The 222,095-nt window shown below is 39.8% G+C and overlaps 2 protein-coding genes across 4 annotated transcripts; one reads left to right on the top strand and one right to left on the bottom strand.

Moving 5' to 3' along the window:
• Nucleotides 1-11,227: 11,227 nt before the first annotated feature.
• Hsph1 (heat shock protein family H (Hsp110) member 1) lies at nucleotides 11,228-34,522 on the bottom strand. 3 transcript variants are annotated; one of them, XM_076872682.1, is made up of 19 exons: nucleotides 33,990-34,182; nucleotides 31,640-31,697; nucleotides 29,711-29,851; nucleotides 28,958-29,080; nucleotides 27,337-27,436; nucleotides 25,955-26,088; nucleotides 25,289-25,533; nucleotides 24,509-24,737; nucleotides 22,590-22,696; nucleotides 22,228-22,361; nucleotides 20,143-20,351; nucleotides 18,578-18,709; nucleotides 15,736-15,873; nucleotides 14,895-15,020; nucleotides 13,689-13,796; nucleotides 13,470-13,589; nucleotides 13,083-13,244; nucleotides 11,908-12,114; nucleotides 11,228-11,806 (listed from the first exon to the last, which is right to left on the bottom strand). In XM_076872682.1, the coding sequence occupies exons 1-18, from the start codon at nucleotides 34,094-34,096 to the stop codon at nucleotides 11,908-11,910; spliced, it is 2,580 nt and encodes an 859-aa protein (XP_076728797.1). In that variant the 5' UTR covers nucleotides 34,097-34,182; the 3' UTR covers nucleotides 11,228-11,806. The 3 variants fall into 3 exon arrangements, with proteins under 3 accessions (XP_076728797.1, XP_076728799.1, XP_076728798.1); XM_076872684.1 differs by having other exon boundaries at nucleotides 11,228-12,114; nucleotides 33,990-34,522; XM_076872683.1 differs by lacking the exon at nucleotides 18,578-18,709 and having other exon boundaries at nucleotides 11,228-12,114.
• Nucleotides 34,523-65,553: 31,031 nt separating this feature from the next.
• Nucleotides 65,554-186,367, top strand: B3glct (beta 3-glucosyltransferase). The gene is made up of 15 exons (XM_076872348.1): nucleotides 65,554-65,737; nucleotides 93,460-93,500; nucleotides 99,505-99,544; nucleotides 106,287-106,396; nucleotides 121,886-121,962; nucleotides 122,455-122,566; nucleotides 129,942-130,078; nucleotides 139,273-139,336; nucleotides 144,410-144,529; nucleotides 146,731-146,800; nucleotides 154,161-154,274; nucleotides 155,306-155,405; nucleotides 161,857-161,976; nucleotides 169,892-170,036; nucleotides 178,419-186,367. Exons 1-15 carry the CDS (start codon nucleotides 65,665-65,667, stop codon nucleotides 178,584-178,586), a joined length of 1,491 nt encoding a protein of 496 aa, XP_076728463.1. The 5' UTR covers nucleotides 65,554-65,664; the 3' UTR covers nucleotides 178,587-186,367.
• The last annotated feature ends 35,728 nt before the right edge of the window (nucleotides 186,368-222,095 follow it).

The raw sequence follows: 222,095 nt of genomic DNA, 5'->3' as shown, positions 1-222,095 counted from the left end.
GAAGTGTCCACCCAACTGCCCAACCTTCTAGACCATAGTCCTGGTCCTGGAACCTGGAAATCTATGTCCAGATGGCCCAAAGTTCACCTCCAGAGTCTGTGCAGGCTCCTCCCAGACCCATCCATTCAAGGAAGGACCACAGATCCCCAGGCCCAGAGACTAAGAGGCAAGGGTTTGCTGAGGAGCAGCAGACATTGGACAGTCTGGCTGGGGTGGGGGTGTCCCTGAAGTGCACATGAAGTCCCGTGGCCCAGAAAGCAGTTAGGCATGGAGAAGAAGAACAATCTGGGGGCTGAGAGCCAGGGCTGGCTCTCCCTGCATTTGCGATGGAGCTATGCGGACTCTGAGAATTCAACATCCTGCTGGCCTTCGGGGGCCTTCTGGTGTCTGGTGTAGGAGGAGAGAACATTCTGCATCTGATAAATATTTATTGAACAGTTTGTTAACTTGAAATTTAACTTTTAAATACTGGGCCTCCATTCATACCAGTCCTCTTTGGGGGCCTTTAAAATCTTAAAAATGAACCCATCTCTACTTCCCTTTCACTGCTGAGATTCTGCTAATCTCTCACTCCACGGCCCCTATAAACACCCCCTTGCGAAGAACGCAGGATTCTCACTGGGCACACGTTAGGAGCCCCCCACACTCACCCGCAGTGTGACTTTCAAGAGACCTCTGTATTTCCAGCAGTCCATGGTGAGACACTGCCCTCCTTCCCAGCAAAATTGCTCACTTTTTTCCCCAGGGATTTGTCAGACCCAACTAGCTTAGGCTCTTTGAGGGGTATTCGTGGGGCAGCTTCCACATAGGGAGGACTCACTGCAACCTGTGAGGGAACATCAACAAAACAGCCTAGGCAAAATGAGAAATCTGTTGGCTTCCAAAACCATCGGAAAACTCCCCCCAGGGACTCAAACCCCGGGGGGACCGTCTTTCTGTCTCTTGCCTTGTGTTACTTTTTCTCTCTGCAGACCAGTTCTCTCCACAGTGCAGAAAACATGGCCACAAAGGTCTCCAGATGTCTTTGGCAGCTTTTGCTCCTCATGGAGAGACTGAGTTTGAGTTCTCCTGGGTTCCAAGTTCCAAATCCCTGGCCAGAGGACTTGCTGGCACATCTTGGGTCAGTACTTAACTTGACCCAGCCAACTGAGGGCTCCTTAAAAACAGCTGCCCTCAAAGAGCCATGGGGATGTGGGGACCCCGACTTTGTTGGGAGAAGAGGAGGATGGGCACATAGATAATCCTATACGTTTCTCCTGAGGCTGGACAATTGATCTCCATTGCCACAAGACAGCCAGACCATCCCTCCCTCTCCCCTCCCAACCCTTTTTTCTTCCTTTCTTTTCATTGTTCCTTCCTGCTTTGTTTTGAATATGGTTTGAGCAGGTCCCTGTGTTTATGTTTTGAAATTTAATTTCAATTGTTAAGTATTGAGAGGGTGGAAACGGAATCTGACTACGGGGATTGGAAGTGGAGCTTTGGGAAGCTGCTTAGGATTGGAGAAGACCTTTAGAGTAGAGTCCCATAATGGGGTTCCAGTAGCTTTATGAGAAGAGGGAACAAGGGGCTGGGGTGGTGGCTCAGTGGTAGAGCGCTCACCTAGCACATGTGAGGCCCTGGGTTCGATCCTCGGCGCCACATAAAAATAAATAAAATAAATATATCGTGTCCAACTACAACTAAAAAATAAATGCAAAAAAAAAAAAAAAAAAAGACGATGAAGAAGAGGGAACAAGATCAGAAAGCACTCCTAGGTTTGTGTACAGGCATGTTCTCCCTCTTGCCATGTGATGTCCTGTGTCACCAGATGTGGTTTCTCACCTTTGGACAAGAATCATGAGCTAAAATAAATCCTTTGTTCTTTCTCACTTACCCAGGCTGTGATATTGTGTCATTAGGGAACAGATTAATACCCCCCTCCCTCCTTCCCACATGCCTTCCTGATTGGATCTGAATCCTGGCTTTTCTCCTTGCTGAATCCACACTCCAGAGGCCTAGGGAGGACCTGGCCCCAGGATGGCCACCAACTTGCTGATGAGCCTGAGCACACTCCTTTCCCCTGAGCCTTAATTCCCTCCGCAGTTGGTTCTATAGCACGACTCCCTCTCCCGCCAAGTCTCCAAGCCTGCTCAACAGTCAACCTGACTTTTCCTTCCCTCCTTCTCCTAAACCTCTGACCGGTGGGTCTCTCTCTGTCCCATTAGGTGTGTGTCCATTTCCGATCCTTGATCGTGGATCCTGGCTCTTGGAGCTCCGACCTCGGGTCATGGCCGCCCACCAGGTCGGTTTTCTTTGAGAGACCCGGGTGGAGCCTGTTTTGCAGGGGCCACTGTTCTCTCCACTCACTGGTCTTTGGAGGAAATGAAGCCATTATGGGAAGCCAGTGATGTTCACACCAAGACCCACATCTGTAAATCATGCCAAGCGGAATTCTAGGTAGCTCCAGACCCAGGTCCAGCCTTGAGGGAAGAAGTTGCAGCCAAATAGTGAAATGTCTGACTTTTCCTTCTTCCTGCCCACTTCCCACTCTCCTGCTGCCACCCAGCTGCCAGTGTCCTGCTTTCTCACCTACCCTCATGTCCATCAAAACAGGGGCGGGAGCAAAGTCCAACTGTTATCCTCAGTTCCCTGAGTCAAAGTGGAGGTTTGTGGGTAGAAGTGGGGTTCTCTGGGGAAATGAGTTTGGGAAATGAAGGATTAAAGAAATTTCAATAGGTTTATTTACCTCAGTACTTCTCTGAGCTCTTTATGTCTTCTGAACTCTTTGTATGTGGGAAACCACTAGGTAAAGAACAGTTTCCCAAAGTTACTTGGCCAGGGAACCCCTTCTCCAAGGTGCATCTTGTAGGATGAGTGTTCCAGGGACTATGCTTGGGAAATACTATTTGAACTGCAGCCCATCTGCAGAACTCACTGACCCAGTGAGGTGTGTGGCAGCACAGCCTGTGTGCACCGTGGTGAGGTGTCCCAGTGTTCCAGGAGCCCAGTTGTCCTGAGTTATCCACAGACTGGTTTCTCAATGCTTCCCTTAACTGCATGCAATCGTCTTCTATGCAGTTCCCCTCTTTGGATCCAAGTACTTTCAGGTGGGTTTTCTCACATTTTACAACAGAGTGACCTGGTCAGTGGAGGGAAGGCAATACCTCCCCTCGGAGGACCAGGGATAAAGGTAGTAAAGAATGTCAGATAAGTAGGTGCCCTGGGGGAGCAGGACCAGACCCCAGCAGCTGGTGTGGGAATATATCATCTCAACTGTGTGCACGTGCAGGACACACACGCCATAAACATAGGAGGAACAGCACAACTGTAGACTCCAAATGTGCTATTCTGGATTTTATTCTTGAGGCTCTTAAGCAGAGGGAAATATTTGCTCCTAGATATACGCCATCTAATTCTGGAAGGACAATACAACTCTAATCAGTAGATCACCCCTGTAGCTGTTTTAAAGGTTAGTTGACAAATACTCTCTACATAATTTATATTAACCTTCTGGTTGATGGGCCATATTTAGTGCTGCTTTCTGATATAAATGGATAGGCATTCTTTCTGGCCAGAACTTGTTTATTACTAAAGAACCATCTTCTAATTTCTTTGACAAAGCTATCCTTAAGGTAAAATGCTTATGTTTAGTAACTTAAAACTTGCAGTATTTAAAAAGTGTCAGGTAGGGGCTGGGGATGTGGCTCAAGCGGTAGCGCGCTCACCTGGCATGTGTGTGGCCCAGGTTCGATCCTCAGCACCACATACAAACAAAGATGTTGTGTCTACGGAGAACTAAAAAAAAATATATATATATATATATATATTAAAATTCTCTCTCTCTCTCTCCCTCTCTCTCTCTCACACTCTCTCTTTAAAAAAAAAAAGTGTCAGGCTAATCAGGACAAATGAAACATACAATCTTTGGTTGTACCCCAGAATTCAAAAAAAATTGTTGTAAAGTACATTCCATGGGACAATTGAACCTGTTAATAGTACTGGGTCAATGAGAGACTTCTTGGGTGTAATGATGGCCTGTGTTTTGGGAGGAGAAGGTCCCTGTTCTGGGAAGGCACATGATGGGTTGGAGCCTGGTGACTGGTCACATGTTCACTACGCTATTTTTTTTTCAGCTTCTATGAATAAAAAGGTGGTACTATTAAAATAAGAATGCTGTTGTGGCATTTGTTGTTACTTAAAGGGATAGGGATATTACTAAAAGTTTCAGAGAGGTTTTTCTCAGTTTGTGTGCAAACTGTCAGAATCAAAATGGAGTTGCTTCTGTCAAGACAGAACCCAAATCTAAGCAAATAAACCCAGGAGGTCATGAGGAGGGATCTCATGCATGCAAACCTGACTCCAAGAACTGTCACAAAAGACTACCGGAACCACATCCTTGCACAAAGGCTACTGCAGCCTTATACAGAAAATACTTATGGGATGTTTGTCCAGTAACTCTCTTCAACTATGGACTGGCACCACCCCTGTTATCGATCCCTGGACTCCCTGGTTATAAATCCCTGCGGCCTCAGATTCATGTTTCAAAACTAACTTATGCAAGCCTCTTCGTTTTGCCTCCAGAAGTTTTCCTCTCCTTGAATACACCCATCATTTCCATGGCATGCATGATCCTCATTGCTCTGCTCCCAACTTGTTCTCAGATAAATACTATTATTCTTTAGGGACTCTGTTTCTGAGGCTGACTCTAGTAAACCAAATGATTCACAAGTCCCGTTGGTAGTTAGCACATCTTTGGGATTGGGAAAAATATTGCCATTTGCTCTGGACTATGAAGTCACGATCCTCCAGAGATGTTGTTGGCACGGTTTGGCTTTCAGAATGTTCCCAGACCCAGAAGTGGGCAGCAAAGAGGTAGCCCGGGGTACCCAACAATGATAAATAGACCGCGGGTTTCCAGTAAACCCACAGCGGCTGGTTGGTTCACTGAGCAGGAAGAAAGGCATGCTCTGACTGCCTGGTGGTGTCAATTTAAAAAGTCACATTTTCACAGAACACACAAAAGAGGGGAGGCGGTAAAAACAAACCAAACACAGCGTGCTTGTTTGCAGTGCTGTCAGGGAGGAGTCTTCACTCCTCAACACGGATGTTGGGAAAGAAAACTAGTGACAGACAAGGAGCTGGAGCAGTGAGCAGCTCTCCAGGGACGGCCATCCTAAACCTGGGTTGGGTGTCTGCTCTGGGCTAAGATCACAAGCACTTAACACACATACGTCTTCAATCTTCAATAACTAACTTGTGGAGGCAACTGGGGGGTGGCTAATGCCAAGGCCACGTGGATTGGGAAGAGTGGAGCCAAATGTAAACCCATGTGCGTTTGATTTTAAAACCAGGCAAGCTTGATCTACTGCCCAGTACTCCCTCCTACTTAGTTGGGCCAATACTGGGCACATAGGGAGTTGCTTCTCCATTCTCTGTACTTGTCTGTATTTTATGAAGTATAAAGGCAAAAGTGACTATCATGGGCACATTGGTAGGGGCACTAGTTTGGACGTGGTTTGTCCCCCGCAGCGTTCGTGTGTTGGAGGCTTGGTCCCCAGAGTGGAGATTAAGAGGTGGTGGACCCCTAAGAGGCAGAGCCTATGGGACGTCACTGGAGGTGCTGTTCTGAGAAGGGATTCCTGTAGTTCTTGTGGGACCCTGGTTAGGTTCTCAAGAGAGGGTTATTACAAAAGAACGAGATAGTGGCGTGTTGGTTTCCCTCTGGCTTCTGGTCTCAACAGTGATCTCGCACATGCTCCTGCTGTGACACCATCTACCATGATGTAATACAGCCAGTGGGGTCCTTGCCAGCTCTGGTGCCACGCTGCTTGGATTTTCTGTCTCCAAAACTATGAGCTAATTAAAGACCTTTTATTTTTTAGAAATGCTTCTTTATTATTGCATTATAGTTATACATAAGAGTGGGGTCCATTTTTATATAATCATATTTGCAGGGAATATAATCTGCTCCATTTCAGGCCCCAGCGCTGCCTCTTTCCCTCTCCTCCTCCCTACCTGTTCTGTTCTCCTACTCTCCTTGTCTTCTGTTTATTACTTATTTATTTTTAACGGGAGCTTTGTAGACGTGGAGTTGAAATGCACTGTGATATATTCACATACATACATGGCATAATTTGATTTCACTCTGAGGTTCCTCCCTTTCCCCATCCTTCCTCCTTCCCCCTCAATTCCCTTCCTCCACTACACTGATCTCTCTTCTATTTTCATGGGATACCCCCGCCCACTTTTCTTTCTTAATTTTGCTCTAGCTTCCATATATGGGAAAAAGCATTTAACCCTTGACTTTCTGAGTCTAGGTTATTTCACTTAGCGTGATGTTCTCTAGCAATTCCATCCATTTATCTGCAAATGTCATAATTTCAATCTTTATGGCTGAGTTAAACTCCATCATGTATTTATACCACATTATTTTAATCCATTCATCTGATGCCAGGCACCTGGGCTGGCTTCATAACTTGGTTATTGTGAATGGCACTGCTGTAAATATTGATGGGACTGTACAACTATAGTATGCTGATTTTAGTTCTTTGGATAAATACCAAGGACTGGCATAGCTGGGTCACATGTTGGTTCCATTCCTAGTCCTTCATTCAAAGAATCTCCACTCTGTTTTTTGAAGTGGTTATTCTAAGTTGCAGTCCCACCAACAATGTAGGAAGATATACCTTTTCCCTGACATTCGAACCAGCATTTACTATTATTTGTATTCTTGATTATTGTCATTCTTACTATAGTGAAATGAAATCTCAGTGCATTTCACTGATTGCTAGGGATATTGAACATTTGTTTCATGTATTTATTGGCCATTGTATTTCTTCTTCTGAGAAATGTCTTTTTAGAGCTTTTACCAATTTATTGGGTTATTTATTTTTTTTGTATTAAACTTTTTGAGTTCTTTATATATTCTAAATCCTATGAGGAGTAGCTGGCAATGATTTTCTTCCATTCTGTAGGGTCTCTCTTCATGCTTCTTTCTTTTGCTTTACAGAAGCTTTAAAACTTGATGCCATCCCACTTAACTGATTCTTAAATCTCTTTTCTTTATAATGCACCCAGCATCAGGTATTTTGTTATAGAAACAGAATTCTTGTTCTTGTAGGAAATCTCTAGGATAGTATGTCTGTGCATACTGGGGAATACGTTAGTCAGTTTCATATTATTAAAATGAAATACCTAAGATTAACTAATAAAGAGAAAAGGGTTATTTTTGCTCAGTTTTAGAGGTTCCTGTCCAAGATTGGGTGAACCCATTGCTTTGGGTCTCTGGTGGGAATGCCAGATGGTAATGGTGGGAAGCATGTGGCAGAGCAAACTGCTACCTTATGAGCCAGGAAGCAAAGGGAAAAAGGAAGAAGGGGCTGGCCCCTAATCTCCTTCAAGGGCATGCCACAATGACTTATGGACCTACTGCCAAGACCCATCATCTAAAGGCTCCGCCACCTCCCAATGCACCCACCTAGGGACCAAACCTTTAACATACAGACCTTTGGGGAACATGTATCCTAAACAGAGTGGGTGAGAGGTGATGTTGGTGCAGGGAAGATTTCCCCAAGCAGAGCAGCAGTCCAACAGCCTTCATCCCATTGGCTGCAGAGTGGCTCACTCAAGGCTTCAGTGAAGAATTACAGAAGCCAATAAACCAAAATCACAGATCTATGGAAAGGGGAAGTGGCCATTTGACCTAAATCCATAAAGAAGCCAGCCATTTGACATAAGTCTCTCTAGTGAGGAGCCAAAAGATATATAATGAAATTGGATAACTTAAAACATCTATAGCCAACATGAAAAGGCTAAGTATGGAAAAAGTGTAAATAAATGAGTACAGCATTCATTTATATATAGAACTGAGCTTCAGAGAAGAAAACCTCAAGTTCTCAGACCAACGTCACCACATGGGACACCCACATATGGTCAGTAGTTCTGTGGTTCTGGATCTTGCACGTCAGCCCCATCTAGGGAGCTTTCAAATCCCGATTCCCAAGTCCCGGGCCAGATCAATTAAATTGCAATCTCGGAAAGTGGATGTCGGAATTTTTAAATTGGCTCCTGAGAAATTCTCACATGCAGTCAAACAGACAAACAGCTCCTGGTCCAGTGCTATACTCGTTTTGATGTTTTATCTATTTTCTTTAAAGAAAAATACTGGTCTCAACCAGGTTTACAAAACAACAAAAACACTGTACTGAGAATCTATATTTGGTGAAGAAAAGCTTTGGTGTTTCATATAAGCATGAGTTTAGAAAACTGGATACAGCTGGGTGAAGAAATAGCAAATCTTTACGTGGTCCAATTTTATGGGTATTTTCAGAGAACAGACTTTGAACCTCCCATGAAGTTCTCAATAATGTATTTTAGTCAACTTTTATCATTCCCCCACCAGAAAGTACTAGACCAGGGGCTTTGGAGCCAGTCAGATCTAAGGTCTTCTTAACTTTAACTTGTCGGATCATGTCCCACCTGTAAGACAAAAATAATACCCTCTGGAGATTATTGTAAGGGCACCATGAAACCATAGCATTTGAGGGGCAGAATAGTTTGGACTCTCGTAAGGAAATTAAGCAACTTAAGAACTGTTAAATAATAGTCTAAGAAAACGGAATCGTTAAATGACTGGAGAAGCTAATGTATCATACAAACTTATGTACAAACCACATGCTAATAAGAGACCCAAACATTAATTTTTTAAAAAAATTATTTATTTGTTCTAACCAGTTATACATGACAGCAGAATGCTCTTCGATTCATTGCCAAACCTTAATTTTGACAGGTTGACTTTTGGGAAGTTCCCAAGGTAAGCACAACTAGACAACTACAGCACATGTACCAGGGCCAAGAAAGACTTCTCATCCTGCCCACAAGAAGAGCTTAACCATGTCCTAATTATACAGTATTCTGAGACAGTGAACCCCTCTCCAAATATTAAAATTCAGTCTACCCAGAAAAGCATAATGTGGTCTCTGTTTTGATTTCATGAAAGTAAGCAATACTCATTCTCAGCAACCAAATACCATCGGCAAGACAGGAATCTAGACATAAATTGACAAAGGCTTATAATGTAGAAAAAATATTTTGAATGTGGCTCACAAAAGAAGTAAATTATTGAGCTAAAGTTTGATTTGGGGCCTTAACTAACTTCTGATAGGCAATATTGTAAAGAGACATTAGTCAAATAATTACACATGACACTTTTTGATGAACCAGGACAACGAAAATCAAGTAAGCACTGGGGATTTTACCCCCTAAAACTAGTTAATCATTACTTGGACACAACCAAGTAGTCCATAGTCAGGATGGACAAGACTACAAGTTCAATTTTGTTCACTGTGGTTACTAAAATGACTGGCCATTTTTAGAACTATTTTTAGAAATTTTGAAAATTTAAAAATTAAATACAAAATTGAATCCTTTACTAAACAGAGCATTTATATAAACTGGCATACATCTGGGGGATTCTAGGTGATAACTACACATCACAATTGAGCCAGTGATATTGTTATCACCTACATGAGGATATATTTTTCCCCACATCCCAAAATGTAGTTCTGAGTTCTCCAAACTATAGCCAGTTGACATTTTTTTTAAACACTAATTCATCTTCACAGAGAAGCAATGCTGCAGTTTCTAACATTTAACAAGGACTAATTTAGGCCAGATTCTTCCTCCATTATCATCAGATCCTATTTTGGATTGTCATATATAATAAAATTCGGACATCTTCTCATCTATTCAGCTTTTTGTTGATGTTGTTTTAAACATGGTACCATTTTTCTTAAAATACCTTTATTTATTTTTATGTGGTGCTGGGGATCAAACCCAGTGCCTCCCATGTGCTAGGTAAGCGCTCTACCACTGAGCCACAACCCCAGGCCATCATGCATCCAGTTTCATAAAAACCTTTGTTACAGTTCTGGATCCTACATGACTGCTGACGGTCTTGCACCCAAGGCTTGGTTCCAGCCTGTCCCTGCTATTGGAAAGTTGTACAACTTTTAATATGGTGGGGCCTCATGGAAGTTAGGTCACTGGAGTGGCCTTTGAAAAATGTACATTGGAACCCGAGCTGCTCCCCACCATGACTCTGCCTTGCCACAGGCTCAAGGCAATAGGGCCACGTGACCATAGGATACTTTGAGCCAGAAAAATCCTTTTTAAGCTGATTTTTTCAACTATTTTGCCACAGTGACTAAATGGTTAACAATAAGCTTCCCAGCTGTGGTCAGAACTAATAATCTATTTTTACACTGGGTAAAGTATTAATCTGAGGATATATTAATGTGCATTAAAAAAATGAAGCAAGAACTTACATCAGACACATATATGACCAGTTGCTTGGCCTAGAGGCATGGGTTTTTAAATTTTGAGTAGATGATTTGGGGTTATTTCAGTGTCATCCTATAATTCCTAAACCTCATCGGTTGTTTTGAAGATTAGTTATTCTGTTTTACGTGAATTACAGGATGAAGTAGTTATGAGAGACTGGCTATAGTTACAAGATGAGGGAGAGCTGACTTTAGTAAGTAGCACACACTGCACACCATGGCACGGTCATCCAACCTAGAAGTAGGTGTCTGCTTCCCACCCCATGCAACACTTCAACTTTGTCCTTAGAAAATGACCAGATAGACGAGATTCACTGCAGCGTTTAGAATAGCAAAGTTGAGAAATACCTAAATCCAACAATAGTGGGATTGGTTAAAATAATTTTAGGTTATGTGTTAATAATGGAATTCATCCAGCTGTGAAATATGCTGAACTATACTTACTGAAAACTCTTCGGATATTTACTCTTTTAAAAAACACCACCTTGCTGGATCTTGTTGTGCATGCCTGTCATCTTTGTGGCTTGGGAAGCTAAGGTAGGAGGATCACAGGTTTGAAGCCAGCCTCAGCAACTTAGTGAGACACGGTCTCAAAAAAAATAAAAGGTGGTGGTGGTGGTGGGGGGGGTTGGGGATGAGGCTTAGTTGTTAAGCACCTCTGGGTTTGTTCCCTGGTACCAAAACAAAAAACCACCATCATGACCATCATGTATAATAAATATTCACACACACAAAAAAAGTCAGTTTTTTAAGAAATTTTAAATGTGATAAACAGATGCTACTTTTCTTGCAGGAGAAAGTGATTTTCATTTAAAGGAGAAATATTTATAGTAAGTAACAATTTCTGATACAATAATTCATACTTTTCTTCTCTTATCCCATTTTTAAGTCAGTGACAAAACTAACAGTTTAGAAATGACACCATAGGATGAACTTTATTTTAAAGCTCATAAAGTTTTCACAATCAGTTACAACAGGATCAACATTTCTTCCATTTCACACCTTCACATGACAATGTACTGTGTAATGAGAGAACTTTAAGTTTTTGTTTTGCATGCTGCTAAACACATTTCACTAGCTTTGTTATTCACTGGATTTTTTTAATAATGAAAGCAAAATCATTCTATTGGACAGAATTAATTTTTGAAAGCCCTTATAAAATCAGACTTAGTCTTGTTTATAAACATCCACACCCACACACATGCTGAAATGGAGAGCAAAATGCAAGAAAACTACCTTGGCAGAACAAATGCTTAGATTTTAATCCCAGCCCTCTTGAATAAGCAGTAGAGTTTTGTTTCTCCAAAAGACAGAAGTCAGTTTCATCCTCAGTGATGCAAATGGTAATACTGCACAGAAGCTTAGTATGAATTCACAATTCCACAGGAATCTCAAAGTTACCAAGGCAATTTTCCCTTTTAGGATCATAAAGACTACAGACTTAAGCTTTTTTCTTTTCCATATAATACACAAAATCTCTAGACATCCTTAAAAAAGAAAATATAAATAGTCTCAGTATGTTATGTAGAATCACATACTATGACAAAAATATTTCATTAATTGAAGGAATATGCCGATTTAATGTCACCTAGTCCAAGTCCATATTGACAGAGCTTTTCTCATTAGGGTAACATTCACCATTCTGATGTGGAGGTTCAGCACCAAAATTATTTTTGCCTTCTAAATCTTCTTCCTTTTTATCAATATTTGGGCCGTTTGGAGTTCTTTCCAGTTTGGGTGATTCAATTTTTGGTTTGGGTTGTGTTACAACAGGCTCACAAGCATTATTCAATTCCTAAGAAAACAAATAATCAGATTTACTCGGATCCTCTCAGTTTACTTTCAATTATTTCTCCAAATACCTGACCCAGCATTTTTCTATTAATTCCAATTATCCATATAAGAATTTCGTTTCATAACACTTGCCCCAAACTATATAGCTCGAAGTCCAATCAAAAGAAAAGTGGGCATTCTTCTGAATCTCAGAAAGTTATCATATATTCACCTGGGTCCTCTCCACAGCATGGGATTTCCTAGCCCTTCTTTACCCTAAAGTGTCTTCCAAGAGCTCACGTGTGGGACAACGCAGGAAGGTTCAGAGGAGAAATGATTGGGTTGTTAGAGTCTTAACCCAATCAGTGAATTGATCCCTGATGGGATTAATTGAAGTGGTAGGGTGTGGCTAGAGGATGGTGGCTTTGGAGTATATTTTTATCTGGCAAGTGGAGTCTCTCTTTGCTTCTTGATCACCATGATGTGAGCTGCTTCCCTCTGCTACTCTCTCCTGACATGATGTTCAGCCTCACCTTGAGCCCTGAGGAATGGAGCCAGCTTTCTAGGGACTAAGACCTCTAAAACCATGAGCCCTCAAATAAACACTTCCTCCTCATAGTTGTTCTGGTCAGATCCTTTAGTCACAGCAGCACAAATGCTGACTGAGACACCCTACTTCACTTCCCCCCTCAGCATGTAACACCATCTGACATGTCATGTACCTGGTACTACTGGTCTTCCTGCCCTAAGAACATGAGTGCCACAGAGGCGGGGATATTACTTTGTATACAGAATGTCTTAAGTCCTAGAAAAACTGTTGACACGTGACATGAACTCTACAAACACACAGTTGAACTCAATCAATAAATGGAACTCAACTGAAATCTATGAAGCCATCTAAATTTTGTGATAGCAATAATGAACTAAGAAAGTCTGTCTTACTAAATCCATAAGAGAACCCAGTAGTACACATGAGACGTTAACACTTACCTTGACTTTTGCTTTTATTTCATGAGCCCGTACAACTGGATCCTGGTCAAGACTCTTCTTGGCCTGAGCATTCATGATACTGTTCATCCACTCCATCACCTCATTAACTGACTTCTCAACCTTTTTCATTTCAGATTCATCAATATGGTTATATTTCTCATCCTAAACAGAAAAAAATATACACTATAAAATTACATATTTAATAGTAAAAAAATAAAAAAATTGAATTTGGCCCAATTTTCCACAAAGTTCAAATCTACTACCTGGTCTCAAATACCAAAATTTCCTCACTTATGAATATTTAACCCTTGATCAAAACTGCTCAGTCTAAATGCTAGCTTATCAGAATCCAAGTTAACCCTCAGTATGTACAAAAAGCTGGACTACCTTGTTTCTGAAGTCAGCAGCTATCTTGGCATAGTGCTGCAGCCTCTGTCCCAGTTCCTCAAACAATTTTGGTCGTTCTTCAGCTTCTTGAAATCGGACTTTAACTGGTGTGCCAATTTTCTAATATAAAATATAATAAATTAATAGTTGCTACAATTGTACTTTACATATCTGTTGTGCACAACGCAAGTACCACCTTTTTAGGGGAGAATAGCCTACCATCAACTCTTCCAACTTGTCAACATATGCCTGCTTAGCCTGGTCCTCTCCTTCTTCATAGAGCCAGTCCTCAGTCTCCGTGAGGAGTCTCAAAAAATTTTGGTGTTCCTTATAAGGAAAACACAAGATTAGAGGCAGTCCTGCTTCAGGAGTCTTTACAACAAAACAAAAGGCATCTAAGAAAGACTGAAGACCAGCCAGCTCCTCATCCAGGAAGACACTTGAGTTAGACTGGCCTCCCTTCACTGAAAAATACCAACACTGTTTAGCTCTAAATATTTGGCATGAGGAACTCAGATTTTGTGTAGCTTCTGTCTGGATACATAGGGACTTTCAGTGTTTTTGGTAACCAGTCTCCTAACTTAACATACTGCATCTTAGAAGCCTACTTTTAGGCAATTTATATATTGAACTACACTGGTTATAAATGAGCAATTATGTGATTATTCTCCAAAAAATGATGTCTCAATTATTCATTTTCTATTCACTTCCCAAACTCTCAAATATTAAAAGGGAAGCTATACCAGTTATTAATCCAATCACTGAACACATTTAAAAAGATCATTACCAACCTATTCATACGAGGTATGTACTTCTAGCCTCTTGAGACATAGGCTTGTTGGGTCACCCCTAGTTCAGAATCCCAATGTAAAAACCCCAGGAAATGCCAGGACAGGGCCAAGAAGTGAACTACACTAGAAAAGCCCACAGACCCTCAGACTAGTACTTCAGAATTAACCTCTCACACTATTTTAAAGTCTCCTCCTTCTCAGTCGTGCTTCTGGGATTTACTCAGAGCCACACCGACCAGGAAGAGGGCAAAGGGCTAAGAAGAACAATGATGCTGATGACACAGTGAACGGCTGGGCAAGTCTTAGGGGAGAAGAGAAGGCTGCTGAGAGCACGGTGTCCTCTAAAACCCTGATAAAAAGGTCTGAGGCCTGTGAAACATGGGTTATCTTCTTTATCTTTTTAGCCTCTGTAACTGAGATGCCACAGAAGTAAAGTGAATATCTGACGGGTTCTCTTATGGATAACATGAAACTGCACATCACTAGAGAGCCTCACTTCTCTACAACTTTGTTTACATAATTTCTACTTTTGAATTAATTTCTATTTTTGAAAAGCTCAAGTTACATAACCTAGAAGTATAAATGTCAGAATCTTTACATGAGACTATCTGAATAAAACAGCTCTGAAACTTACTTGCTCACATATAAATTTTTCATATGGTCCACACAGCTTGTCCCTGAACTCATACACATATTCCTCCACTGCATTTTTAGCATCATTTCTTTCTTTTTCCAATTTATCCTGCATTATCATCTTCCCCTGTCAGCAAACAGAAAAGGTTATTATGATCTTGCAATAACCAAGTTAATTTTTTAACTAGTTAATCACAGTTGTTATTTTTATGGTATTGGAGATGGAACCCAGGGCCTTCCTTGCACATGCTAGACAAGTGCTCCACCACTGAGCTACACCCTGGCCCCAACTCTAGTGTGAAGTTGTTTCCTTTTTAGCATATAATAAATACAATTTTGTCTTCCTGTACGGTTGTACCATGTTGGAATTAATACCAGCCATGTATGATCACACCATTTTGCACTACATTTAAAAATGTAAATAGACTATAATTTACTGGTAAGATTTCTAATCATGATGCTCCAACTCAGTAAAAGGGTGTATTATTTACATATTATATATCATTTACACAGAATCCTAGAGTTTCAGACTACAAAAAAGCACCAAATGTTGTTAACAGAATTATTTCATATGGACTAGATTCCACCCTACTACATGCACTCTGTGCTGGGATAGTCTCATCCAATTTCTTCACCAGAACAGAGGCAATCTTACAGCAAGAACAATAACCCAGGAGCTCAATTAAGTATGTATGCAAATTCATTGATTTTTATTTCATCCCTAAAACCATATAAAACTTGAGATATAGGAAAGAATTGTAACCCTTTATCAATTAGCAATGAGTAGTAACAGGACCAAAACAGATACATATACTCCAAAATAAAAAGGATTTAGTACTTACTTCTGTCTCAATATACATGTTAAGAAGGTCCTTCCCTAACTGCCAGACCAGGTTGGCTTCAATAGGTAGTTCTACATTCACCACCTTTATTTTGGGTTTTTTAGCTTCTGGAGGCTGGTCAACTTTCTTTTCATTTGCCTTGGGAAGAGGTAGAAAAAAGAAATAGAAAAATTCTTAAACAATTCTTGAAAAACAAAAATCCATCGTACTTACTGATAAAACAAAATCCCTAAAATCACCAAGATTATCTATTCCAAACTGCCCATTTTAAATCAGGGCTTCAAGTAAGCTTAAATATGCCCTCCTTTATAGATTGGGATTTTTTTTTTCCTTCTTAAATCTTTGCTGTTAATGTTTTTCTACACAGGTCTTTACTTTCCAATCCTTTTAAAGCAGGTTTGTCAATCTCAACAGTTAAAATTTTTAAATTACCAGTAACTTTATAGTCTAGAATCTGACAATAACAAACTTTTTACCTTTACTTTTTTAGATGTTAAGATTTACTCAATTCCTAACATTGTATTTTGGTCACTATATCCCAGTATTAGCACTACACTGAATGCCTTTAAAAATTCATTATGTAGACACACTTGTATTATTTCCACCATTTGCCTTTGAGTTATGTGATTTCTTAGCACTTCTGCAAAGTGACAAGAAATTCTTAAAAGTTTTAAAGTAATGAATAAGATGATGATGCAAATAATACAGGCTGAACATCCCTAATCTAAACTGATTCCTAATCTGAATAGGATGATGATGCAAATAATACTGAACATCCCTAATCTGAAGTTTCAAAAATCTGAAACTCTTTCAGTATCCACCTGATGCCTGCCACAAGTGGAAAATTCCACAGCTGATTTCAAGCGTATACTAAGTCACAGTCAAACAGATGCACTTCAAATACTGAATACAATTAACTTTAGGCTACAGGTATTAAGTATATATGAAACACATATTTAGTGTTAGATTTGAGTCCCATCCCCCAAATATTTCATCATGTACACGAAATAGTGCAGATATTCTAAAACCCCAAATCCCATGCTTTTCAGATAACGGATACTGTAGGTTTTTCAAAATATGTAAATACAGGGCTAAAGAAGTATTTCCTGGGACATTCAATTTTCCAAGCCTTTTCTATGTATTTCCATTTCTTCAGGTGCATAGCACATTTCCTGCCACAAATGATAAACAACATAATTGAGAAGATTCGACCATAAAACAAATTAGATGATAACCAAGGTGTACAACATGTATCCAAATGGCTAGAACTGGAAAATGGGAAAAGCACAGCCCACGAGATACAATAATCACTGTCATGAGATGATTCATGTTATAGAGGACATTAAAACGGTAAGCACTTGACTCAAGAAACTGGGACTAGGACGGTCAATAACTTGACTAAAATTATTGATGGGACTATAATCACGTCTGCCAGACTCATGTTCCGGCGTTCCTTAGAGATCACTTATCCATTAAATGCCATAAGCTGAATCACCAGTGGTGTTCTAGTCAGCCAGCCTGTGGGCCTAGGTCTTCTTCCTTCCAGTGGATATGCGACCCCTCATGTAGTGAGCACACTGAGGGCATAATCCACAAGAAGGAAAAGTGAATCAGATGATCCCCAAACCCAGCAAGACACACGAATGCAACAGATCCTCAGGGAACAAAATAGATGACAGGACACAAATGGCAGCTGAGTAAAGGGAAGGCAGAACAAAACAAACCAACTACCCACGAAACCAAGATAATCACGAAATGGCATCCCAACACAGAACGGAAGAGGAACTCCAAGTGAGTGTGATAATGTTCTAAAGGGCTGAGACTGTGACCCCACCTACCACTAAGAACACAAGATTCTACCCAATGCCATCTGCTAGACAGGTACTGAGACTATATCAGCACAAGCTAGTTAATGCTCAACTCTAATCTAGGGGATTAGTTGAAATTAAGTAGGTATTTTTCCAAATAACCACCCATCACCACATGACTTGTTAACAGGAGAAAAAGGCAGTAGTTGTTAGAAATCAGTCAGAACCTACAGAGCATATTAAGAGGCCCAGAGATTAATCACAGCAAATTAAAAACTGGAAACTTTTAATTCACATAAAATTCATCTTAACCCCTACAACAAACAATTCTGTGATGTGCCTGAGTTTAAAAAAAAAAAAAAAAAAAAAAAACACCTTATCTTCAGAAAGGAAGAAAATCCAAACTACCAACAATAGACTGGTAATTTACATGCCACCTGGAGAGAATGAACTTCTGCAAAGTAAAAGGGTGTTTATTTCTCGATACCCATCAGACTATGAGCTTGAAAGGTTTGATTAGAAGCTGTCATTTTCAAGGGACTCTATACAACTATTTAATTTAGCTTCCAAAGAATAATTTCTTTGAAAATGCAATCTGGTTATTTAATTACTCAAATTTGACAGATAACTTGAAAGGAGAAAAAAGATTTAACTCCTATAGCCCATGTATTTATCACCTGATTAACTCAAGTGAGACTGATCATCCACAGTGGGATGTATCTTTCTGCCTCTGGCCTTAGCAAATACCTCTCTGCCCTTTAGAAGACAACAAACACTTTGCATTAGTCTCTTGTTACTTGGAGTAGCAGTTAATCAAGAGACACTTTTAGGTCTAAAGCAGAACATTCAGTTTCCTTAGCTGAGCTTGAGTACCTCTATATCTGGTTTTAGATGAATAACACAGAAAATGAACAGAAAAAAATCTACACAGAATAAAATCATTTGGAGCTTGCTCTTAAAACTTCAGATTTAATATCATTAATGATTACATGTTGCAACATCGTCTAATGGAATGAACTGGAAGAGTCACTCACTTTGTCAGCATCTGGGATTTTGTTTTCTTCTGAGGTAAGTTCAGGTGAAGGGGGAGACTGTGAGGTTTGTTGACCATCAGTTTGTACCTGGGGCTGTGTTCCAGCTTCACTGTTGTCTTGCTGGATATTTTTCTGAAATGAAAGCCCAGGCACAAAGGATGTAGAAAGCAGGTGTACTTGTATGAATTTATAAAGTCACAGGGCACCAAAGACAGTACACTCAATTTCTGAACTCGTAACAGGTGGGCAGAAAAAGTACTGGATAAAAGCAAAACGAACACAAAGTACCCGGAAACTTCTTAGAAAATTTTAACCTGTAAGAAATTCTGTGAATGACAGCAGTTAATACAGTTAAGTAACACAGCTAAGCATTTGACTGATGGTGACAATCAAGAACTCCCCTCCAAGAAACTTTCACCTAACTGTATATAGATATTAGTTCTCAGAAGCACAGGCAACAGGCTTTCCACTCAAGGCCTCTTTCCCAGAAACAAGATTTCCAAAACCTAGTTTCACCAGCAGCCGTCATGCATCGACATTACCTCCATTTCCATTGGAAATAGAAATAGCTTCATAAAATGGCCAACTGTCAGTTATTCCAGGGCTTATCATTCAGCTTACAGATATCGGAGACCCTCTCCATCCCACTTTCATCTTGTGACTCACACATTTGTACCTCAAAGACTCTTTAGGATAAAGAATAAATGCTACATGCTACATGTTACCAATCCTGATTAAAACTCTGCTAAAAGGAAGAAAAATGAAGCCTACTAATTTTCCGATCTTTCTGTAGTAGCCCCCATCTCCGAACAATCAGTGCTTGTTATGATCTTTGGGAGAAGCTTAAAATTCTAAGTTAACATTTTCTGTCTAATCTTGAAGTCACCCATATTTTTCTTTCAAAGCTTCAAAAATCTAAAGCAGACACTGAAGTACTGAGAAGCAAGGCACCACTGATATCCAAAAGGTACTAAGAGACTGAGACAGTACGTGACACTAGCCATACAACTCATTACTGTAAAGAGTTTCTGGATGAGACTAAAACTAAGGTTTAGATGTTGCTTCAATGTTGTGGGAATGATTTAACAGTGACCGCTTGATACCAACACTGCCCTTTATCTTAACCAAAACACCTACACTACCTGTTCATTAAAGTGATTTCTGATTAAAGCCCAGAAATAAACAAGTTCTGGAACACCGAAGACAAATTTGCCATACAATTAAAAACATCATCTTTTTCAGCTTTACAATTCTGCCAAATAGATTAAGTAGTAGTCTTTTTTTTGATATCCATCAGTTGACATTTGACTTAATGTATAGTCTTAAAAAAAACTAAAGAAACTTTACTTCAATTAAATTATATACCAGTGATTTTAAATTCAGTTATAAAGAACTTAATCATAATACCCTAAATTCTTGTATATTACCATAAACTGGCAAACTATTATTACAGAAAATTCTGATCAAAATTATTCATGAAGAGAAAAAACATTTTGACCCTTCTCTGACAGCTTAGAATTAAGTTCATTCTATATTCAAATGCAAAGATTTATCAGCTAACTTACATCAGTGTCCAAGTTTTCTGGTGGTCTCTGATTTGGACACTCCATGTCTGTTTCAACAGAAGATACTTCATTCTCCTCAGTTGGGACTTTCTCCACCATAGATGCTGTAGAGATGGTAAAAATGCCATGGGTGTTGACTCGCACTTTGACTTTCACTCTAGATTTTTCTCCATCCTTCTGTGCAGAAACATTCTGAACTACAAAGCGGCCTAGAACAAAAAGAAATAAGACAATTTTAGAGTTCAACCTAAACCTCTATACAGTAGGCAAATGCCAAGAAACATAGCTTAGAAGTACAATTTCAAAATCTTCTCCCTTGATCCAACTTGTAAGGTACACTATGATCTCAAAATACACGTATTAATTGTACAGCATACATACAATTCTTAAGATTAGTCTTAAAAATCTCACAGGGAAGGGTCTTCTCTTGGCTATTCAAGCGTATACTAAGCTGATATGGGTTTCAGATAACAGTAATGAAAAGCAATTTCTGTTTCCTTCTATCCAATTTCTGTAGATGTATAAGCACAAACAAGACTTGAAAATTTTTCAGGTTTAACATATATGCTGATTTTTAATCCCATGATGTCTTTCAGCGAATACTATTTTTCTGATTAAAAAACCAAATATTTAAATATGGAAAGCAAGCTAAAACTTGTATCAATGCCTAAAATTATTATATGTAATAGAATGATTCCACATCTTTATTTAGTTAATGCTTTAGAGTGAATCCTGGGTGTGTGACCTGCAACAAGTTACCTAACCATCGATGATTTCTGAGGACCAAGTTAATTTTTAAATGAGCACTTTACTACAGAACCAAGTGTTTATCATCTCCAGCAATAGTATGGTTATTACAGATACCACTGAACTTTTGGGAAGTAGTATGAAGCTATTATGTGCAAAGCATCAAATTAGTTGAGTATTAAATTTAAGGTGTTATCTACACAAAAACACAGAAAGTTACAGATTTAATTACTAGGTCAGTGAAAGATGCCAGACTAGACCTTGATCAACTGTCACATCACTAGTTCAGGAAGTAACATTTACTCTCAGACATCCAAGAAGACTCTCAGGAGAGTGGGATGTAACATGGCTCTTTCCATGTGTACAAGGTTTTCAGTTTGGGTAAACATGAAAAATTAGATACGCCAAATTTAAAGGTTAGATTTTATCTTCTGCACAATGGAGAATTAATGCACAGAATTAAACCTACCAAAATCTTACAGTATAATTTCTCATGCTATTTTGCTACCAATAAATTTGTGACAAATGTTTAAAAATAAAACAAACTGTGGGTCAGAACATTTTAGTATTTAGTCAAGAAACAAAACACAACTGGTCAGGTTGGACCCTTCAAAGAGTTTCTTCAAAAAAAGGGATGAGGGCAAGGTTAAACCCTAAAGAGAACCTAGCAATACTGCAAATTTTATCTGCAGTCTGGGAAACAGAAAGAATTTACTATGAGCAAAAGTGGATGGACAGTGTCCAACCTCCCAAAGGAAATGCTTCTCTAGAAAAGGTACAAAATCCTTAACAATCTGAGTGATATTTTGCATTGGAAGTGTCATCCTGAAATACATTTCACCTAGAAGAAAGGTTAACAGTAGGAGCTGGGATTGTCGCTCAGGGGTAGAGCACTTGCCAAGCATGTGCAGGGCCCTGGCTTTGATCCTCAGCACCATATATAAATAAACAAATAAATAAATGTATGTCCAACTACTACTAAAAAAATAAAAATAAAATAAAAAAAGAAAGGTTAACAGTAAAAGTAGCCAGTAATCCTTTTAAGTATGGCCTACGTCAGAAGTAGGAAAATACCTGACGTGTTCCTCAATCATTACTTGAACATGACAACAGAACAGGCAAGTCATCATATCTGTATAGGTCAGTGTGGCGATCAGTAAAATGAACCCGTTTCACCATCAACATGATTCTAAACTGAAAATGTTTTCACATGGAATTCTCTTTCACTGAATATTACTAAGAATAAGAAAAAATTTAAGTTTCTACACTGAATGGTAAGCTACATCTTCAACTACGTCTTCAACTCAAAGAGCAAAATATATAGAATTAACTTCTTACCTATTTTTGCTTCTGGATATGGGACTCCTAGTGGATCAGAATAGAAAGCTTCTAGCTCAAAAGGTCCCCTTCTCAAGAAGGTGAGAACTTTGGAGAAAGGAGCAGCATGGTTTCGACTAAACACTTCATGAACACTAGAGAAGAAAGGAAAAAATACTCAGTATTTCAAATATGTGAACTTATTTTGCTATTTAAACAGAGAAGAGACATTCTAAAATCTGTCAATTTCATCTTATTTTAAAGTACCAAAATTAGAGATGTTTTAATAGATTTGGTTGTTGAAAATCACAGGTAAGCACTCTACCATAAAAGTTATTTGTTCATTTACCTTTTATATATTAAAGACAACATCTACTACATACCCTTCAGTATCTTCTGAGTCGTGGTTCCAGACCAGAGATATTGGAAAAGGAACTGCATCTGTGACGGAAAACTCTCTAACTTTAAATGCTGGGGAAAGGATCGCACACTTGAGGGAAAAATATGAAAAGAATTATCATGAGCTTATGATTAATTTCCACTCATCTTTTAAAATAAAACTCAATTCTAATGTGATGGGCAGGTTTTAGGTGAAATTGAAAACTACTTAGAGCATATGTCATCTTAAGCACAAATAATTTATTTACTACCCAAATACCATGCCAACCACTAGAAAGGCAAATCATACCTTAGGACAGTAAATGTTAATCAATACCAAGCTTTATAGGATTAGGGAAAAAACATTGGTTCTTTTTTTTCCCAAAAATGCCTTGCTTAAAGCAATGTCACTTAAAAGCTGTTTTCTCTTTAGAATGTGTAGATACACAATGGAATGTGTAAATACACAGACAATTCTGTCCATATTACTTTTCAAATGTTTAAAAACTGAAAAGGGGACTAAGGAGTGGTAGCAATTACTTGAGATGCTAAAATAGGAGGATTATTTCAAGTCTGAGACCAGCCAGGGCAACTTAGTGAAACCCTTTCTCAAAATATAAAATAAAAAAGGGCTAGAGATGTTGCTCAGGGTAGAGCACCCCAGGGTTCAATTCCCAGTACTACAAAGAACCAATCAAAACTGAAAAGGGTAAAACTAAAAATATGTTCATATTTTCTAGTAGTTTTATGAATGAAATGAATAATTTCAAAATTGGAACCAATAACATCCAAGTCAGGTGGAAGGTTCACATTTAGACAAAGTATATAAAAATCATAAATAGATGAACCAAATATCTAATTAGTATGATATCCTTCCAAAGAGATGCCAAAATTAGGTCTTTTTGGGGGGCGGAGGGGGAGTGAACTCAGCAGGACTCAACTACTGAGCCTCATTCCAGCCCTATTTTGTGTTTTATTTGGAGACGGGGTCTCACTGAGTTGCTTAGCGACTTGCCATTGCTAAAGCTGGCTTTGGACTGCGATCCTCCTGTCTCATGTATCATCCTGCCGAGCCGCTGGGATTACAGGAGTGTGTCACCATACTGGGCTCAGAATTAGCTTTAAGAAAACTAGGAACCTCCAACATTTGGGGGAATCAGTTAAAGAGGCTTATTCCATTACTAAGTTTTGAAAAAACCCCAAAATCCAATAAAACATACTAGAACAATACAAAGGGTATCATTACAAAGTATCTACATATTTTTCCTAAGTATTAAAAGGCAGACATGTTTGTTTACAGAATCTCATTTTATGCTATAAAAAAAGGAAGAAAACCTTCTAACTACATCACAGTTAATCCAATGGGTTAACTTTAGTTAAAACTATTTGATTATTCATATTGCCTATCAATACTCTAAATATATGTTTTATTGTACTAATAATGTCTAGGTTTGGTGCTTTTGCTTCACTAAACTAACTTTATACTTCTGGGCTGCCTTCTTATTCTATAAGCAGGTTAAAAATCAATTTGGGGTGTAAGAGGGTCCCTATTTTCTAAAACCATGTGAAAATCTATTCCTTATGACATCCCACTTAATTCTCTCCTGTGTTTTACCATTAACTGTCACTGCCACACTGCTAATTAGTGCTTTACAGCTATGTTTTCTGTGATCCCCTCAGAAACATATCTTTTCTAATTCTTGTTTGAGAAACACCAACTTAATTGTTCTTATAAAGTTTATTGGCTCTTCCAGATTTGAATGTCCTTGTCTCCTCCACAGCCTATGGATTCACTGAAAAGTAACTTCCTTCTGCAATCTAATTAGATACAAGGCTCTGTTTATTAAATTACCCATCGTGATGAAAATCAAGTGGGAACCGTTTAAGGAACGCACACCAAGAGCAAGCAGGGCTGAGAAAATACCTGTAGCGCACATCCTCTGGCTACTGCTTCATCGGCATTGAGCGTTGTGCTAATATCTTTCCCAAAGAATTTGGCAATTTTTTCTTTCACTGCTGGAATTCGTGTAGTGCCTCCAACTATCTCAACAGCACTCACATCTTCTACTTTGAGCTGGGTTTGTTCCATCAATGAATAAAGGGGTACTTCTATTTTTTGTAGGAGTTCAGCACAGAGTTCTTCAAATTGTGACCTTAGCAAATAAGAGAAACACTTTTTCATTCTTTCCTCCAAATACCCTAGATAAACCTAAATTAAATGCTACCATAGTTTGTAACCCCTTTTCCTTTGTAAATATATAAAACAGGTACAGGAAAGGGGCTGGGAAAAAAAAAATCAGATCTACAGTTATTATTAGAAGAAATTACTTTAATATTCTTACAATTGCCATGTTAGTTCCCAAATGTTTTATGTGATCTGATTCTCATTACCTTAAATACTTATTTCCATTCACATCAAAATATCTATGAAACTATTATTTAATTATTGGTCCAGGACTACCAAAAAGTGGAGAACAAAAACAAAAAAACCTTTCTCATCAGAGTACTTAGAAGATATTTTTGAAAACCCTCTTTGCAGAAGTGCCCCTAAATTCTAATGGTGATAAAACACTGACTTTTCAGTCATAAGCCATGTAGCACAGGATCCTGAAATGCAAGCTAAGAATCCTAGTTACAAGTGACACCTGGGCTATGATTTCAGCAAGAAGTTACATTGATTTCATCTGCAGAATTCAAGACACACCTGTTCATCTTTCCTGAAACATCTTTGTCATTCATAAAGCATTCAATATTCAGTGGTAGGTCCGTGCTGTTAGAGCTCATTAGCTTTTTCAATTTTTCACATTCCTGATACAGACGAAGGAGTGCTCGAATTTTGGATTTTGCATCCAACTTGTACTTAGTTTTAAACTCTGCACAAAAATGTTCCACTAACTTTTCATCAAAGTTCTTTCCTCCTAGGAAAGGATCAAAAGCTGTTCCCAGTACCTAAATTAGTTAAAACAAATAATCTGGTCATTTCCCATCATTTGTAATTAGAATCCTAAATATTGCTATTTAAACAACTGAAGGCTAACAGGTTCACAACTTCTCATTTAAATTACAATAACATGAAATTCATCAATTGAAAGTAATGTAACTACAAAATACTAACAAAACAAAACAAAAAAAACCCCACTAAATTTCTAAGGTACTCTTTACTTTTAATTACTATGTACATAGATAAAACTTAGAAGTATGCTAAAATAATTACATCATTTTTATGTAGATCAATCTTAGCAACAATTCCATATTGACATCTTTATCTAGAGCTCTTCATTACCAAGAATAGTCTAGGCGAATTAGCTTAAAAATCACAACAAATTCAACATTTCATATATCTGGTCACACAGTTCCAATATATGCTTACCTTCAATTTTCCCTTATTAAAAGCACAGGCAGACACTTGAAAAGCTGAGTGTCCCATATCAACAAAGACCACTATCCGAGGTTTCTCATCTGGGCTTGGGAGATCCTGCTTATAAATTCCATAATTCAAAGCAACTACAAAAAGTAAACTATGTTTCAATTCTTTGGTTTATACTTAGATATTTCATTGTTACAAATAATTACACATGCAGGAAAATTGACTATAAAACAATTACAGTGAAACCTTTTTATATCTGACTTTACAATGACTTTCTGGAATCTATTATTCTCTTTCTGACTTTAGAACCACGAATGCTCTATCCTTTCTCCTTATATGGAAAACAATAATGGACTTACTTACATGGATACAGTATCGGACTCATTACACAATACTTACTTTTAACCATAACCTGCAGTGAGATTACTTATCAAAAAAAATAAAAAATAAAAAAATCTTACATAATTACAGCAACTGCAGTGCTTCTTGTTTCATGAAGACTGGAGCATTAAAGGGTCTGTTATTTTCTGAACTTTGAAATCACTATACTTCTAAACAGGTATACCTAATAGCCTTTTAAAAACCTATTAGAAGTACACTGAAAATAACTCAAGTGTAAAAACTACTCTCCCTTTTTAGTTGATCAATAATAGTAATAAACTGATACAGGAGGAAATAACAGTGACAGCTTTGCCTACTACTATTATCTACTGCATCTAGCACAATGCCTAACAGAATGTGCTTAATTCAATACCTGACAAATACTCAACTCCCAACTATAGTTCTGAAAATACGAGGAAAAAATATTACCATAATCAATTACTTGTACTCAAGGTAGCTTTGATGCCTAAACATTAGGATTTGGGGGAAAAACTTGTTTCTTAACTATAAAAGCAATGTAAGGAAATAGTAAGTTAAATCCAACCTGCCTAATTAAAAAAATTATACAGGCCAGGCATGGTGTACGTACTCCATCGTTATATCCCAAACACCTGTTTTCAGAGGCAGAAGGATCCCAAGTTCCAACTAGCCTTGGCAATTTACAAGACACTACCTCAAAATAAAAAATACAAGGGGCTGAGAGTGTTTATTCAGTGGTAAACTGCCCCTGGGCTCAATCTTTAGTACCAAAGAAATGACTTCAAAAATAATTTAAACACACGCTTATATTTTATATACATATGAAATAATTTTCTAATAGGACTCATAAATTTGACAAAGCTCTCATTAATGACAAGTACCTAAAAAAGCTGAATTTTTGCTTTCAGATCTAACGTTTTTTTATAAAAGTTTTTTTACTTCTACATGAAAAAGTGTTTAGTAATACCACCCAGAGTGTCATAACTTTTATGGATTTTGTCACTTCTACAGACACACTTTCTTACCAGCTGTCATGTCATTCATGAGTCTTAAGCAGTTTAGGCCAACAATCTGTGCAGCATCTAATACAGATCGCCTCTCAGCATCTGTGAAGAAGGAGGGAACCTATAAACAAGAAAAAAAACTTTTAGCTCACCTAGAACACAAAAATATTTAAATTCTTCACAAACCACTTGTAATAAATTCACAGGAGTCCAAATAAGTAGGTTCCTGGCCAGGTTCCAAAACAGAAATAGAACTTTACACTTAATTTCTAGTAAGTTCCTTAATTTATAGAAACAGTAACTACTTTTGAAAAGATTGCCTTAAAATTATAACAGATTCTGAGTTACTTTATAATTCAGTAGACTGGTTAAGATTACAAAAGTGCTTTTTGGCAAAGCATGTTGATGCTCCTGAAAGATAAAAGAACAAAAACAGCAAAGGCTGAAGTTTCTGATGGTACTGGCTTATACCTCTAGCTGTAAGTAATTCCTTTTGACTGTCTTCAAGGACATCATTTTAACTAGGACATTGATGAGGAAGAAAAAAATCAATACATTCATAGGATCACTCTAAAGTGATATATATCATTAATAAAGGAAAACACCTAACACAAAACTTAGAGACTTCCACATTTTTTCCAAGTATTCATTGATATTTCAGAAAGAAATATCTCAATGACTATTGACTTAATTCTTTATTTTTACCAGAGATTAGTGATTACTACTCTAAGCAACAGAGACAGGACTTGGTGTTATAGGAAAATCTAGCTGCTCTACCATACACTTTCACATCCTAGGATATGCTGCCATAAAGGCTTCTGACTGGTCTGGGCAAGTCACAAGGCTCGCTATAATGCAGAAACCATGCTGAAATTAAGACCATTATAGACAATCCTACTGGAGAACATAACCACAGAAGACCAGTGATCCTAGTCATTTGTGAAAGCAGAATTTACAAATGCCTTTCTGGTATCAAAATAAAAGACTTTATCCTCTTCAAATATTCTCTGATAATTTGCCTCTCCACTGAAGCTAGCAGAATTGGCAGTGATAAAAATCTTGGTTTTACCATCACCACTAGGCTACAGTTTAAAACTCCTAAAGCACTGGTTCTCAACTTTGAGTTCTTTCATCTGTGGAAAGCCGAAAAGTACTAAAGCTGATACTGTTGAATTTAACTGCTACAGTATGTGACAGTCAATCTATTTATTTTCTAAATGCCCCACAGATTTCCACCTCCAGTTAAAACCTGTGTAGCTTCCAGCAGGGTATGGTGGCACATACCTGTAATCCCAAAAGCTCAGGAGGCTGAAGCAGGAGGATCACAAGTTCAAAGCCAGCCTGAGCAAAAGCAAGGTGCTAAGCAACTCAGTGAGACCCTGTCTCTAAATACAAAATAGGGCTGGGGATACAGCTCAGTGGTGGGGTGTCTGGGAGTTCAATCTCTGGTACCAAAAAACAAACCCCAAAACAAGCTTTGTAGCCTCTAGCTTAAATACCACTCAGACCTACTTTAAAATAGTCCAGAACATTATTATCAATAGTAGAATTTTGATCCTTAGTAATAAACCAGTTTTCACACATTTGATACTTCAATACAGAAGGCAAATTAAAACACAATTCCTTGCTGAATTCTACTTACTGAAATAACACAATCTGTGACTGGTTTTTTGAGGTTGTTTTCAGCAGTTTCCTTTAACTTAGTCAACAACATAGCTGTTATCTGTTCAACACTAAATAGATGTTCTTCATCCATGTACATTACCTATGTTAAGGGGGAAAAAAAGGTTGTGAACGCTGTAATACTTAGTGGTAAATGCTAATATTAACATAAAACATTCTTTCCTACAAAATTTGTTTTGTTGTTTCAAAAGGAGGAATAAAGGAAGGAGGAAGGGGTAAGAAAACCACCAATACAGATTTCCCAAAGTTCTAGTCAAACCATTATAGATGGTGGTAAATTTCCATTGAAAAGATGAATCACTAGAATAAATATTGTCTGCTGATCATAAGACAAGAATGCATCTGGTAGTTAAAAAAAGATTCCTGGTTGTATTACACTATTGCTCTTCAAACTCCAGCTGGATTGTCTTTGAACAGACATTTGTTTGATTCATGAACACCGTTTAGACTAAACACTATCAAACAAACCTAAAGTTTCCAACTGCCAAAAAGTTAGAACACAAATTATGTTATAGCAATATAATTATTGTCTGAATAATTCTCAATTTAGCACATACTTAACTATACTTTAAAAGGAATTATATGAAAAACAAAACAAAAAGCCCCACCTTGACCAATTAAGATATCTGAGGCACTCTTAAGAGCTAGTACTTTTCTCAATAGATTAAACAGTCTTCTTATTTAGAAATCTGTGGTTGCTCAGTTATATTACCTTTATTCCAACTCCACCATTTTTCATTGGAACCAAATCATAACTTAAATTTTCCTTCTCCTTCTGAATGAAGGGGTCATTGAAAGTTCGACCATGAAATCTCTTAAAGTTAGACACGGTATTATTTGCATGAGTGATTTGCTGCAAAAGAAATTTGAGATTTTAAATTTCTCTAATTTGCTATCTACCAGCACCTACAGCAATTTAGCCATTTATACAACTCACACCAACCCTAGGTATGGACATAAACCCTCTCTAGGGCCCTTCATTCCCATCATTGAATAGCTTATTTGTACTTTCTTCTCCTATAGAAAATATCTAAGGAAAACAGACGAGGACAACCATGTCAGAACACACTTTAAAGCAGATTTTTAAAATCTACAAGATAAATTCCGAGACAGTGCCAGTAATCCAGTAACTTTATTATCACTTTTTTTATTCCCCCCTAACTAAACTTGTTAATTTTTATATTCAATGAATGAATGAAAAGGAGATTTGGAAGCACTATGGTCAAATCACATTTTTTTAAAGTTCACTTATTACACCAGGATACACATGGATGGCTACTCTTCCTAGCAATAGTATGAGATAATAACTATTCCAGAAGATGTAAGTTAGGATCATTCAAAATGTTCTAAAATGACAATATTTTCAACTGCATGTGCTTATTTTTTTTCATTTGGGAGCCACAGTTTTTAAGTATGAGACTAAATTCATAGTATCTTACACAACTGATACATGTTTGTTAAATCAGAGCATACTTAAAATTTGCTCAGTTTCTTTTAGCAACTTACTTACTTATATCTCAGATACAGAGGTTAAACAGAAATATTTGGTCAGAAATAGAAAAGAACCGGAGGGAAACATGCCAAATTGTTATAAGATGGTTATTTTTTAAATCCACTGTTTCAGTTAAATATTTTAGTTAAACTCTAGATTAAAAATTCTACTTTAAAGTATTTTTCATGCAAAGAAAAAAAAAAAACTGGGACCCTTGTTCAGTAAGTAGTTAAGAGACAAGAGCTATGACTTCTGTTAGCTTGAAGACACTTGGGATTATTACTCCTTTGAAGTTCCCCCTCCTTTTGAGTACCTCATTTTGAGTATGTATAACTATTTTTCTTCCCTGTTCCCCTGTCATGTATCTCTTCCAACCTAATTAGCCACAATATAGTATCAAAACATATTTCAGAGTTTAGGGTTTTGTTTCTTTTTAGCAATATTATTTTCTGTAATTAGACTTGTTTATGTTATTTCCTAAAGTCCCTGAAAAAGTATTTCATATATTTTTATTTTCTCTCTACCCCCAAAGGATTAAAATCAATATTGTTGAAAAAAATTTTTCTAAAAAATTTTTCTAAAAAATTGTTCAAAACAATGTAAACCATAAATGAGAGCTTTATATATAACATTAAAAACTAATTAATAGGTGATTTAAAAAAAAGGAATGAAAAGTCTTCAAAATCTCTTGTATCTTATTTACTTCCTATTTCAATTCAGACCAGCCACATTTCAAGTACTGACTAGGCAGCCACAAGTAGCAAACAGCTACCATATGAGCACAGGTTTGGACAAAAAGTTCTCCTAGCCCTACTGAATTATTAAGTAACCTCAAAAAGCTTTTAAATACAGAAGCTTAGAGGTTTCTTCTATAAAAAGAATATTTAATTCTTAAATGCGTATTGAGAAAAATGTCACCAAAAAATTTCAAGTGTCTTATTAGCAGGCTGTCTTAAAGCAGATCTTATTCAATAGATCAAGAGAAAAGGAACACAACAGGAAAATAATCACATAAGGTTTCAAAAAGAATACCTGAATTACATTTTTAAAACTCAAAAACAGGTAAACTTAAGACACTTGATACTCTTGTATGTATCTTTCAAACTCCTCCCCTTAAAAAATGGGCCAGAATTCTCTTAAGGAACATACCTGATTTTTGGCTGCAACTCCAATTGTTCTGTTTTTTGATCCAAATGATATGACTGATCTAGAAGAAATAAAAAACAAATGTTTCAAAACTGTTAAAAAAGCGTAAGTGTGGACATTTTTAACTGACAAGGAAAATTCTAATAAAAATTGCCTCAAGGGTTATGTGTGGGTGTTTTGGAGGAAAGGTTCCCTTGAACTCTGTTCTGAGAATAAAATCTGGGTTGCAATCCTACTGCCCCAAGTCTGCTCACATCTTAGGAGATATTTCTCCCCACCTCAAGTACTAGTATCATCTGTGTGGTTCCCAATTACTAAGAACTAACATTAATTCAGGAAGTATTCTGCATACTTCTGCATACATAAGAATATTATTAAACTTCGCCCTATACAAAAATAACATAAATGTCACTGTCATACCTGTTTTTGTGCTCATATACCATCTGCCTCTCTAAGATTGAAAAGCTTTTATGTAAACCCAAGTGATGGACCTAAGTTTATGACTTTAGAGTTTAAAGAGCACAAAAGAGGTTCCTATCTGGAGACTCTACTTAAAAAGTTACAGCAGAATGGAATATAAATGTTTGAGAGAAGAGATTAAATGAGTTACATTAATTTAAATCTGCTTTGAAGAGATGAAAATGATTTGTAACCATGAGACAGCTTTCTCAGTAACAAAAAATGGAAATGCATAGTAACACAACAGAGACAAGATCAAGAAAAGTCTTTTGAGGAGGAGGTAGTGATTAAGGTTTTGGATTAGAAAAGAGATCTAATTGTGCATTACTAATCCAAATCTAATCTAATTTTGGATTACACTTACTCCTACTTGGGTAAATGAGAGGAGTAAAATGGGAACACACTGAGGAAGTTTCAACTTGCTGAAACAGAATCATCCTGGACCTAGATTATCCCACCAGGTGCTAAATAGCATCCTAAAAGCCAGGGAGACATTCAAACAGAAGACAGACCTTCACAGTAGAGTCCAAACTGGTATCCTTCTAAACTCACTTGCAGACTGGATCTACTCATTTTCCAAGGGAATAATCAAATTGAAATAAATAGTAATTAACACTAGTCAATGCACTTGAATCAACAATCTGGTTTAACAAACATTCCCTCCTAGAATAGCTTTTGAATAGCTTTTCTTTTATTAGATCAAAGAGAACAAAGATATAAACCGAACCTAGGGACGAAAGTCTGAAAAATACTGTTATCTTTCTTACTAACCTCCAATTAAGAGTCCTGCACTGGCAAAAAACAGACCACTATAGTTTTGCAACTTAGATGCATGGGAATAAGTCATCAGCAATATTAGCTTTTTTCCTCATTTCCCATTCACTTTAATAAGCGTTCATCTGCCCGCAAATAACTGTATAAACTCATTTTTACCTTTGGGTTAATGTTCCATTTTACAAATCTCTAGTACATTTAGACTTTCGTACATTTGAAAAAAATAATTTCCTTGAAAAGCAAACAAATATTTTCATCAATACAAATATGTAGGTACGTTTGCATACATTTTCTTCAGAAAATAACCCCATGAAATAGTTGCCTTTTTAGTTTGTTTGCTCACCCCACGCTGCTGTGGAATATTAACATTTAAGTCAGAGAAAACATCCTTCCTTCTCGTGGAGTTCCGGCTACAAAAGCAGGCAATTTTTATTGTCTCTTATTTCAGCTCCGAAATTAAAAAATAAAAAAACTCGGGTCTAGAATTCTTATGAATGGCTCCGATAACGTTTCCCCAAAACGATTCTGAGTACTGAGACAAACAACATCAGCAACCGTGACAGTGGGTAAGGAGAGGTGGATTTATCTTTCACAACAGTGTTTCTGTGGTCGCTAACAACAGACTGCCGGCTCCCCGGCCAAGCAGCGGCACCCAGGCTCTGGAAGCTTCCAGTTCATTTCGAGATTCATAGTGCGGAAGAAGCGGCTCGGCAGCCCGGACTCCTCGGTGTGCACAGAGAGGCGCGGAGGGAGGAGGGCTGCCGGGGGCGGCTCAGCCAGCACCGAGAAGCCGGGTGGGGAACCGGGGGCGGCTGCGGAAGGAGCCGGGCGCAGCCGGCCAAGTACGCGGAGCGAAGTCGCGGGCTTTGCCGCCGCCGGACCCCCAGAAATTCTGCCCAAACTGGCGACCCCGGGAGACCCGAGTTCCGGAGTGTCTAGCCTCGGCGAATCCCCGAGGCACCCCTTCCTCTCCCTCCGCGGCGGCGAGCCTACACCCCTTCCCAGCCCCCACGAGGGGCGCGCCACTCCCCACGCCGCCTCCATCTGCCCGCGAGCCCCGGGTCCCCGGCGCTCTCCAGCCCCAGAACCTGTCCCCAGCGCCCTGCGAACTCCCACTTACGGGGTGCACCGGTCGCTGAATTCGTTGGCGATGGTCTCGATGCCCCCGGCCCGGGCCACCGCGATGTAGCAGCTCTGGGAGCCCACGTCCAGCCCCACCACCGACATGGCCGGCTCGCGGTCCGCCTCCGCCTCGGGTCTGGGTCTGCGTCCTCCGGCTGTCTGCGCGCTGCTCCTTCGCGCTGCTCCTTCTCGGCCGCTGCCGCCGCCTCTAGCTCCAGCCGCGGGGCAGACTGCGCTTCTGTCACTCGGACAGACACACGGACACTCGGCCTGACGGGCGCCTCCGGATACCCGGGGACCGCGGCGGCTGCAGGAGAGATGCCCCGGGAGAACGCGGCGCTCGGCCTCCGCAGGTCGCTGCACAGCTCGGGCTGACTGTCTTGCTCGGCCGCCGCCGCTCGCTAGCACACCGGCGCCGGCGCCCAACAACCGACCCAAAAGGGGAGGTCCCTGTTCCTCAGCCTTATGTATCGCACTGATCAGAACTTTCCAGAATCTGCGGCATTTACTCACCGGCGCCTCCACCGGCCTCTCCACGTGCCACTTCCGCTTCCTTCTCGAGCCTTCTCGAAAGATTCTACCCAATGAGTGGCTGGTCCCCTGGGGAACGGCTGCCGTTGCCATGGTGGCAGGACAGCCGCGGCGATGCCATTGGCTGTAGTCAACCAGGTTGACCCTCCTCCGTCCCCGCCCACCCTAACCCAGGGCTCCTTGTCGTCTTAATAACAGGGACAGAAAAAAATGACTCGGAAACTCGCAACATTCGTAACTGGCTACTGGGCGGTGATGCCCACCCTTAGACTATAAAGGGAAGCTAATCCGGCGGACGTGGACCCCACTTTGGCGTAGCCCCCAGACCCCGAGGCTCTGGAGAGGCCAACCTGCTGTCGGGAGAGCATGCCGGGAAGTGTAGTCCGGCCGGGAGATGAGGGCGCCTTGCGTGCTGGGACGTGTAGTCCCGGCCGCAGTGCGTGCTGGGACCTGGCTTTGTCTTGGGTGCTCCGGGGAGAGGCCGAGTTCTGTCTAGCGCTTTCGCGCGCCTTCTCTGGCGGGGAACGTTGTTTTGTTTATGTGTCTGTTAGTTTTGTGTTCTGTGCAGTTCTGCCTTAGATTGCCCCGACAGCTGACCCATTCCGACTTTAGAAGAAGGAACGTCAGTTTAAACCGCTTATTATTAAGCACAGGGTTTGTGTTTACTGTTTTGCATTTATTCATCACCCGGCAAGATATGTTTTTGTAGAATAAAAATGTGAGAGGTTGTGTGTGTGTGTGTGTGGTGGGTGTGGTTTTTTTTGTTTGTTTTTTTTTTAAGAAATTGGTTTTTAGTTGTGGTATAATTTGGAAGGCTGTCCATGGTGTCACTTTATGCTTTTTAAATATTATTTTTAGTTGTTGATAGACCTTTATTTATATGTGGTGCTGAAAATCGAACCCAGTGCCTCACACATGCCAGTCAAGTGCGCTGCGACTGAGCTGTAGCCCCAGCCCTGTGCTCATTTTTGATAGACCTGATTGAAGCAGACATTTTTCCGCCCTGCCACTCCTAACCACGAATTGATACCTAAGTTCTACTTCTTTGATCTGAAACAGCTTTTTTTTTTTTTTTCTTTTCTCAGGAAAGCAATGCCCACTTTACCTTTTGTTCAGTAAAGTGACAAGCAAACAAGGGAAAGGTGGAATGGTGCTGCTGGTATCTTCAGGTCTTTCTACCCTTTTGTGTCTTTATAATATCGCCTCAGATCTAAGTGTTTTTCCTTCCCTCAGGCACATAATTCAAATGCACGTCATTGAATAAGTGTGTAATTTTGTGATCTAAAGTTAGAAATTTCTTAACTGTTCATCCAGAGTGTGGCAATTCCTCATTAACACAGACAGGAGTGTAAGTCAGAGGCAAAGACAGAGTTCCATGTTTATGTTAGTGTAAACTAAACTGCTTTTTGATAGTTGGTCTACCACTTAAGACTTCAGTTACTGAACCTTAACACTTAACACACCTTTAAAATGGTCATGATAATAGTAGCCATCTCAGGGTTGTTGTATTCTTAAATCTGAAAAAATCTCGTAGCTGTAAAGAGTTTTGTTATGCATCCCCAATACCTAGACGACCCCGCCCCCCAAACCTCTTTGTGTATAAAAACATTGCAGTCCATGGAAAGGTAACAGTTTTGAACAGAAAGGACCTTTGAAATTATTATTTGGTCAGTTTCCCACATTTTATATGAGGAAGCTGCAGAGAGGAGAGCAGCCAGACTGATTTGGGTCAGGTTCAAATTCTGGCATGCACTGCTAAGATGCTTTATATAAAGTGCAGCTTATAAAAGTACCAGCCCTCCTGGAGTTGAAGTTCAAGGGCTTGAGTCCTAGCTGTCCTTATTAATTTGTGAGCTGTGTGATCTTGAGATAATTACTAATCCTGCCTGTGTTCTATCACATAGGGTTTATGTAATGATCAAAATATATGTGAAGTACTAAACATAAGCCATTATTCTATAGTATTACTGTCTGTTTAATCCTGGGCAAATTTGTAAAATGGAAATAATAGCATACTTTTGCTGGGATTTTGGAAGTATTAAATATGCACAAAACATCTAGTATGGTAATAAGCATTTGACAAATTATACTAAGAATAGTAATACTATTCAAGAAATGTTGGTACTGGGCACTTCAATCTCAACTCATACTGCTGTGGATGCTGAGTTGTATAGTCATGTTTTAGCCCTCTTGTGTTTAATCAATTCACCTTAACTATTTACAGAACAGATAAATAATGAAAGGCCATAAGAACCGCCACATTTATTATATAATGAAAATGCGGAAGGAGACCCTCAGGGTTATATAAAATTACATACAAGAGGAAGTGAGGGGAAAGGGAAAAAAAAAAACAAGGAGGAGAAATGAATTACAGTAGATGGGGTAGAGAGAGAAGAGGGGAGGGGAGGGGAGGGAAGAGGGGATAGTAGAGGATAGGAAAGGCAGCAGAATACAACAGACACTAGTATGGCAATATGTAAATCAGTGGATGTGTATCCGATGTGATTCTGCAATCTGTGTACGGGGTAAAAATGGGAGTTCATAACCCACTTGAATCAAAGTGTGAAATATGATATGTCAAGAGCTATGTAATGTTTTGAACAACCAACAATAAAAAAAAATAAAAATAAATGCTTCTTGTTTTAACTTGACCACATTTCATTGCCCTGCATATTTCATTGTATTTTTGTCACACAGAATTTCCCACACTATTTTTGTCATAGTGTCAGAAGTTTTAGATTGAAACTTACCAGATAAAAACAATCTCCACAAATCCTTGTTGTGTAATTATGAGGTAAACATAGAATGAAGGTGAGTTTATCTTGTCTGCTGGGAACCACCATTGCAGTCATTGAATTTTATTCCATATTTGTTTTAGAGAGAGCAAGAAGGTCCTCAAAATTGGAAGCAGAGACAGCTCCCAAAGAACAATAAAACGAAAATGTGAAATTGAAAGTTGAAAACCCAGAACAAAAACACTATCCAATGCAATAATGAATGTGCAGTAGCTATAAAAAGCTGCGACTAAGCTTCCTTGAAAGGAAGAGACTGGCATAGGAACAGGTATGTAGATGAACGTGAAAGTGCACATGACCTTTGACTTTTGGTGTGAGTCAGTATTTTGGTGTCCCTATCTGTATTCAGCATAGTGGCAAGTGCTGGAGGATTATAGAAGTAGCATAAAATTTTGTTCCAAATAAAGGCGTGTTCTGAATGGCCTCTCTATAATGCCAATGCATTATGAATATTCAAATAAGTAAAATCTTGTCAATTTGAGCATCTTTCAATATTTGATTATTAAAGGGTTTTGGTTTTCTTCTTATTTAAACTTGCTTTTTGAAAGGTAATGAGTTCTGCTAAGATCTGTTTTGTCCTTATTTTAACTTATATTAGAATGAGCACCTAAAAATAGCAGTGCATAAGGATATTGTGCTGGGAGCAGAGACTTATAAAAAGATAGATATAAAATTGGGGGACTTTTATCCCATCTGCTAGCAGCCAGCATATAGGGAAAATATATAAAAATGTTTTTTTCTTCTAAAGAGGGGTTTTCTATTTTATTATAAATGTGGATAACTAAAACAATGCATAGGAAACCATTCATGCTTGCTGCTCCAGACTCCCTGTAAACCACTTTCCCACTGAAACACCATATTAAGGCAACTGGCCTTCCTCCTAAATCAAAGTGTGTGTGTTTGTATTTATTTCCCTTCCTAGGAAGCTCTTCCTCAGGCTATCAACGAGGCAGCTTCTCCACGTCCTTTCAGGTTCAGTTTGAATCATACCATTACATAAAGGAAGTTTCTAAATGCTTACCCAGGAAGCAGATTGTCTTTCCCAAAGGTACACCCAATATTTTACTCTTACTAAATAAAGGAGAAACTGGTGCCATCCCCAGTGCCAAGGACAGTCACATTGGCTTGAGCCAATCAGCACATCCTATTTCCCTTGGCCTCAGGGGTCATTGATTCAGGGATGAGCATATGACCTAGGAAGCCCAATCAGATTCTCAGGACTGTGGCTTAGAATGCTGGGACTTGAGGGTTCTCTCTGTGCCCTCTCCATTGCCCTTTCCTTCCCCCTTCCTCTGTCTCCTTCATCCAGGCTCTATTTTATGAGATTACTTTACTACCATCCTAAAAAGGAAACTGACCTGCAAAGGTGGATAGAACTAAGAACTAATTGTAGCTGGGGCCAAGGATTTTGTTCAGTCCTGAGACCTACTCTATCTCAGGATTTGAGTTGTATGAACCATATTTCCTCACTGTGTAAGCCAGCTTGAACTAGGGTTTCTGTTTCTGGCTGCCAAGAAAGAAACAGAAACCCCCTTGAAAAAAAAAAAAAAAAAAAAAAAAAAAGCAAATAACCTCCTTTGAAAAGTCTTCCTTAACCATATTATCTAAAGGTTTTGTCTTTTGTTACCCACTTATTTACTTCACAAATATACACCACAGTCTGCAGTGATCATAGTGGTGGGGAACAAGTTTTACTTCCTTGTTCTTGATTATATGGCTCAAGGGCCCAGTGGCTGTTTTGTTTTGTTCATAGTGTTCTATAGATGCTCAAAAAACATTTGTTTAATGATTGAATGAAAAAACTATCATAAACTTATTAGGAAAAGGAACATTGATTCACTTTCCTCTAATATGAGTTTATCAACCCTGGCACCCTTGACATCTTGAGCTAGATAATTCTTGATTGTATAGTCTGATCTGCACATTGTAGAATATTTAATTTCATCTCTAACCAGATCCACTAGATGCCAGTAGTAATATCTGCTTTTCCCCTGCCCCATTGCAACAAAATGTCTCCAGACATTGCCAAATGGCCCTATGGGACATAACTGTCTCTGGATCAGGGTTCCCACTCTCAGTCTAGAAACTTTGATTTATGCTTTAGTGGTACAAAGGGCATAGTCTTAGGACATGTTTTTAGAGAAATCAGAACCCTTTTTGCACCACAGAGGTTAAGAGGAGATAACCCAGCTCTGAACAAATCAGACAGCAGCCAGTATGGATCCCATACAAGAGGAAAGACAGATGTCTCTCATTGGACTATAGGACATGCCCACTGTTATGAAATGTGCTTACTCCAAGGAGATAATGTTGACTATAGTTGAGAAGTATTTTGTGTGATTTTAAATTATTTCTTCCAGAAATGTACATGTAACTCATTTCTTTTCGTTAGCGTCCTTTATTATGACATAATAATTAGAAAGGCTGCACAGGTAAGGAAATGAAGAAATTCTTACCTTTCTGCTACCTTACCCATTCTATCATAGAGAAAGAAAGCACTCAGATCACCAGGATCATTGTTGCCCTACATAACACTCTTGATTTTCCACCCTGAGAACTAAATTCATGTCCAGAAATAGATTCTTCTTTTCTTTGTTCTTCAGTGTATGTGAGAAAAAGGGAAAGGGAGGAAGACTGAGTATCCTGTGTCTTTTCTATTCTGAACTCTAACAGGGTAAATTCAAAGTCCTTAAACATAGAAATGAGTCATTTGAGTACAGTCTTTGGGTTTGCCCCATCAAAAGGAAGCATCTACATTTTTATTTTTAAAGAGAGAGTGAGAGAGGGGGGGAGAGAGAGAGAGGATTTTTTTAATATTTATTTTTTAGTTATCTGCAGAAACAACATCTTTGTTTTGTATGTGGTGCTGAGGATCGAACCCGGGCCGCACACATGCCAACCGAGCGCGCTACCGCTTGAGCCACATCCCCAGCCCAAGCACCTACATTTTGATGGGAAAGTAACCACCAAAGTGTTAAAGTTTTGGTGTACTTTACTGTGGGTCAGATAGATTTTGGAGCTTGGCTGTCTGAGCTCTAGGATGTGAACATCATGACAGATTCCGTTGTTGGATGACATTAAGTCTTGGAACCTAAGTTGTTTTACTTCCCCAGACTAATTAACAACTATCCACTCAGGAGCATGACAATTTTTTTTTTTTTTTTTTTAAAGAAAGGCAGACTGCCACACGCAGCACCTCATTTGGATGTGTCAGAGTCTTAGAAGTCTGACTACCTTATGTTCTCTCACAACAGCACTTGGGAAGCTTGTTTGGAGGCTCTAGAAGAAAAGAAAGTGATTTGTATATTCTTGACCAAAGAACATTCTCCTCTGTTGTGAAGGTGGTTCTCTTCAACCTAGCATGAAGCTTTTAGGAGTGACACTTGTGGAGCATGTGGAGCAGTGAGGGAGGAAGGGGACACCCCCACCCCCAACAGTCAGCCAGATCAGTCAAATCAACCCTGGCAATGAACGGGTTGATAGATGTTGCAGCCAGATTACCCTCTCATCCAGAGAAGCAAGTCAGACTGTTCTTACCTGACTTGTGCCAAGTAAAATGAAATTCCTCCTTCCATTCACTTCAAGAGAGCTGACTACCTGATTTCAGAAACATGTCTTGTCAAGGATGAGTATAATCACAAAGTCTTTTATCTATTGAGTACAGCTAGGATAATGGGGAAAAGAGAGACAGATAACTAAAAGCCCCATAAATTTGAGTTGTTTTTATTCCTTGACCTAAAGGGGAAATAGCAAAAGGAGAATTTCTTGCTAATTCTGAATAATTAAGCACTCTAAAATAATTTCATGTGCCTGTCACCTCTTTTTGTTACCAGAAATACAAGGTAAGAAAGTAAAACATTAGAGAAGATGTATAACTCTGACTTTCTAGGAAAAAAAACCAGTTAACTCTTAGAAAGCTGATGCACATTGAATATCTCTTCTTCGAACTGCCTGGGACTGCAAGTGTTTCAGATTTCAGATTTTTGAAGTATTTGTATGTACACATTAGATATCTTGGGGATGAAAACCAAGTTTAAACATGGAATTCATTTATGTTTTATATACACCTTATAAACATAGACTGGAAGTAATTTCATATAATTTTGTGATTTTGTGCATGAAACAAAGTTTCATAGTATGGAACTTTTCCACTGTATCATGTCACTGCTCAAAAACCTCTGGATTTTGGATTTTGGGATTAGGGATACTCAACCTGCATTGCTGACCAAAAACCCTAGCCATTAAAACTAACGATTTGAATTCTGAAATGTAAGTCACATTCTGTTTTTCCTGGAGTTTATAAGTTGTTGTTTTTCATTTTTTAAATGTGTATTGTCAGGCTGGGAATACAGCTCAGTTGGTAGAGTGCTTGCTTCTCATGTGCCTACCAAGGGGGCCCCTGGCTGTTCAGTCCCCCCAAAGCATACTGTAATGGGTAATATGTTAGCCCACCTAATTTCCTGCTTGCCAGTGTTCTCTTAGCAGTTCATCACTTACCGACTCTCTTTAGAGTTTAACAATATACACTTCCTCATCTTGTCTCTGAATAAAGAGGACCCCCCCCCGCCCCCGCCAAGACAAAAGGTCAGGAAAGCAGCGCCATCTTCTTTCCCCTGCTTTTCTTTGCTTGTCTCCATCTTCCCCCATTTTTCTCTTCCAGTCCCAGGCAGACATCTGGATCCAGGCTGCTGCCTCCCAGCTCCCCAAAGTCCTTGCCTCTGGGCTCCTCTGTACCTTCCCTGAGCATCTTTTGTGCTCTGCCTTGACTACGCCCATTCAGGCAGACTGCCATCCGGCCACCCCACTCTGCCACACCGGCTCCCGACACTAGCACTGCTGTCTCTTATAATAGGTGCTCTCCATTGTTCCAGGCCCTGTGAAGAAGCGCTCATGGGGATTTAAATGTCCACTCTCAGAATGGAGATATTTTAATTAAGTAAATTCCACCCAAATCTCTTTCTAGTTGATCACCTTAGAGAATTCCTAGGGAAGAAATCCATGGAGCTTGTGCTTTTATGGTGCCCCCTCCTACACCATGTTAAGCCTGGCTGGGCATGTGGATGATCTTTGAGTCTCCCTTCTGACTCCACCCCCTGTTCCTCTTCTAGAAGGACAGGGGCGGGGGTGAGGTGGGGTGGGGGGACGCCATTCCACATACTCTGCTTTCCCTAGCTGCCTCAGGTTGCAGAGTCCCTGGACTTTAGGGCCTGTTTGTTGATTTCCCCAGAGGCTGAGAGCTCCCAGAACACTGCTTTCTCTTGTTCTTTACAGACACTTGATACCTGTTTATAGAAGGAAGGAAGGAAAAAAAGAAAGGCATTTCCTTATTCTTTCTTCCTTCCTCCCTTCTTCTTTTCGTCTTTTGTTCGTCATTGGCTTTAGGTTGTCTCTCTGAAGGTCCCCGAATGCAATCCCTGCCCTACCTCTGCCAAGGCTCTTAAGTGATGTGCTTTCTTTTTGGCCTGCCAAGGGCTGAGGCCTAACCAGCAAAAGGCAACCCAAGCCTTCTGACATCACCAGCAGCCAGACCGTAAACAAACCATGAAAACCTGCTTCCTGTGGGTTCTGGCTTGGCTTTCCCAGCCAGCATTTTAGAAGAGGGAAGTACCAACTAGGTATATCATTTTGGGGGCAGACATGAAGGAAAAGGGTTTTTCTGCTCCTCTGAAGTACTAAAAACATAACCCTCACTGCTGAGACTGATAGCATGTCCTTGGGGACCTCATTTCTCCTTGAACAGATTTGGAACTCTTCCCCAGGGACAGAGAACAGTGTGTCTGCTGTTGTGGGTAAGGGGATGTGGGGTGCTTGGCAGGGATGGTAGGGAGGGGCCTGGAACATCGAGAATGCTCTGGCTGCTCCCAGGAAGGGTTCCAAGGTCCTTACTGGCCTCTTTCATGTGTCTCCATGAAATCAGTCACCATAAATAAAACCAATATGGCCAAATTTTTATGCTTTTAAGTTCATCTTTATAGATTACATAATGAAAATGTCCCTATTAACCTTCAACTTGAAGCAATTTTTTTTTTCCAATATTAGTCCATTTTGTGTTGCTGCAATCAAAATAACTCAGGCTGGGTGCTTCATCAAGAAAAGAGGTTAATGTAGCTCACAATTTTAGAGGTCCTAGAGCATGGGTGCTGGTGCCTACCAAGGGGCCCCTGGCTGCATCACAGATGGCAGAGAAGTAGAAAGAGAAAGCACATGGGGTGGCCTTACTTGTAACAACTTGCTCTCGTAGAACTGATCCTGTTACGCGAAACCCAACCCACTGTCACGAGGCACATTAATCCATGCAAGAAGGAGGAGCCCCCATGACCTAATTATCTTCTCCCAGGCCCCATTTTTTGAAGTTCTCAGCACCTCCACACTGGGGACCAAGCCTCTGGCACTTGAATCTTTGCATGAGGGGCAAACACTGAAACCACATCCAAATCATGGCACAGTTGAACTCCACACTTTTCAAGCAGAGTGACCTGGGTGAGCTCTTCCAATGTGGTGGAACCTTACTTTGTGCCTGGGAGACCATGACGAATAGCCTTCAGGGTGCCACAGGGGAACCAGCTCTTAGAAATGCAGTAAGGCTAAGAGCCAGGCCTACCTGACTGCGTGTTTGATGTTACAGTGACAGGCATAAGGTACACCCTAGACACTGTGTCTGGAGCAGACGGAACCGAGTGGGAAGCCTGGCAGCTGCACTCTCTTGGGCAAATTACCTAACTCCTATGAAACCTTACCTGTAAAATATGGATGAGAAATCCCACTTCCTGGTGGTGGTATAGGGACCAATAATGAAATAGTGTGACATAAGCAACATGATACTACAAAAAGGCAGCCCAAGAAGTGGCGGCTATGGTTACTAATCTCTTGGTTACCTCAGGATTATAGGAAGACTCTGAAGCCATTTACTTTATCTTTCATAGTGTGTTGTTCACATGCATGACTGCTTAGGTAATCAACAGTCCACAAATTTTAAAAATGGTTCTGTGTTAATATCTTTGCAGCTAATTGTAAATCAGAGAATCCAATTTAAAAGGGAAGTTAAGCTGAGTGTTGTGGGGCATATCTCTAATTCCAACAGCTCAGGAGGCTGAAGCAGGAGGATCACAAGTTTGAGGCCAGCCTCAGCAGCTAAGTAAGGCCCTAAGCAACTTGGCAAGACCCTGTCTCAAAAATAAAAATAATAAAATAAAAAGAGATGGGGATGTGGCTCAGTGGTTAAGCACCCCTGGATTTAATCTCTAGTACAAAAAAAAAAAAAGAAAGAAAGAAAAAGGGGAAAATAGGGAGTTAAAATGTCTCCTTTCTTTTATGAAAGATTCATAGGAATATTCTAAATACCACAAATTTTAAATGTGTCACCATCCTGGAAAGGTTTACTTTATTTTATTTACTTTGTCTCTATAACATTGTTCTTATGGCCCTCTCCTCTCCGCATGATGTGCTGTAACACACGGTGTGGGTTGCTATTGTGATCTTGGTACGTCTTTTCAAAGGAGTATTATGGTATCATGCATTAAATAGACGAGTCACTACCTTTGTTCATTTGGCACTGGAAGTTTCCCAAGCTTATTCATTTATCCATTCATGCAACAAATATTTGTGGAATTCCTCCCATGAAAACCTATTATGTAAAAGAAGTGTCACAGTGATTTCAAAGATCATTATCAACGGCCACAAAAAAATGTTTGGCCTGCCTGCTGGGACAAGGAACATAAAGAGGTTTAATAAGGAAGACTACAGAGAGGCATAGCTGAAGCCAAGGGAGTCGGGACCAGAGAGGGCTATGTTCAAATCTCACCTCCTCATTTTAACTGTGTGACTTTAGGAAGTAGCTAAACTCCCTGAGCTCCATTGTTTTCATCTTCAAAATGTGGGTTCTCCCATCTTTCATTCAACACACTTGTCTACTTTGGGGTACATCTCCCTCTCATTTTTTTTTGTTCTTCTTGTTGTTAAATTCTCATTCCAGTGCTATAAGCTATAAGCCTCTGAACAGCAGCTCTTCAATTATTACTATGTTATCTTCCTGTTATACTTCCAATTTGTATATTCATTCAACAGTTTTTTGAGTTTCTGCTATGGGCCAAACCCTGTGCTAGGAGGCACTTAGTTTAAAGAAAAGAAAAAAAAAAAAAAAAAAAGATAAAGATTATGCCTCAAGTTTCTCAATCTAGTTGGGTGCTGTCTTAGTCTGTTTCTGTTGCTATAATAGAATACCTGAAACTGGGTAATATGTAAAGAAAAGAGTTTTTTTGGCTCATGATTTTGGAGGCCAGAAAGCTCAAGATCAGGCAGCCACATCTGGTAAGGGCCATGTGCTGCTGTGGCTTATGGTGGAAACTGGAAGGGCAAATGGGCGTGTGCAGAAGAGGCAAAATGTGAGGCGTCCCGCTGCTTTACAACAACTCACTCTCAAGGGAACTAATCCGGTCCTCTGAGAACAAGAACTCAGTGACTCCTGAACACAGCATTCATCTATTCACAAGGTCTCCATCCCCATAACCCAACACCTCCCCCTGAGCCCCACCTCCCAACACTGCCCCAGTGAGAAACTAAATTTCAACCTGAGTTTCAGAGGGGACAAACCGTATTCAGACAATAGCAGGGACAGAGGCCATCAACAAATAATTATTCACTGTAGTCATTGTAAAGACAGCTCTGAGCACAGGGCATGACTGGAAATGGAAGTAGGACACCTAGTCCAGCTTGGGCCAACGGTGTGGGATGGGGGATCAGGTCCATGATACTGGAGCTGAGGTGAGTAGGATGGACTCCATTTCTCTGCCAGAGCATGTGAATACAGAGGAGATAGATGATACGTGTTAGGAGAATCACCTCGGTGTTTCTGAGGTGCAAGGGTTGAAATGAGAAATGAGCAACACAGAGTGGCACATGCCAAAGATGCCTTTCCAGGGTGTCTCTGAGTGCTAGAAGGTCGGTAAGAGTTCCAAGGGTCTCTTCTGCAGTAGCCATGACTCCTCAGGATATTAATCCTGATAAATAAACCAATATGGACAAACTTTTGTTTGTTTGTTTGGTACTGGGGACTGAACCCAGGGGTGCTTTATCACCAAAGCATATTCCCAGTCTTTTTTTTTTTTTTTTTTTTTTTTTTTAATTCTGAGACAGTGTCTTGCTAAGTTGCTGAGCATAGCTTTGAACTTATGATCCTCCTGCCTCAGCCACCTGAGCTGCTGGGATTACAGATATGCACCACCACACCTAGCCAAACTTTTGTTTTTAAATATGTTCTTACAAATAACATAATGAAAATGCCTATCAGTCTATAGTTTTTAGAATAGTCCATTCTTCCTCCAATAGAGTAATCTAGAACTGCTCGATTCCCATGGCTAGGACATCTAAAAGGCTGTTGGAGTCTGAACTGGTTCCTGTAGCTGCGTAAAACAACCTTCTACGAATATCAAGATGGTGCTTTGGGTGTCTGCTGCTTCAGGAGGAGGAATGATCTGCTGCACCCCTGACTCGGGCTGAATGGCCACTTACAACAGGACACCTAGCTTGCTGCAGTTCCAGAACCACCACAACTGGAAAAGCAGATTAAAAAAGAAATCCCTGCAGAAGCACTCTTGAGCTAAGTAAAACAGTCTATTTGAGAGGAGAGGAGTAGAAAGGTAAATAAATTGTAGAAATGAGCATGCTTATGCAGACAGCAGGAATCCTGGAGATGTGAATTTATTCTCTTTGCCACCCAGGGGAGCCAGAGATTCATGAAAATCTTATATGAAGCTGCCAAAGTTAAGAACCTGGCCAGGGAAAAGCAGTATTTTAGTTTGGTCTTATGAAGTTGCAGGTGACAAAGACCCAAACAACCAACAAAACCAAATAAATCAAAAACAGGAAATTTATTGCTTCATATAACTTGGAGTTTGGGGGTGCATCTGGTTTGGGCTCAGCCATATCCAGGGGCTCACAACTTGCTCTCTTTCTCTGTTTCTCTCTCAGATGAGCAGAGCTGAGCTGTGCTCTGCGTTAGTTTCCTTTGCAAGGTGGCAAAGACAGACCTTTGGAGGTCCAGAGAGACAATGTTCTTAAGGCCTGGAAGAGAAGAGCGAGTAGGCGTGACCTGGCAACTCCTCCTGATGTCATTGTGTAGGGTCACCTGTCCATGCTGCCAGGGAGGCTCAGACCTCACAAGCCACCAGGACCTCAGGATTCCTGCAAAATGGGTAGGTGTGGTACCCCAGAGACAAGCCTGGCAGACAAAAAAGAAAGCCAGCCATAGCTGGGGAGGAGGGACTCCCATTTACAGAGCAATTCTGCACAGTGCGGGGTGTCAGGTGTGCTTTCTCAGGTAACCTCCCCAGGGCCTCTGAGATAAGTACCCTCCATTATCATCCCCATTTTACAAAGAATAAGGCTCAGCTGTGCTAAGTAATTTCCCTGAAGACCACCAGGTGAGTAGTGGAGCCAGGAAGTACTAAGGAAGCTGTTGCTCCATCAAAAGGGGAAGGGAAAGTGAAGGGGAAGGGCAGAGCCCGGGTGGGGATGAGGCAGTATGAGGAAGCAGGGCAGAGTGCTTTCAAGTAATGGGTCCCTTTCTTTGGGTGGAGCCTCAGCCACAGACTCCCTACAGGTAAGTGCCAGAGAATGAGACGGATTTTTTTTTGTTTCGTCAGAGGCAGAAGTTAATAACTGGAGCTGGGCAAATTCGGATGGGTTGGAATGATGCTCCTGGAATCTGGGTGGGACAGTCCCGTGTCCAACTCACCCAAAGCAGACATTAAGCCACCCTTTGGCAGGGCCCAGAAGGGTCTGCAGGCTGCTGCCAGATGGTGTGTTCAATCCCAAGAGGCTCTCTATTCACAGGGTCCTTAGCCTCCTTATCCCCTCTCCCAGAGGAGCTGCACTGTGTCCCCCGGGGCAGGGGCAGCCCACAGAGATGAATCTGGAAGCCAGGTGGGACAGGGAAAGGGGACTGACTGGATTAACCCTGCTTAGAGCATTTGATTATGAACCATGAACTTCGGGGAAAGCTAGAGTCTATAACAAAAAAAGTTGGCATTTCCTTTTCTCCTTGAATTGAGAGTATTCAAGAGGACACTAGGCAGTGGGAAATGAGATAGAACATTCTGGGCCTGTGACCTGAAGACAGATGAAAGCTGAAGCCAGAGGAACGCCGGTCTCTTAAAAATTTAATCAGATTGCGACTTGACTCTAGTTGTCGTAGGATCATGGTTCAAGCCCTACAGGAATTGGTTTTATGCTATCTGTATTTCTCATCATCTGGTTTTGATTTTACTTAAGAGATTTTAAAATATTATATTCTACTTTAGTTGGGCTAAAAAAAAAAAAAGGAAAAAAAATGAACGCTATAGGGTCGCGGGTATTTGGATCGGGCCAAGCACCGTCAGTCTTGTCTTGTCTTGCCACCTCCTCCAGTTTCTATGGAGAACAAAGCCAGGCAAAAGAATCTGTTACTAGGAAACTTCTGCTGCAAACCACAACGTAGACATCTGGTGTGGGACTGGCAGGGATCTTCTGCTTAGGCTAACGGCATCCTGGACTTTTTACTACTGGACCTACACTCATTTCTGCTGTAGTAATTCATGCATTTGATAATCATGTGAGAGTCCATTGAGTATCCACTGAGTGCCAGCACTGGGGATCTAGCAGTGAATAACACAGACAAAGTCCCTGCTCTCATGAAGTTCATATTCTAATTGAGGGAGCTCAACAACAATAACAAAAAGGGAAAAGAAAAAGAAAAAAGAAAGGGTAGCTTGTGTTAAGCACTATGAAGACACTGAAGTGAAATAGGGGGATGGGAGGACAAGGGAGTGTATATGTATGTGTATGCACTCCTACTTTATTTTTATTTTTTTAAATTTATTTTTATTTTATTTTATTTTTTTAGAAAGAGTGAGAAAGAGAGGGAGAGAGAGAGAATTTTTTTAACATTTATTTTTTTTTAGTACTTGGCGGACACAACATCTTTGTACGTGGTGCTGAGGATCGAACCCGGGCCGCACGCATGCCAGGCGAGCGCGCTACCGCTTGAGCCACATTCCCAGCCCTGCACTCCTACTTTAAATAGGAAGGTAACAAATGAGAAAATTAAGGAAATAGGGTAATGACATGCAGATACCTGGGGGAAGGGAATCTGAGCAGAGGGGAATACATATGCAAAGGTCCTGGGGTAGAAGCATGGTTGTCATGTTCCATGGAATAGAAAGGAGGTCAGGCTACCTTGAATGGAGAGTCAAAGGTAAGAGTGATAGGAGGTGGGTCAGAAAGCTAGTTAGGATCATCCAAGTTCCTCTAAGCTCTGAAGGACTGCAGTAAAGTCTTTTATTTGCTTCTGAGTGAAATGCAAAGTCATGAGACAGTTTTGAACAGAGGAGTGGCATGAGAATCTTGATTTTTCATGTTACATGATATCTAGAAAAGCACTGTCTATCTAGTACAAATAGAATGTGAGCCAGATATGTGAGTCATATGTCACTTAAAAAGCCTCATAGTAGTCATGTTAAGAGAAAAAAAGATGTGTACTCTTTGATTTAGCATCATATATCTAAATCATTAAGAGGTCCATGTTAATGCTTTGAAATCAGGTGTGATTTTAGTCTTACGCATCTTAACTTAGAATAGTCACGGTTCAAGCATTTCCTGGTTCTACGTGGTTGACCATATGGTACAGCCCAAGTCCACTACAGGAGGCAAGGGTGGAACTGGGGTCACTGGAAGAACATTCTTGGAAGAAGCATCTTGCACTGTCCAGATGAGAGACCATGGTGAGGAAAAGCAAGGTCAAGTGCAAAAGCTCTCTCAGGATGAGCAACGGGGGAAAGAACTGCTTCTGCCAAGGCCTGAGGTAGAACACGCTGACTTGCTCACCCCTGCTCCCTGGAGGGAGATGGCGGACTGTTGGGAACAGCTCCAGGCTTGACAGGTAACAATCACATGGAAGAAAATAAGCCAAAGGGGACTGCATTCTGGAGAGCACTGCAATATTTTCCTCATGACACATACGCCCTCACCCAGCAGGCCCCACCACCTCATCACCCCTGGTCGTCACATAGGAGTTGGGCGACCTTACAGCACTCTTCCTCAGGCTGTGCCTGGGGAAGGGAGGCCCTATCTTACCCCAGACACCAGAATTTTCTCATTTCTTGCTTGTCAACCCCGATGTGTCTGATGATCAGGTGGAATTCAACATCTTTTCATTGCTTTCCTGAGGAAACACTGGGGGAGAGTCCTGGGGCTCCCTTCTAGGGCTGCATGAGGTCTTTCACTTGTGTCTTCATTGATCACTTTCTCCATTAAAAATTCTTTAAAAATATGCAATTTTACAAAAACTCTAAAAATATATAATATGTATGTGTATATATGTATGCATATATGTGTGTACATATACACCTTCACATAAATATACATTCACACACATATATGTACATATATACACATACATATATATATATTTTTTTCTTTCTTTTTTTTTTTTTTTTTTGCTTGATGGGTAACAAGCACATTAAAGAGAAGACTCTGAAAGGAGACCTCCTGGAATCCTTTCCTTGTGACAGCCCCTATGTCCAGCAGGCTCACCTCCTCTTCACCCCCAGATTACCAGGGAGAATGGAACCTGGCCATCATTATCAGCACTATTCCTTGTGCTGTGCCCTGGGTGGGGAACTGGGCCTATGTGTGCTTATCTATTACCTCCTCCTCTGCTGTGGTTTACATGTGTCCTCTAAAAGTTCATGTGTTAGAAACATAATCCCCACACTCACTTGTTGATGCTGTTTGGAGGTAGAGCCTTTGGGAGCTCACTAGGATTAGATGAGGTCCTGAGCGTGAGGCCTCCACGATGACATCAGTGAGTGGCTTTAACAGAAGAGTAGAGACCCATGCTAGCATACTTGCTGGGTCCTATCCCATGGTGCACTCTGCCATGTTATGATGCAGCAAGGTGCCAGTGAAGTGGCACCCCCTTTTCTCCACAGGAAAGCCCTCTTCACCTGATTTTAGGACTGTCAGCAAAAGAGTCTCTGCAAAAGAGTCCATTGTAGATAAACTTCCTATTTTCATGTCGCTCTGTTTACTTGGCCATTGGCCGAGAAGATACCAGCCCTCCAGGTGCTGGACACCCCCTTACTAGTTTTCACAAATGTATCCAGTGTAGTACTTTGAAGAAATGTGCAAACAAGGCCTCTGGCCCTGAGCTGGGCTTCACAGAGATGTCTACATTTTTAAGATAAGTTACAGGGCTGGGGATGTGGCTCAAGTGGTAGCACGCTCGCCTGGCATGCGTGCGGCCCGGGTTCGATCCTCAGCACCACGTACAAACAAAGATGTTGTGTCCGCCAAGTACTAAAAAATAAATATTAAGAAATTCTTTCTCTCTCTCTCCCTCTCTCTCTCACTCTTTCTTTTAAAAAAAAAAAAAAAAAGATAAGTTACAAATGGGCTCCATGGTAACAACTGGCAGGGGGAGGAAAGAAAGGGGAGAAGATGCTCTCCCCTTCTCAGGTGCTGTCCTTGAAGAGGTAACATACCCAGAACAGTGAATCAAAAACTGCTTTTATGTGAACTTCTGCAGACTGTGAATTTCTGAGCCCCTCCCCTTACATGCTGGGTATAAAACTCTGAAACTCCCTGAAGTCTGGGTTCAGGGGATTAATTGATTACAGCCAAAGTTGTGCCCTCTGAATCTGGCTGCAGCCAAATAAAACTGTTTCCTGCTGTCTTTGGTGCCTTGCTTCATTTGTCCCTACAACACCAGCACCATATCACATTCTTTCTCTTCCATCCTCCAGAATCGGGAGCCAAATAAGCCTCTATTTTGTTGTTGTTGTTGTTTGTTTTTTGTATCAGGGATTGAACCCAGGGGTCCTTAACCATTGAGCCAATTCTCCAGCCCTTTTTATTTTGAAACTGTGTTTCACTAAATTGCTCATAGCCTTGATAAGTTATTGAGTTTGTCCCTGAACCTCCCAAGCCACTGGGATTACTAAGCCTCTATTCTTTTTTTTTTTTTAGAAAGAGAATTTTTTAATATTTATTTTTTAGTTTTCGGTGGACACAACATCTTTATTTTATTTTTATGTGGTGCTAAGGATCGAACCCAGCACCCCACGCATGCCAGGTGAGCGCGTTACCGCTTGAGCCACATCCCTAGCCCAAAGCCTCTATTCTTTATAAATTACCCATTCTGTGGTATTCAGTTATAGCAACAGAAAACAAACTAAGATACCCTTTGTGTTGAACTCATATGTGGCCACGCAACTTACTTTGACTAATGAAATGTGAAAAAAAAAATGGTGTATAGTTTTCTGTAGTTTTTCTTCCCTTCTGCCACAGAAACTGCTAATGTTCCAGGAAGACGCTCCTCTGTTGTCTGGGGTGGGTCCTAGAGTCAAGATGACATGAAAAGAGCTATGCCTAATCCTTGATAGTTACGTAGCATAAAGGAGAAATAAATCTTTATTATGTAAGCCTCTGAGAGTTGTGAGCTCATTTGTCACTGAAGCATAACATAGCCTAACCTGACAGATACATACAAAACACAACCGCAAACCCTCACTATTCTAAAAACTCTAGTATATCATAGAACTGAATATTACCTTTACCGGGAAAGGAGATTTTTCAGATCTTCTCATTTTAGGCCTCACTCCCTGCTATGGATGGAATATTTAACCCATCTTGCTCCTTCTGCCCATTCCATTTAATTAATGCTTTCCCAGGAGAGCTGCTGATCAGATTGGTAAGACTTGAGACCTTCCCTGAACTGTGCTTTGCTAATTGTCTTAAAGGTCAGAACTGAAAGGAGTCACATGCTTCTTTACTTCCTGCATGTACAGAACCTTGCTTCTGAGGGTGTGTGCCCTTCCTGGCTATTGGATTTTCTGGGCAGGTACATTCCTCTGCTCCATGGAGCCACATTCCTAGATTTGGAAGGAAGGAATGGGAAGCAAGAGTCTTCCTGGCCTCAGGGAGCCGTGCTTACTAATTTATTGGAGTACAACAACGTGGACCATGGGTGATTGGCCCCTGCCCAGTTTTTGTTCAAGTAGGACTTTGGCTATACTTGTGATACTACATAGGTGTCTGTCATGTAGGAATGAATCCCTAGAGGGAAGGATGAATGAGTGGTCTCATCACCCTAAACCAACTCAAACCCTAACTCCGATAGGGAAATTCAAACTTTTCCTCTCAAAGTTCAATAATATTTGTCTATAAAATAAAATTGACAATAGATTAAGAGGAGGAAAAAAAAACCCCAAATTTGTTAACCTGCTCATGTGCATGGGAACCATGTAAAACATGAAAATTCAAAGAAGGGCCAGATGGTTGAAGCTTAAATATCTTCTCAAAAGAGAGAGCAAAGTGGGGTGAGTTGAGGCTGCAGGCAATTCTGGAGGGTAGTAAATGATTTTCAGAGAAATGAATGAGCCTGGAGAATACATCATGGCCTGAGACAAAGTCCCCTGGGTCTGAGTGTGGTGTTTGATTTTCATTCTCTCCCTTGTGCTGAGTTTAATTCTTGATTAATGACATTTTGGTAAGAAGAAGAGTTGAAGGCAATTGTGTTCTTTGGCAGATGTGGCCCATAGGTAGGTAGGGGGGAAAGCTCTTCACTGCTTTTTCTGCTCCTTAGCTGCTCCAAAATGGCATATTTTGGGGGTATCATTTTCTGAGCCCTAATACTGCTTTAACAGTATTCAGTACATGTATTAGTTTCCTTATCAATATGTTTCCCCAACAAAAACAGCGTTCCAAAGAGCCGGCATATGTATTCATCCATATTATTTTCACCAAGTCGCCTTTAGCAGAAACATAATGTTGTCTTCAGGGATACGTGAACAGAGAACAACAAAAAGAGTAAGTGCTCAGTGGAGACCTTTTACAGACATATTTCAAATTCTTCTTTTTTTATTCAAATTAAAAAGGTTTATGTTTTGGGAATTCATTGGAGAGATGCTGAGCAATGAAGCTCTAGTGCATCACAGTCAACATAGCCCCCCACGCCACCTTGCCATCAGGCAGTCACGTGGCAAGCCAGGATTGGGTCACCCTCGTGGAACTCCCCCATCTAGTTATTAACACATTAATGCATAGCTTCCTATGTAGCAGGGTGACTTAAAAAACTAAAGGGAATGCTGTGGAGGACCACAACATAATGGTATTTTTTTTAAAGATCCTATTTTCTACAAGAATTTCACAGTCAGATGATTCTCATAAGAAAAAGCATTGAGCCTTGAATGCTCAAAGTGAATAGAATTTCAGAAATGGGAATTGAGACCATTTAAAGTGCATTTTCATTGTTTATCTCTCCCTTTCATTCAAAATCTGCACAAATAAGAGGGCTTTTGGCTTGTTTGGGAAAGACTTTCAAATCGGCAAATTAATAACCCAGACCTAGCTGAGATGGTAATATCCAAATACTTCTTTTAAAAAAACAAACCCAGAACTGAATTTTTAATAACCTGAGACTGTGAACTGGAGTGTCATTGTTTTAAATTGCATGCTGTTCAGAGTAGTGGGATGAAATCTCCACCACCCTGCCCCTGTCGCCTGGGACATGAATCATCCCTTTTCCCAGCGCTATTTATGTTTTCTGTTATAGTTAGGATGTGATGCGCTCCCCCCAAGCTCCTGTGCTAATGCAGAAATATTCATAGGTGAAAGATGAGATTATGAGAGCTGTAGTCTAATGGGTACATCCCAGTTTGAATGAACTCAGTGATAACTGTAGGCAGGTGGGATGTGACTGAAGGAGGGGGTGGGTGTCACTGGGGGTATGCCCTGGAAGGGCACATCTTCCCTGGGCCCCCTTTCTCTCTTTCCTTTCTCTGCTTCTTGACTGCCAGGTGAAGTCTTGACTACTCTTCCTGGTACAATCTGGACTCTGCCACAGTCTCTTTAATGGAATACTTAGATGAGTATCCATCCCTCGACAATACAATGGTTCCTTACTGACCATAGGCATTAAGCGAGCTTTCTATTACTGTATCAAATACTTTAGGAAAAAAAAAATTTATAAAAAGAAAAGGGGCAGGGATTGTGGCTCAGTAGTAGAGTGCTCACCTAGCATGTGCGAGTCCCTGGGTTCGATCCTCAGCACCACATACAAATAAATCAATAAAATAAAGGTATTGTGTCCAACTACAACTGAAATATATATATAATTAAAAACAAAAGATTAATTTGGCTCAGGGTTTTGGAGATTCTGGTCCATGATGGATTAGCCCCTTTGGGACCTGCGTGGAGGCAGCACATCATGGTGGCAACATGGTGGAACAAGACTGCTCACCTCGAGGCCAGGAAGCAAAAGATCCCAGCAAAAAAAAAAAAAAAAAAAAAAGACTGGGATCCCACAATTCCCTTCAAGGATACACCCCTAGACCTAAAGCTCTCCCACTAGGCCCCACACTTCCTATTAGAACCTCAGGCTTTGGTCTAAGCCTTTAATGGGATTTGGGGGAACATTCTAGATGTAACTATAGCACTTTAGGAGAAATCAAAGCTTTGTAAGCCTGCCATTCAAGGCCTTCACAATCTTGCTTCAGCTTTCTACCTATCTCTAGCAGTATGTAGTCTAAGGTTTACTTCAAACATTTAAACAAACCAAGAATTGTTATCTCATGGGGACAATAGAAAGGAGAATCTGTTGATTCCAATCATTCAAATGTCCTTTAAATTCTGCACTTGCAATGTTTGAACTTGTTAATCTTATCTCTTCCATTCCCATTGCTCTCCTTCTGTTTATGTCTATTCCTTATTGGCCCCCAAGTCATTTCAATTAATCATGGCAGCTTCCCTGAACAAACACATAAAATGCATCTCAAGATTTGAGGTTTTCTTCCTCTTTTTTATTTTATGTCCCCTCCAGAAGTAGACATCAATGCACAAAGCAGAGAAACACAAAACAGGATTTGCCTACTCTTGCTTGAAAGCCAAAAAAATACCACAATTTAATTTAAGCAAGATATTTCCAACATTCTCTTGACTTAATGCTAGTAAAATGCTGTTTCTGAAGATCGTGTTTTCGTTTGTGAAAAACTATTATAGCACAGTTATTTTATTGTTATTGAAGTTGAGAAATTATGAAGAAGATAAATTTTTAGGAAAAAAAAAAAAAGACATAAAGCATGTTTGGGCTCTGGCTTCTTCAATTAAAACAAATGGCTGTATCTCCAAGCCTAACGTTTCCTTCAGATGAAACAAGGTTCTCGAGGGTGGCCTCCTTCCCTGCGGGCCTATGTGGCTGCATGCTCTCTCCCTGGAGACTCAGTCCCTCCCAGGGCCAGGGCCCCCTCCTGATCTTGCTACTATCTTCTGCAGACAGCTTTCCTGCCCCTCTTCCCTGACGCCGTCTTTGTGTGTAGCAATATTCTTTCCCAACATGCTTCATTGCCGTCACTCTGGTCTATTGGCCGTCCTGTAAATCTCTTGCTTACTTTCCTGACTTTATATCTCCTTAGCCCCCCTCCCCTTTTCCATTTCTGCCAATTCGGATGCTTCCCTCATTTCATGACCTTTACTCAAATCCCATCTCTCCCCTGAAGTCATCCTTGATCATGGAAATCAGAGTTTTCTTTTCTGCCATGAACACTCAAAACAATTCATCTGGACCTCTCTTGAGTAATTATTTCTGTGGCTCCTGGGTAAATCATACAACCGTAAGGTGCCATTCTTGTCCTTTTATCCTTTCAAATATTCTGTGAGGTCCTGAAGGGTAGATGATAAATTCTCAACCCTGCTTTCTGCACCAGTATTTAGCATAGAATTTTTTCAGAGGGAAAATAGTTTTAGATTGTGCTATAATTTGGATGTTGACTGTTCCCCAGAGGCCTGTGTATTAAAGCCTTGTCCATGGGTTGGAGCTATTGGGAGGTGAGGCCTAGAGAGAGGTTTTAGGTCAGTGAGGGTGTGTTCTTGAAGGGGATTGTGGGATGCTGGTCTCTCCCTTTTGTGTCCCCACCGAGAGGTAAACAGGCCTTCAACCTGCATTCCTATCATGGTGTACTGTGCTGCCACAGGCCTAAAGAAATGGAGTTAATTAGTGAAAGCCTGAAGCCTCTGAAACTTTCTTCTTTATAAGTTGATATCATAGGTATTTTGTTATAGTAACAGAAAGCTGATTAATGCAGATTGGAAGGGTGGTGTGGGGGCAGAAGCAAGGTGACTGGCAGTACTGTGTTCACCAGTAGCCAGCTCTCCTCTATTCTGGGCTACACAGCATAGCAATCTTTGAACCTTTTGATGAAACATGAAGTGACCTGTGACACTTCTGCTGGTAACTTTTGATGTTGGCGCTTGGCTTTCCACTATACCCTTCCCCTGCAACAATGATTGTGAAGGACTTGAGTGAATTGGCCAGTAGCCTGCTCATTAACAATGGGGAACAGCAGGGCTGGAGGGTGACCCAGGCCTGGGCAGATTTGGAAAGAAAGACTTTGTTATGTTAAACTATGGAAATTTGGGGATTGTTGCCACAGTATTACTTGTCCCTCAACTGATTCTTATTTTTTAAAATCTCTAATGACTGGGGATTTAATTAGGTGACTGAGACAGAATGGATTTCCTGGAAATCTGGCTCCTGGAATATAATAGATCTGAAATTGAACACAGAGTGACCCAGTGGGGCGGATAAGAGAAAGGATTCTGGGGTCAGATTGATCAGCGTTTTCATTTTGGCTTCCACAATTTAGAAGTTCTATGTTGTGAGCTGGCTCTTTTTAATGTTTTTTTGGCCTTAGCACCGCTTCACACCCTGAAAAATTAATGAGGATTTACAGAGCTTTTGCTCAGGTGGGCCGTGCCTATGAATATATACCCAGTTGGAAATTAAAAAAAAATCTCAATATGCTTATTAACTCCTTTAAGATCATTAATAATAAACCTATCACATTAACATGCTGTATTTTAATGAAAATTGCATTTTATAAGAGGAAACAATTAGTGAGGATGGCACCATTGTTTTATACCTTTGTAAATCCCTTCAATGTCTGGTTTAATAGGAGACAAATGGATTCTCACATCTGTGTCTTTATTCTATCTGTTGGGATAATAAATAAATGAAGAAAATCCAGCCTCACACATATAAGCAGTTCATAAAAGGAGTTAAAAATATTTTAATAGTCTTCTCATATAGTTGGGGACATTCTTTGATATTAACCCAAAATTTGGGACAATTGAGAGTTTGGTAAAGGTTTGTTGCAATGTGGAACCTAAAATCATATTGGTTTTCGTACTTACATTAAAATCTACTATCTATCTTAAACTTTGAATGAAAATTTTACCCCATGCCTGCTTTTGCAACATCATCCCTAGGTCATTTAGACAATATTCCACTGAAGTATGCAGATCTTCCAAATATGGATGCATTTCCTTACACAATATCTGGGAGAAAAACCATACTTGTTAACACCACCATTCATCCTGGAAGCTGTTAAGCTCACAGCAGCAGATACAATGTTTCAAAATTCTAATTTTATGTGAAAGTTTGAATTTTATCCTTGGCAACATATTATATCAGTTGTTTCTTTGAAGTGACAGGCTCATTTTGCCTTAGACTTGAGAAAATGTTTGCCCAGATTCTAAGCCTGAATGACCATAGTTTGTTGGCTTTTCTACCAATCAAACATGGTGTTCCCTGAACTAAGCAACTGGTTTGGCTAGGAACTCAAGCAAACTCAGGTGTGTTCTTCTTGACACAATATCTTACTATGATATGCAGAATTGCCTTTATGCTTACCCCTCAATTCATCATGTAAATTATAAAAATGATGCATATTCAAGGAAAATTTTCACTTCTTCATCATGGACCCTCTTAAGTAAACCATGGTTTGGTGTCCTACCTTGATTAATGCTGTGATTCTAGATAGCATTTGTATCCATAATTGCTTTTGTACCATTTGTAGAAATTTCACAGACAGAAAAAAAAGCATGAAACATTTTAGTATTGCTATAAAAACAGTTTTGACCTTGCAAACCTGGAGAGTCTCAGAGACCCTCTAATAGAATTGTGAAGCTACTTGAACTTGCTAAAATAAGGATGATACTAATAAAACTATTTTGGAGAGTTAAATGAAAGATTACCTAACAGGAAAGAATGCATGCGAAGCACTTAGAACAGTGGCCTGTACATAATAGGTGCCCAGATTGTGGCTATTAATCTATTGATATTGTGAGGGTATAGGAATCATTTGTTCTAGTAGTCAAGATAATAATCTTTCATTTTTCTCCACCAACCCTTTCCTCTGGCAGATCTCCATTTTAATTAATTGCTTCACAGTCCCCGTCTGTGATCTCTCTCTTAGCTCCAGCCAGTATTGACGCACAAGTACAATTGGTTTGGCCTCTGTTGCACTTTGATGGTGATCTTTCCTCCAATTCCCTCTTGCAACAATTTCCACTGTAGGCAGTTCTGGTTGCTGGTATTTGACCTGCCTGAAACTCAGTTTACTAATGTGTAAAGTGGGGGCCTGGGGCTGTAGCTCAGTGGCAAAGTGCTTGCCTAGTATGTGTAAGGCACCAGGTTCGATCCTCAGCACCACATAAAAATTAACGAATAAAATGAAGGCATTCTGCCTCTCTACAACTATAAAAATTTAAAAAAAAACATTCATCTTACTAATGTGTAAAGTGGGAATAAGAACAGTTCTTTTATGTTTGTATGTTGAGTAGGCTTGAATGTAGAATATAGCAGTGCTGAGTTAGAGCATGCATTTCTTGTATTCTTTTTAATCCAGTCTTTTTTCTTTTGTTCCCCCTCTCTAATCTATCAGAACATTACCATCAAATTAGCCATTAATTTATTAAATCACAACATACATGAACTGGGTGCTTATCCTGTGAATTCATCATGTGTTGAAATATTCTTTATTTCTCCATGAAGGTCACAGGTAGGTCACAAGATAGGCCCCAAGGGCTACAGTCTTGGAGTGGAGGATGGGTTGTTACCTGCTGAAACATTCTCCCTGTCTCCCCACGGCTCTCACTGCCCACACTGAAGATCAGTCTGCTGACTGTGCACCTGAGGTCCTCCTCTATGGGGATCAAGCTGCTTCCCCCCCCCCCCCCCCACAGCAACCAGAACTCTTCCTGTCTCTGAACAACTCAACCTCCCAGCTTCCACACCCACCCCCACCTGTCCCTTTTGCATGGAATGCCTTTCTCCATCTGCCAGCAGCCTGTCTGCAACTGTCCCTTCTCTGTTGCTGCCTTCTCTAGCCCTCTGAGGGATGTACTTTCTAACTTTGTTCCTAGGCTTCTTAGGGCACGGATACTGTTTGGATCTGAAACATCTCTCAAAAGCTCATTGAGGTTTGGTACCCAATGCAGCAATGTTCAGAGGTGGAGCTTTTAGGAAGGGATTGGATCATGAGGGTTCTAACTCCATCAGCGGATTAATCCATTGATGAAGTCATTTTTACTTTGGGGAGGTGATAGAAACTAGGTGGTGGGACCTAGTTGAAGGGAGTGTTTCCTTGGGCTCATGCCTTTGGAGATTTTGTCTTGTCTTTGATCCTTTGTGTTTGTCTCTCTCTCTCTCTCTCTCTCTCTCTCTCTCTCTCTCTCTCTCTCTCCTTCTCAACCACTATGAGATGAGTGTCTTTGCCATGATGCTTGTCATAGACCCAGAAACAATAGAGACAGCAATCATCAATGAAGCCTTTGAAACTATGTGCCAAAATAACTCTTTCCTCCTTTAAGTCATTTTCCTCAGGTTTTTATCACAGCAATGAAAAGCTGATTAACACAGGGATATATATATGTTTATGTACATGTTGGCCCTCCTAACTAGACATAATAGCTCCCAGGAAAGTGTAATTTCTTCCTAACTCTGCGTCATAGGAAGGTCTCACACACATGCAGTTCCTTGGTGACATTTGTCCATGGATATACAAAAAGACTTTTTATTTATTTTGTTAAGTGTATTAACAAGGATCCTACATCTGAAAGCAACTGTTGTAAAATAAATAATTACTTATTAGCAATAGCACCAAAAACACCCATAGGTTTTGTGTCAGCTGTTGAGAGGTCATGCCCCACCCTTCTTTTCTTGACAAAGTCAAGACAGTTCCTTCCTATTGCTTTGTTGATACACCTGCTCTGAGTGATTTCTTATCTTCAAGAAGATGCCTGACTCTAGAGGAGAGAACAAAATAGCCAAGTAGATCATCTACTTCTGACTACAAGCTTCTAGGCGATAGTTTCTTCTCATAGAGGAGCTGCACACTATTCACTGTCTTTCAAAGAATGGAAAACCAAATTTTGATGAATTCAGGTTTCTGGGCTTGTCCCGAAGGCCTACTATGGTACTGTAACCTGTGTTTTATTTCCTGGACTTGGTTCAGGGTTGATAGTCTGGAAGTTCCTCAGTTAAGCCTCAGGGTAAAAATCTTAGTTGAAAATCTGATTCGACAATGGATTTTGCCTATAATTTCTTAATAGCTTTGGAAGCAAAATGAACCAAGCTCCTTGAAGTCACTGAAGACACTCCTTTAAGTCATCAAATTATTTTTCTCAGCACCTGCCTGAGGTTATGGAACTTGGATTTGCTAGGAGTGATAGGAGTTTTTGCTTGGTCTCTTTTCTTCCTATCTCCTCTATGGAAGATAAAGATCCCCCTGTTTCCTCAAAGGTTAATGCATCAGGTGAAATGATCAGTTACTCTCCTGTTGTCCAGGGTGCAAATTCTGGGGGTGAGGGGATGGTTAACCCAGGGTTGAAGTTCTGCATTGCGGGTCTGGTATCATAATGACTTGCTGGGTTTCTGTTCTCAAAACTAAAAGGCTCAGGGGTCACTCCAGATAAACTGGGCTAAGTGGACAGCATGAAATAACCACGCAAGAGACACAAATAACTTTTTCTTTGGGGTCGCTGTGATGGCTCCTCTGACCTTAAGATTTCACAGAAAGAGGGAGCGCAAGAGCATGCGCTGACCCCTTTTATTGAGGAGAAGCTATTCAAATGAGGCAAGGGATCAGGTTTCAGGGGGCTGAGTATCTTCATGGTGTGCATTGTCAGCAGGTTGACTGACACCTGGGTAGGCCACACCCAAGGGCACAGTTAGAGAAGGGGACACACACAAGGCACTTCCATGGAAGATTCTATCCTAAACAGGGCAAGGGGTTATATTACAAAGGAACAGGTGAGCGTAGCCTCACCCATGGGGCTGTAGCAATATATACCCATGCACGAGACAACGACCTTGGAACCCAAGAAGGGTGGGAAAAGTTCTGCCACATTTCTGCAACTGAGTGCCTCAGCATCCAGCCAGGGAGTGTACTCAGTCATGTATAAGGTTGGTCTCCCACATGACCTTAAGCCCTAGGAAGACAGTTTTAGGCAATCTATTCCACTGTCAGACTCTAGGCCTTATTTTAGATTTGGGAAACAATCCCCAAGATCACTTGTAATTTATAAAACCACTCCCCACTGTGGGAAGAGAATGGTTCTCCTGGAATGTCTCTATTTCTAATTCTGAAACTAAGTGACAAGGTCCCGAGAGGGTGGAAGAGTTGGAACCAGGTTCTCGGTCTTTGTTAGAATGGGAATAGGATGCGCAGGGTGCTCCTTCCAAGTCACAGGTGGGAGCCAACCAAGAAGCCACTCTGCTGCCCCTCCCCCAGCCCACTGTGCTGCTTTGGGCTGATTTGCCATGTGCTTACTGGGCCTGTGCCTGGAACTGGATCCCTTCATTTTTTTTTCAGCTCAGACACCCACTATCTCTCCTTGAAGACCTTGCACTAAAGTCACTTCTACTTTTCTGATCCATTCCAAAGCACCTGATAGACTCATTTTTCTTCTTTGTGTTCCAAAGTGTTCCCATCCACCTGTGCTATAACATTTACTGCACAGCAGTAAAAAGTCAGTTATGAACATTTTGTCTCCCCAAATGGACTATGAGTTCTGAGGCTCAGTATCATGTTTTGTACTTCTCTCTACCTGCCCCACAGCCTGTCAATGGGCATGTCAACCAGGAGTTCACCATCAGTTGATTGACTGGAGTTTTGCCTTTTAGGCCCAAAGTAAAGTTGTTATAAAGACAGAAACCATCCATATGGAACTTGATAATTAGATTATTTGGCTCTCAATGACATAATGAATATGTCTTTATGTTCTCCTTTTGCATTTATAAAATTACTTTAAAAGCTGCGAGGCTGATTTGATTATGTTACTTTAGGGTTCCCCCAAAGAGGCAGCAGCCAGCTTCCTCCATGGTCTGGGAAGTGGTGCATTCCCAGGAGCCAGCGAGGGGACACACCTGGATTAAGGTGAATAAACCACAAGAAGACAGCTATAGTCTGCTCTTCTTCATATCCCAATCTTAAGAATTGATGAGATTTAGTTTTTCCTACTGAAAGTTGTCCCTTCACAGTTGGGAGTTACAGGCAAGCAGTGCCTTATTGTGTATCTGCTAATGTTCTCATGAGCATGTTTGCTCCAGGAAACTTCCTTAACTTGTGATAGGGGAGAGAACTCCCAGCACGTCCATTTATCATATGCCTAGAGTAACTGGGAAGGGATCCTTTCTCAAACATGAGTTACAGAGCTTCCTAATGTGCCGTTTATCAATGTCTACTGTGGAAGGGGAGAACACAGGGTAAGTTTATTACTTAAAGAATTGCTCTCTGTTGTCCTTAGAGCCCAATTTCCCACACCTTGTTCTAGAACATAATGATACCGAATCTTGATAAATATTGATGAAAACATTGATTAAGTTCCTAGAGTTACTTGCTACCAAACACGGAATAGGCGTTTAGATTGGCTTTACTTTTAGGCTTCTGTGTCTACCTAAACACATCTTGGTTAACTGTTTAATATCTAACGTAGGCAAGGGATATTTCCTCAGATGAAAGCTCAACCACTTTGAAGTTGGAAACAATCTAGAACTCTGAACTAGGCAAATTGAGTTTTAGAATTTTCTCTGCCACTTCTCAAGAAGGAAAAAAAGGACCAACGCTTCACTAAAAAACAAAATGGAGGGTTGAGATTTTGTCTCAGTGGTAGAAAACTTGCCTGGCACATGTGAGGCACTGGGGTTCAATTTTCAATACCAAGTAAAATAAACAAAATTAACACATCGTGTCTATCTATAAAAAACTATATATATATTTATATTTTAAGGAAAGAGTCCTACATTTCTTTCGCCTCCCATCAAAATGTTACTTACATGGGGCTACAAACCTTCGCTGAATGGGAAAGAATGTCACTACTTGCATTCACATGAAATAGTTAACACAGGAAATATTTCCCACTTTTAAGGAGTCAATATAAACAAAAAACTCATTGCCTCCAGATTTCCTTTTCAAAAAGCTGGTAGCAGTGTGTGCCTGTTGTATGAATATGTGGGAGGCTAAGGTGGAAGGATCACTTGAACCCAGAAGTTCAAGACCAGCCTGGGCAAATTAGTGAGACCCCCAAGTCAGAAACAAACCAAACCCAAACAAAAACCCAACAGCTGTTGTGTGGACAGATGATAATTTCAAGCTAAAGTCCCTCATGCCACTCAAGCTTATGGGGTTCACCTCAACAAACATTCATTTACCACCTACTTCTTTATCTCCCTCACATCCTACTTATACCCCTGGGGCCCAGGCCCTCATTAATGTTGAACAAAGGTGAATGTTGAGGTTTGTGGATTAGAGACTCGGGTTGGTAGGTACTTAGTGGAGTGGCAGGCACATAGAAGATGTCTGAAACATAGATTAAATATGAATGACCATATGGACGGTACCTCCAGGAGGTCAAGGTGGTCAAATTCCATTTTTAAAAAGGTTATTAATATTAAGTAAAATAGTTGATCTGATTAAAAACACTTTCATTGAAGCATAACATTGCTGCCAACAATATTAAGAGTTGAATTATTATTATTATTATTATTTTTTAAACAGCAGATAGTCCATCCATCAGCGAGGAAGAAGAGGAAAAAAAGAAAAGTGATTCCTCCTCCTTCACTTTTGATGTAACAGGGTGAAAATAGTGACCTACTGTTAGGGACCCAAGCAAGAGGATGGCTGAGTGTGGGAGGGCGAGAAGGCAGAGGAAGGGCCTGGTCAGGGAGCTGTTGGGGAGAAGGGACAGTAGCCAGAGGCAGCAGAGGTGAGACGTCTAGTAGAGCAAAGGGGCCACTTGTGCCCCCAGCCCGTCGGGCGCACCGTGGCCACAGCCGCAGCGGCGCTCACCGGGGTGCTGCCGCTCCCGGCCACCAGAGGGCGCGGCCAGAGCGGCGCGGCGGAGCCGGAGAAGGGAGGAGGGGAGCCGGTGGAGAAGGGTCAGCCGCGGCGGCAGGGCGGCGGCAGCGGCGCAGCTCTGCTCCCGGTGCGTCTCGGTCCCCGCGTCCAGGCAGGACGCTCAGCCCCAGCGACCGGGATGCAGCCGCCAGCCTGCCGTGTCCGCCGCCTCGCGTCCCCCGCGCTGCTGGCGCTCCTCGCGTGCTCCGCTGGTAAGTAGCGGGCGGCCGGGGCGCGCGCGGGCGAGGCTTGGGGCTTCTCGGGCGCAGCTGCCCGAGCCCCAATGAGCCCCGGGAGGGAGGTGCTGAGTGGCCCAGCCTTGCCCCGCTGGTTTCCGTGTCCCGCTGCCCCGTCCTCGCCGCGCCGCCTCTCAGCAGCGCCATTTCCCGGCGCCCAGGCGGGACCCGGGGCGTGCCCGCCCGGTGCCTTTCGGTCCCGGGTCCCCGCCGCCCCTGCCGGGCCCCAGACTCGCGTCTCTCCGCCTCCTTCCGCCTGGAACAGGCGGGCTGGCGGGCGGCCGAGCAGCCGGGGCGCAGCGCCCACCCCCACAGGAAGCGGAGGGGAGCTGTGCAACTGCGAGAAACTTTGAAGGAGGTTGGCTGCGGCCCCTCCCCCCCGAGTCCCGCCGCTGTTCGCCGGTCCCGAGCCCCGAGCGTCCGCGCTGCGCCCTCGCCGCGCCCGCGTGGGATGCCAGGCGGCGGCTGCCCCGCGCGCACTCCGCGACGGGGCGTGCCTCCCTCTGCGCGGCCTCGGACTTGCCCGGGCTCGCTAGGACGTGTGGCCAACTTGGCACCCTCCCTACTCTGATTCTGGGAGGGAGGACGGGGTGCCGGGCCGGGCCTCGGTGTGAGCGGGAGTGGTGTGGGGACACCATGGGGAAGCTTTCTGAAGTCTTGGATCTTCACTGGGCAAATTAGAAAACCCGTCTGAAAACAATGCTCTCCGACTCTCCTGCTGTGGCAGAGGTTTTCTCAGAGAGCAGGAAAGGATGGCGGAGAATTCTGCCACATTTTTTAGCGGCTCCTCTGGGATTCCAAGATGTTGATTTTACCTCCCTGGTCACTGGGGTGTGGGCCCCCCATGCTGGGAGAGGTGACCTTGACTGGCATCAGTCAACTGATCCATAGGAGACAAGTCCTCCTGGTATGCCAGGGCAAGGACCCTAGGAGCAAAAAGGAACCCTGGGCCCAGGAACCAGTGCAGGGAGCAACGCCCCCAGGACAGGTGGGAACCTGGGTTCAAGAGGTAGACCTGCTCCTAAGTGGCAGAAAGGGAGACTGATCACCTCCCAGAGTGGCCCAGGTAGTGTTGATTGTGCAAGATGAACCTGCAACCCTAAGGTACTGGGCCGCGGGCTGAAGACATGTTTGAATTCGAGTAAATGGGGACCAATTGAGATGGGCAGAACCTGAAGCGAGTCCTGATCCTTGGTTCCCAGGGGATCCTCATATGGCTTAGGGCAGCGCCAGACTCTCCTCTACCGGCCTGCTCTGGCTCCGGAGTTTATGCTGACCTGCCAATGTTAAGAGGCTTTCCCGCTAGGAAAACAGCTGGAAATGGACAGAGCAGTTGCTCGCCCCTTCCCCATTCCTTTTTTTGCTTGTGATTGTCATCTTTTGGGGGGAGGAAATGGGTGATAAACAGAGTTAGGTCACCCCCCCTAGAGTGTATGGTAAAGAATTTAAAGGGGGGGGTACTCTGGAGATTATGGAACTAAATGGACTCCTGGAAAACTTCAGACCTTCTGTGAAATAGATTGGCCTTCATTTGGAGTAAGTGGGCCCTCTGAGGAATCACTAGGTAAAGAACTACATGAGCAGGTGCCCAAATTAGTTTGAGACCAGAGAGAGGAAAAAGTGTCACTTTTAAATCCAAGCTGCTGTGGGACATAAATGGCTGTTTTATCTGTTCTTGTGCTCTGGGATTCTGCCAAGTTTCTTCCTAATGCTAGAAAATAGGAGAGACAAATGTAAAGGCTGGGTAGACCAGGTCCTGGACATTTTAAAGATGCTCAGGGGGTCTGCATTCTGCCTTGGAACAATTTAGGTGTTGCCCCAAGCCACAGAGGTTAGCTCTGTAATTTTCTGCAAATGCCTGATAGGAGAGTCTGATGGGCCCAGGAATATCAGGGATGCTCTACCTCCTGTACTGTTTTCCTCTTTGCTGCAGTTGGGCACAAGATGGGATTGAGCCATGACTCAGAAACACAAGACTATATGCAGGAGAGCGGGATGGGGAAAAGTGCAAGAAACCACCAGTTTGGTGGTGGTGGTGGTGGATGGTTGCACCTTTACATTAAAACAAACAAACAAAAAAAAACCCCAAAAAACTCTAGTCTAGAGAAAGAGGATGCTGTCAGGGGGAAAAACACTGAAAAACCCCCAGATAGCTCTCTGGGGCTTAAGTTAAAATATTAAAAAGAGTCCTAAGATAAAAAGGAAAAAGAAGCCATGAGATGATAGACACTGTTGTTTTATTTGGACTCAGGAAGCTATCCTAAAGCCTTCACTATTTCTGGCTCAAACTTTAGGCCTCCTCAAGGCCCAGACTCCCTGACTTCTGCCTCTGGAAATGATGCCAACAGTAGGGCAGAGCGGGGATCTGAGCCAGCTGCAGTGGCTCCCGCTTCTCCACTGCTCTGTCTCCTTTACTATCCAAGTTAGCGAAGGAGTTAAAACAATGCCAAAAGGATATTCAGATTTTATTTTCTGGGGAGAAGCTAGAAATGAATTGGAGAACAACAAAGGCAGGTTGGGAGTAATTATGGCCATATCATTTTTTTCCTTCAAAACCTCTGTCTTGAGCTCATGGTTTCTGTGTTGCATTCACACTTGGTCCTGTGCATCTAAATTTATAGTGTTTTGCTCTGATCAGTCTTGTTTTGTCCAACTTGAGTTTTTAGTCCTTTGTCTTTCCTTCTGTCTTTATTCAGAGATCAGTTATTCAAGGAGAAGCTGTAAAATCTTTGTTTCCTGTTAGTTTTTATGTTTATTTCTGTGCATCTGTGTACTATATGTTGTGTCTGTATATAATATCTATCATGTACACGGTGTCAAAATTGGTTTATAGATAAATGAGTACTCATAAATTTAGTAAATGGATCCAAATGTTTTTTAGTTCACATGACTTAAGCGTTTCAGAAAAAGTTCAATTTAAATTGGCTAAACAGATAAGAATAAAAATGTCTTTAAGATTACTAACCCACATATTTTTCTAGGTGATCAAGAAATCCATAGTGTTGCTTTCTATAAGATGTTTAAAGTATAATATCCATTGCTTCTAGAATTTTTCTTTAGCAGAAACTGATGGCATGTACCTGTAAACTACATTTGTCTGATAGCTTGGTTTTCATGAGTAACCTAAAGTTAACAATTAAAAATGAGTAAACTAGATTAAACATAAATGGGATTAGTTTTCATAAATGTGTTTGTTAGAGGAAACATTTGATCAATTTTCAAAATTAAAATACTAAAACATCAATTGCTAAATATTAATTCAGGTACTCTTCTTAAATTCCATAAGATAATACATACTTTAGTATTATACTGTTTTTATAAATTGGTAAATGAAAAAAAGGGGGAATTTCATATTGCTTTGTTTCTGCATCTTCACTGAAGCAAGGTTACTAAAGGATAAGATTCTAATACATGTAATTCTATGTGCAAAGAGTACAAAAGGTTTCAGCTGTGTTTAATTAAAGTACTGCAAAAAGCATATAAAGTATTTCATGCTATTAAAATGGAGTAATTTGTCTAAATTTAGAAATTTCATAAGGATTGTTCCAAAATGTAAATTTTAGAGTCAGCAACTAAAAAGATATAAAAGGTATGGAAATATATTTAATTTTAAAACATTTTTAATGTAAAAATGTTTCTGGAGGAAAAAATATTTCATGTGGTGAAATAAACAAGTCATAAAATGTCCAAGTAAGTTATGCAAGGATTTTGGAGGATGAATCTCAAAAAAATTGTGTGTGGTTAAGTTGGCTGTTATGAACATGATCAGTTAATATATTTAAGGGGTTTTTCCTGAGGTCAAATATTAATGTACTAACAGAAACCAGAATTTAATTTTGTATGTGTTAAAGTAACAAGGGTTTCTTAAAACATTGGTCTGGTCTTACCTAGCAGGATAATTTTTTGTGTCTTTTAGGTTCTATTATTTAGGAGAGATAGTCTTAGGGGAATCAGGGGTTGTATAAATCAAATTGAATATACAACTAATTTTTAGATTATTACACTACATCGAACATTCTATTTTTTTTAAACTTAAACTTGGTTAATCTGAGGACATCAATGTAATTGTGATTCTGTTACTAGCTTCTTTATACATCAGATATATTTATGTCCTCCAAGTATACAAGTCTTTTTTACAGCATTTTACTAAGCTGGTATTCTCCAAAATAAAGTCTATAATAATAGTTTCTTTTAGGTTTATTTAAAAATAACAAATTTAGTTATTTATTTATATCACTATTTTATAGTCAGATAAAAATGACTGTCATAATAATTATACATGTATATAATTTTCTGATACTCCTTACACTGGGATGGGAATTTAATGTATTTTTAGAAGATAATAAGGAGAGCCTGGTTTGTTTAATTGTTGACAGTATGAAACATAAGACATTTTGCCACTTTTCCCAAAAAGAAAGTTGGGAGCTCTCTAATTGCTTTTTTAAAGAAATTATTATTATTATTATTCATGTTCCTGATAAGATGAACATTGTGTTAATTGATATTCATATAATCTCAGGAAATAATACACAAAAACTTTATAAAATGACATCTAAGAAATAAAACACTTTCCTTGTCAAGAGGCCACCTCATCTGTGTTAAGACTCTGCCTCTTACCTTATTCCATGTTAGAACAACTCCAAAGAGGGCTAAATTTAACTTTATTTAAAGTTAAGTTCAAAAGATAGATTTATTGTTGTTAAGATTACTGTGATCTCAAAATAAACAAGGGATGTAATATATAACTAAGTAAAGGTTTGAGATTATAAAAATTATGCTTCTTGGTTTATAGCTATTATACAAACTACATGTTTTTGTTCTTGTCAATTTCATTATGTATTTTCCTTGTAAACTTTGTAACTGCTGTTAGTGGTTTACAGAAGTACATCTTTTAATATAACAATCTGAGTTATTTGAGACAAAAAGCTATCACCTATAGGACAGATAGGATATAAGGCTCACTTCCAGCACTAACACTAGCCCCTATTAAATAGAAATGTTAAGTAACTATAAAATTATAGACATTAATAGTACTCCTACTCTAGGACTGGTAAAATTGGCCTGCTAGGTGTTTAAAACCAAAATTTGGAGACTAAAGTTAATGAAATAAAGGTCAAGAAAAAAAAAATAGCCAATATTTTGGCACTTACCCTTTAAGTCAACCAGAACCTAGAACAATGAGACCCTATTATTATTATTATTATTATTCCCAATAAAATGATATATTGTATTAATTGATATTGGCCTTGCACTTCTGGTGAGTCCCTCTGAACTCCTCATCAGGGAGACTGAGAGGACCCCAGAGAACAAGAAGCCAACCAATGCACATGCTGCAAAGAAGAGGGTCATTGGAGAGGGGAATGTCCCTAATGTTTCCACGGGAAGCCAAATGTAGTCAGCAAGACCCCCATCTATTCTGGCAGATGGCACAAATGGTAGAAGAAACTAGAGGAGGTCAGAGGCTTCTCACTCATCCCCAAGAGTAACCCCCTGAGGAATCTCAGCTGATTTTTAACAGTAGATAGGAACAAGGTCAATTCTGACCAACTTGGTCTTAAACACCTAGTAGGAAAATTATAACCGAAGTACAGCCATACATGGGCTGGTGTTCGTGACTAAGGAGGTACAACTGGTGCAAGGGGGTTGGAGATCACCTGGAAGTTACAACTAAGCAAACTGTGCCAGGAAACCCACCCTTACTGGATCAAGTGTTGCCTATTATCTTGTTAATGCTTAGGTCTAGCCATACTAGATAGACAGGATTCTCCCCTTATGAGATTCTTTATGGACCTCCTCCTTCTATCATAAGGGGTATACAAGAAGCTCTTTTAAACATTGGAACACATTACTCTGAGGTAGCAGAGGCAGGCTCTAGATTCAGCCTTGACCACTACACACCATTGGGTTAGGGAAAAGCTACTTGTGAGCCTGACCACAGATGCCTACTGTTTAAACCAGGAGATGCTATTTGGGTAAAGCCTCTTTGGAGGAGTCTGCTCACCATCATTTTGTCCACCCCTACTGTAGTAAAAGTGGCCAGTGGACTCATCACAGCAGAGTGCAACCAGCTTCTTATGATTGGGAGTACATTCCCAGTCCAGCTACACCATGTAAGTTGACCACCCAAAACAAGCAAGCTACACCCGAGAGGTTCCCAAGGACTACAGCCCTGCTTTAGTCACTCCGGAAGCTGACTAATCTACGCATGGCAGAAGCTTGAGGAATCAACCGCTGGCTGGGATAAATGGACAAGTCTTATTTTCTATGTACAGTGAGGCTTTGGTGCTGCCCTCCCCCCCCCGCCCCCCGCCCCCCGTCCGCCTCCCCCACTTTATTCCTCTCTGTTGCCACACTCTTAGCCTTAGTTTTCACAGTAGGATCAACAGCAACTGCTCCAGCCAGCTGGCACTGGGTTGAAAAGCTTCTATTAGCAGCCTCTCACCTCCTTTTGACAGGATGCTTTGTTACTCTTGGTTGTGTTTGATCTGGCTCCCGATTGTAGACTTGAGTCTCTTACCTTGTGACCCATGTCTTCATATGACTCAACAGGCCAAGTTGTAGCCACAATCCTACTTGATCATAACCATTTCTCCTACTAGGAAACTGTCTCAGGAATCTGCAGGTTGGATAAAAAGGTCACCCACATCTCAGTCCAGACCTGTGAAAGGTTAGAATCCCAGGGAATTATTTGGAGGATGGTTTTCAACTTTGAGGGGGAATTCAAGAGTCTCCTAAGTATTGTGGTTTTTATGTTAGGGGGTCTGCCTTCTCCTGCCTTGCTTGTTACCCCTGGTTATAAGATCTATTTCTAGTTTCATAGAGGCTCTGGTTAAAAGGAAAATGGTCACTTATGTCATGATGTTATGGAAATATACACCATTAAAACTCTTTGATCCTGAAAGGATCTTAGCATCAAAGTGGGAAATGTGGTAGAGATTTTATCAGGGCGCAGAAAAACCGATAATTTGACACCATCAGTATCAATATGAACCTTCCCCAACTCAGTTGCAACACTGTTGCTACTCTGTAGAATAGAAAATAGAAGGCCTAACCTGAAATATCTACTACCTCACACCGGACACAAGGAACTACTATGTAAAAGGAAACTGACAAGCACATATAAAGCTATACCTCCCTATGCTAAATTCTCAGCCTTTCGATGAGAATCCACTGAGCCTGTGTTGGCACAAATAAACACTTCCTGCTGAATGCCCTGGTGTCCTGTGTCTCTGAGCGCGAACCCTGCTTCCACAATGTCCATTTCTTTTTCCAATCTCCTCACAAAGGCCTATAACCCCACCCCTTTCTCATAAAAGGATGTGGTAAAAGTCTTTTTTTTTTCTTTTTTTAAATCCTTCTGATTGACTATGATGTGATTTGTTCAAGTTGAAAAGCTTGGCTGAAAAAGTTCTTTCCTTTCAGAGTGTTATAATGACACTGTCCTCTCAGGCTTGCTTGAGTTTCTAGACTCTAAAAAGGCAGTAATTTCAAATTTTTAGAAATGGTAGAATGTTGCAGTTGAGGAAGAGACGTAGCATTATTGCACACTGCTTTCGTTAGCCACTGGGACCTTGACAGTCTGTGTATAATTGTATCGAAGTTCTCCAAATAGGGGCCTTATTTGCTGTTTCTGTACATCCCAGACATTTCTGTAGGTGCTCTGTAAGTGTGGGAAATCAAATGACATTAGTTGGTAATTGTTCACACACATAATTAATTTGCCGACTCTGTAATTAAAATTGTTAGGGCACCTTGGACAGAGAAGGCTGTAATTGATCATCTTTGGTGGAAAAAAGCATTGTTGGGTGGTAGCCCCAGGGAGAAGGGGAAGTTGAAGATTTACGAAATCGACTAGGTGACTGCTGGCTGTATCAGTTGGCTTATTGCCTGGAAGTTTGTAACTCACCAAATGAGTGGGTGGTAGCAGAAACTGGCATTCTATTTACAGCACTGCACTTAATAATGCTGTACTGGTGATATTATGCTTGTACATGATGCCTACAATGTATAGGCTGAAATGTACATTTGCATTTCTATGTGTAATCTTTTATTACCGTTAGGGGAATATTTGCACAGTCCAAACTTGATATTACACTGAAGGACATTCAGAATGAACTAAATGTCAACACATTTCTAGAGATGTCGATTAGCCTTGTGAAGTTGTCAGATAAGCACAATAAATAAGACATAAAACCCATTAAAAGGTCCCTGTGAGACATTTGGGCTTTGTGAACTGGCTTTCATGGGTTGGTAGAGACAGGAGGCTGTATTCTCTGGGGTCGGAAGTAAATCATGACTATGCTTTATTGAGGTTTAGTTTGATGTTAAGGGAGGGACATTGAAACATATGGAAACAAAGAAACATATAAGGATATCATGAGTGGGGCCTGATGATTGCCTTAAAATTCTGCTAAAACAGTGTAATAAGAGTTCTGAGATGGGATCAATCCTGAAAGTTTATGAATACCTTAAATATTCCCTTACAAGATTGGTTCAGCTATGGATAGTTTCTTGACAGACTTAACATTTATTTAAAAATTTTTTGGCAAGGTGGTGCGGGGAGGTCAAGATAGCACACATCTGTAATCTCAATGTCTCAGGAGGCTGAGGCAGGAGGATTGTGAGTTCAAAGCCAGCCTCAGCAATGGTGAGGGGCTGAGCAACTCAGGGAGACCCTGTCTTAAATGAAATACAAAATAGGGCTGGGATATGGCTCAGTGGTTGAGTGCCCCTGAGTTCAATCCCCAGTACCAAAAAAAAAAAAACAAAAAAACAAAAAAACAAAACAAAAAAAAAAAAAACCCAGAATAAGAAAAAGAAAGAAAGAAACATTGGTTTTAAATCCATATGCATATACAGACAAAATTCACAGTAACTTCTGTCCTAATGTCTGGCACTAGTTGTGGAGTCAGATTTATTCAAGCCTTTTGGTCACTACTTATTTATTAGCTGAATGACTTTTGAAGCCTCATTTTTCTCATATAAAACTGAAGACATGTATTGGTTAGGAACCTGGAAACTCTTTTGTATCTTATAGTTTTTTTTTTTTAAATAATATTTTTTTTTTAGTGTTTGGCGGACACAACATCTTTGTCTGTATGTGGTGCTGAGGATCGAACCCGGGCCGCACGCATGCCAGGCGAGTGTGCTACCGCTTGAGCCACATCCCCAGCCCAAGTATCTTATAGTTTTAAGAAAATGATTCCACAGTAGCAGAAACTGCTAATTGCCTACACAAGAGTCCTTTGAACCCTCTTTTCCTAACAAAACTCAATGGGATTATACTGAGGTTGAGGGGATGGTTGGAGGAATGGTGTCAGTGGTGGCAATGTGAAGCATTTTCAGTAGCTTTTGCAAATAGGGGTGTCTAGTGATGAATCCATAAAGATTATTGGATAGAACAATCCAGTAATCCTGCTCAAATGCAGGCCCTTTTTGCCATGTTTCATTCCCCCTTCTCCTTATTGCTTGTTCCATGGATCTGATGGCTGGAGCTGTGGAGGCCATGTTGTGGCTAGGAGGTGACTTGAAGACAGAGGCAGGCAGTAGTAAGAATGATAGAATGGAAAGAGAAGAAGCCTGGGTGCCAGGAAGATGTGGAGCATCCTGTCAGTCCTGTCTATCACCTATTTGCAGTTTTGCCTTGTATGAGAATCTATGCAGCCAAACAGTCCTAATTGATACATCTGTGAAGAAGCTGATTCAAACCAATGGTAAAATAATAGGTATTAGCTTGTATCTTTCACATCCCTGTCTCCTCTCGGTAGGAGCCAAGATTGTATTTCTTAGCGCCCGCCAAAATTAGGAATGATTTTTTGTTCTGAGTCAATTCTTGCTCAGATTCCTTTCATTGCAGCGAGTCAGAAGTTTTAAAACAGCAAGTCAGACCTATTTCCAGGCTGTGTGTGTGTGTGTGTGTGTGTGTGTGTGTGTGTGTGTGTGTGAAACCCTCCCTTTATTACTGAGGCAGTACACAGCTATCACTGGTACAAGTTTAATCTTACAGGTGCATTCTTTGTCATTCAGGATCCCCAAGTTAGCATAGCCTCCTTGGTTCTGAACTTGATCCATGGGGGTTTGCCTGCAGTTGACAGTCAACCTCCGGGGTACAAGGAGCATCTTCTGCAAGTGGGACAGGGGATAGAGAGAAGATGTTTGTACCCTTTTAAAAATTTCCTTGGAACTGAACATTTTGGGGCCCATAATAGAGCACGTCCTAATAATTAACCTCATTTGAAGCATCAAGGTCAAAGATTTTTGCTGCTGGTTAGATACATTGTAAGAAAATAAGCAAGCATAATGTCTAGGCATAAAGATAGTACGTATAAGGACTTTGCAACTGATTTTCCTCTTGTAGCACTAGGTGCAATCTGCATTTGGCATTGTTCAGGTTCCTGCTTAAAAATAATGTACAGGAGTCCCCATAGGTTTACCCCACCTCTCCCACGATAAAGGAAAGTTGTGGTGAGTGTCAAACTCCTTGTGCCTAGTATTGATTGAGAGTCTCCCTTGCTGCCGTGATTTCAAAGTATTGTTCACTAAGCGACTCCCGGAGAAACACCATTGTTATTGTACAGGCTCACTTGAATTGCTAGACCGTGTTGATTTCCAAACATTAAAAAGAATATTACAAGGAAAAACTACCTAAAGTTTGCTTCATTTATTAAAAAGTAATTGTTGAGGACCTACTATGTGTCAAGCATCGGGATATTGCTGGAACAAGACGGATCTGCCTGTCTCCCCGCTTGTAGAGCTGGCAGTGTAGGAGGGAAGGTGACGTCAAACAATAACTCCATAGAAGCTCACTGCAGCTTCTGTGGAAGACACTTTGAGAACATGTTGCAGAAAGATCTATGGCTTTCAGCAAGTCTGGGGCAGGGGTTTTCTACTGAGAGAGATCTTGTGCTCAGGGAACATTCATCAATGTCTGGAGACCTTTCGGATGTCATTGGATGGTGTGGCAGTGGTTGCTGCTAGCATCCAGAGCCAGGGACGCAGCTGGGTGACCTACAATGCACAGGACAGCTGTGCCCCACCACCAAACAACTGATTATCGGGCCCCAAATCTCAACAGAACCAGGGTTGAGAAACCTTGGAATAAGAGCTTAAAGAAGGCCTCCGTGAGGAAGTGACACTACCTCCCAGGCCTGAAGGGGAAGTGGAGCCCATGAAGTGGAGGGGAAAAGGGCGAGCGAGCAGAGGGACCCAGCTAGGCTGTGAAGGAATCCTGTGGAGGAAGGACAGAGCCCCAGCGAGTGTGAGGAAGGGGCTGGAGGGAGACCCTCAGTGCTGTACAAAATTACATATGAGAGGCTGTGAGGGGAAGGGGAAAATAAACAAGGAGAGAAATGAATTACAGTAGAAGGGGTAGAGGGAGAAGATGGGAGGGGAGGGGAGGGGATAGTAGAGGATAGGAAAGGTAGCAGAACACAACAGTCACTAATAGGGCATCATGTAAAATTGTGGATGTGTAACCGATGTGACTCTGCAATCTGTATCTGGGGTAAAAATGGGAGTTCATAACCCACTTGAGTCTAATGTATGCAATATGGTATGTCAAGAGCTTTGTAATGTTTTGAACAACCAGTAAAAAAAAAGAAAATAAATTAGGTAAGATGACATAGGCATATGTAGCATCTGCTTATGGTTATGAAATTTTCAGGTCTGAAAGTCATTCTTATGAGAAAAGTGTGATCTTTGATGACATGATCATGAAGTAGACAAGATTTATGTCAAAAAAAAAAAAAAAGATGAATTATGTCATGTATACAAATGATGTGCATTTATGTACTTTTGTGTATTTACTTGAATTCTACATACTTTTAAATGTATTCATGTAAACTATTATATATATATGTGACATTTGCATAGAACTTTGTAATGATTCACAATATTATTATAATTACATACATTATAATAAAAATAGGTTTTGGACTTTATTTTTTCCACCTAAAAAAAAGAAAGGGGCTGGCGACATCAGCAGGGGCCAGCTTGGACAGGGCTTGCAGACTGGGTAATGCATCCAGGGCTGTGTTGAAGGGCTGTCATGGGACAGTGCATGACTGGACTTGATGGAGCTCACTCTGGTCGTCCTGCGGAATGGGGGTTGCAGGTTGTCAGTGTGGACCTGGGGAACTGCGAGGAGGCTGCCATAGCAAACTAGTTGAGAGATGATTACGAATCTCTAAGCCGCTGTGATAGATTGGGCACAGTGGGCTGGGAGAGAGGCTGGGGGCAGGGATGAGTCATGGATTTCTGTCAGGAGCTGCCGGTGTGTTGTGTACCGACTTAGGAACTAATGAGGAAGACCAGATTTTTTTTTTTTAAAGTTCTTATGGTTAAATATGCATAGCATAAGATTTATTCAGCCTCATAAATCTTAGGCATATAATTTTGTGGCATGAAATACCAGACTTTTTTTTTCAGATATATTTTTAATTTGGGGGGAAGTGAAGCTGATCAGTTCTGGGCAGGTTCAGGTTATGAACTGTTAGATATTTGGGTCAGGAGCTCAGAGGAGAAGTCCTGCTGGAGAGGTATTTGGGCTTGGGAGTCCCTGCACTATGTGGCAATTTGAAAGTTTTTTTTTCTTTTCTTTCTTTCTTTCTTTTTTTTTTTTTTTTTTGAAGAGAGACTTGATTGACAGAATAAATTCACTTAGGCTTTTATTCCAAATGTATGTGTACAGAGATTTGGTAGAAGTTGGGGGAAGAAAGCAGTCTTTATCTGTATGGTGGAAAGCTGAGAATTCAGACAAAAAAAGAAAAAAGATTTTAGTCTCATCAAAGAAGATTTGCATGGATTTGAAGTCTAGCAATACCATTTCCTCCTAGGGATATAACTTATCTTTATTCCTAAAAGACTATGTTATGAAATGGAAAAGGTGATATATTTTAGTTTACATCATTACTTCCCATAAGCAGCTCAAGGCTTTTTATGCATCATGTTAAATTTATATCCTCTAGGTCCTTGAGGGGTTTATGCAGGAGGGTTGTACTTTTTACAAAATAAAGGAAGTTAAGTGGACAAGGCCAGCTGTGAAAATAGCCTCATTATTTCCCTAGATTTCCTGTTTAGCTGTCCGTCCGCAGGCTAAGACTTTGCTGTTGGTTACAGGAGCAAAGGGCTCTTTGCCTTTTACTGTAGGCCAGGTACTATTCTGAACCTGAACGTACACTGCCCTCTTTTTTAGTCTTATTTCATTTTCCCCTCTGCAGGGAGAAAAGCAGGCTCAGACAGGTCAAGCCACTAACCTGAGGTTGCTGAACTACTAAATGGCGGAGCTGGATTTGAACCCAGTTGGTCTGAGTCTAGGGTTTGTGTTCTGACCCTGTGCTGTTCTATTTCTCGTGGTCAGACAAGGCTGGGGTCTCAGGTCTCTTGGACTGTGACATCTTTCTATTGCATTATGAAGCTTGAAGGACACAGCTCCTGGAAAGAACTTGAAGATTCCTTCAAGAACCGAGTTCCCTCCTGTTTCCCTCCCTGCCTGGCCATTCCTTTTGTCTTCTTATAGTTTTTTTTTTTTTTTTTTTCGCCTGAGATGTTGTGGTCCCCTGCCCTGATTTGGCTCCCCATGTTGTTCCTGCATAGGTGCACCCTGTCTTGTGACTTTGTCCTCTGGAATGGCGGAGACATCAGCATTGGGACCTCTCCCTGCACCCCTCCATGCCGGGCTCCCCATCTGGAGGCTGGCTGCTGTGGGAGACTTCCAACTGAATGTCCTCAGGATCTGGGGAACCGGACCGAGGTTTCCCCCACACCTGCTCACCCACCCTGCGGAGTAGCCTGGGTGTGATGTCCCAGTCAAGGTGTCCTCTCCCTCCCGCCCTCAGCAGTATGATCTGTCAAAGGCTCTGGCTTCTGTATCTTCAGTCTCAGGCCTCTGTGCCTGGACACTGCCCCACCTCTGTTCAGGCCTGGCTCTGTCCTTGCCTAACTCCAGTAGCTTCTCAGCTGGCCTGTTGGTCCTTTTTTGTCTCCCCACAGCCGCTCTCCACACTAGCTCTAGAACATTAGCTTAATACGGTATTCTCCCTCTGTGAATACTTCAGATGACTTTTCAGATTCCCTACCACTAACCCCTTTCATGATATGGCCCCTGCTACTCTCAGCCTCATCTCTAGCCCTAGTCAGTCTCCCTTAGATGTCTCCACCCTAGACTACCCCTCCTTCGCCAGGTGTTCCTGTCTCTGAAGTCCTAGGCTGTGGGGGAGGAGTGGTGAATTCAGGGAACTCTGATAGATCAGGTCTGGCCTCTTGCCTCAAAAATCAAATGGAGAAAATATTCAGCATTTGTTTTTTGGGGATTGGCTAACTTCACTTAGCATTATCTTCTTCCACGCCATCAATTTACCCGCAAATGCCATGATTTTATTCTCTTTTATTGCTGAGTAATATTCCATTGTGTATATAGGCCACATTTATTTATTTATTTATTTGCATTTTGGCGTTTCAGTTCTTTTTTTTTTTATTGGTTGTTCAAAACATTACAAAGCTCTTGACATATCATATTTCACACATTAGATTCAAGTGGGTTATGAACTCCCATTTTTACCCCAAATACAGATTACAGAATCACATCGGTTACACATCCACATTTTTACATAATGCCCTATTAGTAACTGTTGTATTCTGCTACCTTTCCTATCCTCTACTATCCCCCCTCCCCTCCCCTCCCATCCTCTATCTCTACCCCATCTCTCCTTGTTTATTTTCCCATTCCCCTCACAACCTCTTATATATAATTTTGTATAACAATGAGGGTCTCCCTCCATTTCCATGCAATTTCCCTTTTCTCTCCCTTTCCCTCCCACCTCATGTCTCTGTTTAATGTTAATCTTTTCTTCCTGCTCTTCCTCCCTGCTCTGTTCTTAGTTGCTCTCATTATATCAAAGAAGACATTTGGTATTTGTTTTTTAGGGATTGGCTAGCTTCACTAAGCATAATCTGCTCTAGTGCCATCCATTTCCCTGCAGATTCCATGATTTTGTCATTTTTTAGTGCTGCGTAATACTCCATGGTGTATAAATGCTACATTTTTTTTATCCATTCATCTATTGAAGGGCATCTGGGTTGGTTCCACAGTCTAGCTATTGTGAATTGTTCTGCTATGAATATCAATGTGGCAGTATCCCTGTAGTACGCTCTTTTAAGGTCTTCAGGGAATAGTCCGAGAAGGGCAATAGCTGGGTCAAATGGTGGTTCCATTCCCAGCTTTCCCAGGAATCTCTACTGCTTTCCATTTTGGCCGCACCAATTTGCAGTCCCACCAGCAATGTACATCCTCGCCAGCACTTCTTGTTGTTTGACTTCGTAATGGCTGCCAATCTTACTGGAGTGAGATGATATCTTAGGGTGGTTTTGATTTGCATTTCTCTGACTGCTAGAGATGGTGAGCATTTTTTCATGTACTTGTATGTCCTCCTCTGAGAAGTGTCTGTTCAGGTCCTTGGCCCATTTGTTGATTGAGTTATTTGTTATCTTATTGTCTAATTTTTTGAGTTCTTTGTATACTCTGGATATTAGGGCTTTATCTGAAATGTGAGGAGTAAATATTTGTTCCCAGGACGTAGGCTCCCTATTTACCTCTCTTATTGTTTCTCTTGCTGAGAAAAAACTTTTCAGTTTAAGTAAGTCCTATTTGTTGATTCTTGTTATTAACTCTTGTGCTATGGGTGTCCTATTAAGGAATTTGGAGCCCGACCCCACAATATGTAGATTGGAGCCAACTTTTTCTTCTATCAGATGCAGAGTCTCTGATTTGATATCAAGCTCCTTGATCCACTTTGAGTTAACTTTTGTGCATGGTAAGAGGAGGGGATTCAGTTTCATTTTGTTGCATATAGATTTCCAGTTTTCCCAGCACCATTTGTTGAAGATGCTATCCTTCCTCCATTGCATGCTTTTAGCCCCTTTATCAAATATAAGATAGTTGTAACTTTGTGGATTAGTCAATGTGTCCTCTATTCTGTACCATTGGTCCACCCACCTGTTTTGGTACCAGTACCATGCTGTTTTTGGTACAATTGCTCTGTAATATAGTTTGAAATCTGGTATCGCTGTACCGCCTGATTCACACTTCCTGCTTAGAATTGCTTTTGCTATTCTGGGTCTTTTATTTTTCCATATGAATTTCATGATTGCTTTATCTATTTCTACAAGAAATGCCATTGGGATTTTGATTGGCATTTCATTAAACCTATAGAGAACTTTTGGTAATATCGCCATTTTGATGATGTTAGTTCTGCCTATCCATGAACAGGGTATATTTTTCCATCTTCTAAGATTTTCTTCTACTTCTCTTTTTAGGGTTCTGTAGTTTTCATTGTATAAATCTTTCACCTCTTTTGTTAGGTTGATTCCCAAGTATTTTATTTTTTTTGAGGATATTGTGAATGGAGTGTTTTTCCTCGTTTCCGTTTCAGAAGTTTTGTCACTGATGTACAGAAATGCCTTTGATTTATGCATGTTGATTTTATATCCTGCCACTTTGCTGAATTCATTTATTAATTCTAGTAGTTTTTTTGTAGACCCTTTTGGGTCTTCTAGGTATAGAATCATGTCATCCGCAAATAGTGATAATTTAAGTTCTTCTTTTTCTATTTTTATGCCTTTAATTTCTTTCATCTGTCTAATTGCTCTGGCCAGTGTTTCGAGAACTATATTGAATAGAAGTGGTGATAGAGGGCATCCCTGTCTTGTTCCAGATTTTAGAGGGAATGCCTTCAATTTTTCTCCATTCAGAATGATGCTAGCCTGAGGCTTAGCATAGATAGCTTTTACAATGTCAAGGTAAGTTCCTGTTATCCCTAGTTTTTCTAATGGTTTGAACATAAAAGGATGCTGTACTTTGTCGAATGCTTTTTCTGCGTCTATTGAGATGATCATATGGTTCTTATCTTTAAGTCTATTGATGTGGTGAATAACATTTATTGATTTCCGTATATTAAACCATCCTTGCATCCCAGGGATGAATCCTACTTGATCATGGTGCACAATTTTTTTGATGTGCCTTTGTATCCGATTTGCCAGAATTTTATTGAGGATTTTTGCATCTAGGTTCATCAGAGATATTGGTCTGTAGTTTTCTTTCTTTGAGGTGTCTTGGTCTGGTTTCAGAATCAGGGTGATGTTGGCCTCATAGAATGAATTTGGAAGAGCTCCCTCTTTTTCTATTTCCTGAAATAATTTGAAAAGTATTGGTATTAATTCTTCTTTAAAGGTTTTGTAAAACTCTGCTGTATACCCATCCGGTCCTGGGCTTTTCTTGGTTGGTAGTCTTTTGATTGCTTCTTCTATTTCATCCATTGATATTGGTCCGTTCAAATTGTGTGTATCCTCCTGACTCAGTCTGGGCAGATCATATGACTTAAGAAATTTATCGATGTCTTCACTGTCTTCTATTTTATTGGAATATAAGTTTTCAAAATAATTTCTAATTGTCTTCTGTATTTCTGTAGCATCTGTTGTGATATTGCCTTTTTCATCCCGTATGTTAGTAATTTGAGTTCTCTCTCCTCTTTGTTAGCATGGCTAAGGGTCTGTGGATCTTATTTATTTTTTCGAAGAACCAACTTTTAGTTTTGTTAATTTTTTCAATAGTTTCTTTTGTTTCAATTTCGTTGATTTCCGCTCTGATTTTAATTATTTCTTGCCTTCTGCTACATTTGCTGTTGCTTTGCTCTTCCTTTTCTAGGGCTTTGAGATGAAGTGTGAGCTCATTTATTTGTTGGTTTTTCCTTTTTTTGAGGAATGACCTCCAGGCGATGAATTTCCCTCTTAAAACTGCTTTCATTGTGTCCCATAGATTCCGATATGTTGTGTCTGTATTTTCATTTATCTCTAAGAATTTTTTGATTTCCTCCTTTATGTCTTCTGTAACCCATTGATCATTCAGTAACATATTGTTCATTTTCCATGTGATGTAGGATTTTTCCTTCTTCTATCATTGATTTCCAGTTTCATTCCATTATGATCAGATAAAATGCATGGTATTATCTCCACCCCTTTATATTTACTGAGGTTTGCCCTATGGCATAATATATGGTCTATTTTTGAGAAGGATCCATGTGCTGCTGAGAAAAAAGTATATCCACTTGATGATGGTTGATATATTCTATATATGTCAGTTAAGTCTAGGTTATTGATTGTGATATTGAGTTCTATAGTTTCTTTATTCAACTTTTGTTTGGAGGATCTATCCAATGGTGAGAGAGGTGTGTTGAAGTCACCCATGATTATTGTGTTGTGGTCTATTTGATTCTTGAACTTGAGGAGAGTTTGATGAATGTCGCAGCACCATTATTTGGTGCATAAATATTGATAATTGTTATGTCTTATTGGTGAATGGTTCCTTTTAACAGTATATAATGTCCTTCCTTATCCCTTTTGATTAACTTAGTCTTGAAGTCGATTTTATTCGATATGAGGATGGCCACCCCTGCTTGCTTAGGAGGACCGTGTGCGTGGTATGTTTTTTCCCAACCTTTCACCTTCAGCCTGTGTATGTCTTTTCCAATCAGATGTGTCTCCTGGAGGCAGCATATTGTTGGATTTGTTTTTTTAATCCATGTTACCAGCCTATGTCGCTTTATTGGAGAGTTTAAGCTATCAACGTTTAGAGTTACTATTGATATATGTTTTGTACTTCCAGCCATGTTTGATTATTTATCTTTTTTTTTTTTTAATTTAGTTTGTTTCTCCATGATTAGCTTTCCCCCCGCCCTCTGTCTTTACCGAGGTTTTGGTTTTGGTTATTGTTTTTCATTTCTTCCTCGTGTAGTATTTTGGTCAAGACGCTTTGCAATGCTGGTTTTCTGGCTGCAAATTCTTTTAGCTTTTGTTTATCATGAAATATTTTTATTTCGTTGTCGTACCTGAAGCTTAATTTTGCTGGATACAGAATTCTTGGTTGGCATCCATTGTCTTTCAGTGTTTGAAATACGTTGTTCCAGGATCTTCTCGCTTTCAGCGTCTGTGATGAAAAATCCATTGTTAACCTTATTGATTTACCGCTAAATGTAATCTGCCTCCTTTCTCTTGTAGCTTTTAATATTTTCTCTTTGTTCTGTATATTGGATATCTTCATAACAATGTGTCTTGGCGTTGGTCTACTGTGATTTTGTGTGCTCGGTGTCCTGTATGCATCTACAATTTGTATATCCGTTTCCTTTTTTATTTCTGGAAAGTTTTCTGTAATTATTTCATTCAGCAGGTTACTCATTCCCTTGGTTTAAATCTCTATACCTTCCTCTATCCCGATGACTCGTAAGTTTGGTTTTTTTATGTTATCCCATATCTCTTGGATGCTTTTCTCGTGATTCTTTTACCAGCCTTTCTGAGTTGGCTAGACTCTTTTCAAGATGATATATTTTGTCTTCATTATCTGATGTTCTGGCTTCTACTTGCTCCACTCTGTTAGTGATACTCTCATTTGAGTTTTTAATTTGGTTTATAGTTTCCTTCATTTCTAGAATTATTGTTTGATTTTTTTTTATAATCTCTATCTCCTGATAAAGATGCTTAACTTCTTCTTTTATCTGTTTATGTAATTCATTTTCAATGAGTTCTTTCACTGTTTGAATTTGCTGTCTCGTATCCTCTTTAAGGTTCCATTCCATCTGTCTAAGGTATTCCTTGAGTTCTTTATATGACCATTTTTCTGATGACTATAGGTCCTCCTGAATATTTAGGCTGTCCTGCATTGTTTGTACTCCTTTTCTTCCTTGCTTTTTCATGCTGCTCATGTTACTTCTTGTTCTGTTTGACTGCTGAGTTACTGTTTATTCTTATAAATTTATTTGATGCTTGGGAAGAAAGATATTAGAAGGGAAGGGAAGAAGTCACTAAAGAGAATGAGAGTAAGCAGGTAGAATTCAAGGAAGGGGGAATAAGAAAATTGAAAAGAAATGAAAAGACAAAAGAAAAAAAATAGAAAATAAAAAAAGAAAAAAAAAGAAAAAAAAATAATAAAAAATTAAAATTAAAATAAAAAAAGTAAAATAAAAAAATTTAAAAAATTTAAAAAATTTAAAAAAAGTTAAAAAACAACAACAAAAAATGAAAATGAAAAGAAAAAAAAACCCAAATTAAAAAAAAATTAATAAATGCAGTCTTAGAGTTTGATTAACTTCTCTTCCAGTAGGTGGAGCTGTGCCCACTGGGCCAAGCTTCTCCTCTCCATAGGCGGGAACCAATCCCTGTGCAGCAGCTCCTCCTCCCAGACTGGCCGGGTCTCCAATCCTGAGTGCCTAGGGCCTTCTCTTGTGTCTAGTCACTTCCCCACTTTTCCTCAAGCCAGGCCCCGCTCCCGGTGACACTCACCACAATACTGGCTACATGCCAGGTCTGCTGCTCCTGGGAGCCCTGTTTTCATGAACGCCTGGGCACACTCTCCCTGTTTGCCTCCCTCAGACCCTAAGTTTGTAGAGCTTGGGGCTGAGAACCCCCAGCGAATTTGCTTGCCTTCCGGTAGCCACGCCCCCGGTTGCTGGTGCAAGAGACCTCAGTTGTCAGCACTGGTGGGAGCGGTAGGTGTCCCGGGCCACTCCTGATTCCCTCGGTCTGGCTATCGCGCTCACGGGAGAGCTGGGAGGGGCCCTTAAGGTTTCCCCGCTGTGTGGAGAGGGAAGGCTAGGGGATTACACACCTGTCGCCGCTGGTTTCAATGAAGTTATCTCCTCCACCGCGTTTTGGTGGCGTCGGTTCTCTGCCATGGTGGTATCCCATGCAAATGGTGACAGTTTGTTCCCTATGTCGGGTGACCAATGCAACGGGTGGGTCCTGACTGTCTCTCCCAAGCCCCGTTTCAATCCTGGGGCCACTGCCTATGAAGGCTCCGTTGGCTTTTACCTCCGCAGTTCAGAAGGGCCCAGCAGTTGTTTCAGCGGGATCGTTAGTGCTGATCACAGCAGTATGGCTGCGAGAAGCAGGCGAACCGGAGCTTGAATGCAGCCAATCCGGGCTTGTTGTGTGTTCTGAGAGGCCCAGACTGTTCGCCCCAGATCCACATCAGCTCAGCATTGCCTAGTGATCCTGAGCAAACAGCCTTTAGACAGTTTACGACTCCCTATGCCCGCGCAGCTGAAGAGGTCAGAGACTTGATCTCTCTGTGGCCGCCTCCATGTTGGATCTCAGCCACATTTTTTTAAATCCATTCATTCACTGAAGGGATCTAGATTGGCTCCACAGTTTAGCTATTGTGAACTGTGCTGCTATAAACATTGATGTGGCTGTGTCCCTGTAGTATGCTGTTTTTAAGTCTTTTGGGTATAGTTGGAGGAGAGGGATAGCTGGGTCAAATGGTGGTTCCATTCCCAGATTTCCAAGGAATCTCCATACTGCTTTCCATATTGACAGCACCAATTTGCAGTCCCACCAGCAGTGTATGAGTGTGCCTTTTCCCCCACATCCTTGCCAACACTTATTGTTGTTTGTCTTCATAATAGCTGCCATTCTGACTGGGGTGAGATGATATCTTAGAGTAGTTTTGATATCTCTGATATAAGGAGGCTGACTCATAGTGGTGTAGGGAGGGGAAGCATGGGAGGAATAGATAGGGTAGAGGAGTGGGAGGGAAAGGGAGGGGGCAGGGGATTAGCAAGGATGGTAGAATGTGATGAACGTCATTATCCAAAGTACAAGTATGAAGACACGAATTGGTGTCAACATACTATATGCAACCAGAGATATGAAAAATTGTGCTGTATGAGTGTAATAAGAATTGTAATGCATTCTGCTGTCATTTAGATTTTAAAAAATCAATAAAAAAATGAAAAAAAATCAAATGGAAAAAGTAATGGTAAGGTGGGGAAGGAATTCAATCAGTATAGCTATATCAGAAAGCAGAGGGACCAGGCATCCTTAGTCCTGTTCAGACAAGGGCTTCAGGTTTAAATGGGGATAGGGACAAAAGTGGAGGGGAGGGGGAAAGAAGGAGAGGGGTGGGAGTATGCACAGGTATGCAGCCTTGGTCAAACTGGGATCTGGTTGGTTATTTTCCCAGGTCTGGTTCTGATGGCTCCAGGGAAGTCATCTTTGCTTGAGGGGATAATCTGGTTCCCATCATGAGGTGAGGGCTCCTGCTGAGGGGGACAGCCTTGGTTCCTGTCATGGGTGTTCCCTTCAGAGGGCCAGTCCCATCATGGGGTGATCTGTCTGCAAGGCTTGCTGTTCCTGGAATCTTGAAGACATCTTATTTCCTCTTATCTTGGTGCCTTCAGCCTTAAAGGAGGATTATCAGCTTTAGACAGACACTCCTTAAATAATTAACATGTCTACCTGCAGAGGGGAGCAGGAATCTGACCCACAGTTTAAGACAGAAAGGAGACAGATACAAAGTGAAGGCAGAGACGCCAAGCCTTAAATTACCCATGGGACATCTGCAGGCCAAGTGCAGAGTCAGTGCTTTCGGCAGAAGCAACCTCTAAGCCCCGTCACAGCCTCACCCCAGCAGCTCTCTCAGGTGTCCTGCCTCACTCACTTTGTGTGTGGAGGTCTGTTTCCAGGTCTCCTTGGCTTTGCACTTGAAGTATCTGTTGCACCTGCATTGGATCTGCTGCCCCAAGCAGGGCATTGAGCTCACACCAAGCCCTGCTTCCCTCCCTGGTAGCCTCCCTTCTGTTCCCTCCGCTCGGGCTCCCTCGTGACTGCCATTAGAATGAGCTTCTCTCTACTTGTTTTTTGACTGACTGGCTCCTCTCCTCCATTAGCAGGTAAGCTCCTGGGGAGCTGCACATACATCTCCAGTTTCTCCACTTCTAGCATAATATGTGACACCTAATACACACACAGCGACTCCAGTCTATTGAACTCAAATGATAATCTGAGTGAGTAACGGTAAGGACAATAGCTGCTGACACCTACAGCACTTAGTATGTGCCAGGCCCTATTCTAAATATTACACTAGCTAAGCCATTGGGTCCTTAGACACCTTCTGGGCTGGTTCTGTCATTTAGCCCCAGAGTGAAGTGACAAGGCCCTGCACTCTGGGGAAGTGGCTGGAGCTGCTACCCTGCAACTGCAAGGCCAGTGGATGAAGGGAAGCTAGGCAGGCTCTATCCCTTGTCACAGGGCCACACATTTTTCCTTCTGTTCCCTTCAACCTCTGTGGATGACCTCCAAAGCATGTAATTGGAAACAAATAAACTGGCCTTGGGCCACGTGTGCATCCTGGAGCTTAAGGACCCTTCTAGAGGACCTGGAATTAAATCTGGAAAGCTCCCGGGATGGGGAGCCCCTGGAGGCTAGAGCTGCACTTGGTGAAATATTTTGTAAGTAGGTCACAGAAAAGAAAGTGAAGCCAAGGGTTTCCTCCCACAGTGCGTTAGTAGAAAAAGTCTGTGTGACATCCTAGCCAGAGCCAGAGCCAGGCTGGGCACCTGCTGCAGATTTCCAGGATGTGTCCCTGTGAACTTTGGGCTAGGTGGCAGTGCCACAGCAGTAGGTTTAACCCACCCTCTGGCTTTTATGCAGGGCACACACTGACAGACGACGGTAATTTTCCTGGTCATCTGTATGACCTCAGCTGTTGCCTGAGCTTTTACACACGAGGGCTTTATGCTTCATTTAATTTACAACCCCTCTGAGGTGGAGTTATTTGGTGACTTTGTGAGTTCTTTTTTTTGTATGTGTGCATTGGGCTGGTTTCTACATAGATGCTCCTGGGAGAGTTCGGAAAGACAATTCAGGAGAATAAAATTGAGTCAGGAATTAGGAAGCAAAATTATCTTCCCTGTCTGGAGACAGGGGTCCCTTGCCCCCTCTCAGGAACCAGAAAAGAAAGTTGATTAGCGTTGCTTAAATGCATTGCAATTACCTCCTCGAGTTTTCGTACACTCTGGGGTTTAGGCTAGTCTATAAATCTTAGTCCCAGGTTAGTTGTAAAATCTTGATTTATCCTTCCGTATAGGTGTGCTAACACATCCATCAGCTTGAATTATTTAGAGTTATCATGAAAAGGATCTGATTTCTATTGCCTTCCTGATTTGCACTTTAAATATAGTTCCCTGTCTCCAGAATTCATGTTGAAAATAGAAAGAGAAAATTACTTTTAAGCAGTGGTTTGGCATATAACAGCATGATTTACCTTAGAGTGTTTCTCCAATTGCTTGTTAAGGCACTCAGACCAAGTTTGTAAGAATCTGAATCTGGAAATTACCATGAAACCAACACCAAACATGAAGCCCCAGGTGGCCACTGCTGTTTGCTCCTTTGATCTGGGTCCCTGAATTGGGGGACTCTTCCTCCCTCCCTCTGTCCCCCATTGGATAACCCAGGCTCACGTGGGTGTTCAGTTCACAGTGTGAACTCCGCCTCTTTTAGCACTGGGGAGACTTTAATTTTTGAGAAAAATTAAGCCCATCATATACATAAGAAATATATGACATTTCATGCAGACTTGAAATTAACAATTCAGCTTTTGTGACAACTTATAGAATGAGAATTACCTATAAATACATCATACTTACAATTCTCATGCATCATAATCTTATACTGTGATTTATACAGCTTCTCTTTATATTTTATATATCCTACCATGCTCACATGATTAATATACCCTAAATCTGTGCTGCTTTGGGATTTAGAAATTTAAAGAGAGAGAGAAAGCAAGTACAATGACCTATCTCATCTTGCTTTATGAAAATGAAAACATTTATATAATGAACTAATTTAAGAAATTGAGGACTTACACACTTTAGTAGCTAGGACTAAACATAAGCAATACAAAATTGAATAAATCGTGTTAGAGTTGGGGAAAGGAAAAGGAATAAGTTCTTCCTTGCAAATTTTTTTTTCTCATTTTCCTCATTTATTTGCACCATTTCTACTTCATTTCCATGAAACTGGGATGTTGTTGGTAGGAATTCTGCAAATGATTCATTATTTTAAGATTAGATTTATTAGTGGCAGAGCCTATTCTGTACCTTCAGAATACATTTAGGTCCTTGATGATTTCTTTTGTTTGATGGAGATTTTGTAAATGTAACAATAAAACCAACTGGCATTTTAAAAATACATGCTTAAAAAAATATTTTTCTAATGAGGATTGTCTTGCTGTATGATGGGTTCTTAGGAAAGCACTGATGGATTTCTTATGTCATTGCTTTAAATATTATATAATTTGTATCTATCATGAGAAAAGGGAGTTTGTAATTTCACAGCAGAATGATAGGGAGAATTTTTTTTTTTTTTTTAAGGATTTTTAAACTCTACATCTGTGTATTTTGGATGGAACTAGAATCTAGTTTAACATTAGCTCAGTTAAGCCTTGCCTGAATGAAGGAGTGGTGTCTTGATTTCAACAAACAGGATTGCTGGAACTCGCTTGATTTATTAGCAGTATCTTTCCTCTGGGTAATTTCCACTTTAAACATTTCGTTGTCAAATGGTATTTGCTGCTTACTTATGAAAGGCGACGTGTGAGTAATTTTCAGTACTTAAGAGGCATCTTTCCCGCACCTGGCTCTACATTCTGAGGGCCAGTGGCTTTCTTGTGGATACGTGCTTCCTTGTCTGACCTTGCAAAGAAGTCAGGTGAAAGTCAACGCTGGTTATTAGATGATGTCTCCAAAGCTGTTAAATTAAGAAAGCAATTTTACTTCCTTAAAGAGGAAATTCTAACCCCTAGATCTTTGTCCATGTTTGGAGTAGGAGTGGATTGGGGTGAGGAAGACATAGTTTTTGAATTATAGTCATGTATTAGTCTGGTCATACTAATTCAAATTTTTACAATTCTCAGAATGTTCTGTTTTCCGAAATTCTGTGGCACTAAGGTTACAACAACCTTAGTTGTAACCTCCCTGGAAGATGCTTCTCATTTATTTATTCATTTTTGGTGCCTAGGATCCATTCTAGGGCCTTGCACAAAGGAAGCACATGCTCCATCGCTGAGCTATGCCCCTAGCTCCTGATGTTTCTTAAATAATTCTATTTCAATATCTTCCTAGGGGATTTAAGTGTGCAGAGTACACTAAATGCAAATGGAATAAAACAAAACAAAAATATTAAGTATGCTGAAACAGAATTTAAATGGCATTTGGGGTTATATCTTGCCTCTGTTCTTGGACCTTGATGGATAAATATTTGGATTTTGCTTTTCCTGTGTGTGTACGCGTACCTGTGAGCATGCATCAGTGAGAGCATGGATCAGACCCTGGTAAAAAATAAGCACAGGGTTTTGGGGTGTACCACGAAACTCCTTCCTTCTACTGAGTAGGTGCTACTGTTTTAGGAGTAGGCAGCCCTTGAGTGATATGAACCCAGGACTATAATGAAGACTTACATTCTTTCATTCAAAATTATTGAGCTGCTTCTATGTTCTAGCTATGCTCTTGATGTATGGGGCAAATAGTCCATAAAACTATTTCTGGATAAGTAAACTGATGTATAAGTTGAAAAGACACGTGATAGTTCTCTGATGAAAAGAGTGAGGGGATGAGGAGGGTGTGGAGTTGGGGATTTATTGTTTTAGACGAGGAGGTCTCAGAGAGGCCTCCTGTTCTATCTGCTCGTATCTAAACTCCAGATGCAGAGGTTCATTTGGCTTGCATTTCAATTTTGCCCTGCCTTTTGAAATGTCATTCTGGAACTGGAAACGATTAAACCATGTTATTCATTTGCTCTTTAGTGTGAGTATGTTTTAGATTATTTCCTTTGCGCAAATGTTAATGGGGAATTTGAGGCAATGGATGTCTGGGGGCAAGGAGGTATTAGGTGGAAGGGACTCAAATGGGTGGAGTTGTCTCTCCCCTGTGAGTGGGGTTTTCCTGCCCTCAGGCTGCTCTACCTGTGACACTTCTTGGACTACATCACTGCTCCATGGTATCGCTGCTCTGATTCTTTAAGTGCATTCCTGTACCTTGGCATTGCCCATTCTCCCCGGGAATGCTGACTGGAGAAAGCTAAGGCTTTGCAATGCTTGCCGCTGGGCTCTTCAGGAAAAGTGCACTGTACAATGAAGGTATTATTTTTTTGTTCATTAACCTTCTTGACTGTTTGGATTATCATTTTGCTTTATATTTTTAATGCAGAGCCCAAGTGTGTCTCTAGGGAGATCTTTGTCTATTTATGGGCTCTGATTCAAAACATTAAATCATTCTGAATGGGGAGTGATTTTAATTCTCCTCACTCCTGCCCTGTGGCTTTAGTGGGTTCTCTACACTCTCCTTGCTCACTAACAGCCACACTTCTAACCCTGCAGCACTCCTGCCCCCACCCCCCCAAAACAAAACAAAAAACTCCAAAATTAGTTCTGTTACCTGCCAGGCTCTGGTAGTGATGGCAAGGGTGGGAATTTGTACTTCCCCCTGGATTCTCAGGAATTTGCCTTTGCTTGTGAAGGCACCAGAATCAAGGTTTCTAAGAAATATTTTGTATATATATATATATATATATTTGTGTGTGTGGTTTATGAACACAAATGGCATACCCAGATTTTAATTTCTTTGATGTTGTATTTCTTTTCCTTGGTAGTGCAAGCAGGTTGACCTCACATCAATGAATAATTCTAGGTCTGAGATGAAAAAAAGCCAACAATACTACTTTGCAGAGATGCAGCTACTTAAAAATGAGCAAAATGTATCTTGTGAAAGTCTCTTTTTTCCCCCTCATTATAAACAAGACTATTGAATGTGAGAGCAAACCTAGATTGCTATTTTAATTTTAAAATATTCCTTTTTTTTTCTCTTTTTTTTCAGCTTTTGCTTCGATGTCAGAAGATGTGAAAAAAGAGGTCAAGGTACTGATTCTAATGTTCTTGTCTGCCCCTCATCTCAGAGACTCTTTTATATTTAATGGGAACTGTAAAGATTTTGTCCTTCAGTAGTTGATGTGTTTCTTTTGTTGTACAAATTAATGTAATGTTGACTCACATAGATTTGAAATCCTAACAGCAGCCTACAGGTAGGCTTGCTTAAAAAAAATCATTTCATAGTCATAGTAGATTCATTAGGTTTTGAAATCATTTTAGGATCAAAGTTATTTGGCATGGGCAATAGACGTTTTAGAAGTCTTGCTTGAGCACCAGTTTTCTCCAGTCTTACTCTATCCTAACATTACACTTAGTATTTTTCAGTCTGTGAAAGGATTTGGCTTTGTAAATCCATGCATATCATTTCTTCATGATAGTTTAGTGATCATTTTTCTGGTCTGAAAAAAAAAAGTTAACACATTAGTTGTTATTGATTCGTACATTAGTACGTCAGACTGTCAAGAGCCTGATTTCTGTTACCTTGAAGGTGGGAGGGGATGCTGGGTTTTAGACCCCGAAGGCAACCAAGCTGCCGTAATCTTTGCATGCTCAGAATCAAAAACCAGACTGGGGGACCAGCAGAGACGGGGCAACAAATCTCAGAGCTGCTTTGCTTTGATCATTGGTTGTGTTCAAGAACCTCATTTAAATGTTTACCGTTTGCACTTTGCAAGGGACCAATTTAGCACACGAGAAAGAGAAGAAGCAGTATTTCAGTTGAAACAGTATTTCAAAACGATTTGTTTTTGTCATATTTATTATGGTTTTGTTGAGTCTGACTTACCCCACAATTTGTATAAATGTGTTTTATCGAGAGTGCTATCTCGTCTAACTATACTGTGAGGTTCTGCCACAGGGGAACTGATAACAATGATTTCTTATGATTTTAAAACTCTTTATGGCTAATAAAGCATCTTCACACATTTCATTTAATTTGATCTTCTCAATGATTCTGTTATTGCAAAGTAAATATTTCCAGATATAACAGAGAAAATAAAGCCTTAGAGAAGTTAAATGATTTTTACGAAGGTCACGTGATTATTAAGAAATGAAGTTAAAAGTTTCTGAATCCTTGAATTTTTCACTCTTTACTATTTTTATAATCCTGTGCATTCTAATACGTATTTGGCAATTGTGAGGCTATTTAATGACAAATTTACTATAATTTGCCATATAATCATTGCAGATTTTATAACAATTTATTTTTTTTCATAAAAAAGTGAGTTGTGACCATTATGTGAAGCTTTTCTTTCTTTCTTTTTTTTTTTTTTAGTGTTGCTGGTGTTACTTAAAAATAATTTATTACAAAACTCCACTTTGTATAAGATTAGGATGCACGGAATACTTATGGATAGATAATAACAAAATTGCATAGTCCAAATCCATGCATATAATTTCTTCATGATAGTTTAGTGAACATTTTTCTGGTCTGAAAAAAAAAAGTTAACACATTAGTTGTTATGGATTAGTACATTGTAGCTGAAATATTACTCTTGAGAAAATTTAGTACAGTGTTACAAATTGTGGACTTTGAAAATTTAATCTTCCGTGTCTGAAGATTTGCACCACTATTTTCTTATCTTATATTAGACCTGTGTACTGTTAGTACTGCAACAATCTAAAGCCATGAAAGTGGCCTTTTTCTAATGTTCTGACGATGTGCTCGTGCTGAGCATTTCTAGGCAGGGGGTGAGAAGACAAATGCGCATCCATGTGCCACTGGTGAATACATCTCTGCTCTGTTCACCTTTTAAGTGGGTGAGGAACAGAAGTAGACCATGCAATGATTATATGGTGAAAGGGTATAAACCATTTTTTTGATTCAAAAACAGGAGTGTTATGGTTATGCAGTGGTGACGATTATGTGGGGAAATATGGTAAAGTGCTACCTAATGATTATTAATGGGGAATTAAAGTTTTGTTTAATAAATTTAGAAATTATAGTACAGTCTTTTAAATATAAGTTTAAGGTATTTTTTCAAATATTATATATGCATACATTGCTTTAAGTATATATGTAAATATAAATAAAGATAAACAAGTCCGATATTTTAATGTCATCTTTCGTTCAAAGGTATTGATGCACTTGAAAGATGTCATTAATTGCACCTATGCATGGGCTTCCCAGCCAAAATAGTTGTTATTCCCATGAGCAGAGACTATGATAACATGTCTATGCTATAATCAATACACCTGAAACTGGTAGATGGAGAAAAATTAGTTTGCACAATGTTGTCCAAATTCGGTAGTTGAACCTGGAGATAAAATTTAAGGCTCTGAATATTGACCACTTGAATTTTGTTGTCATTAATTTGTCACCCAAGCAGGACTGATGGAGATCTTTCCCGCCACTGTGGCCCAAGGCAGCTGCCTCCAGTTCACCTCACCTCATGCTTGCCTTAGTCAAAGGCCCCATGTTAGACTTTTTGTCCCATGCAGGCTATCTTAGTTGGGCTGGGTTTCTGCCCCCAAGCAATATGTACACTCACTATTGGTATTGGGTTTGGCTCCCTATCAAATCCTGAGAGCTGCCGGTGACCTCATGTACATTTGTGGCCCAACCTCTGGGCTCTCTCCTCTGTCTGGTTCCTAAAGCCGGAACCACCTTGGATTCTGACCTATGGACAGTTCAGGGAAGCCTGCCCACTCCAGGCTGTAGATGCTGCCTCAGTTGTGACTGTCCACCTGCCTTCAGACTGTGCTGTTGTAGCCTGTGGTGGCAGGTGTCTTTGCATCCTGTGTGGTGTGAGGTTAATTGTGTACGCTGGAGGCAAAGTACCATAGTTCATCTATCCTCTACCACATGGTGGGACTTAGACTCCCTGTTTCTCAGCTTGCTCATCTCTAAGATGGGGTAAGAGGATCTACTTCAAAGGGCTGTTATGAAGGGGTGTGTGTGTGTGTGTGTGTGTGTGTAATTCAGAATAATACCAGTCCTAATGGTTTACCTAATAGTAAGAAATGTCTTATGCAACCTTTCAAGGGGTTGCTTAAATAATCTCTTCTGCCTAGGCAAGTCAAAGCAACAAAGTAAAAGACCTGATTACTTTCACTAGTTAAATTTCTTTTTGTGGTAGCAGCTGAAGTCATATGAAATAGATGATGATGGTGGCAAGAATTGGAGCCAGATGAGAAACTGAGGCCTGACCCAGTAATTGGTGGAGGCAGAATTAGAAAACAGGACCAGCTTACACCTGGTTACAATAATGGGAACACATCTGGAATAATGTACTTAAAATCTAGAAGGGGGTGGTGAGGACAGAGTTGGAAGATGGCATTTTATTTCTCTTTCTTCATCAAAAATTACATTCCAAATATTTTGAGCATGTTATACTTTGTTTTTGTGAAGAAGTTACAAATTAAGTATTGCATATTTCGATTGCATGTGTTCAAATCTGTTGTGGCTTAAAAACATCAAACCCATGTAAAAGAGTGACACGGGTGTCTGTTCCTGGCTAGGGTGGGAGCTGTTGGCAGAGTAAATGCATTAATAACCAATGTCTTTCCTATCTGAATGGTAATTCAGTTGACTTATACAACCTTGACTGTGAGCACATTCTGATTAATATTGATAGTCAGTATAAGAAATGTGGCAGCAGAGATAATAAAACAAACCATGTGTTTCTTTCTTCTTAGAAAGAACTCAGACTATTCACGAGGGGCGCTGAAGACAGAATTTTAAATGTTCTGTCAGTTTGTTCATTTACTCTCATTTTCTATCTCAAAGGGGAGATGACTCAAGACCATTCTGGTTCCATTTCAGTTCACCTAATGCAACCGTTCCTCGGGTGTTTTATTTTAACAGTTAACAGATTGAGTCATTTGAAATAGCTAATCATTTCCTAGCTATTGTGTCAGCCCATCTGAGCTACAGTGCTTAATAACAACTCGAGAGATACATAATTTGGGTTCCTGTTCTTAGGTTTCACAAAGCTATCTGGTGGAAAGTTCAGCTGGTGCCCCAGTTTGTTGAAGTTGGTCTGGAAGCACTGCGTTCTGCTATTTTTTTTTTTTTTTTTTTTGTCTTTCAATGTGTTGTTAAAGGTGACTTCTGTTGTAGATGTTAGTTTTAGCTTACTCTCAAAATATGTTCATATCTAAAGGACGCCTCTGGGCAAGGTTGTGCGTGCATGGTGGTGTGAGGGAGGGGCGTTACAGAGGGCTTGAACTTTCATCCGGGTTTTGTGGCTAGTGACTTGGGCCCTGGAAAATTCCTTTATCTTCCTTATGATAAAGGATTGTCTTTGTTGGTGACAGGGCTGTGTTGGATTGAATCAGCTCCAGTGCTCTTTCTAGATGGTAACATTGGACCTTTCTGTGAGCCTTATCTGGCAGCCAAGTTTGTGGCCTTGCAAGGAGCTGACAGCTTTGGTTCAAGGGCAAACATAAGGTTAACGGTGGGAAGCAGTGATGCCCTGGAGCCAAGGTCAGTGCTCCCAGCCCCCACAGCAGGTGGTTCTGATCAGGTGTGGCATTTAGGGGATTTAGTGCAGGGAGTCTATAATCACTAACTTAAGATCTAACCTGGCTTTGGCTCCCTACATTTAGAGATGTAGGTTAAACTCTCTGGGCTTTTTAAGTGGGTTCTCCCAACAGCCTCTTTTATCAGGATTAAGTGACATTAGATCCTGAGATCTAACAAATAAGCACCTAACTGTGAATTCTTCCCTGGCTCAGTGGCATTTCTAGTCTTGAGACAAAGATAATTTTGTAAAATGCCATGTGCAGTTGTCATTCCCCTGTGTTTAGCTCTCCCTCCTCCCTGCCTATTGTCCCTGCCTCTTTGGCATTCTTAAAGGACACATTGCTTTGTGGCTGTATCTTGGCTTTTAAGCTGCTCCCGGTTTTGATGGTAGAGGCTCACAATCAATCCTTAGTGCAGTGTGTGAAGAAAATTGAGGGATATTTGCCACCATCCAGGTAATTACAGCATGTGGCTGTTGAGAGTGGAAAGGGCAATTAAGAAGAAAACGCCTTTCAGTCTGTGGAGGAGATAACAGAAATGGCAGATTCAGCTGCTGATTCCTTGTACTTTGTCAAAGAATCTCTTTGAGAGTTCCTCCTTGAATCTCATAGGGTCAGAACCAGGTATTTCCGTGGCAGCATCCAGATTTCTGTGTCTGGGGTTTGCCAGCTCCGAGGTTCCTCTTTTATACTTGTGACTGTGTGTGGTACTATCTTAACAAAATACCTGAGACTGGTAATTTGTAAAGAACTAAGGTTTATTTCTTACAGTTCTGGAGGCTTTGAAGTCCAAGGTGGGGGCATCCAGTGAGGGCTTTTTTTGCTAGAGTCATCCCATGGTGGAAGGCAGAAGGGCAAGAGAGCATGTGTGAGAGCACAGGACTGAACCAGGATTTATAACAACTCACTCTTAATGACATGAACCCACTTGTGAGGGCTGAGCCCTAATTACCTGTTAACACTGTTGCACTGAGGATGAAGTTTTCAACATGTGCTTTTGGGGGAGCATATTCAAGCCATAGACACCACTATCAGCTGACCTCCTCTGCTGCCCTGTGTAGGCCCCTAGGGCTGCTTTGCAGGAAGCAGAGAATGTGGTGGGAAACTTCCTGGTGACAGTAGGTCCAAATTCCCAAAGAGCACTTTTTCATGAGGAATACCCTGCCAGTAAGGGGACTGTCTCTAGTTGGTTTGTGATGCTTTAGAGTTGACAAGGTTTCTAAAATTAACTTTCAAAGAACATCATCCTACACAGGAGAAAAGAGCTTCAGCTCAATTAAGCGATTTGCCCAGGATCATGTAAGAGAAGCGCAGTTCTGATTCAGCGCTTCTGGGTGAGGCGGAAGTACTCCGTTGCTGCCTTCCCACCTTTTGTTGTCGTCTTCTTTCTTTAGGAAAGTGTTTCCAAGCTTCTGTCTTCAAGTCTTCCCTCTAAGTGTTAATATGTACCATACATATTTATCCATAGATTGCTAGCTCTTGTTTTATTCGATGAGATTTATCATTTTCTCTTTTATTTTAAACATAGGATTTGAAGAAAAGTGGGATATCAAGAAAAAATGGCATAGGTAAGTGATTTTTTTTTTAACCTGAGAGTGTATGTAGGCAAATTTTTTGTACATTATATTTCATAAAGCAGATTTTTTTCTGTTTTTACTTATGGGATAAATTTTATTGTTCAAATACTCTTTCCTATTATGCAGGGGTGGGGAGAACGCTTTTCAGACTGGCATATTGGCATATGATAGGTGCTAGAGGTAACAATTAAAGTCTTAGATTTAATTCCCTCAGCCATCACTCACTGAGCTTTCATGAGGGTATAGCATCATGCCTGGTGGGTGCTGTGGGGGGTGCAGAGCAGGACAAGACATTATCTCTGTTATTAGGGGCTGTGTTAATTCATTTTCTGTTGCTATAACAAATACCTGAGGATGAGTATTTATGGAGAAAAAAATTTTATTTAGTTCATAGTTCTGGAGGCCGAAAGTCCAAGTACACGAGGTTCCGTTTGTTCTGACTCTGGTGAGGGCCCCCCTATTGGCGGCATCAGATCATGGCAGATGGCATCATGGCAGGGATGAGTGGGAGAAGCAAATGTCACATGGCAAGATAGAAAGCCAGAAAGATTCAGGAGTCGGGCTCACTCTTTTATAGCAGCTCATTCTCAGAGGAATTAACTGGGCCCTCTGGAGAGCTACATTGATCTCTTCTGAGGTCAGCACCCCAATGACCTAACCACCTCCCATTAGGCTCCACCTCTGAAAGATCCCACCATTTCACAGCCCTGCCTCTCTGGGGACCAAGCCTCCAAATCATAAACCTTTGAGGGACACATTCAAAAGATATCCACACCATAGCAGAGACTCCTACTTAGTGGGAAAAGAGGACCAGCTGTGGCCTTTGCTCATGCTGTGTTCTTCTAGAGCCGGGCTCCATCCTTGACCGGTGGATGGCTGTGTGCCCTTTAGGGTCAGTTCAGTCACATCCTCAGACTCATCTGGGAGTCTCTGACCCGAAAGTTGCTCCTCCCTCCTTTGTACACACCGCTCTTCTGTCACAACCCATCTACACCGTTGTTGGTACTTCCTACCCCAGTATGTTGTAAACATTCTTAGGGATGCGACCATGAGTTAGTCACCTGTTAATGTCATCTCGTGTGCGGACAGAGGGCAAGGTTGCACCTCTGGAAGTTGGAGTGGGCCTGACCTCCAGGAGTGTGAATTTTGTCATTGTCCTTCATCCCAGGGTAGGCCATGGAAACCTGGAAGACAAGCTTTGGATAACAAGGAGAGGGAACGCTCTCCTTTCCAGGCCTTTCCTTCCTGAGCCTGGATTCTGAGGAAGCAGAAGAGCAGGAAGCTACCTCCCCACCCCTGCACATGGAAAGGGAGGTGCATCTGGGGCCTATGGGGGCAAGGTTCAGGGTCTGTGGGCTCTGAGAGTAGCTGCATTTAAGGGGCCATGTCTGTTCATTGTTTTTTCTTCTGTTACAACACCCACTTTGGCTCAACTGCTCCTTCCCATGAGGAGATTTCTCTCTGCTGCCCCCACTGGTGGTTTTGGATATTTGTAGGTTTATTTCATGGGAGCTGTTGGGTCTCCTCCTAATGCTTGTGTTTAGAGACCTGAATCCGCAACATGAGCTTGAAACCACCCAGGGGAAGTTACCTTGGACAAGTAAATTGACAATCTTACAACTGCAAACTGCAAGTCAGGGTAATACCCAACTTGGTATCAGTTCATCTGAAAAAGACCCAGGGGGCTTCTTTCTCCCAAGTTTTCCTGTGCACCTACAGGAATAGGAGGCTACTAAAAAGCAATACTGTCATAGTCATGGTGTCATCAGGAAAGCCAGAGTGCCTCAACTCTAGGCTCACAGTCCTCAGAGCAGGTCACAGCCTTCACACACCAGTTGGTCATTTTTCCTCTTTTGGTTCACTGCCTAATCAGTCGACTCACTAGTGTGCAATTGCTCTTGCTAAGGAAGACACACTTGGAGTGGCTCTTCCTGTGTATGGGTGTGTATGTCTGTATGCACGTTTACCCCTCAGTTATAGATCATAAGGCTACTTGTTAGTCACCTTTTTCAGAAGAAACTGTACTGATTTCTCATCAGAAAAGCACCAGTATGATGAAATCCATTCTACTGGGTTATTTCCGAGTGGTTGGCCCCTCTCCAATGGGTGCTCAGCAACAGATGAAGTTGTTTCTCTTCCAGGCATCCTTTTCTAACTTTACCCTTGGCCCTGTTGCCTTTCCTGAATTTTTCTCTGTAGCCCACTGTTAGCTGCAGTATCTCCTTGGTCCTTTCCGTATCCTTGACTAAATCTTTATCTTCCCCTTCTTCTAGCCTGTCACGTTGATAGCCATTATCTGGCACTTAACATGCAGCCCATTTATTGCACATTGTTGGAGGAGAAATGATGGCAGTCTGTCACAAATTGTGCCAGTGTTTGCTGAAGGCGAGTTGCAGTGAGTTCAGAGAAGTGCCAGCAAGATGCAAAGGATATAGTGCAATCATCTTATTCACTGTGTCCAGTGGGCAGTGGAAATCTGAGAGTTCAGCGGCTGAATGGCATCAACAGAGAAAACGGCTGCCCAGATGAACTCTGGGACCTGGACTTGGCCAGAATGTGATTCGGTTGAGGGAGGGACTAGGTTGTATGTCAGAAAATAGTTCTTGGTGCTGATGTAAAGAACTGCTGGGATTTAAGCATGTAAGCTGTTTTTTAGCACTAAACTGTACCAGCCTGATTGTTGCCTGGAGTGGGTTGGGGCTGAAGAGCATGTATCTTCTGTTATTCATGAATGTCAGGTGCCCCCTTCCTCTTTAGCCTTGGCCCTGAAATAACTCTCCAACATGCACCCTATTTATTAGCCAGTTCCAACTGTTAATATTTTCAGAGTCCTAAATTCAACTCTCTGTTCCAAGCCTTCCCCAGTCTCTCTGCAGGGAAGGTCTCCTCCCATCCTTTCTTTTTGTGCCTGTCCCCAGGACATAGTGGCCTCATTCCCTCCTATTGGCAGACCCTGCTGCCTGTGGCCACACTTAGCTCCTAAGACCCTAGCCAGTTTGAAGGCAGTTCATTTGCATTCCAAGCCTCATAGCACAGCATATAAGTCCTTCGTGATCTGGTGGGGCTGAGTCTGACTCTCTCTCTAACTTTATCACCCACAGTGCTTCTCATTCTTTTTTCAGAGGGCCTGCCAGATTCTCTGGGTAGGTACTCAGGAATGCTACAGAAATAAGGCAGGCTGCCAGCTCTGTAATAACCCCTTGTCTTCATTCCCTAATGATCTGCTACCCTCTGTGTGTGAGACAGCAGAACACTGCAGCCTTTTGAAGGGAACAGTGGAAATCCCTCTTTCCAAGATCGTTTCTTGACCCAGCCTCACCTGCTTCCCATGCATGCTCCCGTAGTACCCTGGGCTTAGCTCTGGCTTTCCACCTCCTGGTTTGGTTATCACAGCCTGACTTCTGAGCTGTAGGTTCAGACATTTCATTGCTGTGACTGTGCTCATTCATCTGTGCATTCCAGAGCCTTGCACTTAGTGGGCACTTGGAAGATGGTTGCTGAATAAATGCATGTAGCATGCAAGATTGGAGTACATAAAAAGGAAGGGGTGAGGGTGGTTTCTTAGTAGTTGTGTTAAAAAATGAATGGCAGAAACTCACAGGCATGACTCAGATATATGAAAAGGGGAAGAATTTGCTTTTGTTCTTATAAGGTCTCTTCGCTGCATGAAAGAACTGTGGTCTTTGTGAGAACAATGAGAAATTTGCTGGGCTGGTAGAAGCATCAAGAGTCAGTTACCATGGTGCAGGCAGGGTCAACTTTTTGACAGACAGATCTTCTATTCGTTTGAAGATTTTATTATGAAACAATTTGAACACATGAAAAGGCATAAATACGGAGATACTGAATATCCATGTATCTTCCACTTAGATTAAGAAACACAGCACTACTGCTACAGCCAAAGCCTGTTAACCGTTATCCTCACTCATGCAGTTTTTATCATTCTCATATAATCTTTTATACTTTTACATGATATGTATACCTACATATCATATAGATCCACTTTATGTGTATTTCTTGTTCTACATTTGCAAACTGTTGATTTATATAGTTATTCTTATGCAATTTGTTTTTGTCCCCCAGGATTATCTTTTTGGCATTCAGCCACAGTATATGGATTGATACATATCATGCTAGTTAATTTTTACATGTGACTACTTTATGCTCAGAGTGCTAGTTACTTTTTACTGCTATGTAGTATTCTGATTTATATATCTTGTTAGTGGATATTTGGGTTGCTTTCTTTTCTTTTTTTTCCTTTCATACAATGCCACTGTGAACACTCTTTTTATATGTCCTTGTATACACATGAGAGATTTTCAAGGATGATTAATAGGAGTGGAATTTCTGGGTCATGTGCATCTTCAACCTTATTAAATATTGAAAAAAATTATCCCCTGAAGCTCCATTCTTATAAAAATAAATCTTTATGACTTCTATTTTGATATGCCACCTTATATTAATGTTTTAGATATAGTGGATCGAAGATAACATTTCAGTTGAAATGTAAAACACCCCTTTAAGCTTTATCCATGTATTTGGTGCACAGAGCCAAGAAGTTGATTTAAAGTAGATGGAATGGTTATGTTTACCTAAACTCCTAAAGGGAAGGAATTAGGTCATATTCAGTAGGTTGTTCAGCAGTTCCTTTTAAATTTTTTATTGAGTTTTAACCAAGGAACATTTCAGATTATTTTTAGGAACTAGGTGGCTCACTGCGGAGCTATCTGTTGTATGAATATTTGAGTGAGTGAAGAAATGAATGGAACTATTGAACCACACATAAGAACAAAAAGACACAGTGGAATACAATTAAAACCAAATTGGGCCCGGTGGTGACACACATCCCTGTAATCCCAGCTACGTAGGAGGCTGAGGCAGGAGGATCGTGAGTTCAAAGCCAGGCTCAGCAACTTAGTGAGGCCTTAAGCAACTCAGCGAGGCCCTGTTTCTAATAAAATATAAAAAAGGGACAGAATTGTGACTTGGTGGCTAAGCATCCCTGGGTTCAATCCATGGTCCAAAAACAAAACAAACAAAACAAAACAACAAATTAGTGTCCTTGAGCAGAGGTGTTAAGGGGACAAGCTTGTGGTGGGAAGAAGGTCCCTGAATTGGTCTGCTGTACATGTGGCTGGAGGTCACAATATATGTGACATCTTCTTCCTGCCCACACCCTTGTTTGGTGGCAGGGTGATGCCACTGTGGCTGTTTCTATCTATCTGTTCCTGTATTATGAGTTCAGAACCCCAGCGGCCCAATGTGCTTCTTAAGTATATGGCTTGAGCATCTGCCTCTATTGGCAGGACCTCTGGGAATTGCCCCCCCCCCCAGGTGGGCATGACATCCTAGGGTTTTGCTGGCTATTGTAAAAGACTGGACCCTCTTAAAGTGGGCCCTCGCGGGCTGGCAGATGCTGCTGGGGTGTGGTCATAGGTGGGCTTTTGTGTGGCACTTTGGCCAGCGCCTGCGGTTGTTGATGTTTTGCAGCCGTCTTCCTGGGGAGAACCTCTAATCTGGCTAAAGTTCCTTGTGATGTATGGTAGGGATGATTGAGGCATTTATTTACAAATACTTGTGAACTCATGGGACATATGTCTTCACTGTTAAGTGTCACTGTAAAGGGCTCCAGAACATTCTCAAAATGGCATAGTAGTGGTTCATTAGGGCCATGTTATACTTTAGGTATGAACTATCTTCCACAGGCCCCTGTGTTAGTCTTGGTCCCCAGACTATGGTGCCACTGGGAGGTGGTGGGACCTTTGAGAGGTGGAGAAGGAAGGTAGGTCATTGGAGGCATGTCCTTCAAGGGGATAGTCTCTCTTTGTTTCCTGGATGTCATGACGTACTGTGCCACCAGAGGTCCAGAGCAACTGGGGCAAGTGGCCACGGGCTGAAGTTTTCAAAACTATGAGCCCAAATAAATTCTTCCTCCTATAAGTTTGTTATCTCAGGTGTTTTGTCACAATAACAAAAAGATAACATAGACTGCATAACAAAGGGTCCCAGAATGGGTGACTTAATCAGAAATTCATTGTCTCCCAATTCTGGAGGCTGCAAGTGTTGAGGGGCTGGTTTCCTCTGCAGGCTCTGAGGAAGAGTCTGTCCCAGGCCTCTCTCCCTGGATTGTGGATGGTCATCTTCTCCACATGTTTTCACACCATTTGTCTCCACATGTCACCTCAGTGTCCAAATTTTCACTTTTTATAAGGACCCTGATCCTGTTGGATTAGGGCCCACTAACGACCTCATTTAACTTGATTGCCTCTGTAAAGATTCAATGCCATAAGGTCACAGTCTGGGTACTGAGGGTGAGAACTTCAACCTAAGTGTTTTGGGGACATACTTCAACCCATGACAATAGCAGCACAGCGCGGGAGTATGTGGTTGTGGGATTTTCTGTCACTAGGGAAGTGGTTATTCTAGTCACTTTAGAACTTTGGCACATTCTTTTTGACAGATGCAGGAGCACATTCTCCATTTGTCACCACAGCCTTGGTCTAGTACAGTGAGCTTATTTACTTGCTAACTTCTAGGAAGTTCATTTCAGAAACCAGTTTGAAAGGTTTGTCTCCGAAATTTTATATAAATAGATTTCCCCTGCTGAGAGTTCATTGCCTGAAGGATTATTTTGTAGTTGATGCTGGGTTTTCCCCCCCTTACTTATTTTCAAGTTTATTTCAAACCTTGTTTTAAAATACCTGAAATTTTTTTTTTATTTTTTTGGTTCTAGACTTAAAAGAAATTGTATTTGTCATCCAGAGCCAAAGTAATTCTTTTCATGCAAAGAAAGCAGAGCAATTGAAAAAGATCATCTTAAAAGAGGCTGCAAATCTTACACAGGTATGTGGAGATGGTTTGGAGTGTCTGTAATTGTGTATTTCTTCATATATTTTATGTTTTCCCAAACACCAAATCTGTAGAAAATCAATTTTATTTAGATGAGAGTAACTCATCTGACTCATTTGGCTTATTTAATATTGACTCTTTGTTGTTGAAAATGCTCTCCTTAATTCCTAATGCTCAAAGCATCATATACTAAATTATTGTGCATGTGTGTATAATATTTATATATGTGTTTAACCTAGAATTATACAATCGTGTAGGGCTTTGTATGGCTTTGCCATGAAGTCTGATAAAACAAAGTAGAAGAAATGACTTTTTATAGGCAGGACTTAAAATAGAGATAATTAATATTCAGAATTTTGGTAACAAGTTCTAAAGGCAATTTTCATGTTGAAATAACATTTTCATTAATCTTAGTGTGGTGCTCTCTCTGTGAGCCTCTTAATCTGTTTTTTAATTGGATGTCATTAATTGAACTTTGATTTGATTTATAATGTAATATCCCAGAAGGATTATGGAGAGGAAAATCTACACATACAGGTACATTTTAATGACATTTAAAATAGACATGAGCTGAATCTAAAGTTGCTATGAATAATGGTGAGGTTTGACACAAAGGAAGATCTACTTTCTTGTTCAGGAGTCCCCCTTTATTTGTGGGAATGTGTTCCAAGACCCCCAGTGGATGCCTGAAACTGCAAATAGTACCAAATTACATACTATGTTTTCCCTATACATACATATTTAGGATGAAGTTTAGTTTGTAAATTAGGCACAGTAAGAGATTAACAACAAAAACTAACAATAAAATAGAATAATTACAGCAATGCATTGTAATAATATTGTCAGCACCACTGTTGTTTTAAATTGTGCACCATTTTGAGTAGTATGATGAAATCTTGGGCTATTTTGCTTAGTCCTTCCCAGGACATGAACCATCCCTTTGTCCAGTGTGTCCTTGCTGTATATGTTACCTGCTCACTAGTCACTTAATAGTTATTAAGTAAAGTAAGGTTACTTGGACACAAACACTATAATTCTACAGCAGTCAGTCTGATAACTAAGTTGACTGTTGTGACTAGTGGGTGGGTAGCATATAAAGCAAGGATACACTGGACAAAGTGATGATTCATGTCCTAGGAAGGACTCAGGAAGACAGCCCAAGATTTCATCATACTACTCAAAATGGTGCACAATTTAAAACTTCAGGAATTTTTTTTTTTAATGGAGTTTTTCATGTAACATTTTAAAATTGTGGTTGATCTCCAGTAATTTAGATCATAGATAAAGGGGGATTTGTGTATTGCTGTATATGTGCTTTCTTCTTTAACCAAGTGAAAAAAAAAAAAAAACTTCCTTCAGGGCCTTTGCACCAGATTGCTATGGCCTTCAAGACAGTATATTTGTCTGTATTCAAATGCTGTTTCTTGGTTTTCTTAAGAAAGAACTTTTTTGACAAGAGTCATGTATGTTTGACTGATTGCTTTCTTCTCTTGGTGGGGGCTGGAAAATAAAGGGTCAGAAATATCAATGGAGTTAAGCATCCTTAACAATATTTGAGACAAAGACATTGCTGAGAGTAAGGTTTACTGTATCTTGTCTTTAAATGATTGACATAAACTTCAAAAACCTCCCAGCATCCCTACAAGAGCAAGCTCTCTAGGTTGCCCCATTTGGAACATTATAATTTCTCAGGGAGAGAAAAGAATTACATGCTTTTGACAGATTATTGTTTTTGGCAATCAGAGATTAGATGAGCCTCATAGGTTTGAAGTTCATCTTTGTCCGGAAACCTAACTTATAATTTTTTTTTTTTTTTTTTTTAAACTGGGTCTTCCTGATCTCATGAGAGGGGCAGACTTACAGCAACCTTGACTAGCTAAGTTCCATCAGTTCTGGTGGAGGCACTAGGGGGTGGCCAAATGCAGGCTGCTGCCAAGAGAGGAGCACCAGTATCCTGAATAGTCCTTCCGTTGTGTCCAGACAAGCCTGAACCGGATTTAGCTTCACTGGACCTTGGCCACTGACCTAAATTATGTGACCACAATTACACAATATTGGCAGGTCAGTACACAGTTAGGCATCACTCACTCATATATGAATTAAGGGTGCCCTTTTTCCTGTGTGCCTGCCTGTTCTCTGCTCCCAGAAATGCCTTCCATCTTGTAGAGAAAGACTCGTGTGTGGATTATGTGTCATCCCCATGTATTTAACCCACAGGAGTAACTTTTGCCATTAATGTGGGTAATAACATTCTTTGCCAACAAAATCTAGTTGGTGGAATTTACCCCCATACTTTCTTTGCTATTTGTCTACTCTTATTTTTCTTCTTCTTTTGTGTAGATGAGTACACATCATTGACTCTACCTACCTTTCCCCTTCACTCATCTGGGAAGCTTAGTTTACAGGGCACCTTGGAGCAGAACAATGTTCCTGAGACTTGGTCTGCACTGGGGATAAGGCATGAGAGTTCTTTTTGGTGGGAAGTAATAGAAATTATATAAAAAAATTATACAAAGAAAATTCTTTCCTTTTTTTCTCATTAGGACAAAAGAGACTTGGGAGGGTCATTCTAGGGGCTGGATGTGCCTACCCTCCTTTGGAGGCTCTGCAAAAAGTAGGGCCTAGAGGTGCAAGATTGCTGGGTGATTAAAACTGACCATAGACCCTGTGGGAGGGTGGTTAAGGTTCTCATTGAAACAGAACATGACAAATTTGTATTTAGGAATGAAAAATGTGTGTTGGCTGGAGCTTCTTGGTGTCTCCCAGTGTTTTATTTTGTTAGTTTTTTGGTACTGGGGATTGAACCCAGGGCCTCATGCATGCTAAACACATGCTCTACCACTGAGCTTCATTCTCAGCCCCTTCCAGGAGTTTTGAGGCAAGATGGCAGGCAGCTGAGAGGGAGTGGATCCAGCCGAGTGGAGGAAGCCTTCCATGTTTCTTCCCCTTTGCCTGGGTAATTATACCAGAGTTTATTGACTGATGTTTCTGCCCCTGGATCCCAGCATTGTCTCCTGTCACTCAATTCTTTGAGCTTTGCTTCCCAGCAATTTCAAACTTCTTCTGGTCACCTTGCTGTGCCTCTGTGGCTCTGCAGGAGTTGAGCTTATCTTCCTCCATATCCCCAGGAGGCCTTTCTGTGTCCCTTCCTGACCCTCCCTTGCAAAGCACTTTCTCTGTGGTCCCGCTTCTGAATCTTGTACAAATTCTTTTGTGTACTTTTCACTTTGTATTATTGCTTGTTACCATTTTGTCTTTCCTACAAATTTTGAGAGCAGAGAAAAGAATGTGTCTTATTAAGTTTTTGATTTCTCAGAACCAAGCGCAGTGTGTGTACTTAGCCTGAGTTTTCGGTGAATGTTAATTGAATTGCATCCTGAAATTCATTATCTCTTCTTTCCCAGAGCTGCTTTCTTTTCTATTGTAATAGGAGTTCCTTTTCACTTCTCTTCCAGACAGCATAGATACCTTTGGTCATGCGCAGGCACATACATGCACCCAGGTGTACACACACACACACACACACACAGACACACACGCATGCACACACATTGCATTAAGTCACAGGTTCTCTGAAGACAGACGCTTCTTTGGATCTCTTCACAGCACTTTAGACAAAGGAAGTATCCAATATATGGTAGTCAAATTGCAAAAAATTCCCTTGACTTTTTTAACATAGACAACATAAAAATGGTTTAAGGAAGGTAGAAGATTTACTTCCCCTCCCAAACAGCCCAGTCAGTGGTCAGGCTGGGGTAGAAGGCTCTACTCCAGGTTTCTTGCTCCAAGTTTCTTGTCCTTTTCCACCCTGCAGTGTGTGGAGGACAAGGATGAGGACCTTGAAGTTATATATGTCCCTTTTCCTTATGTACCACTGTCCCGAACATAATCAGATAGGCATCCCAAGGCTGGAAATGCAGTGTCTGGTTCAGTGGCCTTGGGTCCAGCCAGAACTCAAGGGGTCTAACCATTAAAAGGAAGATGGTAGGATGGGTCCTGGGGAACAAACTGATGTCTCTGCTAAATTTAGGATTTTGTTTACACTTCAAGGACTCGCCTAGTCTGTAGAAGAATTTATCTATGCATATCTCATCATTCAGTATTTACAGATTTACTATGGGCAAAGTACTGGGAAGATGAAGATCAGGAAGATAAAGTCCAAGAGAGGAGACAGGCCCGTCAGCAGGCAATCTTACAGCAATGTGGGAGTGCTGTGATGGAAGGGTACATAAAAGAGGGGTCCCCATCATGGCTGGGTGGGGAAGTAGGCAGCTAAAGAGGAGATACAGGGCTTAAGGAGGGACTTGTGAGAGCCAAGTCCTGCATATCAGGCTCCAGTTAGGTTGAGGTCAGGGATGGGAGGGGAGGCCAGCAGGTAGGACAGCCAGGTGAGAGGTGTGGAATGTGAGGGCCTGCTGTTCTGAGAAGGTATCAGCTGGGATTCAGCCATGTGGGAAGCCAGCCTGGGAAGGGAGATGGAGACATGGTCACAAGGAACTGTGTGTACCCTGGAGAGCCAGGCCTTACTCAGGGCTTCTTAGGGGGCACCACTGGCATTTTGAGAACCATCCCTTTGATGCGTGAGACGTTTGGTGTCTCTGGCTCCTGGCCTCCTCCAGTTACTGTTACAGCTAGAGTGACCCCTGGTTGAAGCTTCCTGCTAGAGAGGACCGTCGGGAATAGACCTGGTTGGATATGCGTCTTAAGCCCAGTCTCTGTTAACTGTGGGAGGATGGCGGTAGGAGAGCCAAGACCAGGGTAGGGGCTTCATTCTGAGGCCTTCAGATTAGCCTGGGGCAGGGCTGCTCAGGTGCATGGCCCATGCTGCTGGGCCTTCTCCATGGCCAGTGGGGAAGCACTGGATCTGGACAGGGGTGACATAGAGGTTTATGGGCCAGATGGTGGGATTTAGGCATGGGCTGAGGAGAAGGAAGGATTGCTCCCAGCTAGGACTCAGGTGAGGTAGTGCTGCTAGGTGAGGCTGAGGATGGCTCTTTGCAGGTTCAGTGGGCAAAGCTGACTACGTATTTGCAGAGGTCACATCCTCAGCAGTATTGTCAGTGGCCAGAGGCTGGGTATTTGTTTGAAGCTCATGAAAAAGGCTTGGCCAGGAGCTGGTGAACTTGAGCTTTAAAAAATAGCACATAGGGCTGATATCTAGAACTGGAAGGGCAGTGGACCCTAGGGAAGACAGGTGTCTGGGGGCCAGGTAGAGCAAGGGCAGCCCTCTAGAAAGATTGAGGGGTAGACAGAGAGGTGCAGAGAGAAGGGTGAAGTGTTATGCCGGGAACCCCAGGTTCAGTCTTTCAAATAGTGTCCAGTCCTGTGATGTTCTCCAGAGAGGCCTCTTAGGGCATCTCAAGCTGCCCATCTTACGGGGCTTTCTCCTGGGACTAATGCCTGTGCGCTTACCCCAGGAAGCATCACAAAGCGAGTGTGTTGTAGCTGGCTCATGTTGCTGTCATTATTATCTCCATTCTAATCTTTTAATTGTGGTTCAAAAGCACCTATCACAAAATCAACCCCTTACTTAAGTTTGGTAGTGTCAAGTACGTTCAGGTTGGCAACCTATCTTCAGAACTTTTCATCCTGCCACACTGAGGCTCTGAACCCATCAAACAACAACTGCCCATTTCTCTTTCCCACAGCCCTCGACCACCACCATTCTACTTCCTGTCTCTGTGAGTTTGGATGCTCTGGGTCCTTCACATGATGGAGCCATACAGTATTTGCCCTTTAGTAATGGGTTTATTTCACTTAATAATGTCTTCAAGGCTCACTTGTGTTATAATGAACGTCTAAATATCCTTTTAAAAAATGTTAAGTATTATTATTTTATTTTGACAGACTATGTTGTTGCGTACCATGATGGAAAATTTTATCTTCTGACACCAGGTTTCTGGGGTGCCCTTTGGCATTTTTCACGGACTCCCTCATGGTTAACTTGATACTGTGCATCTGTCCTGCCTTTAGACAGCAAACTGCCTTCATATTTCCCATGGCACCTAGTAGAATGTCAAACGTACAGTGTTAGAAACTGTATTTAAATTGATGCATTTTTCTCAGCTTTCAAAACTCAGGAAAAACTTAATTCCTCAAAGAATTTTTCTTATACTTTATTTTATGCTTCTACTCCGTTTTGGTATGTGTGCACTATATTGTCTTTTATTTATATTTACACTTTGCAGCTTGGACAACCTGTTGAGTTAGGGGACTTATATGGCCACTAGGTGGCGATATTGATATTACTTTTAAAGCGGTGTAATTAAGTATTATCATTAACGGACCCCCTCCAACATTTAATTTTTGTGATAGTAAACAGTCTATACTAAAGGGATAAGGAACCCTCCCTCTAATTACAAGATAGTCTGTTGTTATTTCAAAATTCTTTGCTTTCATGGAAGTCAGCTATGAGTACTGAAGGAGTTATCACAAATTTGAGCGCTGGGATTTAATTCATTCAGAATATGCTGAGTGTGCTGTCAAGGCCTAGGTAGTTTCATATTTGGATCAAGTCTTTAGGAAGTTAAAATGGCTAGCAAGATTTTAAAATTTGAAACTATACTTGATACTCCATCATTTTTTTCTCTTTGTAGAGATTTTTATCATGTGATGAAAAGTCTAGTTTAGGGCTGGGACTGTAGCTCAGTGGAAGAGTGCTTGCCTTGCATGTGTGAGGCACTGGGTCTGGTCCTAAGCCCCACATAAAACATAAACAAATAAATAAAGGCATTCTGTCCGGACACAGCTACAATTTTATTATTTTTTTTTAAATTCTAGTTTATTCCATGAATAGCATTTTAGAGACCTAAAAATTGCTGACAGTTAACATAGGACAAGCAGACAATTCTTGGGGGGGGCAATGATGATATATCCTGACCTGGAACCGCATGAAGATAGAGAAACAATATCAACTTGTGAGAAATAAATGCTGAAATGCATAGGTTGGTGGGGGGGGGGGGCGTGCAGTGTCATCTTAAAGAGACAGAATGGCCCCCTAATTGAGGTTTAACTGGGACCTTTTTCAAGAAATTGATATGCTCTTGAGAAAGAATTGACAGCCCAGTCTGCTGTGGAAGCTGGGATAAGGGAAATCTAAGAGGCAGATACTGTCTCTTCCGGGGAGGACCACAGGGTGTGGCAGTGTGTGCTGTACTAATGTGTGAGATGTATGGGGCCCTCCTGTCACGGGGTCCTGAATTAGGAAGCCTTCAGATTGCAAATTTTGGCTTCTCCATAGATTTGCCCACTGTGAGCATTCACCAATGTCACTGGGTGTTGGGTGGGGAGGGGAATCAGTAGTTAATTTTAACCATTTGCATATTTATTTGATAGCTCAAAATATCTATGCCTCCCACAATACCAGATGTCTAGAACTGCTGTTTATTTATTCATTACTCCTGTCAGGTTGCACTTGACTAGAAAGTCTGCCAAAAAATTAAGGTGCAAAAATTTAATGGATTCTGTGATTATGCATCTGCTTCTAGATATTCTCTTTGCTTTGGCAAGTCATTACCTGTGCCTGTTTTGCCTGAAGGTGCTAAAATGCAGTCGTATTATAAACACAAACATTTTTCATCATTACAATGGGAACAAAAAAGACCAAAAAAACAAAAACAAAAAAACCCAAAAAACAGGAGCCTAAACTAACATTCTATCTGAAATTTAAACTGTATTTTTTGTTGTTACAAGAGGGGCGAAATTTTTCCTCATTTTCTGAGATAGTTTGGGTCCTTATAGGTTGTCATTCCCATCTCCATTTTTGAAGCTTGTAATGCAGTATATAGTCACTTTGAAGTGTATATGTTGCATGTTTTTATAATTTTTTCTAATCATTAAGTCAGCAGACTTTATTGACTATTATTCTACATGGAGAAGGCTGTTCTAGATAGCTGTGGTGCAAAGGCTTAAAAAGGAATTTAGAAAGGATATTTCAGTTGTGTGAACTACTTATAAGATGGTATATTTTTTATACCATAAGTGAGGTTTTCTTACATGGAAATTAGAAGTACAGAATAAGTGTACTAACGTATTTAATCAATAATTGGTAATTGAGCATTGGTAGTTGTATTAGGCGCTTTTGTCTTTAGTAAAAGAACACCTGTAGATAATGCACAGGGTCCTTGAGAATTCTGATACATATCTGAAGCCATTTAAGAAGTGTAACATTTTGTAAAAATATGAGTTGATATCATGCTAATTGTGCATGTGAAGCCAGAAAGGATAAAGAGAAGACTTTGGTGAAATCAAAGAAAAGGAAAAATTAGAATATAGTTCTGGAGGGTGAAGACCTGAGTTGCTGTGGAGGTCAACTTTTGGGATGCCTACGGAGACTGGAGTGTGTGCAGCCACCACTTGCCTGGTTTCACACGCGTAATTCACATGATACTAACTCACGTCTTGACACAGTGCTGTACATCTTGGCTTCAAATAGATATCACAATTGTCGAGAGCCTCATGGATTGTCTTCTCAAGTCTTTTTACTATAAAATTTGTGCAGACACCATTTGCATGCACGAAGTATGTGTTTGGAGCCCTAGTGATCCTTTTAGTTTACCATGAAGGAAAAAGAAGGTTGGGGTGTGTGGCTGATGAATAGGGGGTTCCCAAATGTAAGTCTTCAGATAGAGGAAGAGAGATTTTGAAGATGTGCCATTTTTCCCCTGAGTTCTTTTTTTTAAAATTTTATGTTTTTTTTCTTTTTAAAATTTTTGTTCTAATTAGTTATACATGACAGTAGAATGCATTTTGACACATCCAAAATAAATGGAGTATAACTTCTCATTCTTCTGGTGCCTGAGTTCTTCCCCCCCCCCCTCCATTACAGATGACAGGGTAATGTGAAATTTTAAAGATTGATCATTTTAAGAGATATACAGTCAAAAAGCAAATTGGAGGTGAAATCTGTCAGCAGAGTTTGTGGGACACTCTTCTAATAAGTCAGGCACTTGGATTTATTTAGTTTTAAATGTCTATTATGTGAACAGCATCTGTGTGCCAATTATGATTTGACTTCTGTTTTTTGAATGTAACAAAATCCTTCCTGAAGGGATGTTTATGTGTCAGCTCTTATTTTTTGTTACATGAAATGGGAGAAAACAGCTCAGTCTTGGGGGACGACTCTTTGGAGTGTCTTGAATTTTCGTTAGGGTGGAAAGAAAGGCTGTCATCTGAGACTCTTTAGTTTTTCCTTCTATCCTACACTGAAATAACCTTCCCTAGAGCTTCAGAAGTATATGATTCACCTGCCTAAAATCATCAAAACCCATTATTGTTCTCCAAAGGAATTTCACAATAAGATTCAATTGGGAATAATGAAGGGAAGAAAATGAAGGGCTTAATTGTGTTGTTTTGGGTAGGCACTAGTAAAACAGTGATCCAGGCAACCTTTGAAGAATCTGAAATGGGAACTTTAACCTTAGCACAAGTTGAAGGTCGTGTGTGGTCCGGGAATTGTGTGGGGACAGGGAGGTAAGGCCCTGCAGAATGAGGAGTTAGAGGCAGAGGACAGAGTGTGGAATTAAGGTAGGACTGGGGAAATGGGCGGAACCATGGATACATTGTTTCTGTTTTTTTTTTTTTTTAATTTTTATTTTAGTTGTAAATGGACACAATGCCTTTGTTTTATTTATTTATCTTTTTATGTGGTGCTGAAGATTGAACCCAGGACCTCAAATATGCTGGGCAAGCACGCTACCATGAGCTCCAGCTCCAGCCCTATATTTCTGTTTTTTTTAAGGCAATTTGCCAAAAACATAAAATAATTCCAAAAGTGGGAGATGATTAAAAGTTTATTTGTGGGGCGGGGCGTGGGGGGCGGAGGGAAGGCAAGGAATGAGGAACAAATATTAGATGACCTGTTCAGCTTTAGGACAAATGGAGCTAACATAGCTGCTTAGAAACCTCTCCATCCTCCCTACCCCTAAGTATATAACTTTTGAAGGGAACAGACATTTCTAATTTTGTTGCCTTCTATTGCAAGGAAACTCTAATCCTTATTTAAAATCTGGCAGAATCTCAACCTTACAAATAAATTATACTTTTTTTGCTTGTTCGCAGGAAAGTTTTGGAAATCACCATGTTCTGGAGATGAGTTCATCAAGCCTTGGCTCATTAGATCTAAAAAAAAAAAAAAAAAACCAAACCCTAATTTCCATAAAACAAGCCAGGAGAGCTGGCAAAACCTTTAATAGATTAGTGTGAAGAAGCCTGAGAAAGGTGGGCTGGTGCTTTCTATTTTTAGAAATTTGCTTTATTGGAGACGGTGTGAAGTACTTCATTAAAAGGTTAGCTTTGAGAATCATGTATGTGATTTATGGCCTCATCTTTTTGAGGCTGTCATTAAACTTTCCTTTTGAGATGAAAGCAATTGAATGTCTAATTACTTACTAAAAGTCCTTTGCAGGGAGGTACAAATTGTCAGGTGTTACGTAGTCATATTCATAGTTTTTTTTTTTTATTAAACTGGACACTTTATTATATTGCTGTTGAATAAGAATTTGTTCATGTATTCACTTAATAAATATCTGTCAAACATTCACTTTGTGAAAGGGCGTGGGCAGGATGCCCCAGGAGCAAACAGATTGTTTTTACACATTCTTTCACTAAAATAACACGGTTGCTTTACACATATACAACTGGCATTCTTAGAAGCATCTTCTGTACATGTGTTTTTACCTAGTATATTCTGTGCAGCACAGGAAATAGAACATTGCAACTCAAGGTAGGTTTGCCCAGCAATGATGACATCTTTGTGCTATTTGAAAGACCATGTTATGAACTCATGAGTCTATTTTGGCTGCCCAATCTTTGAACCCCTTCCTTATCCTGGAGACCCCCCCTGTGACTCTGAAGGGAGCCAGAGCTTGACTACTAAGGGGGCAAAGGCCAGATGTTGTCTCCCTGAGTGCATAGGGGGAGGCCCTGCGATGGGTCGGCATGGTCAGTTGGATGTTGTCAAGCGGGGTTTTGAATCTGGAGCTAGGGTCCCAAAGAAGAAGGTCACTTTAGAACTCTCTTCTGCTGGTGACACAGGGGCTAGTGGTGACAGTGGGGTCAAGTTAAGAGCCAGAGCATGCAAGTGCGTAGAGGAGACAGTGCTTCATGCAGGTGCAGATGGGACCTTGAGTGTGATGTCCGGCAGAGGTGGCCTCCCTAGGCTGTGGGTCACTGTAGACGGCCACACCCTGTGCCAGGTGCTGGGCATGGCACTTGCCTTCCCTCCAGGATTCCCATTCTCATCAGGGGAACATGCCATTCCAGCAGCTGCACTGCTGCCTACATCCCCGCAGACTTGAGAACACAGGGAGCACACCTCCACCCTGCCTCGAAAGGCAAGCAAGGGTTTATGGCATTTGAACTCAGCCTTGCAAGAGTTAAGAGTCTGCAAGAGTCCTCCCACAGGCAGCTGTGAGAACTCCCATGGATGGAGGCAGTGCACCAGGGGTCTCACCGAATGCGAGTGAGTGCATGAAAGGAAGGAGGATGAGCTCCTCTGGAGAGTTTGAGGAGCTGGGGAAGAATCTAGTTTATGGGGCTGGAGTTGGGAGTGGAGACAGAGTTGGAAAGTGGAGTCAGAATCAAAGCCGACCTTTATTGATTCTCATCAGCATCATTTTTATTTCATGCTCACGTTGTTGCCCTGTTGTCTGCTGTTTCCAAGCATGAGCTCATTTAACTGTGAGTGACTGTTATTCTTCCCAATGTGCAGCGAGGAAGCTGAGACATAGATTAAGTGATTTTCCCATGCTCACATCACTCCTGAGTGGTGGAGCCAGGCCAGCATCTGTTCTGATGGGCTCCAAAGCCTCTTCCCTGCACTGCTGGCGGGGCTGGAATCACCCGCACAGCAGATCAGCCTAGCAGATGTGTGGAAGTGATTTCTTTGTCGGTTAGTAAACTGTGACCTTTCATCCTATCCCTTTACCTGGCTTTATGTCTTTATGGCATTTGTCCCTGACATTTTTCTGGTAGATTTATTTACTTACCATTTGTCTCCTTCGTTAGAACATGAGATCCAGGAGGACAGGGACTCTGTTTTTATCACAACTGTTCACTTTGTCCCTAGAACAATGTCGGCCACATAGTAGCTGCTCAGCAAATATTGTAAAACAGTAGGAGTCTTCACACCATTACCATGTGCAAAGTGTTTGGCCGGTACTAACTTATTTGATTTTGTTATCTCATTAGAAATTGAGATAGAGCCACAGCTGGGTTAAGGAACTTCTTCAACATCACAAGCCTAGAAAAAAAATAAAAGCTAGGATTCATATGCAAGTACTTAATCTTCAGAAATCAGGTCCTTAAATGCTAAGCTTTACTGCTTTTCTGAGAGAATGAATGATTAGTTAAGACAGATTTATTTGAGCCATAAAATGTACTTAGTAGTGTATTTCAAAGTAAATAGTTTGTCAAGTAAAATTTATAAATGAAGTTGCCATATTTTTCTTTTTAGGAAAGGACAATTAATGAGTAAGACAGGGGTCTGGAAAAAGCAAAATAGTACATATATTTTTAAATGTAGACTCAGATTCCTGGAAAGTGTATTATTATAGCATCACTTATAATCTACTGGACCATAAATGAATACTGGATTTTAATGGCTAGTAAATCTGTCTCCAGTATGTTCCAAACAGCATTTTACACATCCCCTTATCTTCATAAGATGTACTTACCTCTTATGGAAGAAACTGTAATAATAAACAGATGTTAATTTTCATCATAATTTATTTGTTAGTTTTAAAAGCTCATTTCAGTGCCTCAGAACTATATGATAGTTGGAATTTGGAATTACAGTTTAACTGGAATTGGTCTTGAAATAGAATTCAGTCTTTTAGAACCTCTGCCTAGTACTTAACAAATGTATTGGCTTTTGCTTTCCAATTTAGCATTCAGTCTGAACGAGACAGTCCATATATCCATATTCTTCTAAGCATAGAGGTTAGATTAAGGTAAGTCCAAATTGCAAATACTAGGAAATTGTCTCCTGACCAAAGGAGAGATCAACAGCTGAATCGTTGAATTCTTTCCAGGCACAGGCAAAAGTGTTTCAAAGTCAATTGTACCAAATAATTAAAGGTATCTATGATATTTTAAATATTCATGTTTTAATCCATTTTCAAACATTGACTTTTTCATTCCTGCAATCAACATTTCATTTGCTTTCCCTTTTCTGTCACCTGCTCACATTTTATCATTTCATTTCTAGCCCCTTCATGCTTGCAACGGTTAGGACATTTTCTCATTATGGGTGGAATTTTGCATCACCTTTTAGATTTGAAATAGTAGCAAGGTCTGATGCTTAGGCATCGTTTAGATTGATATCAGATGATTGCTGCATACAGGAGTGCCTTTACCATCTTCCAGACAGCTCCCGATACTGTGCATAGAACAGTTTCTTACTCTTCCCTTTTTTCTCATTTGAAATCTCTTCATCCCTATCCAATGACTTATTGAAAACACTTGCTTTGAAGCTTAAAAGTGTTGCAAGATGGTGGCATAGCACTTTTATAGGAGGTCTCAATCATATAGAACATCTGTGACTTTAACTCCAAGTGGTAAGAAATAAGATCCGATCATCTGATAGAAGATTTTATTGTGACCTTTTTGATTTTTTATCGCAGAGGCACTAATACATCTCCATATGTGTGTGTATATGTGTGTGTGTGTGTGTGTGTGTGTGTGTGTGTGTGTATGAGAAGAATACAAGTTCTTGGGCCTTTTGAGGATTAGTAGATTAAAATTTATTTATACTTAAGATGACTATGGTTTACTTTATGGTAAATCAAAATTAGGATTCTGAGTGTGAAGGTGGAACCTACTTTGTGTTTTGGAGTGCTCACACACCTTTGGAGCCTATTCTCGACAAGTGTGCAAGTTTTTGAAGTGTTTCTACTTGGAGATACAAGGAGATGAACCTTAGTGGCCCTTGTTGTGGTCACAAATAGAAGCCTTTATGAAATCCATTGTACACTTTAGTGAATAAAAGGTAACAAAGCCAGGGATGATTTTGAGCTACTAATAATCCACAGGGTTTATTTCATTCTAGGATTTAACTCCTTTGTTCTGATGAAACCATTGTGGCATTTTTATTGTGGTGGGGGAAGTTATTTATAAACCTATCTCCTGGTGTCCGTCAGGAAAGCAGCCTTGCAGTGGAAGAGGGAAGCCAGTTAATATCTGAGTTAATAACTGTTAATATTGTACATGTCCTATAAGTAGGATGTGCATACTTGTTTGGAAGTCACATTTTGAGTTGCATTTATTTTCCCTCAATTTTTTTAAAGAAAGTTAACTATATTTTAACTCTCAAAGGACTCTTAAAATATATATCTCATCATTCCATCATCTTGATACATGTATTTTCATTTTCTCGTTCCCTTAGTTCCTGTTCATATATGAATTTGTTTTAATGTCATAATCGTGTCTATTTGTACTTAAAGTTGAAATAAATACTACATAAATGAAAGCAATGAGGTTTATTTGATATTTGATTCCAGTGATTTATGATAAAAACTATCTTTAAATATATATAAACTTGAAGATTGATGTGGAAACCACATTGGTGTACTAACTAAATATTTAAGATTTATTCTTAAATTATGTCTGTGTTGATGGTTACCTGGAACATAATCTTATAACTAGTATAAACACATTATATAATAAGTTTGTTGGAAGAGGAGGTGTAGTTACATCAGATATGAAGACTTTTGGCTTTTATAATGGCTTGAAACATAGTGAATAGTGCTTTCCTTCAAAGCTAACACCCATATCCTTAAAACATTACTCTCTGTACATATATATGCATATTTATTTCTGTAAACCACAACCACAGTTGTGCCTTATTTCTGAATCTTAGTTCCTTCTATATTTATAAATTTGAAGATTCCAACATTATGTTATCCCTTTTTTTGCTTGAGTAATTAAGGAGTATAGGCCTAGTATTCAGGCCCAACTTTTCATTTCTGTGGTGCTTTAAAGTACTTTTAAATGTTATTATTTTTAAATCACTTTAAACAAATAGTTGTGTGTGTGTTTTTTTTAACATGCGATAGATTAGATATTGTGTCCTCTTGTTTAGCCACAGGGTTTTATTTAACCCATCTTACATATCTTGTGTGTAAACAAAAAACTGAGTTATCCTGACTGCTTCCCCTGGGCTCTTGCCTTCTCGTTACCTTTGCAAATCTGCCAATTCCAGTTAGGACGGAGTGTCCCTGAAGACCCTCCTTGTGTTTCTTGAGCACTGTCGGGTGTCTGGGTGGTTGTTTAGGTTCATCCAAGATACTTCACTTTCAGTAGCTTCTGAAGAAACCAGAAAGAAGAGAACATTGTGAAGAGTAACCTGTTGGGTCTCTAGATGTACCTGTCTGTATCTTTTATATTTTTGGGCTGGGGAACTGGTCAGTTGCATTCTTTTCTTTGAACACTGTGGTCAAGAATCTGATCAGTTGTATTTATTTTCTTCGTTCCTTGTGTTTTTAGGAGCTGCCTACAGTCCTCCTTCTTCATGAGCTGGCTAAGCAGGAAGGAGCGTGGACCATACTCCCCCTGTTACCACAGTACGTACATTTAACGCCAACGTGTCAATTACTGACATTTCCACCTGACCACTTTTGTGCTCCCTGGTTTTCTTATTAAGAAGGTGTTTTTCCTCAGTCAACAAGAGAAGTAAATTTGAGTTTTACTTTTTATGATTACCATATTAAACAGATTTCTCGATTGGTTCTTATTCACACATAGCTTTTAATTTCAAATGTGCTTTATTCTTAAAAGATTAAATGCTTCAAGTTGATATTTGAAAATTATTTCTCTTGTGAACTGGTTTGGTTATGGAGATAATTAACTTTAAGAACTCTGGCTGCTCTGTAGACGATTGGTGTATGGCTTTACTGTAAGTCGAAACTCTAGACGTTGAAGAAGAATTGAGAGGAAAAACCCTCTATTGTCGACTGTTCTATTTGAACTTCATCCATTCCTTACCTACCAGTTTTAAGTCTTGCTATAAACTCATTTTACACAGATGATGACTGTAATTTATTTCTTTTTGTTAGCTTTTCTGAAACATATAGCCGCAATTCATCATGGATTTTCTTCTGTGAAGAGGAGACAAGGATAGAGATTCCCAAACTCTTAGAAACACTCAGACGATACGATCCATCTAAGGTGAGTACAACTTCAGTGCTGGTATGTATACTTTCCGGCTAATGCTTCAGAGAAAAAGTTTAATTTCGATTAGGAGGCGTTAGAATAAAGACAATTAATAATTGTAATAAATTCTAATAAAGACAATTTAAAGTGAAAAGGAATGAAGGAATAGGTGAATATCTGGAAGCTATGTTAAAAAAAATTCTCTGGGAGGCTTATGGCTTATGGAGAGATGGAATGTAGAGTGAGCATCCCCAATGAAAAAAATCCCCAATGAAAAAAATCTATTTATATGTGCTAAAAATTTCAGAGTCAAAAAATGACACACAGAAGAGTTCATAAAGTTTCCCCTAGAAATAAACTTAAATTGGTTATTTTTATTTTTTACCATTCAGAAAATATATGTATTATTTTATATAGAAGTATTTTTGAGTACCAGCAGTGTGTTAGGCACCCTGGACAGCGGGAGCTAGGATAACACAGATAAGGATCCTGACCACAAGGACGGTATAGAAGAGGTGCCTTTAGTGACTCAATTACAGTTAAAAGAGATCTAAAATAAGGAGAAGCTTGAGAGGCCCTTAGAAGCATATAACAAGGTGTTGAGCCTAATCTAGGAGGGTCAGGGCAGCAAAGGATGCTTACTCTCATCTGAGTCCTGTAGGATGAGCAGGAATTAGCAGAAGAGGATATCCAGGCAGAAGGAACTTATTTGAGAAGGACTGAAGTGAGAAGGAATGGTTCTTGCAATAGAGGGATTCAGTGAAGTTCACAACCACTTTCATATTTTCAGGTCTTATTTGGTGTGTACATTTGATACAGCAACAGGATCTTGTTTCCCTCTGAATCCCTAGCTTTGAGCAGAGGGTTGAACATAGAGGAGGGGTCAAGTCAATGACCCTTTGTGAATGGCTGAAAACCCTAAAATATCATCTTTCCTTCCAGATTGTGTTCAAAGGCTCAGAGTACTTAGAAGGCTGCCCTGGACATAGGTCAAGAGTCAATCAAGGGACTGGGGATAGAGCTCAGTTGGTAGAGCGCTTGCCTTGCATGCACTAGGCCCTGGGTTCAACCCCCAGCACCACATTCAGTTCTCTTAGAAAAGCCTAGGTTGCAACCTGGTTGCTTTATGGGATCCTTCAGACTTGGGATAAGCAGAGTTGGACCCTCTCTGGTACCGCTAGTCACCTACGCCACCTGGAAGCCCACTCCAGAAAAGTATGTGGTTTAATGACTTTCTGGGGAATGAAAGGCCAGTTATGGCTTCCTGCTTGGTTTGTTGATATAGATGTAAAGAAGGGCAGCGGTGGTCATTAGATTAAGTTCTCAAATATAGGGGTAGTCTGTTACTGTAATATGAACCACTGATTTTGATGATCTTTAAATGCTGGAAGGATCTACATGGTTTCTCTTTTTTGCTTTTGATTCTGGGAAGGTATAGATATAATTGGATGAGAAGGTGGTTAGATGAAAAAACAAAGTCTTCAAAGAAGAGAAAAGTTATGAACCCAACTCCTCCAGTCTTTTGAAATGAAGCTAACCAGCATCTGTGTACTTGGTTGCCATGTTTTATATAAATCCTTCATTAAGCTTTTATGCTCTCTCTTTTTTTTTTTTTTGACTTGAGAAAAACTCCCAAATCTTTCTTAGGATGTAGGAGTTTCAGTCTCCTCCTGGTGTTCGGTTCACCTGAAGATTATTTTTCCATTATCCATGGCACTGATTCTGTACAGGAGATGGTGACTCACTGTGCTTTTTAATGAAAATTGGGATGATAAATGTAAAAGTTCAAAACAAGTTCATGAAAAGCAAGTACAGAACAGAGGTGAAATGAGATGTTTTTTCCCTCTTTTCTGAACTCTGCCTCTGGGGAGAAAAATGTCTATGATGCTTTATTTCTTTTGAAACTAACATTGAGGAATAAAGATTACATAATTTGAAGTGAGCTCAAACCCATATGATTTTTTTAACCCCTTTATTCTTTTTTCCTAAGATTTAAAAATCTTAGGAAAAAAACCACAAAGTAAGCCTGACTTTGATATTCATACAAATAAGCCACATTCAAACAATAACTATATAATGTGTTAGAAATCAGGTCTTTTGTTTGCTTCTGATATTTTCCTTTAATATCATTCAGCCATTCTTACAAATGCAAATTTATATTGTTTATATAGTATTTTAAATATAAAAATAAATCTTTATTAAATGATCTCTGCTAAATGGCCTTCCTAGGTGGTTTCTGTAATTTTCCATATCTCATTTGTTATCTTTTTTTTTCTCATAGTATGCTTTTCATGGGTGTGTGTTTGATGAAGTGTGTTGACTTCTTGTATTTATTTTTAATAGAGGTGAAATATCCTACAGTGTGTATCACTATCCTCTCTGTGAAGCCATTAAAGTCATGAAAAAAATAGGGAGTTTGGCTCTTTCCATAGATTCTACATTAGTTACTTCCTTACAGTTGTGTATAGCCTGCACAAAAATATTGAAAAACGTTCTTACATAGTTTATAATAGCTAGACACTGGGTTAGGAGATAAAATATGACAACATGTTTTACATAAAATTATGTTTGGAATGAGAGGTTTTAGTAGTAAAAGATTGGTAAGAAGGTTGCCAAAATATACCAAGGTGTTTATTTTCTTTATAGGCTATAGAGGCATGGTATGATAAATGGGTGATTTTCTTTTTTTTTTTTAAAAAAATTTGTTCTAATTAGTTATACATGACAGTAGAATGCACTTTCATACATCATATATAGATGGAGTATAATTTCTCATGCTTCTGGTTGTACATGTTGTAGAATCCCACCAGTCAAATAGTTATATAAGTACATAGGATAATAATGTCTGATTCATTCTACTATCTTTCCTATTCTTATAACCCCCCTCTCCCTTCACTCACTTCTACCTAATCTAAAGTAACTCTGTTCTTCTCTAGCACCCCACCCCCTTATTGTGAATTAACATCCATATATCAGAGAAAATATTTGGCCTTTGATTTTTTGGGATTGGCTTATTTTGCTTAGCATCATATTCTCCAGCTCTATCTATTTACCAGCAAACACCATAATTTCATTCTTTTTTAAGGCTGAGTAATATTCCATCATGCGTGTATGTATGTTTTTATATGTGTTATAATATATATGCGTGTATATAATGTGTGTGTGTGTGTGTGTGTATATATCTCACATTTTTTAACTCCATTCATCTGTTGAAGGGCCCCTAGTTCCATAGTTTAGCTATTGTGAATTGAGCTGCTATAAACATTAATGTAGCTGTGTCACTCTAATATGCTAATTTTAAGTCCTTTGGGTATAAACTGAGACGTGGGATAGCTGGGTCAAATGGTGGTTCTATTCCAAATTTTCTGAGGAATCTCCATACTGCTTTCCATATTGGTCACACCAATTGGCAGTCTCATCAGCAACGTATGAGTGTACCTTTTTCCCCACATCCTTGCCAATATTTATTGTTGCTTGTATTCTTGATAATTGCCATTCTGACTGGAGTGAGATGAAATCTTAGTGTAGTTTTGATTCTCATTTCTGTCATTGCTAAGGATTCTGAACATTTTTTCATGTATCTGTTGATTGATTGGATCTCTTCTGTGAAGTATCTGTTCAGTTCCTTAGCCTATTTATTGATTGGGTTATTTGTTGTTCTTTTGGTGTCAAGTTTTCTGTAGCTCTTTATATAACCTGGAGATTAGTGCTCTATTGAAGGTGCATGTGGTAAAGATTTTCTTCCATTCCTAGGCTCTCTCTTCACATTATTGATTGTTTCCTTTGCAGAGAAGAAGTTTTTTAGTTTGAATCCGTCCCATTTGTTGATTCTTGATGTTACTTATTTCACTTTAGGAGTCTTGTTAAGGAATCAGATCCTAACCTGACATGGTGCAGATCTGGGCCTACTGTTTCCTTCTGTTAGGTGCAGGGTCTCTGCTCTAGTGCCTAAGTCTTTGATCCACTTTGAGTTGATTTTTGTGCAGGGCGAGAGATAGGGTTTTAATTTCATTTTGTTACATGTGACTTTCCAGTTTTCCCAGCATTGGCAAGAGTCTGATAGTTTTGATAAAGAGCTAAGTTATTGACTTTTTAAAAAGCTATTGAAATCCATCTGAAGCTGAGGTTGTTTGCCTTGATCATTACTGGGCATTCTTCTCACCCCGTAATGACTTAAACTCGGGCTCTGGGAGTTATTTGGGATACAACCACAAGCACAGTAAGACTCTTAAAAGTTGTTGAAGGGCACATAAGCACTATATCCCTCCCACTTTTATATTTTTATAAGGAATAGAATAAGGTGGCATTAGTTGAATCAGAAAGAAAATACATCAAATTTTTTAGAACTTAGGGGGTAACTTGATTTATTATGTTTCGGTTTCTTCAGTCTGTCCCCAGGGCTTTCTCCATTCATTTTAACAAAAATCTACTAAGCGCCCATTACATGTTAGAGATACTAGAGGGATAGCAGTGAACAAAATAGATGACATCCATGTCCCCAAGGAGGTGATGCTGTGTTTCAGAGAAGGTAGTGAACAAAACGCAAACAAATATATAATACATCAGACGGCGACAAGTGTCATGGAGAGAAAAGCAGAATGGGGGTACAAGAGATTGAGAATGGGCTTCCTAGTCCATGTGGGGCGTTCAGAGAGTACCTCCCTGATCAGGGCTCAGTGGAGCAGAGTGGGAAGGAAGTGAGGGAGTGAACCTGGTGTTCCCCACTCCTCTATCAGACCTGCCACTTCATACCTCTGCTTATCTAAAGGAACTTCAGACTCAGTACGTTCAGAACTCAGCTTTTCACGCCCTCCAGTGCCCCGTCTATGCTCAGTCCTCCTATTCTCAGAAATGGCATCACTGTCTATCGAGCTGCTCATAAAAAAAAAAAACAAAAAACAAAAACCCTAGGACTTGTGATAGTTTCCTCTTTTTTATCTTCAACTCCACGTTTGTCTGTCCAGCTGGATCTACTTTCAGAATATCTCAGTCAACCATCTTCTCTCTGGTACTAGTACTGTGGTCCAAGCCACCGCCATCTCTTGCCTCGACCACTAATAGAGCCTCCAAATTGTTCTCCTCATTTCTGTTCTTCCCATCCTAATAATCTAGCTCCTCTGTGATTCAGATCTTACCACTCACCTGCTCAGAAACTTCCAGTGGTTTCCCATTCCACCAAAGATATTTTCACTGGGTATAGTTTCCTAGATGGGCAGTCGTTCTTTAGTCTTTAGTCACTTTAAGGATGTTGCACCATCGTCTTAACCTCCCATTCTTTCACTTGAGAAGTCAACCGTATATCTTTTTTTTTATTCTGTTGAAATAGATGTTGTACACATTTGCCTCCTTCCTTGAACACTCTTCACTAGCTGCTTTTAAAATTTCTCTATCTTTGGATTTCGATAGTTTTACCATTATGTGCTTGTGTGTGGTTTGCTTTTGTTCATCCTGATTTGAATTTATAGAGATTCTTGAATCTATGGCTTGATGACTTTTGTTAGTTTTGGAAAGTTCTAAGCCTGTATTCAACTATTGCTTCATCTTCCTCCCCTCTCTTTTCATATCCTTGGTTTCCAATTTCATGAATTATTCTGTCTTTTCAATGTACCTCATATGGCCTTAAGTGCTTTTCTGTATTTTCCTCCTTTTGGTGCCTCAGTCTGGATATTTCTTTACTGACTTGCCTTCCAGATCACAAATCTTCTCTTCCATTGTGTTTAATATCCTTTTGAATTCCTAACTTCAGTCCTTGAATCATTCAGTGTTAGTATTTCCATTTGACTCTTGTTTATAGATTCTAGTTCTTTGGTACGGTTCTCCATTCTTTCATCTATTTTCTTAAACATATTAATAATGTTGAAAGTTTTGCTTGATAGCTGCAAAATTGAATTTACCTGTGCATCTGTATTTTTCACTTAATCTCTTTGTTTTTGATTTGGCCTTATTTCTTGTCCTGCCTTTTAGTTTTTGACTGAATGATACATATTTTATGCGAAAAATTAAGGAGGCTGTGGATAATAGAAACTTTCTTTCTGTGGATGATAGAAACTTTCTTTGGGAGAATGTAATATTCTTCTATATCACAGGCCTGGTTTCGGTAAGTCTGTTTACAGATCACCCTTACTCTTAGCATCCTTTCATCCTGGTAGGGTCTTCCCAGAACCATAGACTGCTGAAGGCTTTGCTCAGCTTTTTAGCCTTTCCACTTCTGCTTCCTGTTTGGTTCTTATTTTTTTACTTTTTTTTTTTTTTTTTTTTTGTGCAGCTGAGGTAGTTGAGTGAAAATTGCATGCCAAAGCTTACCTCTTCGGTCCAGTAAGATTGCAGAAGTTTCTAGCTGCAACTTCTGCTACATGCTAGCCACAGCTCAGAAGCCAGTAAGTTTCCTGTGGGAAAGAAGAGGCCAATCTTGGGTTCCCATAGATGGGTTTTTCAATTGTGAAATTTTAGCCCTTCACATCCTGTCTTTGTTGTTTTCCAAGGACTTCAATTATTTGTGTTACATATTTCTCCAGCATTCATACCTGTTTTTAATGGTGACATAGATCTAATTCAGGCTATTCTGTTGTGGCCAAAAGTGGAAGTCTTTTATTGCCCTTAGAATAAATCTTATGTTCCTTTCCTCTGATTCGGAAAACCAATCTGGTCTGTCTTCTGCCTGTCTCTTTCATACCATGTTCCCCAAGTCCAGCATCTGCTAGCCAACCTAGATGTTTTTTGTCATCAAGTTTTTTCTTACCTCAGGGACTTTTGCATTAACTTCCTCAGATTTCTGCAGAGTGGGCTCCTTGGTATTATTTCATTTCCATTTATTTGTTACATAAGGTATTTCCCTTTTGATCCAGGACAGCCCCCAGTCAATTGCTGTATTTATTTGTTTAATTCCTATCTCCCTGTTATAGTGTAAGCTATATTACTGCCTGCTGGAGATTCTCAATAAATATTAATTGAATGAATGAATGAATGCTTAAAATAGACCCCGATTCTCAAAAGAATCTTTCAGATCTTTCTTTGAAAACTTTAGTGAAGCATAGGAGCCACTATTCTCTTTGCTTTCATAATATTTTTATGTGGAATATTCTATAAAATACCACTTTTATAGACTTAAGGTATAATGATGACTCACATTTTGTTCATCCCGATGATCTGATCTTTAACTCCATATATATATTTGGGAGAATATAATATAGATAGATAGATTGATTGATTGATTTATTCATTGTCATACTGATTTAATTATATTTTTGTTCCAATTCTGCCAGAGTACATAATCTGTGTTAACTCTATCTCCCATGATATTTAATTAATTAAAACTAATGGTACGACTTTGCTTTGGGTTTTACATGAATGGCCTTTCTATAAAATGACATTTTATATTTCTGTTTAACAGGAATGGTTTTTAGGAAAAGCATTACATGACGAAGAATCTTCAGTAATTCACCATTATGCCTTTTCTGAAAATCCTACGGTTTTTAAATATCCAGACTTTGCTGCCGGCTGGGCCCTTAGTATTCCACTTATAAACAAGTAAGAATTGATTATTCGACTTTTTTTTTTTTTTTTTTTGGTGTATGTACCAACTTTTACTTTGCTGAGTTCTGTTCCTCCTGGATCTCAGGATCTCAAATGAGTTTTTCAGCCAGAGGCAGTGGGTGGTAAAATGAAAAAAAAGGGACATGGAGCGAGAGCCCTAAGGGCTGTTGCTTCAAGTCTGTCACTTATGAGTCCCCTCAGACAAATCACTCCACGTCTCTGTACTTCCTCTTACTCACCTGCAAAGTAAAGCAGGCAATAAATTGTGAGACCAAGGAGAGCACGTAAGGGCCCTGAGAACTATGTACAAGGAAGCAACACGACTCTTTTGAAGGGACTTGGTTTGATTCTCAGTATTACATTGATTGCAAGTAAGAAAGCGAATCAGTAGCATGCTGAGGTGGGGGGCGGATGGCTTGTTATGTGCATGGTTATGCATGTTAAACACGGGCCAGGCAGGAGGGACGGCCAGCAGAAGGTGCTGTCGGTGGTCATACCCAGGTGTGTGTGTGCACAGCTGCAGCGGTACTTGATTACATATGGAAAGTGAAGATGATTAAGTTGCAATTCAGGAGAAGTGTGATTGTCGAAAGGCTCTTGTCAATCTGAATACTTCATGCTCCTTAAAGAATGAAAAGTTGACAAAACACTTGTAACCTTTATATCTTCAGAGATGAAAGGGTTTTCGCTTCTCATTCAGTGTCCTGCTTCTAGGGCTTGGGGTTTGAAAAGAGACTGTGTTGTCCCTAGCTGGCCAAAACTTGTTCACTATTCTCTTCACTTTCGAAAGTTCTGTAGAGTATAATATCCTTCTTCCCCGTGTAAAATCCACACCACCACCACTAGAGCAAGACTTCCTCTGTTGGGCCAGGGGTCTAGTTCAGGAGTAGAGTTCTTGCCTAGCATGCATGAGGCCCTGATTACATCCCCAGCGCCACAAAAAAACAAACAAAAAACCAGTAGCAGGGAGACCTATTTTTTTTTTCTATTTCAATTTATTTTTAACTGATATACAAATACATAAAGTTGTATGTATTAATGGGATACCATGTGCTATATGATATACATTATACAGTGTGTAAAATTTAAATCATTATACAAGTTATACATGTCTCTGACTTCAAATATTTATCACTTGTTTATGGTGAAAACATTCACACTCCTTTCTTGTAGCTTTTGATTGACAGCACATAATTACCCGATTATAGTGAAATCACACCAGAACTTCTTTCTCCCATCTAACTGTAACTCAGCACCCATTGATCTACCTTTTTCTCTCCCTTCCTCTCACTTCTCTTCCCAGTCTTTAGTAACCACTATTCTATTCTCATATTCTAGAAGATCAAATTTTTAGGTTTCAAATATGAGTGAAATCATACAGTGCATGTCTTTCTGTGCCTGGCTTATTTTATTTAACATAATGATCTCTAGTTTCATCTATGTTGTGGCAACTGACAGGATTTCATTCTTTTTTTATGACTGACTGGTATTCCATTATACATATATACCACAGTTTTTTTTTTGTCCGTTTATCACTTGATGGACACTTAGGTTGTTTTCATTTCTTGGCTTTTGTGAAAATAGTGAGCTGTTTCAGCCTTTCCCCATTCAGCATTATGCTAACTATTAGTTTATTATACATGACCTTTATTATGTTCATCTGTTTAGATGATCATCTAGTTTTCGGCCTTCATTCTGTTAATGTGTTGTATCATGGTTATTGATTCACGTATGTCAAACCTTCCTTGAATTCCTGGGAGGAATCCCACTTGATCATGTTGAATAATTGTTTCAATGTGCTGTTGAATTTGTATTGCCAATATTTTGTTGATGATTTTTGCATTAATACCCATCAAGGATATTGGCTTATAGCTTTCTGTTTTGTAGTGTCCTTGTCTGATTTTGGTATCAGGGTGATGCTGACATTGTATAATGAGTTTGGGGAAATTCCTCTCTTTAGTTTCTTAGAACAACTTAAGAAAAATTGGTATTAGTTCTTTTTATATTGGGTAGAACTCAGCAGTGAAGCCATCTGAGGCTTTTGTTTGATGGGAGACTTTATTACCAGTTCTATCTTGTTGCTCATTATTGGTCTGCATAGTATTTCTTTTTCTTCGTGGTTCAGTCTTGGTATGGTGTGTGTGTCCAGGAATCCATTTCTTCCTCGCTATCCCCTCTGGGTTTTCTAACCTTCCTTGCTGCTGGGGAACAGCTATGTGATGTATCAGGAAGTTGTGTCACATACAATTCCTTTTGGGAACTGAGTTATGTGGGAAGGGGGCAAAGCACAGAGGAGGATGTGGCTGGAGGGATCTTAGCAGGGGACGAGACTGGCAGCTAAAGCAGTGAGCTGCTGATGTAGCAGCTCCCTGGTGAAGCTCCTTGGCTGCTTATTTCTGTGCAAATCTGGGTTTCGTTCTTGGAGTCTCTGCCTAGAGTTTCTTTACTCAGACATTCCAGCAATTCTTTGAGCCTGAATAAATGCATCCTGTGCTTCAACTATCCAGAGTGAATTCTTTTGTCTCCAACAAAGACCCCTGACTCTGTACCCTGTCCTTAGGCTGCTGGGCAAGAATGCCCTTCTCCCAGCTGGGGCCGAGCATGCCTAAGAGAGTCTGCCTGGTTTCCCTGCTCTTGTCTTGGGAGTGTCAGGAAGGAAGGGAAGATAAGAAGAGACAGTATCATTCCCTCTCGCCCTCCACTGTTTCACCTGGCTTTGCTCCCTGTGGGGGAGAGGGGAAAGTGTCTTCCTTCACCTGCTCAAGGTCATATTTATTCTTACGTTAAATCAGTTTTGGTTTGTTGCAAATTACAGGCCAGGAGCTGCCAGGACCCTCTTTTGCTTCCATGCCCAGCAACCTTGTGTTTGGAGCCCAGGTTAGTGACCTTCTTTTTAGTCTGAACTCCTAAAAAAAACAGAGCTCTAAGCTGCACATCGTAATCCAAAGCACTGTGCCTCGTTGCTCCGATTCCTCCCACCCCCAGTCAAGGAGGCTTCCCTCATCCTTCCTTGCTCTCTTGACTTTGCTCCCTAGTGCGGAAGGCTCAGGACTGATTTCTCCATGGGAAGAGGCCAGTGTGGCTGTGATTTCTTTGACTTGGGGGTTATAAGCTCTTCATAAGCTTGTTTGTCTCCTGTTCCCCATAGTTCAACCATGTCCCTTTAGAAAGGCACAAACACAGCTCCCTCTGCCTGGTGAAGCGCTGTGACACACCACTCCTTCTCCCTCCAGGGCTATGGAGCTCCTGGTGGACCTAGGAGCCCAAGTACAGTGGACGTGGGGACGTAGCAATTTCTCTGAGGCCAGTAGATCTTCTTTCCCCATCCCTGTCTGCTGACCTGCTTGGCCTCTCATCCTGAGGGCAAATCCTGGTTGTCTAGAGAGTTCTGCCCATCAGTTCCCCCATTTTCCTCTGGCAGGCTTTCATAGAGGCCTCTTGGTGCTGAATTCAGTTTTGAATTCAGAAGTAACTGTTTTTTGCTTCCCTTTTGAGTATTTTTTTTTTTTTTTAAACCAGGTGGATGGAATTAATCTCTTTGAACACCTCTTTGATTCCTAGTATCCTCTTCTAGGACTGCTCAGCCAACTCTTATTGCCTGACTGGCTGGCGTGAGAGTACGACTTTTTCTGCAGATCCTCGTGGGTCTCCCTCTGCCCATACTCCTCATCAGGCTTGGAGACACCAAAGCCCTGGCTGGTTCCATTGGCTCTGGCGGATGCCAGCTTCCTAACTACTTTACATTTCCCATGCAACTAGCTGCCCGGGGCCTTGCCAACTAGGGCTGTAGGTTGTACACTAACCCAGGTGCGAGTCCTGTTTGTGGGAGGACTTTTTGTTATGGATTTCCTGGCATTCTGCAAGGAAGTCCCACAGGAGACCAGTCTTGACTCCCTTCTCTCATGTTCTCGAGGTTGTTGAACACATCGGTTGACAAGGGACGTAGCCACGTACACAGCTTCCAGAGGAGGCTCAGGTCTCTTTGTGGTCATGCTTACCAATATTTTCCACCGAGATATGAGAGAGAACTGAGGGCCTCTTCACCGCAGCAGGGTGGTAGGTGTCTTAGTCGCTTTGGGTTGTCTGAACAAAGTACCATGAACTGGTGGCTTATAAATTACAGGTTTATTTCTCAGAGTCCTGGAGGCCAGGAAGTCTAAGATGAAGGCACCTGAAGATTCGGTGTCTAGTGAGGCCCCCTTTCTGGTTCACTGATAACACATCATGGTTGTCCTCACATGGTAGAAGGGTCACACAAGCTCCTGCAGGCTTCTATTATTAGAATTCTATTCCCATTCATGAGATCTCTCTCCCTATGAGCCAATCACCTCCCCATGCCCCCAAATCCAGTCTCCTAATAACATCACCTTGGGGCTTAGATTTCAGCATATGGATTTTAGGGGAATGTAGACATCTAGATCCTAGGAATAGGGAACTATGGTTAAGGAATTTAGGGCCAAGAGACTAATCTTTTGCCCAAAGTTCAGAAATTTCCATCGCTTTCTCCATAACTTAACATCATAGAGGAATGAGATACCAGATAACCTGAATTGGTCTCATCTGCTCTTCACAACACTGAACAGTGATCAATAAACTATGCTTTTAGTGGATTAATTCCCATGATCTTCTCCCTGTTTTGCCTCCCTTGCCCCTGCCAGCAAAAACAAACCAAAATTTTAGATTCTACTATAGTAAAAGATTCAAATTCCAGTTATTTTAGGCCATATTTATTCTTTTCCCCTGATGCAGACAAGTAATCAAACCAAATGATATAACACCTCTGGCATAGTAACTCTCTCGTGACCAAGGTATATTGTTAAGTGATTTTCTAACAGGAGATTCTTATTCTCTAAGAAATTGGTATTGCACTTAGAACTAAAGGGGAACAGAAGCTCTCCATTAGTCCCATCAACTGCAAAATTTTCCTAGTTATTTTTTCTCAGTTCTGAACTAAAGCACTGACCTATTTTCTCCTGTTATTAGGGACTATGTGAGTTGGCACGCTTTGGTGCAAATAGCAGTAAACAACTCAAACGGGATTAAGGAAATGTTATCGCTGTAACTGGAGGTGAGGTCTCTGGTTGGTTGACACAAGAGTTCAGCGGCATGATTAAGGACCCAAGTTCTCTCTGTCTCTTGCCTGTAGGTCACAGTGTCTGTTTATCCTAAATCTGTTTCCTTTTGTGGTTTCAAGACAGTCAGGACTTCATGTTTCCTTTTTCTCTCCACCAGCAGAGGACCTCTCCCCCAGGGGAAGCTAAGCCCTTATCCTGAGTCTGGTTGGGCTCTTTTAAGGCACACACCAACCTTGGACTGACCATTAATAATTACCAGGGATTGCAGTGCTTTGATTGGTCCAGAATTTTCAGGTTCTGATCTTGAAGCTTATTTAATTGTTTGGCTTAATAATTAATCAAAATCAAAATTTATTTAGGAAGAAGGAAGGGGGAACTGCAATGTATAAGCAAGGAGCAATGCCCATTATAGGGACACTGATTCCTTTGTCTGATGTTATGCCCACTTCATATATAAGGCAATAATTTAGAGATACTAAGTGCTTCTTTTGCCTAAGTCACCGTGACAACTGGTTACTTAAATACATTTATGACACACACTTCCTTAGACTTTTTCCTAGATGAAATAATATCTGTTTTAATGATCCTACAACAATGAGTTTTGAATGAACACGGCTCAACGTTTCTAACAGTCCATCCATGGGATCCTCTGACATGCCCTGGTGCTCTATCCACATGATCTCTTGAAAAAAAAAATTGTTATCTTTGGAGAAACTCTAATAATTAAATTTCCAATAAGATGATTTCTTCAAATGTATGTTATTATAGAAAATTGTTACTGGTTTTCTCCATTGTTTTTCTACCTTCTACCTTAGATTCCCTGCAATATCTTGCTCTGTTGACTGGTTCCCAAGTGATACTAGAAAAGTCAACTTAGAAGTTTGCCTGTTGATGGGGCTGGGGATGTGGCTCAAGCGGTAGCGCGCTCACCTGGCACGCGTGCGGCCCGGGTTCGATCCTCAGCACCACATACAGACAAAGATGTTGTGTCCACCGAGAACTAAAAAATAAATATTAAAAAATTCTCTCTCTCTCTCTCTCCCTCTCCCACTCTCTCTTTAAAAAAAAAAAAAAGAAGTTTGCCTGTTATTGAGTTGAAGGGGCCCATGATCTTTTACACATCCTCAGACTAGCTGGCTGTATCATTAAAACTGTGCTATCAGGTGTGTGGTTTAACAGCTTCTAAAAATTAGGAAAACTGAGTTTCAAATATCATAGATATAAAGAACTGAATATTTAATGAGAAGACATTGTATCCAAGTAGAATTTCTGGTCTTCGTTGTTTGTTTGTTTAGCATTGTTTGGTACTAAAATTGACATTGGAAAAACCTTGTGCTATGATGCTTACTGCATGAGAAAATGAAAGATAGTTCCCAATATTAGGGGTTGCCTTTTAAAATAGATGAGCATCCTATATATTCTTAGGACTTGTATATATTTGCAAATAACTGACTTAGGCTCCAGGCAGCACTAGAAGCTGATTTCATGATGATGGGGTAATCATAGCTTGGTTTGTGTGGACTCCCTGGGCTGCAAGAGGTAGCCACTTAAATCCTATAGGTTATGTTTTTATTTGTTCTCTAATCCATCATTGTATGTTTCAAAGAAATTCTCAGTGGTTTTTATTTTTTATCCTCTGAACTGTCCCTCAAAAAAAAAAAAAAAGAATTCAAGAATTGAATGAGAAAGAAACTTGAAAAATAAAGCATATATTTAAAGCAACAATTCAAAGGTCGATTGTCTATTGAGAAAGGGGAGTATGAAATAACCATCTAACAATGGCCGTCGCATGCCACTTGGATTCTGATCCCTTCTGTGTCCCTTGTCTCTGGCAATAAGCCTGGGTATGACATTTTTTGTCTTTGGAGTTGAAATGAGCTGAATATTTACTGTATGTGGTCTGATTAGCTTTCGAAGGCCTGTGGTGTGACTCTAAATCCCAAAGTTACCTTGATATAGTTTATTTGGGAAATCAGTCTCCAACTGAGCAGAATTCAAATTGAAATAAGATCCTGCTTGCCAGAGCAGGGGTTTTTTCCCCCCTCTTACTATATATCAGGAATGTATTGGAGGATGTAGTTTCTCTCTGAGTTTTCACCCACTCTTACTGACAGGTCTGTGGGCAGATATTGAACAGGATTTTGACAGATACCACCTGGGTCTTCTTTTGTTGCAACCTGCTCTTAATACATTCATATCAACCATGAGACAAATGCTTTATAACTAAACTTAAATAATAAGCTTTCTCTTCCTCCTTTATCTTTTAATCAGAGATGAATTTTTAAAAATAAAAAAAATTAAGAGTTCAATTGTTACATAATTGTACATATTCATGGAGTATAGTGTAATATTTTGATACATGCATATAATGTATAATAATCATATCAGGGTAATATGGCATATCAATCACCTCAAACATGTATTTTTTTTTTGTTTTCAAATGTTGAAAATCCTCTCTTCTAATTATTTTTAAATTCAGTTATTACTTGCTGTAGTTACCTGGCTGGGTTATAGAACACTAGAACTTAATTCTCTTATTGAATGTATCTTTATACCTGTTAACCATCCCTTCTCTATCCCTTCCTGCTCCCTACCCTTCATAGTGCCTGGTAACCACTATTTTACTAAAAAGCGTTTTGGGGCATTTTTTTTGCACCAGGTTTGAGGCTCAAATCCAGGGTCTTATGCATGCTAGGCAAGCATTTTGTCACTGAGCTACTGCCCAAACCCTCTAAGAAGTAAATATTTGTAAAGAAAAAAAAAAATCTTTCATGACCCAAATGGAATAAGATGTAATTATAAGCACAGTAAAAAAATATTTTGAAACTTAGTACTATTGTTCCTTTTAAATCACTCTTATTTCTTTGTAGTTAAAATATGTATCAGGAGGTTTATAATTATACTGGGGGAATATTCAGCTATAAAAACAAATATGAAACCATATGGTATTTAGGTGACCTTGGTAAATATGTAATTCTGTCTTGGCCAGTTTGCAATCAAAATATATATCCCCTCATTCCTTCAGGGAGCCTGTTAGTGATCATTCTGTCCATGTAGAGTGGATAGTGCCGTTGAGAGCAGCACAGAGAGGGGTGTATCCATGACAGATTTGAATGCATGTGACAGTGCTGTGTTTGGAGCAAAGGAACTTTCTATTCTGGTGGGCAAGTCTGGTAAAGTTTCCCAGGGAAGCTGTCCTTGGGTTTGGTCTTGAAGTAGAAAATGTTGTCAAGTGAAGGTTGGGTATAGACACAGTAGGCAGATATCAGTGGGAAAGAATAGTGGGGAGGCAAGTTCTCCTTAGAGTAGGTGGGCACTAAAGCCCTGGGTTGGGGGCAAGGTAGGATTTTCAAGACGGGCCAGGAATGTAGGAATGTAGCTTCTTTTATTTTTGCTACTGGGGATTGAACCCAGGGGCGCTTAACCATTGAGCCACATCTCCAGCCCATTTTATTTTTTATTTTGAGACAGGGTCTCACTAAGGTGCTCAGGGCCTTGCTAAGTTGCTAAGGCTGGCTTTGAACTCACAATCCTGCCTCAGCTGCCCGAGTACAGGCATGTGCCTCCACACCCAGCAAGGACTTTATTTTATATGAAAGGAACTGTGGGGGATTTCTTTTGAGTAGAAAACTGTCTTAAAAAATGTTGTTATTCTTCCTTGAAACCACATGCTTTTTCTCTCTAAGACCCCACTACCTAATAATTCATTAGGATTATTAAAATTTTAAAATTTTGTAGGAACTTTGGTTTCTTTGTCACGCACACGTCTTTCTTTTATTCTCTGGAGTCAGTATTTAATGCAAGGCTTATCCCAGCCGAATCTTGTGGCTTTTTTTTTTCCTAAGGCATTTTAATTATTATATTTTATATTATTGGCAGATGTTGAAATAATAAATAATAAATGCAACATCTGCAGCAAGTGTTGCATTCTTGTTCCTGTTGACAAACCAATGCATTTTTCTCAATCCTTTCCCTCAAGGAAATTAGACTCTTGCTTTTATCTTAAAATTTATATTTTTCTGTTTTCAAATATTAAAAAGTCTCAGGAATGTCTTATTCTCATTGGAAACTTCTTTTGATTAAAAAAATAATCAACGTGTCTCTATTTTCTAGGCTCAACAAGAGGTTAAAGAGTGAACCCCTAAAATCTGACTTCACAATAGATTTACAACATGAGGTATGTCGTGGTTGGTTTGATTAAAAATTTCAGTAGTCAAGAATTTGTGTATTTTGATATAAAAGCTATTTTGTATTCCCTAAGAGTGCATTTTTCTCTACTCACAACCATTTTCTCTCCACTGAAGTAATTTGACAGCACTCCAGTAAACTAGGTTCTTCTATTTTTAAGCTGATTTAATTATTTAGGTAGAGAATGAGAAGTGAAAAAAATTGTATCTTATGATTCATGATTCTTTGTTTTTAAAGTAGGTGGAAAGGTTCAGAGGTGAATTTTTTAAAGTATGCAAAAATGTCATTCAAAGCACTGGTAGTCTTACTTGGTTTTTTTTTTTTTTTTTGGTACTGGGTATTGAACCCAGAGGTGCTTAACTACTGAGCCACATCCCCAGCCCTTTTTTTTTTGGTATTATATTAGAGACAGGATCGCACTGAGTTGCTAAGTGCCTCACTAAGTTGCTGAGACTGGCTTTGAACTTGCAATCCTCTGGCCTCAGCTTCCGGAGCTACTGGGATTACAGGCGTATGCCACCATGTCCAGCTTACTTGGTGTTTTGGTTGTACACTTGCTTATAAACTGAATGTTTGTGTCTTGCCCTAAATTCATATGTTGAAACCTAGTCCTTAATGCTGTGTTCTATGGGGAGGTTATTAGGTCATGAAGGTGGAGCCCTAGAAATGAAATTAGGGCCCTTATAAAAGAGACCTCAGAGAGCCTACTCACTCCTTCTACCATGTGAAGGCAAGAAGGGGGCCATCCATGAACCAGGAAGCAGGCTTTTATTGGACACTGATCTTGAACTTCCCAGCCTCCAAATCTGTGAGACATAAATTTCTATTGCTTATTAGCCACTCAGTCGATGGTACCAGCCCTAATGGACTAAGACATGTGCCTTTGTTGTGTGTCTATTTAGCTATCTGGAACAGATTTGAGCCAACTAGCCCTAAGCAGGCAACTATAGTGTGTGCCATGCTGGGCCCCTAGCCCCTATTGTTCCCTTGGCCTTTAGTGGATATCTGTGACGAGTTGTCGTGGAAGCACCTTGGACACCTATAAGAATGCCCCTTTTGACATTTCATCCATGGGCCTGAAACAGACCTGAACCATGGAGGTAAGTCTGGATGTGCTTTTCAGGCCAGCAGTTCTGGCAGCCTTCCAGGGGCGAAAAGGCACCACCCCATGAGCTGGGGCTGAGGCTCAGTGGTAGAGCACTCGCCCCACATGTGTGAGCCCTGATCCTCAGCACCATAAAAATAAATAAAATAAAGATATTGTGTCCATCACAGCTTATATATATATATATATATATACTTAAAAAAGAAAAAAGAAAGGCACATCCATGACCATCCATGACCCTTTAACATCTTGGGTGTTTCTAGACAATGAAATGGCTTAATTGAGAGAAATATACTTTTTAAAAAAGTCATTTTTCTCTTCTACAGAAAGGAAAGAATGACTTAAAAACCAGTTCTGTCTGGATATGTTTAATGAGAAGTAAGTTCTGGAACAAATATCCAAGCTTGAAGAGATATCTAAACATTGAAGGGTAGTTTTAAATACCTGCGAGAAAATGACATCACTTGACATCACTGAGGCTACCTGTTCACTTCTCCCAGTTGTAGTCCCCTTTGGAAATAGATAAGATTATGTCCCCAAATTAGAGAATATAGACCATTTTTCCACTTCTAAAATTTAAGCATGAACTAGGTCATAAAGTATGCCTAAAAAGATTTCCTATGACTGTCTTATAGACTAAAATAATACTAAGTTAGACATCAATAACAAGAGCACAGTAATGACACACACAGGTATATTTGGTCATAATGAAAAAAAAAATTTAAGTGGGTCATTCTTAAAAAATAAAACCCAGAGTGAGCACTCTTCAATTTTCTCTCTCCCTTACTTTTGTTCATGCTTTATGACATTTTGCATAGTTTTGCATCCTTTTGGACTTTATTAAACAGAAATGCAACAGGAATATTGTTCTAATTTGAGACTGATCCATGTTGATTCTGCAGCTCTAATGAGCTTACTTCACATACTGTGGCTCTCTTCTATGGCCTTACCACAATTAATTTGTTCTTCCTCCTGTTAGTGGGCTTCTGAGTGGCTCCTGGATTTTTGCTCTCAGGAACATTGTTCCTATGAATATTTTTGACATGTGCCATAAAGATCATCCGCAGGTTTCTCTAAGGCAGAGGCTTATAAACATTTTTTTTTTTTTTACTGTGACCCACTTTAAAAAAATACATTTTTCATTGTGACCCATATTTGTGTGTGTTGTTACTGATGTCTAAGTTCAGTATCATTGCAGTCTATATCACAGTCATTTGAAAAATTTTTAGGTTTACTTTATGGCCTAGATCATGTTCGGTTTTTATAAATAGAGAAAAAGATGCATATTTTCTAATTTGGTGCATAATTCTCTATCAGTCTGATCAAAGAAGGTATTAATTGTTCCTTTAAGATATTTTACTTCCTCTTCCTTTGTTGCTTCATTTCATTTTGTTTTGGTGCTTGATTTATCATTTACTAGGGGAGCAGTGTGGTGCTCTTCCATAATAATGGTGAATTTGGCAGCATGTCCTTGTGGAACTGCAGGCTCTTACTCTTTGTACTCTGAGGATATGTTATTTGGTGCATGCTATTTTAGAATTGTTGTATCTTCTTAGTGAATTTATCATCTTTAGTGATGCTCTTTGTCATAATGCATATTTGTCGACATGATACTTCTACATTAGCTTTCTTTTGCTTCATAATCATTTTTCAATTTTTTTTCTTTCAACTTTGTTTTGTACTTTTCTTTAGGATAAGGACATGCCTTTAAAGAGGACATGCTTTTTTCCCCTCTTCCTGGTTTGATTATCTTTATGCCACATAGCAAATTTATACTTACATTGATTTTCATTACTAATATATTTGAATTGATTTCCATCACTTTATCTCTCCTCCATTTCTCTTTTTCTTTTTAAAAACTTCTTCTTTTTTATCTTTCTTATTGCTCCACATTTTTTCTGCTTTATTATTTAGGAAATTCAATCCCTCTGTCTTCTATACTTTGTAGGTTAAAATGTTTTAACATTCCTAACCTAATAATGGCTAATTAGCATTCAGAGAACCGAAGGGCCTGAGAGTAAATTTTCCCAAATTGTGGCACTGTTTATATGCTATTATTATCCAGCATCTCTGTGCCTTCTCCCTTTTTACCCTGAACCTTAGCTGTGGTCATTTCTTCATGCAGTTAACCTCTGTGTTACCATCATTGTGTGTTTGCCACCTTTGGTACCATCCCATCTTGCTTTGCAGACCTCCTAACTGGGGGCACCTTTATTCTTCCTGAAACACATATTTAGAATCTCTTTTAGTGAGGTGGTAATCCTGTTAATTCTTTTTTTTTTTTTTTTTTAGTATTAATTTTTAACTTCACTCATGAGATACACTCACATCATGTGTACAATCCTAGGTTGTCAGTCATTTTTCTCTCATCTCAATGATGTAATTCCATTGTACTCTGGCTTCTGATGTTGAAGTGATAAGAAATCAGTCCTTAGACTAATGTGGTTCCTTTGTATATAATATGTTATTTTCTGTTTGCTTTTAAGATTCTTGGATTTCTGTTCTGCAGATTCAGTATGACATGTGTGGCTGGGACCCTTTCCTCTAATCCTGTTTAGGATTCATTAGACCTCTCTATAATAGGATTGTTAAGCATCTTTTGAGAATTCCCAGCCATTGTCTTGTGAACTATTTTCTCATCCCTATTCTCTTTGTTCCATTCTCCTGGAACTTTAGATGGAGCCTAGAGTTATGAACTTCTCTTTTACATATTTCATCTCAATTTCTTATTATAACTACCTTTTTAGATTATTTGAACAGTTTATTCTTTAGTTCTCTAATTTTTTATTCAGCTGTATGTAAAATACCATTTATCCTAACCATTAAATTTTTCATTTTAATTATTGTTTTTATTTCCAGAAACTCTATTCAGTTATTTTTCAAATTTGTTTTCTTGCTCTGTATACTCTTTTTAAAGTTGCTCATGTTTTAAATTTTTTAAAATAAAAATTTATTAAATATAGTACTTTTATAATTTGTAGTTAATAATTTTAATATCTGAAGTTTTGAGTGTGACCTAATTTTGTCTGTGGGCTCTTACTCATTATCTCATTTCTTTCTACTTATTGTGATTTTCCTCTTGTTTTTCTGGAACTTGTGGTAGCGGTCCTCTGAGGCCTGTATTAAGGTCGTGTCTCAGCACAAGGATTGACATGAGCTTCTGCTTGCTGCTAGCACCTTTTACTGACTTGGGACTACTTGACTCCGTTTCACATGTATTTAGACCTTCCAGGGGCACAAATCACGGAGGCCTGCCTTTTGGTTCCACAATTCCCAAAGGGAGTTGGAGGTGACTTTTCACCTCTGCCTGGCTTCCAGGCCCCAGCTCTGGGTGGCCGTTTGGACCTAGCCCCATCCTACCTGGGCAGTTCCAGGCCTCACGCTCTTCCCTCCATCAGAAACTCAGCATTTCCAAAAGTTTTCAAAAGTCAGTTGACACTCAATGGGCAAAGCCACCCTGGGTGCTTTTGCCCTGGGTTCTTACTACCATAGTTTGTTCTCGGAGGCTCCATACTCTTGGGTCCATTTAGCAGTACACTTCAGATGACTTTAAAGGCATTTAGCCAACATTTTGATTTGTTCTCCACAAGTTGGCTGCTCCGTGTAGGTAATCAGTAGGTTGCAGGAAACCAGAGCCATGATACCATGTCCTTACCTTTGTCTCTGAGACGTTCTGGAATGTGTTTCTTCCTGTAATTGCTTATTGACAGCTTTGATTTTTCTTTTTTCTTTTCTTTTTTTTTTTTTTTTATTTGGAGGGCTGAATATTGACTCATGGCTTTCCCATTTTGTTTAAGTTAAAAAAAAATCCCATTGAATACTGACACCTTGATCCATTTCAATCTAACGCTCTTCTGAGAAGGAGGGTTACACTGACCCTTGAGATATTTTGTACCTTCTTACACTTGTGGTGTTGGCTGAGTTCCTTCCTCACCGCTGGTCTCCTGTCTCCCACAGATTGCCCTCTACATCTGGGACAAAGGCGGAGGACCTCCCCTAACCCCTGTGCCTGAGTTTTGTATAGACCGTGTGGATTCCCACTGTGCTACCCAATTCCGTTCTTTTCTACCGCTTTGTGTAAGTAATAGAAGAAAGACTTCCTTGCAGATCAAAGGAAAATACATGTTGTATATAACATTGTCCTAGTATACTTTAAATACTTGTGTGTGTGTGTGTGTGTGTGTGTGTGTACATCAACCTTGCCCAGGGCCTGGCCTGGATCTTATTTGTCAAGAAATAACAACCTTCTAAGTAAGTGCTGTTATATCCCATCTTCCAAGTGAGAGAAGGCTGCGCAGCTAGAGGGAGGGCATGAGGGTTGTGTGGGCATCTTCTCACTCCAGAGCAATTTTCTTTGGCCATACAGCATCTGTTGATTGGCGTTTTTATTCCATGCTCTGGAAAGGCAGTTTCAAACATTTTCTTGGGCATGTAGGCTGTGCCCACAAGCCCATCCCCTTTCCTCTCTCAGCAGGTCACCCTGCTCTTGACCTCACCTGAGACGACCCAGAACTTCTCATGTCGGATATGTGGCCCAGTCCCCAGGAGGAGCCTGAGGACCCCAAAACTCACTAGATTGTTAGCAGTTTTTTCTCATGAGGGAAAATATACTCAAAATGGTGTATGTTGCTTTTAGCTCAGTCACCCAGAAGGGTGTGTGTGCCATTTTAAAAGGTACACAGACACAGCACAGTGCGACAATGGAGGGAATCCGCACTGTTTACAGTCCCTGAGGAGGAAACTGTTTACTGGATGGTACCAGGACTACCCAGGGAGGGGCTGGGGGAAAGGTTAGGCTGGGCTACAATCTCACTCTTCCAGAAACATTCTAAGAGTGAAATTGATAGGAAAATAGGTTTTATTCAACACCACCTTTAAGGTAAGATAGAAGAAACTTAGTGTTTTCAAAGTTCCATCTTCAGCTGGGTGTAGTGGCCCACGCCTATAGTCCCAGCAACTTGGGAGACTGAGCCAGGAGGATTGTAAGTTTGAGGCCAGCCTCTGCAATTCAGCGAGACCCTGTCTCAAAATAAAAAAAGGGCTGGGGTTGTAGCTCAGTGGTCCATGGTAAATTTAACCCATGTACCTGGGTTAAATCCCTGGTACAAAAAGAAGGGAAAAAAAGTTCCATCTTCAAAATCTCTGAAAGTACACAAGCTTCCAAAGGAGAGGAGACAGTGAAATGTGACAAAGGGCAAGAAAAGCACCTGTGGGGATTCACTTGCCCGGTGCTGCTGCAGAGGCCTGGTTGGGGCAGGGTGATCTCACTCTCAACTCCCTTGGCACTTGAGTGTGTGTGTGTTGTGTGTGTGTGTGTGTGTGTGTGTGTGTGTGTGGAGGGGGGGTTACCATCATTTAGCTTCCATTCTTGGCTTGAGGAAATTGTTCTTAATTCGGGGAGAGGAGAGTTCAAATTCAAATTCATCCTGTTTAAAAGCCGGTCTTTCTAAACATAATGCCTGCTTGCCCTTTAATGCTACTGGTGCTCTGAGTGACATGACAGAGCTGGGGTTAGGTGTCACTATAAATCAGCCCCAAATGATTGAGGAAGTGTATCTGAGTGTTATTACAGGCCTAAGACAGGAACAAAGGGGTCAGAACACCTGCCCCTAGGAAGCAGAAGGTGTGCTGTGTGCTGTTGACAGATCCCCTGTGTGCCCCTTTCTTCTGCATAGTCCTCCCTACCCACGTTTGAAGTGATCCATCTTTGGCAGAGGGCAGAACATCCTTGGCTCAGACCTGGGAAGCCAGTAAAAAGACCGTAAAAATAACTTTCAACATCAAACTAAGGCCAGGCCCAGAAAACAGAGTCATCTCTGGTTTTGTACTAAATCATCTGCCTTCTTTCTCCTTTTGTCAAAATCTTCACCAGCTGGGGAAAGAAAAGGAAACACAAGTAACATTTATTAATCACCTGCTATGTGCTTAATTATTACAGTAACAATGACCGCCATGAGGGCTTATTATTTCTCTTTTCTAAATGAATGGACAGAAGTTCAGAGAGCTTAAGAGTCTTAAACCTGGCACACAGTCTATAAATGGTCCAGCTGTGACCCAGGTCCAGAGACTATGCTGTCAGCTGGATGACAGTCTTGGAATTTTTTTTTTTTTGGTGTGTGTGTGTGTGTGTGTGTGTGTGTCCCTAAATCTTTACCTTCAATATATGCTTGACATTCCTGATATTGGTTACCTTGAACTCTAGTACTTGTGAGATCTAATGTGGGCATGATTAAGATAACGCTGACTCATATGTATTCTTTTTCTTTTTCTTTTTTTAGGGACAACCTGTGAAGAAGAAGGATATTTTTGTTGCAGTAAAGACATGCAAGCAATTTCATGGTGAAAGAAGTATGTTTTGGGTTATTCATTTTTATTGAACTTTTAAATCCAAACTGCCTTTGAAATAAAGTACAAACCGGGTATAAATTCAAGAAAGGCGCAGGATGCTGAAATGATAGCAGTTACCTAATCAGCATTCTTCATTGTACCCCTATAATCACGGAGATCAATTAGGAAGGACAACTCTGTATTGAAACACGAGTGGCCAGTGCCCTTCTAAATACCGTTTAGAGCAACGTTTTAATTAGAATGGAAAATCTCAGCTGTGGCAATCTTGGAGACAATGTGTGAACTTTGTATGTCCATTTTGTAAAACAGGGTCCTACTGTGTCCAGTCTCTGAACTGCGTGAAGAATATCAGAGAGAGGGGATCTCAAATAACAGAACCAACAAGAATATTTTCTTTAAGGCTCTGCCTTTTTAAAAATACTTATTCCAAATGCACATGTTGGCACTTTTTAATAAAGGTATATATTTGCTCATGAGTAGATTTATTGGAGAAAAAGGAAACAGCTACTTTTGGAACAGGGGCCCTTAAGGAAATCCTGGCATGCAGATGAAGGTTGTTTTGATCCTCTCTTGGTGTCATTACAGAATTGCGCTAGTTATGGTGCTAATGTTTTTTTTTTTTTTTAAACCCTTCCTAAATATAAATAGACATAATTTCTCTCTTTTTACACCTCACTTCAAGCAGCACTTTTCTGATATTGAAAATTAGGCAGTCTTTTGCATTTTCTAATTTTAACATATATTTTAATTTTTTTTTTCCCATGAAAAGACTGTCGATTTCACCCAGGGTGTGATATTTATGTAGGAGAGGCTTCTAAACCAGCTGTCATGTTCATGGGATGCAGCAGTGGGGGAAATTCACTTACATATTTTCTGTGATAACATTATGCATACAAATTATATTTTAAAGGGTAAGATGTTTTCCAAACAAAGGAATATAATAACTTGGGATTATAGTATTGCCTAAGACATCAAGATAAATTGAAATCTTACAATCAGCAAATCTCTTAAAATATCTTAAAAACCTTCATATTTGCCAAAAACAGTCATGTCAAATTTCAGATCCTATTAAATCTGACTAAATATATACATTCATTATTCAAGAAGTTCTAAAATAGTCATTCTTAAATATTAGTTCTTAATTCTAAAATATTCTTAAAATATTAAGAGTGACTATAGCATTAAAATAAGATTTTTGATTATTATACTTCTAATCTAAATTTATTTTCTTTTAAAATGCTTTTTTCATAGTCCAGAAGGGCTGATTGTAGGTTGTCTTGTGATTAAGTATCTTTACAAAAAGGTGATTGGGAAGTGAACTATTCTTTTTTGTTTTATTTTGTAGTAAGCAGAAGTAGTTGAATTGATGCCATTGATCTTGAAGCTGCTCTGGAAAAGTGATTATTTTTGTAATAGAGATGTTAAGAATGCTGGTGTTGAGGGGTGGGGGCGGGTGGTATTCTCCGTGGAAACACGTTTTTTTCAAGTTACAGTGAAGCAGTGAAATTAGGGACCCTCTCTGTTTTATTTTTCCTATTCTACAGAAATGGGGGAAAAGTTTGTTAATTTTTATTTAGTAATTTTGAGTAATTTCGTTTTCTGATTCCTTTGTTTATATAAAGTTGAGATGATCTTTTCAGGTATCTGGCATGCAGATGAAGGTTGTTTTGATCCTCTCTTGGCGTCATTACAGAATTGTGCTAGTTATGGTGCTAATGTTTTTTTTTTTTTTTTTTAAACCCATCCTAAATATAAATAGACATAATTTCTCTCTTTTTAACACCTCACTTCAGGCAGCACTTTTCTGATATTGAAAATTAGGCAGTCTTTTGCATTTTCTAATTTTAACATATATTTTAATTTTTTTTCCTGTGAAAAGACTGTTGATTAGGGACCCTCTCTGTTGTATTTTTATTTTTTAATATTATCTTTTATATTATTTTATATATTTTATATTTTTTATATTAAAATTCTCCTGAATTTTATATTTGAATTTTGAGTCAAAGACCTTTAAAAATTACAACATCTTAAAAAACCTTTTAGAAACATTAGAAACAAACCTCCCAGATACATTTAGCGTTTTTTTTTTTTTTTTTTTTGTACCAGAAATTGAACCCAGGGGCACTTAACCTCGGAGCTACATACCCACCCTTTTTTTTCTTTTCTTTGGAATTTTGAGTCAGGGTCTTACTAAGTTGCTTAGGGCCTCAGTAAGTTGCTGAGGCTGGCTTTGAACTTCCGATCCTCCTGCTTCAACCTCCCCCAATTGCCAGGATTATAGGTATGCACCACCATGTCTCACTTATGAGACTTTTGTAGTTGGGTTTCTCTCACCAGACATCTGTCAACTTAGGTGCATGTATTTGAAAAGGTAGCCTAAGGTGCAGCATAAGGATCTTTGGTCTCCATTTTGCTCTATGGAAATGAAGCCTGCCTCACCAGTGGGTTAGAGTCTAAGTAGCCACTCATTAGCCCAAAGAATGAACCATCCAGTAATCCTATCAGTGACAAGGCCAATGCTGAGGTAATGGCTTCAAACTGCTGAACCTGTTTTATGTCTTCGGTCGTGTTTTTTCTTATATTTTCGATCTTCTAATTTCATGTGGACAATTCCTCAAGATGTGATCGTTGTTGGGAATTATCATTGGATATTGTAGGGAAAACTAAACATGGAATGATCTACAAGTGGTCAAATCCTCGAAGCCCATTGTGTAGTGGGGACAGGACTCGGATATCCTGGCTCCTGAATCCCTGTGTTCTTTCTACCAGAGCACAACTATGCTGTAATCTCCTTGGATGTAGGGCAAGCTGACCTTGATAAGTTGTCTTTAATCTTCATGTTGATGCCCTTCGGGGTTCAAGGTCAGTTTGGAGTTGGCAGGAAGCTAGGAAAGTTCAGACCTTTCATTTTCAGGGGCAAGGAATTGAAACCCGAGAGGTACACCTAGGGCTGGGAATTTAGGCTGCCCTCTGCCAAGCCCGTTACTGCTAATGTCAAGCCCAAGACATGGTCTAGGATATTTTTAGCTTTTTCCTATTCTCTGTGCACTCTGGTAGAAATACTTGAAAGAACATCAGGCCAAATGGCACCAGAGGAGGAATAAAATAGAAAAGAAACTCTATCTTTGAAAAATTGAGAGTGGGCCATACTGTGAGTGATGAGCACACCCTTCTCTTTCATTAGTATTGATTACCTCCCTGGATGAGGATGGGGAATGGTCAAGCAAAGAAAAATACATGTTGGATTCTTTTTTTTTTTTTTTTAGTACTCTCATGGACAAATTGATAATAAAAGCAAGTTCCAAGTTTTTAAAAAATACTTTACGCATTGTTTTTGGTTTTTGCCTAACCATGAAACATCTATGTTATGGCATTTGTCCGGATTCTGATATAAATGAAATAGAATAATCTTAGAACACAGAAAAAAATGCATTTAATATTTTGGCTCCAGAAAGTAATACATGTTGACCCTGTTGAAACCGCACTCTCTCAGAGAGGCAAACATTTAGCAGGATTTTAAAGAACTTTCAAAGTGTTACGTATGCTGATGAATTGGGTATAGCGTGCAACATTGTATGCAAGAAAGAAAAGATTTCTGGAGTTTTAATATGCAGCTGGATTGCTTCCTGTGGGGTCTGTGTTTTTCACTGCATGGTGACATGAGCTGTCTGAGAACCTCAAGCACATTCCTGACACCTTCTGCTCTGGGGTGCGTGAGTCTCACCTACCTCATGGCGGACACCAATTTTGCTCATCAACTGGTGGATGGTGAGCCTCTCCCCTCCTGCAGTTTTGCTCTAATTAAAGAGGTTAAATTGCTATTTGCTCAGCCTTTAGTTCCTTATCACAGCTTCTTGAACTCTTAAAAATATACACCTTATTCCTTTCAGATTTAAAGAAAATACAAAACCCATTTACTATCTTCACTGCTGTGATCTTGTCTAAAAGAGGCCTGTTGGAACTAATTTATTAGGGGGAATGTTGGGTAGCTGGCGTTTTCTTTGATGAAAGAAGCTGCAGGTACCAGGCACAATATGCTTATGTGAAAGGTGAGGCTTGCACTGAAATGCAGCCAGATGGAAGGCCTCTCTGGGGTCAGAAGAGGGGATGGGATGAGCTGTTGAAGAGCGGCAGGAGAGTCAGGCGAAGGCTGGCTGTGTTCTTGCCCCAATGTTGAATAGCTGATGATCCAAATTGCCTAAAAATGTTGTTTTCAACCAGCCAGGAGGGTGGCTACTCAGTCTTGAGTACGCCTCAGTGTTAAAATGAGGAATTAGAGCACACTCCTGTGTGTCCCTCTCTCTCCTGAGAAGCATAGCCAGGGGTTCATTTGCGGTCACTGAATCGTACACAGGGACACAAGGTTCATTTACCAATCAAAAGTAGCAGATTCCAGTAAATCAAAATAGCCATTCACAGTCGATTGATTGAACATTTATAAAACATTCAAGGATCAAATTCATTTTCATTCATAACATGATACTGTTTTGCAAGTGAATTCTCCAGGGGTAGAAACATGTGTTTCTGTACCTCATAGCAAGACACATCTTCTGCTTGGAAGATTTATGCCATCTGTGCAGCTAGGATTTGTTTTTAATAGCAAAATTTTTACTTTGCCCCTATTCTAAGTTATCCTGTGGCAAACTTTCTTGAAAGAGGCATTCTTTACTATTTTGTTATGTGGTAGAAAGTATGATTCTCTTTCTTGCAAACAAGAAGGGTTTTTTGTTTTTGTTTTTGTCTTTAAAAATTTTTTAACTTAATATTTTTAGGAGTGCAGTGCCTTGGTACAATCTATAATATTTTGTAATAGTAGGATAAATTCATTTTAGAATTCAAACAGTTCTAATAAAATAGGCCAATATTCTAAAAGTTTATTTAGAATCAAAGTAGGAAATAAAGCTGTAATTTGTTATTATAGAAGACTTAACTTAGTTTCAAATTCTTTATGGCGAGAAGCTATGATACAAACACAGGAATTATATTGATGAGGGCAGAGACAGAACAAATTGTTTAATGCTTTGGCATTATAGAATCATAGTATCTTACAACATTAGAATGTTTGGCCTGTTTTTAAATGATTGATAATGATAGTACCATCCTTATATCATAGGATGTATTGTCATTATGCATAAAATCTTCCTTTTTAAACTAGTTTCTAAAAAACAGTCTTAGGCCTTTTATAGAGACACCTATACCTACAAAATTCAGACCTCCTTCAACTGTTTATTGAGCAACTACTATGTCCTAGGCACTGTATCAGGCATTGGGGAATAAGTCACAGACACACAGTAGCCCTTACTATTATGAAATTTCTATTTCAAACTAAAACCAAAAGTACATAGTGACACAAATTTCATAGTCAGGTAGTAATAGTAGAGCAGAAGTAGTTAGGTAGAGCAGAGAGCTAAGTCACACTTGACTTTTATTTCAGTTTCATTTAAATCAACTAATTGAGAATAAATACCTGTGCTGTTTAATAAAGCTCTTAGAGTAAAAAAGATTGGAGGCTAAAGTCTGAGGAAATTGAAAGCAGAATTTGCATTGCCTGCTGGACCCATGCTGGGGTCTGAGGAAAGTTCCTGACCTTACCTCACAGCTTCTTCAGGTTATGCAATAGGCATTTTACCCAAGAGAATGAAATTTTAGTGAAGGCAAACTGCAGGGTGCCTTTCTCAGGTAAGCCCTCTTACTTATTATATGCAAAGTAATATTTAGTGGATAATTTGGTGATTATGTTATAAATATTCAGAATTCATAATCATTTTTCTTTCATAAAAGTTGGTGGATAGTGGATTTTAAAAGAACACACTTTTATATTTTGTATATAAATGTTGTCTGAGCTGGGCTCTACATTTGCTGATTTCTATAACTAAACATTTAAATTTTACATTGCACTGAGAGTTTTTGCATATAATGGGCTTTAATTTGGGTTAGAAAAAAGGAAAAGAGGTAAGATCTGATAAAATCTCAAAAAAGGAAGTGAAGCCCGGTGTGTGCCAGCCACACCTGTAATCCCAGTGGTTTAGGAAGCTGAGACAGAAGGATCCCAACTTCAAAGGCAACCTCAGCAAAAAGCGAGGAGCTAAGCAACTCAGTGAGACTCTGTCTCTAAATAAAATACAAAAACAAAAAAGTGGGGGGCTAGGGATGTGGGATGTGGCTCAGTGGTCGAGTGATCCTGAGTTCAATCCCTGGTACCAAAAAAAAAAAAAAAAAAAAAAGCAAGTGAAGATTTGCTTCATTAGTTAAAGATCTTAAATTAACATGGTTAAAACAACAGAGCTGGTTTTGGTGGCACATGCATGTAATCCCAGCAGCTCAGAAGCTGAGGCAGAAGGATTGCAAGTTTGAGGCCAGCCTCAGCAACTTAGTGAGACCCTATCTCAAAATAAAAAGAAAAAAAAAAAAAAAAGAAAAGGACCGGGGATGTGGCTCAGAGGTTAAGTGTGCCTGGGTTCAATCCCAGTACCAACAAAAACAACAGCAGAAACCCCTTCTCAAGGTTCAGAGATGCTCAGATATTAATTAAAAAAAAATTTTTTTTTGAAGAAAATAATTACTTAGATAGTCAGCCAGGTGAATTAATGTGAACTAGGGATCATTTTACACATAAAATATGCAGACCACTACTGATGAGCATCTAAACCTAAAATACAAAAATCCAGGAAATTTTTCTATTGTTTGTGTTTATTGTGGTATAGAAAAGTAATTTATTTGTTATCGACAAGAATTTTAAAGTCTTCAGTGACTCTCAATTTTATTTCTCTCATGTTTTTCAAAAGTGTGACACTAATATAAGTCACCACATACAGCTTCTCAGAGGCAAGGCCGTGCTTTCTCTGGGGTTGAGGGATCCTGGTGGTGTCTTGTGTGGGGACATGCACGGCTTGACAGGGTCCTCCCATGCTCCACTGTTAAGAGGGTTGAATTTGCATCTCAACCAGAACCACAATGACTATTCCAGTCCTTAATAGCATTTCTGTTTCCTACCTGCCCACAACACATTCAAAAAATCCATTTGTAGGTAGAATAAGCTATTGGGAAAAGAGAGACATTAGTTAAAATTCTCTGAAACACAAGAGTAGTATTAGACTAGAAAATTGGTCATTGTAGGGAAGTAAGTGCATTTATCACAGGAAATGAGAAGGGCTTGGTTCTAGGGGACGTTGAAAATGCTCTAAGAAGAGGGTTTTGGTTGTGTGCAGTTAGCAATGAACAGTGCTGGGACTTCTCAGGGCCCTGGGACAGGGAGAGGCGGAGGTCACCTTTGTCCTTCGCAGGGGATCCTGCTACCATTTTGAGTTTTTACGCTTCCCATTATACTGTGCCAGTGACTGTCACCTCTGGTTTTTTTCAGTACCCATCATAAAGCTGACTTGGGAGGGACAGGCGAGCCTCATCGAGTACTACAGTGACTATGCGGAAAGTTCCATCCCCACCGTGGATTTGGGAATTCCCAATACAGAGAGAGGTGAGAGCTTTGTTCTTACTCTTCCCCTTAAATCAAATCCTCATTCTGAAATACAGCAAATGAGGATAAAGATAAGATATTTTTAAGTACTGTAATTTTTACTTCTTGTCAGTTTGTTTTTTCTTTTTCTTTTCTTTTTTCTTATTCTAACAGCCAACATCTATACCCATAGATGCAGTCTGGTTCCTCAAATTAAAGACTCTGTAGTACAAACAAGGACACTGCAGTCTATTTTGGGTCGGTTCCACTGCTGTGATCCAGAGCTGAGTACTAGGTCTTTCATTCTGCCACAGTGCAGCCCGGACATATGGGACGTGCAAAGTTAACTTGTCATCTTCCCACAGACAGCCTCCATCTTTTTAAGCTGACGGTCCAGTTCACATCTCGTGTGCCTCTCTGAGTGGCTCCTGTACCTATTCTGCACTGTAGAAGAAGCTCTGTTATTTTTTAGTATTTTGATTAGCAAAGCGTTGGAAATATACATGCTTTTTTCAGATGGCAGGTTTTCTAGTTTAAAAATTCTTATTTTTTTTTTAAAAAGGAAAGTAGACATTTGGCCACCTCATTATAAGATGCTTTTTGTCCATCTGACTGTTAATCTAGTGTCCCCCCCCCCATATTATTTTGGTCCCCCACCTCCTTTTATGAATAAAACAAAAAAATTGCAGCCTGTAATTGCTGTGAGATTGAAAACTTTCTTATTTGTCTGGACTGGAGATACTAGTTTTCTACTGCAAATTATCTGTGTGACCTCATGTAATTCCCCTAAGCTCTCCCACTTTCCATTTTCATTTTCTCATGTGTGAAATGACTGGCTTAGACTTCATGGCCTCTGAAGTTTTTCCTTGTTCTCTATGTCTGTGAAAATTAGAGAAAGCTACTTTCTAGGAAAATGTCCAATTTTTAAGATCTATGTTAACATTCAAGCTTGTAATTACTTATGAGAGTATCACACTAAAAACTTTAAAAAAATGAATTTACCTAGGTTAGAGAAAATAATGCATTTTAAGTTTTCTTCTTACCTTTCCTAGGTCATTGTGGAAAAACATTTGCCATTTTAGAAAGATTTCTGAATCACAATCGTGACAAAATACCATGGCTCCTCATTGTGGATGATGATACATTAATTAGGTAAGGGGTTGTTCTCATCCCAAGTGCTTTAAATTCTACATATATCCATATTTGAAAGCTGTGGTGCTTTCGGAGTGTGACAAGCCACTACTTAACGAGAGTGCAGCAGGAACCTACAGACTCTTGGTTGAAGAGATGGGGCTGAGAGCCTCAGGAGACAAAGTTGTTAGAGTTTCTAGGACAGAGCACCAGAGAGGAGAGAGCACTGAAGATGGTCTAAGGAAGCTTTTTCAGAGTAATTAGAGGGAGGAGGGAGTTGTAGTAGATGCCCAAAGGGGCTGGGCTTGGGGCCTGTTGCCACCAGCCACACTGGAAAGTCCACGGTTGGCAGAGTATTGGGTAGAGTACCCAGGAGAGTCTAGCTTCAGTAGCAAGGACTAGTTAACCCTAGACCAAACACCGCTCTAGTCCCACTTAGCAAATCTGAAAAAGAAAGAAGAGATGTAGGTATAAATAAGTCTGAAAAAATCTTCTAGTCTTTCACCTTCTACAGATGAAAATTACATGGTCTGATGTTCAAAAACCCACTGGATTGGATTAACAGCAAATTAGGCATTGTGGAGGACAGTGGTGAAATTCAAAACAGCACAGAAGAAAATGGTGAACTTAGGAGCATTGCAGTAATAAGTACCCAAAATGAAACACAAAGGTGAAATATAATTTTAGAAAATAAACAGAGCATCAGTGGGACAGTTTCAAATGCATTTGGAATCCCCCGAGAAGAGAGAAACAACATACATTTAAGGAAATATTTCCCAAATTTGATGAAAATCATAAACCCACAAATCCAAGAAGCTCAGTGAACCCAGGCCCAAAAGCAGAGCAGTAGTGCCTCTAAGACTGCAAGAGGGATGTCCTCTTCAATCACATCTCAGATAGCAGTTATTGTACCCATAGCCACGTCCCTTAGGTCCCCAGTCTTTAGCCACTCCACTGGAAATGTTGCCATATGATCAATTTGAACCTTGTTACCGTTCCTTTCAAAACTCTGATATCATCCTTGGTAACAATGAACTCTCTAAATTATCCTAAGTCCTGAGACTGAGTAATCTGCAGGATTCAGGGCCAACCCCTCTTCTCCATGAAAAACAACAGCACGGAGGTAGTCTTTCTGTTGTCACAGAAACATGGAGCTTTGACTTGTGGAAGATCAATACGTATTTGGAGACACGAAAAAATGCCATGAATGCAAAATTTTTTTAAAAAAGACAAAACAGAGAAGAGAGGAAACTAGAATTTAATACACTCAAGAAAGAAATAGAAGGCAAATTCATATCAGCAATTATAGCTAAATCATAACACAGTCCAAAGTAAACAAATTACAATGAAATTTTAATAAGAATTATTGGAATCATAGGTGTCTGTCTTTTTGCAAATTGTTTATTTCACTTAGTGTAATATCCTCAAAGCTCATCTGTGTTGGAGCACATTGTTCAATTTTTTCCCTTTTTAAGGCTGAATGATATTTCATTGAATGGATGTATCATGTTCTGCTTCTCTATCCATCTGCTGATGGACACTCAGGTTGCTTGCACAGTTGAGCTTTTGGGAATAATGCTGCTGTGAATTTGAGTGTGTAGGTGGCTCTTCAAGACCCTGGTCTCAATTCTTTGGGGTGTATAATGAGAAGTGGCATTCCTGGATCACAGGACAATTTAGTGTTGACTTCGGGGAAGCATGCTAATATGTTACACATTTAGAAATAAGTCAAACCTGTATAGAAAAAAAAATTAACAAGGATGGGGCAAAAACAAAAACAAACTGGACCCAACTGTAATCACGCTAAGAATGAAAAAAATATAATTAATGCAAGTAATTTTTGAAGATAGTATTTAAATATATACCTTTAGTCAAGAGAGAAAAGAAGGGAGGAACTACAAACAAATCCTGATTTTTTTAGTATAGGTCTGATTTTGGAAGTGGCAAATTCATAATTTATGTATTTATTATATTTGGCAAAGCAATTCTGAAATTATTTTAGGTACGTTATAGACTTGAATAGATGTTGATATTTTGGGGAGCCAGTCTTCTGAGTATGGAAGAGAATATGAATAAAGAATGGAGGAGGTCAAGGGAAAGCTTTATGGGAAGGGCCTGAGATTGTAAGAATTCATGATTTTTGTAAGAACTCACGATTTCTGAATTGTGTGTGTGTGTGTGTGTGTGTGTGTGTGTGTGTGTGTATGTGTGTGTTCACATATATGTCTCCTGGCTTTTTCTGCTGCAAGAGGACAGAAGCAAAGATACTACAGGAGTATTATATATATTATATATTATATTATATACTACAGACACTATTGCCTAGAGTTAGTAGTACGGCTTTCCTCACTCAAAGGAATCAGGGCTTCTCAGAGAGATGGTGAATGCCAGGGCCAAGGCAAGGCAGGCACAAAATTCATTCCAGGACATCTTTTTCTATTAGAAAGCTAGGAGGTGCTAGAAGAAAGAAGTTGGGGGCTGGGTGGCAAAGAGGACGAGGAAGAAAAGAACATGTTATGAGGACACAGAAGGCATCTTAAAAGGGTTCCATTGGCTAAACCTGTAAAGCATTAGTATAATTGAAGACAGTAAAGAATTATGAGCTATTAAAATTAAAAATCATGAGTCCATCCTTATAATAAATACATAAATTATGAATTCTTATAATATATACATAAATGGAGAGAAGATGGGCTCTTGCTTGCAGGATGACAGTGAGTTCTGGTTGACAAAGGTGCAGAGAGGGAGGGTGTTGGAAAAGTCATCACTTAATAAGCATCACTGTGAAGTTTGATTCAGGCAAGAATCGCGAATGCAAAACTAGAGCCCGTTTTGATGAGGACTGGGATATTTGTCTATGTTAAAGTTTCTACCCAGAGATGCCTAGTAATGGCAGGGGCAATATAGGTACTATCCTGTGGGGCAACCAGACAGTGCCTTACTTGGATGATCAAGTTAAGTCTTACCAAGGATGGGCAGATGGACACATCTGTGCCACACACACACACAGAGTCACTCATGTTGTACTGTGACTGAACTGCAAAACATCCGACAAGCCCAACATGCGAATGGTTCTCTTTGAGGAAAGATGAGGGGCTTGTAGCATCGAAAACTACCAACTTCAAAAGACAAAGCATAACTATGGAGCTGATTCCAGATTAAAGAAGATTAAAGTAAAATGATTAATACATACAATAAAGGATCCTGGACTTCATTCTGATGCTGTACATGACATTACTGAGTTAATTGTAAAATTAGACTAGAGATTGGTTTAGTAGAAGCACTGGTCGGTGGTTCAGTTTTGAATCATTATAACTAAGGTTTCTGTCTATCTTTCTGTACAAGTCCATATAGACACCCTCCTTCTTTTTAGCTAAAATGCATAGGAGTGGACCATCTGGGACATATAGCAGGTGGAAGTTAAACTCTTTCAATAACTCATTTTACCAATGTTAATTTTCCTGAAGTTGCTTGCTTTTACCATTCTTAGGAAATATGCATGGATGTATATTGGAGGAAAGGAGCATGATATATACAACTTGTTCTCTGATATTTCAGAAGAGGGAAATATGCATGTACATATAATCAACATGCATGTGTTGTGGGAGGGTATACACCTGCAGAATCGATAGAATGATAAAACCAATGAGGTTAATGTTAAGCACTGGTTAAGTCTGGGTAAGGGATATAGGAGTTCTTTGTCCCAGTCTTGTAACTTTTCTGTAATCTTGAAATTATTCCCAAGGAAAAAGTTCAAAAATAAATACCATAATAGGTCAGGGTGGGACATCCTCTTTATTTTAAAGATCAATATTTAACAGTTAAAATCTGTCTACGCTACTAAGAAGCATCAGTGTAACTCTGATCACACTTGCTGTCGAGCGTCTCCATGCTGTTTTTCTTCATTTCTGTGCCTCAAAATTGCCTGAAATGGGAACAGATTGTTAAATGAAGTTCTTTTCCTGGATCAGTAGCCAAATCTCCATAGATAGAATTGGAGATCTATCTGCTTTATCCACATTTCCACTTTTTAGCGAATATGAAGTATGTGGTAATTATCAGACTCCATTTGTAATCCTTCGGCTTTAAAGTAATATTGTGAACATGGAAATATAAAAAAAAGAAACCCAGAGATGTTAAATTCCCATTATTTTAACCTTACAATTGAAGAAATTGAAGGTTTCGTTTTAAATCGACAGTTTCACAATATGCAGGAAAAAGAGAAATATCACAAAGCTCTTTTTCTTTTTTTCAGGTCCAGAAGTAGACATAAATTTGCCCTAGAAAGCTCTGGGTTTTTGCAGAACCTTTTTGCAAACAAAAGGCTACAATTTCCTTACAGATCTTTATGAGTATATTCTCCATCACTGAATAGTATCAGCATACTTATTTGCCTTTCTCTGTGGAGCTGTTTATCAGATGACTTGAAGACTGATTTCAAATTAGGTGTTTAGCATGTTTAACATACATATTGAATATAGATAGCATAGTGTCCAGAGATGGTGTTCTTGGTCACTCAGAAACTGCCAACATTTTCAGAAGCCTTGACCTTCAGACAGAATATAAACCTGGTCTGCAGATACGTAGACCCTTTGAGCACCAGCACTTGCAGGAGATTTTTTTTTTACATACATTCAATATTTTCTTCGCTTTCGCCTTCAACTTTATCAGCTGGGGCATTTCTGAAGGATGCATGAGTATGGATGGAAAAGGGACCTCTTTTATACCTCTCCACTAGTTACTGGAGGGGGTCCAAGGAGATAGATACCAGCAAAGGGAGACCTCAACTCCAGATGATGGGGTCCTTGACAAATGACTCAGAAAGGAATTTTAAGATGTGTCAGATAGAGGCATCAACAGAGACTTACTGGGAAAGCAAGGAGTACACATTCAAAGAGAGTGCAGGCTGTCTGAAGAGTGAAAAGCAGCCTTTTGGGGTCTCTGGCTTTTCTCTTTAAAGGAAACTTTGTGCGATCCTTGGTTGTATCTTCTTCATTATTTGATCAATAGTTAGTGTGGGGAAAGTCTCCTCTCTCCCCTTGCTCAATCAAGTCTAAAAATACATGGATGAGTGGGCTCATTAATAGTGCACAGGACAGTGTTCATAAGTGGGTGAATTTTCAGTAACTTTAAGGTCAGGAGTAAAGATTTATAAATTTCCCAGAAATTTGGGAGTGACAGGCCTGGAGAACAATTGGCTAGGAGAGTATTAAAATTAAATTAAAATTTCAGTATCCTCATCTTCCTTTTGTCTCCTTTCTGTCTTTTTATTCTACCTCATTATTACTACCCCATCCCCTTACAGAGAAGAGAATTTAGTCTTTAGAAAACTGGTGTGCTCAAGTTAACACTGCTTGTGGGAAAAGCTTTCACGGTTAGAGGTTTAGAGAAACGCCTCATATCAACCCACCTCTTGGAGATTCATGATGCTCATGAATCACAGGCTGAGACACATGCCAAAGTTTGGCCCATTAGAAATTTTTGCACAGTTATTGACCATGGAAACTTTTTTTTTAAGGATTAGTGATTAATATCTTAAGGAATGCTATGATCTGGTGACGTGGGACCCAGAAATCTCCAGAGGCAACAGTAGGAAGACTTTATGAGGCATCTCTAAGTGATAAAAGTTCTTAGAAGGGAAAACTTGCCTTTCTTCTCACCAACCTTTGCCACTGCATTAAAAAATGATTTCTAGTTTTTATTTTTCTGGGAAATCTTTTTATTTCATCCTCACAGCAGCTATAGTTGCAGGCATTGTTCTGTCCGGCTCATGGATATTCTCTCTGCCCTTTGTGAGCTGTTTAGACACATAACAAAGACTGATGGGGGCAAAGGGCATTTAAAGGGATGCACAGAGACCAAAAGTTCATGCCCTGGGGTGGTCTTACTGAGTATTGGTGGGTGTGTATCATACTCTGAGGATTTCCAGGAAAGCCTCACTGTCCCAATTCTTTCCTTACCTTCCAGCTACATGCTGGGCATAGCTGTCCCAGAACACATTTATACCTCACAGTTCTTTTTGGAACATTTAAGGATTTAAAAAACAGAAACAACCAAGTCCACCTGAAAAGGTGTAAGGATTAGTCCATACTCACCTGCAGGTAGGATGGGTGGAAGTGAGGTTTATAGCACACTGGCCACCTTACGCCACTGACCCGCCACCGACCCGCCACCTACTCCCCCACATGAGGCAGCCAGGTCCTGGCAGAGGCTGCTTCAAACTGGGTAGTGAGCATCTGGTTTCTCAGTTTCTCTTTTGCTTCCAGTAAGGTACAGTGTTCATACATTTCTTTTTTTTTTGGGGGGGGGGTCTTTAGTAATCCATTTATTCCATAAATCACTTGAATTTCATCCCAGCATTTTCCTTATATAGAGCTATGTAACAAAAAGAGGGAGATGTAAGAACTATGAAATATTTATTTTGAGACTACACATGAATTAAATAATTATTATGTTCCCTTTGGCATCTCAGCATCTCCAGGCTCCGGCACTTGCTTAGCTGCTACGACTCCAGTAAACCCATAGTCCTGGGAGAGCGCTACGGATACGGCCTGGGCACTGATGGCTACAGCTATGTCACAGGAGGAGGAGGGTAAGTGTAAGCATGGCTTTTTACAAATACAGTCAACTCTCAGTGTCCGTGGGGGATTTGGGTCCAGGACCCCAGCACGGATATTCAAGTCCCTTATATAAGTTGAAGTATTTGCATATAATCTTTGTACATCCTACTGTATACTTTTAACCTCTGGATTGCTTGTAATACCTATTACTATGTAAATGCCATGGACGTAGTTCTTTCATTGTGTTATTTAGAAAATAATGACAGGTAAAAATGTCTATGTCACCCTAAGTGGTTGGAGGGGTTCCCAGCTGGGAGACCTCAATTCAGCTCCGGTGGGTTCCTTATGCAGAAGAATTTCAGCACTTCAGTCAGAGACACAGATTTATTTAGAAAAGAAATGTATATTTAAGGGAGAATGCAGACTATCCAGAGCGAGAGATGCACTTTTGGGGCCCTGTCTCTTCTTAGAAGAAAACTTGGTAAGAGGTGATTATGGGAGGTGTGTGGGGATCATGTCAGTCTGGGGCTCAGAGACAGTTTATAATGGTCTGGCCATTTTCAGGATCTTAGGCTGCTGTGGTCTCCATTATCTGATCAGTTATAGGTTTCTTAATATATCTCTTGGCTTAATTGGTTTATGGGTGGGTTAGTTAACAGTGCCCAAGGTAATTATCATGAGTGAGTGAATTTTCAGTAACTTCAAGATTTATAGATTTCCAAAAAATTTGGGAGTCACAGGCCTGGGAGAGAGGTAGGCTCAAGGAGTGACAGGCCTGGAAAGATATGAGGAATCTTAAATTAAAATTGTATTTCCTTGTTCTTCCTTTCTTTGTCCTGTCTACCTGTCTCATTTCCTTTATCCTACCTCATATTACATGTTCAGTACAGGTGCATTTTTTAAAAAAAATATTTTGTTTTATGATCAGTTGGATCCACGAACGTGGAGCCTGCAGGTAGAGAGGACGGAACTTCCCTTTCTACTAGGCAGAGGAAGGTCTGTGGAACTGGGATCTATACTGACATACTAGTCTCTTTAAATTGTAGCTGTTCCTCTAATAGGAAGGTGAATATTATATTTGTGAAACCTGAACATGAAAAGAACCCACTATAAAGAAAATTTACCCCTTGAAGAGACAATATGAAAATATTTTTCAAAGTACTTGCTAGAAACGTCCCTATGATAACTAGTGCTTCTAGGCAGCCAGTTATTTTGGATTGTCTATTTAAAAAAAAAATGCTTATAGATTTTAATTTTAAAAAATAAGCCATTATACTTTAAAATTATCCAATGCTTAATAAATCACATTTAGAAAAAGAGTAGTATAGAAACTTAGGCAATTAAATGACATTTGTATAGGATTTATAGGTTTTAAATAACAGTAAAAAATCAATCTTTTTAAATGAAGCACCTGCCTCATCTCTTATGGGGAAAGTCCTTAATTTGATTTATATGGGTAAATCAATTGAGCAGTTAGTTGTTTCTATTACTGCTGTAGTCTTTGCTACTAGGGTGTTTAGGGAGAATGTTAACTCGTCTTCCACTCTAGTCATTTAAATTCATTCAACTGATTTTTTTTTTTTGAATGTTCACTATATACTGGGCAGCATTATATTCAGTGATTATATACCTCTGAAAGACTAGGACCTTTTATTTCTATTTTTTAATCCCTTAGATTAGAACATGTCTCTCTTACCATTTTTTTCTCTCACTTTAACAAAATACCTGAGACTGGGTAACTTATATTTATTTGGTTTAAGGTTTGGAAGTCCCAAACCATAGTGCTCACACCTGCTCAGCGCTGGTGAGGCCCTTCTGGATATGTCACAACATGGTGGATAGCGCCATGGCAGGAGTATGTGCAAGAGGGAGAGATCACATATTTAGTCAGGAAACAGGAGATTAAAGGGTCAGGCTTGATCTTTTTATAATAATCCTCTCTTGTGGTAACTAACTACAGGGTCCCTTAAGAATAAAATTAGCCTCTTCTGGGGGCAGTGGCCCTAGTGACCGAATCACCTTCCACAAGGCCCCACCCCTTAAATATTTCACTCTCTCTCAACACTGAGACTCTGGGAACCAAGCTTTCAACATATGAATCTTTAGTGGATGCATTACAGTCTTATCCATATCACAGCAGATTCCTTCTGCAGGTTCTCAAGTGTCTCACTGCAGGTTTCTGGTTAGATCTAGCCCATTGAGTGGTGAATGCAGAATGGTTATGGAGTGAGCTCTGCCGTGGTGATAACTGAGCCTGAGCAGGAACACTGATCTTTAAGTAGAGTCCTGCACCTATCAGAAGGCACTAGCAACAGGAAATGGGGGTCCAGGGAAGTCAAGGAGGGTTGACTTTTTTTGTTAAAAAAGGGTTTAAGCTGTTTTCAGCCACACAGTGATGTGTGTAGCTTTCTGGGTAAGGTATTAGGTCCGATTAAGGATGAGGGCATGACATCCATTGAGCCAGACTTGTCACTTTTGGAAGGGTCCTGCTGTCTGTACATGGGTTTATATATTTTGTAGCTCAGTAATATTCATATACTCTTGACAAAGAATTGCCTTTTTGTGTGATTTCTGAGAGCACGTGGTTTCGTTGTCCTTCTCGCTTATTGGATTTAACTGTTACTTGTGGGACCAGCACTTGAGACCTTCTGAAACCTCACTTTATGTTACCCAACCAGGGTGGTCTTTTATGATGCCTGGGGGGGGTGCTTATTCACTCCACTAGCCGAGTATGTGCCAAGCCCTGGCCACGCATAGATGAGAGCCCCACCACACATCCCATGCAGGAGGCAGATACTTTGCATAATTGCCATTACTCCCTTTCTCTTGTCTGTGACAGGCTCTGATAGGTCACCTTTAACCTTTTCTGTGTTCAGCCTCTACCTACCTGGCTGGTAGGTAGAGGCTGAACTTCTTGTTTTCCTACCTTGTAACCTCTTCCCCTCATAAGGCATCTTGCTCATTCATTTTGGAACCTCGCGGGCATTCTCTACTCTTGCTACCTGCATTTCCTCAGCTCCTTACTCACCCTTCTGCCTAATTCACCCTGTCAAGGTCTCATGGAACCACACAGTGGTCAAATCAAATGAATCATTTCTAGTCTTTGTCTGTTTTTTCCCCTGAGCAGCCTTTGACAGATCTCACAGTTTACTCGAAACACTTCTTTCTCTTGCTTTCCAGAGCACCATCCGGACCTTTTCCATTCCTGTCTTTCTGGTCAGACCTTTTCAGTCCTTTTTGTCTGTCCATTTAAAGTCTGTCTTTCTCAGCCATCTTTTCTAATTTCCCTTATCTTCTCCCTCTACATTCTTCCAGAGTGATTCTATCCGCCCCCATGTACCCAGATCCCTGTCTCCAGCCCAGGATTCTCTCCCACTCCTGATGCATACATCCGCCTACCAAAGGACACCTCCACTTGGTGATTCACAGGCACATCACCTCCCATGCTGAACTCATCATTTATGACATTAGCTCCTAACCTGGCCCCTTTCCATTGGCCCCCTCTCAGGGAAGGCACTAAGATGTGCGATTTCCTACCCTGGAGCCTGCAGGGCAGCTGTCTCCCCTTCTCTATCTTTCCCACTCTCTGGCCGTGTTTTCTGAATTCCTGAGTCGCGTCAGTTTATCTCCTGAATCTCTCTCCCTTCAGTACTTCTCTCCACCTCCTCCACCATCATGGCTGCTACCCTCTCTGCTCGGGCTTCCTGCTCTCCCTCTTTCTTGTGTTCATCCATCCCACGTGGTCATACACACTGTAGTTAGTGAGCCCATTCTAAAAAGCAGATCTCATCCTATCTCCCCTGCTCCCAAGCCATCAGCTGCTTCTCCTCACCTTATCTTCCCCCAAAGACTCGAACCATTTTTTAGCATCTGGCATCTAAGACAAGGAGATGACCAATCACATTTCACCAGGAGTCAAGCTGCTCTTGGATGAGACCTCAGTTTTGACCACCTAGAGATCACCTAAGCCCCAGACTCCTGGGTGCTGCTGAGCCCTCTGCAGCCGGCTAAAGGTTCCAGCAGGGCCTGTCTTCCACCTGCAGGCCCCCATCACCCCTGAAAGCTACTTGGGCCCTGCTCATCTGGTGGAGATTTCGCTTTAGAAATTTGTTCATCGGTTTCCTCGTTTCCAGCTCTCTTCAAAAATTCCATAAATGAGTCTGATTTTTACTTCATTTATGTTTTGATGTATGAACGCAGCGTGAAAATCTCTTGCATCCTTTTGTATCCTGAGTGGACCTAGAACTTTCACCCTCACCTGTAGGACAAAACCTGACCAAGGCTCCCAAGGCCCCATCTGGTCTTGGCAGATGTATTGCCATCCTGGCTCTCATCCTGAAGAATTCATGTGGAACTTATTGCTCTTTCTCAGGAACACTGTCTTCCCTTGCCCCCCTACCAAATATGGCATCTGTGGATCTCTACAGTTCCAGCTTTCTGTCTGCCTAATTCCTTCTCATTCTTTTGGACTCAATCTAGCTGTTATTTATCTACTCCTAGAAGCCTGTAGCCCAGCTTAGCTCCTGAAATCTGGGCTTAATGCCTTTCTAATGTACTTTCATAGCATATTATATAAACCGTTATCATTTAATTGTCTATTTACATTCCTATTTTCTACTTAAATTAAGAATTATTTGCAGGTAGCACCTGTGTCTTATTTCTCATTATATCCCCACTTCAGAGCAGAGGGGCTCGTTTTTGTCAAGGTGAATAAATGGATAAACAAACCACGAAAACCAGGCATTTGGTTTTTACCTAAGCAACATGACCCATGGTATATTTGGGTTTTTATACAGAAACATTCTTCATGAGATTGCTTCTTCTGCCAACCTTTGACAAAAGTTGCCCTATACAATGTGATATAGTTCCTCCAGCACTACAGTAGGATTTACTGATATTCTAGATGGAGAACCAATGTACTTTTTTTTTGCAATAGTAAGTCAGGATCAGTGGTTAGGAAAATCTGTTCATAGACAGTAACAGCATTTTTAAATAATGAAATATAGAGCAGAATAGAATAAAATGGTATCGGAGAGCATCCTATGTTGTAGGGTGTTGTCTTATGAAATGTTTGTTTCACTTCTTTTCTCTCTCTCTCTCTCTCACGCACACACCACACACACACACACACACACACACACACACACACAAATGGTTGCAGTGTGAAGTTCTGGTTTTCTAATTATGTTACCATCAAGTACGTTCTTGACAATCACACCCTCAACCCCGACCCCCTTTACCTCCCTTCCCCATCCCAGGCCCCGCATGGCAGGGCAGGTCAGAGGCATGGACTGCAGTAAAGTGTGTATGTGTTCTGTGTTTGGAAGGTACGACCTTTATAGTGTTTGAATGCAAGTGTCTCCTTTTTCCTTTGTTTGTTTGCTCTGTGGGAGTTTGGCTGTTTGGAGAAAATGAGTCAAGTGGCTCTTTTCTTTTTTGAACTTGTTTGTTTTTATATATATGAGTTTGGGCAGGAAGCTGTGCCTGGGGAGGTCATAACCTCTTGGAAAAATGACTTCACCCTTGGAAGAGGCCATAGGCAGTGTTACCCAGAGACATCCGTGACCTGCCCATCTGCTGGAGGCTGGAAGACAGGTGTGGTCTTGATGCGTGTCATCTTCTGTGTGTGCTCTTCTGTATCTACGGGCATGATGTTTTTTGGGTGAGCCCTCGCCTCCCGTTTCATTTTTTCTCATTTTTTTAAATTCATGGATTATGTAATAAAGGTAATGGAACCATTTACCTTGCAGCTTTTCTTATCTTTTTCCCCTCCCCTCCAGGGCTAGGGATTGAACCCAGGGCCTCCTGCGGGTCAGGCAAGCACTCTTGAGCCACATCCCCAGCCCTTAAACTTGTAGCTTTTTATCATCTTCTTAATATTTAAAAGGTGGTGGATAGAGCAGACCGGTGTTCTTTTCTACCATCCTATGATTGGTAATTTCTCCTTTGGGGAGACAACTTGGCTTGGAGAGAGCTCAGGAGCTTACTAATAATTCAATATTATTAAAGGCCCATGTGCACATAGCTGATGTGAATAATTAATGTTAGGCTGTTCCGAGTGAGTAGGCAAAAGCACAAACTAATAAGAAATTTCACGCTGACAGTTTATCTTCCTGTGAAGCTGGTTTTTCAGAGAGCAGACCAGAATCAAAGGCTGTCTTTTTCTCTCTCATCCTACCAGGAGCTGGCAAAATTAAAAAAGAAAGCATTGTTCACTGTGTTCTGTCAGCGCATCCCCCACACAGGCCATTTCCCCGGGGGGTGGGTAGGTTGAGGCCAACCTGGGGGACTTGGCACAGGTGTTTGACTCAGCCCCAAAGATATGTGACCTGGGAAGTGTTCACTGGTGGACAGTAGACTTTCCAAGATAAAGGGCATTTCTGGTGGGTTTTCAAAGTTGCAGTTTACCTTTCTGTGTGATTGAATATTTCTTCTTTCTAAACACTTGTATTTCCCTGCACCATCTAAAATAAAGAACTTCCGTTATCTTGAGTAAGTCCCATGCCATTGTGACATCTGGTATCTTGCAAGGGCAAGGGGCAAGTGTTCTGTGTGGTTGCTTCCTCAGTACTTGGTCTCAGGTATGAAACTGCATTGTACTGGTCTCAGATCGCTGTGGAAACTCCATTTTTGAATCGGATTGTATTCCAATCTGTCCCTTTTTTCCCTTCCTACCAGACTGACTCAGAACTCTTCCTCCCCTGGGAAGATCTGTGCAAAGGCAGCTTTGTTCTCTCTTGTTTGCTACATCAAACTTTTATTGAGTGCCTACTACATGTGTGCAAGGCTGTATGTTTCGCTTTGGAATGTGTGCTTGAATTTTAGATAGTTTTGCCTTGGAGAAAATCTTCAGTGATTGGGAGTAAACTTGTGAACCCTATTAATCCCTTTAGACCTGTCAGCTTTGGGGCTATTCCGAATCTGAAAAGATTTATTACTATTATAGGACCAGAATGGAAACCAGAAACCAATCAATATTTTTAAAAGAAGAGAATTTATTGTGGGAACTTGGTACCAAACTGTTAGAATGGGCCAGAGGGCTAAAAGAGAGCTGGTGGTTTTCCCTAGAGATTAGTAGCTGTAGAAAACTGCTATTGCCCCTAACGGAGGAGCAGAGAAAACTATTTGCTGGGCCCATTTCTGCAGCATTGCTATAACTGTTGCCACTGTTGAATCACCACCTTGCATAAGAGCCAGGCCCAAGGACTGGCACCCTGCATATCTCCAGAGCACGCAGCTGCCCCTGCTGCCTGCCTCTGCTGCAGAGACCAGAACCAGGAGCAGATGGTCTCTGCTAGTATTGGGCCCATTGTTGTCTGTCAAAAGCAGGACTTAGACGGCAAGGGAGGCTGGAAAGGGATATTTCAAAATATTTTAGCAAGAGCACAGAAAGACTGGAATGAGGCTTGAGTTCCACCAGGATGCCTGTTTTTTTTTTTTTTCCCCCTGTATTTCTCCCTCCATCACCTTAAGGAAGCTTCTGTAAAATAGAATCACTGGTACAATGATGGTTTTTTTTTTTTTTTTCAATCACTTTTTATCTCCTTGTTAGTCATGACCTGTGAGTAAGATTCAGTGTTTCTGAGTCCATCTCTCTGAAGGGAACATTGGCAGAGTTTGTTATTCATCTCACTGAGGATTTTGAAATTCCGGGACTATTCTAATATTCCAAATGTCATATTAAAACAAGAACATTGCCTAGTGTGAGTTTGCAGAAATACACCTAAAGTCACCTAGTAGGTAGATAAACATCTCTTAGAAGTGATTTTGCTTTTTCACAGAAGGCACAGAAACATTTTCCCAGAGTCACTACTAAATGGAAGTCAGCTGATCCCCGTCTGGTGCCTTCCCCAGCAGTGTGGCTCTGAAGCAGAGATCTCTGTTGAGATTGATGGGCTCCGTGGAGTTGCTCTAACCCACTTCTCTGTCTGCTCTGGCTCCCACTAGCATGGTCTTCAGCCGAGAAGCCATCAGGAGACTTCTCGCCAGCAAATGCCGATGCCACAGCATTGATTCTCCTGACGACATGGTCCTGGGCATGTGCTTTAGTGGGCTGGGCATCCCTATGATACACAGCCCTCTCTTCCATCAGGTGAGACCATGGGTTTTATACTTACCACAGGGGGACGGGGGAATTTCCCTCCCATTTAAGGGCTCTACTCCCTTCTCTTCTTATATTTTGGAAATGATCTTAAGAACTGTATTGACAGCCCCCAGGGGACATTCTTCACGAACCTTGTGTCCTCCATGTATACTATGAAGATGGAAAGCAAATACATCTAGGAACCCAAATGGTGCCGGGCTAGTGTCTTTGTGTGTAGAACCTGGCAAAAGCTTCTCTCTCTTTCTCTTTGTTTTCACTTAAAACAAATTGATGACATTTTAAAAATTTGGATGTTATCTAAAAATATATAGGACTGACCTAATTTTGTCCTAGTGGTCACCAACTGTGTGTAGTTCAACACTATCCTCAGGTTTTATACTATCCACCTCGCTTTGATTTAACCAGGACTTTTCCCTTTTGTTTTTTTTTTTTAAGAGAGAGAGAGAGAGAATTTTTTAATATTTATTTTTTAGTTCTTGGCGGACACAACATCTTTGTTTGTATGTGGTGCTGAGGATCGAACCCAGGCCGCACGCATGCCAGGCGAGCGCGCTACCGCTTGAGCCACATCCCTAGCCCTGACTTTTCCCTTTTGATTGTCATTAAACCAACTGGCTAACATCTATTAATTTCCAATATGCTACCTGAATATATTTTGAGGGCTATAGAAAAGAAGAGATGATATTTATCAGACATGATTAGTGGTTATAGTGTCACCGTATGCATTTTGAGGTTGGAGAAGGAATCCTTCTGCATTGTTTTTAGTACTCTTTCATTAATCTAGTCAGTGAATGTCCTTCTATTCTAAGACTAATAGCAGGTGTACATAACCTAAAAATAACCATAGATCTATACCCATATAATGTACTCCTTCAAGAAATTCAAAGCCTTTTGAAATTTGAATGTCTTTTAAGTGCCCTTCCTTACATCGAAAATATATTCTTCATGCTTTATTTAATAATAGGAGGAAATGCTATCATAGCAATTTAGAGAATGGAGCATGAGAAAAACAACACTATAGAGAACAACTTGAACAAAGCAAAGACAGTGTTTGCATTATCAAGAAAGGCAGACTCCATTTCTATGTCCTTGAGACGGTAAGGGAGGATAAAAGTAGACCTTTACTAAAAAGAAATTCATGGTAAACCTCCTTGCTGGTACCAGTATGAAGGCACTTATCCATCCTTAAGAAGTCTGACCCATTTTAAACCAATGAATTGTGTTCTGATGACTCAGAAAAGCAAGATATTCTCTGTCTCTTCCTCTTTTGCTTTATCCCATGATGTTTCACTCATAGAAAAGGAAGGTTGATTAAATCTGCTGGTGTATAAGCAAAGTAATTTGTCAAGGTTATATAGTGTGACAGGTCTTAGATTGTGAGGGTCACTTTTTCTCTTAGGAAAGAACACATTAGTATATAAACTAATAAGAAGAAAAGAGAGAAGGAAAACAATCTAATCCTTAAGCAAAAGTCCTTTGAAGGTAATTAAAAAAAAAGTTTGGTTTTTTTCCCCACACTTTAAAACCCTTCTCTAAATCACATAATCAATTTTAAACCTTTCCAAAATCATAAAATATGTTTAAAACCTTTCCTCCCCCAAAGAGAGTGCTGTATCTTCCAATCCTTAAGCCTCTTTTAGAGTTTGACATGATTTGGACAGTACTTTCTGTTTGTAATGTTTGAACACAGATCCAAATAGCTCTCTTATTCATATTGACAGTGACATAAGAGGCAAAGTAATAAAGTCTAAGAGTGCTGATGAGTCAGAGGGAGAGAGATTATTTGGAAACAGCCTGGCACTGTTGCCTGGGCCATATTCCTTCTGTTTCCAGTCAGGGGATATAACCGTGAAATCATAGATTTAGAAAGGGACTCCAAGGGATGTCTCGTACATCCATTCAGTAAAAGCGAAGTATCTAGAGTGCATGGTTTTGTTCTTCCAAAATTATATGCCACTAATGGATCTGGTGGTGTCAATGGTATTGAATTCCCTGCACAAAGTACAAGCAAGCTGGACAAAATTGTCAAAATAACGATTTCAAGCCTCTGGAAATCAAATAAAGGCTAACAATAAATTGAGAAACATTGATTTCTGAAAAATTGCTACACTTCAAGGTAAGGACAGTAGATCTGAGGCTTTCTTGCCTAAAACCACTACCATCCTCAAGTCCTCCCCAGCCCCTTAACTTAGTTAGAACAGCAGTTTTACCAGAATGGACCTGGATGGAATAAACAACACTTTGCTGCCAGACGGGAGGGACTTGATTGGGGAAGGGGAGATGAACACCCACAGATATATCAGCTAAAAATGTTAATGTTGGTAGGAAACAAAGAAGAACAACCTGCATCTTTACTGGTCTGAAGTTGCAGTCTGAGTTAAGGTGAAGGGTGTATTAGCCAGAAATGGGACATCTTATGCCCTAGAAATAAGAGTAGCTACATGGTTAGATAAACTCTTCACACTTATCCCTAGCCACAGTTTGAAAACTGTGCAAAATGTGTAAGAGTGGGGTTGAGTCCAGCAGAAAGCAAAGTCAAGGCATGTTTGAAAACTGGCTGAAGCTGTAGATTGCTTTCCAGCCCACACACAGATGGAAGCCCTGCAGCCTGGAGATGTTTAAACACAACTTCTGTGTATATGTTAGTCCAACTAAGTTATTCAGGGACAGAGATGACTTGATTCAGGCCAGGTCAAAACTAAAAGTAAGAACTCGAACTAATCAGCATTTGTACATGATAGGGAGAAAGAGTCCATAGTGTAAGTCCAGGCAAGTTACTTTAAAAGGAAAGCAATAAAAATGAATCAGATTTGTGGGTTGATATAATACACTATCTAAAATTACCAGTTTTGATCAAATAATCCTGAGACATACAAAGAAACATCATCGGGGAAAATGCAATGAATAGAAACTAACTCTTGAGTAGGACCAGATGTTGGATTTGATAAGTGAATACTTCAGAGCACTAATAAAAATACAGTCACAGAATTAAAGGAAACTCTGCTCAAAGAACTAAAGACAAATATAATGACAATGACAATAAATAGGGATTCTTTTTAAAATACCTTTATTTTGTTTATTTGTTTATTTTTATGTGGTGCTGAGGATCAAACCCAATGAGTGCCTGATGCACATGAGCCAAGCATTCTACCCCTGAGCCACAAGCCTAGTCCTAAATAGGGATTCTTAATAGAAAAAAAATAGAAATCATCATAAATAACTCAATGAAGTCTATAATTACAAAATCCAATAACTGAAATTAGAAATCATATAGCTTAATTTAACAGTACGTTTGAGATGGCAGAAGAAAAATCTCAGTGAATTCGATGAACGATCAATAGAAATTACATAATCTAAAGGAAACTGAGGACAAAAACTGTAGAAAGATGAACAGACCTTCAAAACATGATGAACCACAGAGTGCACCAACATTCACTTGAGGGCAGTCCTGGAGAAGAAAGGGTAGGGAAAATGGGACCACAGAAATTTCTTTTTAAGAAATAACTGTTGAAAGTTTCTAAATGTAATAAGAAAGAATCTGTGGAGCCAAGAAACTCAACAAATTCCAAAAAGGGTAATAATGAAAAGAATCACATGTCAAACTATTAAAAGACCAAAACAAACAGAAAATCTTGAGAGCAACAAACCTGATCATCATGAAGAGCGGAACAAATATGATGATTAGATGGGTTCTCATAAATAATGAGGCAAAAAGAAAAAAACAACTGTCAATCAATCATTCTCTATTCAGTGAAATTATGCTTCCAAATGAAAGTGAAATAAAGACATTCTGAGATGAACAAAAAAAGATTTCTTTTGCTAGTACACATTCCCTACAAGAATGAAAAAGTCCTTCATGCTGAAAGGAGGTGGCATGAAATCGTAACTGGAATATACAGGTAGGAATGAAGAACACTGAAAAGGGTTTTGTTGGTAAATATGAAAGACTTGTGTGTGCCTGTGTGTGTGTGTGTGTGTGTGTGTATGTGTGTGTGTATTTGCATGAATATGTGTGTGATTAAGAGAAGAGGAAAGAACATATATGTATGTTTATATGTGTGTCTGTAAATTAAGAGAAGGAATGTGTGTGTGTGTAAATGCAAGGGAAGGAATTTGAGCTGTTTTAGCAAGTTGATTTTATTAGAATTATCTGTATTAATCTGATAAGTTACAGATGCATGTTGTCCCTGGAGCAACCTCTAAGAACCACCATTTGACCCAGTTATTCTACTCCTTGGTACACATCCAAAGGTTTTAAAATCAGCATACTATAATGATGCAGCCACAGTTCACAACAGCTAAGCTATGGAAACAACCTAGATGCCCTTAAACAAATGAATGGAGTGGAATATATACTCAATAGAGTATCACTCAGCCACAAAGAATGACTTTATGACATGTGCCAGTAAATAAATATATCTTTAAAGTTAGTTTTCTGTTTGCTATAGAAATCATAGCATGAATCTTTGACGTATTAGGTTTCTATTGGTCTCATGGGTTGTAATTCAACTTCTTCAGTGAATACATTGTTTAAACAAATTTTCTATTTCTTCTTGAGACAGTTTTGCTAATGAATATGATTTCAGTAACTTTTCCATTTTGTTTAAAATGTTGGGGCATGATTTCGGTAAAGTAATGATATCCCCTCTTGCATACCTGATTTGGTGATGTGTATTTTCTCTCTTTTTTTCTTGACCAACTTAGCTAAGCTTCTGCCAGTTTCATGCCAAAAAATCATACCAAGATCTTAGCAGTTTTCTCTAGTGAAACCAACAAGTTGGTGCTAAAATTTCTATGGAAAGGCGGAATGATTTTTAAAAAGATTCAAAATTAGAGAATTTATACTAGCTGATTTCAAACCTTACTATAAAGCTATAATAATAAAGAGAATGTAAAATTAGTGTGAAGTTAAACACACATCAATGGAATAGGATAAAGATTCTAGAAATAAGCCCTCCCATTGATGTAAACTGATTTTTATCCAGGGCATTTCAGTGGTGGAAAGAAACAAATGGTGCTGGAACAATTGTATATCAATATACCAAGAGAAAACTTTGAATCTTGTCTTACACCATGCACAAAAAATTAATTGAAAATGGGTGAGAGTTCACAATGTGGGAAGTAAAGCTTAAACTTTTAGAAAGTTAGGGATAATTTGTTGTGACCTGAATTTAGGCAAGGATTTCTTATTAAAATTAAAAGCATGACCCAAAAAGGAAGAATTAATAAGTCAAACTTCATATAATCTTTATTCCTTAAGAGATACTGGAAAAACCAAACCAAACCACAGTGTAGGATAAAATATTTACAAATTATATATCTGATAGGGGACACGGGTCTAGAATATAATGTCCTTTTACAACTCAGTGAGAAATGAAATCTTTTAGTTTGGAGTGGGCAAAAAAAAATTGAATAGACATTTCACTAAAGAAGATAAATGAATGACTAATAAGCACAAAAAAAAGATTCTTAGTATTATTCACAATAATCTAAAATTGGAAGCAATCAGAATGTTTATCAATTAATGACTAGGTGAATAGAATACGGTATCTTTGTTTTGGTCAGTTTTTTCAATGCTGAGACGAAAGGACCTGACCAGAACAATTTTGGAGGAGGAAAGGTTTATTTGAGGGCTCGTGGTTTCAGAGGTTAGCCCATAGAAGGCTGCCTCCATTTCTCAGGGCTCCAGGAGAGACTGAACATCATGGCGGGAGAGTGTGGTGGGGGGAAGTGGCTCACATCATGGTGATCAGCAAGCAGAAAGAGAAACTCCATTTCCAGATACAAAATATGTACCCCCAAACCATGTGCCCTAGTCCCACCTCCTCCAGCCACACCCCACCACTTCAGTTACCACTCAGTTAATCCCTATCAGGGCATTAATTCACTGATTGGGTTAAGCTTCTTACAACTGGATCATTTCTCCTCTGAACCTTGCATTGTCTTACAACTGAGGGGCACCTCACATCCAAACCATAACAATATTCATGCATGGTAGCACTAGTCAGCAGCACAAAGGCATGAACTACTGACACATGCAACAGTGCTGAGCCAGGAACAAAATATTCACATTGTGTGATTCCATTCTTAGAGAAAGGCAACACTGTAGAGATGAGACAAATCAGGGGTTTCTTGGGGCTGCCAGTAGGAGTGGGGATTAATTGCAATTATACACAAGGAGATTGGTGGAGAAATTGTAATGTTCTAAAACTGGTTTTATGGTTGCCCCCAAATCATTTTTTTCTTTATTTGTCTTTGGAAATTTTTAAAGTGTTTCAAACACAGTTTCTCTGGATGAACTGTATAGTGTATAAACCATTCTTTTTGGGTGTATTGTATGTCTAAGGAGATACAATTTTAATCTCCATTTGTGGAACTGCTCATTGAGCTCTAAAGAGGGATAAGAAGGTTTTAATGTTTCTCAATTTATGTCCTTGTACAGTTGAAGCACTCTCTTGCCTATCACATTCAATGTTGTCTTTCCCCACCCCTGTACCTGCCTGTTTGGGATTTCCTTTTGGCATTTTGGACAGAGATGGGATAAGAGGTTCTATAGACTTCTCTGTGTTATGGATGCTTCTGGGGATGGATTTTTTTTTTTTTTTTTTTTTTTAGTTTTGCCTTATTCTTTTCTGTGACCTCATGCATTGAAAACGACAGCACATTCTAATGCTTAATGAGCCAACTGTTCACAGGTATGCATGGGCTTGCTGAGATGCTATTAATCACTCCTGGAATCCGTGTTAACAGAGGGATTTTTTCCCTCCTGTTCGATGCATTAGTATCTCTGGCAATTCATTTTCACTTGTGAAAAATAAGCCAGGATTTCTTTTCTTTGCTTTTACTTCTTTCTTCTGAGAACATTGTGGGAATTACCCCAGAACTGAATTGAGAGCCTGTTTCCCTCTGGTTTTCTTTCCTGCTGGTAAACTCTCACAGGGCCTCACAAATAAGCATCATATAATATATGAATTCCTTCAACTAATATTTGAAACTTTCCCAGTGCAATTAGACTATATTCCAGTATGTATTTTTATTGTTCTATCTTCCCTCTTAAAATTCCCTTCTTAGACTTTTAACTCCATGAGCCTTTAGAATCCTTAAAGGGCAATACAGTAGCAATTGTGAGAGTTCTTCCCCCGCATTATTTTAACTTTTCCTCACATTTGAGCTGTGTCTTTGTGTCACTCCGAGGAGCATCCCAATGAGGCTAGGCTCCTTGAGGCATTGTTGGGTGTGTGGCTGGAGCAGAGGGCCAAGGACGGGCAGCAGGTGTCCTGGTGCAACCTTAATGGGAACTGGCCACCTCTTTTTTTTGTCCCCATTCCAACATTTGCTAATTTGATTACTTCTGAGAGCTCCAGGTTCCTCATTTCAATATATTCTGTCCTTCTTGGAAGGTTTCAAGGATTAAATGAGATAAAATTTAACAAAGGTAACACTATTTAAGAGAGTTTATTTAAATGTCCACATCAAAAATGTAGGCAGATTATACTAAAATACTAGCCTAGAAAAGACGTGTTTTTAAAATGTATTATATTTAATTTTAATAGTCAAGATGATTTTCTGTTGATAAACCAATGAATTACTCTATAAAACAGATGAGCCATATAAATTCATAAGCAAATTAAGAAAATCGAGAGAAGATGATTGCTCTGTTCAGAGCAAACAAAATTGTCTAGCTCTGATTTTCCTTCTAACATTATAGTTTGTAACTTCAGTCTCTAAAACATTCTAGGTTATGTCTGATCCTGCTTATGGTTTCTAAGTTCTAGAGAATTCCGAAATGATGATAACACAGAAAAACTTTACAGTCCTCTTGCAAAGTGCTTTGGTTAACTCACATTTTTTAAAATTCTTATTTCTGGAACTAGAATTATATAACTTCTCTCTGATGTTGTCTTTCTTTGAAAGATATCACTCCATTATGGTAGAGAACTAGCTAGGCCGAGGGACCTTGAGAACTCCTCACCCCGGTGAACTGCATGACCCACGTGTGATGGGGTTTCCCGAGAGGGACCTGGAATTAATTTTGCTGCTTTTATTCAGAGATCATAATACTAAGTTAAACGACTTACCTAGGAAAACTTTTCACGTTTACTGCCATGCTTAAAGACTCTTCCAGAGACAAAACTATGGGATCTCCAAGCAAAAATCAAAGCATCTGGGATATTAAAGTAATTGGAGACTCAAAAGCAAGGAATCTGGAGTTAGAAGAAGATGGTAGAAAATAAGGTTCCCTCTTGCTTTTTAATTCCCATAACCAGTAACAAATATTGCAATGAAGCATTTGCTTTTTAAATTCAAATGTTATTCAGAAACAGTTATTTTTGATCACCAAAAGAGCATAATTCTTTGTTCTTCATGCAGGCTCGGCCAACAGATTACTCAAAGGACTTACTTTCTCATCAAGTTCCTATATCATTTCACAAATATTGGAACATCGATCCAGTGAAGGTGTATTTCACGTGGTTGGCACCCAGTGAGGAGGAAAAAGCCACACAAAAGACACAAAATGGTTTTAGAGAAGAGTTGTAAAGCCTGGCCGCCAGGGAGCATGGATTGGGGTAGGGAGCAGAAATGGAGACTTGACATTGATGAGAGCTGCAGCCGAGTTGGGATGGCACCTGGCGTTTTGCCAGGGGGAGTGGTTGAGAGGTGGCGCCAGCGAGCCATTAGGATGGTGATGGTTGAATTCTCCCGGAGTTCCCCGTTGAGTTCCGGTTGAGCTCTCGTGGAGTTCCTAGAGAGTTCGTGTGGGTTCGCGGAGTTCCCGTTGAGTTCTAGTAGAGCTCTTGCGGAGTTCCTGGAGAGTTCGCGGGGGTGGCGTTCGCGGGGTTCGGAAATAAAGTTCGCACCTGCTTGAATCTACAAGTGGCTCGTGACATCCCGGTTATTTGTGCCCAGCCAGACTGCGGCATTTGGTGGCCCATGCAGGGAGCGCCCAAAGCTTGGGGGTAAGTGAAACTGCTGGCCCCTGAGGGCAGGGCGAGAGAATGGGTGACCATTTCAAAAAACAATGTGTTCTTGTTTTGATTTGTTTTGTTTTTGTTTCAAGCTGTCTGTTCCTAGCACTTTCTCAGGCAAACTGGGGAAAGTGGTTGGCTCAAGGTTTGAAGTTGTTCTGCCCTGAGGAAGAGAGAAAGATAGACCACGGATACACATGTCCAGAAAATAGAAAAACTGATACAAACTTTTGTTCCGGTTTTTGTTTCATTCTGTTTCGGTTTTGTTTTGTGTTATCTTGTTGGGTTGCGTTATCTTTGTAGCAGAAATATGGGGTCAGAAATTAGCAAAAAACAAACCGAAAGAGTGTTAAGTAAATTGCTAGAGGAAGGAGGCACCCCAGTAAAACCGAGAACAGTTCGGGCATACGTTGATACCATACAAAAATGTAGCCCATGGCTTTTTAAGGAGGAGTTGTTGAATATATCACAATGGGACCATCAAGGTGAAGACTTAAGGAAGAGGGAAAAGAAAAACCCAGGAACTTTGCCAGTTGGCACATTGTCATTGTGGATGATGATACGATTTTGTTTGCCTAGTCCAAAGCTTTCAGTTCAGATTATGGTAGATGACATATTAGATCAGGAAAAAGAGGAGGCCTCTCGACATAGTCAGAAAGGGGAAGAACATTTAGAGGAGAAAAAGCTATTGGGGAGAAGTTACAACAGGAGGCTGCTACTAACACCATTCTATCACCAGAGGGCATAATTCAACCAACAGCTCCACCTATGGAGACAGCATATGCTGAGTGGCCCTCAACCCCCAGAGTTGATAGATGGGATCCTGAGACAGGACCTCAAAGATTAGCATGCCCTGTATTTGAAGAGGTAGGAGGGCAGTGAATTCACCATGCTTTAGATTTCAAACAGTGAAGCAGCTGAAAGAGGCTGTAACAACCTATGGTCCTCAAGCACCCTTCACTGTAAGCATGGTCGAATCCATTACCAACTTGAACATAATGCCAGAAGATTGGGCTAGTATGTGCAAAGCTGTGCTAAAGGAGGACATTATCTGTTATGGAAGGTTGCTAATCAGGAATTTTGCATGGAGATGGCTAGGCAAAATGCAGCAGCCAGTTATACTCAGAGAAATCTAGATATGTTGTTAGGAGAGGGACCTTATGAGGGTCAGCTGCAACAAATTAGATATGATCCTGCCGTATACTCACAAATTGCTTCAGCTGCGGTTAGGGCATGGAAAACTTTGCAGGGGCATGGAGATTTACAAGGTCAATTATCTAAGGTAGTACAAGGAGCTAATGAACCTTACGCTGAATTTGTAGATAGGCTTATACAAACAGCTACCAGAATCTTTGGGGATGTAGAACAAGTGATGCCATTAATAAAACAATTAGCCTACGAACAGGCAAATACATGGTGCAGGGATGCCATTAGACCATGGAAACATGGAGATTTAAACATATATATTAAATTATGCAGAGACATTAATGAACAAGGGCAAGTCTTCGCAGCTGTAGTACAACAGGCTTTAGGTGCCAGGCCAAAAACATGCTACAATTGTGAACAAACAGGACATTTTAAAAGGAGTTGCCCCATAGGAGGAGGGTTTAACAAAATTAGGTATCAAAGGGGTAGAATACCGGGTATTTGCCCACGATGCCATAGAGGGAGACATTGGGCTAATGAATGCCATTCTCAAACCACTATAGAGGGTACTCCGTTATAAAAAAATGGACAAGGACCAGGTGTTTACCCACGATATCGTGAAGAAAAAATTGGGCTCCATTGCCAAAAAAATGGACAGGGGGTCCCCATGCTCCAGGGCCCATGACCACAAATATATGGGGCACTGGAGGAACCCAGCAACACCATCAGGGTAGTGCCCAGGACACATTATCCATTAAATCCCTCATCAGACAAACCAGAGGGAGTGCAGGGTTCGACATCTGCACCTCCACCAGAACAGTACTAACTCCAGAGATGGGAGTTCAAATCATTCCCACAGGGGTAAAAGGACCTCTTCCCCAAGGAACAGTAGGCTTATTATTAGGACGGAGTTCTTCTACTTTAAAAGGATTTATGATAAGTCCTGGGGTAATTGATCCCGATTATGAAGGTGAAATAAAAATTATAGCCAGTTCTCCAAGGGGTATATCAGCAATTTCACCAGGAGATAGAATAGCACAGTTATTAATAATTCCCAGCCTACATGATAAATTTTCCAGTCGTACTATAGAAAGAGGTTCCAGGGGATTAGGCTCCACAGGTGTAGATTGGGCTATGCTTTCTTTAAATTTAGACTCTCACCCCATGCTAAAACTAAATATTCAAGGACATGAATTTAATGGGCTACTGGATACAGGTGCAGACCTTGGCATTATCTGTCGTCAAGAATGGCCAAAACATTGGCCGTTACAACAAGCCACTCAAACGCTTCGAGGCCTAGGAGTGGCAACTAATCCCCATAGAAGTGTGATGGTATTAGATTGGAAGGATCCTGAAGGATGTGAAGGAACTATACAGCCATATGTATTGGATCATCTTCCTATAAATTTATGGGGATGAGATGTCCTAGATCAATTAGGATTGACATTAACAAATAACATCAATTCAAATGCGCCGACTATTATGGCTAGACAAAGTTTTAGGAAAGGAAAAGTATTAGGAGAAAAAGGATAAAGTATAGTGGCACCAATACAAATAGATCAAGAAATAGATAGACATGGAATGGGTTTTCAGGAGGGGTCACTGAGACAATAAAAATTACTTGGAAATCAGAAAGATCAGTATGGGTTCCTCAGTGGCCCCTGACTAAAGAAAAGATACAAGAAGCCCATGACCTGTTCAAACAACAATTAGCGGAGGGACATATACAACCTTCTATATCTCCCTATAATACTCCCATTTTTGTCATCAAAAAGAAATCTGGTAAATGGAGATTATTGCAAGATTTAAGAGCTATTAATAACGAGATGGTTATTATGGGACCTGCTTACTCAGGGATTCCTCAATTGTCTGCTTTGCCAAAAACCTGGTATGTTTTAGTTATAGATATTAAAGATTGTTTTTTTTTTTCAATTCCAATTCATCCTGAGGATAGTCCACGTTTTGCATTTACTATCCCTGCGCTGAATCATGAAGGTCCCGATCAGAGATATGAATGGAAAGTACTCCCTCAAGGGATGGCTAACAGTCGGACTTTGTGTCAAATTTATGTTAACAAAGCAATCCAGCCACTTAGAAATCAAAATCCTGAACTACAAATATTTCACTATATGGACAATGTATTATTAGCACACAAAGATAAAAACAGATTGCTAGAATGTTATGCCACACTTACAAATTTATTAAAAAATTATAATCTAGAGATAGCAATAGATAAAGTACAATTAAATTTTCCAATTAATTATTTACGAGTTCTATTATCCTCGACCATGGTCCGTCCACCAAAAATTCAAATATGAGTAGATCAACTCAAATCACTTAACGACTTTCAAAAGTTATTAGGAGACATAAATTGGATAAGGCCTTATCTAGGCATACCAACAGGAGAGTTGGGACCTTTATTTGATATCCTAAAAGGTCCATCAGATCCAAACTCACCCCGCATGTTAATGCCTGAAGCAAGAAAGGCATTAAAAATTATTGAAACATATATGGAAAATATGCATTTGGATAAAATTGATACAAGTTTGCCTTTATTATTTATTGTACTACCAACAACAACAAAAAAATTCCTACAAGAGTATTTTGGCAAGAAGGTCCATTATTGTGGATACATTTATCTTACTCTCCTAACATTATTCTTACTAGGTATCCTGAGGCTGTAGGACAATTAATACTCAAAGGAATAAAAGCAGCAAAGGGAGTGTTTGGAATTTCTCCTGATGAAATTATTACTCCATATACAATGGATCAAATTGATGAGCTAGCTAATGAGTTAAATACTTGGGCAATAATCATGTGCAAATCTAATGTTTCATTTGATAACCACTTACCATCTAATCCTTTGTTGTCTTTTTGGTCTTTGCATCCTGTAGTTTTTCCAAAAATGACAAAACAAACAAACAAACAAAAAAAAAAAACAAAAAACACCTATCATGAATGCTCCAAATGTATTCACTGATGCGTCAAATAATGGTACAGCAGCAGTAGTTACACCTGATCAAACTTTTACATTTTTAGTACCCAAACAATCAGCTCAAAAGGTAGAGCTCAATGAAGTATTACAAGCTTTTGTGATGGTTAAAGATTCTGTATTTAATTTATTTTCCAATAGTCAGTATATAGTTAATGCTATAGTATCCCTTGAAGATGCTGGTAGGATTTCTCCTTCCTCTACTGTTTTCTCTTTGTTTTCCACTATACAAAGTCTAATCTGGGACAGAAAAGATCCATTCTTTATAGGACATATCAGGGCACATACAGGATTGCCTGGAGCCCTTAGTTTGGGCAATGCTTTAGCAGAAAAAACTACACATGACATACATATTTTTTCTACGCTAGAAGAAGCTACAAATTTTCATCAATCCTTCCATGTCAATGCAAATACTTTAAAAAGGCGTTTTAAAATATCTAAGGAACAAGCTAGACAAATAATAAAACAATGTCAAAATTGTGTGACCTTTTTACCACAAGTTAATCTTGGAGTCAATCCTAGAGGACTGACACCTAACCATATTTGGCAGATGGACGTCACACACTTGCCAGAATTTGGAAAGTTAAAGTATTTGCATGTTACAGTTGATACTTCTTTCGGATTTTTGATGGGCTCCCTTCATGCCGGAGAAAAAACTAGGGATATTATAGCTCATTGCTTACAAAACTTTGCCACTGTGGGCGTTCCAAAACAGTTAAAAACAGATAATGGCCCTGGCTATACTTCTACCTGTTTTAAGCAATTTTGCTCATCATTTGGCATTACTCATATAACAGGAATCCCATACAATCCACAGGGACAAGGCATAGTTTAAAGAGCTCATCAAACTATTAAAATGTACTTATTAAAGAAAAAAGAGGGAATTAGAAAGGGATATATCCCCCAAAGATAAACTTAAAATAACCCTTTTTACTCTAAATTTTTAAAATTTGGATTCATCAGGGCTTAGTGCTGCGGAAAGGCACGTGTCCAAAAAATGTACATAAGCCCAAGGTACTTTGGAAGGATATTCTAACAGGACAATGGAAAGGTCCTGACCCAGTGATTGTCTGGAGTTGGGGGTCTGTTTGTGTGTTTCCACAGGGAGAACAGCAGCCGATTTGGATTCCAGAGAGATTAACTAAAGCGATTTCTACAGACCAAAAAGATGATGATTTGGCTCAAATCCATAACAGCTGATATCCAGAACTCCAGTTTGGCTATCCTTACATATGTGACAGTGGTGCTCTCACACCTGGAGGCTAATGAATAATGAACACCATTAAGGCCTATTTCAAATGTAAGAAACCTTGGGGCTTGCTTGTAGGAATACCTTCAGACCCATATGCAAGTTTCAGGAAGAAGGATGGGATATCAAAAGAATAGTCAAACCCAGGTGGTAACCAGGATGCTTTTTTCAATATCTATTTTATTATTGCCCTTTCCCACATCATGAAGTTCTATTTTGTTTTTTGAGCTCATACAGACCTAGGTTAATGTTTTTCTGATCAGTTCTATTTTTTGACTGTGGAGTTTTTGAGCATTGCAATGAGGATTTCACCTGTGAAAAGCTACAAGGCCTTTACTATTATGTTATGTGTTGTATTATTGTATTATGTGTGCACACTTGTGTTATGTGTTGTATGTCTGTATGTGCATATGTCCATTTATCATATATGAGGAGCGCTCATGAAAAAATGGATCCAAATATTTTTTTATTCATGTGATTTAAATGGTTTAATTTAAATTAGGTAAACAGCTGTTGAGGATTGTTTTAAAAGGTGGTTAACAGATCTGTTTGTTTGCTTTCACCTTTCCTTTTCATTATACCTAATTCTATTCAGGATACAAAATTGTTTAGAAAATTGTTGTTGTTTTTTTAGTGCCTGCTGGAATGTTACATAATTTTTTTTTAGCCATCACTGCCAGAATTTCTATCTTCATCCCAGTGCCGGTGAAGAGAAAGATAAAACCAAACTACAGCTTCTGCGATAGCTATCACAACAAACTGTATAAACTGATGCATCAATGAATAATGTAACTCAACAAGTGATACTCAATCAAGGAGTCGATTTACTTTGGGAGGAAATGGACATATTAATGGATTCCTCTGCTTTGAACTACTTGCAAAACTTGCCTGGACTATGTATCACTTGTATGCATTGTGAATTATCTGTTAGTGCCGCGAATTGTGGTAGTGCCGGGGTATCTTTGCTGATGGTGTCATCGATGGTACAATTTTTCCAAAAGGAGCCGTCAATGGCTTGATATCGTGGCGTTTTGTATCCTCCCCTTTCTGCTTGTAGCAGGTTATTTATGGTGTTTGTGTAAAAACCACTATCCACAAGTATGGCTAAATGCTGGGCCGGTAGTCAATGACGGGTAAGATCCAATTGCAATGGTACCAACCTAAGACAGGAGGCTGACGCCTTGAGGTTAGCTCATCCAATGATGGGTAAGAACCATATATAGTATTGAACAACAGGCACGGTCCCTAAGCCACATGCTTGTTGTTTAATTAAACAGAAGGCAGGAGATGTTGAGAGCCGCAGCTGAGTCGGGATGGTGCCTGGCGTTTTACCAGGGGGAGTGGTTGAGAGGTGGCGCCAGTGAGCCATTAGGATGGTGATGGTTGAGTTCTCGCGGAGTTCCTGTTGAGTTCCGGTTGAGCTCTCGCAAGTTCCTGGAGAGTTTGCAGGGGTGGCGTTTGCGGGGTTCAGAAATAAAGTTCTTTCCTGCTTGAATCTACAAGTGGCTCGTGACCTCCCGGTTTCTCATCAAGATCCTATATCATTTCACAAACATTGGAACATCGATCCAGTGAAGGTGTGTTTCACGTGGTTGGCACCCAATGAGGAGGAAAAAGCCACACAAAAGCACAAAATGGTTTTAGAGAAGAGTTTTGAAGCCTGGCGGCCAGGGAGCATGGATTGGGGTAGGGGGCAGAAATGGAGACTTGACATTGTCCCACTGTACTGAGCTCATACTGCTACTGTGTGCCACTTGGCATTGGATGCTTCCTGACTTTAGGTGCAAATCATGTATATGGCATATATATATTGTTTTTGATGGGGGAAGAGAAGGAATGATGGGTGAAAACAATGTTGTTGTTGTTGTTTTCCTGAGAAAATCACGTGTATTTTGACTTATGCAATTATTGTAATACAGTGATTACTGCGCATTTTTTAGGCTGTGATATAGCAGCCTTATTACTGTCACAGGAAAATAAATGGTACCAGAAGTGTCCCTTTCCTGTTCTTTCTCTTCATTAAACGAGTTTCATTTGGGCAAGGCACTGAAGAGAAGTGATTATCGTTCTGTAAAAAGAAGAGTGAATGTCGTTTGACATGGATATTGCTGATGATATGAACTTGTAAACCTTTTTATTGAAGGTGAAAATTATTTCCTGGGAACTCAGTAGGAATAGTGCTGTATTAAGGATCATTCAAGAGAGCATCATAAAAGTCTAGCTCTGCAATTCCCTGTAGTCTATATGATCATGTTGTTTTATCTATTCTTTTGCTGTTTGTACTTCATAAAGAGAGAATGTGAGGTCCGCTAGAGCTTCCTATTTCTTTACAAGTTCATCTGTGCTCCCCTTTGACCCCAAAGCCCTATCTTTATGGCTACCTGTGACAAGAGTATTGGGTGCTGACAGAAAAGTGTTAAAGTATTTAAAAACAAAATGCTGATGTGTCATTCAAGTTGACAAGCCCCATGTGAGTCTCAGGAAGTGATATTTGAATCTGATGTTTTTACTCTTGTTTTTCTTTTCATGTGACTTAAGGATTCTCTTCTGGCTCGGAATAAACATCCCTAGCCCCAACCAATGCCCAATGAGACCCTCCTGGAAGGACATTATGGTGATTTGGATTTGGCAATTTAGCTGGGATCTTAAAGAATGAAATTTAAACATAGCATTTTAAAACGGCTCTAATTTTCAGATCATATCTTCAATATATAGTGATTTAGCATTCAGTGTGGATGTATGAAAGGTATTCTATTTTTCATGTTTTCATTATAGAATTCAGTTTTGTAAAAATATTTGCATAAGATATGATTTTAATATGTCAAACTTATTTTGGTATAATAGAACACCTTCTTTTTCTTTATTTTTTTAATAACTGCTAATCATTAACTTTGCTTATAATGTTTTTTATATAGCTCAGCACAGGGTTTTAAAGTCATACCACCAAAAGAAGCTTTGTGTCTTTTATGCTAATTAATTTCAATAGGAAATCAATTTTATTTTAATTAAAGTAATGTGCATAGTTGGAATTGATATCTGATTTCAAGATATTGGGGAACTTCTTTATGTTTTTATTAGTGCATTATGCATATGCATCATATTCATACTTGAGTGGAATATAATTTGCTGTATTGCAATTCCCACTCCTTCCACTTTCCCTCCACTACCATCTGCCCCTTCTCCCCTTCCTCTGCTCTACTGATCTTCTTTCTATTTATTTATTCTTTTTTAAATTGGTGCTTTAGAGATATACATGAAGGTGGAATTCGCAGTGGTATATTCGTATCTGTACACGGCATAATTTGTTTGATTTCATTCAGCGGTTCTTCCTTTTTCTCACCCCACCTCCCTCCCTCTCCTCAATTTCCTCCCTCTACTCTGCTAATCTCTCTTCTAATTTCATGGGATTCCCCCTTCTTTTTTTTTAATTCCTTATTTTTCTCTACCTTCCAAATCTGAGAGAAAACATTTGACCTATGACTTTCTGAGTCAGGTTTATTTCACTGAGCATGTTCTCCAGTTCTAACCACTTACCAGCAAATGCCATAATTTCATTCTTTTTTAATATATATAGCTGAAAGACCTCCATTGTATTTCTGTATCACATTTTTCTTGATCCATTCATCTATCGACAGGTATCTGTCTGCTCCACAAGTTGGCTATTGTGAATTGCACTGCCATAAACACTGACGTCCCTGGATCACTATAATATGCCGAGTTTTAGATCTTTTAGATAAAATACCAAGGAATGGAATAGCAGCTGGGTCTGTGCTTCCATTACTTACCTTTGAGGAATCATCATACTGCTTTCCAAAGTGGTTTTGCAGTCCCATCAAAAATGTCTCTTTTTCACCAAATCCTCACTGACATTTATTATTATTTGTATTTTTCTTTTGACAAATGTCTGTTTACTTCTTTTGCCCACCTTATTGATTGGATTATTTCTTTTTCTGGTGTTAAGTTTTTTGAGTTCTTTATATATTCAACATATTATTCCACTGTTAGGAGAGTAGCTGGCTGGTAAAGATTTTTCTCCCATTCTGTTGACTCTCTTTACACTCTTATTTCCTTCCTGTGCAAAAGCTTTTCAGTTTGATACCATCCCACTTATTGATACTTGGTTTTATTTTTTGAGCTTTAGGTGTCTTTTTGAGGAAGTTGGTTTTTGTACCAGTATGTTGGAGTGTTGATGTTTTCTTCTAGCAGTTACAAAATGTTTGATCTAATTCCTAGGTCTTGAGTTCACTTTGAGTTGACTTTTGTACAGGCGGAGAGATAGGGATCTAATTTCCTTCTTCCACTTATGGATATCCATTTTTTTCCCACACCATTTCTTTAAAAGGCTATCTTTTCTGCAACGTATGTTTTTGACAACATTTCCCTGATGACTATATATGTGAGTTTCTCTCTATGTCTTCTAGTCCATTGCTCTTCATGTCTGTTTTATGCAATTACCATGCTATTTTTTTTAGTATTTATTTTTTAGTTATAAGTGGACCAATATCTTTATTTTAATGTGGTGCTGAGAATCGAACCGAGTGCCCCACACATGCTAGGCAAGCATTCTACCACTGAGCCACAACCCCAGCCCCCATGCTATTTTTGTTACTATAGCAAGGTGGTATAATTTGAGATCAGGTGTTGTCAGATGATCAGGTGATGCCTCCTGCGTCACTCTTCTTGCTCAGTATCACTTTGGGTAATCCAGGTCTGTAATTCTTCCATATGAATTTTAGTGCTATTTTTTTTCTAATTTCTGTGAAGAATGTCATTAGTATTTTGATGGGGATTACATTGAATCTGTATATCACTTTTGTTAATGCAGACAATATTAATTCTGCCTATCTAAGAACATAGGAAGTCTTTCCATCTTCTAGTCTTTCTTTCCATCTTCAATTTCTTTCTTCAGTCTTCTGTAGTTTTCATTGTAGAAGTTAGATTTATTCTTAATTTTTTTTAAGTTATTGGGATAGTTTTCTTGATTTTTTTTTCTCTGCACATTCACTATTGGAGTATAGGGAAACTATTGCTTTTTAATTTTTTTATATCTTCTTTTTTAAAGATATTTTAATTAATTTTTTAATTTGTTTTAATTAGTTATACATGACAGTAGAATGCATTTATGCACTTTGATATTTCATACATAGATGGGATATAATTTCTCATATTTCTGCGTGTCCCTGTTGCAGAATTACATATATATATATATATATATATATATATATATATATATATATATACATACAGTAATAATGTCTGTTTCATTCTACTATTTTTCCTATTCCTATAGCCCCTCCCCTCTAGTCCCTTAAGTTCCCTCTACCTAATCTAAAGTAACACTATTCTTCTCTAGTGCTCCCTACCTTATTGTGAATTAGCATCCGCATATTAGAGAAAACAGTCAGTCTTTGATTTTTTTGGGATTGGCGTATTTCACTTAGCATGATATTCTCCAACTCCCATCTATTTACTGGCAAATGCCATAATTTATCTCTTCTTTAAATCTTAGTAATATTCCATTAAATATACATATACACCACATTTTCTTTATCCATTCATCTATTGAAGGACATCTACGTTGGTTCCATAGTTAAGCTACCATCAATTGAGATGCTATAAATATCAATGTGGCTGCATTACTATAGTATGCTGATTTTATGTCCTTTGGGTATATGCTGAGGAGTGGGATATCTGGGTCAAATGGTGTTTCCATTCCAAGTTTTCTGAGGAATCTCCATACTGCATTCCATAGTGGTTGTACCAATTGGCAGTCCTACCAGCAATGTATGAGTGTGCCTTTTTCTGTACATCCTCACCAACATTTATTGTTGCCTGTATTCTTGGTGATTGCCATTCTGACAGGAGTGAGATGAAATCTTAAACTAGTTTTGATTTGCATTTCTCTAATTGCTAGAGATGTTGAACACTTTTTCATATATTTATTGACTGGTCATATTCTTTTTCTGTGAAGTATCTGTTCGGTTCCTTAGCCCATTTATTGATTGGGTTATTTGGTTTTTTTTTTTTTTAATTTTTATTTTATTTTATTTTTTTCATCTTTCATACATTTGATTCAAGTGAGTTATGAACTTCCATTTTTACCCCAAATACAAATTGCAGAATCACATCAGTTACACATTCACAATGTTTACATAATGCCATATTAGTGACTGTTGTATTCTGCTGCCTTTCCTATCCGCTACTATCCCCCCTCCTCTCCCCTCCCATCTTCCCTCTCTACCTCATCTGTTGTTGTTCAGTTCTCTCCCTCCCCGCCCATTTCCCCTCACAACCTCTTATATGTGATTTCGTATAACAATGAGGGTTTCCTTCCGTTTCCATGCAATTTCCCTTCTCTCTCCCTTTCCCCCCCACCACTCATCTCAGTTTAATGTTAATCTTTTCCTCATGCTCTTCCCCCCTGCTCAGTTCTTAGTTGCTCTCCTTAAATCAAAGAAGACATTTGGCATTTGTTTTTTAAGGATTGGCTGGCTTCACTTAGCATAATCTGCTCTAATGCCATCCATTTCCCTGCAAATTCCATGATTTTGTCATTTTTTAGTGCTGCATAATACTCCATTGTGTATAGATGCCACGTTTTTTTTTATCCATTCATCTATTGAAGGGCATCTAGGTTGGTTCCACAGTCTCACTATTGTGAATTGTGCTGCTATGATCATTGATGTGGCAGTATCCCTATAGTATGCTCTTTTAAGGTCCTCAGGGAATAGTCCGAGGAGGGCGATAGCTGGGTCAAATGGTGGTTCCATTCCCAGCTTTCCCAGGAATCTCCATACTGCTTTCCATATTGGCCGCACCAATTTGCAGTCCCACCAGCAATGTACAAGTGTACCCTTTTCCCCACATCCTCGCCAGCACTTATTGTTGTTTGACTTCATAATGGCTGCCAATCTTACTGGAGTGAGATGGTATCTTAGGGTGGTTTTGATTTGCATTTCTCTGACTGCTAGAGATGGTGAGCATTTTTGCATGTACTTATTGATTGATTGTATGTCCTCTTCTGAGAAGTGTCTGTTCAGGTCCTTGGCCCATTTGTTGATTGGGTTATTTGTTATCTTATTGTTTAATTTTTTGAGTTCTTTGTATATGCTGGAAATTAGGGCTCTATCTGAAGTGTGAGGAGTAAAGATTTGTTCCCAGGATGTAGGCTCCCTATTTACTTCTCTTATTGTTTCTCTTGCTGAGAAAAAACTTTTTAGTTTAAGTAAGTCCCATTTGTTTATTCTTGTTATTAACTCTTGGGCTATGGGCGTCCTATTAAGGAATTTGGAGCCCAACCCCACAATATATAGATCTGAGCCAACTTTTTCTTCTATCAGGTGCAGGGTCTCTGATTTGATATCAAGCTCTTTGATCCATTTTGAGTTAACTTTTGTGCATGGCGAGAGAAAGGGATTCAGTTTCATTTTGTTGCATATGGATTTTCAATTTTCCCAGCACCATTTGTTGAAGATGCTATCCTTCCTCCATTGCATGTTTTTAGCCCCTTTATCAAATATAAGAAAGTTGTAATTTTGTGGATTGGTTTCTGTGTCCTCTATTCTGTACCATTGACCCACCTGCCTGTTTTGGTACCAGTACCACGCTGTTTTTGTTACTATTGCTTTGTAGTACAGTTTGAACTCTGGTATTGCTATACCTCCAGATTCACACTTCCTGCTTAGAATTGCTCTTGCTATTCTGGGTCTTTTGTTATTCCATATGAATTTCATGATTGCTTTATCTATTTCTACAAGAAATGCCGTTGGGATTTTGATTGGCATCGCATTAAACCTGTAGAGAACTTTGGGTAATATCGCCATTTTAATGATGTTAGTTCTGCCTATCCATGAACACCGTACATTTTTCCATCTTCTAAGATCTTCTATCTCTCTCTTTAGGGTTCTGTAGTTTTCATTGTATAAATCTTTCACCTCTTTTGTTAGGTTGATTTCCAAGTATTTTATTTTTTTTTTTTTTGAGGATATTGTGAATGGAGTGGTTTTCCTCATTTCCATTTCAGAAGTTTTGTTGCTGATGTACAGGAATGCCTTTGATTTATGCGTGTTGATTTTATATCCTGCCACTTTGCTGAATTTATTTATTAACTCTAGCAGTTTCTTTGTAGACCCTTTTGGGTCTGTTAAATATATTATCATGTCGTCCGCAAATAGCGATAATTTAAGTTCTTCTTTTCCTATTTTTATGCCTTTAATTTCTTTGTCTGTCTAATTGCTCTGGCTAGTATTTCAAGAACTAAATTGAATAGAAGTGGTGAGAGAGGGCATCCCTGTCTAGTTCCAGATTTTAGAGGGAATGCCTTCAGTTTTTCTCCATTTAGAATGATGCTAGCCTGAGGCTTAGCATATATAGCTTTTACAATGTTGAGGTAAGTTCCTGTTATCCCTAGTTTTTCTAGTGTTTTGAACATAAAGGGATGCTATACTTTGTCGAATGCTTTTTCTGCATCTATCGAGATGATCATATGGTTCTTATCTTTAAGTCTGTTGATGTGGTGAATAACATTTATTGATTTCTGTATATTGAACCAGCCTTGCATCCCAGGGATGAATCCTACTTGATCATGGTGCACAATTTTTTTGATATGCTTTTGTATTTGATTCGCCAGGATTTTATTGATAATTTTTGCATCTAAGTTCATTAGAGATATTGGTCTGTAGTTTTCTTTCTTTGAAGTGTCTTTGTCTGGTTTCGGGATCAGGGTGATGTTGGCCTCATAGAATGAATTTGGAAGAGCTCCTTCTTTTTGTATTTCTTGAAATAGCTTGAAAAGTATTGGTATTAATTCTTCTTTGAAGGTTTTGTAAAACTCTGCTGTATACCCATCCGGTCCAGGGCTTTTCTTGGTTGGTAGTCTTTTGATGGCCTCTTCTATTTCTTCCTTTGTTATTGGTCTGTTTAAATTGTGTGTGTCTTCCTGACTCAATCTGGGCAGATCATGTGACTTAAGAAATTTATCGATATCTTCACTATCTTCTATTTTATTGGAATATAGGGTTTCAAAATACTTTCTAATTATCTTCTGTATTTCTGTAGTGTCTGTTGTGATATTGCCTTTTTCATCCCGTATGTTAGTAATGTGAGTTCTCTCTCTTCTTCTCTTCGTTAGCATGGCTAAGGGTCTGTCGATCTTATTTATTTTTTCAAAGAACCAACTTTTAGTTTTATCAATTTTTCAATGTTTTTTTTTGTTTCAATTTCGTTGATTTCCACTCTGATTTTAATTATTTCTTGTCTTCTACTACATTTGCTGTTGTTTTGCTCTTCCTTTTCTAGGGTTTTAAGATGTAGTGTGAGTTCATTTATTTGTTGTTTTTTTCTTTTTTTGAGGAATGAACTCCAGGAAATGAATTTCCCTCTTAAAACTGTTTTCATTGTGTTCCATAGATTCCGGTATGTTGTGTCGGTATTGTCGATTATCTCTAAGAATTTTTTGATTTCCTCCTTTATATCTTCTGTAACCCATTGATCATTCAGTAACATATTGTTCATTTTCCAGGTGATGCACGATTTTTTCTCCCTTCTTTTATCATTGATTTCCAGTTTCATTCCATTATGGTCAGATATGGTGCATGGTATTATCTCCACACCTTTATATTTACTGAGAGTCGCCCTATGGCATAACATATGGTCTATCTTTGAGTAGGATCCATGTGCTGCTGAGAAGAATGTGTATCCACTTGATGATGGTTGATATATTCTATATATGTTGGTTAAGTCTAGGTTATTGATTGCGTTATTGAGTTTTATAGTTTCTTTGTTCAGCTTTTGTCTAGAGGATCTGTCCAATGGTGAGAGCGGTGTGTTGAAGTCCCCAATAATTATTGTGTTGTGGTCTATTTGACTCTTGAACTTGAGGAGAGTTTGGTTTTTGAATGTTGCAGCACCATTGTTTGGTGCATACAAATTGATAATTGTTATGTCTTGATGGTGGATGGTTCCTTTTAACAGTACATAGTGTCCTTCTTTATCCCTTTTGATTATGAAGTTGACTTTATTCGATATGAGTATGGCCACTCCTGCTTGCTTCCGAGGGCCATGTGAGTGGTATGATTTTTCCCAACCTTTCACCTTCAGCCTGTGTATGTCTTTTCCTATCATATGAGTCTCCTGAAGGCAGCATATTGTTAGATTTGTTTTTTTAATCCAGGTTACTAGCCTATGTCTCTTGATTGGTGAATTTAAGCCATTAACATTTAAGGTTACAATTGAAATATGGTTTATACTTCCAGTCATGTTTATTTATTTATTTATTTTAGTTTGGCTAGTTTTCCCTCTTTGGTTATTTTTCTCCCCCTTTACTGAGATACCTCCCACTGTTAGTTTTGGGCGCTATTTTTCAATTCCTCTTCTTGTAGTATTTTGCTCAAAATGCTTTGCAGTGCTGGTTTTCTGGCTGCGAATTCTTTTAGCTTTTGTTTATCATGAAATATTTTAATTTCATTGTCAAATCTGAAGCTTAGTTTTGCTGGATACAGTATTCTTGGTTGGAATCCATTATTTTTCAGAGTTTGAAATACGTTGTTCCAGGATCTTCTCGCTTTCAAAGTCTGTGATAAAAAATCAGTCGTTAACCTAATTGGTTTACCCCTGAATGTAATCTGCCTCCTTTCTCGCATAGCTTTTAATATTCTCTCCTTGTCCTGTATGTTAGCTATCTTCATAATTATGTGTCTTGGAGTTGGTCTGTTATGGTTTTGGATGTTTGGGGTCCTGTAGGCTTCCAGGATTTGGCAATCTATTCCATCTTTCATCTCTGGGAAGTTTTCTAGGATTATTTCATTTAATAAGTTATTCATTCCTTTGGACTGAACCTCTGTGCCTTCTTCTATCCCAATGACTCTCAAATTTGTTTTTTTTATGAGATCCCATATCTCTTGGATAGATTGCTCGTGAGATTTAAGCATCTTTTCTGTGTTGATTATATTCTTTTCAAGTTGATAAACTTTGTCTTCATTATCTGATGTTCTGACTTCTACTTGATCTAGTCTATTTGTAATATTCTCATTAGTGCTTTTAATCTGATTTATGGTTCCTTGCATTTCTAGGATTACTGTTTGATTTTTTAAAAAAATCTCTATCTCCTGATAAAGCTCGTTCTTTGCAGATTGAATTGTGTGTTTAGTTCCTTTTCAAAATATACTTTCAATGCTTGGACTTGCTGTCTCATGTCTTCTCTAATATTCCTTTCCATCTGAGTTAGGTATGCCTTGATTTCTTTCCCTGTCCATGTTTCTGATTCTTCTAGGTTCTCCTGTATATTTAAGTTGTCCTGCATTGTTTGTAATCCTTTTTTCCCTTGTTTTTTCATGTTGTTCACGTTGCTTTCCAGCTTTGTTTGACTGCTTTGTAACTGCTTTCTCCTGTACATTTGTTTTGGCTTTGTATATCTCTGTTGTCTCTCCTTTGTGGTGGGAGATTATGCCTAGAAATGTTGGGCTTTGTTGTACTTTAAAGCTGATTCATTCAATTCATAAAAGGCTTCTAGGTTCTGTATGCGCATATAGTGATTTGTTGTTTGTTCTTAGGACTATATGTTTAGGTTAGGTGCTATGGTGGTACGATGTTTAGTATGTCTTGGCTACTTTAGAAGATTGCTCCACTGAAGTTGGATACTACCCAGCAATTGGATCAGGGTGTTGGTAGTAGCTAGGTATTTAGGAGTCTTATAGACAGCCTCGAGACATTCACCTATTTGCATTTAGACAATTACACAAAATGGAAGATGTAACACTTGGGATGAAAGTTGGGGGGTAGGGGAATGAAGGTGCTCTTAAAAAGAAAGAAGGATAGAGAGATGGATAGATTAGAGGAGAATGAAAAGAACAATAAAACTTGAAATGGGAAAGAAAGAGAGAAGGAAAAGGGGAGAAAGGAACAGAGAGAGAAGAAGAAGAGAAAAAAATAACAACAACAGCAACAACAACAACAACATCAACAACAACAAAATTAAAGTCTTAGAGATCCAGTTTCTTCTTTTCCAGTCGGCAGAGCTGTGCCCTCCGAGCGGAGCTTCTGCTCTCTACTTGCCGATAGCAATCTCTGTAAGGTGTCTCCTGGGAGTCTCTCAGACTTGTCAGTCCAGAGCCATTTCACTTCTCCAGCCCTTACCCCACTTCCTCCTGTCAGCCAGCCAGCCAGGTCCTGTTCCCCAGAAGTGATTCCCCAGAGATCTAGTTACACTTGCAGCCCCACCGCGTGTCCCTTTTAAGCCCCAGTGCTGTGGTAAACTGGCGGCTAAGACCTTGGGAGTTACCGCTGGTGATATGGGGGACTGGGGGTCAGGGATCCCCTCTGCTTCCCTACGGACACGACCCCTGAGAGGTCAATGAAGTTTCCTGGCTGCTTGTATCAGAATGGGGAGTGAGTCACACACCTGCTAAAGTGGATTCTGCTGGGAAGGAATTCCGCCGGCCTAACTCCGATGACGTCACCTCTCTGCTATGGCGGGCCCCAGGCTCCTTGCCGGAGTGTCCGAAGGGAGGGGTGGGACTGGTCTGTCCTGGTTGGCCTCAGCTCCTGGCTTGCCACTTCATGAAGGCTTGGCTAAAGACTTCTTCCTGCCAAGCTGTGTCTCGGAGGCTAGCGGGACCCAGTCCCTTTGGCTGCGGGCGGGCGGATGGATTGGCAGCCGTGCCCACAGCGCTGACTGTGGCTGGTGGATCTGGATCTTCGCGTCTCATGTCAAGGTTTTGCTCATCCGGGTCACACTGACGCTTCAACAAATCCTAGTAGCTCCCGGCCAGTCTCTCTTCAGTGGAATTTTGCTAGGAGATTCTCTGTTGGTAGAATCCAAGCGTTATCCATGTGACTTTATGACCCCATCACTGGGGGTGTATTGAAAGCGCTGCCTCTCTGCCCGCCGCCATGTTGGATCTCTGTTTTTTTTTTTTTTTTTGGTGATAAGTTTTTTGAGTTCTTTATATATCCTAGAGATTAATGCTTTATTGGAGGTGCATGTGGTAAAGATTTTCTCCCAGTCTGCAGGCTCTCTCCTCATATTATTGATTGTTTCCTTTGCTGAGAAGAAGCTTTTTTAATTTGAATCCATCCCATTTATTGATTCTTGATTTTACTTCTTGCTCTGTAAAAGTCTTGTTAAGGAAGTCTGATCCTAGGCTGACATGGTGAAGATTTGGGCCTATTTTTTCTTCTATTAGGCACAGGATCTCTGTTCTAGTGCCTAAGTATTTGATCCACTTTGAGTTGATTTTTGTGCAGGGTGAGAGATAGAGAGGTTTAATTTCATTTTACTGCAAAGGGATTTCCAGTTTTGCCAGCACCATTTGTTGAATAGGCTATCTTTTCTCCAGTGAATGTTTTATCACCTTTGTCTAGTATGACATAACTGTATTTATGTGAGTTTGTCTCTGTGTCTTCTGTTCTGTACCATTGGTCTACAAGTCTATTTGGTGCCAATACCATGGTGTTTTTGTTACTATAGCTCTGTAGTATAGGTTAAGGTCTGGTATTGTGATGCTTCCTGCTTCACTTTTCTTGCTAAGGATTGCTTTAGCTCTTCTGAGTCTCTTATTTTTACAAATAAATTTTATGATTGCTTTTTCTATTTCTATGAAGAATGACATTGGGATTTGGATAGGAATTGCATTAAATCTGTAAAATGCTTTTGGTAATATGGCTATTTTGAAATATTAATTCTGCCAATCCAGGATCATGGGAGATCTTTCCACTTCTGAGGTTTTCTTCTTTTTTTGTTGTTGTTGTTGTTGTTTAGTGTTCTATAGTTTTCATTGTAGAAGTGTTTCACCTCTTTTGTTAGAATGATTCTCAGGTTGTTTTTTTTTTTTTTTTTGAGACTATTGTGAATGGGATAGTTTTTCTAACTTATATTTCAGTGGATTCATCGCTGATGTATAGGAATGCGTTTGATTTATGGGTGTTGATTTTATATCCTGCTACTTTGCTGAATTCATTTATTAGTTCTAGAAGTTTTCTATTGGAATTTTTTTGCATCTCCTAGATATAGAATCATGTAACCAGTGAATAGTAATTTTTTTCCTATGCTGATCTTAAAACTTGCTTCTTTGTTCAGTTTTTCTACCAGCTCTAGAGGTCTTCTGGTAGAGTTTCTTGGAACTTCTAGATATAGGATCATGTCATTGCAAACAGAGGTAATTTGACATCTTCTTTTTCCTGTTTATATCCCTTTAATTTCCTTCTCTTGCCCAGTTGTTGTGTCTAGTTTCAAGAACTCTATTGAATAGGAGTGGACATCCTTCTGTTGTTCCTGATTTTAGAGGAAATGCTTTCAGTTTTTCTTCAGTTTGGTGTTGGCTTGGGTTTGTTATATATAGCCTTTATAATGTTGAAGTATGTTTTATCCCTAAGTTCTTCAGCTGTTTTAACCTGAATCTGCTGAATATTCTCAAAGATTTTTTTCTGTTATCTATTGAGATGAAAACGATTCTTGTCCTCAATTCTATTTATGTGGTAAATTACATTTAATGATTTTCATATGCTTAACCTTGCATCTCTGGGATGAAACACTGTGGAGCATGGTGTACAATATTCTTAATGTGTATTTGAATGGGATTGCTAATATTTTATTAAGTATTCATCAGGAATATGTTCTCTGTAGTTTGTTTTTTTTGTTGTTGTTGTTTTTTTCGTGATGTGTCTTTGTCTGGTTTGGGTATCAGGGTAATATTGACTTCATAAATGAATTTGGTCTCTCCTTTTCTATTTCATGGAATGTTTTGAGGAAGTTTGGCATTTAGTTCTGCTTTAAAGGCCTGGTAGAACTCAGATGAAAATTCAACTCATCCAGGGCTTTTCTTTGGTGGAAGACTTTTAATTGCTATTTCAGTCTCATTGCTTGGTATTAACCTGTTTAGGTTTCTATATCCTCTGGGTTCGATTTGGGTGGTCATATGTGGCAAGAAATTTTCAATATTGTCTAGATTTTTTAGTATAATGGGATATAGTTTCTCGAAGTAGCTCCTAATGATCTTTTGAATTTCAGAAGTGTCTGTGATGATATCTCCTTTTTCATCTCTAATTTTGTTGATTTGGGGATCTTTCTCTCTTTTGGTTAGTTTAGCTAAAGGCTTATCTTATTTATCTTTTTGAAGATCCAACTCTTTTTTACTTTGATTCTTTGTATATTTTACTTTCAGTTCCATTAATTTCTGCTCTGAGCTAATTGTTTCCTGTCTTATACTGCTTTTGGAATTTGCTTCTTATTTTTCTTGGGCCGAGGTATAGCATTAGATTATTTATTTGAGATCTTTCTTTCTTTCTTTATTTTTTGTAGACAATACTACAAACTTTCCTCTTAGAATTGCCTTCATACTATCCCTGAGATTTTGATATGTTATACTTTTGTTCTAATTTCTTTAAAAGAATTTTTAAATTTCTCTCCTGATTTCTTCTATGACACATTTCTCTTTCAAAAGTATATTATTCAGTCTTCCCATGCTAATATGTTTTTGTTGTGTTTTTTAATATATAGAGATGTTGATTCTAGCTTTATCTCATTATGTTCTGATAGGATGCAAGAATTATTTCTATTGTTTTGTATTTGCCAAGACTTTCTTTGTGTCCTAGAATTTATCCTATTTTAGAGAAAGTTTCATGTGAAGCTGAGAAGAAAGTGAATTTGGTTGTTGATAGATGAAATATTCTATAGATGTCTGTTTGGTCCATTTGATTAATAGTATTTTTAGTTTTGAAGAGCCTTTGTTCAGTTTATATCTGAATGACCTATTTGTCATTGAGAAAGGTGTGTGCATTATTATATTGGGGTCTACTTGAGTCTTTTTAATTGCATAGGACTTGTTTTATGTACATAGATGTGTTGAAATTTTGGGCATAAATATATGCAATCATTGTATCATGTTGTTAGATGACTCCCTTAACCAGTATGAAGTGACCTATTTGTCTCTCCTAATTAATATTTTTCAAATATGAGAGTAGTTGTCCCTGCTTGCTTTCAGTCTTTACTCACATAGTATCCATCCTTTCACCTTCAGGCTTTGAATGTCTTTGTCTAGTTCTCTTGTTTGGGTCTTATTTTTAATCACTCTGCCAATCTATGTCTTTTGTGTGGAGAGTTGAAGCCATTTCCATTCATTGCTATTATAGAGATGATTTTTATTTCCTGCCATTTTGATTTATTTCTAATGTTTCGTTCAGATGTGAGTCTCCTTTAATTGATTATTATTCCAGTGAGATTCTTCCATTTGCTCCCTTTGGTGTTTATTTTTCATTTCTTCTGCATGTAACGTATCATTAAATATGTTTCATGGTGCTGGCTTGCTGATTATAAATTCTTTTAGTTTCTGCTTATCATGGAAGGTTTTTATTTTATCTTCAATTCTGAAGGATAGCTTTGCTGGTGATAGCAATCTTTATTGGCACACATTATCTTTCAGAGCTTGATATATTTCATTCCAAGGCCCCCTTGCTTTTTGAGTTTGGGTTGAGAAATCAGAGGAAATTCTAAAGCTTACCTCTAAATGTGACCTGCCATTTTTGTCTTGTAGCTTTTAAAATTCTGTTCTTAAAATGAATTCCACCATTATGTAAAAGTATAATGTACCAGTGAAAATATGGCAAAAGTGAAATAATATTCTATCCTTGTTCTCTGTATTAGATATTTTAATTATAAGGTGTCTTCCTCGGTATCTTTTTTGGACTTATATCTTGGAGGCTCTAAATGCCTCTTGTATTTGGGTTTCCATCTTTGCTTTCAGTTTGGTGTTGGCTTGGGTTTGTTTTATATATATATATATATATATATATATATATATATATATATATATATATATGAAATTTTTTTCTGATATAATTTTACTGAAAGGCTGTGCATTCCTTTACTTTGTATTTCAGTGCCTACTTCTATGCCAGTGATTCTTACATTTGGTCTCTTAAGGTCATCCCAGATTTCTTATATATTCTGATCATTGTCTCTTATCCTATTTTTTTGTTATTGTTATTGACTTTGTTTTCAAGATTATGTATTTTGTCTTCATGACTAAAATTCTGGCTTTGTGGTCTAATCTATTAGTGATATTTTCAACTGAATTTTTAGTTTGATTTGTCAAGTCATTCATTTTCAGGAGTTCTGTTTTGTTGTTTTTCCAGAATCCCTGTATCTTTTATTGAATGTTCTTTCACTTCCTGTATTTTTTTCTCTTAGTTCATCAGTTTCCTAAATTCTTTTTCTGGCATTTCTTCTACGGTAGTATCAGTTGTGTTGTGAGCTGTTTGGGGGGGGGGGTGCTTGTTCCCTTGCTTTTTCATATTGTCAGTATTTCTTCCAATCTGCTGGGATGATTATCTCTTCTACTTTAATATGTGAGTTTTTAGTGAGCTGATTTCTCTTTATTATGTGTCCTAGGTTGAGTAAATGTCTTGGTGTCAATATTTTCACCCAGTTTGCTCTTATGTTCAGTCTGGAACAACACACTGAGAGGAGACATGAATCCCCAGTAATTACAGCCACTTCAGAACAGAGCCTTCTACTAATAAATCTTTAAAATAAAAACTTACTAAAATGTTCTTCAGCAATCTACTAATCTGAGAGGGAAATGGCAGCAATTTTCTTGAATTGGTTGAGAAACTGAATAATAAGAAAAGTAAAATTGCTCTTGAGCTCTGTTTGGCTCTCTGATCAGCTATTCTCTCACTGCCTCAATCTGGGCTGGGGAAGAGTTCAGACTTACATCTGTCTCACCTCCACCAGCTTATTTATTTTTCTTGCTGGGGTTTTTGAAATAGAGTCCCCCTTTTTTCTGAGGTTTAAGTTGTTGTGCCATTTATTTATTCTCCACTCTGATCCGAAGTGGTCAAATTTGTTTGGAGAGTCTATACAAAGTTTCAGTCCCATTTTGGCTGGCCAACTCTGATAAGCCCCTCTCTCTGGAAGTCTCAGACCATGTACAGGGGCGAAGATAGTGGAATGTGTCAACCTATTCTCTAGCCCTTTCTAGGCTTGAAAGATGTGACTTAGGGATCACCAAATTTGCTCTGAATTTAATTGGTCTCAGTTCCCCAACCCCCACCAAGAAAGGTTATTTTTTAGGCTCAGTTTGCCAGTGTGAATTGCTATCTTGACTGAGTCGTGGGGAGATGCTGTGATAGTGATGCTTCCTTTGAACCACCTTACTCCTTTCCCCCAAAGGATAAACTCATAGATTAAATGAATGTTAAAAAACATAGCTCACTAGGAGTAAAGAAGTTGGGATATGAAAGCAGAAGGAAGGTTGGAGTATTAAAAAGGTGAGGAGAGAAAGTGGAAGAGAGGTGATACATGAAGGCTTTAAAGAGGGAGGAATTAAAGAAGAAGAAAAAGGGAGAGAACAAGATATTTTGCTATTAGAGGTTGAGGCAAGGAGAGTAAGAATAATAAAACAAGTAGAGCAAACAATACCAACCCTGCCCCTAACCTGAATTAAAAAAAAAAAAACTATTAAAAAATCAAACAAATCATTGCCTCTTAGAAAAACAAAACCAAATAGTAAAAGGTTAATAAAAGGAAAAGACATGATAAAATAGGGGGGAAATTATGTATATACGTATGTACTCATATATACAAATATAACCACAACAACTCAAATAATAATAGAAAAAGAATTTAAAAATTCTTAATTAAAAATGCTGGAATTTTTTTTTTCACTGAGATATCTCTACCTCTTACAGAGAGCAAGCCAAACTCCTTTTGTGATTTTGACCACTTCACTCGCTGGAATGGACTGGAAGTGTAGTTGGTTGAAATAGCTCTCAGCTTCTCTGCTCACCAGCATGGGGGTGGGGATAAAACTGGAAGTAACTTCTATTGGGATTTTGTCCAGATGTCTTAGATCTCTGCTCTTCCTATTTGAATGTGGTGCAGAGATATATTTGTATAGTAATATTTGCTGGGGTAGGGTTCTAAATGGCACTTTGGACCATCATTTGGAGCAATACTCTGGAGATATTACATCCTTGTACCCCCCCCCCCCAGGCTAGAGTAGATGAGTATCTCAGCAGAACCTCAGGATTCTAGCAGCTCCCCAGATTTCTACTCATAGGGCAGGGTACCCGCCACTCTGGATGGATGTTGCATGGTACCCCACCATTAAACATGAACTTCCAAGTCTCCATCCCTAAATATAACCTGATTCTTTTCAGCTGGTCATTTACTCCAGTGTTCAAAGGGATAGCTGGTTGTCTTCCCCTATAACACACTGACTTGTTCAATGTCCTCAATCCTTTTCAGTTGGTCTTTCATATCACAGAGCCCAGAGGGAGAGCAGGTGGACTCTGCCCTGTATCTCTGTCTTGAATCTCCTGTGTCTTCCACTGTTCTCTATAACTGCTTTGGGATCATGGTTTGCCAGGTGCACTTTAAGTCACTTTGTAATCATTGGCCAAGGCAGAGTGGAAGTATTTGCCAAGAACCCTTGGGTTCCCATAGGAACAAGTTTCATTATAAACCCCTCAAGCTGGACCTCAACTCAGTTCTTCACTTATCAGTTGAGAAACATGGAGCACAAACAACTCTGCTGCGAGTCTTTGTTTCAGCTAATTACAGGCTGCCTTCCTCAGGTTTTTATGTGCCAAATTTGTTCACCACGTTTCTCTTTCCCTTTGTGTTGCGCTTCCCTTGTCAGTGACAGAGCAGCCCGGCTGCTGCTGGGCTCTGGTGTATTTCCTTAGACCCTTTGTTCACAACACCAGACTCTCTGGGCTTCTCCTAATCTCTGCCAGACAAATATTGACTTCCATTGATTTTTCTCCAGATGCCTACCTTGTTATGAAGCAGTATTCCTGTTGTTTCAATTCCAAACAGCAGAGTGTGGGAAGTGCCTGCTACTTCACTGTTTCAGACCCTTCCTATGTGTATTTTAACAATTTCTTTTTCAAGTAGCTTAAGTTTAACTCATTTTTTCAGAATGATGCAAGAGCATTTACTATTTTTTCAAAATAGCAAGTACCAGATCTAGTGTGTTGCCGTCCGGTGGGAACCTGGTATCTCAGTCCTACAACAGAATCCACTGGACTCAGTGTTGTGGGGATGGGTTTTGTGACTCAACCAAGGAGTGGATCAGGGACAGTCAGTTGGACGAGAGGCACCATGAGGATTTCAGATGGCATCAGCATGGCTGTCTTTACAGCTGGAATGGTGGTCACTGCCACCTTTGTGTTTCTGCAGTGACACCCCTGGAGGACCCTGTCTTTCTATACCAGTGAACAGTCTTCAGTTCTTTCTGCTCCTGTCGACTACTTGTTACCAGCCCGAGAACTGCGTTTAACTTAACGGGATGGAACCCGGCCTGTCTGCACATGGAGGTCCGTCTCAAGCTTTCTTCTGTGTTATGATCAGTGCCTGCTGCTGATCCTGGAGAACCTCCTCTCGTATTTTTAGGTGTTTTGTTCATTATGTTTACTTTTTTGGAACTATGTAAGCCTGACCACAAATAAAACATTGTTGCCTAAATTTCTGATCTTTCAAATGTTGTATGTGTTGGTCCACACCTAGAGTGAAAGTTAGGAGGAGTGTGAGGAAAAGGAATCAATGAAATCAGGGTGGAAAGGTGGCAATTCAGTAAATACAATTTTAAGAGAGAAAAATTAATAAAAGCTATGCTTTTTAGAAAAAAAAACAGAGGGTGAAAGTTCAGGTTATTAAGCCATTTTCCTTTGCTATATAACAAATCAGAAATGCTATTTGAGAACTGATCCCCCATTTAGTTCATATCTAAAGAATCAGTTTTGAGTCCGAACTTTCCAGGACGGCTACTGTCTGTCCTCTTCACCTTTCCTTTGGCTTTTAAACAGAGATTTCTTTCCAAATGGCTATTTTTATCTTATGGGAGTTAACCTCAAGGATTTAAGTGTGGAAGGTCATTTTTACTTTTAAGCCATTGCTGATGATATAGCTAAAGCAAGGATTTTTTTTAATATCTTTCTTAAATCAGAAATTCATAGATTGCTTGGGAACCCAAAACAATAGTATGTACATGGATATTTTAATAGTGCTCTCTACCTTCCTGATTTATTGAAAACCTTTAAGTGTTTCCACATGATAGTTGACTATATATGTATATTTCCCAAAAAATTAACATGTAGATGTTTGTAAAAAATGCTTTTGATGTCTTTCATTCATAATTAGAGTTGTAATTTCTATGGAATAAGATGAACCAGTCAAGAAGTCATTCAAACACTGTTTAGTGAACACACTACTCACCACTCTATTCCTGCCATCTTTGAGTGGCTACGATATGTAACTATTACTACTTGCAAAATATGTTTTCCTTCTACCTACAAAGTGAAGATTTTAGCTCATGGTTTTACTTTAAAGGCACTGATATTCTAAGAGGGGTATTCACCTCTTTTCCTACATTAATGGGAGTTTTTTTGGGGGGGCACATCATGGACAAACCATAATATTCTATCTATCCTTTGACCGCCAGAGCTTATTCCATTTCACAGTACAACATGCATTTTGTTCACCTCCAAGAGACCTGTAGTCTTGGTTTTAGTCAGCTTTTGTGTTTCTGTTGAACAAAAGACATGAAAAGAACACTGTGGAGGAGGAAAGGTGTATTTTAACACACGGTGCCAGAGGTTTAGTCCATGGCTGGCTGACTCCATGACACTCACTAGTCCTTAGGGGAGGCAGAAAGATACCTTCAAGATATCTTTCCTATTGTGTCTGTGCATCTTAGCATCTCTTCAGGGCCTGTGAGCTCTTCAACAAACTTAGCTTTCTTGTCCCCAGCTTTACACATAGTTTTCTGGCCAAACCTGCAATTTAAAAAAAAATCCTTTAGCTGTTTTCTGCTCCTGATTCTCAGAGTAAACCTGGCTGAAAGCTTCCGGCAATATCCACTGATTGAATGCTGTGCTGCTTTTGAAAATTTTTCTGCCAGATTAATTAGTCCATCACTTTTAAATTGAGCCTCATACAATGAATGTCTCAGGCATGGGCTTAACGTAGCCAAGTTCTTTAGTAGAATATAACACCAGTGGCCTCATCATTTTTCTCTAAAAGCTCATGAGCACAGTCTGCATTCTTATTAGTAATCTGGTTTTCTGAACTCCCACCAGAATTTCCCATTAAGCTCCACTTACAACATTATAAAGCTTTTGCAGCCTGTAACTTTAAACTTTTAAAAATTTCCCCCACAAACCAGTTCCAAAAGCTTCTGAAACACATGGCCGGGTTAGTCAGAGCAAAGATCCCAATTCTAAATACCAATTTCTGTTTTAGTCAGAGTTTGTGTTGTGACCAAAAGAACTTGACAAGACTAACTTAAAGGAAAAAGAGTTTATTTGGGGATCATGGTTTCAGAGGTCTCAGTCCATAGATGGCAGCTCCCTTGCTCGGGCCCGAGGTGAGTGAACCCTGGGGGACAGGCCCAGTGGAGGAAAGCCGTTCAGCTCATGATAGGGCTCAGGAAGCAGAGAGAGGGAGAGAGGATAAGGAGCCACAGGAAACATGCACTCTTTCAGGGCATGACCATAGCGATTTGCTTCCTCCAGCCCCACTCTCCTGCCTATAGTTACCACCTCATTCATTTGAACTAGGATGAACTGATTAGGTTATAGCTCTCACAATTCAGTCATTTCACCTCTGAATATTCCTGCATTAATGGAGCTTTGGGAGGGACATCTCAGATCCAAACCATAACAAAGAGGAGAAGGGACATTAATGAACAAGATGGTTTCTGATAACAATAATGCTACAAAGACACTAAGAACAGAGTAGTGTGATGGTAAGAACAGGATAGAACTACTTTGGGAGGAGTGGGCAGAGAGGTCCTATCTGAAACAGAGGAAGCAGGAATACGGAGATCTATGGCAGGAAAAGGGAACAGCCAACATTAAGGCTCCACCACGGGAACCTTAGATGTCTGAGCAAAGAAAGCAAGCCTGTGTGATTATTTCTTGATAGGAGAATTCACCATCAAATGAAAGAAGGGGGTAAGCACTGATATAGGAAGATTTTTTTAGATTTGTTGACATGAACACATGGGTGTTTATATCTGGTCATTTCTAATGTGAGATAATGTTATCTATAGTGTCGTAACTTTTTATATATGCTTGCTTTTATGGAGAACAGCAGCATGAATTTTAGTAACAGCAATGACCAACACTTACATCGTGCTCTCTATATTTGGCATTAAGTGTCTCCTATGTTAACTTAATTAATCTTCATAATAACCCTTTTAAGTGGCTATGTTTGTTTTCTCCAAACTGTGTTGAAGTAATTGAGACATTCAGAGATTCTATCATCAACTGAAGGTTACATATCCAGTAAGTGGCAGCACTAGGTGAACTCAGACATTTTTGACCCCAGGGTCGATGCTTTTAATCCCTTTTCTCTTTCACCTCTATCAACAACATGTAGCCCCCTCCCAGATGGAGTGTATATCCAGCTCTAAACACCTGCACAAGTAAAGATGATGGAGAATACAAGGATTAACCATGCAGTAACAGAAGAGAGATTACAAGACAAAAATATGGCCATCTATCAAATAAATTATAAAAGTGGTATGTCCTGGGAGATTGAAAAAGGAAGAAACTGGCTAACTGGAGTTGGATTTTAAACATTTGTACTACTCCTTTTGAAAATAACGTATCTGGTAAAGGTAAATATATTCATACCCACTGACTTGGTAGTTTTTCTCAGATACTCACCCTAGTGAGTTCTTCCATCCATGATTCAGGAAGCACGCACAAGAACTTTCACAGCCACAAATGTTGTTTGTCAGAGCTGAAAGCTGAAACCAACCTATGTGTCCATTCCTTGAGGAATGGATAAATAAGTTGTGGCATATCTTTTATAGTATCTTTATATTGTACATATGTATATCTTTACAGTGTAGTAATTAACATGAATGACCTGCAGCTAAATGCAATATATGAATGTGAAACAAACTAAAAAGTCAGAATTTGATTGAAATCAAATTCTGTGCATGTATTATTTATCAAAATGAACCCAGTTACTATGCATAACTGTAATTCTTTAATAAGAATAAATATTTAAAAATAAGACTTTTGTAGTATTTCAATTACATAATTTAAAATATCCAAGATGAAAAAATAAGTATGCATATTCATACGTACACATATATCTTACATACACGTATCTTTAAAAAAATCATAAAGTTAGAGACGAAAAGCACAGAATTAAAGATATTGGTTACGTCCACCACAAAGAAAGGGGTATAGAGTAAGCTCTGAGAGTGACACCAGGGGGACTCAAAGGTTATGATCGTATTAAAACAGGAGTGTAGGGCCATGCCCTCCTGGGTTGTAGCAGACCCCAGCAGTTCACCATGAGATTCTTCTTCCTTCAGGATTCTTGTCTGGTGACTTTGAAGAATGAAATCCACAGACCAGGATGAGTGAGTGTAAGGGTAGGATTTATTGACTAGAAACAGGAATAGAACTCTTACACTGAAGAGGGAACCCCAGAGCAGGCTTTTCCCCTCTGGGTGTGCTAGTCCAGGGGTTAAGCTAGCACTTGGGTCACTGCCACTGGACCAAACTTATGCTCATTAGGGTTTGAAAAAGTGCTAATGCTATCCGTCCAAAATTATGCTAATTAGAGTTTGGAAAGGAAATCGCGCTATTGATTACTCCTGAATCCCATTTAGGTTTGCCTTACTTCCATTTTCCCCCCTTACCTGGAGAGGAGAAGTCATTGAATTGCGCATGCTAAGTGGGAAGTCTGGCAGGGCAATGCGCTTCTGCAACCGGCATCCCTACTGTGTGCAGGCCTGGCTGCTGTGGGGTGACAGGGTAGACTTGTCCCTGCTCATCTCAGTGCTTCAGGACCACCACGCAGACTCCACGCCCTGGTGGGCTGTGCTTGCCACCTGCGCTCCAACCCACAAGGATTACCCCTTGGCTGCCCCACAGCTCTGCGGCTGCTGCTTTGCTGAAATCAGTAGGTCAGCTACCAAGCTTGGCAGCGGGAGGAGTGTCAATTTCTATTTCTTAAACAGGTTGGTGTGTGTGTTTTATAAGTACTCCTTACACTATATCTATGTGTATGTTTGTGTGTTTATAAGTGCTCTTTATACTATATATATGTATATGTGCATATATATGCACGTGTGTACATTTTGAATATCACTTGAAGTTCGTTCAACATTTAATTTTAATATAATTAGTGTTAATAGTGACTGATCTAATTTTCTTAAAAAGTCTCATTTTGCACCTAGTGTGCATGAATGTATTTCCTGTGGCTGCTGTAACATTTATCACAAACTGGTTGAAATTATCACTGTTTTGTGCTTGTTAAAATTGTGAGAGTCCAATAGCCTTATTGCATGCTCTTCCACTTATTTCCCTTTCCGTCCAAGCTGGCGTGGTTTCTGCTGATATAACAATCTCAAAAACTTTGTGAGTCTCCTATGTACATTAAAGGGATCCATGTCATTATATAAGGGGTTGCTTCGAAGATGGTTCTGATCATATCATCTCTATTCCTGAATTCTACGCAGGAATTCATGAGCCATACACTCCAAAAGAACCCTTCATGTGAAAGAATATCTAACTTTTTGATCCTTTTCAAGGTACTATCTTGATTGTCTAGATGTGTCCTTAGAGTTTTTCTCAGAGCATGCTTTCCTAATAGTGAATCTCCTCATTTTAACATTTTTTACAATCGGGATTACCTGAGACTTTGCCAAATTGTCAAGGCCAGGTTCCTTTTTTGCTGAACAATTATTCACTTAATTTATCTCTTTCCTCTCAAATTTTACTATGAATTAAGTATCTCAGATTCCCAAATTCTTAGGAGCAGATGTTTCAGAATTTGGAGTTTTTCAGATTTTGGGATATTTGAATGGACACTCAAAGAGTTTCAGATCTCAGAACATTTCAAATTTCTGATTTTTGGTTTAGAGAAGTTCGACATGTGCAGCTGTAAGAAGAAATCAGATCGTAACTTCAGTCCTTTGCTTTTGCACCAAGTATGCAAGAGTTCATGGCTTACAAGCTCTTGTTTCCAAAAACTGTAGGACATAATTCAGTTAGATGCTCTCACTAGCATCCCCTTTCTTCCAGTTTCGAAAACCATTTTCTTTACTTCAAAGCTCTCACCCACAGTGACGTTAAGGTTTAAATTTTGCCAACACTTGGTTTCTGATGAGGCATTTTCTCCATGCTCCTCCCTTCTCTTGCATCTTCTCCTGAACCATTCACAACAGTCTGTTTAAAGGAATGTAGGCTTTTTGTCACCAGGGACCGCAAACATTTTCCAAGATTTTATTCATTACCCAGTTCCAAAGCCACTTCCACATTTTGAGGCCTCCATTAAGTAGTACCTCATTCCCCAGCATCAAAATAGATATTTGGGGCTGTTATAACAAATTACTCACAATGTTGGTTGCCTAAAACAATGGAAATTGATTTGGTTAGAGTTCTGGAGGCCAGAAATCTGAAGTCAGCATCGTTGCACCAAAAATCAAGGAGTTGGCGGGCAGTGCTCCCTCCAGATATCTGGCTTGCCTCTAGCGGCTTCTGGTGGCTGCAGCATTCAGCCATTCATGGCCACATTGCTCTAGCCTCTGTGGTCACATGACTCACTTTCCTCTGTGTGCACATCTGCCTCTCATAAGATATGTGATTATGATAATGATAATCCCCTTCTATCTCTAGATCCTTTACTTAAACACATCCACAGATTCCCGTGCCCCTTTTTTTGCCATAGAGTAGTTCATAGGTTACAAGGACTAACGTGGATTTGCGGGGTGGAGGAATGGGAGTAGCCTTCAACCTACTGCAGGATGTGCTCCTTGTTGTAGCTCATGAGGGAATTAGGGGAGGTTAGGGAAGACATGCCCATTTATTCATTCATTGGACAAATGTTCTTTGAGTGACTTAATTGTGCCCAGCAACGTACTGTACATTGCACTGGGGACTCAGTGGTTCCACCAAAATCATCCCACACCAAGAAAAACCACGTTTTCTTTCTTTTTTTTAATTTTAAATATAAGCCTAGTTCTTTGGGCAGAGAAGAAGTTAAAGACCTGCCTTGTGGCATTCTGGGCTTCTTTGCACACCTCTGCAGGACATTTACACACATCTCTAAGTGTAGAATTCCTTCCACACTCTTACCTTCCTGCTCTATTCCTTCTCTGGGTTTCTCTTAATCCCTTACCCAGACTGGAAGCTGTTCTGCTTCTCTGTATTGAGGTGGAAGAGCACTGGATTAGAAGGAGCCAGTGCTAACTTTCCTATGCAGTTTCGGGAAGTTTCACTTTGTGTCTTTGGGCGTCTATTTTGTAATCAAATGAAGCGATTTGAACTTTAAAACATTATTATTTTACCATCTAAATATAGGACCTGCATCACATAGCTAAATATTCCCCATAGGTGCAATTTCCGCATCTGTACTGCTTTATAAAAAGACCTTAATTTCAAGACTTCAAGATTCTCTAATTAAAATGAATTATCTGCTCTATCACCTTGGAACATCTTGTCATACTGAGTTTAATCAATTTGAATATAACTGACTTTGATTCATGGATGCACAAACATAGAAAAATTCTGTAATAAGAAAATTTTAAGACAACATGTTTTTATGGATGCAAAAGTTAACTTTGGCTCTCTCAGTAACAATTTCTTCAGCATCTATTATCTTCCAGTTTTTGGAGATGTAAGAGTGAGCAAAAGCAGAAAGTTTATGTCTTTGTTGAATTTATAATGTAGAGCATGGGTAGGAATTAAGAATGACTACTACTAATGAAATGTATAAACTTTGACAAGTGCATATTAGGAACTGTGATTTTAAATTTTTTTAAAAAAGCAATTATCTAGGGGGGTCAGGGGAGAGTGTTCCAAGATACATCATGTACAAATGCCCTGTGGCTGGAATGTTCAAGGATCACACTTTACATATCCCTTGTGTCTTGCTTTCTTCATTTAACGTATCATTGACATCTCACATTGTATGTTTATAATAGAATTTATCTAAAGAAGCCTGTATTATTATTTTAATTCTTTGCTCTTTTCGCACTTTGAATCAATTTGTATAAGAGATTTGATTGAAGCAAGAAAAGGATGATTTAGCACAGACATTATGGCAATGATTTTGACTTAGTTACATTGATCATATTAGGTGGGTGAACTATAGAACTTTTTTGGGGGGTGGGGTTCCAGAGATTGAACTTAACCACCAGGGAAATTAACCACTGAACCACATCCCCAACTCCTTTAATTTTTAAGTTTTGAGTCAATTACTCACTAAGTTGTGTAAGTCCCTGGTATGTTTCTGAGGCTGGCTTTGAACTTGCAATACTCCTGCCTCAGCCTCCTCAACATATTCCTTTGAATATGTTACTTTGAAATAAGTAAAAACAAAATAATAAAAACATCTGAAATCCAACTCCTGAAGATGAACCCATCTCCTAACTTCCTTCTCTCCTGCCCTCTCTCTTGCTTTATGTATTTACATGTGTATGCATAAACATACATACACACACACACACACAAATGCAGTTGCTTTGTACATACCGATAGCAAAATTTTGGGTATCTGTTTAGGATTATTTATTTAGACTAAATCCCTACTTGTGAAATAGTAGATAGAATAATATAAACATTTTAATGCATTTATTATCAATCACCGAAGAGCACCCTAGCAATATACCAAGTTCTACTTCCACCAGTTCCGTAGAAATTTTCATATTTCATGATAATCTTCTTTATGAGAGCCTTCTGTCTTCTTCTGTGTTTCATTCTTCATTTTGATTTAAATCTAACTGTTAATTATTATACCGGAAAGTTCCCAAATGAAGAGACTTCAGCGCACTCAATTTTATGCCCTTGACTGAGAGCGTGTTCTCAAAAAAATACTGAAGAGTACTACTCTGTCGGTCAGCCAGAATGGTCCATACAGGGCTACCTGCTCCTTTTACACTGAGGATGCTCTCTCTGTGTTTTATTTAACGTTTTAGCTAATGTAAGGGGTTTCCCCCCACATATTTCCGCAATATATGATCTAAAGTATTCCTCTTTTTGAGATTCTAAGGGTATTACGTACTGAAGTTAAGAGGGCAGTTTATATCCTTCCAAAAATAAGTGGAGCAGATTTTTTTTTTTTTTAATTGCTGTCTGGAACAAAAGCCCCATCATAACAACGCATTGTGGGCAGGATTTTTTTCTACCAGGGAAAGTGCCTCTCCATCTGTCTCCTCTCATTACCTCCCCAGGCAGACCAGCTGCTCCCAGTCCTCCATCAACCGTGGGACTCCTTTCAGCTCTTGTCACCTGTGGTGAGGTGAGACACGCTAATAGGGCAGAAGAGATGGTTTGCCACCCCTTGACCACCTGTAAAGCTGCTGCCCTCTGTGACGGCTTTCATCTCCTTTGTAGACAGGCTTTGTCCCTTCCTCTGTTCTGTGTCTCCACAGGGCCTGGCTGGCACCCGGCACATGCATCAGGCTTGTCAATTAATTTTATATATGGCTTTTCCCCTCTGGTCTTTACCCACTCTGGATATCTGGATTGTCAGGAGGGAATTTTCTGTTTTGATCTAGAGAGAATTTTGTCTTTCTTCTCTTGCCAACTGCGTCCTGCTTTGGGTTAGATGAGATCTGTCCCTAATCATTGTAACCGTTGTTCCTCCGGATATCCCAGCTCACTGAACAGTGCCTACCCCCACCGTCCAGGCTCAGGAAGTACCTTGGAAGAGGGGATGAATAAGGGACTGGACTCTTTAGTGCTTCCCATGTCAGCTCAGCAAAAAAGGGAAAGAAAAAGAGGCACCCAGTTCTCCCCCAGAAGAAGGCAGGGTGGCTGGCTGCAGCAGCCCTGTGGAAGGGGACAGAGACACTGCCTGGTGGCTGCAGGTCTGACTTCAGAGGGGACACGTCCTTCACCACGTAAAGCAGGTCAGGAAAGGACTTCTTGGGAGCCGGGTCATTCCCAATCTTCAACCATGTTTCCAAGGGGCTTTAAGACCCAAATGTCCACAGTGGTCAAGAACCCAATCTCAAGGTTCTATGTCCTGATTTACAGATCTCTAGATGTATTCTGGAGATTCTGAGAGATCTCTGTGATAACGTTTGAATTTCTCCCCCCTTGTGGTTAGATAACACGGTGAAAATAAACCTTAGCATCTGGACAACCAGTGACAAGTACGATTTATTGTGCCTATGATTGTGTTGGTACCAGTCGCCCACCAATGACCAAATGAGAACTATCATGTTCTTTTACCAACTACAAAGGTGAAACTTTCCTTTATCAGAGATAATCAATTAATGAAAGTCATTTCACAAAACATTATTGATAGATTAATGGTTTGAGTTGATGCGGAAACAATACAGTAGTTTAGGGTGAGTAATATTAAACTGTGTCACTAATTTGTCCAAAAAATTGGGGATGGATTGGTCCATAGATGCATTTGTGTATGGCAAAGTCCAAGTGAAGTCATGATACATTGCAAAAAGTGGGATTTGCATTAAAGACAAAATAGAAGCAATAACAATGAAATTAGATGTATTGTTTACCCAGAGTGAATAAGCCATTTCCCTTATTACTGTTTTCCTTAAAGAATCTGAATGTTTTCATTATCTGTAAGCTTGCAAATAAGCTTTAGATAGTTTCTAGGTCTTTAATTCCCCTAATAATTTGATTAGAGATATTAATTGAAAGTGGATTTCAAGAATATCAGAAAGCTAACCTGTCTTCGAAAGATCTAATTGCTGTAACGGTGTTGTCATATGGTCCTATTAGTGTTGTTTGGGTTACCTGAGACATTTAATTCCCGGGAACCAGCAAACGAGGTGTTTGTAGAGACAGATGGGACGGTGTGCAGAGGATCCCAGAGGTCCTCGTCAGGTTGCCAGGTGTGCTAGATATTTTCTGGTTGCCTTTCAAATCCACTTCCTGCACTTCTTTGCATCCTCGGGCTAGGTAGGCGAGTGGGCCACAAACAGATGGGTGGGGAAAGGACAATGAAGGATGGACCTTAGGTGTGTGCATCGAGGAAAATCCAGGAGTCATAAACTGAGACTGCAGGGAACTTTCTCGGAACAGGCAGGCATCTGGGGAATGAGAATGCCCAACTTTCCCCCAAGTGGCAGGTAATTATAATCCCTGAGGGAACTGTAATTTGAAATCAAGGGGAGCCTTAACTGAAGCAGAAAAAGCAGGGTCTGGTATGTTAAAACCTCCCCCAGCCAAAGTTAATTATAACCCCTACTGCTTCCAGGCCATGTCATCATTTTCTCTTGGAAGCAGGCCACCATGACCCTCTATTATCACCAGAATTGCCCAATCACCCTGCCGACCAGACTGTGAAGACCCTCGCAAAGAAAGTTTGACTAGTCCAGGTGGTTCGAAAGGTTCCTATGCTGTATATCACCCTTGCTTATCACTCTAATTGTTGTTATTACTAATTCTTACTAGATAATTATCTAGTTGCCATGGTAATCAGGACCAAAGTGGCTGCCTCAGTTCTGGAATGGGCCCATGTCCTGTAACCCTTGAAGGGTCACTGGGCCTCTGGCTTCCTCTTGGGTTTGGCCACTACAGGGAGGTAGGGGGGAGTGAGGCATCTCACCTCTGGCTCCCTCTCTGCTGGTCCCATGAGGGTTGAGGTGTCACCCGTCAAGGGCCTTTGTACCTGGCAGGGAGCCTTTCCCATACAGCTTCTCTGTATCTGGTCCTGGAGCAGCTGCTGTCCTGCCCCTTCAGGTGAGGGGTGTTAAGTAGCTCCCCGCAGTTGCTCGTGTAGAAGTGCTGCATGATTCCTGGTCATGTCCCTAAGCTCTGCATGCTCTTTTGCAAAATACACAGTCCTTTTCTTACTCTGCTCAGTTCTCTGATTTGACTGTTGCATGCTTATCAAATGTCTTCCCTGGCAGAAAGACCAGCGAGTTAGCTGGGCCCAGGGGCTCCCCTCTCCTCAGCAGGAGAGGCTGTATGTGTGCTCAGATTCCCACAAGATGCTCTCAATTCTGTCTCCAGCATGCAGCTCCCCTGAGCAGCTGCCACGCAAACCCAGGCTGTTCCCAGCTTGCAATCCAACTTGCATGTATGCAACAGAGAGCCTCCTCCTGGCGGGGAGGCTGTGGGGTGAGCTGGTGGGTAACCTTCCTCTCCTGGAGCACAGCTTCAGGGCCCTCAAGCATCTAGCTGTGCTCTGCCCAAGCACATGTTCCCATGGGATGCCAGGAGAATAGGGAAGGAGTTAGGATCTGCTGTCCCTGTGCCTGTGATTTCCAGCCAGCACTGTGGGACAGTTCTTAGTGTCTGCCTGAATCCTTTTGCTCAAAGTCTTGAAGTTATTACTAACATTTTGTAGATCTACGTGAACAAGAATCTTAGGTAATAGCATTATTAGAGTCAGACTATGAAACATTCACAACAAAACAAATCTGAGGTTCTGTTTTCTGCTATTAAACCTAACCCCAGCAACTTAGTTTTAAAACAAGAACCAAAGCAAAACAAGCAAATAAAAAAAAATCACATTTAATCAATGTTGTAGTTCATTTTATTGGCTTAAGGATGCTGTTTGTATTTTCTTTGCAAATTAGTTTTGCTTTTATGGATATATAAGAAATGTACAATAAGAAACGTACATAAGAAATGTACAATCATTCTTATATTTGTACATGCTTAATAACAATAATAATGAAAATAATTTAAGCTAATGGTCAGAATCCATGAGCAACATTACTTGGGAAAGTGCCTCATATTATTCAAATTTGATAGACATGGATTGTCGTTATGAGAGTGCTGGGAATCACAGTCTGTGGATTTTAATCCTGTTTCTACAACTCACTATGAGACAATGGACAAGTTAATTATAATTCTACAACTCACTATGAGACAATGGACAAGTTAATTGATCTCTCTGCACCACAGGTTTCTGTAAAATGTGTACGATAATAGTTCCTGTCTTTTAGGGCTGTTGTGAGGAAGAAATGAGTTCAATGATATAATATCAAAATACATAGCATGCTGTATACACATCGACTTGAAAGCGATGTATGGTCTTCAGAAATTACTTATGCCATCTTGTTCCTAATATTCCAAATTCTAATAAATTTCCCTAGTCACACAAAAATTTATTGATGGTATCACATATCTATTTGTAATCCATGTGGGTGCTATTATCTAATAACTTTCATTACTGAAAAATGAATAAACATCAATAAAGGATATAGACCATTCTGAAATTTCCATGCACAAGGGATTTAGTAAGGTTGCCAATAAAAAATTCTGAAAAAAATAGGGCATGAGATGTGTGCCTGGGGAGGATTTTCTGATTATAACAGGTACTAATTATTTGCTTATGAGCTTGCACATGCTCTTTTGGTATAGAAAAGGTGTACTGGCTTGCTTTAATTGATGACTTTCCCAAGAACCCAAAGATTGATTAAAATTTTTGATTTTGTTTTCATATTAGGCACCATAATCATGAAACTATCTAAAGATACTTCACATTTTTTAAAAAAACATATTCATATTTTGGGGAAGGTTTATGTCTCTAAAGAATATGCTCAAGGTTTCAAATTGCAACTGGGAGAATATGAAAATAAACGTGGAAACTTTTCACTGAGTCAGAGATTTCCAGGTGCCGTGATTACTAGCTTTCCCAATATATCACATTTTGGTGGCTTCACACAACTCAGATTAATTATCTGACACCTCTGAGGTCATAAGTCTGAAATAGGTCTTACTGAGCTGAAAATCAAGTGGTCTGCAAGGCTGCATTCCTTTGGGAAGTCCTGGGGAGAGTCCATTTCCTTACCTTTTCCATCTTCTACAGTTCACCAATATTCCTGGGCTCCTGGCTCCTTCCTCCTGGATTAACCTTTGCTTTGCTGAACATTCCTGTTGAAATCACAATCTACGTTCTTGCTCTGGTGGAATTGCTTGCTATTGGATTCATCTCTCAGACGAGAATCCCCCTGGAAAACAGCAACGAGCTCAATTTTACCACAGCTTCTAAAACTGTTTGTTGGAACTTTATATGACTATAGTTTTGATTTCCTTCATGAAGTTATTTTCCCTTATGTGTGTTTCCTAAAGAGTCACTGTGGAAATTGACTTAGCAGAAGCTGAATATCTTTGAGTCCAAAGATCCTATTATTTGAAAGCACCAGCTTTAATGGAGGAGGTTGGCTTCCAACTCCTTCTGGTCAGGTCAAGACCTCAAATCACTGCACATTTCTTTGATGAGTTGCCCTGCCTTCCATGATGAAGTGTGAGAACACCAAGGAGTGACCATATGCACACAGACACGTTGATGAGCTGTTATAGAAATGTTAGTGGTCTCTGGTGTGTAGATTCTCAATCTTCTGTGCAATAACAGGGTTTACAGATATTATTAAAAAGTTATAGGATAATACCAGTTGCATTCAAGGTGCACATAAATACATGTGGTATTGATTTGGCAGAGAAAGTACTGGCCAGACACATAATATAATCAAATGTGTAACCCAAAGCAGCATTTAATAGAAGTACACCCAAGTAAATTTGACTTCCAGCCACTGAAAACACCAACCTCATCCTAGGGACTTGGAAATGCATTACTTTTCATAGCAAAAGGGATTTGTCATTAAGAATCCTGAGATGGGGAGAGAATCTTGAATTATTTTGGTTGCATGGCATCTTTGTGATTACAATGAACCTTATAAGAGGGAGGCTTGAAGATGCTAACACTGCTGGCTTTGAGGATAGAAGAAAGAGCCAGGAGCCAAGGAATATGGGTGGCCTGTAGATGCTGGAAAAGGTAAGGAAGCAGATTCTCCTCTAGGACCTCTGGAAGGAATGCAGCCCTGTGGGCCACTTGATTTTTCAACCTAGAAATACCTATTTCAGACTTGTGACCTCCAGAGATGTCCGAGAATTAATTCGTGTTAAGACACCAAAGGCAGCTGTGTTAAGCCAGTTCTGTTTTTATGTTATGTGCTGATCAAAACACACATCCTCACTGCAAGACTAATGAATGTGTTTCCCTGGAAGGGGAACTTGGGGGTGCTAAAGAGGAAGCTTTCAAATAATCCTGTGTTATATCAATTGCACTTTGAGGGAATAAAGAACCAAATGAATTTTTGAAGAAATGGAAAGCTGATATGGGCAATGTGTTATCAAACATCAGAGCAAACCGGCCTACAGAGAAGTAGGAAGTTTTAATCCACAAAAATGAACAGTTAGAGGGGAAAAATACAAGTCAAAAAATACCGTGTCACTATAACAAAATACCTGTGCTACAAAGAGAAAAGGTTTATTTTGGCTCAAGTTTTGAAGGTTCTAGTCTATGAACAGTTGAACCCTATTGTTTTGTGCTTGTGGCATGGCAGCACATTGTGATGGGAGTGCATGGTAGAGCAAAACTTCTCACCTCATGACCAAAGAGTAAAGAGAAAGAAGCAGCTAACAGTTCCACAGTCTCCTTTCTGGGCATACTCCCTAGGTACCTCCCAACAGGATTCACCTTCTTAAGATTCTATCACCTCACAATAGCACCCCAATAGCTGGGGACTAACCCTTTAACACATGGACCTTTGGAGACATTAATACCTAAGCCACAGCACTGTGCATTTCAGTCAGAACCGTTCCTTGGAAGTACAACTTCTACAGGAAATAAAGGGGGTGGAATCTTGCAGTATCTGTGCAGAAAGAAGGTGGTTAGTCATGATCGAATGCTAATGAAACCACTCCTGAAAGAGGAAATTCCACATCAAGCAGGGAAATTCTAGAACAGGTCTGAGGCTTGGTACACCTAAGTACTGATGAATGAGGACTTTTTTTTTTTTTTTTAATGGTGGTGTTTTTCCTGAGATCTGGCAGATGGTTTTCACTTCTACCCAATGCCAACTCTGAGTCAAGCAATTTTTCTTAGGGATAGGGTAGAGAAGTTCTACTTCAATGTTACCCTCAAGTTATAGCCTTTTTATGGCCCCAGATTTATTGGGAGGATTTTTTTTTTGTATTAGATTCCCCAACCTGAGTGTGTCCTGGGATTTGTCTCCTGTGCCCTTCCGAAAGGAGGAGGATGCCTGAAAGCCAACATCAAGTTAATCCAGTTGGGACAAGATCCCTCAGTGTGAAAACAACCTGCACCATTCCATTGACTTGTTCAGTTCCCATCTCCAGTTAGTTTTCATCTTGTACATTCTTTACTTATTTCCATTCACCTTTGTATTTAAGGAGATGTAAAAAAATATTTTATCCATTCCATCCTAGTTATTTTCAGCAGTGTGGTTGACACCATTCCACTATCCTCCTGGGAACAGAAATTCCTCATTTTTCTTAAATATTGCAAAGACTTTTAAAAATAAATGCAGATAGGTTAACATCATTATTCTAAAATGTAAAAAGCAAAGTTATGGCTTTTGTTTGCTTTGAATTGTTGTAATGATTTATATAAAGGTTTGGCTTGGCAATGCCATTTGCCAAACCAAAGGGAGCAGGTTTGCCATCATGGGCTGGTTGAAGTTACCAGGCTAGAGGTTTAGACTAGGAACTGGTTACTCGGATTCAAGATGAAGGCACAAGAATTATGTGAGCTACAGAGGAAGACTCTGACAACCAAGTCATTTGTGCCTACGGTGTAAATGGTTACCCCCAAATGGCCATGTCTCTTGGCTTGGCTAAAGTATGTCATTGGGATCATTGATGAAATCTGAATATGAACTGTGGATCAGCTAATACAATTATGTCAAATTTTCTGAGTCAAATTTTCTTATTCTTGTGATTATTTATATTTGTTTCTTAGAAAATACACACTGCGCAAAATAGCCTACCAATCTTTTTAAAACATGGCTGAAAATAAATCGCATACATCTATCAGCAACAGCATTGTTCATGCAATCCCTAAAGGAATTTTGAAAATTTGTTTCTCTTCTTACCTTTTAAAGCTGACATTTAAAATATTTCATTATCACTTTTACTGAGGGGAATTATACAAAACTTGTCAATACTAAAAAAAAAGTTGATTATGTGACCTTTCAATGTCTTATTGAGAGCATTCCCTAACATGTACATTTCAGGATAATCTAACTTTCAGGGAATGTAACTTTGTTAGACTTGGCTTTGTGCTTGATTAGGGCACAGTCCTTTTACGCTTCTGTAAATGCAAAGTTAGCTTATAGGAAAATGCTAAGTCATGTTGATTTTTCTTCTCTGTTAGAGCAGATAACTTTAAAGGTTACGATTTTATTGCCCTGTGGTTTATTAGTTTTGCTTCCAATTTAGCAATCTTACTTCGGCATCACCCCCGCCCTTGACTTCATAAACTCTCCTTTCTCACATCCTCTTTTAAACGGTTTTGTCTCCTGCTGGTTCCTTATGGATTAACTGAAATGTTGGCTCATCTATTTGTATGATATTTGACATCTATTTGTATGGTAATTATATTTTTAACATTTTGTGAGTTATGCTTTGACAGTTCAAATAGTCATAAAACTTGTAATTATAGTATCTTGAAAAAAGCATTTAAATAAAACTGTTAAATCACTCTCTTGGTCCATCCACACAAATCTAAATACCATGGTGATTTAATAGCCACCATCATTCATTTAAAAAAACACAGTAACTAGCTCTTCCTGAATAATCAAAAGTTTTAAATTTTTGCTTTTTCTCCTTGAACTCATGCCCAAGATTCTTTCAAGAATCATATATTAATAAATCCTATCATACCTTTTGGTAAATCAGTGTGAAAAAGACAATGAGAATTTGAAAATTATCTTC

The sequence above is a fragment of the Callospermophilus lateralis genome, chromosome 12 (genome assembly GCF_048772815.1).
Source record: "Callospermophilus lateralis isolate mCalLat2 chromosome 12, mCalLat2.hap1, whole genome shotgun sequence".
Taxonomy (NCBI): domain Eukaryota; kingdom Metazoa; phylum Chordata; class Mammalia; order Rodentia; family Sciuridae; genus Callospermophilus; species Callospermophilus lateralis.
Note: the sequence above shows the minus strand (reverse complement) of the source record. Positions and strands in the feature narration are given on the sequence as shown.

Bases quoted from the DNA above. Each gene is read 5' to 3' on its own strand.
- Hsph1 (XM_076872684.1), bottom strand. From the start codon at position 34,096: ATGTCGGTGGTGGGGCTGGACGTGGGCTCCCAGAGCTGCTACATCGCG. The intron at 22,697-24,508 runs GTATTTTCTCAG...TTTTCCCTCAAG, and splicing joins CCAGAGGATGTGCGCTACAG to TGTGCGATCCTTTCCCCAGC. The intron at 15,874-18,577 runs GTGAGTGACTCT...CCTCTTCCCAAG, and splicing joins AAATCCCAGATGCTGACAAA to GCAAATGAAAAGAAAGTTGA.
- B3glct (XM_076872348.1), top strand. From the start codon at position 65,665: ATGCAGCCGCCAGCCTGCCGTGTCCGCCGCCTCGCGTCCCCCGCGCTG. The intron at 65,738-93,459 runs GTAAGTAGCGGG...CTTTTTTTTCAG, and splicing joins GCTCCTCGCGTGCTCCGCTG to CTTTTGCTTCGATGTCAGAA. The intron at 106,397-121,885 runs GTATGTGGAGAT...TTGTGTTTTTAG, and splicing joins AGGCTGCAAATCTTACACAG to GAGCTGCCTACAGTCCTCCT.